This window comes from Chenopodium quinoa, unplaced genomic scaffold (assembly GCF_001683475.1).
Source record: "Chenopodium quinoa cultivar QQ74 unplaced genomic scaffold, ASM168347v1, whole genome shotgun sequence".
NCBI classification, from domain to species: domain Eukaryota; kingdom Viridiplantae; phylum Streptophyta; class Magnoliopsida; order Caryophyllales; family Amaranthaceae; genus Chenopodium; species Chenopodium quinoa.
This window is the reverse complement of record NW_018744633.1, coordinates 4,494,816-4,756,507: the sequence shown is the minus strand read 5'-3', so window position 1 is coordinate 4,756,507 and position 261,692 is coordinate 4,494,816. Positions and strand designations below refer to the sequence as shown.

Sequence of the window (261,692 nt, the reverse complement as noted above, 5' to 3'; positions counted from 1 at the left end):
TAAATTATTGATTTAAGGTACTTTACCCCTTTCCTTAAATACAACATTTTTCATATTACTTATTTACTTCTTACATATTTGTAAAATATGTGGTCAAAGTTAATATGTGTATCATGTAAAAGTCAAAACGCTACAATCTTAAAGAAATGAAGTATTCCTTCAATTACTTTTGTATACACCCGATTTTCAGTAATTTACTGTACATCGAGTTCACTTTTGTCAAATTTAGTGTCACTTTTGTCAAATTTAGTATCACTTTTGTCAAATTTATCAATGAAGCATAAATAACTCTTATATATGTCACAGTAACCTTTGTGCGTTTTAGTGTAACTTTTGCGCCTTTTATAGTCACTTTATAACGGATGTTCAGTAATTTACTGAACATCCGTTTTATTTAAAAGTTTGTGAAAACTTTTGTATACACCCGGTTTTCAGTAATTTACTGTACATTTGGTACACTTTTGTCAGATTTAGTGTCACTTTTGTCAAATTTATCAATAAAGTATAAATAACTATTATATATGTCACGGTAACTTTTGTGCGTTTTAGTGTAACTTTTGCACATTTTATTGTCATTTTATAACGGATGTTCAGTAATTTACTGAACGTCCGTTTTATTTAAATGTTTGTGTTATATTTATCTGTTTGAAGTAAATCGTATAACTAGTTCATTCAATCTTTTACGTCGGACAATATTGGTTTTGATATCGAGTCACAAGAAAGAAGGTTAGGAAGAATTTGAGAGTAAAATTCATTTACATGTGCACCTTGGTAGTTGGCTAGTTGCAGTTTATGGGTGCAATAACTTTAGATGATAGCCCATCTTTGTCTCATACTTCTTTTTTTATTTTTATAACTTGTCTATATTTATGATCAATTACCCAAAACAGTTGAGGGTAACGTGATGCTATTTCTGTTGGATAGTTAAGGCACCTTACTAAATATACTATTGCTAATATTTTCTATCATTTAGAGACAAAATAAGTATGTGATTTTTGTAAATGGTATCATTGTCTTTTACTTGTATTTCTTTTGATACTTAATGCTAAAGAAATTAAATAAAATGTCTCTAGAATGATCTTGTTTCGTCGTAAAATTTAATGATTTATCTAGAGTGATAGCATGAGAACGAGAATTAAACTCTATGAGATCGAGTCTTCCATTGTTTCTCAGTAGCTCGCTTGCTTAAATGGTAGGGTGGTTGGCTATTTATTGATTGGTATGCTAAAATCAAACCATGTTAACATTATGTTATATTATTGAAGCAAATTTGAAAAACACATTTGCTTATCTTTGTTGTACGTATGTATACTAGGTAATGTCATGGTGTGGCCTGAGTCATGACTCATGAGCCTGTTTGCCACACCGCGACACGTATCTGTTTCATGTGTGTTAATTATATTTATTAGACGAGCAAAGTTTATAGCCATTATAGGTTTTACAAAATTTGTTGGGATGTATGCGAGTATACTTATATTGTGTGTTTTGATCCAAATTAAACCAAAAATGCATTCTGTTTTTAAAGGGTTACATACTTTATTCATTAATTAATTGCAACCTTAAGTTATTTAACCAATGGTTCTTTCTATCTTCCTATTCCATTGCTCTGCAGATTTTAAATCTCTCTATTTCTTCTTAAAAATACGGAGTAGTACATTTTTGACGTTAAGATTAAAAGTGAACGAAGATAGTAGAGTAAATAAACGGCCAATTTTTACATAATGTCTATGTATACAAACAATTTCAAAAAAAAAAAAAAAAGAAAAATTCTTATTCCGTTTTTTATGGTGCTATTTGCATCAGCACTTTCGTTCTCACTTCTCATTTCTTCTTGATTAGTTGAGTTTATACCAACTTACATTTAAATTTCCACATTGACCATCTTAATTAATCCCAAACATTTCTATTTATGTATATTTAATCTCATTCATTTGTCTTAATCATCCAAGTGATAAAATGTTTTAAAACATTTTAACTACATAATAACCAAATCGAATTAGAGATCAAACTCATAATATTAGAATACTCAAATCCAAGACCCCAAAAACAGATGTTTGATTGTTCATACATAATGTCTAAAGTGACAGATTATATTCCAAAAGATAACATAGAATTGATTTGACAAATAAAAAGAGTGCGCAACAACCATTCTAGTACATCAGTCCATAATATTCTTATTTTAAAAGACATCTTTAATTCTTTAGCATAGAATTCTCAACTCTCTCTAAAAAAAAAAAAACACAAACATAATAACATTGTTAAAACACTAAAATCCTTATGATTTAGACAATACTTTCCTAGCTAGTTTCCCTTTCCTACACTTCCTTCATAACACTAGCAACTTTCACATCCACCCCATTAGCCACCTTTCCGACTGCGACTGATGCATCAGTCGCAGTCGCAGCAGTAGTAACATCAGCAACTTTCACCGCCTCCTTCTCATCCTCGGCATCCTTCCTCAACACCTTGGTAGCCTCCTCCTTCTCCTCGACAACGAAAGCATCAGTCGGGAACACCTTGGATATACCTGTAGGGTTCCTGAACACAATCTTCTCGCTTTCGGGGCTGTCGACAGTGATCTCAGATATAGTCACCCAAAGAAACAACTCCTTAGCCTTAACTCCAGTAAGCTTCTTAATCTTACAAGGCTCAACATAAGCAGTAACTTCATTAGCATAACTTACTAACTTCCCAATCTTCTCAAATTTGTGCTTGATTTCTTTCTTGTGTTTTAGCCAAACAAAGCCTGTTTCTTCAATATACCCACATTCCTCCACATCTTGTAGAGGGAGAAGCCCATTGGGCAGGCCCACTTCTCTTAGAAGTCTCTTGGATTGGGCCAAGCAGACGTCGTTTCCGTGGTATAACTCCGTCGCCTTGGCCCGAATCTCGTCTGTTATCAAAGACATGATGTTTTTTTGCTTTTCTTCTTCTTGAGGTTGTTTTTGTGTTTGAAGGTTTTTTTCAGAGAATATGATGAAGTTTTTTGTGGTGTTGTAGTATGAAATGGTGAAGTGAAGGAAAATGAAAGGGGTTTGTTAATATAGGGAAATGACTACGATTTTACCCTTTGAATTTTATTATATTTACAAGGGTATACCACTTGGAATTTTTAGGTAGTTGGTACATTGAAATTAATAATTACTGAGATCATTAAATGTTTTCTTCGTCTTTTGGTTCACCTCACTCTTCTCCTGTGTGTGTAGGATTTATCCCCTTTTTTTTTTTTTTTTTTTTTTTTTTTGAAGATTTTTGTCTTTGTTTTAATGCCTTTTTTTTTTTTTTGGTTGAAGATTTGTCTTTGTTATAAACTTATAATGCTCTTTTTGTTGTTGTTGGAATTACGTCGGTAGAAGTTTGTTTAACTAACTCGTGAGCTTTCATTTACTTCGTTGTAAGGACATGTATAGTTTTGCTATAACTCTAAGGTCGATCAACTCAAGGTGGCCGTAGTTCGCCTCGTTATGGTCGATTTAGTCTGGCCCTTTATGAGTCATTGCTTATCGTCGTGTTGATGATCACATGACTACTAGACCAGTTTACTATAAGACTTGAGTAGAATTAGATTTGTTCGAACTATGCCTTAATGTAGAAATTTTAACTATGTCAAACGTCGTGTGATTTTTTTCATAAATTTTCTACCTACAACCACAACCTTATTTATTGAGGAGTTTTCTAGAGCTAGCGGAATAGTTATAGACACTTGCAAGGTGGTGTGTACGTTTAATTTTTTGACGTGGTACAAAAATTAAATTCATTGAAGGAAATGGAAAGTTGTTCCTAATTCAAATATTTTTGGTGGGTAACATCTTATAAATATAATGTCGTGACAAGACTACACATTTGGACATCTCGTATTTGATTGTTGTCCTGCATTTTTAATGCAGAAAATCAGGCATGAAAAAATGAATTAATTGCATTACTTTTTTTTTTTAAAAGACAATTAATTGCATTACTTGCTGTGAACTTAAAGCTCAATAAAATGTCTCTTTCACTGCAAGTTAACTTGGTAAAAAAACACATAAATTAGGTCTTTGAAAAAGTTGTGTAATTAAATGAATCTATGAATTCATCTAGTGTCATTGTCTTCATTTAGTTCAATATCTCTAGCTTGCCAAATTTTCTACGGTTATTTTGGCCTTTTGGTATATAATTTTATTAAAACGATTGCGTTTTGTTGAACTATAAGGCTAAATGGCAAATTATTAGCGACGACATGAAGTAATCAAATGGTCTATAATATTCTTTTGTGTGACTCTTCTTTTTTCTTAAGTCTTAAGTTATGTGGCCCTTCTTTAATTCATCCTTCAATTCACGTGTTTAAAGGATATTTTGTTAGTTTGATTATTATTAAGTGGCTAACATGTTCTATTTATTTCTGTAATAGGTTCATTAAATAATCTTTGGAGAAGTGGTTACAAGAACTATAAGAAGGAAGTCTCAAAGGAAAACCCAACAAAAAGCATCATTTGGTTAAACTAAAAGGAACAAAAAAAAATTTATGGATGTTGACTTGTATACAACTTGTAAGTAATGAATAGACCGAATTATTTTATGATCATATATTTATAGCTAAATTAGATAGAGAAGATATTTTAAAGACCATATTAGTATATGATCATATGAAGAAATTTAATCGATTACTATAACAATGGTTGGTAATGAAATACGTATTATCCATATTAGTTAGAATCACCGATAACATGGTGATTCCGGATCACCCAATAATCTTTGAGCAAGTTGTTTATCTTCTATTATCAAAGCCTAAGAAAGGCGAGTCCTCCAATCAGGCTATTTCCATTCTCTAATTATTAGATTAACAACATTTTATTGACTATTTTAATACTTGATGCATCAAAACAAATAATTTGGTTAACAACACAGCTGCATTAGGGTTGAAGGAAGAAAATTTTGAACAGAATTTTCTTATTCCGCGTGGCATAAATAGAGGCTGTTGTCTGTTGAAAATATTTATTGTAAAATTTCGATATTTATAAAATAGGCATATGATATTACAAGTACATCTGTACCATTACATATTGGCCAAGTTGACTTTTTGGGTCAAGGTAATAAAATTCAATGTTACTTTCTTATGTATACAATAAATTGATGTAAAGTGTAATCGAATAAGTAGTTTTTCGAGATTCTTCTAATGTTCCTAATAAAAAGGCAAAAAAAAAAAAAGAAAAGAAAAAAAGAGTGTAGTTTTTACACTAATTCAGCATATACATGTGAAGAAATAATTAGATAACAAATTTATTTTTTGAAAGAAATTCAGGGGGAAAAACATTTATAAATGTAATGACTAGTGATGCAATTGTAGGTGGAAGTTGTTAGCAGCCCACCTAAAGCCCTAAAGCCTAGTATAGTATGTGAAGCATTGAAGACTAAGAAAAACCAACTCAAACGTTAATAATACCGATTGACATGTGATTTTGGCATATATTCGTAAATTAGTCATTACTTTTCATATACGGAGACGAAAAAAAAAAATGGAAAATACTTCGTGTATGTCAATTCTTATTTATTAGCAGTACAGAGAATCCAATAATAACAAAGTAAAGAGATTGCAAGTGTACAATAACATCATTATGACCTTCATCTAAACCCTTCTTCCAGAAGGCTTGCAATTAAATGGTGATGGATTTAATATATGAGCTATTTTGGTAGAGAGTAGCTATTTCAATGCTACCACCACCTTCCCAACCCTTATGGTAAACTACTCAGCAGTGAAAACACTTGTGCACGTAGGCAGTAGGCGTAATACTAATTGCATTAGGAATTACTCTCGTGAAAAGAATTATGTTTCACTTAATGTGTTGAGAGGTCGTGTTTACAAGCAGCCATTAGACCTGAGCAAAGTTTCCCTAGGCACATATCAAGTCCGAAAAAATCAAGAAATATTATACTCTAGCAAAATTTGACAGGTATATTTTCCTTTTTCACATACTCTTTCATCTATAGTTCCATAAGCCATTACAACTTATCAGCCAATAGGCCACATATATGAGTATCGGAATTTTTTGACGTTTACATGAGATATCAAACTACAAGGATCCAAAGAATATTTGTAATACATTTGCTTCTGTCTGAGTTAGGAGTATTTTTATTGGGACCTCCAACACTCTAACTTGAAGCTGCAGTCCGTATGCAACCTGCTTCTGTTTGTGGGGAGTAGTCGTTTAACATGGATTCGAGGTGACTTATTTCTTTAGGCATCGACCCAGTAAGGACCTGTTTTCAAGACCATAAGATGCTTTAGCAGAATGCTGCTTAGAGTAAAGGCAGTAAAGTACTAAGAAAAATGTACAAAAGATGCTTAAGTGGAAGTCAGAGTTGATGACATCCAACAAAACATCAACAAAATAGGCCAAACTCTATGTAGGTGACAAATTACAACAACAAATCGACATTAGCCAATACCTCGTAACCACTGTCAGTTATAAGGATTTCATCCTCAATCCTTATCCCAACACCTTGATACCTGCATAATATACAAATACAACTAATTAATCACAACCTTGGCATTGGCAGAAACATCCATGAGGGCACTAGTTTAGTTGATCAAAAAAAGCTTTGAAAAATTTGGGTCATATGACCACTGCCAAGAAATATTCATGTACTACGAGGTTTACACAGGAGAAGTGATACAGAGCTTTATGAAGCTTAATTCCATTTTTTTTTTTCTCATTAACTTTATGACAATTGGAAATCAGTCTCAAGGACTTATGGTGAGATGGAAAATATACATATACCCTACCAAGACATAGTCGACTCAACTCGTAGTAGTTGTTCTCAAATCAACATCTTAGATGTCTATAAATCTGGTCAAATATAGAATATAAACAAGTTCAGTAAAAGACTAACAAAAGACTCTATAAGTCAGACCACAAAGATCACAATTTAATAATAACCACAAATCACAAATATGACAGCCGAGTCCTTCTATCAAAGAAGGAATTGGATCCTCCCCACCTCCCTCAAAATTCCCTACCCCTGATCCATATCAAATGAATGAAATATTATATCATTCTTCCATCCCTTCCCACTTAATAGTTAATCCTCACGCCCAAATACACTGCTTAATTGAGGAAATTACAAAAACACTAACATCCTGCCCAAATAGCCAGCAGCTCCACATTTCCAGTAGACCCAGGGCCACAACAGATCATAAATACATCAGCAATAGATATGGATCTCATCTTAAATCTTAAGAATAATCTAGGTCATGGCAATCACAAACAGACCTCTGCATTCCATAGCTTTTCCTTACTTAAGACCTTAATGAATAAAAATTACAGTAATTCTAAATGGCATTGCAATAAGCAACAACTAATTTATTGACTGCCTCATCTGCTAACAACATTTAATCATACAAGTAACAAAATCAAGACATAAACAGATGCACCCTAATACTCCATCCATACCTTTACAAGTGACACATGGTCGTGCACACAGATGGACACATACATTAGTTAACTAACTAGTAATACTTCATCGGGTTTTTTATTTTTAAAGTAACAATAAAGACTGCAAAACTATTTTAATGTGACAAATAATATGGAATAAGAAACTTGGTTTTGTAATTACATAATAAGGAATGGAGGGAAATACCTCTCAGGAACACTGAAGGAAGATGGAATATATACACCTGGCTCAATAGTTATGATCTGGAGAAAAAAACCAAATACATGAATTATAGCAAACAAAAAACAAGACATCTCCAGTGCATTCCATTCAACAGACCAAGCCCCATCTCATGTCACAAACAAAGGACAAAATGCACCATAAAACACAGCCTGGGCAAAATTACAGGGCTGCTTTCTTGTAAGTGATGTGGGGAGGGGAAAGAAAATCAAAGATAGAAAAATCAAGGTTAAAAAATAGTCTACAACTTACAGCCCCTGGTTGCAGAGGACGATCAGTGCTGATTGTAGAACAATCATGTACATCCATCCCTAGATAGTGTCCTACACAGATCAGAAGCAAGTGGTAAGAAGTCAGAAGGTTCCTATGTGGAACATATGTTTACACTTGCCAGTACAAGATCTACCTTGTCATAAGTCACAGTCCACTACGTGTAATAAGAGTAGCCAGAGATACCTATATTAGTTGGATTGAGCTGATGGTATGTTCGGCTACTGCTCGCTCTATTTTTCAGCACTCCGATATCTTTCAGTCCTTTGTAAAGTTTCTGAACCTGCAATTATACAGAGTACAGAGATAGTTAACATACATCAAAAGTGTCATTACCAAGTCAACAGATGGAACTCTTAATAATGGCATATTGGAAAGAGATTAAAGAGATAAGTAACTGCTTGTTAATATATACGTACAGAATGTCCTCTACATTTGCATAACAAAAATACCTAATTATATTATTATACTACTTTAAAAATCAGATAGCATGAAAGTACTAATGCAGATATGTATATCATACTCCTTTTCCTCGGAAATATGTCTCACGCTTTATTGTGGTGGACTTGAAAAAGCTGCCTAGTAGAAACATTAACAAGGCAAACTTTAAGTGGAGCATCTCTATTCAGAAAAGGTAGAGAATTCACAAACTCCAAGATAAAAACTGAGACGCTTATTTCACAATAAGAGACTTGATTAATAATCATGTGATGATGCGAATGTACATGGAATTATGAGGTATAGTCAAATAACTATAGCTGTCTAACTTGTCTCAAAGCAACATGACAAGGTAGCTTGGGATAAAGCAGGGTAATCAAACCGCTGGCATACATTCTTCAGATGTTCTACTAGCTTGTGATTTGACAATAAAGATGGAGCTACATTTGGTCAAAGAAGTTGATCAATTGCCGAATATAGGGTAATTATCAAATAAAATACAGTGTTTATAGTATAAAATATTTCAGAATGAATAGCATATATACTCATACTCCCTCCTCAAAAACAAAAAGATAATCTGGGTATTGTATCTGCTTGTGAGAATATCATATATCTGACAAACATCGCTAAGAGTGCCAAGATTAGCAAACACACAAATTTCAATCCTGAAATAACAGGCAAATAGAAAATAAACACCACACAGCACATACCGATTGCTCATGTATTTGACGTATGCTTATGCCAGGTTTGCAGAGCTTTATACATTCTTTATTCGTCTCCAAAATAAGCTCATAAAGCTCAATCTGCAATTATGCGAAAAATGTCATCATCTGAGATTACAGCAATATACTTGAGATAATATTCCACTTTCCAGAATATAAAAGCATTGGAGACTTACAAAAGTAAAATAAAAAGGATAAACTAATGGTTTACCATGGCATCTTGGTGAATCATTTTACAAGGCAGATAAGAAACGAAAAAAAAAGAAGGATACAACTAAAAGATTTAGAAAGAAAAATTGCATAAAATATCTTAGAATAGAAGTCTTGGAGGACCAAAACATAAGTAGAGTCAATCACTCCAATGCTGCTTTAAACTAGTCTTAAAGCCTCTTTACTTCACAAAAATAAATGCCTAACACCTATTCTCAACAACATAGGGGTAAGCATCCATACAGACAGACTGATAAATATTTATTTATACATGAGATGGAGAAAACTTTCAAAACAAAGCTCCCAAGACATTAAGATGAAACAGATTACATACATGAGCAGGTGAAAATCTACCAAAGGGAGGCCATGTGCGAGTCATATCACTAACATAGCCATGAAACTCACATCCAATATCCATAAGTACAAGTTCCCCATCATTAACCTGCAAAAAATATATTGCTTCAGAGGATGCAAAATATGCTTAATTTTTAAATGGATAAGTAACAAGATGAACTCACTTTACGATCATTTCGAGAATAATGTACCACGCTGCCATTAGGACCACCACCCACAACAGGGTTGAATCTGGTAACAGTAAACGAAACAGAAATCACTCCAAAATTCCAAAAATCTTCAGTGCATAGCTGAGGGCCAAAATTCAGCATATTAGAAATTTAGAATGTAGGAATTCGGCACATCAGCCAACAAGATTTTAATACTATGTAGTACGTACATTTAATAGCACAAATTGCAAGGTAATGGCTACTACACCAGGAGAATCTATAAAACAATATTAATCTTTGGTATCATCCCAATTACTAGACAAGTACACACATTTTAATGACCAATAAGTCAACCTTGATTATCACTATTGACATCTTCCTTGATAAAGGTAAAATGGTTAGGCTAAAAATCAGAACTGGACTGAAATGCATAAGGTTCATAGTAAAATATATGTATAAATATAACAAAAGAGGGGGGGGTGAATGTGCAATTTTTTTCTCCAGTTTTTTTCCCTTTTCTTCAGGGGGGAGGGGGGTGAAATCAGAACATTTCATGTGAAAATATGACAATACAAGAGTCACAACCGCCTTATGCCTGACTGCCTAAGCATGTTCAAAAGGGAGGAAAAGCTTACGCCATTCTTTGGGCACCTCTCATTTTGCATTCATATTCCACCTTTGCAGCCAACATACCTTCATGTGGATATATCTTTGAATGAAACACAGTCTGCAACTGAGCCTATGTATGAAACAAAAATGGCATTGATTTCAGACCATTAGCAAAGATAGTTACATCATTTACTACCAAATGATATTAAAACTAATCAATCATAGAAGGCGGAAGCATATTGTGAAATATGACTATGAGATAGATACTAGTTTAGTGGTTTTTGAAATACTTTCTCAACAGTTTGATTGATTGCCAAAAAAAATGCAAGAGAAGAAACACAGTGGGAAAGACAGAATCAACATGACATAAATTACAAAATCTTGGTCTCGATTAGAACTTTTCAGCTTCTCAGAAGATACAAGCAATCCTGATAATCCAGAATTTGAGGAAAAAGCAGAGCAAGCCATAAATCTAGAGAAGACATGGTAGCACATACAAACAGAAACCACGTAGTTTCACAGGCTCATAGGCAGCAGCATCGTCATCCCTGCAGTAGCACCACTTCTAGAAAGATTTTTCCTGTATAAACAGGTACAGAAAACTTGCAAGCGAGAGAGAGATTACCTGACAAGCAATTGAAGCAGCCTTTCTCATCAACTCAACTTCAGCTGGTGATTTGAGCCAACGCAACTCATGAGTGTATTTAGAAAGATCTTTCACTTTGCCTTCAACAACTGTCTTTAGAAAAAACTCCGAGTCTGTGTAAGTTCTTGTAGCAGTTTTCACATTATGAAATACTTCAGAAGATCTTCCTAAAAATCCTGATAGCATCTGCATGCGTATGTGGGTCAATGGATGAAGGATTTATTATGAAAATTACAGCTATAAGGAACCAATGTAGAAACTTCTCTTATGCTACATGTATTTTGCCTTTGAAATAAGTACCTCTAGCTTCTCACTAGTGTAATCCAATAAGTAACATGTCAAACAAACAGCAATCCATCCCAGTGTCCCCCCTTTAACGTCTCCTAATACAACACCCACAAATCAAATTTGAAGGGAAGAGAGAAAATTTAGATCCAGTTTACTGCTAATGAAGATGAGCAGCACGAAAAGATTTAAGGTAAATGCCACAAAAAGTTTGACAAAATACCTGTTGAAGTTCGCTAATGGGTTTTGCCTGATCAGCCTTGAATATCTCCTGTGCCTCATTCACGCCAGCGGTATTCCCTTCCCAAGTGACATCCTAGGATCAAACAGAAAATATTTTCACGAGGTAACGAAATCAACGTATCGGAAATACATAACAAAATCATGATAACGCTGTCACTTTTAGAACCTTAACTCCCCATTCTTTTGATTAGGATTGCAGAAATTACTAGATTACATGTTGGAGGTCTGTTGTACATACATGAAGTGTTGGCTCTGGCATGAACATACACAAACCGATATCATGACCTAAAACAGCTATGCCACCGGGTTGCTGACAGCCAGTGATATACAGATAGTCAGCATCTTGCCGAAATGGGTAAGGCACAACATCAGTCATCATCTTCACCGGGGCAGCTGCAATGATGGCAATACTCTTCTCGGGGAGAAGCTCTAACAATTTCTTTCGTCTGGAGATATATTCATCACAAGTTATACCAGGAGTCATCTCCCCTTCTTTCAGCAACTACAACGATATAAAGAAAATTATCAATTGCTTTTTCCCCTTTAACAGGACAAATTGAGAGTCAAAAAAGCAATACCTCAGGATGAGAAGCTGCGGTTGGCTGACCCGCATCGAAGATCTTTGTTGAACAATATGCCCGGCATCCATTTGCCTAGAAAACCAAAATACACAACACGCAACAGCATATTTGAGATAGAGGAATCACTGACTTATTAAATTTTGGATTTTGATGTAATAACCAACTTCTCCTATGAAAATTATGCTTGTATAATAACCAAATTTGGGTTTACACTCAGAATCTAAATGTAGAAAACTGTCATTTGGTCCATTTCTATAATTATGACGGAGTACTTCGTAAATCATAAGTAATTTCTCGATCAACAGGTTCGTATCATTTCCACAACAATTCAGTCCAATTCCAAGGTCAAATTGCGATTTCTACTACTTAGCTGCAATTGTGTAAAACTGAACTCTAATAATCCAGATAGAAAGACAAAGTGATGATTACATTTACATTGACATTGACATTATGTAACACAATAGAAACTGATTCCTGCACTTCAAATAACAGAATTGAATGATGGAAACAATCACAAAATAATCATAATTGAATATGATTGAACAACAGTAGAAAACAAAAATTGAGCACTCAACTAACTGCAGGAAACGGAAAAATCAAATCAATATAAAAAGAATTAAGTAGTTTATATAAACCCAGAAAGATTGGAGCTTCAGAATTATAGTAATGAACAAGTATCTATACTGGGAATTTTATTAATTTGTCATTATTTGGAAAAAAAAAATACCAAACAAATTACATTTAACAATGAAGCAAAAACAAGCATAATCTGAAATCATAGAAGGGTTGAAGCGCAAGAAACATACTTTGTTGTAAAAATTTCTGTGCAACAATCTTCTGGTTAGAGAATGCATCATTTATGAAAATGGTAATCCCTAAAATGTGGGATTGCTGGATTTTGGTTCAAGAAACCTCGTAATATCACTTCAGAGACACTAATTTTCTAAAACCCTTAAATTTAGGGTTTAAGGCTTTTTTTTTTTTTTTTTTTTGGTGGTTTGGTAAATAAGGGACTATATAGGTGGGAGGAGAAAGAAAATCATAAGTGCATATAGTGATATAGAGTTGTCAAAAGTTGGACCCAACCCTAAATACCGATTCAAACTCGATTATTAATCGAACCTTCTTAACCCGAAAAAATGGTGACCTAAACCCAACCTGAAACCAACCCTAGACCCGAGTTGACTCGAGTATGTGAGACCTGAACCCGAACATGAACTGACCTGGAGATGACCCGACCCGAATGTAACCCGTAAATTATTAACTTGAACCGAACCCGACTTGAACCGAAATTGACCCAAACTCGTTTTAACCCGTCAAAACCCGAATCTAACCCAACTTGTTACTAACCTGACATGAATTCAACCCGACTCGTTCCTAACCCGACCCGAATTTAACCCAACCCGTTACAAACCTAACCCGAAATCAACCCGACTTATTATTGACCTAACCCAAATTAAACCCGACTTGTTATTGATTCGATCCGAATTTTACCAAACCTATTACTTACCCAAGCCAAAAATTCAACCCGATCTGTTACTAACTCGACTCGAAATTAACACGACTTGTTATAGACTCGGCCTAAATTCAACCCAAATTATTCTTGATCCGATTTTAAATCACCTTAAATGCAATTTAGACCACCTTATTATTGTTGATCAAAGCATTTTTTATAGGGAGACCAAGTCGGTATAGGCCAGCAAAAGAAAGGAGCATCATCCTCAAATTTAAGAATTAAATATAATACATATTTGTTGCATGGTCAAAGGAGATAATTATCTTCCTAAATTATAGACTATAGTTCCCTAGTATATTTCCATATATATTATAGTCAAAGGAAATAATTAGCTTGATAAAAATGATAATTATCAATTTATATTTAGTTGAACTCGAATATAACCTGACTTGGAAATTACACGACCTGATTGTAACATTCAAATTATTGACTTGAACATAATCCAACTTGAATCCGAGAATGACCCGACTTGAAAATGACCCAACCTGATTATAACTCGCAAGTTAATGACTTGAACCAAACCCGACTTGAAAATGACCCAACCTGATTATAACCCGCAAATTATTAACTTGAACCGAACCCAATTCACACCCGAGAATGACCCGACCTGATTCTAACCCACAAATTATTGACTTCCACCGAACCCGACTCAAACCCGAGAATTATCCTAACCCGTAATGACCCGAATTAAACCCGACCTATTGTTCACCCGACCCGAATGTAACCCGAACCAAACCCGATAATAAGTATGACCCGACGTGACCCGACTCAAGCATGACCCAACCCAAACCCGACCTCGCATAAGTTGTGGAATTAATCCGAATTGACCCGACCTGAGTCGATCTGACCCACTCTTACCGACCTAAACCCGACCCTTTAACTCCAATTGACATCTCTACCCGAACATTCAAAATTTTCTCAAAAAGCGTGGATATTAGCCTTTAATTTTGGAATTTTTTGACTTTTTTTCACCTTGAAATAAAAATTGCCGAAATGTTTACCATGGTCTCTAATACCCTCCAGGAGTCCAATTGGCTGGGTGAAATCATCCAATTTGCCTTTAAACGACCAATTTACTAGTTTATAACTTGCACCGATTTCATTAATTCAAGCCTACCATGAACATATATGACACATATAATGATCATATATGGTTCCAACTGGCATTATATGACCCCGAGATGTATCCGCTAAAATATCAATGCTTTTCGACATTAGCCCGAAACAATCGAAATTTCTCAAAAAAACGTGGATATTAGCCTTCAATTTTGGAATTTTTTGACTTTTTTAGTCCGGATATAAAAATTTCCGAATGTTTACCATGGTCCCTAATACCCTCCGGGAGTCCAATTGGGTGGGTGGAACCATCCAATTTTCCTTTAAACGACCAATTTACCGGTTTACAACTTGCACCGATTTCATTAATTCAAGCGTGCCACGAAAATTTATGACAACAAATAATGATCATATATAGTTTCAAACGACATTATATGACCCAGAGATGGATTCCCTAGAATTTCAAGACTTTTTGAAACCGGGCCCTGAAGACTCCAAAATTCTCAAAAAACGTGGATAATAGCCTTCAATTTTTGAATTTTTTGACTTTTTTTCGCCCGTAAATGAAAATTGCCGAAATATTTACCATGGTCTCTATTACCCTCTGGAGTCCAATTGGGTGGGTGGAACCATCCAATTTGCCTTTAAACAGCCAATTTACCGGTTTACAACTTGTGCCAATTTCATTAACTCAAGCCTACCACAAACATTTATGACAACATAAATGATCATATATGGTTCCAAACGGCATTATATGAACCCGAGATGTTTCCTCTAAAATCTAAAGGCTTTTCGTCACCGGGCTCCAAGACCTCCAAAATTTCCGAAAAAGCGTAGATATTAGCCTTCAATTTTAGATTTTTTTTACTTTTTTCGCCCGGAAATAAAAGTTGCCGAAATGTTTACCATGGTCCTAAATACCCTCCTAGAGTCCAATTGGGTAGGTGGAACCATCCTATTTGCCTTTAAACGGCCAATTTACCGTTTTACAACTTGCACCGATTTAATTAACTCAAGTCTACTACGAACATTTATGACAACCTATAATGATCATATATGGTTCCAAATGACATTATATGACCCCGATCTGTATTCTCTAAAATTTCAAGACTTTTCAACACTGGGCCCCGGAATCTCCAAAATTTCTCAAAAAGCGTGGATATTAGCCTTTAATTTTGGAATTTTTTAACTTTTTTTCGCCCGGGAATAAAAATTGTCGAAATATTTAACATGGGCCCTAATACTCTCTGGGAGTCCAATTGGGTGGGTAGCGCCATCCAATTTGCCTTTAAACGACCAATTTACTGAGTTATAACTTGCACCGAATTCATTAATTCAAGCCTAAGCTACCACGAACATTTATGACAACATGTAATGATCATATATGGTTCCAAACAGCATTACATGACCCCGAGATGTATCCCCTAAAATCTCAAGCCTTTTCGACATCGTGCCAGAAACCTCTAAAATTTCTCTCAAAAGCGAGGACATTAGCCTTCAATTTTAGAATTTTTTGACTTAATAAAAATTGCCAAAATGTACGTATAACATGGTCCCTAATACCCTTCCGGGAGTCCAATTGGGTGAGTGGACCATCCAATTCTCCTTTAAACGGCCAATTTACCGATTTACAACTTGCACCAATTTCATTAACTCAAGCCTACCACGAACATTTATGACAACATTTAATGATCATATATGGCTCCAAACGGCATTATATGACCCCGAGATTTATTCTCTAAAATCTAAAGGCTTTCCGACACTAGGCCTCGAAACTTCCAAAATTTCTTAAAAAGAGTGGATATAAGCCTTCAATTTTAGAATTTTTTGACTTTTATTCGTCCAGATATAAAATTGACGAAATATTTACCATGGTCCCTAATACCTTCCGGGAGTTCAATTGGGTGGGTGGAACCATCCAATTTTCCTTTAAACGACCAATTTACCGGATTACAACTTGTACCGATTTCATTAACTCAAGCCTACCATGAACATTTATGACAACATATAATAATTATATATGATTCCAAACGTCATTATACGAATCCGAGATTTATCCCTTAAATTTTCGAGGCTTTTCGACACCGGCCCACAAAATCTCCAAAATTTCTCAAAAAGCGTGTATATATTCTTCAATTTTTGAATTTTTTGACTTTTTTTCGCCCGTAAATAAAAATTTCCGAAATGTTTACCATGGTCAGTAATACCCTCCGAAATTTTTATCATGGTCAGTAATACCCTCCGGGAGTCCAATTGGGTGAGTGGAACCATCCAATTTGCCTTTCATCGACCAATTTACCGGTTTACAACTTGCACCGATTTTATTAAATCAAGCCTATCATGAAAATTTATGACAACAAATAATGATTACATATGGTTCCAAATGACATATGACTACGAGATGTATTTCCTTGAATTTCAAGGCTTTTGGACACCGGGACCCGAAAACTCCAAAATATTCTCAAAAAGGTGGATATTAGCCTTTAATTTTTGAATTTTTAGACTTATTTTCGCCCGGAATAAAAATTGCCAAAATTTTTATCATGGTCCCTAATATCCTCCGGGAGTCGAATTGGGTGGGTGGAACCATCCAATTCGTCTTTTAACGGTCAATTTACCGGGTTACAACTTGCACCGATTTCATCAAATCAAGCCTCCCACGAAAATTTATGACAACATATAATGATCATATATGGTTCTAAACAACTTTATATGACCCTAAAATGTATCTCTTAAAATTTCAAAGCTTTTTGACATCGGACCCTGAAACCTCCAAAATTTCACAAAAAGCGTGGATATTAGTCTTTAATTTTGGAATTTTTTAACTTTTTTTCGCCCGAAAATAAAAATTGCCTAATTGTTTACCATGGTCCCTAATACCCTCCGGGAGTTCAATTGGGTGGGTGTAACCATCCAATTTGCCTTTAAACGACCAATTTGCCGATTTACAACTTGCACCGATTTCATTAAATCAAGCCTACCATGAACATTTATGACAACATATAATGATAATATATGGTTCCAAATGGCATTATATGGCCTCGAGATGTATCTCCTAAAATTTCAAGGCTTTTCGACACCGGGCCTCGAAACCTCCAAAACTTCTGAAAAAGTGTGGAACTTAGCCTTCAATTTTGGAATTTTTAGAATTTTTTTTGTCCGAAAATAAAAATTGTCGAAATGTTTACCATGGTCCCTAATACCCTACGGGAGTCCAATTGGGTGGGTGTAACCATCCAATTTGCCTTTAAACGACCAATTTATCAGTTAATACTTGCACCAATTTCATTAATTCAAGCCTACTATGAACATTTATGACAACATATAATGATCATATATGGTTCTAAACGGAATCATATTTCCCCAAGATGTATCCCCTAGAATCTCAAGTCTTTTCGACACCGGGCCCTGGAACATACAAAATTCTCAAAAAGCGTGGATATTAGCATTCAATTTTGGAATTTTTTGACTTTTTTTCGCACAGAAAAAAATTTTGCCGAAATGTTTACCATGGTCTTTAATACCCTCCGGGAGTCCAATTGGGTGGGTGGAACCATCCAATTTGCCTTTAAATGACCAATTTACCGGTTTACAACTTGTACTGATTTCATTAACTCAAGCACACCACGAACATCTATGACAACATATATAATGATCATATATGGTTCCAAACGGCATTTTATGAACCCCAGATGTATTCTCTAAAATCTCAAGACTTTGTGACACCGGGCCTCAAAACCTCAAAAATGTCTCAAAAAGCATTCAATTTTGGAAATTTTTTACTATTTTTCGACTTGAATAAAATTGCCGAAATATTTATCATGGTCCCAAATACCCTCCGGGAGTCCAATTCGGTGGGTAGAACCATCTAATTTGCCTTTAAACGACCAAATTACCGGTTTACAACTTGCACCGATTTACGGGTTTACAACGGCCAATTTAATTAACTTGTACCGAACACGACTTGAATCGAAATCGACCCAAACCCGTTTTAACCCGTGAAAACCCAAATTTAACCCGACTTGTTACTAACCTGACCTAAATTCAACCCGACCCGAATTTAACCCAACCTATTACAAACCCGACTTGAAATCAACCTGACTTGTTATTGACCTAACCCAAATTAAACCCGACTTGTTATTGACACGACCTGAATTTTACCAGACCTATTACTTACCCGGCCCAAAAAATTCAACCCGATCTGTTACTAACTCGACTCGAAATTAACACGACTTGTTATTGACCCGGCCTAAATTCAACCCAAATTATTCCTGACCCGATTTCAAATCACCTTAAATGCAATTTAGACCACCTTATTATTGTTGATCAAAGCATTTTTTCTGGGGAGACCAAGTCGGTCCAGGCCAGCTAAAGAAAGGAGCATCATCCTTAAATTTAAGAGTTAAATATAGTACTCGTATCTATTTGTTGTATGGTCAAAGGAGATAATTATCTTCCTAAATTATAGATTATAGTTCCCTAGTATATTGCCATATATATTATAGTCAAAGGAAATAATTAGCTTGATAAAAATGATAATTATCTATTTATAATTAGTTGAACCCGAATATAACCTGACTTGGAAATGACCCGACTTGATTGTAACCTGCAAATTATTGACTTGAACATAACCCAACTTGAATCCGAGAATGACCCGACTTGAAAATGACCCAACCTTTTTATAACCCGCAAATTATTAACTTGAACCGAACCTGACTTGAACCCGAGAATGACCCGACTTGAAAATGACCGGACCTGATTATAACCCGCAAATTATTGACTTGAACCGAACCCGACTCAAACCCGAGAATGACACGACCTGATTCTAACCCGCAAATTATTGACTTGAACCGAACCCGACTCGAACACGAGAATTACCCTAACCCGTGAAAACCCGAATTAAACCCGACCTATTGTTCACTCGACCCGAATGTAATCCGACATGTTATTAACCTGACCTAAACCCGACCCAAACTTGATAAGAAGTATGACTCGACGTGACTTGACTCAAGCATGACCCAATCCAAACCCGACCCGCATAGGTTATGTAAATAATCCGAATTGACCCGACCCGAGTTGACCCAACCCACCTTTACCCGACCAAAACCTAACCCATTTACCCGAATTAACAGCTCTAGGTGGCTAGGTCACTAGGTGGTGTCATGGTGTGTAATGTATCTTTGGAAGTGGACAAATCACAAAGCATAAGCATCCCTTTTTTAATCGGGATAAATTAATCAAACTAGCATTAAATTTAACACCCGTTTTATCGTTTAACATATAAAAGACAAAAAAAAAAGATTGTTTTTTTTTTATTTTTTATTTATTTTTTTATCACTTCAGTTTTAAATTATTTGCGGCAATTAGATATTTTCTACTCACACTTTATGTCATATGGTTGTAAATAATTTAAAACAAAGGTAGTATGTTTGCAGAATTCGAAAAAGATATGTCGTATAATTGAAAATAAATTAGATAAATAGTTTAATTTTCATACATATTGCATCCTCATACAGTGATGAAATGGAAGGGGAGAGCAGTAGACCAATACTTTTTAATTGTTAAAATAATTTTTAATCAATAAAATATAAAGTCAATTAATAAGTAAACTAATTCAAGTTTAGTATAGACGAAGATAATGGGCGGGTAGAACACTACTCTGAATAAGAGTATCTCAATGTAAACATGAAGATAAAAAAAATTAATCCAACAAGGATGAGATTATGTGAAAATTAATTTCGGACAAGATTTCCATACTACTTTGAATCATTTTTCTCTACTATGTGCTTGAATATGTAATTGGGAGTTTAAACTATGTCAAAGGATTTAACTTCACACTATCAGAAACCACTTGGATTCGAGGGCCAATTAAATTACAGTACATAAGATGATAAGATCAAAAGGTAACAAGTTGTTTGCAATTTTGCATACAAATACATATCGGCATATTGCCTAACCATTAAGTTAAAATGTATTAATGTTACAAAAATCGCCTAAGAAACTCTTTGACCTCATCAATATAAGGAGGTCTTGTAGGAATTATATGACCAGAATCGTGCTCGATAATCACTCTGCATCCATCTTCAAAATATGATGATAGATCTCTGCTAAAACCAGATGATATTTGCCGATCACCTCCATCCTCGCTTCCAAAAACATGAAGCGAAGGGAGAGTAATGGATCCTTTTTCATGTTCTGCTAGATTAACAGCAAATCCAGAACATAAAATTACAAATCTGAAACCTAATTCAAGGTCTAGTCTTCCTCTCTCAGCACACATAAGAGCCACCATAGCAGCTCCCTGTGAAAAACCCAAAATACCGTCAAAGGGCCCATCCTTAGAAACAACAGATTTCAGATACAATAATGACTCGGTAAATCCCTCAGTCTGCTGCTGATACTGAAGTGGATCAAAAGGCTTTTCAGTCCTTTCCCAATGAGTTGCTTCCTTCTTGTGGAAATCAGGAGCTACCAACCATGCATATTTCTTGCTGCAATTTTTAGTAGGTGGGGAATAGTCATGATGAGGAGGACTTAATATGCACTCCTTATCTGGTTTACGAGGTTGGTATATAAATGGTAATTCATGGGGAGCATTCACAAAAACAAACTCTGCCAAGGTTTTCAGTTTTTTTGCCAACGAGGCAGTTCTTCCTTTAAAACTAGAAGCATTCTGACGAAATCCATGAAGACACAATATCCGGAGTTTCTTCGTAGGCCCTATACTTCATCAGATGGAAAACCATAACAGTGTTTAGTGGCAGTTGTAGCATTTACTTTCTAAACGAAAGAATAATTATCAATTCATGATGAAACAACTTTGATCCAGAGAGAATTAACACATCAAGGTGTTCAAGTGATCTCATATTAGACAGAACCCATTTCTTTGTGTAACCATGGAAATAATCAATTACTGTACTACAATTGTGGTGTGTAAGTCAATAGAAAAGTCCGAAGATGAAACCTTACCAGGAATGCAGGGTAATTGAGAATGGCTTGCGCTAAGAGGAGTTGGGCACTCAGTGGGAGCCGTTCCAACATCGCAAGCCAGAATTACTTCAGGACTATTATCATCAACTAGAGGAACAGACTGGGCAACTTTTCCATGTTTTTGACACAATTCACAAGCATATTGGGCATTCTCCTTCTGAAGAATCAAGAATCGAAGCTTTAAATGGAGTAAAATAATTAAACAATTGTAGACCGTCATAGTTCTAGAGACTGATAACTGTGAATGATGTATGCAACAGTAGGTAATATGATAATTATTCGCAATCAATGTCAAGATTTACCAGGCAAAAGCTCAAGTTTAGGACATTTCAAAAATTCAAACAGTCAAGGAAAATGCTTGTATAAAGTGGGAGTGTTGTATACAATAGACTTATAAACCTTAAATCACACATTAAGAATAACTTTGCCAAAAGGTAGCTTTAATAATTTGAGGTGATTAAGCCTGTAGTATCCGAGAGAGATAATGGAGATTTCTTGTGAGCATCAAGGATTCAAGGGCAGTGAGCTGAAATTCAAATGATATAGTTCTTCCTAGCATTCACTACAAGAATACATCTCATCCACAGCTTAGGGACTCAAGAGATCATAGGACCACTTGACCATAATGCCTTCAAGACAAAGTCCCCAAGACCATCCCTAAACAAGTGACAAGCTTTCCCTTTGACTTCTTTTCAGGCATTAATTGGTTCTCAAGGATCGAGATCTACAAAGGAGAAGTTAGAATTTTACTTTGTAGCAAATTTTTAAAGATATCATTTTAAATCTCTTAGCATAACATATGTCCCTCCAATCATCCGCATTATTGACACTTATTCAAAAATCACCCGTAAGGACGCTCTATATCAAGTGTAGTGTGGGGACTATAAAGTATAAACCCTACTCAATAAAAAATCCATGGTGACTTTATAATCTCTACCAAATAAGCCATCCTTCAACCAAAGCTCATTCTTAAAATGGTATCAGTCTATCAGATGGGTAACACTGTAAAAGGATGATTGAATTTGTTGAGTAAAACTGTTATTATTCATTATCCTTACCTGACAATCAATGCAGACCAATACAAGCATCCGACAAAATGCACAACGACAGCGTGAGGAGTAATCATCAAAAGAGGTCCCACAAAGGAGGCATTTACCCATGATATGTTTACTTGAACTCCCAACTGAAATCCTACTAGAAGCATACACGGCATCAGCGAAATAGTATAATAGCATTATGATTAAACAATAATTAATCAGATTTTCTAACAAAAACTAAGTGAAACTCTTATGTAAGACAGGCATGCTGCATGCATATTAGAACAGTCCAAGACATCCCAATTTCAGTTGAATATTATCTTATATCCCGATTAAAGCAACTGCCCCCAATGACCAGCAAGATGAGCACCTAACCAATTTTTTGTGAACATCATTTTAGCAAAATCAGACAAGAAACAGATTTAACAAGAGTGCAGAAAAATAATGCATGCTAGATATCCACTTAAACAGCAGCTGATAAAAGTACATTCTAAGATCATGGAACTGGTGAATCTAAAGTCTAAACATAATAGATATTGAAGAAGGCTGCTAGGAATTAGCATGGTTTCTGACCAGATTACAGCTCTAAATATGGTAGAAATTAGGGAAGAACAATGATGATTATATTGATAAAGGATAATTACACTAGTAAAAATGCTTCTTCAAATATCTTCTCCAGAATTCTTTGAAGGTTATCAACAATTCTTGTCGTGGATTCCTCCATCCTTTCGGAGAATTGCTCAAGTGAATGTGACCAAATCGGAGCTCTGGCAACCTCCATTCTCTCTTTTTTTTTTTTTTTTTTTTTTTCTTCTAAATGGCTGAAAACAGAATTTCAAAGGCTGAATCTACCAGAACAGAACTGCTCTGATACCATTTGCTAGGAATTAGCATGGTTTCTGACCAGATTACAGCTCTAAATATGGTAGAAATTAGGGAAGAACAATGATGATTATATTGATAATAGGTGAATTACACTAGTAAAAGGATAATTCCACTTTTGAGAGGTGGATTCTCTCCGAATATGAGCTTTCGAGAGGCTCACTCTCTCCCAATGACATAACCTCAACAATATTCAACATCATGATTATTATTCCTCCTAATGAGGCCTATATATAGAAAAACTCTCATAACAGACCCTATCTTATTTCCCAAGCTACTATTAATAGGCTATGACTAACATACCCTTCCCCTAATATTGATTCCTTGCAAAGGCTCAGACCAAGAAAAAGCTTACCGAGGGTCATAGACAAAGTTTTTTCCTTTAAAAAATCCACCATCGGGAAATTGTTCTAGGTAACGCTGTATTCCGCCGTACAACTGCAGTTAAACTACATTGGGTCATGAAGTCTCTTAGACACAAAGTATGAAGACTACGAACAACGAATTAACAAGAAGGCAACAATAACAAGACAACAAACACTAGCTAATGAAACAAACATAGATACATATGCCAACCTGAAATACATTCTCAAAGCCAGCACCTTTTGATCTTATGTAAGCAGATGCCATCTCACACCTTATTCCTCCTGTACAATACCTGCAGCATAAATCAACAAGTTGAAGTAAGGTCAAAACAGAAATGGGAACATTATATTACCAAAAAAAAAAAAAAAAAAAAAAAAAAAATCTAAAAAAGACATCAAACAAGACTCTAGATGTAACATGAGAGCAAGAACCTAGCAGCAGCACTCTTTCTTATTATAAAACTTTACTTCAGTTCAAGTAACAGCTCTTCATAGATAAAAAGATGAGCCCTAACTTACTTGACATGGAGGCAAGTAGCATAACCAAATTAAAGAGATACTGTGTTTCGTTAACTTCATCATTTGTCAGTGAGTTGAAGTTTTGAAGAGCATCAGCATTCAGCACCATCACAGGATCAAAGCAGAAATTATATTTTATAACAGCTCTAAAGAGCATCAAGTCTTTTGTGGAATTTTAAAATGAAGCAGGATACTGATACTAAAGTCCTGAGACTTGATGCTCTACAAGGAATATAGTGAATATTAAGCTCTACAGGGAAGCTGTGTAATGAGAGGACTGAAGATCAACCTTTAAAAGTTTGATTTGTTTGTTTGATGTATCTATGGCCCATTAAGTGGAGTCCTGGAGGGACAACCAAAAGGGCTTTAATATTCACTATATTTTCCCAATGATACTGAAGAGGAAGTAGTCTTTAGATTGATGGAGCTGTAGCTAAAGGTGATGATTTAAAAAGTTGCATAACGGCTTCAGCATGAGCTTCAGCATCAATCTAAAGAACAGAGAACCTAATGTCTCAAAAATAACCCTGCTTGGGATGCAGTAGGCAGATTGGATGCACTAACACTACTAACCCTAATCCTACAAAGAACAGAGAGGTGCCCACAATAGCCTTGATCTAAAATGCAATAACGTTAATATCTACTGTTGAATTTTGATTTAATTCATAGAGACCCAACACCAAGAAATGGTGATCTTTTGGCTCAACAGAAAATTAACAAATATGGGAAATGAACTCAGAAGAAGAAACCTCAATCTTGAAAATGTTTTATGTAGAAGAAGATTCAATTGACAAGGCCTGAAGGAATAATTAAGATAATTGGGTCAATGCACACTAATGAGGACAACTTAAACCAGGTAAAAGGAGAGTTTGGAGACAAACAAATCTTCTATACTTTGGAAACCCGAACTTTCCAACATAATAACATAGCCTTCATAGTTTATAGAAACATTGTTCTACATTGCTAACCAACCCCCCTACCCCCAGAAAGAACTGAGTAAGTTAGTAAAGATAAAGCCTTCAAACTTACATGAGGACGCAATTGCCACGCAGCTTATCAGCATTACTATCTATCCAGGCAGGCAAATCACTATACTGTCTTGTAACAGGATCCAAAGTTTCAACTTCTGGAGATTCAAACTTCCCAATTCTCGTCTCATACAAGTTCCTTGCATCCAGTAAAACAAGCTTTTTAAAGTCGATTGGCGACTCCTCTTTCAAAAGTTCTCCTTCCAAACACAACAAATTTCAAATTGCCAATTAAGTACCAACAATTGCCAACATACATCAAACAAAAATGACGAAAAAACTTACAACACAAAGACTACTCCATCCCACTTATATAAGCCACATTCCTACAATCTACTTTGCAATTATTTTTATTTGGAATTAATTTGTAGTATGATAATTAAACATTTGTTCTCAACAATAGTAAATAGTATTTCGAGCAAATTCTGTAAATAATCAAATGTGACTGATTAAATTGAGACTTAGAAAGTATTATTCTATACTCAATAATCACAATATATCATTTAACACATAAAAAACATAGAAATGCGATCAATATACACAACTAAAACAAAAAATATGAACAATTCTACAAATTATCATTCAAAAGAGCTAAAAATTCCTTCAATTCACAAACAATTAAAAGAGATACGAAAATATATACCAGAATTCTGAAGAACTGAATGAAATTCAAGCGCAGAAAGATGCCGCCCAGCATTCGAAATCGAAGGAGTCTTAATCAAAGGATTTGACGAAAGAGTGACCAATTCCTTAACAATTCGAATAGAAAGAGAAGTGAAACCGCACTCTTTCGCAACCTCCATACTCAAGGGTTCATTGTAGGAGGCGAGCTTGAAATCAGTACCTTCGAAGAAACCGCCATAGTTGTCGAGGAGAGCAGCGATGTGGTTATGGAGGAGAGAGAGTTTTCCGCCGATTGTGACATTGACGCCTTGAGGAGCGAGTCGAACTCGGCCGAGTAGACCGAGTGACGAACAATTTGACTCGTAGAAGGTGAAGAGTTGGTTTAGGTTTTCGATGGGAGAAGAGGTGTAGTTGTAGTAGAGTAGGACTCCTTGTTTTTCTTCTTCTTCCTTGGTTTCGGACATTGATGGAGTTGTTCTCTCTGTTTCTCTCTCCTCTGTGTTGAGCTCAGCAATGGCGGCCATTGATGGAGAAGAAATGGTGAATTAGAGGGTATGGCGTAATGGGTTGCTAAAATGCTAAGCCCAGAATTCTCATAATGAGAATGTATAGTGCATTAGTGCCTATAGGTTGGGTCATGTCGAGCTTGTACGCCTAAAGTTGGTTAAAATATTAGAATCACCTAACCATGAACCATGATATGACCTACTAACCGTATATTGAGTTGTGCCAGAAGTTTTAAAAGGAAGGTCTTAATACTATTGGAGGTAACGTGTTAAAGTCAAATTCCTCAAGTAATAAAACGTGATTCATAATGTGTCATGCTTTTCCAACAAAAATGTAACTTAGACGTAGTTTACAACACACATACTTCATACATAGTAATGTGAAGTTGTGCCTCCTTCGATCCTTCCAATACTACTAATATGGCTTCATACCATCTAATGTCACAAGTACAAGTCACAAAATACTAACTTTGATCTCCATAAGTTTTACACCTAACCTTAATCCTCATGATTCTAAATTTTGTCTCAAAAATCACTCCAACTTAGCATTAACTCTTTGCCTTAATCTCAACCAACACTACGAAATCATCCACAAACACCACGGTATCTCATCTTGGATAGCCTTTATTACTTGTCCAAAACTGGTGCGAAGAAAACTCTCGTGTTACTTCTCCACAAGTCCTAGCGTGTCTCTTTCATCATGTACATGTTCTCCACAAGTCCTAGCATGTATCTTTCATCGTAGTACATGACCTTTATTTTTGTCAATATACTTGCATGGTAATCCCTTCTTCGTCATAAGACTAAAGGCACAACAAAGCACATACTAATCAGAGGAACTAATCCACCATGTCAGATGCTAAACACAAGGTCAATTTAACTAATCATAGTTAAAACTTAAGCAATAGATTAGACTTCAAAATCAATTTCACATTTGACAAATCCATAGTCAAGTGCTAGTATGCATTGCATTGTTTAGCTGCAATTTATTCATAGAGTTTCGGTAAACCATGATGACCTTTCAGTGCAAAAAAAATTTCTTGCAACACAATATTAGTACAAGGGAAAAAAAAAAAAAAAACAAACAAACAAACAAAACAAACTAGAAATGGAGTTCAATCTTTACACTTTTTACTAATACCAAAAGATTATAAAAATAAAGGGAACAATACACCCATATACTCATATAGTAGTAATTATGCATAAGCAAAACAGCAAGAACATTCTCCTTACTCAGCCTGATGACCAACCTGAAACTTAAATTTTTCAACGAATTCAAGGTGCCAATGGCAAGAAACTTTTGACTACACTTGTGCAACTAAATACAAATTCCGAGTATAACATAAATTTTCCTGTGAGAGGCAGAAACACAAAACAAAATAGACCCATAGTTCATAATAAAACAATGAGCCCTAAGAGCAAGACCAAAACACTGGCTCCAAGGGGGGACTAAAATAGCAAAGACAACTTCCAAAATTCAGTTCGGGGGTTGGGGTGCAGGGAAGAGGCCTAAGAGAGACTACAACCACCAAAAGCTCCACTTCAAACAAACTTGAAACCGCCAGCTGGAATGTTGGGTTGGGTAGCACCAAAGTTGAAGCCCTGCTGATTCATAACTGCACCATCTTGAACATTCTGTTCCTCTTCTTCCTCAGCCCAGTATTTTTCCAAGACTTTCACTGCCTTCTCATATATGTCGTGATTATCATGAGTCTGTAAGTTCTCAATCTTGTCCAATCCTTCACATTCATCAATCATTTGAGCATAAATATTAACTCCACCATTCATTCCCATTTCTTTGTCAGCTTCACCCACTTTCAGTATGTTCTCTAGACCCTCAAGACAAACCGTGACAATTCGAGGATCAGGGCATATAAGAAGATCACAAAGTGGTTTGATACAACCTTGAGTCACCAAAAATCTGCAGGAACAAAACAAAATTCAGAGGATAATGAAACTTTGTACCATAATAGATGACTTGAAAATCGAATAAGATTATAATGCGAAGATCTAAGACAGTCAAGAGCAGAACTCAAAGTTATTAAACAGAGATTCAAATAAGCATCAATTTGACAATTTTACTCTAAATCTTTGAATTATTTTGTACTTTACTCATTTTATTTTAGTTGACACATTTCTTTAATTATAGTTTCCAAATTTCTTTAAGACATGTTTGCCAACACATAGTTTCAAATATTTATATCTTCAATCGCCTATAAGCTAAGATCATAAAAATTAGATATTTGGAAAATAGATGTCAAGAGGAATCTAACAAGACCAAGCATAGCCTTTTTTTTTTAAAGAATAGATCACATAAAGAAGTCAAAGCAGCTAGTGTGAGAGTGATCAAAGTCAAAAGTGTCAACTAAAAAGAGAAGAAATACCGAAGTACTTCCTCTGATTTCTTTTACTTGCAACACTTCCATACTTGCAACACACTATAAAAGAAAAGTTACTTTAGGGAAAAAATATACTATATCCCTTATTTAAAGCACATGGCCCACTAAACTACACTCCTAACAACCACTCATCCTATCTTAAAGTTTATTATATCATGTAAACCCCACCTTTCTTAAATACCGCGCTAAAGGGTGTGTTGCATCTAAAAGAAAACGGAGGAAGTATGATTTAGTGAGTCCATGCATGACAAAAAATTTATAATTTCCCTTCAAAAATTACTTAAAAGGCTTAAAGCTAGCCAATATTCTAATCAATGAGGATGTTGGGGCATGTAGGTCCGCCCATGAGATAGCACATGCTAGATATTTAATTCTATAGCATATTTATCCACATGAGGGGTTTTCCGATTGCATCTAATATGATAGAGTCAAGCAGCACATGCTATTCAGTCCCACAGCATGCGTATGCACATGAAGAGCTCTACTTACTGTAGCAAACTAGCCAAGGACAACACGAGTCCATGACCTATAGATTTAGCAGGTTCAACAGTGTGGAAATAATTATGTAAGTGGATAAAATGCTTTAACATACACAAAAGTTGAAACACAAAAAGTAGAAACCTAGGATCAGCAATGATGATCAGAGTTAACAAACAAATCATGAATTCAGAAAGAAAAAAAAAGAGTAAATAAATAAAACTTGTGAAAATTTCTTGACATCGACAGCATGTATTCATTATGATAACAGAATCTGCCACAACTGTGACACAGACAAATTTCATTTCCGCCTAGAAACATCAAGCAACTTTCATGGGGTAAGATAAATCATTTATCATAATTGACATGTATAGCATATTTGAAGGCTTGCACAGCAAGACATTCCTTGATTTAGTATGCCCACAGTACATATGATCTGTGTAAGATAAATTTGGAACAAAAGGATTCAAGGATGTATGTATCACCCTTGTTTGAAAATTAACTGCTATGGTAATTTTCTTCTTTTGTCTTCAAGTTCTCCAAATATAATATGCTCAATAACATATACTCCGTAGTATACGCCAAATAAAGTGTCCCAAGTGCCCATCTTTATTTGTATCCAGACTTACAGAACCAAAACCCAGTTCCAATAGAACGTTAGTTGCTGGTTAAAAAAAAAAAAAAAAAAAAAAAAACTTGCCAAGTAATGGCAATGTTCCAAGGTCCAGGGACTATTGCTAGTAGAATCCACACCTCTGCAGCTCTATCATTAGACAAAGTCTTCCATTAAACTTCTCTGAGAAATAGTAGGAATTCTAACTGTTCAACTAGCACTTAGTACTGATGTATCAACAAATATTCTGGAAAGAGAAATATCAATATTATCAGTGTGTTCAAGGTGACTGGTTTCCTCCCTTACAATGTGTGTTCCTGCAAGTTCAGTGTTGGTTCTCCTAAGTTTTTCGTGTTAAAGATCGACAATTTGGGGCTGTTGGGTGATTAATTGAAAATTACTAAAGGACTTTGATTCAATTATGCATTCAGTAGCAACTTAATATAGATAAGGATTCTCTTCAACCAAGCTATGTGACAAAAAAAGATAATGAGGTACCAAAGAATTCCAATATTCCATCATGGAAATGGAAAGTTCAAGAGGATAGGCCGATTGGTTACGAAATGGAGCAGATAAATAGGGACTGAATGTAACAACAACACCACTTAAGTCCTGTGTTTTTGAGCTGATGTGCGGGTGTGATGACTGCCTGTTCCAAGAATTAGTTTTTTCCTTGAACTTGAATACTTGTGCTTTTAAATTCCCAGAATATGGTTTGCTTACATTAGCATTGTAGTTTGATCCTTAAAAACTTGAAGCTCTCAAACATAGAACTAGCTCGGTACCTTCTAGTAAAACTCATATTGTCTCTCTACAGTTGTAACTTCTGTATACTTCTTGACTAATCCCAATCTCATGCTATGACCACCAAAGCAACCATAACCCAGCAGCTTAACACCAAATTAGCCAAGTTCCAATAAAAAATAAGTAAATTCTATAACAAGTCAGTTTTAATAGCTGATCAGAAGAAGACAACAGAAGAATGTTCCCTGTTGCTTCCTTGTTACTAAACATAAGAAACAAAATTGTCTTACATGCCTAAAAGTCTTTTCTATACTTCCAATCGTACCTTTACCAACTTGTATTCCCGACAAGGGGGAAAAAACCTCAAGGTTATAAAATATGGAAAAACAGCATTTACGGTTTTACACTTTTACCTCATAATAGGTAGATCAGGAAACTCACTGCCAGTAAGGATGCTAACCCCTGCAATCCACGCAGAGTAGGCAATAACGAGCTATTCATAACCAAAGGTGTTGAAAATAGGGCATTAAGTATACCAGGGAGAACAATCCGTAGTCCAGGCACATTACTGGAGAGGCGGATTTTAGTCCAGCCCACCCTTCCATAACATTCATCCTAATTCATGATGTCTTAATTTAACAAAGAACAGTGCAGAACCCTCTATCAATATGAACACAACAAAGATACCAGAAAGCATGGATAATGTATGGCATACCGTATCTGATCAGGAGATCCCCCAGATGTGGCATTTGAGATTGCCCATGCAGCCTCCTTTTTAATGTCAAATTCCGCATTCTGGAGCAATTGCACGAGAGGTTGCACAAGACCAGCCTCAATAACGGCCTGAACGACAGGAACAACAAAATGTCAACGAATTTATCACAATGGCACAAATGCACATGATTCCTTCATCCTAGATCACAATGCAACAATACTGCTAGCAGAAATTGAAGATCCTCACAATCATAACACAACAGGCACAACAAAAAGCAGGTACCGTAGACATCCCTTGAAAGAATCTCTACTAAACTCATAAAACTCAATATACAAAATGCTCTAAGCTCAGCATATACCATGGATAAAAAAGACAAGCAAGAATTGAGAAACGTAGCAAGCAGTAATTATGGAAAAACACAAGTAACAAAAAAAATCAAGCATGGAAGCATATCGAGCATTTCCTTCAGCCACAAGTCAGCCAATACATTTGCAAACACATTAGAGAAAGAGATGGTGCCAGTTTTTAACAATAATCATATAGGTATTGGGTAAAAAAAAAAATACTCCCTACGCCCACGATTATCTGCACCAAACGTCCTTTTTGCGGACTCCTAGGCAAAACTGTTAGTGTAGTTTAATTAAGTTTAGGTGGGTTTAGTTAAGTTGTAAAAAGGAGGGAAATAAAAGAGAGAAAGTGGTCCCATATGTTTAAGTTTGTTAGTGGGTTAAAGTGAGTGGGAAGTAGGAGAGAGAAAGTGGTCCCATATGTTTAAGTTTGGTAAGATGGTCTTTTTACACTTTAAAATTTACTAAAAGAGGCAAGATAAAAAATTGTTGCACATAATAGAAAGTACCCATTTATGGCAAATGTTGCAGATAATTGTGGGCGGAGGGAATAAAAAAAGTCTTCACAAAAGAAAGCCAAAATGTTAGCAAAATCAAATCAGTACCTGAATTTGAGCCTTATTTCCAGCAGTAATGTTCGATATTGTCCAACATGCTTCCTTCTTGATGCTCTTTTTGTGATTTTGAGTGAGAAGTTGATGAAGACAAGGAAGAACTTGGCTGTCTAATACAAACTGCAAAATCAATATAACAAGTCAGATAGGATAAAAGATTGACCTAAAAAATATGGAAAGAGAGCTAGACATCATTGGTCCACTTAGTTGCTAAGAAAAGGCTTGAGTGCTTGACCATCTAAGATCACCTTTTTTTCACCTTACAATTCATATTACCAACTTCTATATAATAAAATTTGTTTTACATATATGCTTGCACAATATCAGACCCCTAAAATAATGTTCCCAAAAGTAAATAATGAGTCATAGCCTTTCTTTGTTCCATTAGCTAAAGCAACCTCCAGAAGAAAAATAATTACGCTAAAAAAACACTAAGTTCAAAATAAATAAATAAATAAATAAATAAGAAGAAAAGAGAATGAAAAAAAAAAAAAAAAAAACTCCTAAGAGGTTCCTAAGATACAGCTAGGTACATGGTGTAGACAACAAAAACTAAAAGATTGCCAACCATAAGTACACCAAGATCAGTACCTGGGTCTGGTTATCATCTCCAGTGACAATATTGCCTACTGTTCGAAGAGCAGGAATAAGAACTGTCGGTGAAGGATGACTAGATGAAGTAAAGATTCAAATTAGTCACAACATCAAGAGTAGAGTATGTCGAAAAAATAATCACCAAACTAAAACACAATGAAATGAAAACAAATAAAAGCATGTATGTACCAAAAAAAAAAAAAAAAGAAAGAAAAAGAAAATAGCACACAAGTTCAAAAACATTACAGAAGGAGCTGCATGAGCCGACGGCATACTCCAGCTTCAATGACAGCCTGAATTTTGTCGTTAGGGCCATCGGACAAATAAGAAAGGGCCCAGCAGGCATCTGTTAAAACTTCTTCATCATTTAAATGAATCAGGTGTTGAAGAACAGGTAATGCAGGTTTGACCTGAGCAAGCAAAACATAATCAATACATGGTCTCTCACTGAATTTTTTTCTTCCAAAATCACGACATCAGATAATATAAAAACCTGTTCAAAGGGTGCAGGTGGTTTGCCACGACAAAAGTTGGACAATGTCCAAGTAGCATTCCTTAGCATTGACAGTTTGGAGTTTTCATTCAGCTGAGATAACAATGGCACTAGTGCACCATGACTCAGTACGAGATCCCTACAGCTTGGAGAATCACCAGCAACATTTCCCAAAGCCCATACAGCCTGCACATCAAATGCCAGATGATAGAATTCAGGAGTTCTTACATCTCATTACACCATCACCAAGAAAGATAAACACAAGCATGACAAATAGAATATACACAAAATTAAACAAAGTTTCTAAGAAACCAATTAATATATCTCTTCAAATCCTTTAAAGAAAATTGAACAGAAGAAATATCAGTATATCAAAGAAAATAAAACTAGTATAAACTCTATAAAGGCAATAATTCGGACTTCAAGATGGTGTGATTTTTCACAAGAAGAGATATACAACTAATTAAAAAAAATTGTTTATAATCAAGATTTTTTTTTTTTTTTTTGACACCTATAATCAAGATTAATATCAAGAAATTAGCCAGAAAAATGCACACCAAAAATTGCAAAAAAAAATAGGAAGAAAAAGGTAATTACCTGTTCCCTGACATCATCACTAGCAGACGCTAAAAGTTGAACAAACTTTGGGACAGCACCATGGTCAATCACAACTCTTGTGTGCTCTGAAGTCCCAGATGCCACATTGGTCAGAGCCCAAGCTGCCTCAAACTGCAGATAAGACAGATAATAGATCATCAAACAGAGACCTGCAATGGTATCAATAATGAGACAAAAAATTGACAAGAAATCAAACCTGAAGTTGAGGTAGATCATGCCTGTCAAGAAATTCCACAAATTTCGGGACAACACCAGCTTTAATGACTTCATCAATTGGAGGACAGCGTTCTGTACAGAAATACAATACAGTATCAAAAACATGTTCCATGAAAAAAAGATGTATACAAGAGGGCAAGTTCATACTAACCAATAGACAAAAGCTTCCTGAATTGAGTGGTTGCCTCTAATTGAATATTAGGATCAGCAGACGCTACTCCTTGCACCATTATAGGGATGCTTTCCAACTGTTACACAGAAACGAGATGTGACAGTTGAAATACGATATGCCACCACTAGCCTATATGCTCACAAGTTGCATTGTCAATTTGTCATATGCCCTGCAGTTATAATACTCCGACTACTTCCTTGGCCATGTAAAATTTAGATCTTTAGATGTTCAAATATATTATTATTGTTCGCATATTATATACTCAATTCCGACAAAATAGCCACAATAGCCATACTAGAATTGCCATGTCATAATGGATAAACTCAAAAGACAAGTATACAACTTTAAGACCTATTAGTAACACCAAACTTTAAGGTTTAAATCAGATTGTAGATAGCAAGAAAAATTGCTCTCATAATTTCCATACAGGACTTCCTGAACTAAAGAAAAAATAGTAAAAAGAAATCAAAGATTTTTAATAAAAAAAAGAGCCATTACTTTCCTATGCTGGTCTATATAGCTATCAAAATTTAACACACTTATAAATCTATCAAGGGATACCAGAGAATTTAAACTATACCAATATCAAGAAACAAATGAACATCCCACCCTGCGATTTCTATGAAGGCCAAAATAAAATGTGAGTATGTGACATTGTGACCTTTGTAGATAATTAACAATCCAAAATTGGAGTCACCACACTTTCAAAATAAGGCTAAAACCAAAGATCCACTTTGCAATTTTGAGGATAAGGTTACATAATTAACAAACTATCCATGTTGTCAGCAACAGTGGTTCCACAACCATTACCAGTTTACCACGATCAGATCTGCAATAAATACTTAACTAAACTTATTATTGGTTATGATTCTAGTAAATAGGGCTTAATAGCCCTTATCTACTTATCTCAAATAATCTAACCTTATTGGCCCTAATACGAACCTATTTCTCCCCGAGCTTTTTTTTTATTATTTTAATGAAGATAGCAAGGATATATCCCCACAAAATGGACAACCACAGATGCAAGCCTTTAATCACACCCTCAACCCATATATTATTATACCAATCCCTCTTTTAACATGCATCAACTGCAACAAATTACCCTTTACCTCAGGCTCATCACTCTCAAAGGTAAGTATAAACTATAAAGCAATTTAATGGCCCTCTTCAAATATTAGGATCTCTCACAACTAAATTAATTTTATTTACCTAATAAACATGTGATTTTTCATAATATAATAAACTTCACAGTGGCAACGACTATTTATACCATAAACTACTCTAAAAGTATGCCACTCGTCCCTTCCCACCTCCAAATTAGATTGAAATTGTTCATACCAGACAGATTATAACCTATTTTATTTCTAATAGTAATAAGAACAAGGCAAATCAGAAAGAGAAAAAAAAAACACTAAGGAGGTGGCACCGATTGACAACAGATGGATGGAGATGGGCAAGGCGAAAACAGCCAACTAAAAGCCAGTTAAAACTCAATGAGGCAACAATTTTAGCACGCGCCTAAGGAATCCAAAAGCTTCCAGAGTTTGAGTCAAATAAAGGATTCAGGAAACTCCTCTATGCTCACAGCTCTAGAAAGATATTGCAAATCGGTGCTCCATCTGTTTTGGTCAAACTTGAGGCAGTATATATTCATTACTATACTAAGTCTAAGATATTCAGCAACTTACTTTGTAACTAAACTTGGTAGTGATTATAACTAGTTTTGTAAACAGGCCAACAGTTTTCCTACTTATATGCCTAAATCCCAAAGCTTCTAAAATTCAGGATTTGTTAATTAAGACATATTCGAGTATTCTACTATCTTCATAGAACAGCATTTTACAAAATTCACGGTGCATCAAGAAGGCAGATGTAAGAGGTAAAACCTGGGTGACCATTCCCCAAGCAAACAAACTTGGCAATGATTTAAATATCTTGGACTTTTATTCCAACCCAAAACACTAAAATAAAAGGATATGATCTCACATTCAGACACTACAAACCAAACCAAGAGCAGACAAAGCTACTGTAAAATCGATGATCACGCCTCATTCAGTCATACTCGATCCTTATCCTAAAATCCAATTAACATAACTCACTGGATTCAAACTACTTTCGCAAGGAAAAACCAAAACTTTTCATCAAACGCAATTCTCAATTCATTTCTCTTCACTCATTAACCAATCACGCTTAAAACCCATCAAATCTGAGCCATAACATCAATTGATCCTCTGGGCAAAACTCCAACACATTAAATCAAACCTAAAACTACACTTCTCAAGTAAAACAAACAACACGACCAAAAACCTAAACCTAATCAAAACTTAGAAAAAAACACAGATTAATCATAAAACAAAACAAAACAACCCAGAAATCCAAGGATCGGCACAAAAAACAAAAACCAACAATTCCAAAAAAAAAATGTACGATTAATTAAAATTATACCTTCTTCTCGATATTCTGCGAAGCATCGTGATTGAGGGGTTGAGGGTGAGATTGAAGAATCATACCCTCTCTCCTCTTCTTCAAAAGATTATCTTCCCTCTTATTTTTCCTGATCTCAACCAAATTATCCTCCCTACGACGGCGAGCTTCGTCGGCATCGACACCAAGTTTGTAAGACTTCTTCCTGACCTCGGTTCTGGAATTGGGTCGAAGCGACATTGTTGAATTTCTTGATGAGATGAATTTCTGGGCAATTGATTGGAAGGTGTTCGACGAAATGCCAGAAAGAGGAGTTGCAGAAGAAAGAAGGTAGGAGAGAGAAAATTGAGGGAAATGGGGGAGACGGGAGAAGAGGAGAGGTTGTGAGTGGGGGGAAGTGGGAGGAGAGTGAGTTGGATTGTTGCATTTTTTTAATTATTTTTTGATAAAAAAGGAAAAAGAAAAATGAAATGGGCGGGTTTGGGTTGAGAAATGGAGGAATTTTTGGAAGTGTGCCAACTCAAATGATGTAGTACTGTACGAATTATTTCATTTTTGGGGCCCAATTATGAAATATTTGTTGTCCAAGTTCTTTGGCTTTACTAATTCTTTAGAGATTTGTAAGTTTGTAACACAAGTACAGTCATACATGTCTATGTAAAGTACAGTTGAGCACGGATCGGATATTCGATATGAAAATTTTCATATGAAACATTGAATTATATCCCAAATTTTATAGGAAGTATAATAATTTTAGTTTTAATTTAGTTTTAAGGAAAATGTAATATATAATATCCAAAGTTTTGGATATTTCATATTATGGATATGTGGATTGGATATCCGTTATCCATTATCCAAAATATGGATACGTGAAATCCGTTATCCAATATCCAAAATTCAAAATATTTCGGATGTTCAAAAAGGTATTCGATATCCAATCCAAAATTATTATCGAATCGAATATCCTAAATTATTGGATAGGATGTGAATCGAATATTAAGATATTTACATAGTTTCGTTCGATGCTATTGTAAAGGCTCTATTAGGGCCAACTACTCAACTAGTCTTTCCTTTCTGCGTATTAGTAGAGAATGGGAGATTACTACAACGTTTTAGCAATCTTGGTATAGACAAGCTAAGTAGTTAGTCAATTATGGGATTGATTTGTAACAAAAGTTAATTGAGTTTGAGACCGTTCCTAAAGATATTTATGTTGTTTGTTGGAGGACCGTGGTGGTGTGATGTACCATGACCAGGAATGGTGTCGAGATTGACTAGTGCTCTTGGTTGATGTTGAGTAACTGCTTTGTTAGGTTTTAGTTTGTTGCTTATACCCTTTAGGGTTTTGTCCATTTCACGCACCAATATATAAATAATTTTTTTAAAAAAATGTAAAATAATATTGCAAGGATGTGTTATGTTTCTCAAAAACTTTTATGTACACCTTAGTTATGATAAAATTAGTGTACATCAAACCATTTTAGAGTAACTTTTAGCCAATTGAGTCAATTATTAACTTATTTGGGAATTTTTAAACCTCATATAATTTTAATGTAAATATGAAATGAGACAAGTTTTATTTTATAAGATTAAGTAAATACTTTCACTGTTTCACTCATTGAGATTTGTTATTTATCTAGTCCAAGGGAATAATTTCATAAACAAGGCATAAATAACTTCTTTTTTTTATTATATATAAGAGTGATTTTTATTCATGTTGGGGTAACTTTTACTTAATTCGAGATAAATCTGAATTGTTTTAGGATAACTTTACAACAGATGTATAATATTTAGTACACAACTTTTTTTTTAGTTATTTTGGTATTTGAGATATTGTGCATCTTTTAGAGGGCAGTATATTTGTGTGTTCGCAGAAGCATAAAAAAAATTGTGTATATCTTGCCGGTGGGTTGGCAGGGTGAGAATTTTTTGTATGATCCCAAGATCTCACCTAAGCTATGATACCATGTCAGAGAATATAAAACTCCTTGATTGGAGTGATTTCCATTGATCAATATTTATAGGGTTACAATGAGAAACCTTATCATATACTTCCTTCGTTCTTTATTACTTGACCCGCTTTAACTTTTACACTATTCACCACCCTTCATTTAACCATCTTTTGTGAATATTATGTAAGAAAAAATATATTCATGTATGATCTTTTTGGATTCGTCTCAATAAGTATTATCATAATATATAACTTTTATAATTTTAACTTATGGAGAATTTAAGTTATTGATCGTTCAAGTTTTGTATTGGCAAGCGTGATAAAAGAAACAGATCAAGTAAAAAAAACAGAGAAAGTATTAGGTAACTATAAAATATGTAAAAATTTAAAGATAATCTTATATAAAATATATATCCTAAATCTATACGTTACACATACAAAGCACATAAAATTGTTGCTTTAGAATTTCACTCAATGCAAGTTACAAACAATGTGGAGGAATATTTCTAGTTGATGCCTTGATGGTCCATTGCTGAATGCAATGTCAGTAAATTTATGACAACACGAAATACTCGTGAGTCCCAAAATCTACATGAACTGAAGTAGTCCGTACTACTGAACATCAAAGTTCTTGGTTCCTTTATTCAAAACTACTCATGTAGTCATGGACTCATGTGTAATCCGTTCGTTATGCACTTCAAACCTTGGTTGGCCTTTTGGCTTTCAAATTAATCAACATGAATAATGAATAATAATAATAATAATAATACTTAGATATTAGTGAGACAGAAAAAGCATGATACTTGTACTGCACATTTGTAAATGGTATGCAATTGTCGTATGGAGTAGCAATTTTAATTTTAATTTTAGATATTGTGGCCTTTGTATTAAATCAAATCACAACCGTTTATTTCTTTTGACTAACGTGAACTATTGATGAAATTGACTTTTGATTTTATTTTTGCAAAACGTTGAAAAAAATAAAATAAAAATCTCCCATGTTCTATCCCACTATCATTTGGTTTTCAATTTTTCACAGATTAGTTAGCTATTTCATGTTACTCAGCCAGTTTTATTGCTATTTTGGTAGAAGCATATGTCATCATCTTTGTTCAACTAGTGTTATTTGTTCTTTTTGTTAAGCTTTTGTGCAGTAAAATTGTTAAGCTTGTATCACGGTATGTTTTTATGATGAACTTTGGGCTTTTGCACACATAATTAAATTATCGATAGTGATCTTTTTCTTCTAAACTCATAAATTCAAATTTTTGATATTAGATCAATAATAGTTTTCAAGGAATATATATTAAAAATCAAGTCGGTCCAAAAAATTGTATTTCTCGACCCAAAGACTAGACTGTTTCTGTTTGGTCCACACTAGCTCTTGAACACCCTAGTCCACTACTGCTTCGTTAATGAGCCAAATGCATAACTACTGCTTTTTCATTGTTGCTACCAAAACTTGCGTTACTTCTAGTGTACTTTGACAATAAATTTGCTACTCAGCTAATATCATTGACTTTTCGAACCTGTTCTGTCTTCTATTCATAATGTAATGAATGTCTATCTATAGTTTTCCTTATACTTGGTAGATTTTACTTGTATGTCATTCAAAATTTCAAACACCTTCATTCAATCAAGCTTATACATAGCACGAAGTAATATTTATGTTTTTTTTTTATATGATTACTTTTTATGTTACTAAATCTATTTTTCGAAGAAATACATGTTCATATCCACTACATAAACGAATTTTGTTTATAGAGGATATTAATGGGGATCGACTCTTTTCTATTTTCTCATCCAATTCCTCCCGTATTACTTAGTTCCAATTGTACATTTTGTCTTATGTCCTTACACCTGCACTGGCCATTTGATATACACGATATTGATTACCGAAACCTCTATGTTTTTAGCTACTGTACTAGAAAGTATGATGAATTATATTGATGATGCACAAATTAGATAGTAAGGACGGATGTACAATGTTCATTTATCCGAAAATAGGTAATGTTTTTGCATTCCATATTAAAAATGTTAAAGATTGTACTTTTAATTATCCAAAGATATACTTCAGGTACGTGAAAATAATAATAAGGGAGCGTTTGGTTCGCGGATTATAGGTATGAGGTATGAGGTTTAGAAACCTTGGGGGGGTGGGTTTGGCTCATTCCATTCCATTATGTTCAAATACATAAAATTAAGGGGATGATATTCCATTCCAGAATTGAACCAAACACATGGTATTAAGTATCAAGTTTCAACTCAATACCACCTTAACCCTATTCCTGATTCTAAACCTATATCACTATGCGAATCAAAGCCCCCTACAAAAATTAAAAAAAGGAAAAGAGGGAGAGGGGGGGGGGGTTGGTTGTTTGTTATAGCATATTTTGAATATTGATTGACTATTCAAAATTTTTTGACATCCAATACAAGGAGTACGGAGTAACTAAATCACAACTCACATTGTATTTAAGACAACAGTACATAAACATCGACTTGTCAACAATAACAACATCTACTTCATACGTAACTAGTTAACTACCAACCATAACAATACAATATTTCATTCTCATCTTAACATCTTACACCTGCATCATATTTATATCAACCATAACAGAAAGCTACTGCCAACGCAAATCAAACCAGCAGTATCACACTCATAATATCTAACTATAACAATATGATACGTTAAAAATGAATTCAAGTTACAACTCTTAAAAGATTATATGATTATCACTACCTATGGATGAGGTATGCGGCAAAAGAATCCTTACCTATATCAATGAGGTCAAAGACATTCCATATTGGCTGTATTTTTTTGTTTTTTTTTTTAAATTGGTAAAGAGGATCTTGACCAGACCTCACCCTCACGATTTTTTTGATCCAATATTTGTGAGTCAAATACTTGAAAGTAGAAAGGAGGGTAAGGGAATCACTACCTCTAAGTACTCTCACTTGGTAGGATCCAAACCTCAAATCTCTAGGATTTGAGATAAGAACCTTACTAAGTGAGTCAACACTTTTTTGGTATTATATATTGAGAGTTTGGTTATATATAATTTTAAAATGGTTAACTCTCAAGGTTTCAAGTTTAAATATAGGAACCCAAGCGATGGAAGGCTAGGCCAAGGGGGTGAGTTTTGGCTCATTCCAACGTAACCAGGCCAGTATATGTATAGCCAAATCAACCATACCTATCCCATGCATGATCACGTTGCTTAATTAATTAGTTGAACTGTTAACTCGATCATTTCGTTTTCTGATAGTTAAGTCATAAAATAAATGGACCGTTCGACTAATATATATTTCACACACCACCCTAACTTCACGATTTCTTTTTACGATCTAAGAGTTAAGCATCCACGTACTTCTATTAGTAAGCAGTCTCACTAATTATCACGGAGTATGCTACTAAGTTACATTCATTGACAAGGATAGATGGTTCAAGGAGCTTACCAATAAGTAATAGACTAATAGCGACTGTTGAACTGTACAATTGAAAGCCAATGAATCCATTCGCAACCGAGGAAGTAGAGAGGGAGGTTAGTTATGCATTTACAAATGCATAACAAATACTAAAATATTAAAAAGCACATGGGGGTGAGAGAAAGGAGGAGAGAGATGGGTAAGTGGGGCCACTTTTTAAATGTACCGTTAAAAGCTTACATAGTACTATTGACAATTTAGTGATACTATTTCTACTGTAGTGATACTATTTCTACACGGAGTGAGTACCACTGAATAAATATATAGTACCACTACATACATAAATAGTACCACTGAAATGTTCAATGATACCATTTAATCATCTAGTAATACAATTGATCACCCAGTGGTACTACTCTAAATTTAGAAATGCATTTACGTGAAATGACCTCCATGCCCCTCGTTATGCATTTACTCATACATAACTAACCTCCCTTTGGAAGGCCTCTTCGCAACCTGTTTGATAGCCGGTTATAATAAATTTGTGGTAACGGGAATGATTTTACGTGTGATAATTCAATTATATATTAATGGTAATGAAAATTTGTAGAATTGTAGGGTAAAAGAGATAAACTGGTAACACTACCATGCATGAGAATAGACCTTGACTAATTTCTTTCTCTCATATAATATCAGTTCAGTTCAGTTCAATTCAATTCAGTTCAGCTCCAATCAGTTTAGTTCATTTCAGCTCACTTCAGCAAATTAGCCGAGACCCTAAATTATGTAAAGAAAGGAGTATACAAATTTATTCTTATTGCAACCATTATTACACTCATCTAACGGAATGTCAAAGATATGCTATACTTTATATCAACAAATACGAATTACTGGTATTAATTAGAGCTAGCATGGGTAGGAGACCAAGAATAACCGTCTTTGGCCCCAATATAGGTCCCCAAAATGTCCCACAATTAGTTGCTTAATTTTAATTTGATTTGGTTAGATCCTTAATAAGTGCATTTGGTTTTTTCTTATATTCTCTCACATTTAAGACTTTATAAATATCATGCATGAAGATAAGAACCCTTTGTGCATAACCACGAGTTCATTGTGAGTAATTACTTGTGTAACTTGTAGTTTATGATAACTTAAAAATAATAATTGAGGACAAAGACCTTAATAAATGCAGTCTTAGGTGGCCTAAATCAACGAGCTGAGCTATGCCTACACGGTGCAATTTCGCCAACGAAAGACCTTAATTACTGTCTTAATCACAAGTTAAGACAGATCAAGCGTCCATTTGTCTATAGTTGTAGACACTAGCTAGGTATTTTCACTCTTGAAAGTTTGATATAGATTTGAGGTTTGAAAACGGCTGTATACTATCTCTACATAGTCCTTTATATATGTGTATAATTAATTTAAGCCTAAACAACGTGTTATGTAACTTAAGTTACTAAAAAAATTGTTAAATTTGATTCTGATAAGGTACCACAACAAAATATAATGGTAGCAACTACGTCATATTTCTTGGATATATGTAAGAAGTTTAGGAATACTATTAATTTTTCTCATGAGATAGAGTCACAAAAAGTCCATGTGTACACTTGTCTATCCTCGCGGTTAGAGGAGCTAGTAAACCATACTTTGGTCTTTAATGTGGAGGAAACTTTGCTAAAATCTTCTTCATGGTTCCCTTTCTTCATGTTGGTGGCATTTGAAGGCGGTGGTCTTTTACGTGCTTTTTTATTGCTCATTTTGTACCCTTTAATTTGCTTGGTAGACGAAGAATGGAAGCTAAACATAATGGTTTTCGTGTGTTTTGTTGGGGTTAAAAGGAGTGCCCTAAAATCAGTAGGAAGAACAGTCTTGCCAAAATTCTTCTTGGAAGATGTGGGATATCAAGGGTTCGAGTTGCTCACGAGGTTTCGAAAAAGGGTGGGAGTAACTAATTTTCCTAGGGTTATGGTTGAGGCGTTCTTGCAAGAATATTTGGGAATTAATACAATAGTTGGAAGGGAGATTAAGGTATATAGAGGGTACTATTTAGGTTTGATGGAAAGAAAAAAGGATGAAATTAAGGAAATTACAAGTCTAGTTTGCAAGGGGGAAAACGTTATTGTTATTTCAGGGTGTGAGAAAACATTAAAAGATCAACAACTCATTACAAATTGCAAGGTATGTTATGTTACGCATATGCTTAACATTTTGCCCCACCATCAGTACTTGATCTTTACTCATTTATAGTTAGGTTCATAAGTTCAATATTTAAGTTGTTTAGATAAAATACATGTAAAGAAATAAGGATGCCAGATGAGATCGAAGCAATGAATGTGATATTAGGCCATGTTCAGTTCAGCGAAATGATCGAATAAGTACATGCATGCCAGGACAAATATACCAGACCTAGTTTTTTACCAGCGTTCGTTTGTTGCTAAATTACATAAATACAAATGTTTGAAAACAAATATCAAGTTTGGAAAGTACACAAAATACGAATCTAATAATAACTATAACGTAGTGTACAAATAAGGTCAAATTTTGATCAAACCAAAAACAGTACAAATCAGAGGTGGATATTTTGCCTAGCACATCTAGACTAGCTAGTATTAAAAGCCTTCAAGGTATATATCATAAATATTTATGCATATATAGGTAGAGGAGTTATCCTCTTTATTATCCAAAAATGAAAAATTCCAATTCATTGAGGAACTTTAAGTTTAGTTCGGTTACACTGTACTTTCAATTAATTGAAATGTCGAAGGTACAAATTAAAAGACTTCTACTGGGCTACTCACTCGTATTAATTAGTTAGAATTATAATTGGATTATGATCTAACTTAAAGTTCTATTTTATTCACCTAATTGTTGCTTGAATGAAATTATATTTACTAGTTATACTATTTTATAATTCATGAAATATGAAATTTATAATAGAACCTAAAGTAATTTACGAATTACCTGTATGATGTAGTTTAATTTGATGAAGTATGTAGGAGTATTGGTACACCTAATTGAGATGTTGACAAATGATGACTATATATTTTTCTACTCTTAAATGTTTGATTAGCTACTCAAACTCTCTTTCTAATGTTACATTTTTATGCTAGGGTTTCTACTTGGTGAGAAAAGTTGATAAGGAAAATTGGAATTATCTTCCAAGGGACAAATACCCTAAACCCTTGATATTCCACGATGGAAGGTTAGCATTTTTTCCAACCCCTATGGCTTCATTGACCATGCTCATATGGCTACCCTTCGGCGTGATCCTATGCATAACAAGAATCATAACCTCAATTTTCTTACCTTTCAAAATCTCCCTTCCAATACTAGCCTTCCTTGGAACAAGTGGTTTAACGTCAAAAAATTGTTCCAATTCACAAACAATATTAAATAGCTCAACCAACCAAAATAGAAATTCCAAGGGCAAAATTTACGTGTGTAACCACAAAACGTTACTTGATCCTATCTACATATCATACGCTTGTAAAGTCCCTCTAACTGCGCTAGCCTATAGCATTAGCAAATTAAGCCAAGTTCTCACCCCAATAAAAACCGTTATCCTAACAAGGGACAAGGAGAAAGACGCGAAAGTCATGCAAAAAATGTTAAGCAAAGGCAGTGTTGTGGTTTGCCCTGAAGGAACTACGTGTAGAGAGCGTTACTTGCTAAGGTTTAGTCCCTTATTCGCGGAGATGACTGATGACATTGTTCCGGTGGCCTTAGAGGTTAAAGTTAACATGTTTTATGGTACAACGGCGAGTGGAATCAAAGCATTAGATCCAATATTTTTCCTTTTGAATCCATATCCTTATTACTATGTTAACATACTTGAAAATGTACCTAAATCTCATACTTGTGGAAGTGGTGGTTGGTCCAATATTGATGTTGCTAATTATGTGCAAGCTGAAATTGCTAAGTCATTAGGATATACATGCACATTATTAACTAGGAAAGACAAGTATATGATGTTGGCTGGTAACACTGGTGATTGAAGATATTATTTTGAATGTTGTAATATATTGGAATACTGATTAATTGTAATTAGATTCGAATATGAATAATGTTGCAATATATTAGAATACTGATGAATAATTGTAATTAAATTTTCTTGTGAACAAATAATGTAATTCCTCTGTTTATTGATGTATTTACATTCACTACTACTTGCTCAATTATTAAGGAAAGAGATCGACATGAAGTCTATTTTTAAAGACGGCATAGTGAGAAAAAAACAAAATTGTCAAGTACGAGTGAAAATTACTTATAGATATTATAAAATTGTTCGTATAACAAGTAAGAAAAAGACATATGGAGAGAACATTTATGTTCGGAAACTTTGAAGGTAAGGAAAAATGTGTCGTACAGGATTGAAATTTCTCATAGGTCATCCCGACCCAAGTTTACAAGCGACACTCCTTGGGAAGTTGGGAGTGTGTGTGCAGTTTGGAGGGCAAGGGAATATCCTTGCCCGACCCTCAAGTTGCCTACAGTGGGGGATTGAAATCACAATATTCACAACCACATAGTTATGCTAATATCTTTAATTACCGCTAAATCAGTTACTACTTGGTTTCAAAACCTTTTTTTTTTTTTTTATCGAAACATGGTTAGAAAACTTATACAGAGTACATGTATTTGTCAACAGTACTCAATGTATTGTGTACATATAAAGTAGTTAGTAGTTATACTTGTAAGTAATAATTGTATGATAATTTGTGAGTTGTACATTCAAGAGAGTGGGTCGTATTGTATTTATACTAGGTCCATGAAAATACAATACTATTCATACTTGGAAAAAGCATGAAATAATTATAGCCTCTTAATATAGCCGGTTCACGTAGCCTTCGAGCACTTTATCTTATGTCCAACAATAAAGGGTTTATACACTAACCTGTATACATGGGGTAACTTCTTGAAGTAGAAGTCCATGTCTATACACTCTATAAATATCATGTAGGTCCATGCGCCAAATTTTCTTGGTCACTCGTTCATTCATCTCTTAAATCAATTTTGTTTCACATATTAATTAAGGTCAATTATTTCCTAGCTAATAAAAAGACTGATTTAAATGAGTATATATATTTATGAAATAAATACCATACTACGTATATATCATGTTCAATCATTTATACGTACTGATGGTTAAATTCAATGATAAATTGACGATGCTTACTATCTCCCTACATATCGTTATTATTAGGCATTTATGCAAGTTTAAATTAATGTGGCGTCATGTCATAATATTGATCAATATTTTTCATCATCATAAAGAAATATAACAATAGTTAGTACAAGTATCATTTATCAATATTTGAACTAGTGACCTTGTATGCATTACAATTATATTTTACCACATCTCTAATGACAGCAACTAACACCCAACTTATATTATTATTTTATTTTATTTTTTTTGTCACAAAATACATTGAGTTTTAAGTTCAATGTAACTACAGTGTATCCGTGCTAGCACACGATATGATATATATGTATGTAAAATGTATATTTAAAGAAAAACAATAGGAGATGTGGAAGTTGTAAAAAAAAAATGGAGAAGTGGAAGTTATTTAATTGAAGGTTAAAGAACAACAAAAAAAAACATGAGATTTGAGAATTGGGTTTGTGGTTAAATGACTCTACAATTATATACGGAGTAAAAGATTAAATGATAAAGAACTTCTTATAATTGAATGAAGAACTAAAAATCCAGCTTTTGACATCTAAAACATTCTAAATTTCATGTTATTAAATGTTGGATAATGAATTTTGGCCTAGTATTTTATATATATACAAATATAATTTAAATGATACCGTAGCATTTATAAATACATTGATATATTTTCAAACAAACCTAACTAAAATACTATTTCACTGTATTATTGTAGAAGTATATCAGAATAAAATGACCCTATATACGTATTGTCTGGCCAGTAGTAAGTAGTTTTTTTATTTATACTCATCTTCATGTACTGTATATTGGACTATTGGTCATATACGTAACGTATTAATCAGATCGCTCTCATTGTCTGATCTTTATTTATTTTTTGGACCACCTTTAACTTGAGTGACACATATGGTCGATATGGATGAATGAATTATGAATGATTGACTGAGTATACTAATTAATACAAATGCATGATCTATATATCTTCTCTATTACATTAACTAATCCCACACTAATTGAATATTTTGCAGAGGAATACGTTGAGAGGGGGGTGGGGGGGGTGGGGGGGTTGATAGGTCATGAGCAGGTTGGATAGAGGGAGTATTCTAACTATATATCTACGTAGTTTATAAAAAGAGGAATTTGCTAATTAAAAGATAGAGAAGGTTACATAATCTTTGTTATGTCACAATCTAACTAACTAGCTACCTATCTAATAGAAGAAATTTTCATTATGAAAGGAGAGTATCATATATATATATATATATATATATATATATATATATATATATATATATATATATATATATATATATATATATATATATATATATATATATATATATATATATATATATATATATATAAAACAAGTTTAGCTTCTCGTATTGTGTTTAATCGATAATAATGATATTTCATTGTAGCATTTTCAAATAAGGAAGTGATAGACACACGTAGTCTTAGTGTTATTATCGCGAAACTAAAAAATAAATTGATAAATTTATATATAACAAGTAGTGAAGCTTCTCATATCGTGTTTAATCGATAATAATGATATTTCATTCTAGCATTTTCAAATAAGAAAGTGATAGACACACGTAGTCTTAGTGTTATTATCGCGAAACTAAAAAAAAAATTTGATAAATTTATATATAACAAGTAGTGAAGCTTCTCATATCGTGTTTAATCGATAATAATGATATTTTATTCTAGCATTTTCAAATAAGAAAGTGATAGACGCACGTACGTAGTCTTAGTGTTATTATCGCGAAACTGAAAAAATAAATTTGATAAATTTATATAATAAGTTAAGCTTCTCATATCGCATTTAATCGATAATAATGTATCTCATTCTAGCATTTTCAAATTAAAAACTGATGGACGCACGTAGTCTTAGTGTTATTATCGCGAAACTAAAAAAATAAATTTATAACATATAAGATAGTAGATAACATATTAATATGTATGTGGTTCTATACGTCTATGTACGTTCCTTAACTTTGCTACTAGATTTTGTATAAAATATTGAAGGTATACATTATGCTATTATTTGTAAATTAAATGATATACATATAGCCCTAATTAATGGGCGACAAAGTAAAAATACAAATAATAAACATATACATACTTCAATTCGTATTAAACATTAATTAATAACAACAATGGAAATTAATAATAACATGCCTTTTGATCATACGACATGCATTTATGATGTGTTTTATTCACCTTGTTTTCACTTATTATCTAAACCTAATAACTAAACTTATTTGAAATTGTTTTCGTCTAATTTGAACATCACTTAGCTTATTAACCCTTATCAAAGCATGTTAAATTGAAATGAGTATGAAAAAAAGGCGAACACAACGGAGCCTTAATGTTTATATGCATTGCTAATTAATGTGTATCATAAACGTAGATTATATATTTATATGACACCGACCACACTGTAAGTTTTTATGGATTATTTTGTGAATTACCTACGATATAATTAAAGACCTAATAGCTCACCAAACAACTAACTTTAAGAACCATTAATCAACATTAATTTCTCACCAAAAAAGAGTTATATTAGCTAGTTATACATAATTTGGTGATCGAGAAAAACTTTCTAATTCTATAAATCGGTCCCTCCTTCCTAGTTGTAGCTATGTAAATCAAAGAGGAGAGAGACTTGTCCATTCAAGCTTGTGAATTTTATTTTTCAAATCTTGTAAGATTGTGTTTTAGCTTCGCTTCATTATTTGATAAATTTCGAACTAGTACACTAATTAAATACATGAAAACATAAGTTAGGTCGACTTATTGAAAGGGTCCACTTTACAAGTCTAAATGAGGTACCATTTCAAAATCATATGATAATAGGAAGAGTAGTTCCTTAGCCTTATAAAGTGTTTTAACTCTATTTTTTTTCCTCATTGTGGAATACTTACATACGTTATTTAGTAGGACCGTAGGATATACTTCAAAACCTTTCAAGTGAAGAATTTCTTGTATGCTCATTGTAATCGGGAATTTATATTATTGATATACTCGTATATTTCAAAAAATACATGCAATTAAATTTCATGTATAATTTTCAAATATATGCTTATACTCTATTGAAATATAAGAAAATCAAATTATAAACTGTTTGACTATATGTTATGGCGTGTTTTATATACTAGTATTTATGATTTTCACTTAGGACATTTTGTGAAAAACTACCTTATAAAACACTTTTTTTTTGCGAGAAACTACCTATTAAAGAAAATGTTGTAAGAAACTACCTTATAAAAGGATAAATGTTGTAAGAGACTACCCTTGGTCGAAAAGTCACCTTTGACATTTATTTTCTGACGTTGATCGTGTCACGTGTCAATTAAGAAAAAAGAAGCGAATGGGTGAATTAAAAGTCACGTGATTGGCACATGATGTGGTCAACGCCGGAAAATGAAAGTCAACGGTAACTTTCCGACCAATGATAGTCTCTTACAACATTTACGCTTTATAAGGTAGTTTCTTACAACATTTTTTTATTAGGTAGTTTCTCGCAAAAAAGTGTTTTATAAAGTAGTTTGTCACAAAATGTCCTTTCACTTATCTTATCTTACTTGAACTTATTAAACTTTACTCGGTAGGACCAAAACAAATGTATAATGTCTAAGAACGCCTCAAGCCCTCCTCCTTAAACTTTTTGGACCGACATCTTATTTGAAGTATATAATTTTCTAGAATTTTCTATTGTAATAAAGTTGTTTAAATATAAACCATATATTTTTAATCAAATTTTACTAGTCGTTACATCTCTATTTATTACTCTGTATGTACCTATATATAAAGATGGGACGGGTTTAAGGATTTCTATGACACCATATCTAGCAAGCTAGTACAGTTTAGTAAGCACAACACCACACAAATTACCTGAACCACTGACACACAAAATGCAACAAAATTATCACAAGTTCACTTCTTTAACCAAAGTAGAGGAAGATGATGAAATGTTTCAAAAAAACACATTAGTTTTTAGTATAGAAGACATTTTATTAAAATCATCTTCCATGTTTCCTTACTTCATGTTGGTGGCTTTCGAAGGCGGAGGGCCTATAAGAGCCCTAATCTTGCTTCTCATGTACCCGTTCTTGTGCATCCTAGACGAAGATTTGAGGTTCGAAATCATGGTTTTTATTTGCTTTTTTGGCATCAAGAAAGAGAGATTTAAGATAGGAAAAACTGTTTTGCCAAAATTTTTCTTGGAAAATGTTGGTTGTGAAAGCCTTGAAGTGGTGATGAAGTTTGGTAGGAAGGTGGGAGTGACTATATTGCCCAAGGTAATGGTTGAGGGATTTTTAATGGATTTTTTGGGTGTTGAAGATATTATTGGGCGAGAAATTGGAGTGATTAGTGGATATTACACAGGTTTGTTGGATAAATCGGAGATTGGGAAAAATAAGCAACAGAAAATCTTTTCACATATGATGTCCGAAGAAAGCCAATATGTTGGGATTTGTGGCTTCACCAAATCTTACAAAATTCGCCCTTTCAACATTTTAAAGGTAAATGCTTTTAACAAATATTTTGTAAAATTGTTCAAGATTTGGGAACTAATCTTCAACACTAAAAATAAGGATAAATAACATGCATTTTATATGAATACTTAACTCTTATAAATTGGATGAATGAAAATAGGGCTCTCTTATTCATAAACAAGAATAAGAGGATGCTAATATATATGAATACTTCATACATATGCATGCATGCAGAGTAATAGAGGTGTTTTTTCTGATAAGTAAAAGTGCATGTTATGTTAAAATTCATCATTAACCTCTCCAAATAGTTTTAAGCATATAGTTTTAAGCATATATAATCAATATATAATTCATGGTCGCAAAAAAAAAAATAATAATAATAATTCATGGTCGCAAGTTTTAAATTATAAGTTTCCATGTCTCCATATAAGAATTAAGAAGTATATATCTCTTGATTAATACATTTTATTTTGCCGCTTTTGCCAAATCATAACTTCAAACAATTATAAACTTTGATGTTTGGAAAGTAAATAATGTTGGTGTATTAAACAAGACCCCACTCAACAATGGCGGATCTAGAAAAAATACTTAATTGGGTCAAAATGCAATTGATAAATTTAAATGGGGACATTTCATAAAAATATAAGTAATTTTAAATTATTGGGGAAAAAAATTAATTTTATAGGATTTATTTTTCATGTTCAAGTGGGGTCAAGAGACCCCACTTAATCAGAATGCATCCGCTACTACCACTCAAATATGTTTTTTCTTAAAAATAAATTGCAAAATGAAGTCAAAGTAACTTAAGTAAGTAGTGGTGAAAGTCAAAATGGGTAAACTAAAATGCGACGAAGTATGTAGTAGTTAAAAATTGAATTGCTTGTGAGTTGTCTTGATAAATGAAAGGTCATAAACTAACTAGTTAATGTAGTTGATAATTAAGTTAGTAGTTGATTGATAAGTGGTTACAATACATTGATGAAGCCCTTATTAGCCCCCCACATAAGCTTATGCAAGTTTTTAAACATTAGATTAAAATCTAAATACAATGGTAATTAATTAATTATTTTTTTATATGTGCAGGATATCTATTTGGTAAGCAAGGATGATAAGAAGAGTTGGAATAATCTTCCAATAGAAAAATACCCCAAACCATTGATATTTCATGATGGTAGACTAGCATTTTTACCCACACCATTAGACACCCTTACTATGTTTATGTGGCTACCATTTGGGATTATCCTTAGTATCACAAGAGTACTTGTAGCTGTTTTGCTACCTCACGAAGTATGCTCACCAATCGCGGCCTTTCTTGGACTACGCTATCCTTATACTCCTTCAAAAGACAACCCTAAGTATACTAATAAACCCGAAAATTCAAAAGGAATGATCTATGTATGCAATCACAAAACATTACTCGATGCAGTCTATGTCTCACACATATGTCGAATGAATCTTTTCACACTTACCTATAGCATAAGCAAATTGTCCAAATTTCTATGTCCGATTGATACAATTGAGCTAACAAGGGATAGGGAGAAAGATGCCGCGATTATGTACAAGGTGTTAAGCCAAGGGAGGAACGTTATTTTGTGTCCCGAAGGGACTACGTGTAGGGAGCCTTATTTGCTAAGGTTTAGTCCCTTGTTTGCAGAGTTAAGTGATGATATTAATCCTATTGCCCTACAAGTAGACGTTAGTATGTTCTATGGAACAACTGCGAGTGGGATTAAAGCCTTTGATCCGTTCTTCTTTATGATGAACCCGTGGCCTTCATATCACGTGAAATTCCTTGACAAATTACCTAAGGAATGGACTTGTGGGAGTGGTGGAAGAACCAGATTTGAAGTTGCTAATTATGTTCAAGATATGATTGGTAAAGCATTAAGTTATACGTGTACTGGCTTAACAAGGAAAGATAAGTACTTGGTTTTGGCTGGTAACAATGGGCTTTATCATTAAGTGGGGACAAAACAAGTGCAAGCCAAAAAAAAAAAGAAAAAAAAAACATTGATTGCATAAAGTTGTGACAAGAATAAAAGTGGTGCCAATTGGCCTAATTTTGTGATGTTGTATTTATTGTGTCATTAAAACCTAAAGCACCTACTTTTAAAAGAAAATTTGTAAAAACTTTTTTTTTTTTAAATATAAAGCGTCTATCTACCAAATTATGTACTCCGTATATTTATGCAAAAACATGTGTAATATGGAAACTTGTTCATGTAATTAAGTACTTGTATATTTTTTGGTGAAATAAATTTATATTGAGTGCAATGTTCATGGTAGGAAGCAAACTCTTAATTATATCAATGTACTACTATTTGCATCAAAAAATTAATGTACTACTATTAAAAGGCAAAGGTATACTCCTAAGTCCTAGTTTAAGGAAGGAGTGAGTAATTATTGTCAAAATGTCAATGTAATAATCTACTTATTTACTCTTAAATTATTTCTCTATTGGTTTTTCCTATTTCTCATCATTCTTTAATTGTAAATCATTTCTATCATAGTTAAACTTTTGTACTACTCATAAAAACCGTCCGTCCTTATTGATTTGTATGTGAAGAAAATCATAGCTAAGAAATAGATCGAAATAATAATAATCATTAAATTTGTTTGAATAATATAGAATTTGATCAAAATATCAACTTCTTAGAATTTGTACTTGTGAATAATTCAATTATAATTATTAAGTCTAGACAAGTGTTAAAGTCAAAGTATTACAACTTTAAAACACAAACAAACGATAATGTTAGTTTTGTTTTAACTATATGGTCTTGTATATATGTCTAGACCAGTGTGAAGTAGCAATGGCAAAGAAGTTGAATTGAAGAAGTGAAGCCACTTCTTTTGTACATGTTTTTCAAATTTTTAGTTAAGTTCATAATTACTCATTCTTAAAGAACAAAGATTAAGACATAAATCATCATGAAGTCAACATAATTTATGAAACAAGGAAAATAATCACCCTCAACTTATACAAAAAAACTATCATATATAGTGACAATAAAAACGTTATGCATTATTGAACTCTTCAAGTCTTCATGCCTTATCATTTTATCTCTTTCTACATATTCCTTTCAACACCTTGGGTCCTTATTGACTTTGTTATTGTAAATCACGATATTGACAATTAATATTTCTAGTTATACGTATTTCAAAAACATGAACCAAGACTACAATCAACATTTAACTGATCAATTGCATTTATTTTTGTACATTATTGTTTACTTTGGTCCGTGTATACATGTGGTACCGGTAACAATAATAGATTAATAGGATTATATTGTAGACTTTGTAGTAAAGATAACCGAAGTACTTCGTAAATATTAACATATTGTCATATTAAAACAAGTAATTGTAAAAATTGAATCATCCTTTGCTATGTTAGCTTAAAAATCAAAACAAGCTAATATTTTGATTAATTAATGAGATGTCAACTTTTATAAGTATTATCTTTAAGTAGGTTAAACGACATGTTTTTTTTTTTACCCAAAAAATGGAGCAAGTAAAAATGACAAGTTGAAGCTTTAAACACAAGGAAAAAAAAACAGAGTCAAAACGACGTCGTATTAGAAGTTTCACGCTCATCGTCATCAACATGTGAGAAAAGGGCAAAACCCCAATTAAAGTTGTTCAATTTCTAAGTACGCAAAATTGCAGTGACCTTAAAATTCTGGGCTTCAGCTTTAGTTGCGAAGAAGAAGAAGCGAAATGATTTCAATATGGCGGCAAATCTCTAGAACTTTCACTTCTCCATCACCCGCATCAATTCCAGCTTTCGTTCCTCCATCTTTAAGATTCTTCTCCACTTCGTCTCCATATATAGGTACAAAATTAAAAAATTTAATTTCTGTTTTTTTTTTTATCCTTCTCTTAATTTGTTGGTTTTTGGTTGAATCTTGTGATGAATTTACAATTTGGATTAATTAGAGAAATACCCAGATTTTACTTTTTAAAAATTGTTTTTTACGGGTTTTGGGGTTTAGGGTATAGGGTTTTTGAGCTTGATTTTTCCATTGTTGATTTTCAATTTTTTTGGGTTAAAATATTGATCTGTAATGTTTTTGATGTTGAAGTCTGAAAAAGGCACAATTTTCATTTTAGTTGTGTTTTCTTTAGTTGCCCTGATTATGTTATTTATTTTGCTAAGATCAGAGAAGAATGAGAAATAATTTTCCTTTGTCTTTGTTGTGAGATTAAATTTTCTATTTCAGATTATAATTTGTGGACTTTGCTTCATTATTTATGGAAATGCAGTTGGATTTTGTGCAGAACCCATTAGATGATTAGAGATGTTTCTTTATTAGTTTGGTTTTAACTTTTAAATGAGGGCTTGATGTGATGTTTGACATGGCAGTGAAGGTCGGAATACCGGAGTTTTTGAATGGGATAGGGAAAGGAGTAGAGGCTCATGTGGGGAAGCTTGAGTCTGAGTTTGGGGACCTTCAGAAGTTGCTTGTGGTTCGCACTCTTAAGCTCAAGAAGCTCGAAATTCCATGTAAACATGTAAGTATTTCTCTTGATACCTTTGTTGCTGAGAAATTGTGCAATTTGAATTACATTTGATGCATTGTTTACCGATTTTGTGCTTTGGTTATGTATTATCTCTCAGCTTCCTTGCTGGTTCATTGTCTTGATTTCTTCAATCATTGGTACCAATGGTGTTTATAATTTCAGATTTGCAGTACTGCTGTGTGCTATAATGGTTTTAATGGTAGATTTATTTAAGATTCTATTAAAACTGGAACCAATTTAAAAATGTTTATACTCTGGAGTTTGTAATGGACTATGTTTCACATGCACAAGTTAATTAGATGAGGATGATCTCTTAGAGGCTGAGTTTCTGTATGTAGCTCTAACTTGTAGCTATTTAAAGCTCCAGCATTGTATATGTACGAAGTAGAAAATTTTAGTTCCATATCTATGGTGTTTAAAGTGCAAAATTAAGTTACAAGTGCAAAATTTTAGTATACATGGACACATCCATTGATGTGCTGAATGTTGGTATTCAAGTTTACTATTTGCTGTGACAGGCAGTAGACACTCATGTGGAAAGCACTCTTCTAGGAAATTTGAACACCGTAGAAAATAGAAACAGAGAAGAAAAGGGTGTGTGTTGTATAAAAAAAAAGCCAAAAGCATTGTTTGCGATGTATCATGTACATATCAAATTTTACCAAATAAATTTTTTAGCTATGTAAAAGATTGGTTACCTTACAACAAATCAGAAATCTAGACATTTTAATGACCCGTTTTATGTACTCGTAACTGGATTTACAGTTTTTACTCTAGGCTTTGTTTATATTGTAGGCTTTTTAGCTATGAATAGAACAACTCTTGTAAATGGAATATTGAGATTAAATTGCGGAAAGCGGGAAGGAAATCTGAATGGGGCACTTCTGTTCTTTGAAATCTTAATTATCCTTTACATATGGTTTCGGTTGTTTTGATCTTTATAAAGTTATTTCATACTCCGTATCTCTAAAGACACTTAAAATGTTGGCTGTTGTTTCCTTGTCAACACTTATCTGGGTTTCTGAACAATAGTAGTCAATGCTGATTGTGGGGCTGGGAGGTGCTGGAATGGGTATCTTAGGAGTGGCTGTTTCTTCTTTGGGGTGCCTTTTGGGGTTAATCAATGCATTAAATTGCAATGATATCTATGCAAGAATGGTTCTGTTCACGTGCCTAAAATTTTGCTTATATGGTTCTATTTAGGGTCAGGATGCTGTAATGGTCCAATTAGTTATAAGATTATTTCTATCACGCTAATTAGCTAAACTGTTTGATCTTGATGGACAATCTTCTATACAAGAGTTTGGTTTATTATTGTAGTACAACTTTTATTCTCTCTGCAGCACTAATTATCACGTTACACTAATACACTAGTAGCAGAAAAAACCTGCTGTAATATAATAATACCTGTGCCCTTTAGATCTTCCCACCCTCTCTGCAGAAGTGCAGAGTCTCCACCTTCAAATTAGTTCCGGTTGTTTTAGGAAATCTGAAATTGTTAAAACTGAAGTATTTTCTAAATACATGACAATAGTTTCCAGATTGAAGGAGTAACTTTATATTACCATGAATTTTTAACACAATAGATTGATAAAATTTTCATTTTGCTTGTCAGAGGAAGCTGATACTGAAGTATGCCCACAAATACAGAGTAGGACTTTGGAGGCCACGATCTGACATGGTGAAAGTTTAGGTCCTCTCTAATTAGCAGTGTTCCTAATTGATGCTGAAAGATTCAAGGTTGCTTTTCACCTGTCTGAATCAAAATTGTACCTTGTTGTCGACGAGAATTGGCACTTGGGATGATTGACATTAATCTCGACCTTGTTCCGAATTATTTGGATTGGGTTTATTGCTTTCAATAGGAAATTTTGATGATTGATGGTTATCCGTGTTTGTGAAATAACGTTTTTGCTGATCTTATTTTGTTTTTCCTTTGTTTTTTTAAACATTCCCTACCATTGTGGTGAATTATATTCCGTACTATGTTTATCGGAATAAGTATTACCAAAATATTAGTTCTAGCTGTTTTTCTTCTTCTTCTGCAGTTTAGGTGAACTTCTGCTTCTTTTTGTTTTTTTCCTTTTACTTGAAAAGGAAAATCATTAATAATAAGTCATACAACATTCACAATGATCTTTATTAAGTTTGGTAAATCTCAAAATTTGGAGTATCAGCCCAAAATTTATGATTTCGTATTACTTTGTAATTTTGTATAATGTGCAATGTGTTTGCATCTGATTTCATATTTCTTCATATAATTATGTAGATTTAAAAAATTGATTGAAAATCATGCATCCTCCTTATAACAACATACCGAGAGTGGAAAAAAATCCTTGTAAAAGGAGGAAGCATTCTACTCTCTTGTCACAACAAAGTATCTATTTCAATATGAAAATCAAGTACTTTTTAAAATTTTTTTTTGGGTCAAAAGTTAAAAAACATCTTGTATGAAGCAGAAGGTTATTACAAAGCTAAAAAATAAAAATAAAATAAAATACTACGTACAAGTTAAACAAACAAAGACCTAATAGAACCCTTTTTTATTTCAGATTTAAGACTTTATTCACTCAATCTAACAAAATATAATAGAAAATTAGTAAAAATAATTTCAGTTCAGCAAAATAATTTCAATTCAATAAAATTAATTTAAGTTCAGCAAATATAAGGTGAAATGAATGCCTTAGGGCCTGTTCACATTTACTGAACCGAGCTGAGCTGAACTAATTGGAGCTGAACTGAACTGATTGGAGCTGAAATGAACTGAACTGAAATGAATATTTTATGAGAGAGGGAAATTTAGAGCTAAACTGAACTGAACTGATTAGGGCTGAACTAAACTGAACTGATTGGAGCTTAACTGAACAGAACTGAAATTAAGTAAATGTAAACAGGCCCTTAGGGCCTATTCTCTTCATATTATTTTCAATTCAGTTCAGTACTTAATTTCCTTCTCTCATAAAATAATCAATCCAGTTCAATTCGGCTCAACTCCAATAAGTTCAGTTCTGTTTAATTTAGTTCAGTTCAGCTCAATTTAGTCAATCAAAACAGGTCCTTACTAGAGGTGATAAAAAAATCAGGTCGGGCCGGGCCTTAACACAATTTCTCATGCCCAAAACCGTAAAAATGTATCAGGCTTGTTGGGCCAAAACGGGCTTTTCGGGCTTTTTAGGCCGGGTTCGGGCTTTTAAACTAAAATGCGTTTTATGCTAGTCCAAACCCGCCCTATTTTCAAGTTGGATCGGGCCGAGCTAGCGGGCCGGGCCAATATTAATCACCTCTAGTCCTTAGACTGGTTAAGACAATTTCCGTAGGTTAAATTAAGATAAGTTTTTAGTCAAGTTAAGATACGTCTATATAAGTACATACGAGTATAAGTTTTTGCATAGACTCACAAAGGAGAAGATGAGGCTTAGACCTCGAGCTTTTGCCGTCTTCTTTCATGGCGGCAACTCTTCTTCTTTCTTGTCTTCTCTCCCTTCCCCTTTCTTTCACTCCCGTCTTTACTCTCTTGTCCCCTATTCTATTTTTGTTCCTCATTATCATCGTCATTTGGATTACACTTTGTTTGGATCGAAGGGAAAAGAGGGAATAGGGGTAGTTTGAGATCGGAAAACCCTAATTCTATTTGTCGATTCTGCTAATCAACAATGCAAATTAGGGTTTTCTGATATCAAACTTCCCCTTTCCCTCTTCAATCAATTGACCTCTCCAATTCTTATTGTCATTTGGGTCGTATCGATTTCGGGTTTTCTAGATCCCCTTTATTGATATTATGCTAGAAGCGTTCTTTTAACCAAATTTTGCAAATTGCCATGATGTTTTCCCCCTTTAATTGGATTTGATTAGAAATAGTATAGTTTAGTTAAAGAAATATGAATCTTTCATCATCTTAAAAGTAAATTTTGGCATTCTGAACTTTTGGTGTGTATATACTTCTTTGGTCCTAGAATGGAGATATGCTTTTCAATATCGTTTTTTGGGTACATGATTTATGCTATATGGCAAATTACTGCTTCTATTTGAGGTGTGTTGACTGCTATTAAGCATTCAACATGGTTGATTTATCATGTATTTTGGTAGTGACTGAGACATTGAGATGTGCAGAACTTTTCATGAATTTACCTTTAGTGATTTATCATGTTTTTTGGTAGGTGTACTTGAATTCTATATTGAAAGGAGAAATAGGGGTAGTGACCAAAAGGAGCACATTGGTTCCTAGTTTCTTCTCGTTGTATTGTCTGATTAGCCTAAATGGATGTTGGGTCTAAAACTCATGACTTTATTGGCAATGAAGAGCACAAGCCATTGCTGATTGGAAACTGTAAGGCTTGAAAGCAATTTTTGGATGTCCACTTCTTGAATCTTGATTTACATGATTTTTTCACATTAATATATCTGGAGATTTGGGTAAAAGATGTGAACAGATCAAGCACTTGCGGCTACTATACGACTCCACTGCAGATGCCATCAAGCTTGTGCTGATTTAGCATTATCTTTGATATCTGTACATATTTTATGTTACCTAATATGATTAGGTTTCTCATTGTAACCCTGTAAATATTGATCAATGGAGATCACTCTAATCAAGTAGTCTATATTATCTAACAATTACCATGCTCCGTTTGCTGGTGCTGGCCTTGTGAGTATTGATAGAGAATATCCATAGAATATTCTTATCTTATGTTTAGGATATATTTTGTATAAGATTATCTTTGATATCTGTACATATCTTATGTTACCTAATCAACTGTACATATCTTATGTTACCTAATATGATTAGGTTTCTCATTGTAACCCTATAAATAATCTTATACAAAATATATCCTAAACCTAAGATGAGAATTTTCTATGGATATTCTCTATCAAATTCAATCGTAAAATCGAAAAAAACGAGAAAAATAGAAAGAAGGAAGGAGAAGAAACAGAGTATAGATATGTACAGATATCAAAGATAATCTTATACAAAATATATCCTAAACCTAAGATGAGAATATTCTACGGATATTCTCTATCAGAATCTGTTCCTTGCAATGTGAAATTGGTTGTTTATCTGATTTTTTAATTCATATGAATTGAATTTTTTTTGCTTCGAGATCAATTGAATTTAGAAAGTGAATATATGCATTTCAGAAAGTTTACAAAAGGATACAAAATATGAACATAAGCATTTAAAAAAGTGAACATATGCATAAAAAATACTTAAGTATTCAAAATATGAATATATGCATTTAAAAGTATGAACATATGTGTAATACCCGAATAGTTTATGATTTTAAATAATATATTTTATAAAAAAAATAGTTATTTATGATTTTAAATAATATATTTTATAAAAAAAAATAGTTTACTTTTATTTATTAAATAACTTTACTAATCCCGTATTTTTTTTATTTTAGAGTTCGAAAAGTTTTAAAATCATATTTTAGTTTAAATAAGACTTTATGTTTTTTTAAGCATGTATAACTATTCTAAATTCCATAAAATATATATTGATAGAGAATATCCATAATTTGTAGCAAAGGGTGCATCTTAGACCTATTGTACTTACAAAAAAAAGGGCCCATCTTGAGCCAAAGATTCAGGCCGGGCCTAACTTCGGGTCAAAACCTGTGTCCAGACTCAATTTTCTGGCCGAAAAAGACAGGCTTTTAATTCAACTAAAGTCAGTTTTTTGGGCTGCCCATGAACCAGAGAAATTTTTTTTTAAAAGTTGGGCCGGAACAGCTGACCTAACCAAGCTTTTGCAGACCTTTGTGTAAATTTTGTTTTTTTTATAAACTTATCTTATCTAATTTTGTTAACCTTCTAGGTTTTTTTTTTTTTTTTTTTTTTTTTTTTTTTTTTTTTGACGGGAAACCTTGTAGTAGTTAATCCAAAAGGGGCTTTTAAAAAATGAAACGTCCAAATAAAATACAACCTCAAAACATGCAAGTGATGTAACCACTCAACTACCACCATAACAGCCTACAAGAAAATAGAATTCCCTATAACCTAGCTATTTGGCCAAATAAATTAGCTAAGTAACATCGTCCAAACAGAAATAACAATTAACATAGGCAATACAAACCTAATCAGCAAAACACAACTAATTACACAACTAAGATACAATCAAACACAAACATTACATCAATTTTACCAACATAACACAAGTGAAGCACACAATTAACCTCTAATTAAGCAATCAACCCCAACAAAGCCTTAAAAGGATCGTCCACTTCCAAAAAGGTAACCTGAACAGAATATACTAACTTGGACAATAATGCACAATTGCGAATGAGAAATCGCTGCTACAATGAGATCCCAACCAGACATTGGAACCAAAATTGATAGCCAAACAAAAACAAGCCAAAAAGGGCCACTTCAATTTTCAAAATGCCATATGATAGCACAATTAAACCTCATCCATAAGAGTTACCTCAAAGCAACGAACCAAATCAAATTGACTTTTCAAACGGCAACTGCAAATGAAAACAACAGCAACAAAAAGAAAGAAAACCATTAAAGAAATAGACCAGGGAATCAAAGAAAGCGGACAAAGAGACACCACACACCAGCAAGGCACCTGGAAAATGAAAAAATAAAGGTGTCAATGTAAGGGTAAAATTGGCAATTCACAAGTGGTGGATAGATATTGTAGCTACAGTAAAACCAAGTTTTCTCTTTAAGGCTCATAAATAAATGAAACAAATCTAACAAAATACTTGTGATTAATTACCTGAACTAGAGCAATGTGTTTTGATGTAATTGTTGCAATTTGGTTGCATATTCTTCAATTACATCTACATCCCCACAAGCCTCTAAAAGCCGCGGTATATCGGAAAAACCTGCCATGGCGTTTTTTTGAATGCCCTCATATTTATCAAAGAAGTTCTTCATAGTCTGGGCTATGTGGCGGATGCGAGTGATGTACTCTTGAAGTTTACTGTTCAAGCTCAAAAGTTCATCATCACGAATAACCAACCTAGATTTTGTGATTTGATCAATTACATTTTGACCCTTTCGAAAAACTTCTTGAGAGGAACTCAAACCTTTACCAACAATCTCAAATTTAGCGAGCACTGAGTCAATCTGGTGTTTTGATTGCAAAACACTAGGGGGATGAATTGGTGGCAGGGAACATCCATATACAATTTCTTTAATCAAATCAGCTTCCATCCATGAGATGCCATGATCACACATGCTTTTTTCAGAAACCCCCTCGGAATTTTGATAAGCTATGTATAGAATATCCTCAATTTCTCGTGAATCAACCAAAACAACAGCATGATATGCTGGTTGCTCAACCTCCATACCTTTCGTATTAATTATCCTCTCAGTCCTTGCACTACCGCCTTTTACATACACGTCACTTCCATCAACATTATAAGTAGGGTATACAGGCACAACTCCTATAACTGGAAAAGATTTTAACAACTGCTTCAAGTGATTGTTTCTGTCTTTGTCTGAACATTTTATCATCTTAGCGAATTGGATAGCATGGATACCATGATTCCATAATGGTATACCTCTGGTTTTTGCCTCAACTAGTAGGTCAATAGGTTTCCACCTACTTTTGCGAGCAGGATACTGATTTTTCAAATCATTCTTCCATTTTTTGTGGTCAAATATACATACATCTTCAGGCAATGAGAATCCCTTGCTTGCATTAGAGTACAAAAGCCTCAAATTATAATCGAGTTGTTTCACAACAGCTGCAAATGCACACAAATTGGGACCTTGTTTGATGGGAGGATGTAAAATCTTCACCCCTTTGTATAACTCCCACTGAAATTTATGATTTGATAGTTCCTCAAAATGCTTGTGATGTTTTGGCTGCATATATAACATTAGATTTATAAATTAAGGTGAAAGAAAAGTAAAGTTTGTGAGATTAAGGAGAAGATGAAGCAAATTTATTATACTCATGAGTCACAACATCAAATCTGCTATTCAAGAAAAGCCAACAGTAAACTTAAAAGACCTAGTAATCCCTGATAAACAGTAAATCAAAGTTCAGGAAGAGATTTGGTTGCGCTTACGGCCAGGGAGCTTTGTTGATTTTGAAAGGATGGTTACCCAAAGCATTGACTAGGAATATAATTCTAATGAGGTTGGGTAAGGGTTGACAAAAAAGTATAATACCCTACACAGCAAAGAGGGCTTCCATGTAGGAGGGATTTTGATGAAGCATCAATTGAAGAAGTACCAAAAAGTTTCTCTGATTCAGAGTTTAGGTTCATGTAGATTGCCCACCTGTTCCAGGATTCCTTTACAAGTACCAAGAGGGAAGATTTGAGTTGGCAGACTTCTGTTATAAAGGATTTATTGTATTTGTGGGAACATAGTTCACATAAGACCAAAATGCAAAATGCCAGGGAAAGAGATCCTATGTCAATTTGAAATCTATTGTGTTGAGGAACACAACTAAATGATGGAAAGACCATTCTACCATCATTATAAACAATTTTATTGGGCTAATATGGGTTGAAAAACAGAACCCCTCGTTTAGATTTGATAAAATTCTCACATGCAAGACAAGGCACTGGAGACAGCGACTTAATAGCCACCGAAAGCTAAGGATCATAGTCAGGGTCAATTAATGAAGGAAATAGGAAATAGCAAATATAATATCAATCCAGTTCGAAATCCTCATCAGATGACAGTGATTTTCTAAGAAGAAAGAGACCGCTATGGAAACGAAGGTCAAATGACTGATATTTGGCGGTAAGAGTGGTGGTGTAAGAGGTTGGTCTGGAAAAAAATCCAGTCAAGATCAATCAGGAGACATCAATAGAATGTCAAAGTAAGCGTTGCACAAAAATCAAAGTGGAGGTAATGCTATTTATGAATGTGTTAAAAAGTCTCTACACTCAGTTCTTGCCCGGGGCTTCTTCCCATACACAGAGACACTAATTCTGTACCCTGTATCTAATTTCCCACCTGTTGCAATTTTATGAAATATCCCTCAACCTGCCCTTTCACTATCTCTAGACTTCAAGAGTTATCTATAATTTTTTTTGAAGTCCTCAGATGGAAAAAGGTTATGACTACTTTAGGAGCCCAATGCCAATGTATTCCCATATTTCTGACATTCAGAACAAATTTGCACTTCCATATTTATCAATCCCATCTACAAGATACTTTCTTTTATAACAAAACGTCTATATACTCTCTATTTCAGCCTTATTTTGGGGGTACAGTTCCCTCGACTTTTAAATATTCTTTCTTGTCCTGTCCATTACCTCCCCAATATTTCTTTCCTTTTGTCATCTTCCAATGGAAGGGGTAGACTCTTCTTAAGGTTTAAGAGAGCTAGAATCAGCAAAATTTGTGCTTAAACAAAACGTAGAAATTTGTATCAAAAAAGGATCAAATTTCCCCTGAAGTCCTCTTTTGGACCCATTAATGCCTTTCAGCCAAAATGGGCTTATAGGTCATCCTCTTGTTTTGTTGTCATAGACTTTAGCTTTGCTTCAAGCCCATTTCTGTCTCTTCTTGGACCAAAGAATACCTCCGCTGTTGCAAAATCTAGCCCAAATATTGAATGTGTTGATCCACTACACTCATATGCTAGTTTCTCTCTTCTTCCTCTGTTAAATACTATCACAACCAGAAATTTCATTTCTGCCTGCCCTGTTCTTTCCCTGCTCCTTTCCCAGCAACACCCAACTCCTCTGGGGTTAGAGGGTTCATTTTATTCTGCTTTTTCAATATTTCTGGTTGAAAATTTAAAAGATGACATAGTTTAATCTAAGGGTCAGAAATTCAGAATCAGCACCTAGATTTTTGGAGGAAGTGTTGGAGAAAAAATTTGGCGGTTACAGAATAGAAAAACTTCATCTATCGGCAGCAGAATCCTAACAAATGAGAAAAGAGAGTGGACTGTTAACCTAACAAAACCAGATCCGAGAGAAGAACTGCAATAAAAGATATCTGCTTTGAAGAAAAGCGCAAAAGTTCAGAAGAAGTATCAGGAGAATTTCAAGTATGGGCTGAGAGACGATGACAATATCTGGGAGAAGAGGAGAAATTAGTGGTTAAGAAGAAAGATACACCATCTACTCCTGTATCCCGAAGCCTGGCTGGCCCTCAGCAGCCTTCAAGCCGGGAAAGATATACCTAGCTTGGAATAGAGCAAAGCAAGACAAGTCCCCTATCAGCTTAAGCAGATTTCTATGTATCATTTTTTCTTGTTTAAGTGTAATGTGATAAATCTTTTCAGCTAAAATTTTACTTACTAAGCAGATGCAAAATGAACGCTAAAAAAATTTAATTTACCTCTTCATTATTTGAAGCAGAAACTCCATGAGGAGGTGACATTGTAAAAGAGTCGGCATACAGACATAGCATCCCCTCAAATTTTCCTATGATCAACAAGAAAAGAGATCTAATCATGCAACAGATGAAGAAAATTTAACCAAAATACTGCACAAATTAAAGTATCACTGAACCTCAAAAGAAAACAAACACCATTTCTAAGCGAAATTATCTTTATCTAAATCATTAAGATAAATGTATCCATATACAACTTCCTCAGTTCCTCCCTCCCCCCCCCCCCCTAACAAAAGAAAAAATGGACGGAGGAGGATTTTTCACCCTATATTCCCAAGGTTTAATGAGACAAATATCTCTATCAGTGTTTATCAGCCACCATTTAATACAACCTCCCCCAACCCCCCCCCCCCCCCCCCACACACACACAAACAAAAGGAAAAAAAAAGATGGAGGATTTTACACCATATATCCCCAAGGTTTAATGAAACACACCGTGTTCTCAAGGAAAAAAACGACATACCACAGACGTTTTCAAAAATCACCATGTAATCCCAAACCTAACAAGCGAAACTCCGTTAAGCCTCCATCCCTGATACGTTAAACTCGCTTTCCCTCCCTCTTCCAAATTAAATTTATTTCTCCCCCACACTCCCCTCCCCTAACAGGGAAACCCACCCCAATCACCTGCCCCCTGCCACCGGCCACAAAGAGGCTAGCCCATTCTCCTCCCCTGGGTTATTCGTTGCCTGTTTTTCCAATTAACCCTTAAAAATCATGGACATCAACAGAAAAAACCAGTTTAAATTTAAACCAGAAAATTGCTATGAGATTTTGTGTCCGAATTATTGAACACCTTGCAAGTGATATCCATTGCCTCTGTTGTCTCATGCTTGGGATGGGTTGGGTGTGATGTAGCTGTTGGTGGACACATGTATTGTTGTCTGAATTTCAACTAAAGTTGGTGACAATAACACAAGTGAGTCCAAAAAGTTGTTTTTTCTCTTTAGGTAACAAATTTTGAATGCAAAGACTGGATAATTGAAGTCCAAGTTTTCTCACATTGTTTTCTACTTTTGTGTTGATCTAAACCTCAAATTATTTTAACTCCACTCAGTTTCTTAAGTCGTGACTTTTGATGAATGGATATCAAATTTACATGGTGGTGGTGAGTGATGAAGCTAAAGTGGCTGGTGGGAGTGAGTTATTTGGTGGGAGTGAGTCAGTGTTAAGGGTACACAGTGAATTTTAAGTCATTAGGTTACATGGAGAACTTCATTAAACCTTGAGGTATATGGTGGAAATTTCAAAAGAGAGAAGTAAGGTTTACCGCCTAAAAACATAACATGAATATTGAAAGTGTAAGATGACTAAGATCCCAGCAAAACAACATACGATCTTGAATAAGTCTAACAATTAAACTAAGTAAATATCTAGAGATTGCAAATCAGCAGATTTTATAAAACATGAACCTGGTGATCCCGTTACCCGAACACCATGACCAAGTTCCACAAGATCAATATTCTGGCAATACCTGCACATATAGATTAGTTACTAGTACACAATTGTTTGAGTAAAGAGAAAGAATGAAGGAGATTCAAGCTTAAATAGACACCATAGGAATGATAGGATAGAATAAAATTCCACATATAATTCCAGCAAGGACAGTATCCAAACGCACAAAAGAGTAATAGAAGAAAAAGAATAGCCTCCAAAGAAAAACGCAGTTAGAAGACTAAACAAAGAGACAACACACAAAACAATAAAGCCCTTTAGGGACAATTATAGTTTTTAACTTCACTAATCACACAACTGACAGCTTTCAATCCTTATATATGGGTCATTATTGCCACCACATATAAGGCTCATACATCCCAACTTGTATAAAATATACCTTTCAAAACCTTGAAAAATTGCATTATATCAATCAGTATTATTATGCAAAACCAATGAGACGGTCTGAGACTTGTGAAAATTGCATGAATATTAAAGTCTACAATATGGCAGTATAGCAAATTTAAACAACACAGTAAGAACAGGTTTCATATCTCACTGATGGATAACATTTTATGCCAATATTCCATGATGAACCAAACTACACAATAAAATAAAACACAGATGATATTAGTTATACAGACCCACAGAATCACGCCTATATCGATTGAAAATCTCCTCGACACAAAAAAAGGGGGGGGGTGTTCAAACGACAAAATTGCTTTCATATCATGTGTATATTCAATATCATCGTGAATCCATTAATAAAACCCCAAAGCTGAAAATTTACATTAAAATAAGATAGTGATATTGAAAAAAAAAAAACACAGAAGAGTAAGGTCATCAAGATTATATCACCTTTTTATGGCTACAAGTTGCACTTCGAAGCCATCTTCACGCATTAAAAAAATGAATTTTATCTGAATAGTCCTCCTTCTTTATGATCCTCCCTTAATGTACACAGAGGAGGCATCATTAGTACACACACACACAAAAACAATAACTAGATTAACCGCCGAAATGTAAACAAAACAATCCTATCAAAACCTACCAGTTAAAGACTCTTTTTGGCTCCCACATTCCCCGTCTTCCAACATGTCATATTCTTGTATGTAATCAACGATTTTCATCAGACACCCCCTTGCCTTCTCTTCCTCTACAACTTTCTCACTACCATCAGAGTGACGCTGCCATGCCAGGAAAACGAATATTAGATTATAGGCCTAGCCAACTCAAGACCAATTTAAGAGAATAAAAGCAGTGAAGCAATCACATACCTTGCAAGGGAGACTCATTTTCTTTTTAGCCCTGTGATTTGTACACGCGAGTACATTAGGTTATAAGTAAACCACGAAAAATAAATTGTGGAATCATAACAAGCTCTAATGCACACAGCCATAATCAAAGATGCTATTAAGATAAAAGATGTATCATCATTCATTAGACATCAACGAAATAGGTCTCAAATTGGATAACATGGTATTTTCTTTTCCCTAGGTGTGGGGAGGTTGGTATCAAACGGCCAAAAATAACACTAAAGCCTCGCTTAGTTTCCTTAATAGTCTCCTAAGATGTTACCTTTATAATTATCTGATCTTGCTTGACACCTGAGGTGAACTCTAGTCCTTGAGAATAGTGATTAGTTTGTAAGACCACTCAATGGAACTTCGGTGATTTGCAAATATAACCTAATCAAATCTAGCTACATACTTATACATATAAAGCCGAATAAATTCTCCCCAAAATAGTCCCTTGACATCTATTTTTGAATGCCAAGGGTCTCTTTACTTTTAAGGAAACACAACCAATAAAGCATACCATATACATAGATGTTGTAGTCATGCAACTAATATCTTAGTATGATAATTTGGATATTTGAATGGCCAAAATAAACCAAATATGGTTACTCTAAAATCTTTAACAAGGCCAAATTTGACATTAGTGGCCAAGTATGACCAAAATGACCACTTGGGAGTTCAACTAGTATTAAGAAACGATGAAAATAATTAAAGTATGGACACAAATACAAACAGGAAACCACCCCGCTAGTAATAACATCCTAAACTCCTTTCAAAAGAAATCACCCTTGAAACTAGCTTATCTTCATAATGGCTCACTTGCATTTCCATCAAAAGAATATTAATGCCTCTGTAAATTCAGAAACTTCTAATTCCACCACAAACCACATTCTCAGCTAGTTACACAAATTCCCTCCCACAGTCCCACTAAGGCTATGTTTGGATAACAAAAAATGGAAGGAAAGGAAGGGAAGGGAAAGGGAGGGAGACAAACTTCCTTATTTGGATAATATGTTGGGGGAGGGAGGGGGAGGGGGAGGGAGGGATCCATTTTCCCTCCTCCTTTAATAAAGACCATCCCTTCAAAATTGGAGAGATTTGGAGGGAAAATGGAGCTCATCATTTCCTCCACTTTCCCTTCCTTCCCCTTCCTCCTATTTCCCTCCCTTCCATTTCCCTTCTAATTTGTTATCCAAACATAGCATAAGTCTCATAATTGCCTAACAAGCCAGATGAAATTTAAAAGATATAAAATAAAAGATACAAAACTTACCAAAACTAAATGATGAGGCTTTACAGCCTAAGGTATTGACTTCATGGCGATGCTCGCCATCTTGAACACCAAGCCCAAGACACATTCACCATCATCCATACTCTTAGCTCTATCTCCCTGCTTAAACTCTTTCAGCTTCACTTAATACCTTTAACTTTTTTGAAAATTTGGTCAATGCCTGACACTTTAACTACATGTCTCATATTTCCATAATAATAAGAGTCCTCATATTATACCTTCTTAGTCTAGCATTGAACCATTCACTTTCCCCATCCATACCAGCCGAAGTTCTTTTTTCTTTTCCTTCCAACACTTACTGTCAAAATACCACCCCATCCACAAGCAAATAATTTTTTCATCCAGCATTGTTTCTCAACTTTAGCTAGAGAGAGATCAGAAACATCAGTGCTTCATCTTCTTATTTAATAGAAAATGTTCCGCTACAAGATCAGCCCGTTAACATTAGAGTCCCTTCAGTGCACCTTTTATTCACACAAATATTTTGAATAATACAAAATATTCTCTCAAAGTTCCCCACATCCAGGAACAGGATACTTAACTCAAGGTCAAAACTAGCCTTATTACCCTTACCACCCAGACATTCATGCCCTCCCAATTTCTATCACAATATTCTCAAAAACCACAGATTTATGCCAAACCCAGTGCAGGGATGTGTGAACTTTACCAGAAAAGGTTCAAACAATGCACAACCCAGTGACTACTGACCCATTGCAAAAGATGAACAACTAAATCTTCATCTCCAAATCACTAATACCCCTGGTTAAGAATTAACCACACTATACGCAACACCACAGCAAGTGTGTAGAAGATACCAGCAACTTCTATTGATTGGAAACTACAAAGTATAACAACCATAATACTCTTAACCTCACAAAAAGGTCAAAATCACAATCTATCACAACATCATACATTCATAATCAAAACCCTAATACTATACCCAAAGATATTACATCTGACCTACTAACGTTAAATCTTGAGACCACTAAAAATGGAAAACTAATTTTGCAACAACAAAAAAAAATTCAAGAAAACAAATTATTACAGGAAAAAAAAAATCATAGAAGAGAGAAAAGCTTACCCGTCCCTGTTCTCCATCCCTGTGATTTTCGTAAGTTTACCAGTAGAGAGAATGTAGTAGTAACAACAGTGACACCAGCACCATCTACTTCTTCTATAGCGTTTTTTTTTTAGAGAGAGAAAGAAAATATCAAGTATCCCAGCATATCCAGCAATCAACAGTACTCTTTTCTCTTTCTAGTTTTCTTTTTTTTTCCTTTCTTTCAAGGGTTATTTTGCTTTATTGGGTATTTTTTGGACTAAAAAATGATGACTTTGGTAGAAAGAGGACCCTTTTTTTTTTGGAAAAAATGTAAGTATAGAAATGCCCATATTAAATGGGGCTTCACCAATATGCAAATACAAAGTATAGCCTAATCTTCAAAAAAAAAAAAATATATATATATATATATATATATATAATAAAAATAAAAAAATAAATAAAAATAAATAAAAAAAAGGTATAGCCTAATCTAATTATATACTTGAAAAAAAAAATTATATACTTGAACATAAAGCCAATTAAATTCACCCTAGATACTTGGCATTTCTTTTGAATGTCAAGTGCCCCTTTATTTTTACGGAAACTACTTCCATGTAATTTACAGGATACAAAAGTATATAAGCTTAATATAATATGAAAGTCTTTGAATATGCAAAACAAACCATATATGGATAATCTAGAGTCTTCAACAAGACCAAATTGGTCCAAATATGGATTTAAACACCAAGTATGATCAGAAAGACCTCTTCAGTAATACTTGTGTTTTTTACCAAACATCAATATGAAATTGGTGAAGTAATACACTAGAGTGCCCATATTTGGTTAATACAAGTATGATAAAAAAAAAAAATAATAATAATAATAATAATAATAATCATAATAATAATAAAAAAAAAAAAAAAAAAAAAAAAAAGACTACATGGGTGCTTGATTTTAAAAATGGATTCAAAATTAAATGAGCAAAACAGTAGCATCTACTAGTATTGAGAATCAGTGAAAGCAACTAATGCATGGATGCATAAAAATTAGTAAGAAACCAACAAATAGCAATAGCATCTTAAACTTCTGCCAAGTGAAGATACCCTAAACTCGATCTATACAATGGCTAACTTTGCCCACAATTTTCTACCGAAAGGATATTAACGTCATGTAGCTTCACAAGCTTCTACTTATACCACAATCAAAATTCTTAGTGTCTCGCCCACTTAGTCTCATAGTTACCTAGCCAAAAGACCCCAAAAAATGATGCTGAATTTACCAAGATATTATTAATCACTAAAACTAACTGAACCTCATGCCAGGTTACTATATGAACTACACCATAAGGCCGATAACAAGATGCTTCAACAAATCAGCAGTGTGCCCAAATCTTATAGCATAGATCTATCTAGCATCAAGATATGATGTACAAACTTCTAAAAAATATGTAAACTTTCGAGAGGAGTAGGCGTTTAATGAATTGGTATAAGTCATCAGATAAGGGAGATGCAGCACTTAGATGAATATCTTGTTCTGCACTTAATGTGCATGACTTAATTGCTCCAGGCCTACAAAATATTTCTCAATATGCTTAGTGATAGTGGGGTCTGATCCTTCAGGTTTGAATTAAAGACATGATTCTACATTCTCTCATCTCTCTGGATGCAACCAAAAAACAAGTAAGCACTTCTCAGCTTCTTTGAAAGAGAAAAGGAAAATAAAAGGCCAGATTAATATATATCTATACACCAATGTGGTTGACCAGGATGATATTTAAAACATCAGTATTTCTTCAAGATTTCAGAAAAGACACAAACGAAGCTATTTCTTGCATAGTTTGACAATATGACAGAATAGGAAAAGAAGTTCCTCCTGATGCCTGTATGTCTATTTTTTTTTACTCTCTGGAGTCTCTGGATGTAAAAAAGAGGAAGAGGGGTCAGGTACACATATTCCACATAAGAAACTTGTTCATATTAACATACCAAGTTGTAAAGAGCAATGATTATTATATTTTGCCCTTTGAAATGGCCAAAAATTAAAATCACCCAAACCAATGACACAGGTACAGGAATACAGCCCCTCAACTCAATATTTTGCTCTCATTGTCACTTACATACAAAAACAAACAAGTGCAGCAAGAATTGTGTTTGGACCCTTTGACACAGCCTATTGATACTAGTCAAGTATTTGGATCTGAGCTTTACCAAAACAGGAAAACAGTAAACCTTTTTCAAATCCAACCCTTCCTCTACCAATTATCTTGCCTATTTCCCAATAAACCACTGGAAATCATCCCTGTTAGCAAACCAGAAGGTGCAGCCAAAAACAAGCTAAGGAAATTTCCTATTGAAAAGACCAGAGTTAATGACCCCTGTAAAAAAGGTTTTGAAATTCACCACATAGGCACATGGTGATGTACCCTCATTCATTTCCAATGTTACATGTGTAAATTGAAAACCAAAACAAGCATGTAGTTCTGTAAACCAGAAAATTCTATCTGTACTCATACCTCTATGCAGTAAAAAAAATGTTAGCATGGAGCATGTAGCATGAAAAAAAGAAATGAAATAAATGACTTATTAGCAGAGAAGCCAATATCAAGTTAGAATTCCAACTTACAAGAGCAATTTGGGATCGATATTCAGCCCATTTACGTTGTTTAATCTCAGTCCTAGAATACTTGTGACTATGAACACTACTAACTGAGACAAGTATTCACAGTCACAACTTGTAATCTCAGCCCTATAAGTTTAGCCCCGACCCTATTATCATTGGGCTACCCTGTCCAATAACCACCTCTAGTCACAAGTAATCTTGGACACAATCGATCTGTGAGCAATGTTCCCCCATTCTTCCTCCTCTGATCAGCGATGGCCACTTCACTCCTACATTTGTATTCGTTCTTTGTCTATAAAGGAACCATTACCAATATGCAGTACATGCTTTACCTTATTAATATGATGCTGAACATGCCTAAGAAATGCAATAGATTCATGGATTAATTTCCTTGGATTTCAACAATAGTTTAGTTGCATAGCCTTAGCAACACATAGTATTCCTCTATTAGCCTTAGCAACAAGTCCCGGCTCAAACGCTTTAATTTCCTTCATCATCAATAATTGAATTTCACACTACTCAAAACAATAGCCACCAATCATCCTCAATATTTATCTTAAAATTAAATTATATCACAAATTGAATCAATCAAACAAGTTTAACATAAATGATGAAGAAATAAAATTAAAAAAGCTGACTTTGCAGATATGGAGCTCTCCTCTCCATCCAAGAAGATGGATCTGTACAAATTTCCTAGCATCACTCTGTATGTGTTTTTTTTTGTTTTTTTTTTTTTTTTGAGCTCTCCATATTTTCTGAGCAGAACAGCATGAACGAGGCAGGACTGACTCCTGAGCGGCGTTGTCCAATTCAGATTTACATTGAGTACGACCTTTAAGTCTTTAACTAGTTATAATGTATTCAACTTTACCAAGTACTACTTATTTTGACTTTATCATTTTATTGGAGGTTATATAAACGAAGGGTTGAGAGAAGTATCTCGCAGGGGTAAATTGGTCATTTTATGCGGGATTTAAATTTTGCCCTTTTAGATTCAGTGGAACAAAATACACTTTTAGTGGTACAAAATATAATTTTAGTGGTATTTAAAAAAAGGTTCAAATGTCTAATTAGACTGTCAAATAACACTATTACAGCTCAATGGTACAAAATACACTCCCAGTGGTACTCAATGCGGTTCAGTGGTACTTATAAAAATCCTCAGTGGTACAAAATATACTCTCAGTAGTTGTGGTCCCAGTTTTTTTTTGTCGTTTTTGCACGTGAAACCATTTCTCAAAATTTTTTATGGGGCCCACACCACATTTTTCACTCTTCCTATCTCTCTCCTCCTTTCTCTCTCTTTTTTTTACTTTTATGTTATTTTAATGGTTGTGAGACATTAACATTTGTCTCACAACCCTCCATTTGTACTTCCTTCACGCGGTGTAAAGATATCTCAGTCTCAAAATTGAAAATCTTACGGTCAGGATTAGAAAATTACAAGCCATTAGGCCATAGGGTCAACTAGGAGATCCGCCCTAGGTCTTGGTTTAACGGGTGTTATTACACTATACTCGTCATAAGTGATGGGGCAAGGTGAATTTTAGACTGTACCCGCACCTAATCCCACATCATACTCGCCCCGTTCTCTCGAGTCCCCCCACTTTGTAGTTTGTACCCACCTTGTACCAATATCCATAATTTTTTCATAAAATAAATTACTATACATATATTTTAATACTGATTTTTTTAAAAAAAAATTAAAGAAAAATAAGTCAATAAAGTAGTATACATAATATTTTATAATAAACTTATGCAGTAAATAAAAACTTGTGTAAAGTAACAATATTTTTTTATTATTATTAGGATTTTTAGAAAATAACACCACAAAAATCACATAAATTTGATTATAACACCACAAGTTTTGAAATTTTTATTATAACACCACAAAAAAAAAACCCATAAATTTGATTTTACCACCTACTAACGGATTTTTGGATGGAATTCGTTAGTGGGACCACTATAGACACGTCTCAATTAAGTATTGGTTTTAAAATTAAAAAAATAAAATAAAATAAAATAAAAATACAACCGTAACCCAGCCAGCCTTCCACCGGCAGCCCGGTCCCAGCCGCCGCTAAAACCAACAAATTTCGGCCAACCACTAGCCGCTAGCTTCCCTATGTCCCACTAAAACCAACGAAATCGGGCGTTACCACCCTCAAAACCGACGACAACCACCCTAAACCCATGCCTCAAATCCACGGATAAGCGCATCATCCACCACGAAATCTGCCGCCCAAAAATCGATTCGGCTTTCGGGTGCAAGTATGGGTGTGAGTTGGGGTTTCGACGGTTTCGCGACGGTTTGGGTAAAGGAGACAAGTTCGACAACGGTTGTGGGTGTGATGTTGTTGTTTCGGCTGGTTTAGGTTGGGGTTATGGTGGTTCGGCGACGGTGTGGGCTGGGGTTTCGGCTGGTTTAGGTTGGGGTCATGGGCTTCAACAACGGTTTTGGCGGTTGAGGGTCAAGTGACGGCGATGGGACCGGTTCGGACTATCGTCAATGATGTCAGCGGCTCAAGGCGGGAATGGATGACGGGGAGGGACCAGAGCCGGTGGGGGGGGTGCTGGCGGGCTGGGGCTAGGTTAGCATTTTAGGGTTTTTCTTTTTTTCAATTTTTTTTATTTATTATAATCCAAAAAAACCACACGTGTCAATTATCTTATAAATAAAAAAAATTGAAAAAAAGAAAAACCACACGTGGTAAAATCAATTTTTTTTTTGGGTGCTGGCGGGCTGGGGCCGGTGGTAAAATCAATTTTTTTTTTGGTTTTTTTGTGGTGTTATAATAAAAGTTTTATTTTTTATGGTGTTATAATCAAAATTTGGGATTTTTTGTGGTGTTATTCTAAAATTTCCTTATCCTTATTATTATTATTATTATTATTATTATTATTATTATTATTACTATTACTATTACTATTACTATTACTATTACTATTACTATTACTATTACTATTACTATTACTATTACTATTACTATTACTATTACTATTACTATTATTATTATTATTATTATTATATCTCAAAACCATACAAAGTTATACAACCTATAGAAAATTAGTGGGAAACCGAGATACAATCTGGGCCCCCACTCCTCTAGCTATAGAAAAGCCGATCCTAGTAAAGATATGGGCTGCAGCACGCGCCCCAATATCTTGAGTCTTCGAGAACTTGTGGATTCGCTTAAGCAATGCAACAACCTCCTTTTCTAACTCCCCAAGAGAAGAGAAAGAGAAAGGAAGGAAGCCATATCCGATTGCTCGACAACTGGATTCGTACTTGAGCCGCTTCCGATTGGCCGCATCAGTCACTACCCGTCCACCGTCCAGGAACAAAGTCAGAAAGCCCAGACTGTGTCAAAGGAGAAGACCCTGTCAAGTCAACACAGACATCGCAACCAAGATCCCATGAATAAAGTAACACATCTGCAGGTCTGAGAGCCCCGTCGTTCCCTCCAGATAACCCAATGTCCACCTCCTTTCTAGCTGAAATCCCTGACCGATAACAACATCAAAAAGGGTATCTCGAACAACATTATGCCGATGTTTGACGCCCACAATACCAGTACAAGACACCGCGTGATCACCGTAATTATTATTATTATTATTGTTGTTGTTGTTGTTGTTGTTGTTGTTGTTGTTTATAGTTGTTATATTGGATAAGGCGAGTCTTGAGTGTGGATTATGTGGTGTGAATATCTAGATGGTGTGAATGCATGCAAGTGGTGTGGATATCCAAATGGGGATGGAGTGAATATGATTTTGAAATTGTACCCACTGGGCGAGAATGGGGATGAATTTTGGACTCACCGCGGGGATGGTCGGATGGGTATAGGTTGGGGATGGGGATAGTAAAGTTGACATCCACCTCGCCCCCATTAACATCCCTACATACCGAGACCTGTCAATCAAGTTATCAGGTCAGGTACGAAACGAGTCATATTGGGTCGAGTCCAGTTTTGGGCAACAATTAATCAAGTCAGGTTAAGGTTAAGTCATGTCAATTTGGATTTCTGATTTCGAGGGTGGAGGAAAGGCGAGGTTTCTGTTTTTACAAGGGTCAGGGAAAGGAGGGTTGTTTTTAAGGGAAAGGGGTGCAGCGGCCTACCAATTCCTAGTGGGCAGGATGAAGGACGGAATAGCAAGGGAGGGGTTTACGGTAATAAAGGAATGGATAGCAAGGGAGAGTAAAAATTTCTATTAGCAAACTTTATGGATAGCAAGGGAGAGGTAAAAAGTTATAAAACCTTATTTTTTATAATTAAATATTAAGATTTGGACAAATTGTCCATAAGTACATAGGGAGAAATGGTAGGATGACAACGATATAATTAAATATTAATAAAAATTATAAAAAAAATATAATTAAATATTAATAATAATAATTATAAAAAAAATAAAAAGTTGTATTATAAAAATTTATTTTAAAACCTATCTAACAACATATTATATGATAAAAATATGTTTATAGTATTATTGTTAATACGTAAAAAATATACAGGTAGTCAAAGTTAGTACTATATCCGTTTTACATTAGTTGCAACTTTGAGCTTGATACGGATTTTAAGACAAAATTTCATAATGTTTAATTAATGAATTAAAGATAAGTAATTAAGCAAGATAATAGAGAGAAAGTAAAGCTAAGGTAATTAATAAATTAACTACCACCAACCAACAACAGCCACCGTGCCATCGTCGGCCAACCGTGCAACCCCAAAACCACCCACTTCACACCCTAAATTCAACCCATCTCAACCCGAACCCTAAAACCACCTACACATACACGAACAACCGTAAAACCATTTCCTCTCCACATGAACAACCCCGAAAATCACCCCCTCTTAGCTCTATAAAAACCCCGAAACGACTAACCACCCCCTCTTAGTTCAAACAACCTTTAAAACCACTCTTTCTCAACTCAAACCAACTCGAAAACCATACATTCTCATCGCAAACCACCTCGAAAACTATACCTTCTCAGCAGGGGCAAAGCCAGGAATTTAAGAACCGGGGGGCCAATTCTTATATAGTTTTTTTTAAGGAAAAAAAAACTATTAAGAGCTATTAGGAAAAAAATGCAATTATTCGAAATTTTTAAATACCAATGTCAAAACTTGATCATCTTATATGTATAAAGGTTTTTTAAGATAAAAAATATTAGTAATAAAGAATGATACTTCCTCCGTTCATTTATTATTGCACCACTTGCCTTTTTAGGAAGTTTCACAAATATTGCACCATTTCCTCTTTAGGAAAAAAATTATTTGTGTTCACTACAAATACCCAACATACCCTTGCTTTTTCACACTTAGTTTTTCATTTATCAATTTGTCACATGGGCAATTTTGTATTTTTACCTTCCTCTCTCTTACCTTTTTTCCTCTACCAAAATATTTGTACCCAACCCCTGTGGTCAATAATAAAAAAAAAACGGAGGAAGTATTATAATAAAAAGTTAGCTGGAAAAATAGGAAAGAAATGACTTTGAGAAGAAGTAGGAGAGATTGATCCCGTGATCTCATGCCAACAAAACATTATCATATCCTCCTCAAACCAACTAAGCAGCCCAACTTTGCTTTTATTTTGAGCTAACATTTACGTTTATCCATAAAACTTATGGGTGCCAACAATTAAAAAAACTAGGATGCCATGATGGGCCGAGGAGGCCGAGCCTCCACCGGCCCCTCCCGTACCTCTGCCCCTGCTTCTCAGCACAAACCACCCATAACAACTACCCTCACTCACCCCCAAAACTACCCACATTCACCCTAAATCGCCACAAAACTACCCCTATTCATCCACACCAAAACCACATTAGTAACCCTAATCCACCCAAAATCCGCCTCGAGCCACCCCAAACTAGCCTAATCACCCCTCGTCCCCTCAAACCATCAAAGACGGTGAAGGTAGTGGTTAGATGTAGCGACGACAACGGTAAAGATGGTGCCACAGTGGTTTTGATACGCTCATGGGAGATGAATGAGTTTTGATGATTGTTAATTTAATTGGGTGACAATATTATGTTAAATATGTTAGAATAGGAATTTAATGAAGTCTGATTTAGGTAGCTAAATAGAAATTAGCTAATTGTTTTAACTCTTTAATAAGGATATTTTTGTATTTTTAATGAAAAAAAAAACTACTCCCTCCGTTTCATAATGTTAGTCTCGTATAGAATCAATCACATAAAATAAGAATATTTGAAATTTAACATTAAAGTACAAAATAATTAATTTACCTTATTTAAGTTTTTTGATTTTTTTTTTTGGGGGAAAACATAAATCATAATGCATAATTCAAGGTAGAAATTTCCTTACTAAGAGTCATGTCATCAATCCACAACCAATTGATTCCAAAAGAATTAAGTTAAAAATAGATTATATTCAATATAGGTAGATCTTTTTCAAATGCCCAAAATAGTATTCTCTCCGTTTTTAAATATTTGCTCCGCTTTTCTTTTTCATCCGTTTTTAAATACTTGCTCCATTTCCTTATTTTGAAAGCTTTTACAATATTTAATTCACTTATCTCAACTAATTGTTCCAACATAAATAATATTTTATTAATTTCAAATTTTCTCACCAATTCTCTTAACTACTTTTGCTTTTTATAATTTTTTTTACTCTTCCACCAATCCCTCTATCTCCGTATTTTATTACTTTATCCAATTTCTTCTAAAACTCCACGCAAGGAGAAATAGAGCAAGTATCCAAAAACGGAGGGAATATATGAAACTAACATTATGAAATGGAGAGAATAAATAAAAAGAGAAAAAATGAAAAGTTGCAACTAATATATAACACCCTTAAATGACAAAAGTTGCAACTAATATGTACACCCTCCGTTTCATAATGTTAGTCTCATATACTATTTTTGGCGTTTAAAAAAAATCTACCCATTTTGAATATATTTCATTTACAACTTGATTTTTTTTTGAATTAATTGGTTGTAGATTGATGGTATGACTTTAAGTAAGGAAATCTTTACCTTAAATTATGCAATTATGACTCGAGCTTTCCAAATAAAAAATCAAAAAAGTTAAATAAGGTAAATTAATTATGAATTAGGAAAATTTGTTCAAAAGGACCACCTAAGTGGTCTCTTTTGTTTAGAAGGATCTAATAAGAAAATGTTGTTTAAAAGGACCACATAAGACAATTTGGGCTGTCAAGTAGGACCAAATCCAATTTTCAAGGAAGTCAATTCCGAAATCCGGCGTTGACTGTCACTTGCCAGGCACGTGACTCATTAAGTTGACCCAAAATATTTTTTTTTTCTCTTTTTTCCCCTCTTTCCCACGATTTCCCCCAATTTCCCCCTTTCTTTTCCTTTCTCTCTCCTCTAAGAAGACAAGTTACTTTAATTCATCATTTTCGTACTACTAAAACACCCAGTATTTGTCAACTTGCTGTTTTACTTCGTATGAAGATTAGTGGGCATTGGGCTAAGCTTAATCTTCATCTTCGTCAACTTTGTAAGCAATCTCTTATTGATAGTATTACTATGGAGCACATGTTTTCTTTCTCCCTGCTTCCGATTCTCTTCTTGCATTGTGATGGAAAAATATCTGATTTTTTTGAAGAATTGAGATGATTTGAAGTGAGGTGTGTAACAGGGGCGGAGCTACATTGGTGCACACTGGTGCACGTGCACCAGCAGTCCCCCCAAAAAAATAAAGTTTAATTTTTTTTAAAGAAATCTATCAAAGAGACCAGTTATTATAAATATTGCAGACTTCACTCACCCACTCCCGCTTTATTCTTGGTGCTTTATTTTTGTAGTGAAAAGAGATCGGTGGTTTAATAGCTTGTCCCTAAGCCTCTAAGGTCATTTTTTTGTTATTCTTTATAATAATGGGTCAAACAAACCTGTTATTAAAAAACAGGTCTCTATGGTTGATGTGTCTATTTTATATAGTTATTTACCCCCGTCCCTTGGTCGTAATTAGTAGTGTTTTTGGCTCTTTAGAGCCACTTTTATTACTAATTGGTGTTTTCTAGTGTTTTCGTAGATTTGGTTGACTTTTGCAGGGATTTATGCTTTTGGAGTATTTTCCCGAGATATTTTGGAGCAATCACGAGCATTGGAGAAGCACGACCAGAGTTTATAGCCCAGGACCGGTTAGAGCCATCGAACCGGTGATTAAGGGCTCGGTATAGGTGATACCGAGGCATTTGGACCGAGTATTCAAGACCCACAGAGGAAACCCAGATTGGCCCGAAGAATTGGAGCCCGGTCGAAGTCCAAATAGTTGCCCAAATGAGTCGCCCGGCCAAAGAGGCTGGCGCCCGGAGGCGCGCCCGGCCGGGCGGGATAAGCTTAGTCTGGCGCCCAGTGACGCACCCGGCCGGGCGCGAGATCAGTATTATGAGCAAAAAGGCGCGCCCGATTGGGCGCGTGTGTTTATTAGTTGACGATTAGCGTCGTTTTAATTTGTTTTAGTTTAGGATTTTGTACGGAGTATAAATACTCCTCCGTAATACGATTTTAGGATCTCTTCTTCTTCACTTTTCACTTTTCTTTACTCTCTTAATTATTCTCTTAGATTTCTTCTCTCTTAAACCTTTGTTCTTAATTCTTCCCTTAATTCCAGATTTATTTTGGTAACGATTCTTCTTCCCTTAATCTTAGTTGTTTATTTTATTCCTTTCATCATGATTTATTTTATTACTTTGATTAGTTTAGTTTTTAATATGTGTGAGTAGTTTAATTTCTAGGGTTTATGGGGATCTAATAAATAACATGAAGGGGTAAATTATTGTTGTTGATTATCAATGCTAGATTAATTTCCTATTGATTGATTTAATGCTCTGTGACTAGATTGGGCCTATCTTTTATGCATGAGTTTGACAATATTGATTCAAGATTCGATAGATGAGAATTGATGTTTAGGTCTAGTTTCAATAGGCAGGTTAATTTATAAATGGTTAAGTTGAGATTCGAAAGATGAGATTTAATACCGGTAAATTAATTATGTGATTGTAATACGTAGCGAAAGCCCTTTACAATCTGGTTAATTGATGCATTGATGATTGACTATTATTGATTATTGGTATTGCATGATAATTTCTTATTGGATTGTTTTAATGTTTTACAATTGCGGCTTGTAAAAGTATAGCAATATTAAATTGATGAATCGAGCAGATGTTAATTTGGTATTAAAGGTTATTTTCAATAAGAACTTCGATCTAGTAAATTGCGAGAGCCTGTTAGATCTATGTTGATTAATAAATTGCGAGAGCCTATTAATCATGTTATTTATGCAATGTCAATGATTGATTACTATGTTTTACCCTAGAGTATTATTTATTGGTGAACCTATGCCCTAGATCCTTTTATATATTGTTTTCTCCCTACTTCTATTCCTTGTAGTTTAGTTTCATACTTAATTATAAATATTGGTTACTTAGATAATTTAGATTATAATAATAAATTAGGAGTAAAAAGACTTGTTTCCCTGTGAAGATCGACCCTACTTCCCTATCTATTTTAGTTAGAGGACTTAGGAATTATTTTTGATTAGGGGATACGACTTTACCCTACCAATGGTCATTGTATTTTTTTTTTCCAGAGGTTTTTCAGTGCGGCAAGCCACATGGTGCGGCACGGTTACTTGTATTAGGGTTACTTGTATTTTGGGTTGTATGGGTTACTTGTATTATGAGGTTACTTGTATGAGTTACTTCTATTGTGGGGTTACTTGTATTCTGAGTAACTCCATACCAAAATTCCATACCAAACCAGTAATACCCTACAAGTATCCCCCGATCAAAACCAATAACAACCATACAAGTAACCCTAAAATACAAGTAACACCTGACAAAACCAGTAACATCCTACAAGGCTACAAGTAACCCCGATCAAAACCAGTAACACCCATACAATTAACCCCAGAATACCAGTAACACCTACCAGTAACCCCTGACAAAACCAGTAACACCCTATAAGTAACCCCGACCAAAATCAGTAATACTCATACAAGTAACCCCAGAATACAAGTAACACCTACAAGTAACCCCTGACAAAACCAGTAACACCCTATAAGTAACCCCGACCAAAACCAGTAACACCCATACAAGTAACCCCCAGAATACAAGTAACACATATAAGTAACCCCTGACAAAACCAGTAACCCTTGCCACACCATGTGGCTAGCCACATACAAAAAAATTGTATATTTTTTTTGGTTACTATTAAAATAATGGATTGGCTCCATTGGAATAGATGTTATTTGTAGTAACTTTAGCTTGTAGGATGAATTTTTTAAGTACTATTTAATTGTAGTATAGATTTTTGTGCTTTTTTTGGATTGAAATCAATTTGTTGTAATATATATATATATTTTAATATAATTTTGGATTGAATACAATGATGAACTAGACCCAAAATTTTTTGTACTATCATATGTAATTAATAAATGATTGTGATTCACCAACTCGAAAATCCTAGATCCGCCACTGGTGTGTAATGGAGGAATTATGTCGATAATGGGTGATTGAGTAATACGTTTAATAATGGGCTATTGAGGAATTAGTTTGATAATTGGTAATTTTGGAATTGGTTTGATAATGGGTAATTGAGGAATTAGCTTGATGATGAGTAATTGTGGAGCTAGTTTGATGATGGGTAACTGAGAACTAATTTGATAATGGTTAATTATAAATTACTTGTTGTTGTTAGGTTTTTGATTTTATATAATGAGTTATGTAATCAATGAAATTTGATAAGAATGTTATAGTGTGTAATGAGTATGTAATGATGAAAGTGAGGGATAGCTCAAGTGATTAGAGTTTCCCTCCTGATTCCAGGATGTCCTGGGATCAATTCTCATCCTCGCCCTTGGGGCTCTCTAAATACCAAAAAAAAAAAAAAAAAAAAAAAAGTAACGAGTATGTAGTGATAATGGGATAAATTGGGGGAAAATTCCTAAATTTGGGTCAATTTAATGAATCCGGCATTGACTTCCCTGAAAATTGAATTTGGTCCCTTTTGCCAACCCAAATCGTCTTATATGTCACTTTTTCATATACTTGGGCACTAGACTACATTGAAATTATAACTTTTCTGCCAAACTCCATTGGTATTTTGGAACGACCCTTCACGGGCAAATGAATAATGATAACACAAACAAACATTAACTTTGGTCTAAGGTCAGACATCGATCTCTTCTTCTCCATTAACAGAAGACATAATAGTATTTTCTTGCTCCACAAATTCACAAACCAAATGAAATCAAGTTCAAATTTGCATTACTAATTGCTGCATAAGTTCAAACTTTCTGGTAAACCACACATTGGTACATTACCATATTTAGGCTACGTTCAAATTTGCAAACCACACATTACTATAAGTTCAAACTTTCTTCTAAACCACACATTTACCATATTTAGGCTACATTCAAATAGTCTTGCAAACCACACATTACTATAAGTTTACTACATGGTCTTCAAGTGGCACATATGATGCCCTTTCATGTACAATTCATCCAACCCCCTTCCTCACCAAAATTCAGTTATTGGATAAGAAATCAATCCAGGGGTAGTTTGTAACCATCTTGGAAAGTTTTCGGATGACAAATCACTCCCATGGGGCACATCTTGCAGCGATTCTTGTAGTCCGCATCTATAAAACATCAAAGATAAATTAGACAAACAGATTTTAAATAGCTGTGTGTAAGAGAGAGATGCTCATAATAAGAGGACTTTCATTATTCTTGCCAAAAAACAGTGAACCATCAACCATCTAAAACACACACCCAGGCAAATAATATTGCTAATTATGCATGCATTAGGGCTTGCTGCCGACCAACACCTACATATCATTTACCATTGAATCCCTAGTTTCACACAGTAATTCAAAACCACAACAATTAGGGCGTCATTAAATGTTTGCACAATTAAATCATCGAGACACTTGTTAAAAAAAAAAAAAAAAACACTCTCTTTGAAACCTATACTAGAAATAAAAGACAAAACATAATCCTTTTTTTTTTTTTATTTACGGGTGACTTTAAGCAAGGGATTCTAGGATTCCTATCCCCATAAAAACACGGATGCAACAATTTCTCATTATGAATCAGGCTTTTAGAGCTTGAGGCATGTATATCTTATCCCTTTATCACTTTCCTCTCCCCTTCCTCAGTTCAGCCCGGAAAAACATGTCATTTTATTTTTATTATTTTATTTTTAAAAAAAATGGGAATCAGAGAATTCTATTAAGCAAAAGCTGAAGAATTAGACAATACAAAACAAAGGGAGGAACTTCCACAATCCACACCCTTAACTCCCAAAACGTTTACTAAGGTGAGCAAGGCAAAAGCATGTCCATGTTGAACATAAGCAACCATTAGATAACTGGAATTCAAGATCTAGATTATGGTGATGGGGAGCTAGTTCATTCCATAGCAGTGTTGGCAAGGCATTAGAGGATCTAGAAGTCCAAGAGATTCCAAATATATTATAAATGTTCAAGTTCAAATGAGAAGATTTGTATTACTCAAATAGCCCCAAATACTAAAAACAAATACCAAATAAGCAGGCAGCAATGACATACAAACTTCTTAACCCTCTTTCTTTTGGACTATATTATGCAGCCTGTTACAGTTGCATGTTGCATTTTACTTCTTGCACTACTATATAGGGAGCCAACCACATTAGGGCTTAGGCCATCAAGGAGGAGGTCATAAACAAAGATGAAATTACTTCAATTTAGTAATGATACAAAACTAGCTCAACTACATTTTCATTTCAGATTAATTAGAGACTCACAGTAGATAATAAAACAGAAGGTAATAACAGCACACAGATGAATCAAGAACAGAATAATCATGGAAACGTAAGAGGGAGAAAGCATTTTAAGGGACATATAACATGCTTAAGGGACAAAGAGGAGGAATGCATTTTAAACAAGATGTAAGTTTGAGCTATGATGGGAAGTAAAGCAAAGGATATGAACCAAAACCATCCCTTCAAAAAGACAAACTTTTTTACGCTGGTTGGTCACCAAACAAGATTATCAAGTCATCTAAATCAAACAAGAACCCCAGGTTTAAGAGCAAAAAAACCGGAAGAACAATGGGTCAATGGCATACTAAACGGGTACAAATAACAACAATGGGCATTATGAAGACAAGAGATCCAAATACTATCCCACCTGTGGAAACTTAAGAGATGATACTATCTCATTATAAAGAGCAAATTAACCCCAAAGAACTCATCAAGCACAAATATCTAATATAAGCCGACACCAAATGTTTGCTTTCATAAACCAAGAAGAAGACAAAAGGCTATACAACTTCATTGAAGTTGTACAAATGTAAAAGTTCAGTTTATAGCTAAAACAATGGCCAAGCCATAATCCTTATAAAATAAGATCAGTTTGCATGAACCAAACTTTTATCAGGTGTTATATGCTACATGCTCTTGCAAAACCAATTTTTTAAAATCATTTTTTTTATGCCTCCAATCCAAGTAAACTTGAGCCTCCCTTGGCTTCTTTTAAATCCCCATAAACCCAACTCTCCACTTTCCATAATAGACGTCTCACATGCCCAAAGCAACCTACTTGGATCTTATCTTTTACCAAAAAAAAAAAAGCAAGCATTCAAAGGACAAAGATAATACTACAAATAGACAAAGCATTATTTCAACAGCATAAAGAAAATATAGAATAGTTAAGAGTATAAGTCTAAAGCTGAGTTCACCAGGGGTGGAAAAGAATTATAAAGATAAAGGTCTCACCGTCTAGCAGACTACAACAAGTTAGGGAAGAATTCGACTGACCACTGAGCATAAATTCAGCAAAGAAGAGCTTGCTGGAAAAATCCCCAGGAGTAAGAGGCACTGTATCAGGCTTGGCAGTGAAGCTGCAATGAGTAGCATAACAGTGATCCTGATCACCATAGACGATTCCGCCATTACTTTCATACTTATAGTCTGTGTCCTGCATGTTATATCATAAAGGTAGTTTTACGTTATGCATAAGTCTTTACAGGGTAAATAGCAATCTAAATTGACAAAGAAAGTGATATTTAAGCATAAAACATAGAGTAAATTAGAGTACATACATAGGTTTTGTTAAAATAAGCCAAGGCCTTTTCTGAATACTCAGCCACTTCTATCTGGACATCCGCCTCGCTGATGGGCTTATAACAATCCGTACGCCCTGGGTACAACTCAAGCCTATCGGGAATGTACCAGGAATCCTCCTTCTCCAACCTTGTAATCCATAATCAATCTCTTAATTAGTCAACTTTCTATAATTTCAATTCAATTCTTATTAAATTAAATTAATATCTATTATTCCCCTTAAAACAAAAACTTAAAGTTCAAACAAGTAAAATTGGGCGATTACGGAACAAACAAATTATTATCATTATTCCCCATAAAACAAAAACTTAAAATTCAAACTAATCAACAACTGAGACAATAAGAAGCTTATAATCTGGAAAATTATAATCTTACTTGTCCAACATTGCAAAATAATCCGTAAGTGCAGAGTCATCCGCTAGTAAATCCTCCAGTATAGAGGGATCCATGATTTCTGCAAAATTACTGCATTAAATCAAGTAATCAATTTCCAAAAACAAACTAGCCATTGAAGGCGATTAAAACAAAAACCCTCAATTTAGCAACATCAATCATACCTAGCAAAAGAATACTACATTATAAGCACAAAATCCAGGCAAAATCAACAAAAAAATCACCTTGCTCCTGTCGTTTTCATCCCAAAAAAAAAAAAAAAAAAAAAAAAAAAAAAAAAAAAAAAAAAAAAAAACCCTAACTCGTAAATCAATTGAGTAATTAAGTTACCTACCGTAGGAATGGAGTCGTGGTGCACGGTAGGCGGTGGCTGGAAGGTGCGGCGGCAACGGTGTGGCAATCTATGTGACTTTCAATTTGTCGAAGAAATAGAGGAAAGAGATGTTATTGTTCTGTTTTATTTTTACATCCAATTTTTTCGTTCAGCCTTTCAGCGTTGTATATTTATACTACGTACGAGTAGTAAATACCGATGGTTTTATATATATATAAAGCTAAACTTTAAGCCAAGTCACGAGACAACGACACTTGCCATTCTAACTTTTAGATTTAAATACACTTCATAAAATTAAAAAAGTTAGTTTAGAATTTTATTTTGAATCAAATTTGGATAGAATTTTAGAATAAAATTGTTAATTTAGAGTTTTATTTTCAATAAAATAAAATTTGAGTGTCGCACCATGTTGGATAGATTTAAATAGCATTCAGAAGATAAAAAAATAGTTTAGAATTCTATTTGGATAGAATTTTAGGATAAAATTGTTAGTTAAAAGTTTTATTTTCGATGTACAAATACCAATAAAATACCAATTTTTTATATGTACAAATTGAATTATATTTTATTCAAAAAAAATTATTAGATTATAATTCTAAAAAATTATCATATAAATTTACTTTTTTATATCATAATATTTTTTGGAGCGAAGGAAGTACTTCAAGAGTAAAACATACATTTATAATATATACTAACCGGTTAAAATAATATAGTTCACAATCTAAGCTGATAGAATAACTATGTAGACATGTCAATTAGGATCGGGTCATGAGTAATTTTGGATTGAGTCACTTCAGGTTACGAGTCAAAACTGTTCAACCCTTGCCTAAAGTTTTGGGTTCGAATCAACCCAACGGGATTTGAACATTTATTTAATTTAATTTATTTTTTGCTATTTTTTTTTTGTTTTTTATGTATTAAATCGAACATTTTCACTAATATTATTAGGCATTACTTTGATATATATAGAATAAAAATTTATCTTAAAATTTAATAAACAACCCGGGCATCGCACGGGGCACGATACTAGTATGTATATATACTAATTTTGTGCCCCGTGCGATGCCCGGGTTGTTTATGGAATTTTAAGATAAAATTATATTATAATTCAATTTAATTGATTGAAAATAGAATTCTAAATTAACTTTTTTTTTCTACAAAGTCTATCTATATTTATCCAACGTGGTACAACACTTGGTGAAAAGTTAAAATGCTATACGAAGTTGTCTTGTGGCCTAACTATAAGTTTATTATTTGTATTTTATCGAAAATAAAACTCTAAACTAACCATTTTATTCTAAAATTCTATCCTAATCTGATTGAAAAAAGAATATTTAACTAACTTTTTTATCTTATGAATCTATTTAAATCTATCCTAAGTGGCGCGAGACTTGGCGAAAAGTTAGAATGTCAAGTGTCACTATTTCGTGACATGGTTAAAAGTTTAGCTTTATATATATTAGTTATATGATATTTTTTGGTTTCCTTTTTCCCTATTCTCTCTTCTCCTATCTTTCCTAATTCTACTCAAAGTTTTCCATTAAAATTTTCATTACTATATTTTATTATCTGTTTTTTTTGGACAAATTATACTCTATTTTTTCTCCTTTCTTCTTTAATTCCTTTTTCCTATGTTTTTTTTTTTTCTATTTTTCTCGTTTTTTTTTATTTTTTATTTTACGATTGAATCTGTTCCTTGCAATATGGAATTGGTTGTTTATCTGATTTTTTTAATTCATATGAAATGAATTTTTTTAGCTTCAATTAATTTCATTTGTGTATGAATTTCATCTGATTTTCTGCATTTTTTTTATCAATGAACATTATCAAGCAAAATATGAACATATGCATAGGTTCCTTTAAATGTGAACATTAACTTTTCATAAAGTGAACATAGGCATAATTAATATGAACATATGCATTTAAGAAAGTAAACATAATAATATTATTATGAACATATTTAAGAAAGAGAACATATGAATAAACAGACTTAATGAGAATATTTCATGAACAACAAATATTTATTATAAATATTTACATTATGAACATATAAATATTATTATGAATAGGAAAAAGCTAATGAGCGCCCCAGGGCGTTAGATAAATGAATTAAAGTGCAAATATTAGAGTAAAATTAACATTAATTACACTGAACGACGCGTGATTTTGTCATAAATTCCTAACTTAATACCATTTCAACCAATATAATTTATCCTTATCTAACGCCCCGGGGCGCTCGTTAGCAAGATCCTTATGAATATAAGGTATTTAATTATGAACATAAAAAATTGAAAAAATAAAACTTAATATTATGAAACGTATGCATTTTTTAAAATGGACATACGCATTCAAATCCATTGATTCATTTTTGAATGCGTATGAACATAATTAAGCATTCTAGAAGGTGAACATATACATAAAAATGGCAATGGGTTGGATCAAGGTCCACTCAGACACATTTTTAACTAGTGTAGACCGGGCGTAGCACCGGGTTGCTATTTTATTTATTCCCTGTGATTATATGTATTAGATATATATAATGTTTTTATTTTTTAATTTTTTAATTTTTATTTTTATTATAATGAGACCTTATGATTATCAATTATATATTTATTTTCATGTTTATAACATAGTTGATAGTTGGCTTAGATGGTTAAATAACCATTTTTTATATGAAGCAATATTTGGTGACGTGACATGATGAGAGATGGAGTAGGTGACGTGACGTGGATTACGTGGCACAGAAACGTTCTTAGCAACGCCTTTTAGAGTAGATATATATTCTTTTACCCTTTCCCCTACTCCTAAAGTACTTAGCCCACTAACCCGAGCTTGGAGGACCTGTGAGTGGCTCGATACGCAGGGCCCTTCTCATATCAACATTAATAAAAATTTATAATTATAGCATTAGAACTTTTTGTAAAAAAAAAAAAGCATAAGAACTTTGTGTTTATTCACGTATTTTCTTATTAGTTTGCATCAATTTGCTTGTATAATAGGACATTGAAACTTCTGTTAATTTGCTGGTGTCGAATTTATATAAATAAGGAGATAATATCAAATAAATATAAAAAATTACTTAAAATCTTATACACGTATAATATTTGATGATAATTATCACCCTATATAAGAAGGATTGTTTTAAGGATTTAATCCGGTTAAGATGGAATAGGTCATTGGCTAGGGCCCATCTCCTCCCTACTATCAAACATTATAGTTACGACTTACAAAAGCAGTAAGCTTGTAACAGTTAGTTAATGTTGAGTTGATCAGTCCTTCAACAGTTCTTCTTGGGTTAATAAACTTTTGCCTATCGAGTATGAGAACTTATCGTATCAACAATGTTCATGGTATTCCTACTGTCACTGTGAAAATATTAGTATTTAAAAAGTTGTTGGGGTAGATGTCAAACAAACATGGAGCAGGACATATATTCTAATCTTGTATGCAGATCATGCCAATTGTATGGTCTTTAGTCCCTCAAGGCCCCAATCTAGTTATTATGAGTCCATACTTACAAAGAAAACGGCCCATCTTGAGCCAAGGATTCAGGCCGGGCCTAACTTCGGGTCAAAACCTGTGTCCAAACTCAATTTTTTTGGCCAAAAAAGACAGGCTTAAATTCAACTAAAGTCAGTTTTTTGGGCTGCCCATGAACCAATTATTTAGGGAAATTTTTTTAAAAAAAGTTAGGCCGGACCAGCTGACCAACGAAGCCTTTTCGGGCCGAATTGGGCTAGATTTTATCAGGTCTATTTTAGGTAACCCTTATTACTTTATTAGTCTCTTATCTAAATTTAGTTTTTCTTTAACTTGTGTTAATTTTGTTTTTTATAAACTTTATCTTATCTAAACTTTTTAACCCTTGTAGTAGTATAAACTACTCTTTAAATATTCTTTCACCTTTTTTTATTTTATTTATTTATTTTAATTGAAATATTTCATGAGTAGAATTCTGGTGAATAGAGTTGTCTATTCAGATGTACAAGTCGGATTTGGTGAGGTTGGATTTAATCTAATTTTATGTGTGAGTCATACTAACTTAACGTGTCTATGCAAGTCAAAATCTAAACCGGATATTTTTCGGATTGGTTTTAATCATGTCGGTCAGATGAGGTTTTAACACCTCTAAGTCCGTGAACATGGAGTTACAGTTTTAAAATCTACTAGCAGTGATATATACAGCATGTTACAGCCAAACTTTTTGACTATCAAATCCCAAGAAAGTCCATGGTCATTTCTTCAACCCAGAATTCCCTCATTACCCATCTTTAATCCCTCCCTACATACATTAAAAAAAATGAAACTATTTACGAAATAACAAATTCAAATACTAAATAGATAATATTATAATGAAATAAATGAAGTCACCGTCCACAACTCAACACAAATCCAACATCACATTCACATCATCAGCCTCTGTATTCTGTAGGGTCCCATATGGCTTGTTCACACTTTCCTAGGTGTCCACCTTCTCTTTCTCTCTCCTTTGAAATTAAACTAATTGAAAAAAACAATTACCCACCTTCTCTTTTGCTGACCATATTTTTTTTTCTTCTTTTCAAATCTTTCAACTCCAATCCTCTTACGCGTTCACACTTCTCTCACACATTTTTTTCCAACATATAAAGTGCACATCTTCTTCTCTTTTTTTTATTTTCTCCTTTCTCTCTCTACAATTTCACTCTTCTACTGTTATTTTCACTTAATTTTTTCTAATTTTGAGACTAACCCAGTTTGAATTTGCTCATATTTTCCCAAATTCAGCTCATTTAATTCATTCTTTTTGCTGGAATTTGAAGTAATCTTCATAACTTGGGACTAAAGCTTCAGATGCTAATTCCTCTGTAAGACGTCTCTTTTTAATTGGGTTTTTTTTTTGGGTTTAATTTATGTTTTTTTTTTTCAATTGTATGCAAGAATATTAGTGGGGTTTGATTGAATTGAATTTTTGTTGGAAATGAATTTCTGATTATCTTTTTCTGCCAGGTAAGTTATATAATTGCAGATATGAATGAAGGGGGTAATAATCAAAGCAATGGTGGAAGAAAAAGAAGGAAGAAGAATGGAAATGGGGTAGATGAAAGTGTTAATTTTGAAGAAAAACAACAACCCAGTGACAAGAAAGAAACAAAGGAAATGATGATCACATCATATTTGTTATTAGAAGACCAAGAGAAGCAAGAAAAAGAGGAGTGGGAAGAATTTGCTGATCAAGAGAAACTCGATTTCGAGGCGATTCATAAGAAAAAAACACAAGCAATGTTGGATTACAATTCGAATTTGCAGAGTAGCTATGAGGGTTTGGATGATACTGATATATTAAGGCGAAAGCGAGCGAGGGGAGCTGTTAATTCTGCAATGGTTGTTGCTGCTACTGAAATGATTGAGAAAGGTGGTAGTATTGAGGCTAGCAGTAAGCAATCTAGTGGTTCATCAGTGAGTCATCAGCGTCGATTATGGGTGAAAGATAGGTCTAAAGATTGGTGGGATAAGTGTACTAGTCCTGATTATCCTGAGAGTGAGTTTAAGAGATGGTTTAGGATGGGAAAAGCTACATTTGAGTTGATTTGTGATGAGTTAAAGGTGGCTGTTGCGAAAGAGAATACGATGTTGAGGGCTGCTATTCCGGTTGATCAACGAGTTGCTGTGTGTATATATAGGTTGGCAACAGGTGAGCCGCTTAGGTTGGTGTCTAAGAGATTTGGTTTGGGGATTTCAACTTGTCATAAGATTGTTCTTGATGTTTGTGCTGCAATTAGGTCTGTTTTGATGCCCAAGTACCTGCAATGGCCTGATGAGGATTCATTGAGACAGATTAAGGAGGAATTTGAATCAATTTCTGGCATTCCTAATGTGGTTGGTTCTATGTATACAACTCATATACCAATAATTGCACCTAAGATTAGTGTGGCTGCTTATTTCAATAAGCGCCACACTGAGCGAAATCAGAAGACTTCGTACTCGATTACAGTGCAGGGTGTGGTTGATCCTAGAGGGGTTTTCAACGACGTGTGCATAGGATGGCCTGGTTCAATGCCTGATGATAAAGTGCTGGAGAAATCAGCATTGTATCAGAGGGGTAATCAAGGGCTTTTGAAGGGTGTGTGGATTGTTGGTGGTGCTGGTTACCCTTTAATGGATTGGATCCTTGTGCCCTATAATCAGCAGAACCTAACTTGGACACAACATGCTTTCAATGAGAAGATTGGCGAAATTCAAACCGTTGCTAAGGATGCCTTTGCAAGGTTAAAAGGAAGATGGAGTTGCTTGCAGAAGCGAACCGAGGTTAAACTTCAAGAACTACCAGTGGTTCTTGGTGCCTGCTGTGTGTTGCATAACATATGTGAAATGAGAGGGGAGGAATTGGATCCTGAACTGGTTTTCGAATTATTCGACGATGAAATGGTCCCTGAGGTTCCATTGCAGTCATTAACCTCCATGAAAGCTAGAGATTCAATTGCCCACAATTTGTTGCATCATGGTCTTGCAGGCACTGGCTTTCTATAATTAGAAAATCATTCAGTTTATAGGTTCTTTTCACCCTTTATGCTGTAAAAATAGCTCCATATTTTCACTCCTTTACAAAGATAATGATTTTTGGAATGCATAGGCCAAAATTTGTACTCTACAACATAGCAAATAGGCATAGAATACTTTTGGTTCATACTTTAAATTGCTCTTAATCAAGATATGGATGTATAATTTCGGAATGACCTTTAATTTGTACCATTCTTTCAAATGATTTAAACAACTATGCAATTATTCTTAATTCTTAATTTGACCTTTCTAAAATTTAGAGAATTTTTTTTATTTTTTGTTTGTTTTCTACTAAGGTATAATCTCTCCTTACCCTCAATTATTATGTGATGTATTGTCTAGAATGTCAATGTTATTTTATTTGTGTGAAACACAATACTCAAATAGAGTATTAGTTTTGACGCGTTTAGTATCTGGACATCATAAGTAATTATCTGGATTTTGTCTGATCTATTATCGAATAATATTTAATGACATTACATGATGTTGCAAAATGTATCTAATAATAATACCATAGAATGTATTGACCAGATTCTCTTCATCATAATATATACAAAGACTTTAATTACTAGCATAAGTTTCATTCATTAAAATTAGACTTAGTCATAAAATTCCAATAACTGAACAAAAAGTTCTAGTCAATAAAAAAAAAATCAGCCACCAAAAATAATTTCAATAGTTCAATAAAAATCAGTTAGAACGCAACAAGATCCCAACTTATCTTAGATCGATAAAAGTAAATGTGTGTAAACTCACAAGAGATATAGTTAAAATACTTGCGATTGATGTTGACTAATGTTGTAAATGCAATACAAACGGGAAAGAGGGATTCATTTCTTATAAAATTGGATCAACAAGATTAAGACGCAACAAGGGTGTCTCCCCTTTTCCATGCCTGGTGTGAAACCATTATCATGCTTATTTGCACCAACAACATCATTGACTTTTTTGGAGGTCGATTTTGACTTTATGTCGTAGGCTATCGACATATGATCTTGCGTTCACATTTGTAATGGATATAACTTTTTCAATTGTAATTGGAAATATTTTTTCAATGTTGATTATTCTATTCTTGAGATCTTTAGCTTTAGCCACTTAGGTCAAAGCAATTGATTGAGTTGTTCACACTTTCTATTCTAGGAGTTGGAGAACCAAAGATTATTTCTCACCAATTTTTATCAAAACTATGAAAGGTCAAAAAGTTGTTTAACACTATTTTCATTCTTATGATGAAAGTGTGATAAACGATTAGGACTTTCATCACCTCTCATTCTATACTAAAAGGTTACTCAACAAAATTGTACAAAAACATTTTTTAATCAGCAATTTAATCAGTCCTGTCCCAAAAAAAAAAAAAAAAAAAAAAAAAAAAACTTAACCCCCTACATTAAAAACTCTATGGCCTTGTTTGGCAAGTGGCTGTTGGCGGTTGGCTGGTTCACTTGGCTTGTTTGACCAGCTGATATGTTTGACTGTTTATAATAACTTTTGAAATTGGCGGTTAAAGTTGGCTGTTTATAAAAGTGTTTGGTAAATTAATTGTTGGTAGTTGGCTGTTTATTAGATAATTTGTGGGCTAACAAGCCAAAAGCCAACAAAAAAAGCTACTCAAAACAGCTTTTTCATTTTGGCTTAAAAGCCAGCTTTTTCATTGGCTAAAAAGCCAATTACTAAACACATTTTTTAGCTGTTTGACCTCATAAAAAAGCCAAATGCCAAAAGCTAACCAAAAAGCCATTTACCAAACATGGCCTATGTCTGGATTGTTACGTTTTTTGTCATTGAACATCTTTGAATATTAATATTTTCAATTACATATTAGTAATAGTTACTCCGTATAATATATCACTCATCGAGACAAATCAAATAATACCCTAATTGACAATGCTTTATCTCATGAATTAGGGATAAATCGGAAGATTTCTTACTCCTTATAAATTGTGAATGTTAACAAGACATGAAAACTTTTTGAGATAAAAGGAACATCTTTAATTGGTTTTTTTTTTTTAAAGGAACATCTTTAAAAGTTGTGCACTTAGAAGAAATTGTGCTTTATATAGGAACAAAAGGAGTAAAGTTTATAATTGTTAAAAGATAATTAAATATATTAATGGTTAGTCATGTGGTGAAATACATAAAATCCAATTGTTGTTGCAATAAATAAAGAAAGAAAGAAATATTAACATTAAAGAAAAATAATTTAATTCAACCCCATAATATTTCTTTTTTAGACGCCGACAAGATAATCACAAAGGTTGCTTGTTGGTCAGGAAAATAATCGTTGCAGTATTTGCCGGGATGGTGCAACATCAATCTCAAAATAAGTATCAACAAACACAAAAGAAATGGTTTGAACCTATTTATATATTCTCAATAAACCAAACTACTCACACCTGATAGCAGCCTGGATAACCCATAAACACATTATAATAGTCGCCTTCATGTTAATTGAGGTCAACAATCCCATTAAAAAAAGGTGGCAACTTACAGCCTGCCTCTACCAGTCTTCTATTTTCACTAGTACATGATGAAGCTACAAGAATCTACTATATTGATAGAATTGAATTTTCTCAATTAATAAAAGACAAAAAAAGATTCAGACAGCTAAGCAATATATAGTGGACATTGAGAGAAGAGAGTTCAAGGAAAGGAAGGACCTTGAAGGCTTGAACCAACCGTCAGACTCAACATCGAGATTTTGATACAGTAGCAGGGTTCATTTGGATCGCCATGTCTCCAATCGATGACCATCATGTTTGAGATGGTAAACGGAAGGGAAAATGTGCAAAATGAATCCTTAGGATGGAGGATTCAGGTTTCTTATCGTCAAATTTGTAGCCTGCACATAATGCAAAGCTTAGCAGAAATCCAAATGATTGCGAATGGAATGAAATCTACATGATGATACAAGAGATTTATACACTCTAAATGATATGCAACTAAGCATAATGTCCACTAATTGCATCAAAAACTAGAATTATTGACCATAAATAGAGATACCATCAGGGGACTGCCTATCCACACAGTCCAGGAAAAAGGGCAACAAAGGAAAGTGATGAAAAAAATCCAAGCAGATAATTACAACCCTTTACTACCTTTCTCCTTTCCCTTCCATTTTACAAAAAATATCTTTCATTTGTTATCTTCTCAAAAGAAGAGAAAACTCAAACAATCTAGTATGGCATAATCCATGATTTGCTGCATGTAAGCCTTAAGATGAGCTATTCATCATATCTAAGATCCACAAAACGTGAGGCGCTCTGAGGCACTAAAGGTTTTCCAATACAAGGCATGAGGCATACTGTCACCTCGTAGATCTACCTTAGGAAAGCCTCAATGCGCTTTTCTCAGCATAGGGTTGCTTGAGGTGATGACGCTTAGCACCTTATAGCACCTTGCTCCTAGCATGTCAGAGGCATGTTTTATTAAACTAAGCAACATGTGGGGTACAATATCAAGAGTCAAGTGTCCAAATGTCTCAACCAAAGAGAAATAAAGGTTCAGGAGAGATAGCACCTCATGACAAATACAAAAGAAAATTTAAGAAAATGAGAAGATAAATGAAAATCAAAACAAACCATTGAGTGCTTCCATAGCTGTAAGGGCACATTTTGAATCATTAAATTCAACGAAACACAGCACCATTGCTTTCTCGCCACTCTGAAATACAAGAAGAGATTAACGTAACTAATAAGATTAAAAGAGGGGTGAGATTTTTTTATTTATTTTTTATTTTTTAACCTTTTTTTTCCAGCACTACTTGTATATACACACATAAGAAAGAATATTAAGTGATGTGGTTAACAACTTAACACTGGATGCAAAACATGTTTTTTTTTTAATTAATCTTGCATTCACAGATCTTCACACACCGAAAAAATATATGAGGAAACATTTGCACTCGTGACTATTATATTCATATTATTCTGCACTAGATCATAATGAATATTTTTTTTCATTTTTCCCCTGCCTCAATAGTCTTTGTGGCTATACCTTGTTCATTTCAGCTTTATATTTGATTTAGAATAAAATGATACGGGTTACAACGTCTCATTCACAATTCAAAATAAGTTCGGACAAGAACTAGTAACTTCTAACAAGTTCATATAAAGTGTGATAAGGGCCAACAAATTCAGATACTTCGTATAAAGATTTTTGTTGAAATGAACAAAACTTTACCCGTCTTGCTTCCTTGTGTATGACTTTGATATCCTTAAAGCCTATAAAAGGACGAAAAATATCTACAATTCCAAGTCAAGGAAAGGCAGGTGGTCGAAATAATATATAAAGCTTAAAAGAACAAATATAATAAACAAATATTAAGACATTACCAATTTAAAAGGTCTCTGTAGGACATCATTTAGGAAATTTAAACACGCTAACTCAGCATAAATATACAGACTCTAGCAGCAATATGAATGAATATTTTCAATTATTTTCATCATCAATTGTTCAAAGTTTCAAACAGTAACTCCTAAAGAGAGATGGAGATGTTACTGTCCTTCCAGCCAGAAATAAGGACACATGAGAGTAAAAGAGTGAAAAATAAACAAAAAGATTGATGCAAAAGGTCGTATTGCCCCTTCTGTATGAAACTGTGAAACCCTCTGCTAGCTGAAAAAAAAAAGTGATTTCATGTGTGCAAGTGAAAATAAAAGTATACCCTCTATTTCTCATACCCTTCATTTCACATAGGTCGATATACTCAGATACTCACAAATGAGTACACTGACACAATAATTCATGTTATGTAGTAACAAGTTATACCATGCATAAGATTCATATATATGCCAAGTATCATATCCGCCTTTGATACTTGTCATCAATTTCTGTCCAGCATAGTCACATAGTGGGCATCACCAGCCCTTCATCAAGCAAGACCCTCAAGGCCTCAATAACCCAATGTACAATAATTCAATAAATATTCTCCAGAAGATAGTAACCATAACAAAAACCAATGCAAAAATGAAATTTTAAAAGCTAGCATTGAGAGGATACGACCAACTTCCCTTCTGGTGCAGTCAGTTGGAAGCCCATCAACAAAAAGAATGTTTGATTCAGTTTCATGCAAAGAGAGGCTTTCAACCCTTCGCTGAGAGTTAGGTCTCTCATAAATGATATCTGGATTGCCAGGAGGCACAGGACTGATTCCTAAAGGGACATCTCGCCTTTGGCTAAATAGAATGGGGTCTTCAAGGGAAGATGTGTAGCCTCTAGCACTCATTCCTGCTGTCAACCCGCCTAAAGCAGGCTCACTACGTGCAGAAAAACCTGAAATATCATCCAAACCATAAGCTCTAGACCGCAAGGGCACTACCTACAATAAATAAAAAAAACACGTCACAATCCAGATTGCAATGCATAAGAATGACTAGCAGTTGAGAAGTAAATACTTACATCCCTGCCCAGGGGATCTATAGATGAATCGCGCAAATCATTTGGTCGCAACATATGATGAGCCATCTCTGAATCCTTTAATGTAAAGTGAGCTGAATAATCTAGCCTCCAAAGGTATGTACCTACACTCCCAGTCAGTTGGAAAGCTAAGATTCATATACAGAAAAAAGAAAAGCCTACATAAAACTAAGATCCCCAAATTGAAGAATATACAAAAAGTGAAAATTTTCCACCATGTAACCTCAACTAGCATCAAACTCATGTAGAGCATATACTAGATACAATCTCCATTTCCCATCACAAAAAAAAAAAAAAAAAAAATAAAATAAAAAAAAAATAAAATAAATAAAAATCATACTCCATATATATGAAAGAAATGGGTTAAAAAAAAAAAAAGCTTCGTAGATATTCAGAAATCGGCTAACTGAAATATAGATACTACAGAGAAGCTATATATGGGGTAAACACTTACTTACTTAAAGTGAAGAGATGTTTGAACCAAGAACCAATAGTGCCAAAGTATTTAATCATTATACAGATCGCGAAATCATAATTTACCCAATTGAAGATAAATAAACACTAACGGTATCATGTTACGGAGGTTTTTCATCCTTGTTAATATATAAATCTAGCAAAATACTTAAATCTGAAAGCAACAGCCTGCCAAGTAGTTCCCTCTTAGGAGACTAACCCGATTTCCCCAACATCAATATGTAACAGACCAAGCTTGTGGGCCAAGTAAGCCACCAATTATCAAGCAGTACTAGAGGAGGGGAAAAGGAGGTGAGCAAAAGGGTTAGCAGCTACATCAGAAAAGGAATCGAGGAGGTGGCATATGATGACAAAAGCAATTAAGAGCTGCAGGAGAAGGAAACAACAGCAAGTAGAGGAGCCTTGGCATAGCAACTTTTGTGGAATGAAGCTAAGAGTAGTTAACTAACAGCTATATTTTGTAATCCTTGTTTGTATATAAATTAAGGGATGGGGGAATAGTAGGGTTATGTGATTAGAATCATTTGAATTTGGAATCCTAAAGATACCATCTCGGAGATTGGTAGCCTCAAGCTACCCAACCTTTCAATTAAAGGAAAATTTGCCAAACTTGCTTGCTGATTATTCTTGTTCTAGTATTATTTGTGTTGATTTGCATTCGTGAGTGCTGAGTCTATTACACAATAACAGACATACAGAAGCAAAACAAATGAGGCATGGGAAATTCAATTTGTAATTATGGAGAAAGATTCTATCACAGCAATCACTAGAAAAAGAGGTACAAGTAACTAAGGGTCTTTATTTGAGTTGAAATACAACACCTGGTAACACTGGTAACTATGATCTCTTTCATGCATGTTCAATGAATCACTATTGACCTGGACATTTAGGGCCTATATGGAATAAGCATTTCCAAAACAAACCAAACGTTTGCAATATAAAGCTAAATAAATAAATAAAAGAAAAGGAGCTCTTGCAAACCTATCACAACCATACAAATAATTGTCGCCAGAAACATAGTAGCATTCAACAACCACCAATTATTATATATTAGACATTCCGATCATATTAATACTATTGCACCCTTGATGATTATTGCATACAGGAATCTTTTTACAAGAGAAGAATCTTATAGCTGTTCAAATTAATCAACATTGAAAGCAAGAGTTAGGGCCTCTTCTGTACAGCTTAATTTAAGTTCAGCTTACGCCTCTCATAAACAATTCATTTCAGCTCTATTCAATTCACTTCAGTTCAGTTGTTTTTAGTAAATCGGAAGAGGCCCTTAGACATAGTCATTTCTTGTCCATTCAAAAGCCAAACATACCTCTATACGGCATGAACCAACATAGAACAAAGACCATCCACATTAAGCATAAAACCCATTCCACATCAATCCACATAGCACCTAAACAAGCAGTAGCTTAGATCCAACTGATTCCCATCATCACTAAGTACAAAATTTAACCATTCATATCCCCATCACAATTATCCATCGATATTTGTCGAAATCCATCTATACTTCACTAAATCATCAAAAAACCTTATGTTTAGCATATAAAGGAGCTCAGCTTACACGATTGATCACTGCCCCAACATCCACAATATCTACTATTCCAAATTTCAGTAATTTTCTATAATGCGCACCCTAGATTACTAGTGCCCTACAATCCGACACCCGAACACATTACGAAATTCAGATAAACACAAAAATATCTCAGCAAACATGTAATCGATCACAAAAGATTTCAAATTGAGTAGCTAAGCCCACAAAAACAGTATCCAATTTTAATCACAATGCAATAAACTACAAAAAAACCTACGGAGTATAATTTACAGTGCCAAGAAAAATTGGCCATTTCAATAACCTAATAAACATCAATATTGAGCTAACATTAAAATTAGAAGCATGCAATTCCCAATTATAAAGCCCAAACAATCCAAGTTCATTATAATTTAAACCATAAAAATGAAAACTTGAACAATTTTTTAAATTATTCGACGCTTACCTCGCAGCTTCAGAATCACAGCGATTTTAGTTTCTCTTGTTTTATTATTCGAGAACAAATTTACCAGCAGGAAGATAAACCCTAAAATAAGCTGAATTTCTGAAAATCTGAAATTGAAAGAGAGATTATCGAAAGCTTCTGGAGAACTCCAGAGCTCTGTCTGCCGGAAAGAGGCAGCAGTTAAGTTACCTGAGTAAAACAAGACTAAGGGTTTTTTTTTTTTTTGTTTACTTGTTCTTGGTTCTTGAAGGAATCCCTATTTATGAAGTTAAACTGTTAAATTAAATTAAAGAACTATATAGCATTATCATTAAATTGAAGTATTTTTTTTAAAATTATTTTGTAACTTTGGTTTTTTTTTTTTTTTTTTTTTTTTTTTTAAAAAACAAACTACAAATTAATATTAAAGTAAATAAAATTAACCGTCGCTTCTCCAGCAATTTGATGAGCCCGATGAACACGCTGACGATCTACCTTATGAAATCGACAATATTGAAAGGTTGAGCCGAGCCGTTTAATCTTGGTGATGAGCCAGAGGTAATCAATGTTACCCTTACCATCCTCCGAAAAAGCGTAACCAAGATGATAGGAGTCAGTAAAGACGATTTGATATAAAATAAAAATAATAAATAAAATAAATAAATTAAAAAAAAAAAAAAAGAGTGAGGAATACATTGTTAAGTGGTTAGAACTCTTTCCCGATGTCAGGTCAACTTGAGATTGATTCTCATAACTCGTCTTTGTGGCTCTCCAAACGCCAAAAAAAATAAAAAAAAAATTAGCATCTCTCTAATTGTATATAGTAAGTTAAATTTAACCAAAAAAGTAATAATTACAAGTCAAAGTACTTCAAAGAGGTGATCAAACGACAAGCTGAGTTGGGTTCAGATCGGGCCAAGCCAAGGTTCGTGGTAGAATTGCTTGCTTACAACCCGTAAAATTGATCGTGTTTTTTAATAGTCGGGCCAAAAAAAGCTTAAAATGCATGTCCAAAGCCTGCGAGAATATAATAAAATCTCGAGTTAGGCCCAACCTGAGCTCAATTCAAGAACTTTTGTAGCAAGTCTTTAGAGGCGGTACGGTATTACCAGAAGAAAAGAGGCTAATAAACAATGAGAAAGTGTCAGCATCAGCTTCAAATCCTTTGCTAACCATAATGTCGCGGTAGTATAATGCATTTGACAAGTAGGGATGGCAACGGGTCGGACTCGGAGCGGATTATGTTAAATCCGACTCCGACCCGACAGGAAGTCGGAGGTTAAATCCGACATCCAACTCCGACTTCAATATCCGACCTTCGACTCCGATTTCGATCCGACCCGACTCCGAGTTTTTTTTTTCATTATTCAATATACTTTGAGATGTTGGGCTATTTGGGCCTTTACAACCCACACCCAATGTCACCATGACCCACACAAAAATCCACTATCTATTGGAGTCGGAGTCGGATAATCCGTTAAAGTTGGACATTTGTCGGAGTCGGATTTTTTTTCTCGGATTTTTTGTAGGATCCGACTCCGACCCTCCTCCGACTCGTAGTCGGATTATTTTAACGGAGTCGAACTCGGATTACTTTTTTCTCGGACTCAGAGCGGATATTTTACCTCGGATCGGGGCGGAATAGGGTCGGATCCGGACTAGATTGCCATCCCTATTGACAAGTCATTATTAAGAATGTATCCGGACGATTGTATTATAGTGTACGTTTTACAATTAGGTAACAACTACTATCCCTTTGCAATAGTAACAACTGCCTGATTCTTCCAGGATTGCGACATTTGGTTTGTTGGACCCAAAGCGTTATTTTGTTGACATTTTGGCCTTGAGAAAGTAGTTGAAACAGGTGACTTAGCTGCAAGGGTCCTCAAGAAACCAGGTCTCACTAAATCAGCTGTTGCGGATTTGGCTTGAGAAGTTGGGGTTCAGTATGATGGTCCACCAAATGGTTCTGGAAGTAAAATTCAAGTTGATTCGAGGAATCCAACAGTGTTAACTGAGGAAATGGTGAAGAGAACCATCAACGATGCTATTGCTAATTACCTCATTGGTTGCAAGATCTTGAGCAACATCAGTAGTAACTGACAGTGCAAGTAGTTATTCGTAAATGTTCTCTGAAAAAATTACTGCTTGGTATTATTTCTATCAGCATTCACCAATTGCTTTTGCTTACCTTCTTGTTCATCCATCTTTCTAAATAAGAGGGTTTGTTTAATGATATTCTTGAACATGCTTGTATTCAATTTATTAACCAGTGAGCTTCTTTTAAAATTGCATCTTCTAAACCCAATACACTGCAATACAAACCAATATATAATCTGATTCCTCAAAGCTTTACAATTTTACAGTTACTACTTAGAACTAAGAATTAGAAGAGGCCCTAAAATCATTAGTGAGTATATAACGTGTAAACTAAATGATGGAAACACACATAAGATACCTTGGCCAAGCAGAATCAATTGCCACTTACATATCATGAATCACATCAATTGTTAAAACCAGAAAAAGGTCTAAAGTTAGTCCTTGAGCTTGAATTTCTGTAACTGCCTTTCAATACAGGAACCTCTACAGCCGGTCTTTTGAGGAGTTATTATCAGAAGGCAAGAGGCTAACAAGCAGCGACAAAGTGTCAGCATCAGCTTCAAATCCTTTGCTAACCATAATATCCCGATAGTACCTTTGATAAGACATTACAATTAATATATCCTCAGATGATTGTAGTATAGTTATGATCATTAGGGCGAAATCCATCTTCTTCCATTTTGCTTAATAATTGAGCAGCTTCACTCATAAGCCCTATCTTGCAGTAGCCTTCAATCATCATAGTGTAAGTTTTACAATCAGGTTGCATACCTTTCTGCTGAAGAACAGAGAAAAACTTAGCTGCATCTTCAAGTTGCTCAGCCTTACAAAAGTAGTGGATTAGGATACTGTAAGTGATAACATCCGGATTTACACCAGTAACCTCCATATCTTCAAGTAAGGCCAACGCCTCAGCAGACTTTGCACTTTTGCACAAGCCAAGAAGCAACGAATTATATGTGACAACATCAGGAGTAACCCCGTGAGCTTGCATATTTGTGAACAACTGATGTGCACATGTAAGTCTCTTGGCTTTACACAAGCCAACAATAAGAGTGTTGTAGGTAGCAACATCCAGAGTTATCCCCTTCTGAACCAATTCATTGAATATGTTGAAAGCCGTTGCTAAGTCATTATTAAGAATATATCCACGGATGATTGTAGCATAGGAATAACCATTAGGGGGACAACCATCTTCTTCCATTCTGCTGAATAATTGAGAAGCTTCACTCATAAGCCCTTTCTTGCAGTAGCCTTTAATCATCATATTGTAAGTTTTACAATCAGTTTGCAGACCCTTCTGCCGAAGAACAGAGAAAAACTTAGCTGCATCTTCAAGTTGCTCAGCCTTACACAAGTAGTGGATTAGGATACTGTAAGTGATAACATCAGGATTTACACCATTACCCTCCATATCTTTAAGTAAGGCCACTGCCTCAGCAGACTCTGCACTTTTGCACAAGCCAAGAAGCAACGAATTATATGTGACAACATCAGGAGTAACCCCGTGAGCTTGCAAATCTGTGAACAACTGACGTGCAAGTGTAAGTCTATTGGCTTTACACAAGCCATCAATAAGAGTGTTATAGGTAACAACATCCGGAGTTATCCCATTCTGAACCATTGCATTGAATATGTTGAGAGCCTTGTCAGTGTTCTCGAGTTTGATACATCCATATATCATAGTGTTAAAACTCACAAGATCAGGCTTACAACCATTTATGGTCATGTTCCCAATCAGCTTTTCAGCATCTTCCATCCGGCCACACAAATAATAACCATCAAGTAAAGCATTGTAAGCAACGACGTTTGGAGTCACACCTATGTCAATCATGCGCTGCAATGTGGCTTGTGCAACATCAACCTCACCCTCTTTGCAAAACATGTCAACCAACATACAGTAGGCCTTAACACCTGGTGCCATGTTACTATCTAACATCTCAGTCAACACACGCTTAGCCTCATCCCGAGAGCCGGAATTATAGAGGCCGCGAACCAAGGAGATGTGAGTGTCAACATAGGGTTTGATGCCCTCATTTCTCATAGCATTGAACAAGTCATGTGCCTCTTTAACAATCCCTTTTTTACAAAGACTATCAATAATAGTAGTGTATATGACAAGATTAGGCTTACAACGACCTTCTAATTGCATTTTCTTAAACAAATTGAGAGCACATGTATTACGACCAGTCCTACAAAACCCCTTGATCATAGCACCATAAGTTACAACATCAGGTTGAAAACCCAACTTGACAATCCTATCAAACAAAAGAGTAGCTTGAGGGAACTCATCATTATTGATATAGCCATTGATTAAGGTGTTAAAGGTAAAATCATCAGGAGAATAACCAAGCTTAATCCTTTTACCAACAAGAGAAAACCCGAAATCGACCCGACCCAGATGACAGTAAGAATCAGCAACAATGTTGAGGGAAAATTTGTTAGGAGTAACGCCGAGAAAGTCAAGGCGTCTGGAGAGAGAAACAATGGTGGAATGAGGATGAAGGTGCTTCAATTTGGAAATGGAGTTCAAAAGCTGACTGAAAACAGCAGTAGAAGGAAGAGGGTGCAATGAAATCAAATCATGGAAGAGAGTAAGAGGAAGTTTGAGATCAGAAAAACCTAAAACGCACCTTTCAATAATTGAATCGAGATAGATATCACCAGTGATGCGACCGGTTTTGTTAGCAATCAGAGTTGCGGATCTGACAAAGGAGTTGGGCTGCATATTTGACATTGTTGCTGCTGGACTGCTTAGTACGACTACTGTATTTCCCTAGGATTCAACTCCATTCAAGTGGAGAATGCCCATAGTTTAGTAAATTAGTAGGGTATATAGGTAATTGTACAAAAACTCAAAAAGAAACAAACGCCTAATTTTGGACACTCGATGAGGAATATTAAATACTTTTAACTTTTTTTGAAAAATTAAGTACTACCTCCGTTAATAATTACTCCCTCTGTTTTTAAATACTTGCTCCATTTCTCTTGGACACGCATGTCGATGCTAATCTTTGATCACTAATATATTTAATTATCAAAAAGTATAAATTCTAACAATTGAAAATTAATAATCTATTCATTGAGATGATTCCAACAAGTACCCACGAGACTATATTTTTTACTCTGTATAAATCACAAACATTAGTCAAAGTAGGACAAATGAATAGTGTAAAAAATAGAAATGAAGCAAGTATTTAAAAACGGAGGGAGTTCGTGCATGAGAGAGTGAGGGATAGCTCAAGTGGTTAGAGCTTCCCTTCCGGTTCCAGGAGATCCTGGGATCGATTCTCACCCCCGCCCTTGTGGCTCTCTAAACACCAAAAAAAAAAACTATGTACAAGAAAGGAAGGTCATTTGGCCTCAAAATAAAAATACGTAGGATTTAATTTATTAGTATTATATTTAAAATTCTAGGATAAATTGATAAGTTTTAGTTGTAATGTGAAAGCTTTCAACATCTAAATTTTAAAATTGTTAAATATGATAGCTCTAAAAAAAACACACACACACATTATACTTGCATTTAGGATAATGTTTTTATTAAAGAAGTGCATGTAGACACTAGACAGTGGTAACGTCATCATACTTTGTCTTAGTAATATTAAATAGATATTATTTCATCATCAAGGGTGAGCCTAGATCGAATATTAGAAAATGAAAATATCCGAGATTCAAATATCTAATATTAAAATTTATGGATGGGATTTCCAATATTTAAAAATAATAAAATACTTCGTATAAATTTTTTATTCATTTTTTATAAAGAATTTGTATCATGGCCGAAACCTCAAGATTTTCTCAATAAAAATTGACAAAATGTTTACCATGATCCTTAATATCCTTCGAGAGTCCAATTGGGTGAATGGAACCATCCAATTTGCCTTTAAACGACAAATTTACTGGTTTACAAATTGCACCGATTTCATTAACTCAAGCATACCACGAACATTTATGACAACAAATAATGATCATATATTGTTCCAAACGGGCATTATATGACCCCAAGATATATTCCTATAATTTCAAGACTTTTTGACACCGGGCCCCGAAACCTCCAAAATTATGCACCTCAATGCAGGTCATTTGGCCTCAAAATAAAAATACGTAGGATTTAATTTATTAGTATTATATTTAAAATTCTAGGATAAATTGATAAGTTTTAGTTGTAATGTGAAAGCTTTCAACATCTAAATTTTAAAATTGTTAAATATGATAGCTCTAAAAAACACACACACACACAATAAAAATACGTAGGATTTAATTTATTAGTATTATATTTAAAGAAGTGCATGTAGACACTAGACAGTGGTAACGTCATCATACTTTGTCTTAGTAATATTAAATAGATATTATTTCATCATCAAGGGTGAGCCTAGATCGAATATTAGAAAATGAAAATATCCGAGATTCAAATATCTAATATTAAAATTTATGGATGGGATTTCCGATATTTAAAAATAATAAAATACTTCGTATAAATTTTTTATTCCGATATTTTATAAAGAATTTGTATCATGGCCGAAACCTCAAGATTAAAATTTCTCAAAAAGTGTGGATATTAGCCTTCAATTTTGGATTTTAAAAACTTTTTTTCGCTTGGAAATAAAAATTGTCGAATTGTTTACCATGGTCCCTAATTCCCTCCATGAGTCCAATTGGGTGGATGGAACTATCCAATTTTCCTTTAAACGACCAATTTACCGATATACAACTTGCACCAATTTCATTAACTCAAGCCTACCACGAACATTTATGACATATATAATGATTATATATGATTTCAAACAGCATTATATGACCCCGAGATGTATCCCTTAAATTTTCGAGGTTTTTCGACACCGGGCCTCGAAATCTCAAAAATTTCTCAAAAAGAGTGGATATTAGCCTTCAATTTTGGAATTTTTTTTTGTCTTTATTCGCCCGAAAATAAAAATTGCCGAAATATTTACCATGGTCACTAATACCCTTCGAAAATCCAATTGGCTGGTGGAACCATCCAATTTGCCTTTAAACGGCCAATTTACCAATTAACAACTTGCATCGATTTTATTAACTCAAGCCTATGACGAACATTTATGAAAACATATAATGATTATATATGGTTCCAAACGTCATTATATGACCCCGAGATGTATTCCCTAAAATCTCAAGGCATTTTGACACCGTGATCCAAAACCTCCAAAATTTCTCGAAAAGCATGGATATAAGCCTTCAATTTTAGATTTTTTGACTTTTTTTCGTCCGCAAATAAAAATTGTCAAAATTTTTACCATGGTTCCTAATACCCGCGCGGGAGTCCAATTGGGTGGGTTGAACTATCCAATTTGCCTTTAAACGACCAATTTACCGGTTTACAACTTGCACCAATTTCATTAAATCAAGCCTACCACGAACATTTAAGACAACATATAATGATCGTAAATGGTTCCAAACGACATCATATAACCCCGAAATGTATCCCCTAAAATTTAAAGGGTTTTCGACAACGGATCTCGAAACTTGCAAAATTTCTCAAAAACGTGAATCTTAGCCTTCAATTTTGGAATTTTTTTTTTATTTTTTTCGCCTAAAAAAAATATTGCCGAAATGTTTACCATGGTCCCTATTACCCTCCGGGAGTTTAATTGGGTGGGTGGAACCATCCAATTTGACGACTAATTTACCGGTTTACAAGTTACACCGATTTCATTAACTCAAGTCTACCACGAACATCTATGACAACATATGATTATCATCTATATATATATATATATGACCAAACGACATTATATGACCCCGAGTAGTATCCTCCAGAATTTCAAGACTTTTCGACATCGGGCCTCGAATCCTCCAAAATTTCTCAAAAAGCACATCCAATTTGACGACTAATTTACCGGTTTACAAGTTACACCGATTTCATTAACTCAAGTCTACCACGAACATCTATGACAACATATGATTATCATCTATATATATATATATGACCAAACGACATTATATGACCCCGAGTAGTATCCTCCAGAATTTCAAGACTTTTCGACATCGGGCCTCGAATCCTCCAAAACTTCTCAAAAAGCGTGGATATTAGCCTTCAATTTTGTAATTTTTGACTTTTTTCGCTCGTAAATAAAAATTGCCGAAATATTTACCATGACCCTTAATACCGTCTGGGAGTCCCATTGGCTGGGTGGAACCATCCAATTTGCCTTTAAACGACCAATTTACTAGTTTACAACTTGCACCGATTTAATTAACTCAAGCCAACCACGAGCATTTATGACATCAAATAATGATCATATATGGTACCAAACGGAATTACATGACCCAGAGATGTATCCCCTAGAATTTTAAGACTTTTCGACACCGATCCTCGAAACCTTCAAATTTCTCAAAAAGCGTGGATATTAGCCTTCAATTTTGGAATTTTTCGACTTTTTTTGCCCGAAAATAAAAATTGCCGAAACGTTTACCATTGTTCCTAATATCCTTCGGGAGTCCAATTGGCTTGGTGAAACCATCCAATTTGCCTTTAAACGACCAATTTACAGGTCTACAAATTGCATGGATTTCATCAACTCAAGCATACTACGAACATTTATGACAACATATAATAATCATATATGGTTCCAAACGGAATTATATGACCTCGAAATATATCCACTAAAATATCAAGACTTTTCTACACTGGTCTCTAAAACCTCCAAAAATTTTCAAAAAACGTGGATATTAGCCTTCAATTTTGGAATTTTTGTCTTTTATCGCCCGGAAATAAAAATTGCCGAAATGTTTACCATTGTCCCTAATACATTCCGGGAGTCCAATTGGATGTGTGGAACCATCCAATTTGCTGTTAAACGGCCAATTTACCGTTTTACTAGCTACACCGATTTCATTAATTCAAGCTTACCACGAACATTTATGACAACAAATAATGATCATATATGGTTCCAAACAGCATTATATGATCTCGAGATGTATCCCATAGAATTTCAAGACTTTTCTACACCGGACCCAAAACCTCTAAAATTTCTCAAAAATCGTGGATCCTTCAATTTTGGATTTTTTTTGATTTTTTTTGCCCAGAAATAAAAATTGCCGAAATGTTTACCATGGTCCTTAATACCCGACGGGAGTCCTATTGGGTGTGTGGAACCATCCAATTTGTTGTTAAACGGCCAATTTACCGGTTTACAACTTGCACCGATTTACCGGTTTACAAACGGCCAATTTAATTAACTTGCACCGAACCCGACTTGAACCGAAATTGACCCTAACTTGTTTTAACCCGTCAAAACCCAAATTTAACCCGACTTGTTACTAACCTGACCTGAATTCAGCCCGACCCGTTCCTAATCTGACCCAAAATCAACTCGACTTGTTATTGACCTGACCCAAATTCAACCCGACTTGTTATTGACCCTACCCGAATTTTAATATACCTATTACTTACCCGACTCAAAAATTCCACCCGATCTGTTACTAACCCGACTCGAAATTAACACGACTTGTTATTGAGCCGACCTAAATTCAACCCAAATTGTTTCTGACCCGATTTTAAATCACCTTAAATGTAATTTAGACCACCTTATTATTGTTGATCAAAGCATTTGTCGAGGGAGACTAAGTCGGTCCAACAAAACAAAGGAGCATCATCCTTAAATCTAAGAGTTGAATCTAATATATATATATAAAGGGGAGTTTTTTCCTGAGTTTTTAGAGAGCCACGTAGGATTTAATTTTTTCATTGCGCCACGTAGGAATATAAATTTTAGTGGTAGCCAATTAAATAAGAGATTATTAATTTCTTTTAGAATTAATTAATTCAAAGGCCACGTAAGCAAAACGAATGATATATATATATATATATATATATATATATATACACACACACACTAGTTTAGTGCCCCGTGCGATGCCCGGGTTGTTTATTGAATTTTAGAATAAATTTTTAATCTTTATAAGATTTGCTAGATTGTGAAGTATATTATTTTAACCGATTAGTATATATTAAAATAATTTATTTGAGAACTTTTGAGAATTATAATCTAATAATTTTGTTAATAGAATTATAATTGAATTTGTACATTTGAAATATTGGTATTTTATCGAAAATAAAACTAATATTATCCTAAAATTCTATCCAAATAGAATTCTAAATTAACTTTTTTTTATTTTATGAGGTCTATTTAAATCTATCCAACGTGGCGCGACACTTGGCGAAAAGTTAGAACGCCAAGTGTCGTTGTCTCGTGACCTGGCTAAAAGTTTAGCTTTATATATTAGTTATATATGATTTATGAGTGTTATATTTTTTTTAATAAAATTATAATTTAATTTGTACATATGAAATATTGGTACTTTATTGAAAATAAAACTCTAAATTAACAAATTTATCCTAAAATTCTATCCAAATTTGATTGAAAATAGAATTCTAAATCAACTTTTTCATCCTACAAATTGAATTCTATATAACTCTATCCTAGTTTTGCGCCCCGTGCGATGCCGGGGTTGTTTATGGAATTATAAAATAAATTTTTAATCTTTATACGATTTGCTAGATTGTGAAGTATATTATTTTAACCAATTAGTATATATTATAAATGTATGTTTTACGCTTTGAACTATTTCCTTTGCCTAAATAAATATTATGATACAAAAAATAATTTATTAATTTTTAAGAATTATAATCTAATAATTTTTTTAATAAAATTATAATTGAATTTGTACAATTGAAATATTGGTATTTTATCGAAAATAAAACTAATTTAATCCTAAAATTCTATTTAATTATATCCACATAGAATTCTAAATTAACTTTTTTTTTTTATCTTATGAGGTTTATTTAAATCTATCCAACGTGGCGCGGCACTTGGCGAAAAGTTAGAATGCCAAGTGTCGCTATTTCGTGACCTGGCTAAAAGTTTAGCTTTATATATATATATATATATATATATATATATATATATATATATATATATATATATATATATATATATATATATATATATATATATATATATATATATATATATATATATATATATATATATATATATATATATAGTTTTTTCCTGAGTTTTTAGAGAGCTGCGTAGGATTTAATTTTTTCATTGCGCCACGTAGGAATATAAATTTTAGTGGTAGCCAATTAAATAAGAGATTATTAATTTCTTTTAGAATTAATTAATTCAAATGCCATAGAAGCAAAATTGACGAATGATATTTTTAAGTTTAAATTAATTATATAAATATTATCTTTTGATATTAGAAATTTTATCCAAATATGTAACAAATTAGCACATAAATACAAGAAAAAAAAATTATAAAATTTCAAACAAACCGTGCATCGCACGGGCTTCATCTAGTATAGTATATATTTGTTGTATGGTCAAAGAAAATAATTATCTTCCTAAATTATAGACTATAGTTCCCTAGTATATTGTCATATACTTCGTATATTATAGTCAAAGGAAATAATTAGCTTGATAAAAATGATAATTATCTATTTATAGTTAGTTGAACCCGAATATGATCTAACTTGGAAATGAGCCGACCTGATTGTCACCTGCAAATTATTGACTTGAACCTAACCCGACTTGAATCCGAGAATGACCAGACTTGGAAATGACCCAACCTGATTATAACCTGCAAATTATTGACTTGAACCGAACTCCAACTTGAATCCGAGAATGACCCGACTTGATTATAACCCGTAAATTATTGACTTGAACCGAACTCGACTCAAACCCGAGAATGACCCGACCTGATTCTAACCCGCAAATTATTGACTTGAACCGAACCCGACTCAAACCCGAGAATGACCCGACCTGATTCTAATCCGCAAATTATTGATTTGAACCGAACCCGACTCGAACCCGGGAATTACCCTAACCCGTTTTAACCCATGAATACCCGAATTAAACCCGACCTATTGTTCACCCGACCCAAATGTAACCCGACCTTAACCCGACCCAAACCCGATAAGAAGTATGACTCGACGTGACCTGACTCAAGCATGACCCAACCCAAACCTGCCCCGCATAGGTTATGGAATTAATCCGAATTGACCCAACTTGAATTGACCCGACCCAATTCGACCCGTTTACACGAATCGACAACTCTAATCATTATTAAGACTTTTGGACTTATGGATCAAAAAACCGTAATCCGATACTAAATATTCAAAAATTGATATCTAAATAGGTATCCAATATCCGAAATTAACATCGGATCTTCAAATAGTTTTGCTCAACCCTATAACAACTTGTATATCATTTTCCTTGATTAGTTTTCTTTGACAAATTATCATTTTGATTATTTTCGCTAATATTCCCTTTTAAAAAATTTCTCCTCCAGAAAAAGGGGGCGGGCCGTAGGGGAGTATATGACCCATAGCCGTCTACTAGAGTACCAGGACAATAGATGCCTAAACATATCAATTATCAACACAATATAGATAAGCCTAAACATATTACCTTACCGACTTGTTAGGAAGCGGTTATATTTTAACATATCAAAATACGTAGTATTATTTCATGTTGATTGAACTCTCTTTAACTTATCTATTCTAAGTGTTGCTCTCATATATCCATCTAAAAAAGTTGGGACATTATTACTTAATAGATCATTCTTATTTTATTTTTGAAATTAAACTGCATAATGAGTCTTCAAGAAATTACTGAGAAGTGACAATATATATATATATATATAAGCCTTTCAATTTTCTGATCTAGCATAGAAATGTCTTAGACTGGATCATCTAGCCTATTCCTAAAAATTGGCACATCAGTCATCACTCTAAAAGGTTTTACAAAAATTAGAACAGGTCATAATAATCCTCATCAGTTTGTGAAACAATGTCAATACTCAGCTACTCTAAAGTCTCTAAGGTCGTTTTTCAAAAAATACTTCCTGTTGTTTCTTCCTCAGTAAACAGACGAAAAAGAGTGTTTTCTTCATCATCATGCCTTTTACTTTTATTGTCATTTACCTGAGATACGAATGCATCTGATTCTGATGAAGCATTCTTCTTAACAGATATGAACGCCACTCTCTTGTTCAATACAGAATCAGGCATAGATGAGCTTGGAATTAGGGAAGTTACTGAGTCAGGAAGAGAACTGCCTTTCACCAGGGTGCTTTCTGTCAGTTGTAACTCGTTTTCTGAACCGTGTTCTAGTACTGAATGCAATTGAATCTGCTCAGCATTGTCAATGTTATCATTGGAGATGGGTGAGGGTGATTCAACTCTTTTTCTCTTTAAGAGACACTCTTCACTAACCTTTTCATCAGCCTTCTCAGAATTAAATTCATCATCTTAAACAAGCAGAAAGAAAAAGAGGATCAAAATATCATTGCTGCCAAATCTTAGGTTGAAAGTGAAACAATAACTTTGTACTTGAATCAAAATAAACAACTTTTGGGCTAATGAGGGGCACAGAGCCACAGACCCAAACAAAAATAGGGACACTCTAACGACTATCGGACTATGCGTGGCCAAGCACTCAAACAGAGAAAATTGTAATCTCTTAACAATCTGGAAAAAGATAATTTCCCTTGAAATATAGTTTCAGTAAAAAAAATGATTCCACTTCAGGGGGAAAGGATTGGGGGGGGGGGGGGTGGACACCAGCATGTTACGGCGTTAAAGAGTGGAAGATCCAGTTAAGGGAGAGGGAATGGGGTGGACACCAACACGTTAAGGCCTCAAAGAGTGGCAATTGTATTAGAGTAGCATGTTGGATATCAGAAAATGGAATATTGCAGAGGCCGAGGGCGGGGTGGAATATTACCTTGAAGAAAAGCATTAATACTTTGATACTTTATAGATGTTCCCAGAGTTTGTACTGTTTCTGAGCTCCCACCTTGATGTAATATATTGCCTTTACCAGATTTTTCTACCAATACAAATTTATCAGTTTTCCAGACACATTCTAAGACGATAACTTCCTCCTCCAATGTGGGATAATACTCTCGGAAAACCTGATTCAATTATCATTGAGTTGAATTTAGGCAAAAGGTTTGCAACAATATTAGAAAATGGAAGGAAAAAAAAACTGTGATAACTGTTACCTCCATTCCATTGTGAGTTATTTTTATGGACTGTTTATTCTGAGCAAGAGAAGAGACTTCGTTGAACACAGAAACAACATCCAGTAGCATCTGCATTGAGTAGAAAAATCAATAATACTACGATTTTTTACTTTTGCAAGAGTAAATTTAAATTGTTAAGTACAACTAAAACCTATATCCAAACCGCCAACAAATTTATTCTTCCTCCACCCTCATAACAGCTCATCTACTTAGCATAGTAACTTACTCAATTATTTAGACTATTTTGATCAACCAGCCAATAGCCAAGACACTAGGAAATCCCCACAAGCAAGCACCAGTTAGCTAGCAAAGCAGAGCTGAACTAGTTGTACAAAAGCAGTACTTGCCTGGAAACAAAGTGTCATCTGTTCCCTTTCAGAGACTCCACACACCTAATGTTCACACGACAATACAAGTGCATCCCCAACCTAGGAACTTGTAATTTTGAAGGATAACAAATAATACTAAAACAATAGGTAATTTATATAAATCAGTGATTAGAACCTATATCATCTACAGCACTTTTTGTAAGGGGGAGTAGAATAAGAGCTTATAGCATTTCATTGATGACGATGACACACAACTCAGTGTAAATCTCACAGCTGGTGTAGTTAGCATAGAGGGGGTTAAGATATATACTCAACCTTACCCCTAAGTAGTTGCAGGTTTCTCAAGTAGATTCTTAAACTTAATGTTCATACTACCATCTGAGTGCTTCTTGGTGAGATGATCAAAAATTCAAAATATCTGCAAATTCCACATATATTAACAAAAACAGTATACTTCATATATAATGAAATATAATTTCAATCTTTTGCCTCACAAGCTCAACTATTAAGTAATCCAGATTTTCTTTTTCCACAAAAACCATGTTTTTCTTATATCATTGAAAAATGAGAAAAATACATGAAATTTGAAGTCTTTTATCAGGAAGAAAAATGTTGAAAGACATCTGGTTACAAGTCACACAGCCTTCTGCTCTCTTAAAAATATTACAAATACTATAAAATCCAGCAATCAACTATAACAAACCTTTTTTTTTTTTTAATGTTTAAGCAAATCACTAGTTGCTAGTTGGCTAATACATATTAAGACAAGCTTCAGCAGAAATATTAAAAATTATTAAAAGCACAATAAATCAGTCTTACCTGCTGAATCAAAACTCTGAGGTGAGCCAGCAGAGCAAGAATCATTACAGAGAACCCCATGAAAAATGAACGAGCGAGCAAAGTAGATATATCACTGTAAGAAGGTCAAGGAACGACGGAAGTTTCCAAAAAAAGATATTAAAAAAACAGTTATAAATTGTGTGAATCATATAGCAACAAGATCCTACTAAAACAGGAAAAATGAACAAACGAGTGAATCTCTGGAATCTAGATGTGAGCTGACAAGATCTAATGGATAATTTGATATTGCATCTAAGTAAATCACAAAGGATACGTAGCTGCCTTCAGTATAGGCTCGACCATCTGCAGCAGCAAAATTTACTACAGTATAAGAATAAGTCATCAGCAAGTAATCCTTAAATAGCTGTCAGCTATAGAGCAATTTCTTCAACATCAAAGATTCATTGAAGTTCAAAAACACCTCCCTCCACCCCCAAGTCCCCAACACACACCCACAAGTCCACAACCCACACCCAAAAAAAAAAAAAAAAAAAAAAAAAAAAAAAAAAAAAAGAGGAGATTTTGCTTGAGAAGAAGCAGTGAAGCATCTTACAAGACATGATAACACTAGGAAACATAATATTTCGCACCTCAGATAGCAATCGTGCTGCCCCATGAAGACGTTCCATGAAATTAAATTTTACACCGTCGCATTTCCTCCTTTTCAAACTGTCAAACAAAGAATTGAACAAGTAGATGTCATACACCAAATGGCTATCTATACTAACTAATTTTCTTTCTCAGCCTTAGACACATTAATTTTTAATGACTTAGTATGTACACTCAGTTTTCTCTTAAGATGATCATAGCAAATTTGCAAGAATGACATAGACTCTAAAAGCACAAGGAAAGAAAATCCAAATACCCGGATATATGATATTTAACATGGTGTAGAAACTAATAAAACATATTATTTGCAATTTCCCTAATTTAACTCTCTCAAAAGTCAAACCTAATTTCTTTATGTAGACATGACCCTCTCCATGAACCATGAGGCATCTTTGTCTACTTCCCCACCCTCTGAAGTCGAACAAAACAATTCATTCTATAGAGGATTATGCATACTTCCAATATTAGATATATGGAGACATTAAACTCGGAAAAAAGCAAGAAAAGATTTGTCAATTCTTTAATATTGGATTCGATAGGCAAAATTATTCGCAGTTCCTTACCTTTCAAGAAGGTTTGCCTTTTGTTTAGCTTTTCTTCCAGTAATAACATAGAAACATGAATCTAAAAGCTCCTCCAACTGAGCTGAATGTAAAAGTTTTAGGTCCCTCCTTACCTAGCAACACAAAGCGAATCAGTGGAATGCGATACCTTAGACTGCGAAAGTCCAGCAATCGAACAACAATAATAATAAGTTAATAACAGAAAAGTAAAAAAATCAGTAAAATAAAAAATTTAGTAGTATGTGCAAATTACAAATACATTTAGTAATCACAGCAACACATTTAGAAGATCAACCTTCAATAGGTACTGAAAATACGAGCATCGCCGATGCTGATTCTTGTTCTTATAAATGATCCGGTCAAGAATTCCGGATTCTGCTTGCAATTGACACAGGAAAGACTTCACTCTGTCTTCAACTTGTGCAGCCATTAGAGCTCTACACCATCAATTTTCAATAAATTAACCTAAAAATTACCAAAAAGGATTATTGATTATACATACACTAATACCTAACCGAAGTAATTGGACTATTGGAGTGTATAACGGTATAAACTAATTGAAATAACAATTTGATTTCTTCTGCAAAGTAATTGTTGAAATCCTAATATCTCGAAAAGGCTGTAATCTTTAATGTACAAATTGAATTGACAGAAACTAGTATGAAGATAATCTAATTATGAATTGAGAAATTAGCAGTTGCAAAAGAAGTTTACCTTTGGAATATTGAAGAAGCAGATGATTAACCTAGGCGAGCAACAAAGAGAATAAGCGGTAAAGAAGCAACTCGCCGACGACGGCAGGCGCGGCGGTAAAAAGAAAACTCCGGCGACCAATGGCAGTTCCGGTTAGTGAGTGACGGTGGTAACGGCGGCTGGGGTTTCTGTGGTCCGGTGTTAGAGGAGAGAGAAAAAAAAGTGAAAATGGAAGTTTTATTATTAATTCATTTTAAATTGAAAAGATCTTTTTATTTTTAATAAATTGTAGTAGGAGCTGCTGCCTTGCGCTATGGACCGCAAGTGGTGCGCTTTGGCTATGCAAATGAATGGGTGTAGACCGGAGAGTGATGCTCTCGGAGTCTCGGTGTTGTTAAAGCGGTTTATAATGCCGGTGACGGTCGAGTTCTAGTCTTCCTACTTCCTAGTGTACAATGATATTAGATGTTTATATTGTTATTTCAATTTTATTTGCGGAGTATATTTCTCATGTTAAGAGAGCAGGTAATACTGTTGCCACCTCATGTCTACTTGAAATACAAAATTACAAATAATTGCTCGTTGTTAGTTTGTATGAACTTCTTCCCTCAAAATGTTCTCACTTTGATGAATTTTGATTTACTATTTGGTGAATTACAATTTACAAAAGTAAAGCAAACTAACTTTTCCTCAAAAACAAAAAAAAAGTTAGTTTTAATGAAAGTGTTAGCAAAAAAAAATCAAATAAAAGTCAAATTTGACAAATAGTAAGAGTTTTAGGTCTACTAATGTCTATCGAAAATCATGTAAGTTTTTGGCTACCAGTGATAAAAAGTGAAAATATACGCATACCAAATAAAATTTCCCAATGTTAATCCATACTTTGAATTTCCTCAATTTCTAATAATAGCATTCATTTTCAACCATTTGATTTTTACATTATATATACTCTGTATATACTTATTGGATTATATTTGTTTTTACTCTTTTTAGGGAAATTATAATTTGTGTTTTATACATTTTTCTTATGTAACCCTAGCAACACAAGCAAAGAACAAATAGCCAAAGAGAACGTTAAATATAATTTCTAAGGTCGGTATAAAATCATTTGATGCATAACACTCTTTTATAATGTCCCATGTATATATTTTTATAGCCTTTTGCCTATATAATGTGGAGGAGAATGCAGTCTTATTTGTTTAATAGGTTTTTTTTGCAAGATTTTTCAAATTAATTGAACATCACAATGTTACTAATATACAAATTTGGGGGTTTTTTTTTCCGAATGAGAAATCAATGAAATTTATCATTGTTTGTTTATGTACATTGGGCGTGTTAGGCAAAATATAGCTATAAAGGTAGTTGCCAGTTGTGTAGGAAGCTTTTAGTTGTCAACAAGTTGTTAGCTGTGAAGATAGATAATTTAGGTATGAGTGTTCGGTAAAGTAGTGGTTGACGAGCTGTTACATTTGAAAATCAATATTTTATACTACCTCCGTTTCTTTTAAGTTGACACGTTTTGACTTTAGCATTATTCATCCACCTCCCTTGGACCGTATTTTGTGCTTTATACGTAATGAAAAATATAGTCATGTGGGATCTTGTTAGATTCGTAGCGTTATATACTTTCAAAATATCAACTTTTTAAAATTTTTGCTTATCAAGACACCTACGTTACACTAACAGGGGCGCGCTTTAATTAAAGATATTATTGATTGAATAAGTGCATTGACAAACGTGACTAAAGAAACGTGCCAACTAAAAAGAAACGAGGAAGTATTTAATACTATAGATTAAATTAACATTTTTTTGTTAAGTAGTGAATTTACCAAGTCAAACCACTAAGGGCTTGTTCCGATTGACTGAACTGAATTGAACTGAACTGAACTGAACTGAACTGAACTTATTGATTAGTGATTATTAACTACGGATTAGTGATCTTTGATTATTTATTGATTATTTATTACTATACATATGTGTATATACAAATGTACATATTATTATTATTATTATTATTATTAATTATTGATTATCATTATTATTATTATTTTTATTATTATTATTATTTATTGATTATTATTATTAGTATTATTATTATTGTTGTTATTATTATTATTATTTATTGATTATTATTATTAGTATTATTATTTCAATTATTATTGTTGTTATTATTATTATTTATTGATGATTATTATTATTATTATTTATTACTTATTGATTATTATTATTATTATTATTATTATTGTTGTTGTTGTTGTTGTCGTCGTCGTCGTTGTTGTAATAAGAGCTTAAAAGAATGAAACTTGGTTTTATATCATTAGCAGTATCATTAGACGTAAATTAAGAGCTGAACTGAACTGAATTTCAACGGAAGAGAACAGACCCTAAAAGCCACCTAAAACCTACTCAAATGCTGGCACTAAACACGCTCTAAATTTAAAATTTAAGTTTTGACCAAAACCACCATATTACTTTTTTTTAAAAAAAACAACAAAATAACCCTATTGATCAAAATTTTAAACACCTGACTTGACTACTTGACACCTCTATTCAAACATCAAACTTACCAACCGGAGCCATTAACAGTAGAACTAGAACACCTTGTCAAGAAGAGAGGAACAATGATATGAAAGTATGATCCTTCTTTAGTCTCTACCCTCTTAGATTTTGATTTTCATACCAAACTCACAGAGATAAACTCGGAATGAAGATAACATGTACACCTTCTGCTGCTTCTTCTTCTTCCTTCTTTCATGGCGGTAAAGGTAATTATGCCCTTCTTCCTCTTCTTTCTTTCTGCTATTCATCTTTTCAATTTCATTCCCGATGTTTTTCCTCTTTTCAAACTTTTTCTGCTACTGAAAACCGTCATTTGATTATCAATTCTGCTAAACATCACTGCAAATTAGGGTTTTCCGATCTTAAATTTCCACTCTCTCTCTTCCATCAATTGACTTCTTTACGTCCTCTTCCTTCTCTCATCGTTTTCACTCAGCTTTTCACTGCCATTTCCAAATTGAAACACCTTTATCCTCATTCCACCATTATTTCTCTTTCCAGGCACATTGAATTACTGGGTATTCCACCTGATTTGCATTCGTTGAATATTCTTCCCAATTGCTACTGTCATTTAGGCCGCGTCGATTTCGGGTTTTCTCTCATGGCTAAATCCCTTAAACTTGGTTTTCCCCCTAATCATTATACCTTTTGCACTTTAATTAATGGTTATATCATTAATGATAAGCTACCTCAAGCTGCTCAATTGTTGAATAAGATTGTTAAGCTTGGGTTTCAACCCAATATTGTTACCTATGGTGCTATTTTCAAAGGACTCTGTAGAATCGGCGACAATGACAGTGCTCTCACTTTGTTTAACAAAATGCGTTCTGCTGCTCATTGTAAGCCTGACCTTGTCATATATAGTACTATCATCGATAGTCTCTGTAAGGACAGTTTATTACAACAAGCTATGAACCTCTTCTCCAGTATGAAAACCGAGGGCATTCAACCTGATGTTGTCACTTATACCTCCTTGATTCGAGGCTTCTACAATTCTGGATGCCGGGTAGAGGCTAAGGGTTTGTTGACTAAGATGTTAGAGAGCAACATAGCACCAGATGTTAAGACCTATAGCATGCTGGTTGACATGTTCTGTAAAGATGGGCATGTTGTGGAAGCAGAAGCCATACTGCAGCGCATGACTGACAAAGGTGTATCGCCAGACATCATTACTTACAATGCTTTACTTGATGGCTATTGTTTGCGTGGTCAGATGGAAGATGCTGAGAAGGTACTTGATAGCATGGCCCAAAATGGTTGTGAGCTTGATCTTGTAAGTTTGAATACTATGATCAATGGATATGTCAAACTCAAAAACATTGACAAAGCTCTTACTGTATTAGAAAACATGTTTCAGAAAGAGATAACACCAAATGTTGTTAGCTATAGCACTCTTATTGATGACTTGTCTAAAGCCAATAGATTTACACTTGCACACCAGTTTTTCACCGATATGCAAGCTCACGGAATTACTCCTAATGTTGTTACATATAGTTCATTGCTTGATGGCCTATGTAAAAGGGAACAACTTGATGAGGCAATTGCATTACTTGAAGATATGGATGATAAAGGTATTAAGCCTAATACTGTCACTTACAATATCCTAATTAACAGCTTGTGTGAGGCCGGGAAATTAAGAGATGCAGCAAAAATCTTCTCTGATCTTGTGTCAAAGGGCCTGCAACCGGATTGTAAAACATACACTACCATGATTAAAGGCTTCTGCAAGAAAGGGCTCATGAGTGAAGCTGCTCAGTTGTTAAGCAAAATGGAGGAAGATGGTAGCTTTTCCAATGGTTGTACTTATAATACAATCATCCGGGGATATATTTACAATAATGACTTGTCAAATGCATTATACTATCGCGACATTATGGTGAGCAAAGGATTTGAAGCTGATGCTGAAACTTTTTCGTTGTTTGTTAGCCTTTTGCCTTCTGGTAACTTAAATGACTCATCAAAGGACCTGCTCCAAAAACTTACAACTTAACTTAAGGCTAGCTGTTCTTCTTTAGGTATCTTATTTATCTTTCTATCACATAATATTGTGACAAGCAGTTATAGTCCAATTTTCTTATTATTTCTCAAGTTACTTTATACATAAGAATCTATTAGATATTAGAGTTATGTTTGAATGTGTTTTTATATTTGTATTTCTTATACTTATTGAAGTTGCATTATGACTAGCAAAAGAAGTGGATTTTCAACGTAAATAAAGAGGGTATGGGCCTATGGCGGTATGCAAGTAACTGGGATGACCACCATTGATTTTCTTCTCTGTGTTTCAGCCTTCAGTCTGTAACCCACCCATATTGACAGTTGGGTCCATTTTATGTTCTTATGTGTGCTTGAACTGCAGAGACTGTCAAATATAATGTCTTGGGTCGTATTGACTGATAAAACTTGTAGAAAGCATGTACATTGAATCATTGATGACAAACACAGAACATATTGTCACTCTATCTGAAAAACTAGAAATCCTGATTCGAGTAAATGAAGATGCAGTGGCTGAGCATCATAAGATTGTTGAATTTACCAGTCTTTGGAACACAATATCCACAAATTAATTAGATTGTATATGCACATTATTCTGATGTGTCTATTGTCCCATTATGCTCCTCTCTTTTGAAAAGTGTTAAGAGGCCTTGGAGCAATACCCACTCTAAATTCTTAGTATAGCATTTCCTCCCTTCCAATGCTGACTTTCAGTAGATTTGTCAGCCAAGAGAAGAGTTGATTGCTGGAATATTTGAGGTTGCTGGATATGCCATGGTATTGATGCTCACTTATATTGTATGATCTATTTTTGGGTTTCGTTTTTTTTACTCTTGGCTTGCATTCTCTAGCTCATCAGTTTTCTTATACCATGTATTTCCTTGTGGTGGATATCTGAGAAAACTTGAATTGTTTGAACATAACATCAATAGAGTTTTATATGACTGTGGGATATGAGTTAGGAGTTTTATGATTAAGGGATATGAGAAAGTATCTGCCAGTCTAGAAGGATAGATGGGGTTTTTAGATGTTGGAATTTCAGTCGTTACTGCACTTAAAATTTCGGTCATTAACTGCACTTGAAATTTCAGGAAAAAAGGGTAAAGTATCAGATTGCAGGGTAATTTGGAAGATGTCATCAAAACAAAGAGATGGTAGCTATTTCTTGACTTTAAGCCCACGTCCAAACTCCAAACCTATGGGAGACTTTAGCAGTAGGTGAAGTTACAAATTTCCCATAAACTTATTTATTTATATTTTGGATTTGTGGGTACCATTTTTTTAGTTTTCGAATTTAAGAATTGATGCTTGGTTGAATACTACTCTTGTATCTTTTGGTTAATTTATGCTCTGCTTTCCAATTTATGTTTCTGTTTCTGTTTTCTATGTTCATTAAAGCCTGATGTGAGCTTGTTGACTCATCTTTTGTTTTGGAAGTTTTATTTGCGTGGTAATTTTTTTTTTATAGAAAAAAGAAGATAGCATCTACTATAGGAGCATTGAGTATCTGCCTATCTCACCCTTTTTTATTTTTGGACAGTAGACTTAAACTACAGGATAAGTGAGTAACAGATGATAGGATGCGATAGTTATTTTAATTTTGGTCTTCTGCAGTTGGAAATCTGATAATATAGATTGAGAACATCAAGTTTCAGAGACTTTTTAAATTGATACAGATCAAATCTATTGCCGGGCTGTCCATAAGTTGTCATCTTTCTGTCGTTCTGTTGCATAAGTGGGTATTTTGTAGTACTTAATGGACATGTATTTTTCCTAACTCTATTTTGTATCATGCTTCATGCTCATTCCCCTCTGTCAATGGATGACCTGCTAAATAAGTTCATGAAATGACTTGAAAAAAAGATGACGTTAACCATGGTTTATTTTTGGATCTGAATTCTGCTTTCAATGTATCGACTGTTGTCATGAATCTCCTTATTTGTGATTTGAAATTCCTGAAATGATATTGCAGTCCACAGATGACTAATACTCTGGCTTGCAATGCTGTTGCTTTATTTATTGTTAATTTTGAACTCCTGTCCATGAAGTTTTGGTACTTGGCAGATTGCATTTTATTTTGTGACTTGTATATCTGGTCCAAGCTCCCTAGGTTATTTGTTTTGTCATTCTATTATGTTGGATGAATTTTTTGGTGAGTGCTTGTGTATGTTTTTGTACCAAATGCTTCGTATTAATGTGATTTTTCATAACCCTTTCAAAAAAAAAAATGTGATTTTTCATAACAAGTGCCTGTAAAACTTAGTTCACAGGCTGGTTGTTGACTTGTTTCGCTATACATCAACCTCTATAGCTCTATCAAACAAAAGGAATCTGAAGAGAAAACATGCATAACCCATTCACCATCATATATAAGTGGGAAACCTGTTCATTCAAACTCTTCTTCCCTTAAACTTCTATCTTAAATTTGTACTGTATTTTTTACTTGCTAGTTGCTATAGTATAACGATATATAAGAATGGTAACTAACCCTTGAGATGTAGTATCACAATGTTACTCTAATACTCCGCATTAGAAGCGAAATAATCTTTGATTTGACTTGTTTTCTCTTTTTTTTTACCCCCTTACTCAACCATTATATCTAGGAGGAAGCTTGGGGAAGAGAGATTTTAAAGTTCACGGTTGTTTTTTTTTTTTTTGGTTCTTTTCGATCTTCCTGTAATAGTACCTAGTGCGTGTAGGTTGTTAAGTGTTCTTGTTTTAGTTAGTATTAGGTTGTAATTCTGTCTTTCTTTAATAGTATATTTTGTCAAAAAAAAAAAAAAAAGTTCACGATTGTGAAATTTGTGATGATGCTGAATCCCTTGAAGATAACGCCTCATTGCCAGCGGAGTGTCTTTCCATTCCTTGTTGCAACCATCACAACCATCATCTTCCACTAGTAAAAAACCAAAAACCCTATCTTTCGAAAGAGATCGAAAGTCCTTTTCTTTCAAGGGCGATATTATTTGAACACAAAAAAAAAAAAAAAAAAAAAAAAAAAAAAAAAAAAAAAAAATCTGAAATCCGAAAAAAGTCCCTCTAAAATTAACCATGAAAGCTACAGTTTCATAATATATTTTTTAAAACATATTTAAATATAATAATAATAATAATAATAATAATAATAAACTAATTATTATTATTATAAACTAATAAAGGTCTCTCACTCTCTACTAACATGATGACCCATTAAGTAGCTAGATGGAATACAAGCGAAAACTCAAAGCTTGTTTGTATGGACATTTTCCCCAAATCATTAACGCTTTGGCTAAAAATGATTTGATTTAATGCCGGCCTAACGTTTTTTCTAAAAGAAAAAAAAATTGAAAGTTAAGAAACCACGCAATTATTGTTTTAAAGATATTTATGCATATAAATCATATTCTAGCGGTAGCACTCTACATTTTTGTTAGATAGCAGTACTATATTCTCACAAAGTCAAACTTACTTCGTATTCGTTTTTCCTTCATAGGATTATACAGGAAATTTCAGCAGCTTCTTTGGAGAAGATGAAGATTAAAGCTCTGTCTTTTAATGGCGGTACTTCTATCGTCATTTTCAATCAGTTATTCACTTCCATTTCCAAATTGAAACGCCTTCATCCTCATTCCACCATTATTTCTCTTTCCAGTCACCTTCAATTACTTGGTATTCAATTTGAGAGGCATTCCTTTGGTATTCTTGCTAATTGCTACTGTCATTTAGGCCGCGTTGATTTCGGGTTTTCTATAATGGCTAAATCCCTTAAACTTGGTTATCCCCCAAATGATTATATCATTAATGATAAGCTCCCTCAAGCTGATCAATTGTTGAATAAGATTGTTAAGCTTGGCTTCCAACCCGATGTAGCTACATATGGTGCTATTTTCAAAGGCCTTTGTAGAATTGGTGACAATGCCAGTGCTCTCACTTTGCTTGCCAAAATGCAGTCTGCTTCTCATTGTAAGCCTGGTCTTGTTATATATAACACTATTATTGATAGTCTATGTAAGGACAGGCTATTACAACAAGCTATGGACTTGTTCTCCGCTATGAAAGCCGAGGGCATTCAACCTGGCGTAGTCACCTATAATACTTTGATTCGAGGCCACTACAATTCTGGATGCAGGGAAGAGGCTAAGGATTTGTTGACTGAGATGTTAAAGACCAACATATCACCTAATGTTGCAACCTACAGCATGCTTGTTGACATGTTTTGTAAAGATGGTAATGTTGAGGAAGCACAAGCCACAATGCAGCTCATGACTCACAAAGGTGTAGCTCCTGACATCATTACTTACAATGCCTTACTTGATGGTTATTGTTTGCGTGGTCAGATGAGAGATGCAAAAAAGATACTTGATATCATGGCCCAAAAAGGTTGTGAGCCTGATCTAGTAAGTTTTAGTACTATGATCAATGGATATGTCAAGCTCAAAAACGTTGACAAGGCTCTTACTGTATTACAAAATATGTTTCAGAAAGGGATAACACCGACCGTTGTAACCTATTGCACTCTTATTGTTGGCTTGTGTAAAGCCAATAGACTTACACTTGCACGCCAGTTGTTCACAGATATGCAAGTTCACGGAGTTACTCCTGATGTTGTCACGTACAGTTCATTGCTTGATGGCCTATGTAAAAGTAAACAGCTTGATGAGGCAGTGGCATTACTCGAAGATATGGAAGATAAAGGTATTAAGCCTGATACTGTCACTTACAACATCCTTATGGACAGCTTGTGTGAGGCTGGACAATCAAAAGATGCAGCGAAATTCTTCTCTGATCTTGTATCCAAGGGTCTGCAACCTAATTGTAGAACATACACTATAATGATTAAAGGCTTATGCAAGGAAGGGCTCATGAGTGAAGCTGCTCAAGTACTAAGCAAGATGGAGGAAGATGGTAGCTTTCCCAATGGTTGTACTTATAATACAATCATCCGGGGATATATTCACAATAATGACATGTCAAATGCATTTTACTATCGCGACATTATGCTGAGCAAAGGATTTGAAGCTGATGCTGAAACTTTTTTCGTTGTTTGTTAGCCTTTTGCCTTCCGGTAACTTAAGTGACTCATGAAAGGACCTACTTCAAAAACTTACAAATTAACTTAAAGCTGGCTGTTCTTTAGGTTTCTTATTTATATTTCTATCACTTTTTGAAGTATTGTACTAATGAAGCTAGGAACTCTTCTATATAATTCCTGTACCTGTTTGTAGCCTTGAGCTCAAATATGAAATTTCCTCAAAAAGCATGGACTATAGCCTTCAATTTTATAATTTTTTGACCTTCTCTCGTCCGAAACTAAAAATTTCCATGATATTTACCATGATTCCTAATACACTCCGGGAGTACAATTGAGTCGGTGGAACCATCCATTATCCCCTTAAACGGTCATTTTACCCGTTCACAACTTAAAGTGATTTCGTAAACTCAAGCCAACCACGGATGTTTATGACAACATATGATGATCATATATGATTTTAAATGACATTATATAACCCCGAGATGTATCCCTTAGGGTTTCAAGTTTTTTCGCCGAAACCTAGAATTTTCCTCAAAAAGCGTGGATTTAGCTTTCAATTTTGTAATTTTTTGACTTTTTTTCGCCCGAAAATAAAAATTGTCGAAATATTTACCATGGTCCCTAATATTCTGCAAGAGTCAAATTGGGTCGGTGAATATGCCCTTAAACGGTAATTTTACCCGTTCACAACTTGCAACTTGCAGTGATTTCATAAACTTAAGCCTACCACGGACGTTTATGAAATTATGAAAACATATAATGATCATATATTGTTTCAAACGACATTATATAACCCCGAGATGTGTCTCTTAGGGTTTCAAGGTTTTTCGCCACCGGACCCTTAAACTTCAAAATTTCCTAAAAAAGCATGGATTATAGCCTTCAATTTTGTATTTCTTGACCTTTTTTCTCTCGGAAATAAAAATTGCCGAGATGCTTACCATGATCCCTAATATTCTCCGGGAGTCAAATTGGGTCGATGGAACCGTCCAATATGCCCTTAAAAGGTCATTTTACCTGTTCACAACTTGAAGTGATTTTGTAAACTCAAGCGTGACACGTATGTTTATGGCAACATATAATGATCATATAGGGTTTCAAACAGCATTATATGACACCGTGATATATTCCTTAGGGTCTCAACACTTTTCGTCACCGGACCCCAAAACTTCAAAATTTCCTAAAAAACCGTGGATATTGTAATTTTTTGACTTTTTTCGCCCAGAAATTTAAATTGCTGACATGATTACCATCGTTCCTAATACCCTCCAAGAGTCAAATTCGGTCGGTGGAGCCAACAAATATGCCCTTAAAAGGTCATTTTACGCGTTTGCAAGTTGCACTGATTTAGTAAACACAAGCCTATCACGGACGTTTATGACAACATTTAATGATTATATATAGTTTCAAACGACATTATATGACCTCGAGATGTATTCATTAGGGTTACAAGGGTTTTTGCCACAGGCCCCTAAACCTCAAAATTTCCTAAGAAATGTGTGGATTATAGCCTTCAATTTTGTAATTTTTTTGACTTTTCTTAGCCTGGAAATAAAAATTGCTAAGATGATTACCATCGTCCCTAATACCCTCCAAGAGTCCAATTGGGTCGGTGGAACCAACCAATATGCCCTTAAGCGGTCAATTTACGCGTTCGCAACTTAAACTGATTTTGTAAACTCAAGCCTACCACGGACGTTATGACAACATTTAATGATTATATATGGTTTCAAACGACATTATATGACCTCGAGATGTATCCCTTAGGGTTTCAAGACTTTTTGCCACCAGACCCCGAAACCTCAAAATTCCTCAAAAAGCCTTTAATTTTGTATTTTTTTGACCTTTTTTTGCCGAAAATAAAAATTGCCGATATGTTTACCAAGGTCCCTAATATTATCCGGGAGTCAAATTGAGTCGGTGGAACCGTCCAATATGCCCTTAAACGGTCATTTTACCTGTTCACAACTTGTAATGATTTCGTAAACTCAATCCTACCACGGACATTATGACAACATTTAATGATTATATATGGTTTCAAACGACATTATATGACCCGACATGTATCCGTTAGGGTTTCAAGTCTTTTCGCCACTGGGCCCCGAAACTTCAAAAATCTTCAAAAAAAAACGTGAATTAATAGCCTTCAATTTTGTTTTTTTTTTTTACCTTTTTCCCCTGGATATAAAAATTGCCGAAATATTAACCATGGTCCTTTATACCCTCCAAGAGTCCAATTGGGTCGGTGGAACCATCCAATATGTCGTTAAACTGTCATTTTACCCGTTCACAACTTGAATTGATTTCGTAAACTCAGTCCTACCACGTACGTTTATGACAACATATAATGATCATATACGGTTTCAAACGGAATTATATGACCCCGAGATATATCCCTTAGGGTCTCAAGGCTTTTCGCCACTGGGTCTCGAAACTTCAAAATTCCTTAAAAAGCGTTAATTATAGCCTTCAATTTGGTAATTTTTTTTACCATTTTTCTTCCTGAAATAAAAATTGTCAAAGTGTTTATTATGGTCCCTAATATCTTCCGGGAGTCAAATTGGATTGGTGGAACCGTCCAATATGCCCTTAAACGGTCATTTTACCCGTTCAAACTTGTAGTGATTTCATAAACTCAAGCCTACTACGGACGTTTATGAAAACATATAATGATCATATATTGTTTCAGACGGCATTATATAACCCCGAGATGTGTCCCTTAGGGTTTCAAGGCTTTTCGCCAAACTTCAAAATTTCCTAAAAAGCGTGGATTATAGCCTTCAATTTTGTAATTTTTTGACTTTTTTTTTTCTCGGAATAAAAATTGTCGAGATGCTTACCATGGTCCCTAATATATCCTCCGAGAGTCAAATCGGGTCGTTGGACCCGTCCAATATGCCCTTAAACGATCATTTTACCCGTTCACAACTTGAAGTGATTTTGTAAACTCAAGCATATCACGTACGTTTATGACAACATATAATGATCATGTAGGGTTCCAAACAACATTATATGACACAGAGATATATTCCTTATAGTCTCAACACTTTTCACCACCGGACCCCAAAGCCTTCAATATTGATTTTTTGACTATTTTTCGTCCGAAAATAAAAATTGCTAAGATCATTACCATCGTCCCTAATACCCTCCAAGAATCCAATTGGGTCGGTGGCACCAACCTATATGCCCTTAAGCGGTCATTTTATGCGTTTGCAAGTTGCACTGATTTTGTAAACTCAAGCCTACCACCGACGTTATGACAACTTTTAATGATTATATATGGTTTCAAATGGCATTATATGACCCCGAGATGTATCCCTTAGGGTTTCAAGGCTTTTCGCTACCTGGGCCCGAAACCTCAAAATTCCTCAAAAAGCGTGGATTATAGCCTTAATTTTGTATTTTTTTAACCTTTTTCCGCCCGAAAATAAAAATCGCCGATATGTTTACCAAGGTCCCTAATATCCTCTGGGAGTTAAATTGAGTCGGTGGAACCGTCCAATATGCCCTTAAACAATCATTTTACCTATTCACAACTTATAATGATTTCGTAAACTCAAGCCTATCACGGACGTTTATGACAACATATAATGATCATATATGATTTTAAATGGTATTATATGACCTCGAGATGTATCCCTTAGGGTTTCAAGGCTTTTCGCCACCGGGCCCCTGAAACCTCCAAATTCTTCAAAAAGCGTGGATTATAGCCTTCAATTTTGTATTTTTTTTGACCTTTTTTCGCCCGAATATAAAAAATGCAGAAATGTTAACCATGGTCCCTAATACCCTCCAAGAGTCCAATTGGGTCGGTGGAACCATCCAATATGCCCTTAAACGGTCATTTTACCCGTTCACAACTTGAAGTGATTTCGTAAACTCAAGCCTACCACCGACGTTTATGACAACATATAATGATCATCTATGGTTTCAAACGGAATTATATGACCCCGAGATGTATCTCTTAGGGTCTCAAGGATTTTCGCCACCGGGTTCCGAGACCTCAAAATTCCTCTAAAAGCGTTGATTATAGCCTTCAATTTTGTAATTTTTTGACCATTTTTTGTCATAAAATAAGAATTGGCAAAATGTTTATTATGATCCCTAATAACCTCCGGGAGTCAAATTGGATTTGTGGAACCGTTCAATATGCCCCTAAACGGTCATTTTACCCGTTCACAACTTGTAGTGATTTCATAATATCAAGCCCACCACGGACGTTTATGACAACATATGATGATCATATATCAAAAAGCGTTCAATTTTTTAATTTTTTGACCTTTTTTCGGCTGGAAATAAAAATTGTCGAGATGTTTACCATGGTCTCTAATATCCTCCGGGAGTCTATTTGGGTCGGTTGAATCATCCAATATGCCCTTAAATGGTCATTTTACTCGTTCACAACTTGTAGTGATTTCGTAAACTCAAGCCTACCACAGACGTTTATGACAACATATAATGATCATATATGGTTTCAAAGCGGAATTATATGACCCCGAGAAGTATCCCTTAGGGTTTCTAGGCTTTTCGTGACCGTGCCCCGAAACCTAAAAATTTCCTCAAAAAGGGTGGATTATAGGCTTCGATTTTGTAATTTTTTGACCTTTTTTGCCCTGAAATAAAAATTGCCGAGATGTTTACCATGATCCCTAATACCCTCCGAGAGTCCAATTGGCTTGGTGGAACCATCCAATATGTCTTGAAACGGTCATTTTACTTGTTTGCAACTTGCATCGATTTTGTAAACTCAAGCCTACCACGGGCGTTTATGACAACATATAATGATCGTAAATGGTTTCAAACGGTTTTATATGACCCCGAGATGTATCCTTTAGGGTCTAAAGGCTTTTCGCTACCGGGTCCCTAAACCTCAAAATTTCCTCAAAAGCTTGGATTCTAGCCTTCAATTTTGATATATTGTTGACCTTTCTTCGCTCGGAAACAAAATTGTTGAGATGTTTACCATGGTTTCTAATACCCTCCGAGTGTCCAATTCGGTCGGTGGAACCATCCAATATGCCCTTAAACGGTCATTTCACGCGTTCATAATTTGCATTGATTTCTTAAATTCAGGCCTACCACGTACGTGTATGACAACATATAATGATCATATAAGGTTTAAAACGACATTATATGACCCTGAGATATATCCCATAGAGCCTCAACACTTTTTTCCACCGGGCCCCGAAAATTTCCTTAAAAGTGTGGATTATAGCTAGAGCTGTCAAAAACTGACCCGACCCAAGAACCCGACCTTAACGGATAAAGATCTTAATCCAGCCTGTAGTTGAACAATGGGGTGAAACTAGTGACCTGTAACCTGACTTGATCTTAACCGAAAACCCATTTGATCCAATAGTTTATGACCTGAACCCGAACCTGCCCCCGACCTGATAGTAACCGTCAACTGATTTAATTCGACCCGATTGCAATCCGAACCTGAACCTAGTACCCGACCCAGTTAAAACATGAACCCGGGTCATGGAAGGTTTAATAAAATTTTATATCCCTTTTATTCAGCTTATATATTTGTATAATTCTGTAAACCCTCAATCCGATTTAATAAAATCTTTTGTTCAGCTTATATAACTTTTGTTCTCTATTACTCGTATATAGGTTTAATAAAAACTTGATGATGCTTGATCAAATTATGGAAGGCGTAATTATATAGTTCTACTTGGCCACATCGATATTTATTAGAATTGAACTTGAACCAGAACCCAACTCAACACTATCCTGAACCCGAATGTACCATCTTGTTAACCCATCCAAACCCGACTCAACACAACCCGAACCTGAAATTGAACCCGATCTGGTTTTAACTCGAATTGAACCCGACCTATATCCGAAAAGGTGAACGACTTGTTATAACTTGCCTGAATTGACCGCTCTATCACTTACCCGTGCTTTATTTATTTGTTGAATACTTCCAACTCATGTCCATGTTATTTTGTGACCTGCATTTCTGGTCCAAGCCACCTACACTGATCTGTTTTGTCGTTCTTTGGGTTGGACGAATATTGGTGAGCGCTGAGCTGATTACTAGAATTGAATTTTCAAGTACCTGTGTATTTTACTGTTTTGAAAACAAAAATATGATTGTTTTTCATAACACAAGTCTGCAAAACTTAGTTCAGAGGTTAATTGTGTTACAAGGGTTGTACATACTTAATCAACCCCTTATCAAACAAAAGGAAACCGAAGACGCAACAAAATCCATTCACCATGAAGGTAACCCCAAGCACTTTACAGAGTTAAATATAGAATGTCAAGCTAATCATATTAAATGAATGGGAAACCTGTTGTTCATTTGAACTCTTCCCTTGAACTTCTGACAAAAAATTATATTCTACAGATTCTACAGTATACTGTTATAAAAGAATGATGACTATCCCTTGAGCTGTAGTAGTATCGAAATGCTAACGAAAATTGTTACTAGAACAAAGAGTTGAAAATCCCTAGATCCAGGGACAAGAAATTTGTCATCCCCCTTTCCATCTTTCTTTCCCCCTTCGGCTGCAACTGAAAACTTTTGAAAGTGGAATTATAAATCATCCTCAACAATCAGATCAAGGTAGCTTGAGGTTGAGACTGAAAACTTCTTAATCCTCACTAAATGCCAAATCATATATTTCGCGGTAATCCTCAACAAAGTGGACGTCTAGGCCTTCTTTCACATTCAAGGAAAGCTCATCAAAGTCTCTTCTGTTGGCAGCAGGAAAGATTATGGTCTTCACGCCACTTCTCTTAGCTGCTATGGTCTTCTCCTTTACCTGATTTTACATAAATCAACATATTCAGAGACTTCGGATAGATGATGAACATATGAATTTTACAATAAAAGAAAAGTTAAGACAACTGAAACAGCAAAGCAAACAATTAGACTGCAAATAAGTATGAAGTAAACATCCTGAATGCCAATTACAGGTCCAAGCGTCTCTTCCTCCGTCTCTCCAAGTCCTCACCATAGCCATGTTCAATTATGCATGACAATTTTAAGGGGAAATAGATACTGAGTATGATCCATGAAAAGTGAAAGGAAAAAACGGTAAACATCAAGATAACATCAGATGTATCTGACAAAGCCCAATACTCAAGTCAAACTTTCAGAACGGAGGGAGTTACATATTATGCAATCATCATTTTATCAAATATTTAATTCACAACACCAAATTCAAAATTTAATATAACTGTGTGATTTCCACTATTTTTTATTATTTTTATTTATTTATTATTTACCCACCTAATGAAAAAGATAAATAAATAAAAAAAAAATTCAAAACCTAAGACTTAAGCACACTCAAAAAATCTAACCTAACGCCTAACCTTACTTTGAGCTTATCTGATTTTATTTACTTTACACTTTGAACTTGTCTAGACTTATTTTTACTAGTGAATTTTAAACCATATTTGAAAAATTCATCTGAAAGTATTTCAACTTGTACACCTATTCAAACTTTAGACTTTAAAAGCTTTTCTTTATCTTGTTTATGTTAAATTTCGGTGCATTAACTTTAGACTTGTAGACGTAACTGATTGGTGTACAAAATCAAATAATGTGTACAAGTCTACACAAATTAAGTCTAAAGCTTTAGACTTAATTTATCTGTGCATTAACTTTAGACTTGTACACGTATCCAAGCTGTTCCTGTTAAATTTATCTTGTACAGCCTTTGGCAGGTCATCAAAGAAACAAGAAAAGCCTATGTGCTCTGCTCCTGGTTCAGAAAAAAAACCAAGACAACATTGCCACAAGAAAAAAAAATTTCCTATTGTTTCAACTTACCCCGCCAATTGGAAGAATCTTCCCAGTAAGTGTTACCTCCCCAGTCATTGCCAAGTCCTTTTTAACAGGTTTCTTCATCGCGAGAGAGAGCAGTGAAGTAATCATAGTGCACCCAGCACTGGGTCCATCCTTGGGTGTGGCGCCAGCGGGAACATGGAGATGAACCTTGGAATCAGCAAAGAAGTTTCTATTTAACTCCTTCTCCAGCAGTATTGCCCGGGCAACTGTGAGGGCAATTTGTGCACTTTCCTTCATGACATCCCCAAGTTGTCCAGTCAGATTAAGAGCCCCTTTTCCTTCTCCTTGCTCAACATGGGTTGTCTCTACGTAGAGAGTTGATCCTCCCATTGCAGTCCAGGCTAGACCCATCACCACTCCAACAGGGGTCTGATCATAGATTCGCTCTGCATGAAATACAGGTTTCCCAACAAAATCAGAAAGGTTTGCTTGATCGACCAACACTTTCTCTATCTCCTCCGGTTCCTCGGCTTTATCAATTTCAGTTGTATCCTACCAGAGAAAAAGAACACAAATCAATGACAGGTTTTACACATATTTTTATAATTTAATCCTTCTCCACTTCTTCTCGTTTGGCAACAAAGTCTAAGGGTTCAGAGATTTTACAAATAGTTCCACCTAAGCAAGTCCCAAAGCAAATATCCATACAGCAGACTACTATTCAAAAGATTAGGGCAAACATAAAGTCAATTGTTGATACAAAATCCAGCAACCACTTGACACCTTAAATTTAATGAAAGCTAAATTAAACATAAACCCAACCAAGTTCTTGATGGAAACATGCATAACATCAGAGAATACATGAATGAAGACGATGACATGCCCCATGTCAAATAGTACATTGATTACAAGCACCAGAACTAATAAGGAAAAAAAAAACACCAAGTTTGGGGTGTGGAGGTGATTTCAGTGTGGGTGTTATAAACAGAGGAAATGATCAAAAAAATTCTTTGAATTGAGGATTAAACTTCTCATATTAGAGCCTGTACATTAATGCTTGTTTTTTTTTTCTATCAAAGCTTTTCAAATGCATTCCTTCTATTTAGCAGTTGATGTCTACCTTCAAAAATTGAAAAATGAAAACAAAATAATATAATTCTTCAAAGAAGCTTAAGAAGGAAAGGGCATATAAGATGATAGGAAAGGTGAAGTTCCACAAGAGATTGATCTTATGTTTGTTAGAGGAGGAGGAATTTGTAGAGAAGTTCACCGATCATTCCATTTGCTATAGATCCAAACAGAACTCAAAGATCACAGTATACCTTTGAGCCATCAAGTAATTCACTACATCTTTGGGGGTGCTCCTGTTCAAAATCTACATTATCTGAGCTGCTCTCATCAGACTTATCCTCATGGCTTCTCGCTTCTGTTTCAGCTTTACTTTGGTTTTCTTCCTGAACTGTAGTTTCACTTGAGTCAGCAATACAATCAGCTTTAGAAGCATCAGAAGCAAGTGCTGAGGATTCGTTTGAAGCTCCTAGCCTCACAAGTTGTAAAGCAATCTGAAATGTGAAGTGACCTCAAGTAAGCATAAAATATATGGTGATGTTTATTTCTGATAATATCAAGAAGTTCAACTAATGTGTTACCTTGCGGTATATTTTTTCAATTTGTTTCTGAAGGTTGCGGACCCCAGCTTCCCTACAGTAATTCTCAATCAGAGAAAGAAGGGCTAGATCAGTGAGCTCAACCTGTAATAATGGAGTCAATTTTCAATAAATTGTTAAGACAGATGAGGCATAAATAACGAATTAGACATAACATTATCTCAATTTTTAAGGATATGTCTAGATTTCACAAATACTTTTAATAGTCGAGTCATTTCCAAATTTTGTCCATCAGTCAATATATATAGCACATCATGAAAAGTCCATTCATAAACGATTACTACTCTAGTAAAAGTGACAACTTAAAACACTAATTAGAAAATAGTACAAGTGACCATTATTTTTTCAGACAAGAGTATTTTCTATTTGCAGACTAAAAGCACATTAGCACAAGATTCAGAAGAAGACTGAGCAAACTACGATATTCATTAGTTCACTACCATAGTTCACTACCTGTTCAGGCTTGATGCCACATGCTTCACGGGTGGTCTTTTCCAAATAGTCACGTGCAATGCGCAATTTCTCATCAGTAATATAACCTGCAATCGAAATTACTTCCATTCGGTCCAAAAGAGGGGCAGGAATATTTTCGATCACATTAGCTGTGCAGACAAACAAAACCTGAAAATAAAAATTCATAAAGGTAGATGAAACAGGGAAAATATATTAGACTGAAGAATATGCCTAGATAATTAATCATTCAATATGGGGGTAAAAAACATCCCAGTGAAAGCAGGAGTCAAGAGTAACTAATCATCCAATATGAGGGTATAAACCATCCCAACTAAAGCAGGAGCTGAGAACTAGTGGATAAGTTATACTTTGAATGGGTAGCATTTTTATATTATTAGTTTGATTTTGATAAATGCTAAAGGAAATATACATAAAACATTATTTCAGTTATTCCCTTGGAATTGATATTTAAATTTATAAGTAGTACTTCCTTGCTCCCTCCATTTTCTTTTGAACTAGTGACATCATTAAAGAAGAGCAAGAATACCCATTTCGCGCGGGCGGGGCAGGGGGGGTGGGCGATCAACTTAAAATATTGAGAAATAAAAGCTGAAGCTGCAATTTGTATACAGTGGTATAGTGGAAAACATAAATAATTGTGCATATATATATATATGGTTATTTTGAACAAAATTATGCTACTTCCTCCGTTTTTGTTAATTGCACCATTTGGATCTTTACACTATTCACACAATAGCCTTTGACCGGTTTATGTGATTTATCCGTAAATTAAATCATAGTCATATGGGATCTAGTTAGATTTGTCTTGATATCTACTTTTCAATATCAACTTTTTATAATTTTGATTAAGTGATTAAAGATATTAATCGTCAAAGTAATGCATGGGGAAGCGTGATATCACAAATGGTGCAATTAAAAAAAAAAAGGAAGTATTAATAAAAAAATTCTTTTTGAAAATTTAATATAGGAAGAACAAAACCAAAGCGAGGGAGTACGAAAGACATAACTTGGTAAAATGTACACAAGCCCTTATATGATATTAGATTTTAGTGAAAAGCAAAAGTAGTATTAAAGACAATTCAGTAAAACATGTCATTTTACTGGGTAAAATCACTTCACACAAAAATAAAACTAATTTATTAACTAGTCAAACCAACTAAAACAATTACTCAGTTATCTACTAATAGTCAAACAAGGCCAAAAAACCTAGATTCTCCATAAGCTTGTAACAGAAGATGATGTCTATTTCATGGAGCTGAAAATTTCACTACTTTCTGACTTTAAATATACTCCATTATGGAATAACTATTATTATTATTATTTTTAAAAAGGGGCTAAGCTTATTATAACATTTGCCCTTTTCTTTTTAATTTATAGTAACATAAAATATCAGCATTCTGAATATAGTCAAATGTCTACTGTTAAAGGCTTCTTCAGTTCAATCATACGGACAACAGGTAAGTGTGTGAGCATCTGACCCCCTTATTATACCCTGGACATGAATGTTTTTCACATAAATTTGGCCCATTATTGTTGTGGCTTGCACCAAAATATGGATCGTAAGATAATTATAACAGCTAGAGGACCAAGGCTCATTAGGCAAGGAGGCCAACAATACCAAACTCAGTAGTAAAAATTCCAAAAATTGATCACAAAAATCTGGGAAGCATAACATGATATAGGGTCAAAATGAAGCAAGAAAAACACCCTAACCACATACAAATAACTAAATCAAGTCCTTATAACCATGTATAGGTTATAATGTTCAAAAATCAACTTTTAAAATACAATCTATCCCAGTACCACTAAAAAGAGCCAAAAATTTGTCACTGAAAAGCTTATTAACAAGCCAAGAAAATGTTGCTAAGAAGTCACACAGAAATTGATGAGCCAAGAAAATGATATATATATATAGTTTAGTTACCCGAAATCAACATGACATTATTAAAATTTGAAAGCTGAAGGAACTAACCTTTGACAAATCAATTGGAACATCAAGGTAGTGATCCAGAAAATTTGCATTTTGTTCAGGATCAAGAAGCTCCAACATAGCACTTGCTGGATCACCAGTATTTCCTCTACCCAACTGCATTGAAGGATGAGCAATTGAGCTTCTCATGAAAGTTAAGTACGATTAAATTCACATTCCACATGGACAGGTGTAGAGCTCATTATTTAGAAGAGCACCAGTATACATCCTTCAGTGAAATTCCCTATGTCACACTCAATAATAATCACTAGGAAAAAAACAAAAACCCCAAAATCAACCCTTCCCTAGAAAAGGAATAGAACAAAGAAAACATCATGAAATTGAGACTCAATAAGAATTTTGGTCATACAGGCACATGTTTTTCATATGTAGCATGGAAAATATGGAGTGTAGAGTACATATAGTGATATGAAGAGAGTATACCTTGTCAATTTCATCGATTAACACAAGAGGATTAGCTGTTCCTACACTTTTTAAGCACTGCACCATCTTTCCAGGCATAGCTCCAATATAAGTCCGACGATGACCCTGTGCACAATCACATAGTAATGCATCACAGTTGTTTTATCCATTCCTCTTTATTATGGGGTTTGGGGGGGATTAAAAATTAAGAAGTTCATAACACACTGTCCAAATTGTACCTTAATCTCCGCAACGTCGGATAGTCCTCCAACTGAAAATCGATAAAACTTGCGATTCAAGGCACGTGCTATGGAACGACCAATACTAGTTTTCCCCACTCCGGGTGGGCCAGATAGGCATACAATTTTCCCTGATACAAAAGCATCTTTATTCAATATGTATACTCTTCTAGGCAAAACTTTGACAACTGTTCAACACAATTGTCACCTCATAGCAATATAACTGACATTGATTGATTCAATAGATTAGCTCCCCGAGGTAAAGTTTTGACCACTATTGACTATCATTAGTCACCACATAATAATAATAATAATTATTATTATTATTATTTCACAATGAGAAACAATCTCAAAGAAATTTACAAGCGTAAATCTACATCGTGCTCGGATTTTTTAAAAAAGAAATTGGGCAACCATTGCGAGAGAGGAGTCTGCTCAATATACCATATTCTGCAGATGAGCTATAGCAATAAAAGTTATTTTGAAAATGACAAACGGATAACAGTTGAAGGATATGCATCACAAATCATATCCTATACTCCTATGAACATGTCTATATCATTCACCCAGAGATAACTCTAACATAGAAAGACATCATTTCCTCTTGCAAGTAAAAATTCTTCAGTCAATGTTAATTGAAGACCTATACGGCAATTGCAAAACTTATCAACATTAAATATCAACATTCAAGTACTACCTCCGTTTCGGATTACTTGCAACATAGAAGTATTATTTGTGAGACACAAGAAATTTCTCTGTTGCAAATAAATAATAAGAAACGGAGGAAGTATCCATATGTACGCAACTACAAATCAAAACTATTAGAGGCACAAAAAGGTATGGAAAGGTCTGCACATATACAACTACTAGGCAACTCGTCCTATTTGGCACAAAAGGGTCTATTAAGCTACAACGATGAATAATTTTCTAAATTAGAGCCTATGCTAGAGTTACACAAGTAACAACAAAATAAAGCATATATATCTTTGAAAAGTGAAAACCTTGAGCTGTTCCCCGCAACTTTCCAACAGCAATAAATTCCAATATCCTCTCCTTGACATCAGACAAGCCATAGTGATCTTCGTCTAGTATCTTCTGTGCTTGACTAACATCAAAATTTTCATCACTGCACAAACACAAAAGGTAAAAGAACACATTATTACTCCCTCTGCCCTAATATGTAGTTCCTGTTTGTGTTTTTTCACGGTAGTTAAGAAATATGAGGAATAAGTGGATGAAATACATTAAAAAAAAAAAGAGAAAAGTACAATTGTAGACAAAAATTAGAGAGAGAAAATGGAAAAAAGTACAAGGAATGTGCAAAATTCAAGGGTAATTTAGGAAGCACAATGAATAAAGTTAAAAAAAGTGAGGGTATAATAGTCTTTACATACTATCCAAAAATAGAAACATGAACAACATTTTGGGTCTCCAAAATAGGAAAACAGGAACTATATTATGGGACAGTGAAAGTATTATATATAGATAGCCCTCCCACCATTAAAATAATATAACAACATAATTCCATCCCCTCAACGTAAAGGATTTGGCATGATCACATGCACTCCTTTTAAAAGTAGTGTCTTCTCTATCCACTCTCCAACGCTTAATTAAATGAGAATGTCTTAAAACTTTTAATTACAAGTCACTTGGCCCTCAATCGTAAGTGATTGTTCACAATGAATTTTCTTAATGATAAAGGAACCGAAAAGGATCAAGAATGTGTTTTAGAGTAGCAATGCATTGAAGAAGCAGTGTATTTTAGTGTAACAACTTGGAGAGACCCATAAGAAATTCTTTGGTTTCTTAATTCCTTATGCAACACAAAATGATAGTCATAAATTGCAAAATAAGCAAAAAGGAAAAGATATTTACAAGTTGTAAAAACGAGGTGGCTTATAACCACCACCAACGACAATGTCAAAGCCTTAATCTAAATAAAATGGAGTCAGTTATATCAATCAAAGATTGTATCTACAGTGATTCAAAAAAAAAAAAAAAAAAAAAAATCATGTTCCCTCATTCACTTTGACTGTCCCATGTGCTCCTGCATAGCCATTTCCTCATTCCTTCTTAATTCCCTCTATCCTAGTCATCTTTGGTTTCCCTAGACTTCTTTTAAGTTCTCATAATAATATAACTCCACTAATAGGTGCACCTACACATACTGTCTCACATGCCCAAACCCAAACCAACATAATCGGTTCTCCCATTTCTCAACCACAATATTTATAGCTCCAAATCTACCATTGGAATTTTATCCCTTAAGGTGTTCCCACACATTCAAATTAATTTGCATTTCTGCTAACGGTGAGTGAAAATTTCAAGTACCCAAAACCGGCGGGTTTGAAACCAAAATTGGATCAGTTGGTTCCTTTCATTCTGGGTAATAAAATTAAGAACTGGTTGCAACCAATTCCCAATTTTTTGGAACCGAAAACGATTGGATATCAGTTACATGAAAATATTAATATATATGTACTTTAAAAACAATGTTTAATGTATCTAATTATTAAAAACAGAATAGCATTAGTATAGCGTAAAAAATACAATAGCTTAATGCACATAAAAACTTAAGTATTACTCCCTCTGTGTTTAAATAAGTGAAACGTGTCTCTTGTACACGTATGCCAATCATGACTAATAATATCAATAAGTAAAATCTATAGCAACTGAATATTAATAAACTATTCATTAAGACAAATCCAACAAGTACACACAATACTATATTTATTCTTAAGTATACATCACAAACTGAAATACTAAATTATATGGATAGTGCAAAAAGTCAAAACGTTTGACTTATTCAAACACGGAGGAGGTAGAAGCTTAAAAAGGATATAGACCAAATGAAATATTAGAATTTGCATTATTTAAAACAATTATGTATATAGCCATGTACCAGAACAAATTTGGAACCGATTAGACTGGTTCCAATTTCGGTTCCGAATATTAAGAATCCGTCCCAACCAAATTTGAATCCGTAATTTTGATCAATTATCCAATTTGCACTGCTATACCCGCTCTTCATATGAGCATTCCCAATTGCCTAAAATTCTGGCCACTATAAAACATAAAACAACACTGATATAATCAAATTTAACCTTAGAGGTACACTACAATCACACAATATCTTAGTTTAATCTCTCCATTTGAGTTATTCAATTAAACAAATCTTAGTCAATATTTCCAATTCTTTGTAAAAGCAATCCAAGGTACTTAACACTCACTTATGGATAGATATTTATAGTTACTATCTGATGTTACTAGCCTTCTTTAGTTCCTTCTCAATTAGAATTGACGATACTCTGCTTAGCCTAAACCCTTGAGATTGTAGCTTTTGCCTTAATCAAAATTAGCATCGAGTCCCACTCTAGTCTTATCTACTAATATGATATCATATCACCCACAAATAACTTACACCCATGAAATCAACTATTTTTAATGAAAAATAGAAAGAATCATGAAGTCCAATCACAATAGAAAAATCCCGTATTACTCTCCGAAAGCAAAAGTTGAACATATTTTTTCACGTCTCTAACATAAATCCTTAACTAAGTCAATAATTTTACATAACATACCTTTATTTGTCATTTCACATCAAAGGAATCAAGGTAACAAACAAGATACCTTATAACAACATATGTTAATCACTTGACAAAATTTAGCAATGGAAGTCATATCACCAAATCAATTCTCGCATAAAGGATCACAATAGCACCTTCAGCATTGTTATGTATGGTTTTCAAAGACACGATTCAAAGTTAAGAGAAAAATGACTGATCTTTATCTTAGAGATTTTCTACGACTTCAACTTGACTAAGAACAATTGCCTGCACTTAGAATCTTAAAATAAAATATTTACGAGCTTGATGTCAAAAAAGATTCTATTTAACAGCTATAGGACTCCCTTTCCTTTGGCTCTAAGTTAAGGTCAAGAATTTAATTTGAAAACAAAAACAGTAACATGCCTTCATATATAAGAACTGAAACCAAGATAAAAAATAAGAAAGATTTTATATGAAATGGATGCTTAATTTACAGAGTGTATAGCAGAGATAATTTTGAAAGAACTCTGATTACTCTGTATTTTGACTATTTGAGACCAACCTGTAATTTCCCCAAGGCAATGCCGTCAACCAATCAAGATAATTGCGAGTAACATTGAATTCACTTGAGCTGGCCTCCAGCAGTTGGAGCTTTGTAAGTTCTTCTTCTATAACTTGCATAACATGTTGTGGAATATTATCTTTACTTGATTCAATCCTTTCCCTGAACTTTGCTGGAGGAAAGAAAATATGGTCAAGGAAGCATAATATCAGAATATAAAGTTCATGCACGGAAATTTTGCAATCAGTAAACTCATATATTCTTAATAAATAGCAGCGTCAACACTGGTAGAGATATGCACCACATGAAGCCCGCTCAGACAAAAATTCAGCCATTGACTATGTCAATGAAATTTCTAACGGATCAAATGCAATTCTAGACTCAAATACGCATCCAACTAATTTACAATACATATGATGCTATGCAATTAATGAGAAACAACTCACTAGTAGTACTCACCAGAGAGTGCTGTTTTGTCATCTGTTTCAAGTCCCAACTCCTGTATAGATAGAGAGGGAGGAGCAAAAGTTAAGCATTTTAATTCACAGTATATCTTTTAGCAACAAGATATTTCACTAATTTCAGCATATAGCATAAGGATAAATTAACAATACTTCAGATGTACCAAGCACCACAGCCATCATGATGGCTACAAAAAAGTTGTAGCACCAGTGCACCACATTGTATGGGCAAATATGATAATTATTTGAAAAAATACTTCTACAGCATGGGATTAAAGATAAGAAACCTTTTTTATGGCCTTGAGTTGCTCATTCAGAAGATAGCGCCGTTGCTCACCACTGATTTTCTCTTCAATAGCTTTCGCTATGGTTTCCTTCATAAGATCAAAAGAGATAACTAAACCGCACAAAAGAACCCAAAAATTAAAAAAATAAAAAATAAAAAAGGAACTACCAAAAGAATTTGAGAAAATACCTGAATCTTACTAATTTCCACTTCTTTCTTCATCAATTCCAAGGTTAGTTGTAAGCGCTTGAGCACCTGGATTATCAGGTCAGAAAATGAACATTCAATTAAGTGGAAAAAAAAAAATTAGAAAATATTTCCTTTGTAACTTGTAAGACATGATCTGTGATGCACCTAGAATTTTACATCATTTTTAATTCAACAGCACTTACATCTAGCTCTTCGAGTACTTGCTGTAATTGAAACTTGTTTGCCCCAGATATAGCTGCTCCAAAATCTGCTAGCCTAGGATAGGTGAAATCACCAATATGCTGCAAAGAAAAAATAGGCAGCATAAGCATCATCAGGATATGATAGAAAAAGCAAAGTTTAAGGCTTATGATTACTGCTTAAAAAATAAAAAATAAATAAAACTTCACGAAGAAAAACTTGAAGACAGGAGTCACTGCAAAATATGTGTCTAAAAGATAATGGACAACAATTAAATCATGGAAATTTGGGGGAGTAGGTATAAGTAAATCCAGGTGAGTATAACCAGAGTTACATCCACAAACAAGGGTCAAGAATACATCATAAAGTTTATACTGAATTCAAAAGGCATTGCACATGAGAATAAAAAGAATCTGCAACAGCCACTTATTTGATAAGGTAGCTATCCAAATATATGAATGTGTTTAAAAAAAAGAAGCATACAGAGCTTCATTAGTTTCCCAATTTCAAGACATGTCTCTGAACAGTAACGTAAGTTCTAAGGTTGGAGAACAGTAATGAAAGTTATAAGTATGCTGGAAAGGCAAAGGCCTAAAACATCAGAACACCCCAAAGATGTGAGCAACAGGCCACCTACAGAGAGGCCCCAAGGACCAAGTTCTGTATCCTTCTGATGCATGGTCAAGGGTAAGCATAGTGATCAGTAAACACACAAAATTCATGTTCATGAGCCAGAAATTTAGATCTAGTAAAATGGTTCTGAAGTATCCATACATTATCCAACCGAAATCATAAATTATACATGAAGAATTATGTTATGTACTGAATTCGGCTAATGTATTTCACACAGTTGATTATGATTTACGGATGAAAGCTTGAGTATTTTGATTGATTGAAGAACGATTACAAGGGGATAAGCATAACTTGAGGTTATGAGTCTCTCTAGTAGCTTTAGGCTACAAGTCTCTCTAATGTCAACTCACTAATTTCTGGATAATTTCTACCACTGCTAAACTACCATACATATACTCAAGACTTAGATAACACATGTGATTTTAATTAACTAAAATAGAAACCCATAGTGAACATGATTAAAGGAAGCTGCTTTACTTCCTCAACTTCTCCTTAATTGGCTTTGTCCTGTTGCTCCTTGTTCCTGGCTTCTCTTGACCCTTGCTGCCCCATCTTTGCGCGCCTCGTATACACCAAAAGTGGTGGTTGACTTGCGGTGTTGACCTCGTTAACCCAATCCATTACAAATTAACCAGCTAATAAAATGCTTTGTAACAAACACCTTGTAGCATCAAAACATATAAATGTTGAATATTATAACTAACTTTGAAGGTTGCATTATGGGTCTGTGCAGTATTTGACTCTTCCAAAGGTCAAAGAAAATTTTAATCCTTTATCACACCTCTATCAACGCTAGTACAGATCTAACCCTACATCTGACAATGTTAGTTCTTTAGCCATGACAGATACAAGGTATACAGAAAATCTTCAGACACATATATACCAGAATACCACAGATAGAATTTTTCTAAATATTACACTAAAAATCTTTTAAGCTCAATTTTTACAAATAACTCAGAAAGCCATGCCTTTTGAAACAACAATATCAATCAAACAATCAAACATAGTATAAAAATTAAAATTCTGTGGCTCCTCGAATCCAATTCTTAGGCTGCAGCAGTGCAGCCAGACCTATTGACAAATGGCAAGCTACAAATAGTCATATAAAATGGCACAAATGTTATCATTTGCAAATTTCACAAATCAACAGGGAACCCCAACTTTAAGGCAATATAGAAAAGCAGCACATATATCACATAAAATCTCACTGACATCACTATAGCCTAATCTTAGCAAATACAGTTTTGTGGAACAAGCTTTCCATACTTCCACAAAGAGAATGTAAGTATATACATGTTTTTAGTGCTCTATGTTGAGCAATACCTTTGTGTATGTTTGGACATGATCCCTCCAGAGTGAACTTCTTTGCAAGACATCCCTTATAGTAGATATGACCTCAAATGATGTTGCTTTAATGACATCATCGTCTTTCTCATAAGGTAAATCCTGCAACAAGATAAACGGTCTAACAGCTAGACATCAATCTAAGAAAGCAAAATGTACACTTAATAGTAAAGAAATTTAAGTACACATTGGGAAAAAAAAAATCTTGCCTTAAGATGATCAACTTTGACAGTTAGAGGATATTCATTCACCTGGTACAAACACATTAGCATCAATCATAAGGCCTTCCCTTAACTAGAATCAGCACTGGTACGGGGAATTAATAACAATTAGAGTGCAATCCATACAGAGAACCAAACACATTTAAGAGAGCTTAGAGAAGCATGCAAACAGCAGCCTCGTAGAATCATTGCAGGTCAACATTAGACCAAGTAGAAGACAATTCAGAAGCACATAAATTATGTACCACTTCTAGTTTCATCAAGCTTACCATCTCTGTTATTCGAAGTCTGCGATGACCAATAAGAATAACTTGTTCTCCCTGGATGCTTGAAATCTTTGTGGAAAAACACAACAGAATTATAAATATTAGCCAAATATCAGTATTCTATTACATATTGATCATATTATGAAGAAAAAAAAGGGGGTCAAAATTAGGGTACCTGAGCCAATGTCCCAACTTCATGCAGCCTATTTAGAAGTTCTTGTCCTTTAAGATCATAAATGTTCTTCTCGTCAGAATCTGGCTCATCTTTGATAAGAAAGGCACCAGCATACGGAGCTTGCCTTCTTTGACTTTCTGCCAGAGCTGCTAACAATTTGGGATCCTGGAATAAAATGTAGGCCATAGAAACCTCCACTTAGACTACAATGGAGCTAAATGCTAAGGTTGATATATCATCTTTGAGTGATAAGTAGAAGTAATCGATATAAAAATATAAATTTTTTTAAAAAAAAACATTCAAATTTGCAAGGATAGCTACTTGTTCCCTTGATCTAGGTAGCTACTTGAGTGCTTGATGGTCATTCATGACTTATGACAACCAAACTTGACTTTACAAATCATCAGTGCAAAACTGCAAACAAAGGACTACAACCAAGAATCTACTAATTTCCGCATTCCACCTCTATGACTTTTGCATTTCCAAGTTTATGTCAAAATGCCAGACCACAACCAATGGCTTGCTTTATAGAATAATCAACACTAGTATTGTAAGCAATACCGTCTGTTGGGGAAGCCATTCCCACCGCGCTCTGTACAATAATATCTTTCAGAAGACAAAATTCAAGCCCAGTGAAAGAAATAAAAGGAAAAAAAAAGTGAAATACTCAGCTCATCAGCGAAACAGTAAAAATCTGTGCGTTTATGGCTCAAAAATTATCGAAAAGTTGGTGGGCTGCATGATCATAGTTTTGGAGACAATATTTATGAAAGAGAGCAAGATAATAATAACAACCAAAATGCTCACAATACCTTTACATTGACTGGCATGTAGAACCCAGGAAATAGTGGACGATGAGGAAGTGGTAATGCTAAAACCTGCCAGATATGCATCAACATTCAATTTACAAACAAATGGCAAAAACAGTAAGAGAGCATGTAAATGCTGGGGGGGGGGGGGGGGGGGAGGGCAATAGACAAACATTCCAATATCAAATCACATGGCAATATCAGCTAATATTATTTTAGTAAGGAAATGCAGTAGAGAGACCTCAAGGGAGTCACCCATATACAAAATAAAACTACGCACAAAAATATCAAATCATATGCTTTAAGGTTAGCAAGAGATGCTCTTCAAGGAGCACTTAGTTCCAATAATACGAAGGTCAAAAGGTAACTTGTAAGCTTAGTGTGAAAAACCTATGCCCTAAAAACACTTTTAAATTTTCTCAGGTGACAGCACAAACATGAAGGAGGCAATCATGAATTACAATAAATAAGGCCTGGCATACAAATAAAACATCAGATCAGGAAAATAAAAAAGTAAAAAGTACAGTTATCAAGTGCATTTAGTAAGAAATTTGAGCTTTCCGCGGCTAATATGGAACTGGTAAACATTCACACTGTTAAGAGTTTTAGACTACAATTTTAGATAGTAGTTACAGTTGCAACTACATCACGATTTGTGACTCAGTCATATCAACCATAAACCAATCGTATGAGCTTTTTATCATCTATATCGACTATCAAGAACCAACTATTTATGATATGATGGGAAAAAGAACGTCATGGTTGAGACAGACAAAAATTTGCTACTCCGTAATAGATAGGCCGTGCAATTGCTAATATGTAAGAACTCTACTAAAAGACCATTTATTTGTTGGACAATTCAATCACTCCTAATTCTCTTCCCCAATTAAGACCTTGAAAGGCGGAATCAGAAAAGCCTATCACAATCAATTTTTAAGCCAATGTAAGTATGTAACAGCTTGTTCCGGACATTGTAACGTAGTATATGTAATTGTGCTTTCTTCATGTACTCAACCAAAATTTTGCACTATTAAACATACATCAGCTTAAAATCTATCAAGTTTTCATACACCAAACCATCTTTACATCAATTCACTTCACATAAACAAAGAAACATACTTAATTATCGATTGTTCAATGATCAACTAAACTCATTCAACAGCTTCCTAGAATCATTTACACTAATTCAATTACGGAATTACCACAATTCAAAAATTAGAAAATGAGGAGAGTAAAGAGAGAAAACCGTGAAGCACTCGTCGGGGCGAAACACACTGGGGAGAATCGCATTCGGCGAAACGGAATCGGCATCCTCGGCTTCAGCAGCAGCAGCTTTAGCAGCAACTCCGGCATCACCAACCGAGTCAGACCCATCAGAGGATGAAGAATCGGAGCAGAAATGAGCACGGAATACAAACGGTTTAGGGTAATTGGAACTGCGAAGCGAGTCGATAACTCGGAGCAATGGCGTAGTTGACTCAGCACAGGTCCGAGCTATGGTGGGTGACCGGGAATGAGATGCGAGAACATTCTGGAATCGAGAAGAGTATGATAGAACCTTCAACATTTGGGGGTGGAAAAATCAATTGTGAGATGAATTTGGAATTAGGGTTTTTATGGAGGTTGAAGATGAATTGAAGCTATACAAATTATAAAATGGTTAGTGAGAGAAGTGTTTGATAATGGATTATGAGTAGAAGAACATTGTAGAAGGAGAGGAAGAAGAAAAATGAGGACTGTAAATTGTTTTATGTCCAAAAGCCCTCCATAAACCCTTTTGTTGTGGTTTATTGTTGATTTCTATAAAAGGAAATGCCCTAGTGTCTTGTGTGAGAAGATATTGTTAAAATTGGATATAATTTGAATGTTAAAAGGTGCGGAATTCATTAAAGTAAATCAATTTCCGTCAAAGTTGTCAAGTTTTGGGAAAAAAGATCGATAAATACAAACTCATTACAACATTTAATATCCCATCTTGTAACACTGTGAGCTAAAGTATTACCCCACGCTTAATATGGGAGAAAAAAAAAAAAAAAAACTAAAACCAAAGTTAAGAAAAACTCCTTATTTGGGATCATTTCTAATGTATTAAAAGAAAAATAGTAATCTAAGTAAAGTTGTTACTTACAAACATCAATATCCATGTTACTAAATGGCATACAACAACAATCCAACCTGTTGCGCGATTTGGATCTTGATAGGTGGATTGCTAAACATCGCCCGCAAATCTCCACATAAAGCCCACAAATCTATACTGAATTTATCTTATTGCCCTAAACCTAAAATAAAAAAATCTAACCCATACCCACACTCTAATCACCCAAAAATACGGCAATGTTGAGGCGGCAAGGCAAGGACTTGGCGGCCACAGCGGCGGAGGGAAGGACGGCTCACGGTGGCAGGGTTTTTTAAAAAAAAAAATATTTAAAAAAAAACCAGAAGAGGTGGGGCGCCTGGCCAGGACGCCCAGCCCCTGGTGGTGGCGTCTGCTCCGACCGCCGGAACCAGGGGGCTGGCGTCTGACCTGGACGCCCAGCCACAGTTGTGGCGTTTTCCAGAGGACGCCCAGCCCTACCACTTTTTTTTTTTTTTTTTTTTTTTGTCTAATATTTTTTTTTTGGAAAATCAGAATTCTTTTGTTAATGTTTAATATTTTTGTTTTATGTGTTAATGTTTTTATTTCTAATGTATATATTTTTTTTTAAATCAGAATTTTTTGTGTTAATGTTTAATTAAAAAAAACAAAAACTTTAAATAAAATTTAAAAAAAATTGCAAAAAGTTTAAATAAAATTACAAAAAAGAAAAAGAAAAAAAAAATAAAAAAATAACAAATTACAAAAAAAAAATAATTACAAAAAGTAGGGGTGGCGTCTGGCCAGGACGCCACAGCCATGGTGGCGGCGTCCTGACCAGACGCCACCCCTACTTTTCGTAATTTTTCCCACGGATTAACTCGCTTTCCGGCGACGATGACGGCTCTTCGGTGTCCCTCGGCGATCCACTCCAGCTCCACATTCTTCGTGAGAGTGAATTACGGTTTCGGTAAAAATTAGAAAAAGGGCAAAAGAGTCAAAGTAAAAATATTTGTGGGCTTTATGTGGAGATTTGCGGGCGACGTTTAACAAATCCCCTTGATAGATATGCTAAATGCTCTAATTTTGAAATTTAATTTTGAAATTGAGTGAGAAGAGAATGAGTGTATTCGATAATATGCTCCATAATAGAAGTGATCAAAATTTGCTAATTGAAGAGTTTATTTTGCTAATGCGTTTGGAATGCGTTTGTGGGCTTTATGTGGAGATTTGCGGGCGGGTTTGGAATGCGTTTCATGCATATTTTGCTAATTTTTTAGGCACGGCCCGACCATTTTGTGCGAGTTTGGACACAAAATTTGGGCCTGGAACTTGGCCCGACATGGGCCGACTCGAGGAAGTGGGGTTACTTTTTTATATTCAACCCGGTCCGTCCAATGATCACTTCTACTCAATGTGCCAAAGGACTACTCAAATGTCTTTTATTGAGTTAATGACTAATAGCCGTAATAGGTGTTACCTTCACTTTGAATGTTCTGAAAGCCCACATTGAAGAGTCATTAACCTCATTTTAAAAATATCTTTAGCTTCCGTTGTAATTACTTTGGTCCAGGTGAGGTTGAACGTACATGGCTTGATGAGTGTTCAGTTGTTATATCTAATGTCGACTCATGTTGCTGCTGATTTGTTGCAAATTGAACCGTTGACTTTAAGTTTGAAGAAGTGTTGAGAGACGCCTTCCATGATATAGAAATAGATGAAGGGGAATAATTACAAGGAAAATAGTTATGGCCTTATTGGGATCTCAAAATGAGAGATCCATCGAGAAAAATGTTTCCATAAGACTTATTTGGTGCCACTTATTGAACGCAACATACACTTGATGGAAAATCCTAAACATGTAAAATGTCTCAACGTTGAAGCTAATAGCATTTCGCTCTCTCCAGACACTCCAACTAAGGAGTATATATTTCCTTAAAATATTTAGATGTTTTCTTAAGTAGGTTCCAAACTTCTTTGATTCTTGTGCACTTAAGGAATATACGAGGAGTATTTTTTTTCATTGTGATTATTGCATAAGGGGAAAATATATAACGAGATAACAAGCACAAATTGAATAGACGTATACACTCGTAATATGGATTATCCAAGTTTAATTTACCGTCAAAATAAGTTCAAATACTCGTAAACTTTTTTTGTAAATAAAAATACGCTGACAGGTGTGCTAAGTTTAATAGAGTTACTCCGTACAACTTTTACGAATAATTATGGATTTATGGACGAAGATGCATTTCCAAAACTAACACCTTTTAAATGCTAACAACTTCACAAATCACAAGTTTCAAACTTTCAATTGCAACTTTTGCAACCCCAACCCCAACCTCAACCTCAACACCTGCATTTGCCTGCGCCGGCGATTCACACAGCAGACACGAAATAGCCGCGACCCAATTCTCACTGCCGACCGCCCTGATCACCGGTAACCTCTGTATCTCTCTATCTACTTGAATTCCATTCGCTGAATGCTGAAATGTATGCAATTTCCCCATTTTTTCGATTTCTAAAATCAGTTAATCGCCACTATAATACCCCTTTTAATTCCGTTATATCTCTTCATTATCATGTAAGATTGTTTGGTACTTCAGATTCTACTCAAATTAACGAAACCCCAGAAAATTTAAACCCAATTTCTGCGATTTCTGAGCTCATAGCTAAGCAGCATTGGAGGGAATTGAAAAGAATTTATCTAAGTACAACAAACCCTAATGAAATTCTGCAACAATTGATTGATTCTGAGTCTGACCCACGATTGATTCTTCAGTATTTCAAATGGTTGGAGATGGAGCATGAATACTGTGTTTCACATGACACTGAGATGTATTTAGAGGTTTTTCATATGTTAGCTAGGGAGAAATTGTATGGGGAGATTAGGAAATTGTTGAATGGGTTTGTCAAGAAAGGGGAGTACTCGAATTCGGAGGTGTTTCATATTCTTTCGACGAAGTTTGCTGGCTTTTATGGGATGAATTCGGTGATTGTTGATATGCTGGTTCAGACATGTGTGAAGAATTTGAAGGTGGGTTTGGCGGTTGAGGCGGTTAGAAGAGCTTGGGATTATGGGTTCAGGTTATCTATATTATCGTGTAATCCATTGTTAAGTGCTTTGGTTGATGAAAGGGAGACAAAAGTTATGGAGTATGTGTTTAAGGAGATGATTAGGATGGGGGTTAAGCTTGATATTACGACGTTTAACACAGTCATTAACGGGTTTTGTAAAGTTGGTCAGCTGCAAAGGGCTAATGATCTTTTGGAGGATATCAAATTATGGGGTCTATCTCCCTCGGTTGTCACTTATAATACTCTTATTGATGGGTATTGCAAGATGGCAAGGGTTGGAAGGATGTATAAAGCAGATGCTTTTTTGAAAGAGATGGTGTCAATGAACATCAGTCCAAATGAGATCACCTACAATACTCTTATTGACGGATTCTGTAAGGATCAAAACTTGCCCTCTGCTTTGAAGGTTTATAAAGAAATGAAATGTCAAGGATTGAAACCTAATGTTGTCACATATAACACACTGATTAGGGGGTTTTGTAGTGATGGGAAAATTGATGAAGCTTTACAGTTAAGAGATGATATGTCTCCCCAAGATTTGAAGCCAAATATCATAACGTATAATATCCTCATCAATGGCTATGCTAAAAAGGGAATGGTGAAAGAAGCTAGGGAGCTGCTGGAAGATGCTGATAGAATAGGTGTAATTCCTAGTGCTGTAACTTTCAATACTTTGATCGATGCTTATTGCAAGGCTGGGATGATGGATGAAGCTGTTGCATTGCTGAATTTAATGTTGAAGCGTAACATTTCCCCAGATGTCTCTACTTATAATTGCTTAATCGGTGGCTTTTATAAAAATGAGGATTTTGAAGCAGCTGATGATATCTTAAAGGAAATGAAAAGTGTTGGGCTCCAAGCTGATACCGTGACATATAACATAAGGATAGGTGCTCTTTGCCAGAAAGGCAACACAAGAAACGCAGCTAAGCTACTGGATCAAATGTTAGAGATGGGTTTGACTCCAACTCATGTGACATATAATACCTTAATTGATGGCTACTGTACTAAAGGAAATCTCAGGGATGCCATGAATATGAGGTTAAGAATGGATAAAGCTGGTAAGCGAGCAAATGTTGTGACATATAATGTCTTGATAAAGGGTCTTTGTAGCAAAGGCAAGCTGCAAGAAGCAAACAAGCTTCTTAATGAGATGTTGGAGAAGGGTTTAGTCCCTAACCGGATCACCTATGATATTATCAAGGAGGAAATGATGGAGAAAGGATTCTCTCCTGATATTGATGGACACCTTTACCAATCTTCCGCGCCTTAATCAGGCAAGGGGGTTACTGCTTGTGTTTTAATATCACTATTTGTTAGCAGTAAGATGCTACTTGCTAAACTTTGGCTGCCGAGTTTCCCTCTTGAACAGAAACTTACCCATTGGCAGAGGGGCAAAGAAGAAGAAGATTACATGGGCCCACAGCCCCCACCATCTTGTTATAGGACCCTGGATTATGTCACTGACTTTTAGGTTCTGTTATAACTCTCTTGGTTGAAAATTACTTTAACTGTAATATTGGTGGCAGGCTGGCGGCAAGAAGCTGATGCATGAAAATTTTGCTATTTAACAGACGGGTTCTTAACCTGGAGATCAATCCTCTTATTGTACTGGGTTACAGAGGTACAATCAGCCTTTTGCTCTTGTTCCTAGTGTACATCTTTTTAAATTAGTTATTGGTGCTAGACGCCATTGTCTCTTTTAGACCATGCTTAAAAGTTGGAATGAGGGGAATTATACTAGAACTGGATTTTCTTCCATTGTATATATGTACAAAGTTTCCATTCAATTTATCGAACAGTCAAACTCGATTCCAGTCTGATGCATGCAAATATTGTTGAATTCTGGTGCCGTGATTACTGTCCTAATAACTAGAATTGATGCTGATTATCCCTTTTCAGATTCGGTGAAGTACAGTCAACTAGATCAAGTCTTCATTACTTCATACCCAGAGTTGTGCTCCAACAGGGATGACCGAGCTTGTTAAAAATACTCAAGTAGTGCTGAGGACTGCTAAAATGCTGACAGGTTATTAGTTAGAACGGTTAGAAGTATTATCTTGCACCTTTACATCTATAATTTTGTCTGGCTAGGTCATCCAGTATGAATATAAGATTTCATCAACTATGGAGGAAAACGTCATTGTCGTGAAGTCTTCATTCTGTGGTACTACTAGATGCATGTATGAGTTCCCTTCATGACATCAATAATTTTCAGACCCTCTTTCCCTTTGAATATGATTTGGATTGTATTGTACAGCAAGCAAAACACTATTGGTCAGAAATGAGAATTTAGTAAACCTCAAGTTTGGTATCTATATTTTTTTTGACAGAAGTTTGGTATCTATATTGAGTATTCATTGAAATTTATTTTGATTGAGAAGAGGTGAAAATCCTTGATAGGGTTAAAAATTCACCGATGATTTCACAATTGAGCTGATCCCTAGCAACATTGAACATATTGTAATTGCTAGAGCTTTGTGATGGCTTGGCAAGGCATTCAAATGCACCGCGTGTTAGCTTCCTGTTATCTCAAATAAGAAGTTGCTGCATTTGTTGGGTAAGGTAATGAGAATATTTGCACGTCCAATAGTTGGATTTTTGGGAATTTGTGGTGTAACAGCCAAATCAATTTAATATAATCTTCATCCTATTCTGAAAATGCATTAAAGTTACAGAATGTCAATTTACCTCAGTCTAGTACTCTAGTTTGTGACAGAGTACAAAGTACTTCAATCAACGACAATATGGATGTACTTAAATAATACTCTGTAGAAAGTACAAGTACTCAATTACTGTACAAAAGTAGTATATCGTACGGAGTACAAAGTAGTTTGTCTTATGGAGTAGTTAGTACGGAGTAGTACTCAATATATCTCTATTTTGAGATGTCCTTTAATACTACCTCCGTTACATATTATTTGCAACGATTAAACATTTTCTTTCTCTACTTTATGTCAAATAATTGCAAACAATGTGTAATTATTTTGATGGTAATACTCATAATACTTGTACAGTTATACTCGAGCAAATCCATTATATTTTGATGGTAAAAGTGTAAAACAAATGAATACATAGGTTCATGTATATCAAGGTGCAAGGTTTATCATGATATTGATATGTATTTAAAAAAATAAAAAAAAAATAGAAATAAAAATCACACATTAGAAAACATGAAGGATAATTTTTTTTTTTTGGGGAGATTACCCTATACGCGTCGTTTAGTTACGACCTTGAACATCCTCGGATAACAAACGACCAGTCTTTGGTCAGTGGTCAAGCATTCATTCCCACTGATTAGGCTTACGCTTTACAACTTTCCGCGTTCATTCTTTATTTGATGAGCAATATTCTTCCTTCATTAACAAGTTAATTCACTTAATTTTACCCTTTTTCCAAATATCATCTGGAATTAATTAATTAAACAGCAAATATAGTAATCAAATTGTTTGATGGAATTCTGAGAATATAGGGTTCATCAATGGATTTTGATTTGAATAAGAAGAGAATTCAGCTTCTTCTCTTCATTGTTGGAATCATCGTTCTCAGCATTGTAGGTATGATTTCTGTATTTAATTTTCCCTTTTATTTGTTTTGATTGTATAAAATTTGTTTAATATTGTTGATTATATGATTGAATTGACTGGGTTATTGTGGGCGATTTCATTATTGTACGTAGTATTATTTAATTAATTTGATCTGATTGGAGGGAGGGCTGTATCTTCTATAGATTAGGTTTAATTATTGTTAATTAATATATGATGATAAATTATTAGAAGAGCTTGAATCTGAGTTGCCTTGGAATGAAGTTGATTTAAGGCTCGTATTATGGTTCTATGATGATTAAAAGGAAATTAGGAAGAGATCATACAAATGATTGTGAGTGGTTGTTAAACAAATTAGGGGTGTAAGCGAGTCGAGTCGAGTCGTGTTTACGGCTTTAAGCTTGAGATTGCGTTGGAGCTCAAAAACTTGTAGGAACTTAGCGTTAGTTTTGATTTAGTATATTTGAGCTCGGTGTCTGTATCAAATAGAGTTTAGCCCTGTTGCAAGTTTTGTTCTTAATACACCAAAAAAAGCTTGTTTGATTATACTAGCTCGTTTAGTCGGGATACATTTAGATGCAAGTATATATGTCTTAATGAAAATAATTAGAACCACAGCTTAAAATAGAAAAGTTTGAATCAAAATTCTTATATTTATGAATTCCAAAATCAAATTCCAAGATCTGAATAACTTAGTTATCTTTTTAATTAAGCATATTTTGCTTTATATCAAACCTATTCATGGACTTAAACTATGAGACTCTTATGAATGTAAATGACTTAATTGTGATCATAAATGGAGGAACACTCATATGCTCATAAGGGTTCTTGTATGTGCATGTTACATGATAGATGTATAGAAGAAGAGAGAGGGTTGCAAAGAAAGAGGAAGACATGGAAGGTAGTAAAAAAGTGGAAAGGGGATGGGGGATCTGAAGAGATGGAGATGAAGGGATATTAGGATCTTGAATTTCCTGTGACCCTGGCTTTAATATAAGCGGGAAAAGGAGAATGAAGGGGGATATATGCATTGCTATGAGCTGTTAATTAATCAAGGCATTCCACTATCATGCGAATTGTATTTATTCTGTGAGTTGACAGTCTAGGAAGTTTCTGATCCGGACACCTTTATTCCTTGTTAGTCAAGATTATCCGAGAAGCTGTTTCATGTAGTCAATTAATGTGATCCTAGTAATAGCAGAGTAAGAACTAACACAATGAGCAAGGATAAGAGCTTTATTGAGATAATGAGCAAGAAGCAGTGCAGCTCACTTTCTAATTCGCTTTTGCGATTTTGCTTCATTATTTTGGACATAAATAAGAATCTAAAATAAGTTTCTGTTTCCAGTTTGGGACTTCTTGGGAAGGTATGAGAGGTAGGGTCCTGTAAGGTTCTCAAGAATGTATCTTTGAGCTGAGTGTTGAAAACGATAATCATGCTTTTTGGCTGGTTAAAATTGTAGCATTTCTTTCCAGCATCTCTTCTGGGATCAAAGATTCGCCAACTTACCATATTTTCTGACTCCATTGATTGATTATTGATAAAGAGTATGGTGGTGAATAGTATTCACTGAATACTGAAGAGGCGGGAAATGCTGATGGTGGGAAACACGATATGTAGGAATTAGAGAGTAGATTCAGTTAAATCTCAGAATAAATGATTAGCTGCTCAAAATTAAGTAACTGATATGTTAACAAAAACTTAAGAAGCTGTTAGAGCAGAAATCTATGGAAAATTATAGCTGTCTTTGAAATTCAAATTGACATTAAGTGTTAAGATTAATTTGCTCCATGATCCTCTTACCTATGTTCCTCATGACGTCATACTCTCACAGGGTCATAGGACTTCTTACTCCATAGGCATTTGCTTTCCGCCATATTTTTTGTAAGGTGTGTTGCTTGGCTGTTTTTATTCTGCTATTCCTGAAATTGAAGTTATGATGGCCGGGATGCATGTATGAGTGCTACCCCATTATTATAGTTGGCATTTTCTCTGCACAATGCTAGTATCCCCGAGGCACAACTTCGTCATATATTTAGTTTTACATAGATCATCTTATTTTTTTTTTTCAAATTCATTTATGTCTGTCAAGAAAATTTGAATTAAGTATTGTACTTTGCAGCTGAAAAAAGCAGGAAGCTTGTGGGGGAAGAAGCAGCATCCAAGAGTGGGCAATTTACTTTACTCAACTGTTTCGATTTGGGATCAGGTTCGTTAGCATGCTCAGTTAAAGAGGGTGTGAAACTATACGTCAACAGTTTTCAATCTGCTCATGTTGAGTTAGCCAGAAGCCGAGCAATTGAGAGTACACTGAGCGATGCAATGTCACAGGGATTGCAAGCCAAAGATGCTGCTAATCAAGCCGCCAAAGAAGGAAAAAAGGCTGCAAAATTAGCGTCCCGACAGGCTAGGCGGATTACAGGACCAATCATATCTAGTGGGTGGGACTTCTTTGAAGCCATTTACTTTGGAGGTACAATGACTGAAGGCTTTCTCAGAGGAAGCGGGACCTTGATTGGGACCTACTCTGTCGGATTCCTCGGGGAACAGAGGCTTGGGAGGTTTGGCTACCTCCTTGGAAGCCAAGTGGGAAGTTGGGTTGGAGGAAGAATAGGTTTAATGGTCTACGATGTGGTGAATGGTGTCAACTACTTGCTTCAGTTTAGTCAAAGTGAGGTAAGTGAATATGAACCTCAAGAAGTATATGAATCTCAAAATGTTTATGAATCTCAAGAAGTTTATGAATCTCAAGAAATTTATGAATCTCAAAAAGTTTATGAATCTGAAGAATTGTAGGATTCGCATAATTAACTTTCTGGCTTTTAGCTTATCAAGATTATCTTTAGCAGAGATGCATAGCTGGAACTTGAAGCCATTGTAATACGATTCTTTTGCTTGCATTTTATGTCAATGATAGATAGATATATGAATATCGAATACAAGATATTGCTTACTGGAAAAATATATATTGTAAATTCATCAAGTATTAATACTATGCTGTGATCAGTAGTTACTGAAACAACTTGGATGTGCAACTCTGAAATTTACTCTATACAGCCATAAAAAAAACTAAAAACCCAAAGCCAGAGACCTGGAATTGTGGTGATATGAACATTATGAAGTTTATGGAAAATTTGCAGTTAGAGTTTTTAAGTGAAGTTTGATCCTTTTCTATACACTAGTGTCAACATGCAAGATTTAAAAATTACCCCCTTTTTTTAGAACCAGAAACTGCAAAAAAAAAAAAAAAAAAAAAAAACAAAAAAAACTGAAATATCATGTACAAGTGCTTAGCTGTACAGTAAACAGTTTATTACAGTATTACTCATGTGTTTATGTATACTGGAAATAACTGATTTAATAAACTCATTTAATTATTAAACATATGAAGACACCAATCAATTGATATAAGAATAGTGATGATTGTCATTTCTCAATGATTTTGGTGTCTGCTGTTACTCATTGTACAATATTTTGTTTCCAAATTGTAAGTTGACAATCTAATGAAAATTCTTGGATCAGCCGGTCTGACGATAAACTTTTATGGAGTTTTGGTATTACTCATTAGTAAAATTAGGGATGGCAATGGGTCGGATTCGGAGCGGATTATGCTAAATCCGACTCCGACCCGACAGGAAGTCGGAGGTTAAATCCGACATCGACTCCGACTCCGACTTCAATATCCGATCTCCGCCACCGACTCCGAGTTTTTTTTTTTCATTATTCAATATACATTGAGATGTTGGGCTATTTAGGCATACGACCCACACCCTATGCCACCATGACCCATACAAAAATACACTATCTATTGGAGTCGGAGTCGGATAATCCGTTAAAGTCGGACATTTGTTGGAGTCGGATTTTTTTCTCGGATTTTTTGTAGGATCCGACTCCGACCCTCCTCTTCGAACTCGGATTACTTTTTTCTCGGACTCGGAGCGGATATTTTACCTCGGATCGGGGCAGAGTAGGGTCGGATCCGGACTAGATTGTCATCCCTAAGTAAAATTTTTTCAGTGCCTCAAAACATGAATACATCCTATAATATACGAGTACTTGTGCTTCATGTATAGTACCAAGCTTAGGCTCTATTCATTCAAATTTTTTTTTTCTATATTCTAAAATTCGATAACAAAACAAAGGTAGTGTAAATCAATGGGGCAAATTCGAGTAGTCGCACCAGAAAGTGACTAATCTGTCCAGTTGCATTTTGCCCTTGCTAAATTTGGGAGGCCAGATATGTTTCACCTAATCATGTACAATTGTACAGTAACTCCATTTTCAACAGAGATTTTTTTGGATCAGGAAAAAATAACTTGCTTGATTCTTATTCTTATGTGGTGTATTATTGCTCAATAGTTATATAACTATTCAATTTAGGCTATACGTGGATATAATGTAGATATTTATGGAGAGTAAAATATGCTAACAAGGGCATAATAGTCGTATTGAGTTATTTTTTCAATAAAAAAGGTGCTGAAGTAATAATAAAAGTTTCTAAATAAAAACATGTAATAATAATTTTTTTTTTTAGACAAAACATGTAATAATAATATATCAGAAATGTATTACAAACTTTTACTATGTGTAGACGTATAAGTATTTTTATTTTTATTTTTAAAAAAAAGACTACGTACTAAATAAATATTTTAAAACGGGGGTAAGAAAGCAATACTTTATAACTTACTTCCTAATTCTATTTGTTTGTGTTATTAATACAATTTTCAATTTTTACTTACAAAAACCAATGACATGATTCAGGGCTTGTTCTCATAGATTGAACTCAACTGAGCTGAACTGAATTGAAATGAATATTTTATAAGAGAAAGAAATTAGGAGTTGAACTGAACTGAACTGAAAATAAACGTATGAGAACAGACCCTGAAGATTGTTGCATATACCCATGAGTATTTGTTCTTATTTTGATGATTGTTTTTCATTTTATCATCAAATATTCAAATATAGAGTAAAATTAACTTTAGGTTAGTTGGATGTAACGGGCTGTATATAACAAATTGAATCAGCAATAGGACTCATAGATATTGTGAGATTTGTGACAAATAATAGATACTTATATTTCTTCCATTGGTGACAAATTAACAATAGGTTTAGACGATTTTTTAATGTATTAAAAACTAAAAAGCCCTTCAAATTGATGTCTAGGGCGTGCATGATACCAGCCGTACATGTCATAGTTGCATGAGTGGCAAGTCTGGCAACTAATGACCACCCAATTTTCTTCCAAAAGCACACATCATTTTTATGTTTAGTCCATGATTGAACCCAAACATAAAAGTATGCAACTCATCTTGTTTATTAATATTATATTACGGAGTACTACTTTTGTTAATAAAATAATAAAATGTGCGTTGTAACTATTATTGTCTTAATAAGATCATTTAGCGTAAAAGGTTGATAGGATGCTATAAAAGCTTGTGCCCATTGAAAATTTATTGATCATTTTCCATCGGAAAGGAAGATCTAGAGTTACTTTTAAGGTTGTATGAATGTATTAGTATATGCTTAATGTACGTTAGATGAAAGATCCAATTAAATCTGATTGACCTTTCAAGGATATTAAAAACAACCAACTACGGACTATGGTGGAACAAATTTCATGAATTGGAAGTTGGGGTGGAGGTATGATAAGGGCCGGTGAATATCCTCACTCCTTAATCCTTATTAGCATAATAGCATTAGACCCTTTTTTTTTTTAAAAAAAAAAAAAAAAAAAAATTAATTATTATTTTTGGCTCGGTAGTTAATAAGTACGTACTCTTATTTTTTACTACACTAAAAATGATACTTTTCGTGAAGGTTGTATTAGTATATTCCAAATACAAATATATGAGAGTGAACCATTAAGGATATTCTCCAAGTTAAACTTTTAATTATTTATATATAATATTATTATTATTATTTTTATCATACAACTCATTTATATATACGGGCGAATATGAATATTGTCATATCTTTATTTCCTTTTTGTTGGCTGAAGAAAGAAAGATAAGAAAAAGTCTTAAAAGATTATTCTCTTGCCAAGAGTGTAATATATTAATAACATAGAGTGATGGAGATTTTGTTGGACAGGAAAAATATATACGTGACTCCAAAATTATATGAAGAATAGAGAAGTTAGTTGGAGAGATTCTTATGTGCACTTGAGGTAGCTAAGGAGGTAGTTGCACTTAAAATTACTTTTTACTCGATTAACAGCGTTCGCTTCTATTTAAAGACTTTGAAATAACTTGAGCAAAAATTATAATATGATCAAGTAGAAAATATCAATGGATATATATTCCTAATTTTACATGCACCCAGTGCATATAATTAAGAATCTATAGATTAAAGAAGTTTAGGCCAAGTTAACAACATGAACACTACACGATTAGTATTTCTCATCCGAATATTAATTAACATGAGGATATTTTCTGTTTTCGTCCCTTTCTAATGTGAAGAAAAAAGTGGGTATTAGAATAAACGCTACCTACTCATATTAGGATCAAGAATAAGATGAACTTTATCTTAAGACGAGTGGAAGACACACTCCCCAGATTCTGAAAACAACTTGTAGTATATATTTATGGTCGTAGATGTTTCATAAGTTTTTGTTACGAATAAAAGGGACGTGATAAAGCAACTCGCGTAAAGATTATTATCACCTATAAGTTGTGGTTGAATTAGTTGGAAAGGGATTGAAGAATTTAAGTTGAAAAACGAACAAGTTTCGGGTTTGAGCCCTTCTATGATGTAAGTATGTAACAACGTTTGTTGGAAGAGCCATTTGCTAGCCTCGTGACTAATTGTATCACCCTCAATATCGAGCTGAGCTAGATCACGTCTCTCATTCCAAGCTTTCCTCCAATTACGATCCCAACTAGTTTATTAATTAGTCCGAACTCATCATGGTAATTTGTCTGACTTTAGTAAATGCGCATTACTTATGATCTTGTTTTTTTTTTTTAAAAAAAAACCCTTAATTCAGTACCAGTGATTTTGTGCAAGTTAAAATTTGGAGGGTCCAATGACCTTGTGAACCCAATTTGAAAAATTTAATATAAGGTTTAATAAGATTTCATCAAACTAGAGAAAAAAAAATACAAAGTTTACAAATGTGTGATTATTGAGTATGTATCATTGACCCAAATCACATAAACACTATATGGAGCTAACGTTTATATGATTGTGGCTTAGGCTGGCCTTAAAGACATTATAATTTTTTTTTTTTTTTTTTTTTTGATAGAGCTTTTTATCGATTTGCTAAGTCAAAGTACGATTTCAAGATGATCGAAAAGACAAAATTCGAGATACAAGAGTGGACGTAACAAAGAAAAAGGAAAAGGGATAAAAAGAAACGAAGCAAAATGGATGGACGAACAAAAAGCCATAGTCAAACTTCATTATCATTATTATATCAAATATCAATATAGAATATATTCATTATTATTAAACATCTTCATTTGTAAGAAAAAGGAAATAATTCTCACTATCTTCGTCTTCAAAGTTGAAAAGGTGTCAAGTGGATCACTAGCACTTGCGACCTAGGTATTCATGCACTCTCTTATATTACAAGCGTTTTTTTTTTTTTTTTTTTTTTTGACAATAGAATATTACAAGCGTCATCAATTAATTAATTTGATAAGTTAAAACCATAAATTAGATTATTTTGATAAAATAACAAATAATTTGTAATTGCATGCATGTTCAATTTTTATAGACTATTAGCCTATACCGCGATTTCATTTATTTGCCTGGTTGATTGAGGGCCTGTTCACATTTAATAAACTGAGCTGAACTGAACTGAACTGAACTAAGTTGAAATGAATATTTTATGAGAGAGGGAAATTAAGAGCTGAACTGAACTGAACTGATTAGAGCTGAACTGAACTGAACTAATTGGAGCTGAGATGAACTGAACTGAAATGAAATTAAGTAAATGTGAACAGACCCTGAGTTAAGGGATGATATTAAGCTTGAAAATCTATGTTGTCAATTATATATAAAATAAATAAAAAAAAAACTCCTAAATCTATTACTCCATTTATCAATCTTAAATTGTATAGGTTATTGTTTCACTTTTTGCAATTCAACGCACACCATCTTAGGGCCTATTCTCTTACGTTGAAATTCAGTTCAGTTCAGCTCAGCTCAGCTCAGTTTAGTTCAGTTCAGCTCCTAATTTCCTTCTCTTATAAAATATTCATTTCAATTCAGTTCAGCTCCTAATTTCCTTCTCTTATAAAATATTCAGTTCAGTTCAGTTTAGTTCAGCTCAGCTCAGCTCAGTACAGTTCAGTTCAGTCCAGTCAATGAGAACAAACTCTTAGTATTAATACAATAAAAAATTGTTATAAAATATTTTTTTTAATTTGGTCTGAATACGTTTTTCGTACTACATATACATCAACAAAGACGGATAAAAATGATCACACGTAAGAGAATATAACTACAAGTATTAAGAAAGTAGTTAGACTTCTTATAACTACTACTTACTTCGTCTTTAGTAATAGGAGCAACATAAAGACCAAAAGTCGAAGGGAGTAGTTATCACATATTTTAGACTTCTTATCTAATGATAGAAAGTTGACGTTCAAATATATATATATAAAAATACATTAAACATTAATTACATCATTGATGCGTGAGTTTGATATTTTTTTGTGTTAAAAAAAAAAAAAGGAGTTGATATGTTTTTTAAATGGTTATTTAGGGCTATGTATAAGTATTAAAAACACTCTTGAAAATTGTATAAAATTAGAAATTTATGACAAAAACACGCGTGGATCAGTGTAATTAGTGTGTTTTTGTTATGATTTTTCTAAATTTAAACAATTTTTAAGAATGTTAATGCTTATATGTAGCCCTAAGGACTATATATAACATTTTCCTTTTCTAAATTAATTCTAATATAGGTGATGACATGCCAACTAAATGCTAATTACAACCTTTACGTCCTGTTTGACAGCTAGTAATATATACTTGTAAGTTGTAAATGGTAGTATTGGGAGTGAATCTAAAGTGTAAAGTAGGAAGGTAATTAGCATTGTAATCCCCGAGATAATGCAGATTAATCTCAAGTATGTGTAATGTGTTCTATTCATTTTTTTCATCATACTACTTAAAAGGAGGAGTTAGGAGGATGGATATAAAAATTTCTAAAAAGAATTTGTCAATTTGAGGTGAGCTAGCATTATCATGAGCATGAAACTTGATTTACTACAAATTCATTTGCATTACTATACTATATGGTCATCTACTAAACGGTCGTTACACTATTATAAACCATTATAGTTATTATTATTATTTTTTATTTTTAGTAATTGACATGTATTTGAACATATAGTGATAGTTTTTGTATGATAGATGGGTCATGTCAACGATATTCCTCCTTTTGCTACTTTAAAGTTTAAATTATCAAAAGTATTGCAAAATTCTACTTTAATTAATACTCTATCTTTCTTAATATGACATTCACATTTCTAACCTGTTTGTCATGAATAGTAATAGACCACTTCATCATCATAGATTTAATATAGACGCCTAAAAAAAAAAAGAAGGACGCCGCATATGTATATTTTTTACTTCGTATTTGATTTTCACTAATTTAAACATATTTAAATTTATTTAATCTATAATTAATTTTATTGGAGAACCCTTGTTAACCTCTACATAATCTTATTCAAACTGGATCTATATTTTTTGAATTATTTTTTCTTGAAATAAATGAATATAAAGTGAATAAAATCGGATTGTAATTTAACATTTAAACTTTTATATTTATTTAACTAATGGTATTTAGCTTAAAAAAACTTATAGTAAAATTAAATGATTCATTAGATGACAATTAGTGATGGATAACAGATAACGTCACTATTTAAACCTTTTTCTGAAAGCCCTCTTCAATCTCGATCAAATTCTCCACCTCTATTAACCCTAATAAACCAACTTGGCCTTCCACTTCATGTAAAAGGCAAAAGCCATATTTTTTAGGAGGGAAAAAAAAACTGTATATATTTATTTACATAATTAAAATAAAGATAAATTAAATGAATGGATTTAAGAAAAGGTCCAAAATTACAAATTGTGAGGTGCCTAAGAAAAGAGTATTATAACACGGGAGACCCACACACTATCTGATGTAATTAATTGGACCCACAAGTTAATTAATCATAGTATTATAATACAAGTATTATATACACATATGTTTCAAGATTGTAAATCATATAAATATAAGAATTTATATAATTTTGTTAATCGTTAAGTAATGTGACGTGAGAAAATGAAAGCTAGCAATCTCTTTCATTGATTAGATTGTTTTTTTAGATTAAGTAGGTAAGTACGTATTCATTTATTAATATGTGTGTGTTCAAATGATGAGTTTAAAATTAGAGTATGACTATTTCTAGTCCTACAAGTCTCTAAGAAAAAAAAGTTACGTTAATTTTTTTACTTGTTTGATAAAAAAAAAAACAAAAAAAAAATCTCTAAGAAAAAAGTTACATTAATTTTTTTACTTGTTTGATAAAAAAAAAAAAAAAAAAAAAAAAAAAAAAAAAAATCTCTAAGAAAAAAGTTGCGTTAATTTTTTTACTTGTTTGATAAACTGTTAAGTTGGTTTATCGTGATTTCGTGGATGTCTAAAAGTAAATTGAATTGTCCTGCTTGACGTGGATGCTATTGAAAATTCAAGGAAATGCTATCTCATCTTAGTGTCACTCCGTAAGAAATTACTCTATCCGTCTATAAATGACTGTCCCGTTGTATATGTTTCGGATCCAATTTTTTTTAAAAAAAAGAATACTTACTCCAAATTCCAATTAATCTATAGATTGTAATATGTGAAATTTTGTTAATAGAGATACTAACGATTAATAAATATATTTTGGAGTCTGTTAAAAAACAGAACAAATCATTCATAGACGTAAGAAATAACATACATGCATGTAAGTTGGGATTAATTGTATTGTCCAACGTGCATAGATGAAGTAGATAGAAATATTGGCCAACTCCTACATTATTACTCCATCCGCTCCCAAATAATTTCACTGTTTATGTATTAGCTATATGTTCATAATTTTAAACTACCCTAACAAAAACATATTTTATCATAAAATATGTTGTTAGATAGGTATTTATTTAAAATTTCATCATATAATTTCTATAATAATTTTTATTAATATTTAATTAATAAATAAAAAAAAAATCAAAATTAGTGTATTAACATGTGTACAAAGTTGACGACTGTGTCATTTATTTTGGAAAAAAGGGGTTTGTTTAAGTTATTATTAACTAAACTTGCATATAACTTGTCCTTTTTGTCTCTCAAATTCTCAATAATAAATAGAAGCAGTTGTTTTGAAATTGGAAGTTGAAGTCAATATTATACTCATATAATGCACAACAAAAAGAAGTATGCAATTTCAGCTTCATTCTAATAATGTTTTTTAGAGCAACATGTTCACGACACACGCCTTTAATTATGTTCGTGTGCATGGCACACGCAAACAACAAGCATACGAGATGTATGCAATGGGCACATACCATTTTAAAATATTCACATTCAATTAACTAATTAATATGGAAAATAGAATAGCAAAATATAATCTTTGTAAATATTTTTAAAAAATACAATCTTCTACTATAAGTTTTTATGTGGTAAACATATCCGTTTCAAGGATACAATTGAGATTGACAAAAATTAATGACTAAAAACGAGATATTACAATATATGATCACTGATAAGTATATACGTACATAATTTTTTTGTCAATAACCAACCTAACCTAGTAATTAATAATGTACGATATATGTGCTTATTTTAGAAGGAAAAATACATGTGAAATTGTAAAATTGAACTTGTCATCTTTAGATAAAACAACCTAATTATTAACTTAATTAATACGAAGTATAAGAAAGTATGTGATACGACACATACTTGTCACGACTTTGGTCTTTGAAGAAAATCGAAATATGCATGACTCTTGCATAAAATTACGAAGTACATGATAAGTAAGATAAATTGAAAAAAATCACAATGCAAGGTGTGAATGCAAAATAACAAAAAGCATCTATAATACTATAATCAGAAAAATGATCAACGATCTCCCTCTAAAAAACGGTCAATAAATGATTGGTGAGGCTTCCGCTAGCCACACGCAAACATTAATATGAGATGAGCCATGCAACTCTTCCGTACGTATACGAAACCTAAACCTAACTTGGTCAATTTGTTACCCTATTTAACTTGGAGTATTTAATTATTGTTGTTCTACTTTAGGTTTGATATTACCCAAATTAAGGTGGAGTGGGGGTATATTTAAAAAAAAGCGAACATCTTCAACCCCAAAGCTAGAAGTTTGTATTATTAAAATAATTAAATTTCTATTATGCATCCGAATGTATTTATAATTTGAATCTGCTCATTTAAATATCTTGAAACAAGTAACCTTTTGATTGCTTAGGTTTAGATATTTATGTTTTGTTTAACGTATAATTTCTTAAATGATCTCAATTATGTTATTTGAAATGTCTACTAATTGTTATGTCTTAAATGATTTTGTCTAAAGAAAGAACTTTAGTTTATACTCTGTAACTCATGTAACTCATAAGAACTTAAATTATGTTGTGTGAAATAAGTCAATATATATATTAAGATGAGATGAAACAAATAATATCATTAATACTTCATTTTTTTTACACAGTAATACTAGAGCTGTCAATTTGGGTAAACGGGTCGGGTAAGAGTGGGTCGGATTGATTCCATAACCTATGCGGGTCGGGTTTGGGTTGGGTCATGCTTTAGTTGGGTCACGTCGGGTCATACTTCTTATCGGGTTTGGGTCGGGTTAATAACAGGTCGGGTTACATTCGGGACAGGTGAACAATAGGTCGGGTTTAATTTCGGGATTTCACGGGTTAAAACTGGTTAGGGTAATTCTCGGTTTCGAGTCGGATTCGGTTCAAGTCAATAATTTGCGGGTTAGAATACGGTCGGGTCATTCTCGGGTTTGAGTCGGGTTTGGTTCAAGTCAATAATTTGCGGGATATAATCAGGTCAGCTCATTTTCAAGTCAGGTCATTCTCGGGTTCAAGTCGGGTTCGGCTCAAGTCAATAATTTGCGGGTTATAATCAGGTTGGGTCATTTCCAAGTCGGGTCAGTCTCGAATTCAAGTCGAGTTATGTGCAAGTTAATAATTTGCATGTTACAATCAGGTCGGGTCATTTACAAGTCAGGTCATTCTGGTTCAACTACCTATAAATAGATAATTATCATTTTTATCAAGCTAATTATTTTCTTTGACTATAATATATATGACAATATACTCGAGAACTATAGTCTATAATTTAGGAATATGATTATCGATCTCCTTTGACCATACAACATATACATATATATATATATATCTTAAATTTGAGGATGATGCTCCTTTCTTTTGTTAGCCTGAACCGTCCTGGTCTCCCAAGACAAAATGCTTTGATCAACAATAATAAGGTTGTCTAAATTGCATTTAAGGTGATTTGAAATCGGGTCAGGAATAACTTGGGTTGAATTTAGGTCGGGTCAATAACAAGTCGTGTTAATTTCGAGTCAAGTTAGTAACAGATCGGGTTGAATTTTTGGGTCGGGTAACTAATAGGTCTGGTAAAATTTGGGTCGGCTCAATAACAAGTCGGGTTGAATTTAGGTCAGTTCAATAACAAGTCAGGTTGATTTCGGGTCGGGTTTGTAACATGGGTAAATTCGGGTCAGGTTAGGAACGGGTCGGATTTAATTCAGGTCAGGTTAGTAACAAGTCGGGTTATGACGGGTTAAAACGGGTTAGGGTCAATTTCAGTTCAAGTCGGGTTCGGTGCAAGTTTTAAATTGGCCATTGTAAACCGGTAAATCATTGCAAGTTGAAAACCGGTAAATTGGCCGTTTAACAGCAAATTGGATGGTTCCACACACCCAATTGGAATCCCGTAGGATATTAAGGAGTAAGGACCATGGTAAACATTTCGACAATTTTTATTTCCGGGCAAAACAAAGTCAAAAAATTCCAAATAAAATTGAAGGCTAATATCCACGTTTTTTGAGAAATTTTAGAGATTTCAAGGCCCGGTAAACTCTTAAATTCTATGGGATACATCTCAGGGTCATATAATGCTGATTGGAACCATATATGATCATTATTTGTTGTCATAAATGTTCGTGGTAGGCTTGAGTTGATGAAATCAGTGCAAGTTGTAAACCGGTAAATTGGTCGTTTAAAGTCAAATTGGATGATTCTACCCACCGAATGGAACTCCTAGACGGTATTAGGGATTATGGTAAACATTTCGGCAATTTTTATTTCCGGGCGAAAAAAGTCAAAAATTACAAAATTGAAGGCTAATATATCCACGTTTTTTGAGAAATTTTGGAGGATTCGGGGCCCGGTGTCGAAAAGTCTTGAAATTCTAGGGAATTTATCTTGGGGGTCATATAATGTCGTTTGGAGCCATTTATGATCATTATATGTTGTCATAATTATTCGTGGTAGGCTTGATTTAATGAAATCGGTGCAAGTTGTCACCGGTAAATTGGTCGTTTAAAGGAAAATTGGATAGTTCAACCCACTCAATTAGACTCCCTGAGGGTATTAGGGATCATGGTAAAAATTTCGGCAATTTTTATTTCCGAGCGAAAAAAAGTAGAAAAATTCCAAAAGTGAAGGCTTATATCCACGTTTTTTGAGAAATTTTGGTGGTTTTGGGCACGGTGTCGAAAAGCCTTAAGATTTTAGGGAATACATATCGGGGTCATATAATGATGTTTTGAACCATATATGATCGTTATATGTTGTCATAAATATTCGTGGTAGACTTGATTTAATGAAATCAGTGCAAGTTATAAACCGGTAAATAGGTCGTTTAAAGGAAAATTGGATGGTTCCACCCACCCAATTGAAATCCCTAAGGGTATTAGAGAGAATGTTAAACATTTCGACAATTATTATTTCCGGGCAAAAAATGTCTAAAAATTCCAAAAATAAAGGCTAATATCCACGCATTTTAAGAAACTTTGGAGGTTTCAGAGCCCAGTATCGAAAAGCCTTGAGATTCTAGGGAATACATCTCATGGTCATAAAATGCCATTTTTGGAACCATATATGATCATAATTTGTTGTCATAAATGTTTGTGGTAGGCTTGAGTTAATGAAATTGGTGCAAGTTGTAAACCGGTAAATTGACCGTTTAAAGGCAAATTGGATGGTTCCACCCATCCAATTGGACTCGTAGAGGGTATTAGGGACCACGGTAAACATTTCTTCAATTTTTATTTTCGGGCAAAAAAAGTAAAAAAAAAAATTCCAAAAATGAAGGCAATATCCATGTTTTTTTAAATTTTTTTGCAGGTTTCGAGTCCCGATATCGAAAAGCCTTTAAATTTTAGGGGATACATCTCGGGGTTATATAATTCCGTTTGGAATAATTTATGATCATTATATGTTGTCATAAATGTTCGTAATAGGCTTGAAATAATAAAAAAAAATCGATGCAAGTTGTAAACTTGTAAATTGGTTGTTTAAAGGTAAATTGGATAATTCAACCCACCCAGTTGGACTCCCGGAGAGTATTAGGAACCATGGTAAAATTTCGGCAATTTTTATTTACATGAGAAAACAAGTCAAAATATTCAAAAATTGAAGACTTATATCCACAATTTTTGAGAAATTTTGGAGGTTTCGGGTCACGTTGTCGAAAAGCCTTTAGATTATTGGGGATACATTTCGGGGTCATATAATGCCGTTTGGAACCATATATGATTATTATATGTTGTCATAAATGTTTATGGTAAAACTTGAGTTAATGAAATCGGCGCAAATTGTAAACCGGTAAATTGGTCGTTTAAAGGCAAATTGGATGGTTCCACCCACCCAATTGGACTCCCGGAGGATATTAGAGACCGTGGTAAACATTTTGGCAATTTTTATTTTTGGGCGAAAAAAAGTCAAAATTTTTTTGAGCATTTTTGGAGTCTTCGGGGACCACGTGTCGAAAAGTCTGAAAATTCTACGAAATACATCTTGGGGTCATTCCGGTCATATAATGTATTTTGGAACCATATATATATGATCATTATTTGTTATCATATATGTTCGTGGTAGGTTTGAATTAATGAAATTGGTGCAAGTTGTAAACCGGTAAATTTGGCCGTTTAAAGGCAAATAGGATGGTTCCACCCACGCAATTGGACTCCCGGAGGGTATTAGGAACCATGGCTGGTAAACATTTCGGAAATTTTTATTTTCGAGCGAAATAAAGTAAAAAAAATTCATAATTCACGTTTTTTTGAGAAATTTTTGAGGTTTCGGGGCCCGGTGTCGAAAAGCCTTTAGATTATAAGGATACATCTCGGGGTCATATAATGCCGTTTGGAACCTTATATGATCTTTATACGTTTTCATAAATGTTTGTGGTAGACTTGGGTTAATGAAATCGGCGCAAGTTGTAAACTGGTAAATTGGTCGTTTAAAGGCAAATTGGATGGTTCCACCCACACAATTGGACTCCCGGAGGGTATTAGAGACGACCACGGTAAACATTTCGACAATTTTTATTTCCGAGCCAAAAAAAGTCAAAAAATTCATAAATTGAAGGCTATATCCACACTTTTGGAGAAATTTTGGAGGTTTCGGGCTCGGTGTCGAAAAGTTTTGAAATTCTTGGGAATAATTCTCGGGGTCATATAATGTCGTTTGGAACCATATATGATCATTATTTGTCGTCATTAATGTTCGTGTTAGGCTTAAATTAATGAAGTCGGTACAAGTTATAAACCGGTAAATTGATCGTTTAAAGGCAAATTGGATGGTTCCACCCACCCAATTGGACTCCCGGAGAGTATTTGGGACCATAATAAACATTTTGACAATTTATATATGCGGGCGAAAAAAAAAGTTAAAAATTCCAAAATTGAAGGCTATCCTTGCTTTTTGAGAAATTTTAGAGATTTCGGGGCTCGGTGTTGAAAAGTCTTGAAATTGTATGGGATACATCTCGGGTTCATATAATGCCGTTTGGAACCATTTATGATCATTATTTGTTGTCATAAATGTTCATGGTAGGCTTGAGTTGATGAAATCGGTGCAAGTTGTAAACCGGTAAGTTGGTCATTTAAAGACAAATTGGATGGTTCCAACCTGCCAATTGGACTCTCGGAGAGTATTAGGGACTATGTTAAACATTTCGGCAATTTTTAAATCCGGGAGAAAAAAAGTCAAAAAATTCCAAAATTGAAGACTAATATCCTCGCTTTTTGAGAAATTTTGGAGGTTTCGGGTGATATTCGTGTTCAAGTATAAATAGATAATTATCATTTTTATCAAGCTAATTATTTCCTTTGACTATAATATATATGGTAATATACTAGAGAACTGTAGTCTATAATTTAGGAAGATAATTATCTCTTTTGACCATACAACAAATATATACTATATTTAACTCTTAAATTTGAGGATAATGCTCCTTTCTTTTGTTGGCCTAGACCAACTTGGTCTCCCTAGACAAAATGCTTTGATTAACAATAATAAGGTGGTCTAAATTGCATTTAAGGTGATTTGAAATCGGGTCAGGAACAATTTGGGTTGAATTTAGGTCGGGTCAATAACAAGTCGTGTTGATTTCGAGTTGGGTTAGTAACAGATCGGGTTGAATTTTTCGGTCGGGTTAGTACGTAAGAGCTCTGGTAAAATTTGGGTCGGGTTAATAACAAGTCGGGTTGAATTTGGGTCAGGTCAATAACAAGTCGGGTTGATTTCAGGTCGGGTTTGTAACATGTTGGGTTAAATTTCGGGTCGGGTTAGGAACGAGTCGTGTTGAATTCAGGTCAGGTTAATAACAAGTCGGGTTAAATTCGGGTTTTGACAGGTTAAAACGGGCTTGGGTTAATTTTGGTTCAAGTCGGGTTCGGTTTAGGTCAATAATTTACGGGGTTATTACGTTCGGGTCGGGTCATCTCTAGGTCAGTTCATGTTCGGGTCTCACATACTCGGGTCAACTCGGGTTTAGGGTTGGTTTTAGGTTGGGTCAGGTCGGGTTTGGGTCACCATTTTTTCGGGTTCAAATGGATCGGTTAATAATCGAATTTGAGTCGATATTTCGGATCGGGTCAACTTTTGACAGCTCTAAGTAATAATTCATATCATACAAGTAGAGATTTGTACTATTTAGTAATATACAGTAGTAAATGCTGATTCTATTCACAAATGTATTTATTAAATTATACTTGCACGTAGTACTTGAAAACCGACCTAGACTATTGTTTAATTATAAATAAATCACGTCACAACAATATATACGACGTATATATATGTAACAAATTACAATAAAGATTAATGGTTAGTTGATTACACATACGTACTTAATTAACGGACGGTGAGATATGGTGGATCATTGATTTTTCTAATCAGATGCACAACTTGATAACAAATAATTATTACATGCAAATTATTATAAATTTATACTTGTTTTAGCTAGTGATATTGGGGATGAAGACACTGGTGGTGATTATAACATTTCGTACATTAAGTAAAATTCAATTTATTTCGTACATTAAGTAAAATTCAATTCCGTTCAAAAAAAAAAAAGTAAAATTCAATTTATTCAAACTCACTCAATTTTAAGCTTGTTGCCTTTTGAGTATAAAGAGGTTACAAATTAAACAAGTAATATAAATGGAATTTGATGTTAAGCTTTATTGAGTAACAACTTAAAAAAGGCCGATGTCTTCTTCATTTACATCTCCAACACTATTATTTTCTCCTTCTTATGTACTGTATAGCTTAGTTAGTGATTAAATGTATTTGCAATTATAAATTATATAACATGATCCGATCACAAAATATCCCAGTTAAGTAAGCATACAATGATACAACTACCCATATATATAGTTAATTATATAAACACTATTTCACAAATTTTAGTATATATAAACCGTAATTATATAGCTCATCATCATATTATTATTATTATTATTATTATTATTATTATTATTATTATTATTATTATTATTATTTATTTAATTATATAAAGTAACTAGTATAGTGACAACTTTAATCTAGACATCTACAAGTATAATATATGTGACAATTGGTTTTGAAAAAGGGATCTATTGTATATTACTATAACCCAATATATATAAACCGTAACTAGCTCATCATTTTATTTATTTTCGTGTATGACTAATAACACCGACATTGGTGATCAAGATCATGAGAGAATGCAAAAAATAAAATAAAAGGTGAAATATAATAATTAATGGTACGTCTTGCATGATTATTGAATATTGAACCACTATTAATTCGATCGATCTTGTTCTTTGTACAATTGTACCCAAGTTACTGCCAAATTAAAGGAGATCAAATTGAATGATGAACATATAATGTCGACACCCATGTTCTAAAGTTTGCGATATTATAGCATGCATCTTCTGTACTTTCACAACAAGTCATAAACTTTATGACATAAATTTAATACTAATAATACCTTAGTACTATATTAAAATAGGGGTAGTACATGATATATATAGGGTTTCAACGTAAAATGATGAAGTTTGTTTTCAATTTTAACTAAAAAAAAAAAATACAAAATTGCGTGGTGCAATTTAGGACCATAATGCCTCGATGTTGTAATATGTTGCAACTATCAAAGCAAATAGATTTGAGATAAATATTCCTAGCTAACTACCATGCAGTCACAATAAATTTTCACCTTAAATCACTACTAGATCGGCAATTAGGTTTTAGAAGAACGGTCATAGTTGATTGTATTAGTTGGTTTTTGAGTAATCATTTTCATACATATATCAAAATGATAAGGATGATTTTAATCTTCATATATACGAAGTACAAATTAACCTTGCCCTCAAAATGCATGCAACATAATGATGAAGAGTGATTGAGAAAAAGACATCGGTCACAAATTATACTTTGTAGTTTTAGTTAATTTATCTTCTGTAGTTGGTAAGGAGAAGTCCCTTATTACAAGTTGGCTAGGGAAATTTAAAATAGGTCCACTTGCCTGGAGTGAGAAGCAAACCTCTCTCATGTCATAGAGGTAAAAACACTTAAAGAGGACCTCTTCGATTCAACTACTAAACCAGGCCAACCTTGATTCTTGTACTTTAGTTGATTTAGGGTAACTAATTAAACCTCAATTCAATCTATATATAAAAAAAGTAGCATAAAATAATTTTGATTGGAGATATTATAACACTACTATACTTATACTCATGAGTCATGATGAAGGTAGAATTTAAAAAATACATGTTGTATTTGCAATAATTGAGGTAAGAGTAAATAGTGTATCAGAATTCAGAATAGTGGGAAGCTATATATTGTAGCATGCATTGATTAATTACATGGTATATGAAATTCTTTGTTTATTAATTTATAACAAATCATGCATAAACTATGCAGAACCACACTAAATGGAGTATGTGCTCATTCTTTCAAAGCTTCTTTTATTCCCTTTGAAGGGTTGGAGAATCATGCACCAACATTTTCTTTAAATTGAGCAAGCTTTTTAACATGTTGGAACAATTATAACCATCACTTGTAGCTTTTGATGGATTTGCAACACTATTCATGTATCATCTAGCACACGAGTAACAAGCTACTCCATCCGTTTCATAAAGTTCTTCCTACTTACTATTCATGTAGATAGTCAAAATAACAAATTGAAACTTTGGCCGTCTTTAAATTAATTTGATAAACTATATACAAGAATAAACAAAATGAATGAAGTAGGATTATTGGGTTTGCTATAATCTGAAATTTCATATTACCAACTTATTATAATTATATGTTGGAACAATTAATCCATCATATTCATATCAAAAAATATTAAGATATAAACTTCTTGCACTATACCATTTTCTTTATTTTGATAAAAATTCTACAATTAATGCATTATAACCATTATTTAATTTGCAGCTTTAGATGAATTTGCAATACTGTTCTTGTATCACCTAGCAAATAAGTAATCTCTCTCTCTCAAAAAAAAAAAAAAAAAAAAAAAAACTAGCACATTAGTAACGGAGTTTAAGGAATTAAAAAAAAGACCTTGTATTGATTGATGTTTTTAGAAAATAGTTACAGAAAATTGTATTACTGTATAAGTGTATCTTTTTTTTTTTTTTTTTTTTTTTTTGAGAAAGTATAAGTGTATACTCCATACTATATTGCAAACAAAGCTTTCTAATTAAATTAGAAGTTTTAATTAGCTAGATTAGAGATCAAAGAATGAAATCAAATTTACCGATGCTAAAGTTATATATAACTAAATACTTATATAAATTCATGAGGAAAAGATTAGTTGATTATGACAGTCATCTATACATGCATTATGATAAATACTACAATAATATACATTTACAAAAAAAAAAAAAATTGATAAAACGTTCAATAAGAAGTGAAAAAAAAAGTTTGTATTGAATAAAAAGCGAAAAAAGTGATATGTATTCTTTGATATAAAAAAAATTTAATACAAAATATCATTCATATCAATGTAAGCATGTGCGTCACAAAACCCTAAAATGTAAAAAAAACTAACCTAGTTGATACGATATTTAAAAATTTATCGTTTGCACATTATACTTTATTTAAGTACCGTGATTAATATTTTTCTTAAGAAAAACACTACAGATCCCGATGCACGCAACTCGATGCCTTGTAACAGTAAATTACCCATATATGATGACATTCTCTATAGTCAATTGATAAAGTCAATAATTGTACTAGCTAGGGTTTGTTGTACCACAAATAAAAGGGTTATATTAGAAGGCTAGTACTAAAACAAAAACAAAGATAAGTAAACAAAACACAAGATGTAGTAGGGACCACTACTAAGCATCTAAAAAATATTAAAACTATTCATGTGGACCCTACAATTGCCAATAAATAAGCCTCTTCTCATAGTCCAAAATCTCCAAGTCCAAACACTCCCAAAAAAAAAAATCAAAAAATAGTTTTCTTGTAATTTCAAACTTTCTTCCTCGATCAAAGAAATAACCTCATAGTGTCGACATTATGGTGTGCCAAGAAGAACCATTGGTGAACCAAATTAATGAATTGTATGAGAAAATCTCAAGCCTTGAAAGTCTGAAACCTTCAGAAGATGTCAACATGTTGTTCACACAACTTGTATTAACATGCATGCCTCCTAATCCTATTGATGTCACAAAATTATGCCATCAAATCCAAGAAATGAGGTCGAATTTAATTAGACTTTGTGGTGAGGCTGAGGGACTTCTTGAAAAACATTTCTCTAATATATTAGCGTCGTACGATGTCCCGTTACAACACCTCGATATATTCCCTTATTTTAACAACTACGTTAAGCTTAGCTTGTTAGAGTACAACATCTTGACACAAAACTCTATCCATGTACCAAAAAGGGTTGCCTTTGTGGGGTCCGGCCCGCTACCCCTCACATCGATCGTGCTCGCCCTTAACCACCTCCCCGACACCCGGTTCGACAACTACGATATCGATGCGTCCGCCAACGAGATGGCGGCCCGGTTGGTGGAACCCGACCCGGACTTGTCGGGTCGGATGAAATTCCACACTAAGGATGTTATGAGTTTGGGAAAAGAGGAACTTGAAGAGTATGATGTTGTGTTCTTAGCTGCCCTTGTTGGGATGAACAAGGAGGAGAAGGTCAAGGTCATCCATCACTTAGCCAAACACATGGCACCCGGGTCAACCCTAATGGTTCGAAGCGCCCACGGGGCTCGAGCCTTCTTGTACCCGGTTGTCGAACCCGAAGACCTTTGTGGGTTCGAGGTGCTATCAGTTTTTCACCCAACGGACGAGGTGATCAACTCGGTCGTGATCGCGAGGAAGGCCGATGATGATCGGTCTTCCCCGGTGTATTCATTGGAGTGGGAGCAAAATCACACACATAACTTCTCTCCAATAAGGTTACAAAGCTGCAAGTGTTTGGAGATTCAACCATTTAACCCTTTGAATCATGGCAATATTGTAGGAGAACTAGCCTCTAGTGCTCATCAATAATAAGCCAAGCTAAATAAAAGTGTAACACATACGTACACTTCCTACTCTTGATCTTGAATTGCCATTTTTGTTGTTCTATCTAATTAATCTTCCTTTATCACGTACCATCTCATTTGTTCATCCCAACCTCACCCAACCCGACCCGACCCAACCCGACCCATCCCATTGTTGATCTCTATCCATGGATCATCTCATTTTCATGGAAGGGAGTATGTAACATGTCCTACACATAAAATGTGGTCCAACCCTAGTGTTTTAATTTGTCATTGATCATCATATTTGGTTTCACTAAGTTTCATTAATCATCCAACTTGCAAAATGAAGCCAAATTTGATTTTCTTAAATCCCGTGTTTTTTTAATCATTAAAAGGTAAGGTTGCGTACATCTGGCTGCAACATGATCAAAGGGGGTCCGGTTATAGTTATTGTTGTGTTTTCAAAGTTTAAAAAAATAATAATAATGATGTCCAAATTTCCTTGGCACATCTATCAAGGTTGATTTTAATTGGGGTAGAAGCCCTTGTAATTTGATCTTGATCAAGGTTACATGATTGGGTGTTTATTTTAGTTGTTATTCTTGGGAAGAGGTGCAAAGTTAGTTGGTCTAGTTGGATGTTGAATCTAATTCTCAATAATTGGGATGAATGATGTGACAAGCAGAGGAAAGAAGCCACAACATGCAATGGAAGCTAATTAAGGTGAATTTTCGTCAATGATATAATTCCTGGATTTTATAGGAATTGTTTAAAAATAATTTTCAAGTCATATTCAAAGTAGATATTTGAAATTATAAATTGTGTGGACTATACAGATTACTGTAAGTCATTGCTGCAACTAGTTGTATTTTTCATTAGAATAAGCAGCTCTAATTAATTTAATCATGTCAAACAATGTTATACTTATATATGTATATGTATGATGTATTATTATTGTATGTGATTTATCAAATTGGGTTTAGTGATCAAAGTTCCCCTTGTGTCGATTTTTTTTTGGTTGGTTGTTTGATTTCAATCTTGATGCTTGAGTTCTAACTTCAAATTTTCCTTTTGTAGCATTTTAATGTCCCATTTCTAAAACGATATACGTTTTTTTGGAGTATTTTGTTAAATAAATAGATACCGTTTATTTTTATATTGTTTGTATTTTATCAAAGGGAATTTTTTTGGCATCTAACATGAATCCTAATCAATCAATCAGTCATCTTCAACACTATAGTGCAATTTCAAGATAACAAGTCTATTTATAATTTCCTAATTATTTTAATGTCCTCACAAAAATCTTGTGAGATCTGTGTTATTGTTCATAATTTAAAAATTCACTTGAATTATACTTTGTACTTCTACTATATTTTCTTTTATTAAAAATAAAGCCTTATATATTGTGTCCATTTCACAATTTTTTCCAATCGAATTATGCTCTCATTTTGGTTCATTACGAATTAGACATTGGCTCAAACTCAATATCAAATGCACCGGGCAGCTAGAGCCAAACTCGAGTACCTTGCAAGAAATAGAACTCACACGGCCTTGTCTTTAAGAAGGTGGTCCTTAAAAAGTGGCACTTTCTTGAGGTCCTTATAACAAGGTTGAAGACACATCAATTCAATTGGCCTGGTTTGACTAGCTCAAGATGGCAAATTCCTTACCTCTGATAGTCTGATATGTACGTTTCGCTTGTGCAGTACGATAAACAACTACAAGGGTAACTTTGCAAGGTCTTTTTCAGTATATATACTTGTTATAAATGGAATTGCACAAATAAAATAGTAAGAACAATGTTACCGAGAATAAGACTGAGTCGCGGACTATGTCGCTCTCTTTAGAACATTCGCGACACTGCCTCAAACTTGTGCAAGCAGCTCGTACCAAACCGGATGCCCCCAGGATAAAACAGTCTTTCACAAGTATAAAATATCGGCGGTTTAGCACCGAACCACCGGAACACCAGAAAGAAACTGCTCGACTGTTTTGAGAGGAAGAGAAAATATATTTTGCAAAGTGGCTCGGTTCGGTTCGGCGCGCGTGTGTGTGATATATGGTTTACCATATAGGTCCTCCCTCTCCACAAAATGTGGGTAGCCCAAGGGCCACACCCCTTTAGCCCACTCTCTATATTATAAAGAGAGTAAAACTCTCATTTCCCACCAATGTGGGACTTTGAGTTTTTTCACAAAATTCACACACTACACACTTGTTGTTCCAACAATACTTGCTCAACTTTGTTTTCAACAGGTTAAAATATAGATAGATTATTTTGGGTAGGTCTGAGTTGAAGTTGGTTTCTAGAGATGAACAATTTCATAATTTTGGTCATATCTACCCCAATTAGAGATGAACAATTTCATAATTTTGGTCATATCTAGAGATCAACTAGCAATGGTAGTTATCATTCTTTACTAAAAAAAGGAGGATCTAAAGAGTGGAGTGATAGGTAGTCCCTCCATCCCCCTCACCCCCCACCCCAAGTGATGGTGGTTCGATCTTCATCCCCCCTCCTTCTTCAGGAGGTACGTTAACACCCCGTATCTTACCTTTTAAAAATAAAAAATGTTTCTCTACAAAAGGTGAAACTCTTAGGTATAGTGCGTGCTATGTATAATATAATTTATATGTTTGAATTAAGACCATTAAGCACTACTGTTATTAGGTTTGACATGAAACCATCTTACTACACGGAGTACCAAAGACTTCAAGAATTGATTGATTAGCATGCATGTACACATATTATTATCAGTATCCCAATAAAAAAATTCCATCTATTAAGAAATAACCAAAATAAAAAATGTGCAAAAATCCAATGAAGATATTTGCAAATATTCGAGTATAAATTTACGAGGTGGAAAACTGTTCGGTTTGACAGCCACTATTCTCACCAAGGGAAAAGATGGGAAATTTTAATAAAACACAAATAGATGCTGTCAACTGAGATTATTAGAGAACCTCTTTACATAATTCTTGATAATTCTTGATAATGATATTCATAACAGGAAATAATTTTTGTGGTTCTTTTTGGGTAAGACAATAAGAAATTAAACCCAAAAAATAAATTAAAAAAACATATGCTCATAATAAGATCTGGAGTCCTTTCAATTTTAGACAGAAAAGAGATGATTTGATGCAAGTTGTTAATCTAGAGAGACACCATGAGATCATCTATTTTGTGATTATATTCCACTAGCAACATATATGGTTCTTATGCTTTGTTTATTGTGTTCCTTTGGTTTGTCAAGAGGTATAATTGAGATTGATAGATCTAAATATCAATTAATTTAGTTGGTAATGTCTTTCGAGGATGTGAGACATTGTTTCCAACCATAGCATATACGGAGTAACAAACATTCCAAATTACAACGCGATATACTCCGGAAATTGACCAATCGAAGGGTTTGTTCTATGAGTACTAAGTTTGTTGAATTTTGTCTACTTACCTAATTTTCACTACGATAAAATTTTAATTTAAATGTAATTTTTTAAAAGAAATTTGTAAATTGAATTTGAGTAACCTTTAATCAATCTTGTTTAAATTTATTTTTCAGAAACTTATTTCAATTCATTAACCTTTATCTAAACTTGTATTTTAGGATTTGTTCCAAAAAAAAAAACAAAAAAAAAAAACTAGTAGTTTAGGAATTATATGGGATTTAGGTGAGCTTACCAGAGCCTGGACTTATTTTTGTTGAACTTTTGATAAAAATATATTCATTTGTTTCTTTACTTATTGAGTTAACCAATTGTATATACACTAGAGAAGTCAAGAGTAGTTAACCTCATGTTGTAGGTTTAAGTCATGATACAAGCTACTACATATCATTACTCACCACTAATCCATGTGTGGTGTATAATTTAACTATTTTGCTAATCAATTGGCCAATATTAAAAGTTTTAAACAAACAACAATACTACCAACAGGAAATATTGTACGTTTCAAAATCTCCAATTCTGAGAATAATAGAGTGTAACGATGTGACTGGTGTGCTCAAGTCTAACCTGGTAGTTGCGAGCAAATGTAAGCAAGTTCATATCTCCGAGCATTTCCTAAAAATAAAAATCCAAGATTATATTGTCAATTATTGATGCGATGGTAGTTGATAAGTTATTTCAAAGATGAACACCGCCAAAGGAACTCTACAGAACATAAGTTTTTGTTTCATGCTCCGAATGGAATACGATTTACATGAAAAATAAAGCAATTATCACTTCTATTTAAAAAACAAACAGTATTACTACTACTGTATTAAGATACAACAAGAGAACACGTCGTAATCTTCAGATGCATACAATATATCTGACATTCGCTACAGTTTTATGGTGTTAGTAGCATACAGGTAGCTTTCGTTCAAGTTAAACAAGCAGACGACTGATCTATAAGCTCCCACATGGCCACCTTGATGAAGTTTCAGACTAGAAACTTGAAATTCCCAGGAATCCCATGTACATAAAAAAAAATGGAGATCTCACCTGACATGGTGCTCTTCAAAAGGGAAAAGACCATACCATGAAATGATGAATGTTGTGTCTGATAAGTAAAGGTCAGAGGTCATTTTGGACGCTTAGCTCCCAGAGGAAAAGAGACTCTCTGTGGAGTGCTCTGCATCATATCGGCTCTTGGCTCTTGAGATGTGCTAGGAGTAGCAGCAGTCTCCTCGTCTTCTGTTTCTTCTAAAGCCTGGGGGTTCTGCTTCTTTGGTATCACTAGCTGATAATTTGGGCAAATCAGTGTATCCTCTTCAGGAGGAAGTGGAACTCCAGAGCCTCCAACATTCTTTGGTAGGGGAGTTTTGTTCCTGTTTCTAGCAAGCTCGAGTAATACCTGATCCAACAGTTAAAAGTTCACAATTAGGAATAATGCTACAAAGAAAAGAAAATGGTCAAGACTCAAGAGGAATCAATCATCACTTCTAAACACCAAAAAAGGGAAGAAAAAAAAAACAACCAAACCTTGAATGAAAACATTTACAGTCCTAGTGTCCACTAATAAGATATCAAATGACATCTTGTTCCAAATTCTTACTAATTCTCTCCTGTATATCCAATTCTTGCTAATTATACAATTAGGATCCCAAATGGCCACATGTCAACCTTTTCAAGAAAAGTGGCATTCCTTTCCCGTCTTTAGACAATGAGATCATAGCAATAGAGATTTCTATAATATGCACACATAAATACTTGGATAGGAGTAAATAGAAAGCTAAAAGTACCTCCCGGGGTGGGGGTTGTGAGAAGCTGAAATTCACTTTTGATTGGATAGCAAGCTTAACATCATCGCAGTCAATTGAGGTTTTGCCGGCATGTTCAGAGTAAACCTGTGCATCCGTTAAGACATCAACGGCATACCTGTACCACAACTCCAGAAACTGGTGCACAACACGGGGCTCATGCTCCTCAACACCCATAGATTTTAACAATGACTTCACAATTTTTGCATCCCTGGGCAAGTCTTCCTCTCCCTCTGCCATGAATCTCCAAACCTGCAACACCACCCAATGTGCATTGTAAATTGAGATACATAATTATTCATTAATCATGAATCTCAGACGGAAGAAAGTAAGACAACTTAAAATATAAAAGTGTACTCATAATTTTTTAAATCAGCAGTAATTCCCCAATATCATACTTGTATATAAACAAGACACAAAAACCAAAGCTCTGAGCCACAGGGTCAAGTTGTTCACATAATTTCTACAATCAAACATGTAAGATTCCATAATTAGGATAACAAATATAGTAGTATCAAGAAGATGCGGTAGAGCTTTCTAGGACAAATCCATAATTGTTTAACTGATTACAGAACCCATGCTAATCCCAAATTTATTCGGCAGTCAGCAATTCTGTAAAATAGATTGTCTAGCCAAGTAAACTGTAGCCAAATCATCATCGGAATCTGTTGCTCTACCTTTTCTGTACTTAAGCACTCAACAAATTACTAAAGGCAAACATAAACAGAAATACACCAGATCCCCCCCACCCCACCCCACCCCACCCAAGGTACTAATGATAAAGGTACCTATTGCTTGTCCTTTACTACGCTTAAGTACTCAGCAGCTTTGCTAAGCAAAATCAACAAGTCAATCCTACACTAACCATACTAGAACAGCTATAAAATATGCACACTCACACACAAGTCAGTAGAATGTTACATCCTAAGTTGGATGATTTCGCGATTCCTGCATGATCAGAATCCATAAGCTCCTGATTTTCCCTTCGTCCGTAAATCTAGCACTAAGATATACAGAATACAGCACGACGCATCCCAAAAAATCTAGAAAATTACAGTTGCCCAAGCTAGCAGGCAATTGTGAGTAATGTTTCCATACTAGGCTTCTCCAGGCCCGTCCCGGAGAAGAGGTCTAATCTAGTAGTTCAATCCTAAAATCAAAGGGATGTGCAATACATTAGCACCCAAATTTAATTCAATAATCTCGAAATATCACATAATTTTAGGGATATATGATTCAAATATCACATTAGGCTCATAATTTTGTTTTCTACGAACATAATCGCAGGTTATGATCTTTCATAATCTTAGTAGTTAGAACCAATAGTTGAGATTTTCGAACCCTAAATTTACTGAACTGATAATTGAATTAAACTAAACCCTAGATTGTGAAATTGATATGATGATTACAAAAAAAAAACAACTTCTTACCTCAGAAGGCGCTTCAATGGAGAACGACAAGTGCGAAGTTGAGTGCACTTCAATGGAGAACTGAGAGAGAGGGGAGAACCAGGAAGAGAAAGACGTTAAATTGAATTAAATTAACGATAAACCCTAGATTGTGAAATTGATATTAAATGATTGAAAAACAAAAAATAAAAAGATTCACCTCAAATGCTGCTTCGATGGAAGAGAACAAGTTTACAAGCCGCTTCAATGAATCAAGAGAATAGTAAATTCCTCTGTTCCTTTTGTGTGTTCGCTACTGCTTGTCTGCTTTAACAGAAGCTTTTTTAAATGGCCGGTTAATTAGTGTTAGAATGTAATTAAAGGGCAAACTTGTAATTATTATTTTTTTTTTCTTTTTTTTTTAATTAGGAATAGTTGTAGGGCCTGTTCTCTTCCGTTGAAATTCAGTTCAGTTCAGCTCATTTCAGTTCAGCTCTTAATTTACGTCTAATGATATTGCTAATGATATAAAGCCAAATTTCATTCTTTTAAGCTCTTATTACAACGACAACAACAACAACAACAACAACAACAACAATAATAATAATAATAATAATAATAATAATAATAACAATAATAATAATAATAATAATAATAATAATAATAATAATAATAATCAATAAGTAATAAATAATAATAATAATAATCATCAATAAATAATTATAATAATAATAATAATAATAATCAATAAATAATAATAATAATAACAATAATAATTGAAATAATAATACTAATAATAATAATCAATAAATAATAATAAAAATAATCATCAATAAATAATAATAATAATAATAACAATAATAATAATAATAATCAAATAAATAATAATAATAATAATCATCAATAATTAATAATAATAATAATATTATTATTATTATTAATATGTACATTTGTATATACACATATGTATAGTAATAAATAATCAAAGATCACTAATCCGTAATTAAAAATCACTAATTAATAAGTTCAGTTCTGTTCAGTTCAGCTCAGTTCAGTCAATCGGAACAGGCCCTTAGTTTTACCTCATATTAGGGTCTGTTTTCAGAACTAAACTTATTAAAACTCAACTGAACTAAACTTATTAGAACTGAACTAAATATTTTATAATAGAAAGAAATTAGGAGTTGAACTGAACTGAACTGAAAATAATCGTATGAGAACAGGCTCTTACTCCGTATTATGTACAACCTTGTCACATTGTTTGATTGATGACTTGATGTAGGAAATTACTTCCTTTATTGAAATTCCCAGGAATTGTGTCAAAAAATCCTATAAATTATATAAATATGTTTGGTTGTTATTTGGGGGAATTTGTAAATCTTAAGAATTTTGAATGACCGAGGAAGGGGTGGGTAAGTAACTTTTCTTGTTTTGTAGGAAGTGAAAATTCCTATGAATTGTGACTTCCCTCATTTTTGCTTTTTAATGCCAACTAAACAACACACCTAAAAGGAAATTCATGGAAATTTTGAGTGTCCATGGAAACTAAAGGCAATCAAACAACACCAAGGCTCACTGGCTCAATAGTCAATAATGTAAGGAATTATTGGAAAAAAAAAATTTATGATCTTGTAATATATATACTAGTATATACAATAAAATGTTTGACCACCAAATTTTAATTTTATGCTAAAATTTAAGTCCGCTTACAATTGTGTACTATCCGCTTAAAGGTTCATAAGGTTATAATAGTACGCATACTCAACCTATATTCCTATAATAATCAAAATTCGTTTCAAACAATTACTTCAATATCAAAAATTTAAAATTGCATTTTGGAAGTGGTAGTTCCCCAAAGTTGCAAAATGCAAAGCAACATTCCCCTGGAGCAAGGTTTTTTGAGTTAGCAAAGGCCAAAGGCCGAAGCCCTAGAACAAAGAAGGTACGTCAATCAAATGTTACTCTTTACCTATATAATCATGTTGAATCTTGTTTAAATTGTCTATGTGTATATTTTATTAATCTTCACTTTTTATAATTTTACAATGTTGATAATTAAAGTTATTAAGCGTTAAAAAATAGAAAGATATCAACTAAAAAAAATCAGAAGTATACAATTGCTCAATAGATAAAGCATTACCATCATCAGACTAGCTCCCGTTTAAAAAAATGTTTACAGTCGAGTTAACGATTCAAATGATAATTGTCAAGTTAATCACATCAGACTTCAACCCCTTCATACCTACTAAACTACAAATTCAGGCCCAAACTATAATTCTGATTCAGTCAGAAATTGTAGCAAAGGTCTAAGAAGACCAAAGCTGAAACATGATTAAATAGATTGCAGCAAAGATCTACATAAACCATAGCTGAAACACATAGATCACGCTCAGAAAAGAAAGATATAGGATAAATGCCTCTTCACATCAAGCATAAGCATGCCAACTAATGAGCAGCCAGCCGGCCACTCTAAGACATAATTTCCTTCGAAAGATCACAAGGACAACCTCCATACTTAGGTTGTCACTCTCAAACGTACTGATATTATACACTTTATTAAAGAAAAACGATCAGAGAAGTCTACATCGGATAAAAAATAGTTATCATGTTCTCATAAACATTCACCACAAAAGGGTAATGACAACTTTCAAGGTTTACACCGCAGTCAGAGTGGAGAAAACATGATATAACACAAAATCCACATCAACTTTCAGTATAAAAAAAATTATTAATCATGGGTTTATGCACTGCTTTCCTCTACAATGAGCAGCAGAAACGACCATCGAGCTGTTCAAAGACACCAACTTAATCAAAAACATAGTTTCATCAAATATGATCTACTATGATCTACTCTTCTACAACCACACTGATCTGGCCCTTCTCCAGCATGTCATAGAAGGATCTCACTTTTCTCTGCTCATTCCAGTGGTGCATCTTCCACATGGTACCAGCAACCAAGCCAAGTCCAAGGCCAATAAATATCTCTTTCACAACACTGGGACCTTTCAAGGCAGCATGAGCAACCTTTGAGCCAGCCATATTTATCACCTGAGTGTAATAACAATCTTTAAGTGGCATATAATGATATACTACAAGAGGAGAAAGGATTAAACAAAGGTGTCATTTCCAGTTACACGGTGAATGAAAATTGAAAAGAGACCAATACCCTTGTTACACTAGTTGGGAGACAAAGAAATAATCACATATGCAGACTTGTATCTCCTTGTTTTATGATAAATATAGATTATGACCATTCTATACTAGTAAGAAAAATATACTTACAAACCAAGCAATACAAAAATTTCCTGGTCCAGATAATGCAACCACTGTGGCCCGTTTCTATAATGTAGTCAACATAATTATGCAATCAACACATTGTCTAGACTCTAGAAAACATATACTCTAGAAAAACATAGTTGCATTAACAGAGTAGATTCATACAAATTCAAACAATTCACTTGAATATAATTCTATAACTAGAAATTCCATCATTTTACAGGTCTGGATAGCATATCTATCTAAATTACCTGAGTAAATTTATACCGGAGTACTATTTTAAAACAAGAAAAATCAGTTGAAAGAAAGTTAGAAAAGTTAATGGAAAAGTGTACACATAATTTTATCTCACTAGTAGGCAACTAGGCATGAACTACAAGCCCACTCATCATATAAACACAGCAACCCAAGCTTTAAGCCACAAGCTCAAGTTGGTCACATAAATTTCACAATCAGAAATCGTGAACGATTTCAGCATCAAGATACCAATTCAGCATTATATTTCAATTCCACCAGGTAAAAAAGTGAGACAGAGAGGAGACTTGACCTACAGTCCTATAGATATTGGTGGAAAGCAGCAGAACTGCTGTTTTAAGTACAGGACTAATAGGTAAATGCAGCCAAGTTTTCTGGGAGAAATCAAGGACTGACAACAATATGCTTCAGGAATTGTAACTACTAACTAAACACTGAAGTTGATTAATCCTATGCTAATCCCAAAAGTTGCCAGACTAAAACTCTCAACAAAAACCTGTCCAACCAAGTAAAAAGCACCAAAACTCCCTTTCTACCACCCTGCCCCCCACCCCACCCCCCCTCCCCTCCATATCACTGCTATAAGAATCTGTTGTTCTTCCTTGGGAGTGGTCAAGCACTCAGAAGCACTGATTGAGGAAAATTATGGTAGTGACCAAAATGCCCATACCCCCCCCCTCTCCCTAAAAAAAAACCCAAAATTTAAAAATAAAATCAAAATCTACTTCATATTTCAAGTCATATACTCCAAACAAACATGATCAACATGAATTGATGAACAAACTATAGTCGTATTCAAAATTAACCACACTAGAACAGCTATAGACTCTGTAAACTCTAGGTCTGTAGAGTGCCGCACATCTATGGCATAATTGATCCGAGCACTTACCCCGGCGAAGGTGATTTGCAAACTTTCTCTCCATTCATTGAGAAAGGATTTAGGGGCCAACCGGCCAACATTGGCATCAAGACTTGGGTTTTTCAACCAAATTTGTTATGAGGAACCCGAGCTCAAAAGCTTTTCCATGAAAGAATTCCCTTACTTTGAATGTGCTATACCCATATATTAGATGATAAACAGTCATAACAAGTCAGTAGATACTCTAGTCACATCCTAAGTCGGGCATCTTACTACTTCTGAATTCTGACAATTGCAAAACCTACAAGCTCCAACATTTACCCCCCCCCCCTCTCTCCCCTTCCTCCTACTCCTTAATATCTACAACTAACACTGTAACCAAAAATCAGATAAAATCTAATAAACACCATCTAAATGAGGGCAAGCAAACTTGAGGTAACAGAGGGATTGTAATCGGTGGCAAAGAAAATCATCTTTTTAAGCATTCAATCCACACATACCATCAAACCCTAACTCTCTCACATATCCTTCTTTACACCATTAAAATCCAATCTGAGAAATAACCTTCGCCAAAATTCACAATGAAAACCTCTTAATTCTTCAATGATTCTAAATTCGAATGAAAAATCAAAAAAATTCAAAAGCTATTTTCTTTTCTCCAAAGCACAACATTAAATAGAGTAAAATATCAAGTTGACAATAATAAAAAAAACAAAACCAACACTACAATAACACAATTAGATGCAAATAGATTTATCAAAAAATAACGTAAAACTCTAATTAGACCCAGAATCCATAACATTCAATCGAATTTAAAACAAGCTAAAACAAATAATTAAGAATAAAAACCCAGAATCGAAAAGAACAAAGATCAGAAATAATTGAACGAAATGAATCTAAGATGTAGATCGAAAGCTAAGAAGAGAGAGAAAGCATACCAGAGAGAAAAGGCGGAAATGGTGAATACGAGGGGAGAGAGAAAGAGGCGAAGATTTGGGAATGACGAAGAACAGAAATTATGGTTTGCGATTTGAGACGAAGACTTCAAAAGTTTGGCTGGGCTTTTTATGGTCCATAATTTTTGTTTACTGCCTGCAGTCTGTTTACATAGCCCACTTTCAAAACAAAAACTTTTGTATGCATCCGATATACAGTATTATTATCGGGGTAATTTTTGTTGAATTTAAGGAAACTTTTACACTTTTGGGGGTAACTTTTATTAATAAAACATAAATAACTTTAATTTATATCGGGGTAACTTATATATGTAGTACACTAGGTGACTTTAATTCATTACATGGTAACTTTTGATCATTTTAAGGTAACTTTGTAGCGAATGTACAACATTTGGATGTACATCCGCTTTTTTTAAAAGTTTGTGCTTTCAAAAAAGGGATGGTAGTCAATGAGGAAGCCGGTTAATCTCATTATACGTGGTAAAACATATGGAGTATTTATTTTATTAAAGGGCAAAATCGTTAGATATTGGAGTAGCGGGTTTTACCCATATTACCCCAAAATATTACAATTTCCCCCCTTGATAAACAATTTAAGTTAAATTTCTTGCAATCTAATCATCCATGTAATCATGGTGTTAGTGCGTTGATATCTATGTTGTGTTATGAATGATCAACCAGCTTAATTTGGTTATTTTCTAAACTAGACAAAAAAGCTTAGTTTGGTTAAAGCCTTACGGAAAAGTTGTACTCAAGACCTGGAATCAAACCCTCTCGTGCATAATTTGTCTTGGTGCGTTCTATTCATTGGCATGAGCATGTTTTAAGAGAACAAAAATTTAGACCCCGAGAGCTAGCTGAGCTAACGATATCCAAGTCAAATAGTCAATAGCTAGAAGGAGGCAATCTATTTCAGCTACAACTCATCTAAGCCCTGCCTCAAAAGCATGTAACAGGCCAATGTACATACTACATAGTCCTTGCTTCAGCTGTCATAGGAGAGCAGTCACCCGCACTTGGGTTTTCTGCAACCATCAGAACGTCACTAACAGCATCTTTGGCTATCATTCCCGATCCTACATCCCCACTGTTGCCGCATCTGTGTTTAGTTTATCATTATTTCCAGAAGATCGATGCCATTGTTTTATATTACTCTCACAGCAGCAAACTTCAGAACATTATCGTAAGGGCTTGCTCCTTCAAATTCATCCAATCATCCAGAAGAAACTAAGTATCTTGTCTAGTTACACTAATTTCTCATTTTCTGTCTTCCCTGAACTTCATTTCCACAAATTTGTATTCGTTGTAAATATTAATTAGTTATTAATTTGACTCTCTGAGCAATCGTTCAACAACCTGATTGAAGAGTATTTTTTATCAAAAAAAAAAAAAAACTGATTTATTCAAATGCTCCTGTATGATCCACTAAGCTATAGTTCATATAGTATTGTCTAGTTCTGTGAAATAATTCTACATTGATCACCATATAACAATAATCTCAAAAATGTTATAAACTGCTAACTGCTTCAAGACATTACAAAATCAAACAGGCTACAAAACTGTAGATCAACACATACGAGAAGGCTTAAGAAAAATAAAATCTAGAATTGCCTTCTTTTCTTGTTACCAGAACGAGACTCCTTATTAAACCCTTTGAAGTCGTTGGTTGTTTCAGCAGTGTTCTGCTTCTTCCCGCCTTTCCTGCCCCCAAACCCAAATTTAGAATCTTTAAAATCACGACTCTTCCTCTTCTTGTCCATGCCCTTTTGACCCCCCTTGTTAAACTTTCCTGCCTTCCCACCAGACCTATCTCCAGGAGACACACCAGGAGGCCCTTTGCGTTTCCCTTTGGCTCCACCTCCACCTTCCTCAAATGACAATTTCATCTCGTCCTTATCATTTGCATAACCACTCTTTTCCCTCTGTTTCCTCCATTTCTTAACAGATTCTATGCTCTCCTTTTTCTCCTTGGCTCGGTCTTTCTGTTTTTCAGCCTGTACCTGTTTGGAGAATTTCTTAGCTTCTCTTGCTTTCCTTCTCTCTTCTTGTTCTTCCCTTAGCTTCTTCTCCAACAAGAGTTTTCCCTTCACTTTTCCCATATGAGCATCTGTCTTCACCATTTCAGCATAATAATCAAACGGCCTTAGATATGGGAGCCCTTTAGATTCAAGCTTTGCAAAGGCTTCTCTGGTTCCTTGTAAAGCTTGTGTATAAAATGCAGCCTCACGTGCAAGGTCATCATTCACATCAACTTCTTGGTCTTGATCAATAACTACTGAAAGACTGTGTATCCAATCGGCATCCTTAGGCCAGCTTATCTCACTAAGCTTCTCAAGAAGACCCTCCTTATTATTGATAGCAGTTTTTGAAGGTTCTGTTAGCTTTATTTCATCTTTTTCTTCACCATCTGATTCAGATTCCAGATCAGATTCTGAATCACTGACCACTGTGTCGAACTCTTCATCATCTTCCATTTCACCTCCTTTGATGGAAGATGGGTATTTCTTAAGCACAACCATCTTCGCTTGCTTGCAAGTATATCTAACAAGGAAGTAAGCAAGTTAAAAACAAAGCAGACAAATCTTCTCAAGTTTACAGCCAGTGTATGGCAGTAGAATAAAAGATAGCAAACTATTCCCCAATACACCAACAATTTTAACAATAACGGTAGAATATGCTCAAATGTCCATTAACAATAAACCATCATGTGAAAAACAAAAAAAAACCAACACGGGTAGAGGCAAGGGAATGCATAAGCCTTCTAAAAGTTTACAGCACCTTCAACCTAGTAATACTCAAAACTCTAAAATAAGACTTTTCTCATTATATCTCAACCACAATGCTTCTCTTAGCATATAATTCCTTCTCATTCGCCACAATATTTTTCACAAACCTATAAACAGATTCTTAGCATAACCTAGTAATACTCAAACTCTAAATTAAGACTTTTCTCATCATAACTCAAACCACAATGCTTCTCTTAGCATATACTTCCTTCTCATTCGCCACAATATTTTTCACATACCTATAAACATATTCTTGCTCAACATGATAGACTAATTTGTGCTTATTGTTGTACAAAAAGGAATTTTCTAAAGTAATGGGCAAAAACCGATTACAACCACATAACATATTTTTCCATTATAGGCAACCAGAACAGTAAACAATGCAACCAATACAATTTCTTGATTGCAGTCGCTAGCGTCAAGCCTTCAATTAACACTAGTGCACTGATTAATAAAATTCAAACATATAATTCTATTCAACAACAGAAATATATACTCAGTAAATACCAATTGTTTAAGAGACTTGATAAAAAATTCAAGTTAACCAAGTACATCCAACGCAATTCGAACATGAATTAGTTTTGCACCGCCAAAACAACAAATTTTTTTTAAAAAAAACCCTAATTTTTTCTTCACCATTTCATGTATTCTCTAAAGTTTTCAACTGTACCCGCATAAAAACAAAACCCAAAAAAAAAAAAAAAAAAAAAAATCATAGTTTCGTCCTAGCAATAATTATAGGGTTCTGCAACACATTAGCAACCAAATTTGACTCAAATTCTTCTCGCACGAATATGGATTTCAAAGTTATAACCTTAGAAAAAAAAATTATAAGCAACAGTTGAACAATTAATTCACCTTAGAAGAACGAACCCTAAATTGAATTAATTTAGCAATCAACCCTAAAATACTAAATTGAACAAGAATAGTCGATGAATTAAACGTAAACCAATATCATACCTAGAAAGACGCTGCAATGGAGAATTAAAAAGGGCTGCAATGGAGAGAAAATGTTGTTCTGTATTTTCTGTGTGTTACCTAACGGCTGCTCAATTGAGTAGTAAAGAAGACCTCGGTCGTCAAAGTAGTTTTTGCGATTTAGCTTGGGCCTTGGCCTATGGATTATTGTATGTTTGCTTAGCCTTATAAAACTTTTGAATTGGGCTCCAAATCTTAGCCACATCAATAATAAAATTAGCTTTTGCCTCTTAGGTACACCCGAGTGTATTTATAGAGTGTTAAGTCCTACACGCTCATATATCATTCTAGTTCATCGCTTAAATATTGTTTCACCGTCAAAATTTTTAATTGGTTTCACGTAATCCTAAGTTCTTTTTTTTAATTACAATTGTCTATGCATATTTTACACCACTAAATTTTGTTATGTAACTTAGTTTATAATTTAAATGTGTTATGTTTATACTTTAACGAATCGGATCGGATTCGGACTCGGATTTTTCGGATTCGGATCCGAGTCCAGGGTCCGTTTACTAAATGGATCGGATTCGGATTTAGCCACATCCGACCCGAATCCAATCCGTTGCCATTCCTAGCTCATCCCAACCTCGCTGCGTCATCTCAATATCTCTTCCCTTCCCTTCTCTTCTCTCCTCCTTACCCAAGATTTAAGATACGAGTAAATTCATACATTCACTAAATGTGGTGGTTAATGGAATAAGAAAGAAGTGTTTATGAGCATAAATGAGTTGAGTCATGTAGTTTATATCCATGTTAAATTAAGTTAGGCAACTATGAAATTGAGCCAGAACTTCCAATCATACTAAATATATGTTCACCCTCAATTAATTTAGCAAATTACGGCTTGTTATTAACTTATTTATTAATTCACTTGGAACTTGTCAACTCCACAATTTCTAGTCACAGTTGTCAAATAAAAGTTCAAATATTATGCAAGAAATTTCTAATAATCTTCCATTTTCTGATTGCAACAGGATTACAAACAAGGTATGATTTTGACCAAATTACAAGAATGACCTATAATTCAATCTTTCATATCACATCATGGGTGCACAGTAGATTAATCTTTCATGTCTCAAGACCGAACTCCCTTCAATCAACCAAACAAGTCATCTAGTACTTACTCAATTCCTGGTCATATATTCAAAATTCATAATATGAGAGTGTGTGCCTGCAGTGAGAACGGACTCCACTGCAGTATCTTCTAAGACTAACACGACGACAATTGACCTGCTGCTATCACGATGCCTGATCAGCAGTTGCAGCAGCTAGTGGCTGTAGTGCTTTTAAAGGGTTCATAATGACACCATCGATGAGCCCGTATTCTTTGGCTTCTTTGGCACTCATAAAGAAATCACGGTCAGTGTCTTGATTGATCTTTGCCAAGCTTTGACCAGTGTGGTAGGCCAGATAACCATTGAGATTTGCCTTGTGGTGCAGCATTTCATTTGCCTGGCCAGAGGAATATGATCAACAATTGAATTCACATTCTTACAAATTGGGACAGTAAGGTGTTTCCGATTCCACATTAAAGTTGATGAGGTCAAGTAAATGAAGGTCGTGACTAATGTAAGCATATAAACATGAATCTATGCTTTCACATAAAGTCACATGTGTGTGCACAGAAATAGATTAAGGTAACAAGAAAACTGGGGATAATTTTCTAAGACCTGGAGCCAACAATGTAAAAGGATGTGATATTAGAAGGTGAGAGTATTACCTGGATATCTATGTCAGTTTGACCACCCTGTGCACCACCGAGAGGCTGATGGATCATAATCCTTGAATTAGGCAAGCTATACCTTTTTCCTATAAATTTTTATTTTATCAAAAAGTAGAACAGTAATAAGCCTCTGATGGTGATGCAAAATCTACATTGTCAGTAATTTAAGAATCAATCATGTATAAAAGATTCACCTTTGGTGCCGGCACTTAGAAGGAATGCTCCCATACTGCACAAGAAGGCCAATAGAATTCAGAAATCATATAAGTTACCTATTAGATGGATAACATCCACATACAAAATAGCAACCATTTAAATATACACACATGGAAAAGCTGAACACAAAAATAAGAAATCATTTGCCACTCAAAAACCCAGGAACCAGTTAAGTTAGGAAGACACCTAAAAAGCAGAACACCCTACAAGGTTCAAAATATATCACTCATATAGAATAAAAGACACCATAGGAGCCGACTTGACAGGAATAGCAAAATGCTTTAAGAAGAGATGGGTAAACATTACACTTAGGGCTAAAAGACTTCAATTACATTGCAACCTTACAATTATTTACTGCTTCTGGGGTTGAACATGAAAGAATGGTGATAGGTCTCCTCCAAACACCTAAAGTCCTAAACTGATTCACATTGTGTTTGGATATTAAAAAGTGAAGGAAAAGAAGGGAAGGCAGGGAAGGGAGATGAGTTTTCCTTCCAAATCTCTCCATTGATGGAGAGATGAATTTCTTACAATTTAATCCCTCCATTTCTCTACCCTCCAATTCCTTTCCTTTCTCATTTGTTATCCAAATGAAAAATAATCCATCCCTTCATTTCCCTACATTTCCTTCAATCCAAACACACCGTTAAAAGTAGGGAAACTTACAAAAACACTCAAAATGCAAGGTTGGGAGCTGGGGAGGGGAATCTTGTGAAGAAAAATGCATAAAGAGGAAGGTGTTACTGGTAAGAGTTGCTTCTCTACAAGAATATTCAACACATACAAATGGACTAACATGACAAATGGAGCCACCTAATATTATGAGCATCAATGGAGCTAAAGGCAAAAATAAAGATACCTATAGTTGCTAAAATTGTTACAAAGAACGAGATAATGGATTGAAAGCATAGATATAAGATAATGATGAAAATGAATTAAAATAATAGGAAAATATTAAGTCACCTTGCTGCAAGTCCAACACATACAGTGGAGACATCAGGTCTGATGTGCCTCATCGTGTCAAATATAGCCATTCCTAACAAGACAATGATTAGGACCAGTCAGCTTGCTAAGGAAAGAAAGTGAGGAGATGCCATCACATGCCCGTAAAGTGAACCAAATTAATAAACAAAGGTTACCAGCTGTAACTGATCCTCCAGGGGAATTCACGTACATGACTATATCCTGTGCATGTCACCACAAATATATCAAATACAAATAGAGAGGTATGGTAGTAAAATTCAAAAAATCAAATACTATAAGTTGATAGTTGTCAATACCATTCAATAAGGGTACTGCACATTTGTTATGATCCCAAGGAAATGGATTAGCAAATTATGTATATTCTAGTGAAAGTTTAAACCGCCATATGATTTCACAAATCCTTAGGAGACATCAGGTGCAAAAAGAGAATCAATATAACTATCAATCACAGCTTAACTTTGCATTACAGATTTAATTCTTTCTTTGCAGCACAACATACTGAGTAGGCACTTACAAGAGAGCAAAAACGTGTATATAACATGCTAACAAATTTGTACAGTTATCTATATGTTATCATACCTATCAATAGAATAGAGTTTTAAAAAACATATATTAGTATAGTTTCCTCTAATCTGCATTTATAAACTTAGTACTATTTAATAAAAACAACAGGTGAATGCTGAAAAAACTGCTGGCAGAAAAACCTATTGGGTGACATAAACTGACGTTTCCACATAAATAGAATAGTGGGCTGATATGGTAGTAATTTTCTATATATAACATGGTAAAATGAAAATAAGTTATAGTAAGCTAGCAAAACTTTTCAGAAGTTTGGTGGAGTAACTTCTCATTACAAGCCAGCTAGCTTAAAATTAGTGAATCAAATAAAAAGCTAACTTGCAACACTTTCAAAAGAATAGGAAATATCCTATGGAAACAGCGCCTGATCACAAAGAAGGCTTAATAGCACCTAAGAAAATGGTTTTGATTCCATCACTTCCATGTGATCTAGTTCTCATGTAATAATCGTTCAAGTAAGGAAAACATCGTAATACAGCCACTGAATTGCAAACTCAGCAATAAGTATACAGAAGTAAGCAGAACAGGACATTTCTAATTAGACAACCAACTTAATTAAAATCAGCAAAACAATTGTAAACCGTATTCAAAGCTTCAAAAGCAGCAAACCAACCTTGGTAGGATCAACGGCATCGAGGTATAGAAGTTGAGCAACAATTACATTAGCCATATCATCATCAACCGCGCCACCACACCGGATAATTCTCTATACCGAACAAATAAACTTCTAGATTCAATCAACAATAGCTAATAAACCAACAAAATCAATCAAAATTCAAAAACAAAAACAAAAACAAAAACCCTTACATATTGAAATAACTGAGTAATCACACTCTGAAACCTCTCTTGTACCATAGGAGGCGGTCCTTGACCAGCATAAGCAGGAACATACGGCGAAGACGGAACCAACAAATCATCTCTACAAAATTTAATTCAAATTTCATATACTCCAAACTTCCATTACAATTAAACAAAACAAAATTACACAAACAACAACAATAATAATAAATCAAATCGATAAAATTGAACTAAATTACATTCGATAAACCCTACCTAATGGACCAAATTCCAGAACGTTCATTTCTTCGAGGAGTTCCAAATCCATCAGAATACGACGCCTTAACACTAGAACTTCGTCGAATTTTTTCGGTAGAATTACTGGATTTCAAAACCCTATCCAAAAATTAAAATCAATGAATTACAAATTACCGAAAAAAACAAAAAGAAATCAAACAAATCTTGAGTAAATAGCATGAAATTACCTGGAGGAAAGAGGCTTGAAAGGAAGAGAGAGAAAATGAGAGTCAAAGGAGCGAGAAGAAGAGTGGAGGTCGAAGATGGAAGTGTTGAGTCTTGGAGTTGTTGTTGAAGAAGGTTGTAACGCCATAAACGAGTGAGCCATTTTTGGTGTGAAGCTTTTTTCTGGAGATATCTTCTTGAGCTGAGAGTGAAGGAGAGAGAAAGAGAGAAGAAATGTTAGCCAAGGTTTTTAGGGGAAAGAGAAAATGGTAAAATGAGATTAGGAAAGAAAATTGGGTCGAATTTTTATGGGCCTGTAAAAATAATGGCTAAGATGGACGTGGACTTGCTAGATTCATCAAACAAACCATTGAATTTTCAATGTTGATGATTATAATTGTGAAAAAAAAAATGAATTAGGGTCTATTTTGATTTACCGAACTGAACTGAGTTGAACTGAACCATAAGAAGGAAATTAGAATCTGAATTGAACTGAACTGACACTAAACTGAAGAGAACAGACCCTTAATAGATCGGGTTAGTATCTAAGAATGTCGAACTTGGTTTGTACAAGGACGAGGACTTGACCCAACACATGGTTTTGGGTTAGAGTTTCGTTTTATTATTGAGGGCCTAATTGCGGTTGACTTTTTTTTTTTTTTTTTTTTTTTGGTTTTTGTTACGGAGTAATAAATCAACTATTTTTAGGCTATTTATCACAATTAAAAATAAAAATTATTCAAGATTTAGAATAAAATCAAATTCTAATACAAAGCAGATTTTAGGTTTATGGATCAATTTTAATCCTTACAAAATCTTAACAAATGTACCTTTGTCAAAAAAAATAATAAAAATAAAAATAAAAAAAGTACGAAGTCCATAGATTAGTTGGTATATATGGGAGTTGATGGGTTATTCTAACCGATGAGTTAGAGCAGCTTGTCTTGGGTTATAGACTTGGCAACATAGTAGAGTCTAATATGCTTTAGATTACCGAGTATGTTTAAATTAAAAAGTTTCATTGATCATCTTATGAATTGTTAAAAAAAAAAAAAAAAAAAAAAAGATTCATCTTATGATTTATTTGGTTGGCATTAGCCAGATTTAATTTTGAAATATAATTATTGTTAGTTAATTCTTCCTTAGTTAATTTATTTAGTATTACAAGCATACCCGTGGAAACATGTTCAATTGTTCATCACAATTTGGCAATCTAAGTACATATTACAATGACAAGTTAGCCAACTTAATACAGCACTTGATACATAAATCTTGTTCAACTAGACCAAGTCTTAGATGACCATAATTCAAAATTCCAAACATTAGTTTCAATTTCAAGTATGAATTTCTCCAAAACTGATAGATTAATTCATCAAGCATACTAACACCCTAAATTAGTGGAGCAACTATCATCTCACCATTATATTTATCATTTACAGACATAAACACATAGTGATTGGAGTTGGAAGATGATTGACAATAATCCACCTATGTTCCACCACATACGCCACTGCGATGAAGAATAAAGGGGTGGTTGGAAGGGGGATCAAATAATTCAAAACAATAACCTAAAAGTGTGATCTGGAACATTATATTTGACATAGTCTATGCAGTTCAAGAACACATTGAGACATAATATGGATCGTCGCTTATCCCAGTTGCTTGCATTCCCTCCTTTTTATCCATGTTGCATTCCACTTCTTTTGTTAGTCACAAACTCACAATACAGATAAATCAGCAGGAAATACAATCAAAAGAAGATATTAAAATATTCTGGGATAACCAACAATTTGTTATGTATAATGTAACAAAACAAAATCAACAAATATAGAGCATTGGACTTTAATTGAATGACAAAACAACTTTACAGTTGCCACTAATTGCATAAGATAAAGATGATAGTTAATCTCAAGTCAATGAATAAGTTTTTGAAGTAGGTCCTTTGATGAGTCACAGAAGTTACCAGAACTCCAGAAGGCAACAGGCTTCAAATCGTCTTCAAATTGAAACAACGAGAAAGTGTCAGCATCGGCTTCAAATCCTTTGCTAACCATAATGTCGCGATAGGACAATGCATTTGACAAGTCATTATTGAGAATGTATCCTCGAATGATTAGGGGTGATACCATTTTCCTCCATTTTGCTTAATAAATTGAGCAGCTTCACCAATGAGTCCTTCCTTGCAGAAGCCTTTAATCATCATGGTGTATGTCTTAGAATTGGGTTGCAGACCCTTGGATACAAGATCAGAGAAGAAATTTGCAGCCTCTTCAAGTTGTCCAGCCTCACACAAGCTGTCTATTAGGATACTATAAGTGATAATATCAGGCTTAATACCTTTATCCTTCATATCTTCGAGTAAAGCCACTGCCTCACCCAACCGTGCACTTTTACAAAGGCCATCAAGTAATGAATTATATGTGACAACATTAGGAGTAACTCCGTGAGCTTGCATATCTGTGAAAAACTCCCGTGCAAGTGTAAGTCTATCGGCTTTACACAAGCCATCAATAAGAGTGCTATAGGTTACAACATCTGGTGTTATACCTTTCCGAAACATATTTTCTAATACAGTAAGAGCCTTGTCAATGTTTTTGAGTTTGACATATCCATTGATCATAGTACTAAAACTTACTAGATCAGGCTCACAACCATTCAGGACCATGATATCAAGTAGCTTTTCTGCATCTTCCATCTGACCATGCAAACAATAACCATCAAGTAAAGCACTGTAAGTGATAATGTCAGGAGCTACACCTTTGTCAGTCATTTGTCTTAAAATCGCTTTTGCTTCCACAACATTACCATCTTTACATAACATGCCAATCAGCATGCTGTAGGTCTTAACATCAGGAGCTATGTTGGTCTTTAACATCAGGAGCCTCTTTCCTGCATCCAGAATTGTAGAAGCCTCGAAACAAGGAGGTATAAGTGACAACATCGGGTTGAATGCCCTCGGTTTTCATAGCAGAGAACAGGTCGATAGCTTGTTGTAATAAGCTGTCCTTACAGAGACTATCAATAATAGTGTTATATATGACAAGGTCAGGCTTACAATGAGCATCAGACTGCATTTTGGTAAGCAAAGTGAGAGCCCTATCATTGTCACCGATACTACAAAGGCCTTTGAAAATAGCACCATAAGTAACAATATCAGGTTGGAAACCTAAGTTGACAATCTTATTCAATAACTGAGTAGCTTGAGGAAGCTTGAAAATTAGATAATACACCCGGGTGCACCATGCTCATGGTGCACCCGGGTAAACAAAAAAAGGCGGAAAGAACATATAGTGTTTGATAAAGAACATACCTATGTTTGACAAAGAACATACCTTTAATATGTTATTTGAGTGTGATCAGTGTGTTCTTTGAGTAAAATTATATGTTCTTTACATTATAACTTATGTTATTAAACCTATGTTGATAAACATATTTTTTTTTTGGGTTTAATAATACAAAGTATGTTCTTTGAATTTGGCGTGTATGTTCTTTAAGGTCGTAGTGACGCCCAAATTCTATTTTTTATTATCATGTCATATTTAAATTACTTTTATTATCGCACATTCTTTGAGTTTGATTAGTGTGTTATTTAGGTATTAACTATATGTACTTTATAATATAAATTATGTTCTTTTTAACATTTGGTATTTTGAAATTTGATATTGAAATCTTAAATTATTTTTAATTGAAAATAATGTTAAGAGTAAAAAAAACTAAATTATTATGGGAAGTTGAATTTTTTTTTTGAGAGATAGAAAACTATTTTTTGGGGAAATGATATCTTTGGTAAGGATTTTTTAAGAGGTGATCAACATTGGCATGACTCACATCCCGACCCGATCCGGCCCGAAATAGGGTGGGTTTGGGCAAACCTAAAAATGCATTTTTAGTTAAAACTCGATCCGGGTTCGAAAAAAGCCCGAAAACCCGCTACTTTTCTACGGGTTTGAGCACGAGAAATTATGATATAGCCCGGCCCTACTCGATTATTTATCTCTTCTAAATTTTTCCCGTTAATAATGTGTAATTTTTCAAAAAAATTTATCAAGTTTTTATCTCGTTCTTTTTATTATATCTTTATGTTCTTTGGTAATGCATGTTTTTGTCAAATACAACCATGTTCTTTGTCAAATACATGTATGTTCTTTATGAAACACAGAATGTTCTTTCCGCCTTTTTTTTATTTATCCGGGTGTATGATGAGCACTGTACACCCGTGTGTATAAACCACAGATTAAAGGAAGCTTACGACAGTGGACATAGCCATTAATTAAGGTAGTAATGATAACACAATCAGGGGGATAACCAAGCTTAAGCCTTTTACCGAGAAGAGAAAACCCGAAATCGATACGGCCCAAATGACAGTAAGAGGTAGCAAGAATACCAATAGAATGCTTATCAGGTCGAATACCCAGTAATTCAAGGTGCCTGGAAAGAGAGATAATGATGGATTGAGGATGAAGCCATTTCAATTTGGAAATGGCAGTGAATAGCTGATTGAAAACGATAACAGAAGGAAGAGGACGCAAAGAGGTCAGTTGATGGAAGAGAGAGAGTGGAAGTTTAAAATCGGAAAACCCTAATTTACATTGATCTCTAATTGAATCGAGAAATAAAACACGGTCATCATTCGCAACATTACTTTTACTGGAAAAATATCGAAAATGAGAAAGAAAGGGGGAAGAAATAAAGGTGGAAGGAGGAAAGAGAAAAGTACCGCCATTACAACATAGAGCTCGAATCTTCATCATCATTCTCATCTTCTGAATGCAGTTGAAGGTGCTATTCTCACGATATATATATATAGAAAAACAAAATTTTGTTTAATGTAACTAATTAGTAAAATAAAAAAAATATATATATTAATATTTAATAGCTTTTTTTTTTTTTTTTGAATAGTAATATTTAATAGCTTAATCAATATAAAACTGGGGCTTCCTCATATTTAATAGCTTAATCAATATAAAACATTTGTTTATTATAAAAAAAATATTAATATTAGTATTCCCTTTAAGACGTTGAGCGGACGCATAATTTAAGAAAACTACAAATGTGTCTATTAAAACATTTGTTTATTATATAAAAGATTTTCTTTTGTAATTTTTAAATTATAAGGAAATAAAAAAGTGGGGTGGAAGTGGCATAGGTGAAGAAAGAGAAATGTGGGAAAAATTTATTTATTAGTGGTCTCATTCCATATTTAGTAATGTGTCAAGTATTGTGGGACGGACGAAAATGAGAATTGTGTGAAGTATTATGAGACGAAGGGAGTATATTATAAGGGGGCTTCGTCAATGATACGTGGGATACCCGATCAGTGTGACGGGATTACTTGGTTAATATTATTGGGATTACTCAAATAGTATTATAGGGACTACTCGGTTAGTGTTATATGGATTATTTTGTCTTTCATAAGCGGCTATACGGTATAGCCAGCCGCACACAAGACGGGTTGACGATGCGTTTATGGGTGGCTAACAGCACCATGTGACTACTTGTAAAAGAACAAGATAACTTTTATAATATTTTAACGATCCTCGATGGAGTGAGGATGAAGCCATTTCAAATTTGGAAATGGCAAGAAAAGCTGATTGAAAACGATAACAAAAGGAAGAGGACACAAATTAGTCAATTGATGAAAGAGTGAGAGAGGAAGTTTAAGATCGGAAAACCCTAATTTGCATTGTTCTTTAACAGAATTGAGAAATAGAAGGTGATCATGAATAATAGAAATGGAAGAGAAATGTAGGGAATAAAAACTAAAATAAGAAAGGAAGGAAGAATTACCATGAACGCCATGAAATAAGGAAGAAGCTAAATGTGTAATCTTCTTCTTGGTACAATGCCTTCTTTATTGCAATCTATCTAATCCAATACCGTAAACTTGCTAATCTTCATGATAAATTTAGTGATTGAAATTGGCTGGTCATAATGTACAAAAGCTGAGTGCTCTACAAAAATTTGATCACAATATGTACTAAACTACTAATTTCGTCTAAGCTAACACTAATACGTGTTCAGGATTTAATTTTTCGTAGCTTATAGTTTAATAGATATCATAATATGATATTTATCGAGGGTAGAAGTGTCTATTGGGTTTAGCTTTGATTTGAAATCAATTTCGATTTACTTCGAATCATTAGTACAGAAGTGATCAATCGATCATTAGTCATAGGCTCACAAATACTTGTAGTATAATACAAATCAGATATACAAATAGTAACAGACCTAATCAATTCTTAACCCAAAATCAGAAAAGGCAACAAAAAAAAAAAAAAAAAAAGAACTAGAGCCATGTATAACAAATCAAATTGCTAGCTACCTCGTTAACTCAGCAGCATTTACAACAAACTGTGATGTATTTTGATCGAGTGGTGTTTGTGGAAAGGGAGGAAGCAGACCTAATCAATTATTTCGTAACGTTGGAGGTCATTGATCTCTGGTGGATTGTTTTGATTTGAAACATGCACGTTTTCTGACCTGATAAATATAGCAGCAGACGATAGGATCATAGAAAATTCTGGTTGCCAATACCAGAGTTCAAATAAATCATGCCCCTTCATAAGTTTCAAGTTGAATTCTAGAGCCCGTGGACCAAATTGAAGAAAAAAGACTGATTTTCTTCCAGATAAGATGTGTTTGGAGGCAAAAGACTACCACTTAGACAGTTAGACTATGAATAATCTCTATTAATGTCTCTGCAGTGACCTCTAGCAGATTCTTCTGAGCCGAAACAAGCACATGGCGAAGTTAACTGATCACTTCCAACTCTAAAGCTCTCATTATTGTTGGCCTTTGCTTTTCATCAATGTTCAGATACCCTTTAGCAAGGTTAGCAACAGCAAATATAGCTTCTTCCCTGCCCTCCTTTGCAACTTGACCATCCAAAATATCATACAAATTGGAATTTTCCCAAGTTCACAGAAAATATGACACAAGACACTTTCCATTATGAGATTCAGTGGGATTAACAGCCCTTTATCCTGTCCAAAGCTCTACAAGAACAACTCTAAAACCATAATCATCGCTCTTTTCAGTAAATTTCTTTGACCAGAAATATTCAGGAACTAGATAACCGAAAGTACCTTGAATACGAGTGGTTAAATGAGTTAGATCAACACCAACATTGATGTCGCAAATTCTGATAATTTTGCTCTATATTTCACATCAAGGAGTATGTTGAGAGTTTGTATGTCTCTACAAAGGACAGCCCTTCAGAATGCTGAGTGTAAGTGAGTGAGTGGTCCTGCGACATCAATAGCTATTTGCAAATGCATTTCCCATGTTATTGGGAAATCCACACTAGAACCACGTATGCATTTAAAAAGAACCCTATTTCTAATTCCTAACAAGTTGATATTTCTGTGATTGATTTGTGATAACATACCCATTTCATTAATGAATTAGCTATTGTAGTTTCCTAAAACGGAATTCTTTATGGTAACAATATTTCCATCACTCAACATACCTTGATAAACTTTACCTTGACCTCCCTGACCCAACACTGTTTCCACTGCAGCCATCAGTAGCTTTCTCTAGTTCATCAGCAGTGCATCAATCATACCATCCTTAGACCACGTTTGCTGCGGCAATACCTAACCACCACTTTGCTTAAAGTATTGGCTCTTTGATTTCTCTTTCTTCTTCTTCTAGCTACTGTGAATAGCCAAATCCAACTGAGCAAGAGAAGTATATATCCCAAATCCAAGCCAAGTCTGCATAGTGCAAATCACAGATGTATTATGCTCAGGGCGAGGACATCAGCAGATAGAAAATAGTTATTCACCAATGCAACTGCCAGCACAAGGATTATTTCAAATTAAGCCAAATGTGAGTTCACGGAAATAGATTACATCAACAGGAAAATTGGGATAATTGTCTAAGAGCCAGAGCCACCAATGTACAATTATGTACAGTTAAAGGTGAGAGAATACCTAAATATCACTATAGCTTATTTCTTATTAAATTTATTATCACTAAATAGAACAATAAGCCTCTGATAATGACGCTAAATCTACATTGTCAGCAATCTAATCATCAATTATGTATGGATGATTCACCTTTGTTAGCGGCACTTAGAACTTTAGAAGAACACCCCCATATTACACAAGAATGTCAAAAGAATTCAGAAATCATAAAATGTACCTATCAGATGGATAACATCCACATACAAAATAACAAAGTACTCCAAATAGAATGTAATGTACTAGTTATCTGGGGCCTGGGGGAGGGGGAGAGCAGAGCTAAGTTCCAATAGACTATGCCATTTACGTACTAGAGTATTACTTAAATCCTACTCTGTATTAATAATGTCAATTACTGAAAAACAAAACATGAGGTATATGACAGTCATCAAGAAGTCCTGAATCAACTCAAAACTTTGCCAATGAAGAAGTTTACTAGCCTAGTGGCCCCAGTTTCGAAAAATAAATAAACATTTCAACAATAGTTTGAGGCACTTTGTCACTTTGAAAAAGAGATCTGTCACATTCTATGGAGAAGAGGCACATGGATATATTAAATTGACATCCATAAAATAAAATATTTCACAAGGTCTTTTATTTGAAACAATCATCAAGGAAAGAACTAACAAACAGCCAAGACAAGGATGGTTTACCCATACTCTTCTTCAAAAAGCTCTGGTGCCATGAACCAGGAGTACCACCAGCAACAAAAGCTGCTTTTGCATGTTGAAGCATTCTCGGATTCTCCCAAGTTCAAGATCTCGGATTTAACCTTCCCAGGGTTTTAATTCACAAAGATATCATCACACTTGAAATCTCAATAATGATTGAAGGATTATGACAGTGAAGAAAATCTAACCCTTTCAAAATCTGTCTCGGCCAATTCTTGATAGCCTTTATTTTAACAAGATTATGCTTCTTGCAATACATGAAGGTGATAAAATAGACTAGGGGAAATAGAGAATAGAAAAAACCATACAGGTAGTTATCTCTGATACACCTTACTCATATAGAATCTTCATTAAGAGCACAAAGTGGAATTCTTGATTATCCAACATCCAAAGTCTACTATCTTTGCCACTTACAGTCAGCTCAACTTCAATTCAATTGATAAATTTCTTAAGCAATTCCTTTCATGAGTTACTTAAGTTGCCAGAAGACAAAAGGCTAACAAACAATGAGAAAGTGTCAGCATCAGCTTCAAATCTTTTCCTAACCATAACGTCGCAGTAGTATAGTGCATTTGACAAGTCATTATTGAAAATGTATCCCCGGATGATTATATTATAAGTACAATCATCAGGGGGGGCAACCATCTTCGTCCATTTTTCTTAATAATTGAGCAGCTTCACTCATGAGCCCTTTCTTGCAGAAGCCTTTTATCATTATTGTGTATGTCTTACAGTCCGGTTGCAGACCCCTTAACACAAGATTAGAGAAAATTTTTGCTGCATCTTCAAGTTGCCCAGCCTCACACAAGCTGTCCAATAGAATATTGTAAGTGACAGTAGTAGGCTTGATACCTTTATCCTCCATATCTTCAAGTAATGCTACTGCCTCATCAAACCGTTTACTTTTACACAGGCCATCAAGCAATGAACTATACGAGACAACATCAGGAGTAACTCCATGAGCTTGCATATCTGTGAAAAACTGGCGTGCAAGTGTAAGTCTATTGGCTTTACACAAGCCATCAATAAGGGTGTTATAGGTTACAACACCTGGTGTTATTCCTTTCTGAAACATTTCTTCTAATACAGTAAAAGCCTTGTCAATGTTTTTGAGCTTGACATATCCATTGATCATAGTATTCAAACTTCTAAGATTAGGCTCACAATCGTTTTTGTTCCATGAGGCCAAGTAGCTTTTGTGCATTTTCCATCTGACCGCGCAAACAATAACCATCAAGTAAAGCATTGTAAGTAATGATGTTTGGAGCCACACCTCTGTGAGTCATGCGCTGCAATGTGGCTTCTGCTTCCTCAACATTACCATCTTTACAAAACATGTCAACCAGCGTGTTGTAGGTCTCAACAGTAGCCGCTATGTTGCTCTCCAACATCTCAGTCAAAACACCGTTAGCCTCTTCCCTGCATCCAGAATTGTAAAGGCCTCGAAACAACGAAGTATAAGTGACATCAGGTTTAATGCACTCGGTTTTCATAGCGGAGAACAGGTCCATAGCTTGTTGTAATAACCTGTCCTTACAAAGACTATCAATAATAGTACAAGACCAGGTTTACAATGACCAGCAGAACGCATTTTGGTCAGCAAAGTGAGAGCACTGGCATTGTCGCCGATTCTACAAAGGCCTTTGAAAATAGCACCATATGTAACAATATTGGGTTGGAAACCAAACTTGACAATCTTATTCAACAATTGAGCAGCTTGAGGGAGCTTATCATTAATAATATAATCATTGATTAAAGTGCCAAAGGTATAATGATTAGGGGGATAACCAAGTTTAAGGGATTTCGCCATTAGAGAAAAACCTAAATCAAGGCGGCCTAAATGACAATAACAATTGGCGAGAATACCCAATGAATGCCGATCGTATTTAATACCAAGTAATTCAAGCTGCCTAAAGAGAGAAATAATGGTGGAATGAGGATGAAGGTGTTTCAATTTGGAAATGGCAGTGAATAGCTGATTGAAAACGATGACAGAAGGAAGAGGACGCAAAGAGATCAATTGATTGAACATGGAAAGGGGTAATTTAAGATCGGAAAACCCTAATTTGCATTGTTCTTTAACAGAATTGAGAAATTGAAAACGGTCATGAATGATAGGAATGGAGGAGAAATAATATCTGGGATAAAAATGGAGGAAAGAAAGAAAGGGAGAATTACCATTAACGCCATGAAAGAAGGAAGAAGAAGCTAATTGTGTAATCTTCTTCATGTCAACTGCTTGGAGCTCTCACTAGTTAATTCACAGTTTGACAATAGTAACTGGGTTTCTAAATAATACAGTACTTTGTAGTTCGTAGTAGTAGTGGCAAGCTTCCAACCTCCCTTTTTTTTGGGGGCGTTGAGCAAAATTACAAGTTTACAAACTCCTCTTTAATCTCAATTTACATAATCTTTGAACAAGCTGTCAATCTTCATGAAGTTTTTTGAATTAGGCTAATAATTATGTACAAAAACTTGCATAAATAAAATAATACTACGTACTCCGTATTTCGTATGGTGTATTACGGAATCAATAACTATATATACTAAAAGACACACCAGCAATGACACGTGTCATTTTCTGGTGTGTCCTTAGTTTTTTTTTTATTAAAAAATATTTTGGAAACAAATCTTATACAATACATAAATAAAAGATAACAATTTTATACACAATTAAAAGATTTGATGTATATTTCCATAATATATTATCAACTATATAAAAAAAAAATAGATTTTTTTTATAGAATTTGTGTCAAATATTACTAGAAGGATTCTATTTTTATTTTTATTTTAATTTAATTATATATTAAAAGCTCCAAGAAAGTAACTCGAATATCAAATATTAAAAAATTACTTAAAATATAAGATTTGATTTATCCTTCCAAAAAATATAACAACTTTAAATTTAAGCAAAAAAGAAAAGAAAAAAAAAATTATTAACATTATTTTTAATGTCCTACGTTTTAATAATTCATTTAGTGAAATCAAATATATACAAAAATATATGCATATTAACAAATGTATAGCTTTAAAATCATGTCTTGCCAATGGGCAGTGGCTAATTATCACCTTTTACATACCTCCGGTGCACATAGAGGTATGTGTAGGCAAAAGTAGTTTTAAAGAAAATATACTAGCTAATAGGCTCTTTCATAAATTAAGCATAATATTTTAAACAAATTTTTATTTTACAACTAAATGTAGTATTAATATGAAACAATTATTAAAAATGACCGTGCATGGCACGGGACCTAACCTAGTATTGTAGAAAAGTTGTACACTACGGAGTAATTAGCACTCCGAACTTACTTGTACTCCCTCCGTTTTTAAATACTTGCTCCACTTTGTGGACCCAACAATATTAATTACATATTCTCTCTCTATCAATTCTCTCCACCAATTTTGGTTTTTTACAATTTTTTATTCTTCCACCAACCCCACTACTTCCATAGTTTATTACTTTCTCCAATTTTTCCTAAAACTCCGCGCATGGAGAAATGGAGCAAGTATTTAAAAACGAAGGGAGTAGCTTTTTGATGTATCTTAAAGCCGTTTTATTGAAGGATTCTAATTATGGTGCTAATTTGCTGTTGCCAGAAAGGTCCCAGACTCCCAGCTCTTGCGGCTTACATCTAATACGTACAGTAGTAGTTTTCTTTTGCCTCTGTTTTTCTTTGTTTTGCTTTTGTTTATTTTCTTGCTTTTATTTCATCAAGTTTTGTGTGCTGCTTTGCTTTGGGGGTTAAAAGTTTGGTACAAAAGTTTAAGGCGAGAGAAGCAAAAGAAAGTTTAATGCAAGTTTACCCTTTCATCAAGAAAAATATACTGCCCAAAATATGAATCACTTACAACACACAATCATTAACTTTACTAGAGCAATCACACAACTGTTAGAAGACGTCAACGTGAGCAAAGAACAAACAGAAGGCACTACGACGTCAATTAGATTAGATAACAAGGCAGGGAACCTGCATCCTCATATTCTTAAGCTACATAGCTGTGCAAGTAGTTACCTATTACACCTACTTAGTTAACAGAGATCAGCCATAAAACTACTTGGTACACACTAACACCTAGCTCACTACACTTCAGTGACTACAATTTTAGTTTCCAACTCCTTCAGGGTGATAGTCCAGCTAACATTGGTCTTGGACCCGAAACTGCATGGAGGAAGTTGTCGAAAGGGCTGGCAGGAGGCAATCTCAAAGAACTTAACTGCTCATGAGATCCCATTTCTCCATGCACACCATTTGTACGAGGCGAAACCTATGGCAACAAAAACAACAACTGGGATTAAAATTGATAAACTTCTTGTTCCAACCTAATTATCCTTTATGCTAGTCTAAAGCACCTTTTGTTATAATTTTCTTGAAATGATTTTTGTTATTCTTATTAGCCCTTCACAATCTAACCCTTGCCCAAAACATCAAAAACAATACAGAGGAGATCTTTGGGCAAGTAGGCAAGCTTCTAAAAGTTCCACATGAAACAAAACTTACTATAAAGCACTATAACACTAATCACTATAGAATCTTAACAAAGCTCACCGGGTTAACTACTGTTGGTCCGTCAGACGGAAGAGAAAAAACATCGCCAGAAGAGGAATTATCATGGGCCAACCAATTGGAGAGCTTCTTCCTAGTGCCCGCCTCAAGAGCTTCACATTGACCAGCCATGGTACTGTATGATAGAGGAGAGGCCGATACAGATGTCCCAACAACTTGTCCAGCCACTTCAAGTGCCTGAAGATGTGCACAGAAATCACAGTAAAATAGGAATACAAGTAATTTAGGAGATTATGAGGATGTCATTTCACAGGCTATCCAGGTTGCCAATGCAGTGATATAATGGATTCTTTGCCATTTAAAGAGGAGAAATTGAAGGAGGGAGAGACTCACCGATTCTAATAGTTGTCCAATGCTCATTATATGGGAATCTGAACGGGAATGTGGCCCTCTTTGACCAGAAATATTAAAAACAGACATTGAACTTGTCACATCATCTTCAACAACTGAACTTATAGATAATTCCTGCAACATGATACCTTTTTGTTACTTGAAATTGTGACAACTAGTCAAGATGCAAAAGCAATTAAGCTGACAGTACACAATGCAACGTACACCATCCAGAGAAGGGGAATCATTCAAGTGACGAATGATCTGAGTGTGATCCAATTCTCTTAATTCTTTTGGGGCGAAGATGAAAGCCTCATCAGGTGTGAACATGGTAGATAGTTGATTAAGTAGCTCTTCTTCTTCTATCTAAAAGAAAATAAACAGAAATTTCTTGCTCAAATCGTTAATAATAAATTTATAACATGATGACCTAACATTCACAATATCAGCAACCAAACATACCTTTATTATACAGCAAAGATGTCGCACTATGATGTCCAGCGTAATCTTCTCATGATCAAGATTCTTTTCTCGTAATTCAGAGAGGAATGAGATGGCTGCTTGGTTATCAATCGCTGAACCATATTGTCCAATGTCGACTTGAGGTTTGACATACACCAGAAGGTCCTCATTGATGCCCAAAAAGGGATCAACCTGTATGATAGCCAATAGATTAGAGTAGTAGCGCAAGAATGATTCCTTCCCCAAAAATCATAATAAAGTAGTCATTTTCCAACAAACATGCTCACCAAACATTATGAACGGAAATATTGCTATGATTAGCTGCCATTACAACCCCCTTACTCCTCCCCCCCCCCCCCAAAATCCCCACCCCCAACACCCCAAAACCAAGAAAAGAAAGCCTGGCATTTCACTTTGAAAAGGAGAATAGCAAGCTGAAGTGGAAGTAACTAGACTCAAAACTTATAAATAACACACAAAGAATAAACAAGGATAACTTCCTCAGATCAGCCATCTCCAATCAGGGCATGGGACTTATCTAAAACAACACAAAAAAGAATAAACAAGGATAAATAATATATAGTGCTCATATCTAACACTCACATCAGATAGAACTTGGGACTTAAGCAGATCATTCAACTCAAGCATCTGATACATTCTGGCAGCAAACATTAGCATAGCAGTAGATGTTATAAACATTGATCTCCGGCAAGCAAACGGTAACATCCCTACAACTCCAAAAGAGTTTTGTTAACCATACTGACTTTCAAAGATGTAAATATATAATATACTGTGAAGTATATCCATACCGCTGTCACCACGCAATGACACATTTCTTAGGGACAAGGGCATCTGGAAAAAGCGCACAACAATGCTGTGATTTGTGTTCTGCATACAAGAATTTGGTTAGTTCTGAGTGAGTCAAAAGAATTGGAAATTTAAAAAATAAAAAATAAAGAATAAAAAAAAAAAAAAAATCTTTTCTAGACTTCCGAAATGATCCATGCGAAAATAAATGGTCACTAAGCTTTCATAAATCATGGGACATTTTGTGGCAAAGTTACTCATCAATCAACTGTAATATGGGCCCACTTCATGCAAAGGAACATGATATGATAGAGTCTGTGTTATGAATTGGGTACATGGAGTCAACACCGCAAGTCAACCACCACTTTTGGTGTATACGAGGAGAGCTAAGAAAGGGCAGCAGGGGTCAAGAGTAGTCAGCAGTCAGCAGCAACAAGGAGCAAAATGCCAAAGCTAATTAAGGAGAAATTATGGAAAGGAAGCAGCCCTCTTTAATCATGCTTCTTCTGGGTTTCTACTTTAGTTAATTAAATTCACATGTATGATTTAAGTCTTGAGTATATGTATGGTAGTTTTAGGAGTAAGGGGGGTATCGAGAAATTTGTGAGTTAAAACTAGAGAGAGACTTGTAGCCTCAAGCTACTAAGGGAGATTCATAACCTCAAGTTATGCCTATCAATCTGTAATTGTTCTTCAACCAATGAAAAGTACTCAAGCTTCCATCTTTAAATTAATATTCAAGTGCGCTGATTACAGTGACCGTACTCAGTACATAACAGTCTGACAGAAGCAGTACAGGGAAAGTGAAACAAAAAATTAGGAATCAAAGATGAGCTAACAAGAAGGGTTCTTAGTTCAGTTTCACCTTAATGTGTGAGGATATCAGCATCAAGCAATAAGAATGAGCTATTGCTTCAAAGTTTGATGGTAAATTATCTGAAAGATTGGCCTGTATCCAAAAGCCAGAAAGCAGTTGCAAAATCTGATCTTCACTCAGCTTCATTATACAAGTTTCCTGCGATGATTCAGAGTTAATAGAAAAAACCCTCAATAAAGATTTTTGCAGTAGTTGAAATATGACTTCAACAATGCAAGATTAAACTCACACAAATACCTCAGGAATGCTGTTTGTTCCGGCTGTCCGGTCAATAATAGAGCTTAATTTATAGAAGTTAGGGGAGCTCCGTCTCCATCCCTGTTTAAACTCATCCTCCGGGACTTCTCTACCCTTACCCTCATCTAAGCTACCATCTACAGTCTTTTCTCCGGTAAAATCCTTTTCTTTCCGAAGCTTATCAAGTAAATCTGTGACTGATGCTAATGCGGATCTCCTGTTGGACTGCCATCTCCTTGTTTCATAAGATCTCCAAGAGCTTGGAAATAAGAGAACAGAAAAGATCTGATGAGCAACAACACGTGCTTCTGTATCAGTGTGCAGCATAGCTTTCAAAATTTGAATCAGAAGTGCTTCTGGGAAGGCCTGTAAATATTATTCAGGATCACAACTGGATAAGTGCCATATAGCATAAATGTTGCTTCATTGTGCAAAAAGAGAGACAAATAATGAAGGGAAGTTCAGCATTAAAGCAATTTATTTCTTTATTATTTTATTTCAACAATAAGTTGTACCAGCTGCAAATGGGAATGGACTGCCACTGACACATGAGCAAGAATTAAAACTGAGCCCATGGTTGCCCGGGCAACAACTCCAACAGGAGGCAACTTCTCCAATGCTATCACCATAAGATAAAATAATGAATCTGCATCTTTAATCTGCAGGGAGGGATATGTCCAATGGGGAAGTTAGTTGGTAAAAGTTGATGAAAAGTTTGAATGAAAGAGGGCAAGAACTATATGCCTATAATATTAAACTTACCCCCTTTGCAATTTCAAGAAGGCAAGATTCAATTGAATTTTGTAGGTGGATATTCAAGTTGATGTCTTCCTCTCGAACAGGACCAGCAATTGATTGCAGACTCTTCCTCAAGTGTCTCAACAAGTCACCAACAAATCCAATATCAGAAAGTGTTGCAACAGACCTAATCTGCCGTGCCACATTCGCGGCAGCTTGGACCACGCAAGACTTGACTAGTGGATCATGTGCAACATTTTTGTGGTCCATATGACGTATTATGCCATTTAAAATTACTTGCTGATTTTCTGATAGACCAAAAAAAAAACAGAACAAAGGTACAAAGAAATTTTAGCACTGCACAACAAATGCACATAACAAGTAGCAAGTGTGCCTGCTCAATTTGAGAAGGACTGAAATTGCAGAACAAGAACCAATAATTTTATCATACTAGCAAATAACAATAGAAACACGTAAACTTGAACAAGCCATTAAGAACAAGCATAATTTTTACAACAATCAACAAAAAATCCACAGCCTTCATCAAAAAGGATGGGGTTGGCTGCATAAACGAAGACTGTCTCCTATATCTACCAAGATCCTCTTTAACTGTTCACTTCATTATAGTGCTAAATTCTTCATATCAATCTTAAATCCCAAAATCTAAGTCATCTTTGGCCCTTGTTGGCTTCTTTCTAAATCCCCATATTACAGCAATCCATAATTATTCATGTATCTAACTAGCATTGAATCAAAGAAAATGAACTAAACCTATGTTACATGAACTTGGATACTACTATACTAGTGACAGGCAAGGGGTATGTGTCCAAGTTGTCTTAGGCTAAATTGTGAGAATTTTCTATAATTTTAGCCCAAAATTAAGTGTCGGAGTGTCCACACCCATGTTAGAGTCACAAGGATCTGAGCCTCTGAGGTACTTGAGGAAAATGAAGAGTAACTTTATTTTTTGAAACTTTATTTTTATATATTTTTTTTATTTTTTGAAAGGATAGGTGTAAGAATGTTACTAGAACATCTCGACTGAAAAAAACACCATACATTAGCTAAGTGATTTGTGAAGCAAGTGTACCTGGAACTTCCATGAAATAGCACATATCACAAAGAATTGTGACAGCTAAACCCTGCTGAGTAGACCAATGACGCCCCGCATCAAAATATATAAACATTGGCTCTAGAACCTGACGCATCGTGGAGCTCTCTCTTGCAAGATCAGCCAATCGTTGGAGACCAATTTGAGCCCACACTCTTGGATTCTCTATCTCCTCTCTGGTAAAAAAAATACTTGGGGGATAAACAAAAAATGGAACAAGATATCCAATTCGAGTCCAGAAGGTAATACGTTCAAAATGTTTGATTACATAAAAATATATTCACATTCACAAAAAGTATGCTGTATTACTTTGTCAAAGAGGCAATGTTTTTCCTGTCTGGAGGAGGCCTAACAGCAGTACAGCAAGGACTTGCAACTCCAGCAACAGCACAACCTCCTCCGGCACATCTAACAACCTCATCCACCCACTGATGACGTGGTTCCTCCCTTTCCTCATTGTGTACATTTCCCTCATAGTTGTCCAATATGACTTGCACAATCTGTGGTTGGAAACAATACTAAACTGTATGAATAACCTTTTCTTTACTTGAACAGTAGAAAAACAAGACGTAACACATGTGAGCTAGAATAGTCAATAACCAAAAGGTATTTGGAAACATAAACCGTAATTACAACTAGATTTGGGAATGAGGAGGACCAAATAATTCCAATTAAACAGCATACGGTGTATTACTCAAACAAGACAAAGCTCAAGCAAAGGCTACTCACTAATTCTATATAGCCATTACCCATCATGCTGCTGTCACTTTCCAAGAAAAATTAGGTTTAACTCCATTCATCAATTAATAACAATATATATACTTTACACATTATATATCCATTCTACACATGATACATATACTTTACATTACAGAGAAAAAGGACTAGACACAAAAATATATCCCTTAAGGGCTCAAGTTAAACATTGATTCATTATCTATAACAGCCTAGTTGAAACAATAAAGATAGTTATAGGTTAAAGCAAACAAATTACAACTTAAGACAAGGTAACATAGCAAGGCTATGTATGCATATGATGTAATTGCCAATAGTTATAACCAAACCCAACAAGTAGGGGTGTAAAGACTTCTCAAGTTCTTAGTAAACACACCCAAAGCCAACATTAAAAATTTACATGTCCAAAATCTTCCAGCAAACTGACTATTGGTTGAAAAACTTGAATCCCCTCCCAAGCCATACACCAACCAAATATGTCCTCGCATAGATATCAAAACACTATGGAATTTGAGATAGTTAGAGAGTTTACTCACTTCATCTATATTGTGAAAAATGTTGGAAAACTCAGCCATGTACCATATCTGCAAGTTAAGTTACAAGACAATGATGAGAAATAACAAAAAAAATCAGAAGTAATGCTGAATTATTCAAAATTTAATACGGTGAAGATCAAAGTTGAGAAGTTACCATAGCTGAAAGACATTGTAGGCACGAGGCTCTCAAAGAATGTTTTGGATGCTCAACCCCAGACTCCCGAGCTAAAATGCACACTTTGCTAACAAAAGTTGCAATGTTGCGAGCATAAGTGCCATCAGTCTGGGCATGTATCAAATTCTAGTAAGAAACCACATAACAGGAAAAAATAATTGCAGTAATAGTTTGAATACTGGAAACCAACTACAGATAATAACTAGAAGTGTAATTTACAAAGAAAAAATCAAAAAGATTAATTGATTCCTATCTTACAAGGTCAGTTCCATAAGCAATCTTTAAGTTTATCACATACCAAGGCTTAAAAACCTCGAAGATTCATCCTGAAGTAAAACTAACAAAATACTTAAATTTAGATATTCCTTTCAGCTTCAGAAACAGTGTGAACAAAATGAACTTGGCCTTCAAGTGAATATTTGATGGGTTTCATCCGTGAATTATAGGATATTCTGTGAATCATCGCATTTATATCCACAAAAAAACAAGTGGAAGGTTTTTAAAATAAAATAAGGTGGGAAATAAATAAATAAATTGTGAATTCAGCTATTAAAAAAAAAAAGAAAAAGTAAAAAAGAAAAGAAAAGAAAAAAGTGGACATAACCTGAAGCCCAAAAGCATGCTCTTCACTACTTAAAATAACACTTCACAAAAAACAGTGAACAAAGCTCCCCTATAATACAAATTTTACTACTCTACTAATATGCAATATGAAATCCCGTGAAGCAATGGGAAACAGGTCTTGTACTTTACCTGACTATAGATAAATCGAGTTAAAGTTTGGCATCCAGCTACCTGTACATCAACTTCCTTAGAGCGATCCAAAACCTCATCACTAAGAAGCAACAGACTTGCTGCAAAGTAAGCCCTAAAGAGAAAAGAATTGCAGTTACACCTAGTACTCATTAAACCATTGTCAGCTTTACTAACACCCAAGGCTATTCTGAGCAAAACAACAAAGGCACATCACATTGCTGACAAGTGACAAAAACAAATTCGTTGTGATTCAACAACATATCTATTATTCAGACAATGAATATCAAAGTAAACAAGTTAAAGCAGAAGTATATGATAAGATATAAGACTGTCAGAATAACAAGGAACAAAAGAAGGAAAGTCCTACAAAGAAAGTCACTAAACAATGGACAATGACACAGGAGGATCATGAAATCATAAAATCAGGGGAATATGAGAAGATTTCGGTCAGTAAACAATTCAACATATCTGGTAATTTGTGTCAGTATCTCAACAATGATAATACAGTCATATAGAGGACAAAATTCTTAAAAATATTAGCTCAGTTCTCATCTAGACAATGTTATGACAAATAGTTTAGGTGACACTTTTCATAAAGGACTAAGGAGAAAATTTTAAGAAAGAAAGTACTGATTTCACACCCTTCTACCCGATTCAGTTCCAAGTAAAATTAAAGAATGGATGGTTCTATCTTAGGACCTAAAACCAGCATTAAGCAAATGATCCCGCCAATACCAGCAATAATAAAATTGACATACATGTTGATTGGCAAGCAAACTTACATTTGTTTCCCACACATGCAGAGCAACTTGTTATAAGCTTCCATAACAATGCCAACAGTCTTCAGGTGTCCATATCGCAATTCTCTGAAGAATTTCTCTTCAAGTTGTTTTGTAATCTACAGTGATTTTGCAAGCCCAAACACAAAATCTATCAAGCAATGAAAAGGTAGATTAAAGTGCCAAAGTCAAATAACTAAACAACTCATACTCTAAGACCATTACCTTAGGGATACGAATAGGATTCTTAGCAGCATACTCACACAACTTTACAAGCTTCCGTTCATTTGGCTGGCCATCCTGCACATGGAGAAAGAACTGAAATATTACGCTTTCTGCTGATGAAGAAACAAGGAAAGAGGATAGCTACTAGAGTTCTTCAAAGATGATACAAATGAATTAACACCATCACTTAAGTATCAGTGAAGCATTGCTGTTCCAGAAGAAGGTATAGTGAAGTAAACCATTCTTACTGGAACAAACACAAATATAGAATCTCAATAATGCAAGCTTTTGTAATTTCCAGTTCCATACAGATCCTATAAACATTATCTCAAAAAATCATCAAACCTTTCGTTCTCCGCTGGCTATAATATATACTTGGCAGCTGCAATGTATTCTCAATATCACAAATTCAGGTGATATAATCAACATTCTAAGAAAATCAATGAGCAAACAGTTGACACTTGACAAGCAAAAGACCTTGTTCTCTCACAGTACAGAATTATCAGAAACTCTTTCCATTCAAAATATAGCATCTCAAACAGTTATAGTAATCATAAATCAAAGCTTCTAAGTACAACACCAACAATAAAAACAATTATTCATATCATATTTCTATATTAATATAAACCAACATAATCAGTCACTTTTTGATGATTATAATTCAAACCCCAAAAAATATTATAATGTGGGAATTTTCTAAAATGTAATGTAAATTTAGAAACTCACAGGAGACTTGGGAAAAATATCAGCAATCAACTTTTTGTAGCGCTTAACAGGTTGCCTGGACCTGGACCTTAGAGCAGGACAACATACACACATGCTTCCACATGCTGGAAACAATTTCCGGGATATAAACCCCATTTCCTGCATTTTTCAAAATTCAATCACATTATCAAAAACTTACTCATTAATTACTGAAAATAAATCTAAAATTAGTATAACAATGTACAAAAACAAAAACAAAAAAAAAATGAGCAGGAAAAAAAAATAGTTTAACAAATTGTTTAAGTACTGTTTTCCTGTAACTGTTGAGCTCAAAATCCACCAACATTATTCTAATGAAACAGAAAAAAGAGCAAAAACCCAGGAAAAAAATACCCAGAAAATTGCCATAATGTCTGTAAAAGAACACCGAGAACAGAGAAAAAAATTACACACTCAGAAATTGTTTCGTTGTTATTTTTCTACAACAAATTAAACCCTTTTTTGTATGCTATATAATCAAACACAAAATGCAATTTAGAAGAAGAATTTTTTACAAGCAAAAACAATGAAATTAAAAATAAAATAAAAAGAGAGGAAGAAGAAACTTACCCAGCAACAGATCTGAGGGAGTGAAAGGAGATGAAGACCCCTGCTAAAAGGGGTATTTTCTCCTTAAAAAATTAATCTTTTAGGGAGAAATTTCAATTGAAAATTTTGAAAATAAAGCAAGAGCTAAATGTAGAATGAAGAATCAAAAGGCTGACACACAGGAGAAGAGAGATGAACAAATGAGCGCGTGGTTCGAGGCAAAATATTAAAAGAGGGAAGAAATGTCACGTGATTGTCATCACTTTGTTTGCATTTTAGTAATTCACTCTTTTTCAGCATTTTGGGAAATTATTTTGGTCTAATTTTTCACATCAAGTTAATAATGGCTAAAGTCCCTCTTCTTTTTGGTCTAATTTTTCAAAAAAAAAAAAACTCCGCACCACCTTAATTTAGAAATAATTAAATTTAATTAGATTTTTTTTGTGTGTGTTTGTTATTTAATACTTCCTCCATTCTTTTTTACTTGATCCGCTTTGACTTTTATACTATTCACCACTCATTCTTTGACCGTGTTTTGTGAATAATATGTAAGAAAAAACATATTTATTTTGGATCATTTTGAATTCGTCTCAATAACTACTATCATAATATATAACTTTTATATTTTTTAATTATGGAGAATTGAAGTTATTGACCGTCAAAGTTTTGCATTGGCAAGCGTGACAAAAGAAACAGGTCAAGTAAAAAAAACTGAGGAAGTAAGTTTTGAAAATTATGAAAAGTACATATTTAAAAGCAGGTTATACATATTAATATGAATCTAATCTAAGCTCATCTCATTTGGTGATTTTCATCTTATGAATTAGTGTACATATTAGATCAATGTTTAATCACATATGAAAAGCAAATCAGATCATATGAATTGAACATAGTCTTACAAGTCAGAAACTTATATTATGAAAAGAGATATAGGGATCTCTACCTCAAAGTACCATTAGGCCTCACTTGATGAGTTGATGAGTTTCAAATCATGTTATCTAGTGCTTCTTTTGGTAAATTATGAGTAGCAGTAAATAATGATCTATTAATAACAATGAATGTGTATAACAACAAAGGGAGAACTTAAATAAAAATAAAAATCATTATTTTATTCCTACGAATCTTGGTGATGCTTATTTCACCCAAAATCAAATATTCTTAAACCTCAAACATCATGATACTTCCAAGCTTTCTCACTCAACCAAATTTAGCTTACCTGGTAAGAATATATACGAGAAAGATACTATATATCAAATTACATTTAACTCATTTCCTCTCTCTTGTTCAATTTAGGGGCCATGTTCACCAACTACAATCACATTTAACTCATTAATGCATGGTAGGCTTCGTATTGTAGCTTTAACAAAGTTGTACTTGTACATGTAGTTAATTTTAACCATCTAACATATTTACGAGCATAGAAATAAATCATTGCCAAGTCCCCACTTTTATAAGTAATATATGAAGTACCTTTGAACCATTCCAATTAATAAATTTGTACTCCTAATAATGTCTTAGTCTTTAATAATACTACAAAAATTATTCTCTTCTCATTTACGCATGTATGCATGTAGACAAAAGATTACCTGGTTCATGTTTGCTAAAGTTCTCAATCTTGACGTGAACATTTGCATGCAATCTACATTTCACATGTTATTTTCAGCCTGTATAACTTGCATAGTTGCATTATATTTTAATTATTATTTATTAAATTGTCCTATAATTTGTGGGTCCCATCACCACGTTAAGATTTCCAACTAATTGACTTATAAATGTACGGAGTATAAAGCTTAAGAAATACCTTCGTATATATTCCAACCTACGAGTATTATATTACGGAGTATAAGATCTTGTTGAGCAAATTCTTTTGGCTAGATTTGCTGAAGATTTATAACAAAATCTCTTGCATCTCAAGATGAATTATTTATTGTTTTTTTTTTAAATACAATTCAATAGAGTATACAAATAAATGACTTAAACTTGATACAATGGAGACATTTTTCAATAGATTTTAGATTGCAATGCTGAAATTTCTAAATCTGAGTTTTCATTTAAATATATAAAATTGTCCGAAAATACAAGCATAAAAAACTACGAGCATTACAAATGTATGATTAATTCAATTACACCATCATCGTCACACAATTAAAGATATCGAGTATAACTTGTTGGAGACTACAATACCGAGTAGAACTAGCACTTATAAAGAACTACGAGGCATTCCGTACCAAATTATTTCAACTCAAGCATGCTCGCACACGAATCAATTTATACAATAATGGAAAGATAAATGGATAATAATTATCCTACAGTAACTTGTATAATAGCTTGGGTACATAATCTTGAAATGCAAGCAATTCCTTGATAAACCACAAGAAATAAGAGCACTTCAAAATATACTCCACAAAAAGTTTCACAGCTCACACAACCAACCAACCAAAAATACTCTCGCAACAACATTTCAATTTTCAAAGATATGGGGCCTTGAATGTTGCGGTGAAGGACCTTTTCTTGTCGTTTAAAAGGTAAGGGGAGTTAAACTTTTCTCAATATTAAATAATGCATAGTTACTGCAATAATTCAAACAGGTAGGAGTACAAGTTTAAGCAATATAGGTTTCCCCACAACATATCAATGATTTTACCCTTCATCAATACTTCATTGTCTTCATCTATGCATATCATTTACGGAGAGAAAACGACTTACGGAGTACTAAAATAAGTATGTAGGGACAGCCGAATTAAGGTACTGAAAAACTAATTGTGGCACGAATGGAGTATACGTTATTAGTATCGTAAGTGCCTGAATCCCAAATTATTATGTGTAAGGACAAGGAAGAAAACGATACAGTAAGATAACATATCAGACCAAACCAGAGTCGTAGAGATAATAGAAAAGAAGACCCCTCCATAATCAGCTCTTGTAAATATACAGTGTGTACAAAAATGTATTGTGAGAGTTTCATAAATATTGCATCTACCTCAACATACAATCAGTGTACTTAACAGAGGGAAACCTGATAGATCAAAAGCTCCAGAGATGCAATTGTGGATCATTGTCGAGGGCAATACCTTGGATGGAGTTTGCTAAGTATATCCACAAGTTCAACAGGAGTAGCATTGCCAAGAAATTCCTCATCCCATGTCCTGCAAAGTTCTGTATAGATAGAGTTAGTCTACAGCTCAATAATACTAGTACATTTTAATCAGTATCTGCATAACCAAGTCGACAACTTTATGCAATCATAATAGTTCGCCAGCAACTGAAAGTTTCACATACCAGCCTTGTCTGCTGGAGAAAGGCACATGATGATCATGTCAAATCTTGGGATCCTGGTCAAATTCTCCAGATACTTGACAGCAAGTTCAGTCTCCTCACTACCACAAGGATACATCATAAGGATATAAGAGCCAGATAGAGATAATAGTACCCGGTTTATAGTAATTGTAATACAACAGTACACAATGCCTCTACTTACATAAAGAAGGTTGCAATACACTTGACAATATCGATGAGTAACGGAGCAGTCAAAGCGTTTTTAAAAATCTGTGGCAGGGCATCTGGTTGAGTGACCTAAGCATAAAGAAAATACAAGCAACATCAGCAGCAGGAAAAAGCAACCAAAAAATAACATCTACAGCAAGAAATAGTTCACACATAAACATAAATTTCTGCTAGCAATAGTCTGTTTTTTATGCACAGCTTAAAGCCATGGTCCGCCAATATAATTCAAGTTTTACATCTCAAAAACAGATTCTGAAGCATTAGGAAAAATAAGCCAATATCAAACCTTCAATAATTGAGCCTGTAGGGATCGATCACCACAAAATCCTCTCCAGGTAACCTCAAATTGATAAGCAGAATTTGGCGTACTGATTTTTTTAGCAGCTTCTTCCCTGGCTCGAGATGCAGCCCGAGAAGCAAGCTCTTGTACTGATGGCCCAAGTTCTTTTTTCCCACTTGTATAATTCTTCTGATCAAAAAGGAAAACACTAAGTTGAAAACACTATGGAATGACCCAGATAAGTAAAAAGTTGTAGATATTGTAAAAAATACTCCATGCAAAACCATGAAGCAACTTTATCTTCACAGTTTTAGCGCACAAGATAATTTCAATCTATTAAATGTGAACTGCAAGACTTATTCAACTCTATAAAAGGATCTTATAGTGTAACTTCATGCAAGCCACTTACTTTTTTTCCCGTTTTTTTCTCCAAATGACTTGCTTTTGATTACTGTATTTCCAGAATCAGAAGATTTGTTCGCAGATAACTGTTGATCAGCAACATTAACTTTAAATTATCAGAAAATGATACACGTGAGCATATAGTGTCGAGAAACTACTCTCATCCGTTATAAAGAAAGTTGACAATTAAAGTTTTTACACCATGAGCTGCATATACTAACACTAATATACAAGAATTAATGGTTCAAACAAACAAAAACAATTCCAACTTTAGAAACACGCTGATATTCCATATTTCCGCACCTGTATACTATCAGAAAGAACATCAACTCCGGATTTCTTGCTCCTTTCAGAAGCAGAGAGAACTGGATTTTCATGCCCATTTGCATCCACCTTGTTCTTAACTTCTTTCACACTAGGTGCAGCTCTAGTGGCCGTTCCAGCAGCCTTTGCAAAAATTGCCTACAAAAAAATTAACTTAGAGCTTCAATGACACTTGATTTCAATCAAACAAATCATGTACACCAATGATTGAAGGATAGAAGCAGTACATCATCAATTAATCTAGAATCCACACCCAAGAGTGTGTAGTTGTGTACCCACCATATTAGTAAGCACACACACCAACCTCGCAACTACAACTAGTATGAGTTCAGATGAGTTATAATTATAGATTCCAGGCCCAAGTGCAGTTACCAATTTGAGACATAGACAAAGCAACCTGGAAAATTTGACTAGTACATGGAGATATGATCAGCTTCAACAACCTAATATAACCAAATAAATCTTAACAAGTGCCTGTTTTAGTTGTCTGTAGTCCTAGCACGGCTCTTAGATAAGGAAAATGGAGTAATATCTAGTGTCACAAAAAATGATCTTCTCTTACTCAGTCCCCTCAAAACCACATTACTTAAGAAACAGTATTTAATGGCATCCATGCATGATGCATTCAAGACCTCGAATTCTTCATCAGCAAATTTTGGAAAAAAGCAACATATCACAATTCAACACTCATTCAGCCAAGTTCACTTCTCAACAAAGAATTTCCATTGAAAGATAGGTAGCGACAGGGAATCCAGATATCAGAGCCTAGACTTAGGAAATTAACGAGAATAAGTGGCTATAATGAAGCCAATCCGCCACTTCACCTCAACCCAAATGTTGGTGGACAAAGAAAATTTAAAATAACTAAGAAAAATCAATCATGACTTCCTCCAAAATTCATATGAGACAATAATATCACAAGTATCAGAAAGTTATAAATTACCTTCTCCAACAGAGATTTAACTTCGCTACGTTGTTTCTTGAGATCTTCATTTTGTGGCTCTAATCTCAATGCAAATTCAACATCTGCAAGCAGTTTCAATTGAGTAGCTGCCCCAACACTCTGCCCCAACACTTAGTAGTGAAAAGAATGGGCACAATCTCTGTCAATGCAACTTACCTTCTAAGGAGTCTCTGAGTTTCCGGAGTTCCTTTCTGGCTGTAGCTCGACGTGAATATGCTTTTATGTAGCGATCATCTAAGTTTAGAGCCTCTGTGCAGTCATCTTCAGCCTCTTGAAATCTGAAAGAACAGTAAAAGTTACAATTTTATATCATAATCCTAATATGCATGACCAACTAAAGTACATATTGAATCTTTAGGTGCAAGCAGGAGAATCCAAGTTTCTATGACAATACAAACAAATGATTGCGTAATTGATGATAGAAACTGCAACTTACCTCTTTATTTTAAGATAGGCCATTGCCCTGTTTGCATAAGCCACAGCTGTTGGTGACAAAGCAATGCTTCTAGAATAGCAGTCTATAGCTTCATTGAACTTCTTTTGCTTAAAATATTCATTACCCTGCAAAGGTGCATATAAATGCTCCATTAACACAATCACTAGCCTGGGGCTACACGGGAAATTAGCAGAGCAATGAAATAGACAAAAAGTGGAAGGGGGTCGTATTATATTTTACCAGATCTTTCTCAGAGGCAGCGTCCACAGTATTCTCATCAGTCATCAAAGTAGTTGATATGTGGCTCACTGGATCGTAGTTCACAGGAGGCCGATGCTGACTTGTACTACTGCTCAAAGAAGTTGCATTGATTTTACCATCAGGTCGTTTGTTCTCACTAATCACTTCAAGTTTCTGATGGATTAATACAGTAACGCAACCATTGCAGCAAATTAGTATCTCATCATACTAATTAACAGTTTACACAATTATGAATATTGCTGGAAACAAGAAGAACCAGAAACTTCGTGATCCTATGATTCCTATCTGTCTCACTCCCTCTCTCGCCAGAAAGCCCTAGATACCAGCTCCTTCCCCCAAATTGCCCCCCGCCTCCAACCTTCCCCCATCCCAAAACCAAACCAAAAAAAAATTGTTCTTGGTGTGATAGGCATACAGTCTAACCAATAATAACTTACTATGATATAAGCAAGCAACTTGATGACATTAAAGGTTCCGATGAAAACAATTAACTCAAATTAAACTCAAAATATCCTAAAGAAAAGAACAAAACAAAAACAAGTTTGTCAATTTAAATTTCATACTTCCATTTCACTTGCACAAACCATTGTAGCAAACCCCACTTCCCCACAGAATACTGCAGAAAAGGTAGAGTAAGAAACTAGAACAATGAAGATGCAAAATTACCGATTTACCCTTTCGAGAATTCTGGCTTTCCAACTTCTTATCCTTGTCTTTAAGAGAATGTTCCCAGTCTTGCAAATCATTCAAAAAACCTTGAAAATTCTGCAGTGAATCCAAAACAATCATCATCGAATCCTCCATAATCAACAACCCAAAACAAGCATACAAGCCCAAAAAAATACAATTATTTCCTTCAGTGTGAAATTCATTCCATAATTCAATGATACATCATCCACTATGTTTTATGTATAATCAATCAATCATTCTCAAATATAACATCACTCATTTCAATTGGATAATGAAGAATGAAAAATAAGCTAATTACTAGTCTCCATTACCCAAACTATGTGAGCATTTTACAACCCAACAGCAACAGTATTATACAGTCTTCAACACATTCACTAAATAAATAGGTCAACATGAATCATGAATATGAAGACTAATCAACCAAAGTTAACACAAAATGCTACAATTTAGGTTAAACCTCTACAGCAAAATAGAAATTAAAATTCAAATAAATGCGCACCATGATGGAAGTGGGTAAGGCGTATCGCCGCCGTAGAATCGCCGGAATTAGCCCTGAATTTTGTTGCGGAAGCTCGAAAGTTGGAATAATCTGAAACCCTAATTTCCGATGATTGGTGGTTGGTGCGGTGGCGGCGATTGGTGGTTTGGTGAGGCTAGAAAGTGGGATTTTGCGTCAGGTTTCGATGGTTCTGGAGTGTGGAGAACTTTTTAAATTTCAGGTGAGCTCGAGAAAGAGACAGGATGAAACGGCGTCGTTTGATATTTACTCCGTATTTATTTACGGAGTATATTGTTGTTGTTATTTGTTGGGCCAAAGTACAGCCTTGAGGTTCATGGGTTTTTTCTACGAGGCTTATAAGTTAAGAAGTTTAACCAAACTACCAATCCAAATTTTGGCACAAACTGTAAGAAAATGTTAGTCGTAGTTAGGAATACTCCATACTTTTTTTTTTTTTTTCTTCCCCTTTCAGGAATAAATTATTAAGGATTCCACTTATTTGGGTGTAAAAATTGAACCCTTCTCACAGAGGTGGAAGAAAGACCTTCAACCATTAGGTTAACCTATTCTCAATACTCCATATTGGAATGTTTTCATACTGATGTACACGATGAACTTAGGATCTGTTCTCTTACGTTGAAATTCAGTTCAGCTCAGCTCAGTTTAGTTTAGTTCAGTTCAGTTCAGTTCAATTCAGTTTAGTTCCTTTCAGTTCAGCTCAGCTCCTAATTTCCTCCTCTTATAAAATATTCAGTTCAGTTTAGCTCAATTCAGTTCAGTTCAGCTGAGTTCAGTCAATGAGAACAGACCCTTAATGAGTTAAAGGTTATGTTGTTCCTCTAAATTGTATGTAGATGGTTATAATACACAGTAAGAAATATAAGTGTATGATAATTTTTATTTTTATTTTTTTTTAAATAGAATATATGATAACCTATTATCTTGAATTTCTTAAAAATAGGATACATAAAATTGCAACAATGTGTTTTTAAAAAATTGTAATTTCAAATTCAAAAATTAAATCATCTATTGTTATCCGGCAACTTGGCAAGTATGTAATTTTACTATACTATGCAATGCACAAGCTGAATTTTTCATTGAGTTTTGATACATTATATTTTTCACAAAATTTGATTAAATACTTGATAAATAATGGAGTAAATATTTTCTCAAATCATTAACCTTGATTTTAGAAATTATTTTTCACTTAAAAAAATCTTAGATGTAAATTTAAATAAAGACGATGAAGGATTTGTTCTCTTTAGCTTAATTTTAGTTTAGTTCAATTCCTAATTTTCTTCTCTTATAAATAATTCATTTCATTTCATTGCATTTCACTCTAGCTTCAATTAGTTTAATTATTTTCAGTAAATAAGAATAGGCCCAAAATTAATTATAGTGACGCAATCGGAAAGGTTGCAAGAAAAGCAAGCGCTAATCCTTCGCGAAACAGACAGATTTACAAGCGATAAATCTGTTGAAAGACTCCGGAATCCACCAGAATAGAGTTTAACTCTTGAGATTATTATCAAAATGTCCAAAAACTGAATATCAAAGACAGCTAAAACGTTTAAGTAGTCTAAACAAAACCCTAATGCGAAAATAAAATAAAAATTAAAATCCGAAAAATGTTTAAACGCTATTTTCGGGCCTTAAACGAACTCGGATGGCTTAAAAAACCTGTCATTCACGGGGAAGCCGTGTGTTGAACTCATTGGCCTGTTTCCATTTCCAAAAATCTATTTTATTAAGCAATCTGACTCCGGGAGCCCGACTAGTAGAAATCATTACCCTTAAAAACTGAAAATCAAGCCTTATGACGTTGCACTTCTTCGTCGAACCGAGAAGCTAACCTCTCTACGTCATATAGAGTCCATATGGGTAAGTACAATGATAGTTCTCCAAGGATGACATAAAAAAATGCAGTGGATGACGTGGTGAAAGCAGATTTGAGAAAAAGAAAGGAGTGTTGGTTTGTGAATTGTGAGTGAGTGAATAGACGTGAGACGTTTTGAACGATGGGATGTAGATTTTGATGTATAGTGTGGTCACCGTGACTCGGTAACTCATTAGTGCGTGAACCCTTGAGCTGAAACCAAAGTTGATGAATGACTATGACTAGGTCTCTAGGTGTTACGTGACTCACCTAATCTGTCAGAGCCATGACCTGGATTACAGACCTTGACCATTGAGTCTGACCCTCCTTTTTAATGGACCAACCATTGAGCGTCTTGCTCCGGAGCTTTTTCATATAATGCACTATGCAACCCAAACATGACTTGAACCGAATCAACTTAAAATAAAACGTATATTAATTAAAAATTCTGTTTACGTCCTTGTTCTAATTTTCGAATAAACCTAGTGTGTCGTTACAATTGTCTATACTTCGGAGAATAAAGGATCCCAGACGAGGCGGGGTAGATTGAACTTACAAAGGAGACGAAGGAATGCATTCGGTTATCATATTTTTACGATCAAAAGAGTTTGGTCAGTTAAGACCAAAAGTTGGCTACCGAAGTTTATGTATAATTCGAGTTTGGGGTCAATTCCTACGACTAGAAAAGGTACTTTGTACACTTACTTATGGGAGTATTTATGCTACTGAAGCTGACCAGTTGATAGACTAAGGAGGTAGCTAGAGGTAGTGTTGCCAAGATTGCAAACACGAAAAGGTAACACATGAATTTATCCTAAACTTCTCAAAACGATTATAGGCAACACAACAAATGGCAAACACCATAGCAAAATGGCATACTATCATCAACACAAATTTATACATGACTACTTCCGGGTCCTCCTAGTGATAGAACCACCCCTTGGAGATCACTTCTCTCCCTTAACACTTGATCCTTTCTTGGAAGAGCTTGAAAGATGGGCGAGGGGCGATCCATGTTGCCATGACCGATCTCATGGCTGAATCCTGCACCGGGGTTTTTTAGAGGTTTAAAGATTGAACTCTTTCCAAAAGGGGATCCTCTATTGGAATTTGTACATTGCTGAGCACCTGGAATTTGACCAAAGCTATTTTGGCTCCGATTTGCTCCTTTACACAAGGTATTTGGTCCCTGAACATTGCATTTGTAGAGACATAATTTAGCACTTGTGCAAATTAAAGAAAATGTATAATTAAGAAGATAAAGAAACTTACAGGAGCAAACAGGACTCCTCTAAATATTCTCCCATTAACATTCGCGGTCATCAGGTAACCAGAATCGAATGACCCATCCACTTTCCCATGCACTTCAGCTCCAATCTACTCAGATTTTTTTTAAAGAAAAGTTAGAAATCAATAATAACAAAGTGAAATCAAAGTATAGCAATCGCAAATGCTCCAAAGCAAAAAAAAAACTTCCTTACCAAGTTTTGAGAAATGCTTTGATTAAGGTGTCTCCCCTCTGCTGTTAAAAACTCAACTTCACTTTTAACTGCATGAGATAACTGTAAGGAATGTGCGGGTCTTTGGTTAGGTCGATGCTCCCCTAGGATGTAGACGTCGGGCAGATTTTGTGGTGTTTGCCTTGGAGGTTTGTTTGGTTGATTTATGGAGTGGAATGGGAAACTTTGAGGTATTGGTGTGGAAGAAGTTGGGTTTTGGACAGTTGTTTGCTCTTGATCAGATTGAGACGGAGAGGAGTTTTGTGACACGGAAAGAGAATGCTCTTCTTGTTCTGTTTCCCGCTCCCATGTGTTTGCATGAATGGTTCTCCTTCTCTTGGTGTGTGTAGTGTCTAGCTCATTTGCATCTGTCTTCTCAGTTTCTATACAACTACCTAACAGCATTGTCTTCTGCCTCTGAGTATCTGATTGACCTCTTCTCCTTCGTTGGTTTCTTTGATTTCCGAAGCTCTTGCACATTGAAATGTTGTAACGACCATTTGGATGCTCATTCCCAAGTTGCAATATTAGGAGTTCCCCTAAAGGACGTTCATCCTCTCCGCACCTATTCGAGAGCACACACATTACATTGGAGCAAAATGTGCATAAGATTATGGATCATGCCCCGGCAAAAATCTTAATCAACCTGACATTGTAGTTTAACCAGAAACTCTAAGACAGCGCAATATAACCTAAAATCGACCAAACTGACAGGTTTTTATCCGCAATTAAGGCACCTACAATCTTATTTCTGACCAGTCTACTAAACTAAAAGAGAGACCAGTTAAGAAAGACTGTTTTAATGAAATAATGAGCAAAGAAGCATGTAAAACGGTTGAGCCATAGAGATGAAGGGACTAACCCTCCGTATACGGCTATGTCAGAGTCTATAACAATTGCTGTATGAGAAAATCGCCCTTGAGGTGGCTGGCCACAAATCTCAAGCATAGACCATGAACATAACATCGTGTCAAGGACCCAAGCGTCGTTGTAGTATCTCTTGTCTCCAACTCCGCCTATAACATAAACCTGAATTGCATATTTTTCATCGTCATCAGTAAACAGCTCATACAAAACTGAACAGATAACATTACTGGTTTTATCGCAATCACAAACCATTACCAATCCATAATTGATCATAAAATAGCATTAGAGCAATGAGAAAAATAGACCATTCAAGTCCAGGCATCACAAACCTTAGTCCCAATTCTGACAGCAGCATGTCCTGCCCTCATTCCAGGTGAAGCTCCTCGAACTTCCAACTGCCAAAAGAAGTCACAACAACCATAATTTAGGAATTTGACCAAACAATCAATACTCAGAGTATAATTTTCACTAATTTAAGCTTGTTCTTGTTAAAACAAGCATTAAGGAAGCTTACCCTTGACCACATCAAGGTATCGATATCAAACACGTCCACATCACCATGGTAGCGGTCCCCACAATCACCGCCATACACAAAGACTTTCCTCCCAACCACAACACAAATGTGACTATCTCTAGGTGGAGGGGCATCACCCTTCAATATAGGGGAAGTCCAAGTCATGGTCTTAAGATCCAAAAAATGCAAATCATTCAAGTAGTTCCCTACACCTTCTCCACTCCCACCAAACACGAGTAATTGATCGTCACCAACTAAGGTGGCGGTGTGGCTCTCTCGTGCTGAAGGGTAAGCACCCGAACACAAGGGTTGGATCCACTCCTTGGAGTCAAGGTCCAAAATGTGGAGGTCATTGACCTTCTTAGAACCATTTGTACCCCCAAAAACTATAATTTTGTTCCCCCACAGCGTGGCGCTGTGGCTATCTCTCGGACCCGGCCCCTTGCCGGTGGTCACTAGAGTTGTCCAACACACTGTATCTAGATTTAGTACTAATACATCACTGTAATGCATACCCCCACAACATCCCTGAAAATGAACAAACACAAGAATTTTGAATATTACTCAATCTAACTATCTAGTATTAATTACAAGTGTAATAGAATCCAAACAATTGGTTACACATAATATACACCATTGTAACCCTAAGATAATTGTTAAAAATATTCAAATTTGGAAAGATTTTATATTAAAGTTCATTAGAAACACTAATTAAAATGTATCCTACCTAAATCTTTTTCTGAAAATAGTGTAAATTTCCAAAGTGACTGCAAGATGGTTAAAAGTTTTTTTTTTTTTTAAAAAAAACGTAAATATATTGGTTACCTCCATTTTAGTTTATACTTTGGCAGAATTCCTAGCAAAACTACATGAATTTTAAAAAGAAATTAAAAATTAAATCCTACTATTATACTATTACAAAAGATTGACAGACATGTATAATGAGAGAATAACTCGGAAATCAACTAAAACAACTAACACAAAGTGAGAAATCACCTACAAGTATAAAGAACGCAACAAAAGCATGTAGTACTAAATTGAGGAAAATATCTAACCAACAAGAGTACAAAGTATATAACTTCATAGAATATTATAAGTTTCCTAGTCGGAAATTTATAGTCACGTTGATAGTGTAATAATTTGAACTAGTAACGTGACAATTCGAGAGCTTACCCCGAAAACATAAACATGGCCCTGGTAGAAACAAGAAGTATGCCCCCATCTTTCAGAAGGATTAGAGCCAACCACCTTTGGATACAACCACATTGCTTTCTTAGCTTCAATTCCTTCATAACTTCCCAAAGAACCCATCTTTATTTGCAAACAACCAACTCTCTTGTAGCTTGTTTCTCTCTCTAAAATATTGAGTAATAGTAGAGGTAAGATTTCTCTAAAATATTGAGTAATAGTAGAGGTAAGATTATTAATGGAGTAGAAAATGCAAGAAATTAGAAATATTTATGATAGAAAAATAACAATTGAGTGAAATTTAGTACTAGTACTAGTAGTATAGTGAGTGATAGTCTGATGAAACAATTAAGACATGAAAAGATGGGTGCTTTCAACTCCAATATATTGTCACTGTGACAACCAACACCCAACTCTTTAAGCTAATAGTGGGACTATTGAAAGTGGAGGTGAAAAGATAGTATAAAAAATCATGTCTTCTAATAAAAACAATTAATTTAATACTTTGTATATTTTTTTAATTTGGTAATTTAATTTGAATACACTCTTTGTTTCAAAATAATTGAAATTAACATTAATCAACTCAAGCAAAAAAATAACGTTGGAAAGTTTGTATAGAGAAAATGAAATGAAAAGATAAATTAAAAGCGTTGTTAAAATAAAAATGGAGCAAGTAAATTAAAACGGATTAAACGTATATGAAGCCTAGATGAGTATTTTAGGGACTAAAATGCATGGGGTTTAGATAACTAAAGTTTTGAAGAATTTATATGAAGTGATGTAAAATCATGGAAAGACATGACATTTGACAGATGGAGAGAGAAATTGTGAGTGAGAGACAGATTTGTATTGTTTCACACTTTTAATTTTATTAATGAATATTTTTTGGGGTTTATTAGTTGTCTAGCTGAAAATGATGGTGTGTATGGGGGGCGATGCAATTGCATTGGGTTGTGGGGAAATGAAATCAATAAATGGGAAGTTGTGTTGAGTTTTTGAGATTTTGAGGTCAAGCATTTTTTTGGGTTTCTTGGCTTTTCCCTTAGAAAGTTTCCTTGTTTTTTGTACCCTTTATTTTCCCTTGATACATTGGTTTGTACAATTGTATTCCATAAATTTATACTACTCCGTATTGTATAAAATACCAATATTATTAAGTCTTGCTAGGTTAGTAACAATGCATATCTTCAATTTTGCTAATAGACAATTAAATTTAAGTTACAAATTAACGTAGAACTACACAAATAATACGAGTACTTTTAATATACCAAATTTGTCCTCATTAACTACATTATTCACTTTTTTTTTTTTGAACAAACAATATTTACTTTTTATTTTCTTAATCTCAACCCTTATACATGGCTAATTGTGCAACGTACATTAATACAACACAATAGTCTCAATTTAATTTAATTTATTATTTTCCCTGGAACAATATTAAAGAGTAAAATTAATAAAATTGTTGCACTTTTATTGTTTAAATTTTTTGAAAGTTACAAAGTATTTTTTGTTTATTACTTTCCTTAATTCTTCTTTTTTTACGGAGTAAAAAATTTTAAAATGTCACTCATCACTCATCATAATGTTGATTGTACATTTGTTGCTTCAAAGAGTTGTTTTTAACCTTTATAGATAATATAAATAACTTTTATATAAATAAATTACAAAGAGTATTCTAATTTAAAATATTTTCATTACAAAGAGTTTTTATTTTTCATAATTTACATATTCCCAATATTGAGAAGGTATAGGGATTGATGGAAAGGGGAGGTTCAAGGTGTTTGCTAAGCAAAATGGCCCCCCAATTTTCATGGTAAAAAAGAGTGATGGAGGGTGTGTTATCTAGAAATTATGTCCCTTCTCAAGGTTCCTTGGGCAAAGTGTGTGTTTGTGGGATATGTCAATGGGAAAGAATCTCACCTCTTTCTTCAAGTTTTGGGAGATGATGAATATGTGGAATGAATTTATGGTTTTTCTTTCACTCCTACTGTCACTCTCACTATCACTTTGTTTGTCCCCAAAAACCATATGAATTGTTAAAAAAAAAAAAAAAAAAAAAAAAAAAAAAAAAAAAAAAACCATATGAAGGTACTATTTTGTTAGAGATATTTTGGATATCTCATACCTCTAACATATTTCTAGTTAAAACTACCATATTTTATTACAACATCATACAGATTATGTTTTTCTATAACATTTATATCTGCTTTGTACCTAAATAATGTATCACTATATAAATTTGATCACAACAATTATTCATGGAGTATTAGTAAAATAGAAAATTAATACTAATAATTAATACGAAGTAACATACAATGAGACTTATTCAACATTAATATTATAAAGAAAAATGTTATACATAGCCTTTAGAGCTACATATAAGCATTAAAAACACTTGTGAAAATTGTTTAAGTTTAGAAAATCATGACAAAGACACACTAATTACACTGTTTTACGCGTGTTTTTACCATTAATTTTTAATTTTATATAATTTTCAAAAGTATTTTTAATGCTTATATATACTCCTAAAAATTATGTATACCATTACCCTATTATCCTAGTAAAATTAAAACCTTAAACCTCCATAATCCAAGATAAAGACCTTACTCCATACTCTTAAAAAGGCTAACACTTTATAGGTAATTCGTACTTTATTTTTTATTTTTTTATAGATACAAGTGATAGTATACCAAAATGGTGAAAGTAGAAAGTAGGAACGCGATAAACACGGGAGTGTATTCGGTGAGGGTGAAATGGCGGCAAGTGCATCGGTTGACGTGAAACTTATTTGACTCACTTCCTACTGCTAGTCTCCTACTCTTTCTTACTTGCACTCGGTATTTCACTCAACTACTTTTATTTTTCTCTCTCCTCAAAACTCTAAACTTTCTTCCATCGAAACTTGAAACCTTCAGCACCAATTTCAAGATTAAAATACCTTTTTTTTTTTTTTTTTTAGGATTGAGATGAAAGAATGACATCCATCTTTTCAATCATAAATATAATTAAATTAAATAAATAAAAAAAGTAGTACGAGTAGTAGTAGAATATTACCTTGAGATTTTTATTCTTTCTTGTAAGAAAGTACAATTGTTGTCATTGTGTCTTCAGCAATACCACTACATAAATACTCCGGGTACGTATTTCATATGGAAAATCATATCTAAGAGATAACAAGAATTATTGTGTAAATTTTTTTTTAAAAAATTATTGTTTAAATTAAGTAATATTGTACGGAGTAATTAGATACATTAGGGGAAAAAAAGGAGTAACATATGAAGCATACAGTGGTGATTAATAAATTATGAACCTGGTCCTATTTACTTAATTTCACTTAAGTTCAGTTCAGTTAAACTCTAATTAGTTCAGTTCAGTTCAGCTCAGCTTCTAATTTTCCTCTCTCATTAAATATTCATTTCAGCTCAGTTCAGTAAATGTGAATAGGCCCTATATGTAAGACTTTGATCTTTTTTTACTTATTTTGAGGGCTTGTTCTCTTATGCTGAACTCAGCTAAGTTGAACTGAACCGAGCTAAGCTGAGCTGAACTGAAATGAATATTTCATAAGAGAAAGAAATTAAGAGCTGAACTGAAAATAAACGTATGAGAATATGCCCTGAGTGTGATTTAGGACCTGTTCTCATTGGCTGAAATGAGCTGAACTGAGTATATTAGAGATGAATTGAACTGAACTAAAATGAATATTATATAAGAGAAGGAAATTATGAGTTAAACTGAACTGTAAATAATCTGATGAGAATTGGGCCTTAGTCTAATTTAGCACATAATTTCAATTTAATTCAATTCATTTTAATTCATTACTTTATTCTATTTCGATTCAACTTAAAAGAACAAAATATGATTAACAAAATATGTTACTCAAGGGGTACTAATGGCTTTCCATATCTACCATTCAACTTTCCCTCTCATCACTCCTCTTCTACCTCAACCATCACAACCACCCCATCTTCACAGCCACCACCATCATCAATTTTCATCGCCACTGAACTCAAACTATCTACGAATCGTCGAACTCTTTCTGAAAAAATGACCTCTCTTTTTTTTTTCTTTTTTTTTTTTGACAGAAAAAAAAGACCTATTTAAAAATAAAAATAAACATTTAGCATTTTAATTACTACTTATACAGTTATACCATAACGAGTAATAATTGACCGTTATTTACCAAATTATTATACACAATCGCCTAATCAAATCAGTTTATATAACCTATTAGTATATCAATCAGTTATAGCTAATTTGCCAAGTAAGGCCTTAAAAAAAAAAAAAAAAAAAAAAAAAAAAAAAAAAAAACTCTAGAACCAAGGCAAAACAGGTGATGCGTAAAACAAGAGCTGAATTGAAGAGAGTATCTGTATCTGCATTTTTAAATGAGAAAGAAAATTTAGTAGTCCGTAAAAGGGAAGAAGTGAGAGTGCCTAGGTTGACGAGAAGAACCAAGACTCGAATATCGAACAACACAACAGATAACGTAACGGGTACGTGGTGTTGAGTGTTGACCTCCCAACCCACCTTTTATGCAGGCACCTATACGACAAAACCCACACTACACTCTCACTTCTACTCTTTTTCTATGCTATCTTCTCAAATTAATTCCTATTTATATTTTCAAAATATACTCCCAATGATACGGTAGCCTACTACTCACTCACTCACGTATAGAGGTGTCAATTCGGATGATTAGATAAAATCGATTGTGCTTTTGACACTTTTACTCACAAACACAAAGTGTGGTACCCTGTATAACTTCCACCTTGTTATGTTTGACATTTACATCCGTTATATGTTTCACTTTGACTACTATTTGTACTTTCGCTGTACTTTAATAGGTGTGCTAAGAGTAAAGTTGGATTACAAAAGATTAAGAGCTCTTATACTCGATTTAAGGTGGCAGATAGTACTCCGTAGACACTACTGTATTTCCCTACTAATTTAATTTCAAACTAGTTTTTATCAACCTTAACCCCTTTTTATACAAGTACTCAACTTTCATAAATTAATCCAGCCAGAACAAAAAGATAATCTTTCCCCGTGGATGGATAGAGAATGTACAGTTCGACCTCGTTACACCGAACCCTAAAGCCAAAAACAATCAAACTGAGGAGAACTCAAAGTCCAAATTCATCACAACCACAAACAAGATAACACAGATGCCAGTGCTGCTACTGCATGTAATATAACTCAGAGCTAAATTGTACATGTACCATGCAAAGACCATTAAGATTCCTTCAGCATATACATACAGATACAGTAGAGTTAATTACAGCAACTTCAAGTGCTCTTTGAAACATCACATCTTTCCTTGAATAACACCTGATATCAAAGCAAAATCAGAGAGCCCACACTCACAGACTCACAGTAATCATGATGAAGCCCCAAAAACCGATTACAGATTTCAACCACATCCCTCATCTTCTGTTTCTTGGCAATTATGTCATATTTGTCATCTGATCTTCATATACTTATTAACATATCATTCGGAACAAAATCACATTGTTTATAAATCGTGTCAATAGCAAGATTAAGTACTTGCTAAAGCTAGGATTTGAGAAAAAAATTTCAACTGGTACCAGAAAGTTCTGCCCACGAATTACAATGGACATTATTCACAAAATAATTTGACACCATTAATTTTTATTTTTTTTAATAAAGCACATATTCACAACCAGAAGTATCTAAATTAAACTTCCTTGATGACAAATTGATAATTCACAGCAAGTGCTTACATAAACATTATGCTTATTGAGATTTCTGTAGTCTGTACAGGGTTAGGCTCATCATTAGTGAACAGCATCATAACCTTCCGCTAAGATGAGAGCAAAGAATAGAATTGGGTCAAACTTGTCACCTTTTCATTGATGTACAAGAGGAATGCTCGAATAGAGAAGTAACGCATGTAAGGATGTTAATTGTTCCTGAAGAATCGAATTTGTAATTTTTTTCTCTTCTCTTTATGTAAATATTGTAGAAAGGCTTGGCCAGTACTCAGCAACACCTGGACCAGAAATTATGCAAGAAATCAGACACAGAGAGAGAACTAGCGCAGTGTTCTATGCAATAATATTCTACAGTGAAGCTCCTTCAAGAAAACTCATATTTGCGGCCAACTTTCAAACACAAGTATAGCATGTACAAACAAGATTGAAGAGCACCTCTTGAGACCTTGACCGAGGCTGTGTTTGGTTGGGAGGAAAATTATTTTTCTGGGTAACCAGTGTTCTCATTTCCTTTGGTCAGTAATTGGTGAAAATACTTTTGATTTACCTTTTGTATTGCCACATTTTACTACCCTTTACCTTACTTCTATCATCCCTCCCTCTTCCTTTCCACTCTAACCTTTCAATCAAAGAGCCAAACAAAGGAAAACGGAGTTAAAAATTGGGGTTTTACTTTCCATTGAAAATAAAATTTTGTTCAAAAAGCTTTCTTTTAAAACAAATATGGCTGTGAGCGTGTGAGTGTGAAACTAATAAAGATGAGTAACAAGAACAAGAATTAAGGTAGAGTACTCACGTCATCAAAGTTGGCGTTCAAAAGGAAAAAAGCCTCCTTTGCTCTTCTGAAGGATTCATCAACCATAGGCAGAAGATATATGCTGCCGCAATAACAGACAGGAGTGAAAGCATAGCTAGAAATCCAAAATGAGATACATCGTTTGCGATTATTGCTATGCCTAACATCACAAACTCAGCCAAACTGGCAACGGAGACCTCTGTCGTCCCAATAAGATTAGCTTTTGATGATGGGATTCCAGTTTGAAGAATCTGCTGGCCAATTACATCATATGACATGTGTCCTAGCCTTGATAAAACCTGCATATCAAAGCAGAATGGGAGATCAAAGAGAGAAAACATGACAACTAATAACAGGTGTGTATCAAACAATCTGCAACACTAAATGAAACCCTTCATCATCACCATAAGAAAGAAACACCTTTAAAAAAAAAAAAGAAACAATATATGCAGAAGACTAGATTGACAAGATTCATTGACAAGACGAGCATTTCAACAATCAAACCAAGGTAGATTGAGTTGTAAGATATACTTACGATTAGGAACAAGAAGAATAAGATGGGTGTCTGCTGAGAAAAATTTCCACTCCAGTAAACTGCAACTGCTAGAGCAAGAAGTGATGCCTGGAAAATTAACCCAACAGCCCCAGCCTGCAACAATTTTTTTTTTCTTGAGCATAAATCTCAAAATAATTTTAAATAAATGAGAGAAAATTTACAACAGCAGCAACCTTTAAGATACCAAGTTCTTCGATGAGTTTAGCAGATACAAATGTCGCTGCAACACCCATTAAAGCACATAATCCACTAAAAGCACCAATTATGGAGGAGTTAAGACCTGTTAAATACTCCAAAGTTAAACATTAGACATATACTTTTAATACAAAGATATAAATACTTGTGCACGTATGGGCAATGATGCAACGGAAGCAGGTAATCACAAATAAAACAGTTCTACCTCCAAAGACTAAATGCAAATGACCAGGTCGTCACTTTTTACAGCTAAAGGCCTATAGCTGTAACTAAGCAACTTGCAAAAGATAGTACTAGTTCCAGTTCAGACACAAAGCCCATTTCTTATTTATTAGCTTAATCAGATTATCAGAGTAGATTAATCTTTGAAGATATTAGATAAATAAAGGCAGGGAATGAGAGAGAGATCAAAAGTGTTCCAACTATAAATCAAAGGTAAGATAATTTATGTGTGCACCGTCCAAATATAAAATTTTGCGTCTTAATGACTGTGTCTTTGGTCTCTTTGAAATGTTTCTGGTACTTAAGAAGTGTACAAAAAATAATTCTGAAAGATATAGTCAATAGCATGTTACACTAGACATTCATTAGACTCCACATCAATGCTACATAGAGAAAGTGCCATCATGTTTGCATGGGTAATATAAATGCATGGAAACTTTATATAAGAAGCCAAAGCATACCACGCTGAGTCAAAAATGCAGTCATCAAACCACCAGGGGTGAGAACAATGTTGAAATACAGAAATACATAGGCTACGCTTGCAGGAAGAACAGGCTGCTGTATATACTCGGACCACCCATGTTTGATAGCATTTATACCTAAACTCACTGTAAAACACAGATAAACACTCAGCTAATGTTAATATTGGGAATAAAGTAAAAAACAATTCTTAAAATGCTATAACATAACCAAATATGCTTTGAGAGATCAATAAAGTTCACCTATATTCTCATTATCTTCCAGGGTTAATCGAGTATTACAGTCAGAACAGGTCTGCGGACACTTAGCACGGTCAAGAACACCAGTAGAAACCATGTTGGTAAACCAAGTAAGAGCAACCTAAACACCATCATATGCATACAAAGAGAGAACAGAGGTTAATAGATGGTATGGAACAGCTGAACATTATAAAGATTGAAGAGGACGGATTACTTACTGTAAGTGGCAAACCCCAGATCATAAAACCAGCAGCGAGTTTCAAACAGGTTACAGGGTCATTTTTAGACAGAAGAATACCGAATAGAGAAGCACCTGCAATCTGCAAGTATACAAAATACTGTAAAATCCGCAAAGATGTTTCAGATTTGTAATATGTACTTGTGAGTGAATGATAGCAGAAACAACATGTAAATAGGAACAAATCCAGAAGAAATTCAGGGTGATCACCCAGCTGCTTAGAAATACACCACAAAGACCAAAGCTTAATGCACAAGAAAATAATATATTACCTCACAGAGAAGATCAATTCGGTTGATAACAGCATTGGCCTGCGCAAGTGCAATAGGCCTATTGGTCCCAGCTAGCTGCAAAAGACAAAATGCCTACTTCAGAGGATAGAATTCCTAGGGAAAAAGAAAGTAACAGTATCCAGGATGTTAACAAACAGAATTACCAGTACAAGCCAGTCACGTTCCATGGCAACACCCAAAGCTAATCCACATAGTCGCTCAATTGCACCCGCTATAACAAGAATAACAAACCAAGGGCGAACTAGGATTGTTGACACGGAAGCAGACCGAACTTTATGAGCATATATTATCATTGCCACAGACATCAGCTGGGTAGTTACCTGGCATATACAGTGAATCTTAGAGAGATGAAAAAGCGATGCAGAATGGCATATAGATACAGAAAGAATAATACCTGGACAATACTTAGACAATTATATGCCTGTACTCTAGGGAAATGATCCATAAGTTTTCCAACTAATGGTCCTCCAAGAATAACTGCAAACTGTTCACAATGAAATTCACTTAAGAGTCAGAACCACATCTACAACAAAATAGCATGTTAAAAAATTCAACTAGTTTCTGTTCTTTCAAAGGAAAAGGCCACCTTAGTGAAAAAGCTCACGACTGCAACAGGAAGAAGGCTTGGATGGATCAGTGCAATGGCAGCAGGCCAAGCAAAATTCCATAGTTGTTCCACAAAATTCCCTACTAAACAATTGGCATATAAAGCTGAAACAAGCAAATAACAGAAGTTAGCAACTATCATAATAAGAACTGCAATAGGTTATGTTCAAATTCAGTGACCTTTTCTGCAATCATATAATCCTATAGTAAGACAATCACATAATAAGACCCCATAACTAAGGTTGCTCTATACATGAGCACTATTATAAAAATTTGTATTTCTTAAGAGTAAATAATTGATAATTCTTCTGCATGCAATCGAATATCATTGTAATTGCACATTATAGGCTAGGTTAATAAAAAATTTCATACTTTGCCAAGTTGAACAGGAGATACAAGAGAACAAAAGTACCATTATAAAATTCAATAATCACAGTATATGATCATCGGAACACTTTATTGACATAGCACTTTTGTGTGCAAATTGCTTAAACAGATAAACCAAGAGTTAATACATGCAGGATACCAATTATTCTTAAATAGGAATGCATCTTTTACCATACAAGCCAGCAGGATGAGCAGGGGTAGCAGCAAGGACATTCTGTTCTTCCTCAGATAAAACCTGAGCACATTCATCAGATACTTGACATAAATAAAAGCATGAGCACAATAGACACTAATTATGTTAAAAACTACTGCCTTGCAAAAAACTTACTGGCAATGCAGTCAAAACGTTATCAACGTAACTTCTATCACTCAATATATTTAAAGACTCAGCCTCAAGAATTTCAGAAAAATTAGAAGCAGACGATGAAAAATCCTCAGTATCTTCATCAGAAACAACGTTATCCAGAAGTAGATCAGTATCTATCATTGAACATCTTGCACAAAAATTATCAACCCTGCAACCAGGAAAACATAATTTAAGCGATTCCCTCGAACTATTTTGGATAAATTAAAAAGGGAGGAGGGGGGGGGGGGAATGTTGACAGATTTAGTATATTCTGAATCTGCAACTTCTTGTTGGGAATTAGGTATTTAAGACAACATGACCAATCAAACAATATAGTGATGGCAGGAAAAAAAAAAAAAGTTATATAGTGGAAAACTTAATCCACTTCAACTTATATTATCAGCCACAAGTAATACAATCACCCTAGTGAAAAGTAAGTTGTGATATGCAATAAACTCTCCGTGGCTTCTAGTAGAGAACTTTCAGACACTCAAATTGATGAGAAGTCTCACCAATCTTTCCACATGCTAGGTAGCTCCTACTAGAGCACTCACACTTCCAAATGGAATTTCACACTATGCACAATCTATTAATGAGCTTATTAGTCCCTACTTAAAGGACCACAACCTTCCTCAACTTAAAACAAATCAATGAAATAGCCAATTACCTATGATTGTTCAAATTAAATGCAACTTTTTAAGCTATCTACCAACTCCCAGAACTGCACTAAACAATCGTAACACACTTTAAATTAAATCTTCCCAATTACTTTAACAATTTACTTTGAGACTCATGATCAATAATTTTGCAAGTCATCCACCATATCTGATTTCCTATCCTTGTCACACTTACAAGATCTTAGGTACATAGCTGTTTACTATTGTTCTCATCAACTTCTACATGCCCCTAATGAGATGCTCAATATCATCCCGACCAAAAGTCATAATCTTTATAGCTTGGTTTCTATTTTTGAAAACTTGGATCTTTCATAGACATAAGCACCATAATTGATCAAGTATACATTCTCAACATTTGAAAACGGCATTATATTACTTCTCCTATAAATCATTATATACGGCTTAATCAAGGCTATTTTTTTGCCCATTTACAGATGTACTCAGTACTCACAATGTCACAAGGTACAAGCAGAAGGAGTGCAACATAGCCATAGCTAGTAGGTAGTACCATGCTCAAAGTACAACCGATTGTACATAGAAAATTGCCACTTAATCCACATTACCTTAACTTCCTTTCTTCACTTGAAATAACAGTATAAGTTATCAAGCATACATAAATGCATTCTCAACATTCTAAAAAGAATTATTATAACTTTTCCTAAAATTATAATTATACATAGCTTAGTCTACATCACCTTTACCCCTTTTATTACTCAACCAAAATTAATCCTAATTCTTTTAGTTACTATTGTCAAAAATAAAATAAAAAAATCCTAATCAACTATAAGCCCATCATATTATGGTAATTCACACATATCCAAAAACTTAATCATCAGAATTCAGTTCATCTTTCAGAGTTCTACCCACTCATTTATCAGTTTCTCACAATACATAAAATAAATTCAATAAACCAACTTCATTTCAATAAAACCCCACCAAATTCAAACAATTATTATCCAAAAAAAAAATAGTTTATCAAAGTAAATTCCAGCTTACCTCAGAGGAGGGAGAAGAGGGTAGGAAGCATTCAACCGTCGACGAGAAGAGAAGCGATTGTGTATTCGAGAAGACGGCGGCAAGCGCGAACATGAAGAAGAATTCCAACGAGGAGGAGAGAGAAAATGGTAATGATATTGAGGCGTTGAAGAAAATGGCAGCAACTGAGCAACAATAACCCCACCACCCGCCATTGTTGAAGTAGAAGAAGCTTTCCTCTTTCTTTCTTCTTCAAGTACCCCAACAAGAAATCCTCTCCCCTAAGGTGCTTAACCATGCAGACCCCAGAATTCCAACTTCAATTTTCTTCAATACCCACTAAAATTAGTGACCAAGATTGGGTTTTTCGATTGAGTTTGAGTGATAAAATGGGAATTTTTTCTGGGTTTCTGTGGATGATATAGTGGTTAAGTGTTCAAGTATTTCAGCGCTGTTTTTTTTCTGAGAAAAATTTGTGGTATTTTGAAGAGAAATTTGGAAAGTGGGAAGATTAAATTGGGAGTGTTTCTTATCTAGAAGAGTAGGAAAAGGAGGAGAATATTTGAAGTTTGGAGCATGGGTGGTGGACTGGTGGTAGATAGGTATGACAAATCGATTATATTTGGGGCCACCCAAGTGCCAACTTGTTTAAGTTGCAATACTTGCAACTGCTCCGAGACAAATGGCAATTTCTTAGAAACGATTTACGTAACGCAACTCTAATGGTATATACGGAGTATAAGAAGTTTGAACATTAAACAAAACACAACTATGTAAAACATAATATATGAGATTCAATACAATCAATTTATCAAAGTCTCTAGAAGAAAGGTATCTAACATGACCAACTACTAGTTAATGCACAGTATCATCTAATGAATATGAAGTACTTTCCTACTTTATAAAAAGTAAAATCTTGCTCTTATTAATAGTGTTGTGACAATTATAACCCAAAAATGTGTATTTACGCATTTGCCCCCATTTAATATTACAAGATTTTTTTTTAATACTATATATAATCTCTCTGTTATTACGTACTTTTAAATCTTCCCATTCAATCGGTTGAATTATTGGTTTCAAGTTTCAACCACAAAGTCACTGACTATCTTCAAAGGTATTTTTCAATTTTAATTTCAATTGTTTTATAAGGTTTTGATTGATTTTAGATTTTAAGATATTATCCTTTTTAAGTTTTAGGGTCTGGGTATTCATCTATTTTTCTTAACTTTGATTGGGTTTTGAAAGAAAAAAATATAGTAGATAATTAAAGTGAATGGAGAACCAGAAACACTATAAGCGAGGGAAATATACCAACTTCCGAGCACTATCCCATGGAATCCCCTCATGTCTCTTTCTATTCTTTCAATTTGATCATTTCATGAATATTTGTCAGTGACTTTGTGGTTTGTCCAGTTAAGCACTACCACAAATCTGATCAAAAGGTACTTTAATTCTATATGATTTTTTAGGATTTTTATTTATGATCTTTAGATTGTACTTTGGTTTTGATTTTGGGGATTGTAGAATTTTACAAAGGTGGCTTTCAACATTGCTATTAGATTCGTTGTTATGAGATGCAAAGGACATCTAAATTTTGATTATAATTTTGGGATTAAGAGCGTAAAATGAGAGTCCACAACTTTAAAAGATGCAATTTTTCAAGGTACATGTTTTTTAAAGGGAGTAGAATGCCTTTGTGCTTAGGCTCTGGATGTATATTCTATATTTGAAGGAAAGGAGGTGTGAGTAGTTCTCTTATCAATCATAACCTACCTTAAAGGTTTATTGTTACTTGTTAGAAGAGAAGATACCACTTTTCTTGTGAGATTCTGATATGATGCATCCTAATAATGCTATACGCTCTGCATCTAATGAGTATCAACTTAATGATTTAATGTATTTTTTTGTATTGTTGAGTTGAATTAAGCTGAGCTCAAGCTTGCCTGCATTGGATAACTCAGCTCTTCTTACATTGGGTTTAATTACAGAGTATTACAAAATTAAAAATAAAGCCCCTGGACCAATATACAAAGAGAGAGGAAAAAAAAAAAAGAAGCTAATCCATATTTTATTATTTTGGATTTTTACATTAGGTTCAAGCTACCAAACTTTATATTAGATGATCATATTAGATTTTACAACAATACTAAGTATAAATGTACGTTGCATTGGATTTGAGCAAAATCCAAACTCAAAACTAAAATCTAACACCTAAGAGTCCTAATTTAACTACTCATAGGGTACCCATGAACAAATTGATGCAAAATTTCATTATTCCTGTGTTTGTTTCTCTTTGTTTTTCAGCTTGTAATATGTATCAAAATTTAATTCTAGAGAACCATCTAGACTCTATAAGAAAAGCATGTAAATGCTTTTTTTTTTACTCTTTAAAATACATAAGAAAAGGTTAAGGATATATGATTTTGAACTTAATAGTCGATTATTACTCTTTCTAAAGGTTCATCGTATTAATTCTTACCAATTTCAAGGTATTTAAAAATTGCATAAGACATTTTACGTGCAAAATGCTTACTAATCATAACTATGTACAAACTAAAATCTTAAGTACAAAGACAAGCCTTGATAACTTCTTCGCATTGGCTAGCCATGTCGCGCGCGTTGGCCACCCTAGTATTATTAAGTATCTAAAACAAAGATATAACGATAAATCTTGAAGATCGAAATACATATCAAAGGGTTGTTAGCCTAAAAGGCTAGTATCAAAGGCCAAGCTTTGCTTATATCTTACTAATTAATTTACTACATGTACTTCAATTTTTAGCAAAAAAGGATATGTTTAAAAATATAATCCATAGTTGCTAACTTGCTACATATAATTGACAAAACAAAAAATTTAATAATTTATTAATGTAATTTGTAATAATTTACAAATGAAAATAACAAACTTAAATACACTTGCAAATCAAAATCAAAAGAAATAAAAGAAACAAAAAAATCATACAACAATCTCACTCCAATCCAAAAAGAATCAAGAATATCCCTTTATCAAAATCTATCAATTAATAACCCTACAATTCTTTCTAACTTCACCCTCAAGGCCACTTAGAACTTCAATAGAACCCATATGAACCATAGCTTTACCAAACTTATTAGCCCAAACATTGCCTTGCCAACCGAAGTTCTTCACCACACTCACAATCCTAGGGTTAGTCATAAGAGTTTGATCGGAGGTGAATAATCCCCTTTTGTTTTGCAGATTTTGATAATATTTGTTGTCCAATCTATTAGGTGTGATTAAGTCTTGAAAGACGGTATGATCAACATTGTTAGGAGGATTTTTAGGACACTTGGATTTCAACATACTAGCAAATCTAGGATCCATTGAAGGGTCTTGTGGGTTTGTAGCATTGAAGGTGTAAAGTCTTTTGGTGAAAGAAGAACAATGTGAGACTCCAATAGAGTGTGCCCCGGAAAGGGTGACCATTTCCTCTACGGAAAGCCCTTTTCGTTCAAAGCTTTTTTGAAGTTGTTGTAAGTTGAAAAAAGGTGCAGGTAGGTTTTGGTTCGGGTCATTTTTAAGAGAGACTCTCCCATCACGTCGACCTGATTGTACATCATAGTTAATCCCTCCTAGCTTGAAGGCGGTGTCACGTGCTGCAAAGGCTATGATATCTGCACAAGAGACAGTTTGTGGGCATCTAGCTTCAAGTTGTTTCTTTGCCTCATCAATTACATCATACCCCTGCATACTCGGGTTGTTTGCTACATTGTCTTTTTCAGCTGGGTTCCCCGGTGTTGAATCAAGTAAGATCGAAGCATCACAACCCTGAAAATTATCATACGAGGAAATAGATTGGGGTGTTAAGTTAAAGCATGGAAAGGTGTAAAGATTAAAATAGCCATAATAATGAATGCAACAATCATTTTCAGGCATTAATCCAAAAATATGATATTCTTTCATGTACATAATAATACGTACCCTAACAAAACAATCATGGAAATGCATCCTGATAAGCCCAGCTCCTAAGTTAGGATTCCTTGCAATCGCATTGTTAACTACATTCCTCACAATTGCCTCTGCCGAGGGACAAGTCCGTTGATAAAATCCCACCTTTAGGGACAACGACGAGGCAGAAGTAGTATACACACATGCCATGGAAACAAGCACGAACATGCAAAGAATCAAACTCGTCAACATATTCACTCACAGAAGCAAAAAGATTCACTCAGGCTTACTATGATGTAATTTCTTTGCTAAGGAGTTTTCGTATACTCGATTTTCGTGTTAAAGATGTAGGAAATAAGGATGAAGAGAAATGGAGGAAGAGATGCAGTTTATATAGCTATGTAAGCGTATGTATGTGTGGTTATGGAGTGGTTGGATAAATGTATAATAACTAATAATAAGAGGATGATGAAAATAAAACGTGCAGCCACCAAGCTAAGTAGCTTTATGCAGTCTTAGTTTGAAGCTTTGAATAGTTCCATGCAATCTTACTACTGTCTTAGCCATCAGCCACCAGCCACCAGCTTCGTGGTTTCTTCAGCTTCACAAATTGGAGTGCTAAAGGTAATATTAATAATTCTTAATTAGTGTTAGACGCTTTATTAACATATATAGTGATTGTATATTACACGGCAAATTTGAACATGAGATGATTCAGATGAAGCTAATTTTGTCATATGACTCATGTTTTTTAATAACCTTAAAAAATAAAAAAAAAAAAAAAAAAAAAAAAAAAAACTAGTGAGTATCCCGAATTACTTCAAGTAATTTTTAATCTAGTGAAAAAAAAAATTGCCTTCATGAGGATAATATAAATAAATAAATAAAAATAAAAGCATGATATTTGGTGAAAACAATGTGAAAAGTTTGAGAATGGAATAAAATAACTTAAATTAATGTAAAAATCTTGTCCATGTTAAGTTCTCGCTTTTGACTTTTGAAAGGTCATGTTTTATTACGTAACACACTTTTACCATCGTATTGTTTTGCTAATTTCGAGTTTAATTCGGACCCTTAAAAGCTAATATGACACCTAAAACCTTAACCGAATATTTTTCAACACGTAAACCGATGAAAAAGTTGAATCAAGCTGTAATTTACAATTTATAAGAACATTTGGGCTGCAATTTGCAAATATTTTTTAAATGGCTGCAATTTACAAATTTTCTTTTTCATTGTCACCATAATCTAATCAGTGGATGGATCATATGTTAGCAATTCCTTACCTCCTGCAATTCTACAAAGCCTGAAATTGATGGAGAAAAAGTATCAATCTCATACACAGCCAAAGCTCTAGCACATCATCTCGGTATCTTCCTGGACAAATAAAGATGTGTAATTTCCAGACCATGCAATCTCAGCAATTATATTGGTTCAGTGATAAATAAAGGTCTCCCGTAAAATAAAGATAATAGTAACACTCATCTTACATTCTTACCAAACTTTACAATGGCGTGAATAGTGAAGCCCACACATTAGCAATGCTAATTAGAGGGGGGGGGGGGGGAAATAAGCCTTGCAGTTTTAAGTATCCTAGTACATACTCTGCATTCTGCAATGTGAAAACAAAATGAAAAGGAGAGAGCCACATTCTATCGTACCTATATATCCTTCAATGAGAGCAACGACAATTGTTCTTCAACTGAGGAGTCTATGTGACAAGAGATCCGACATGATGAAGGGATGAGAATAAGACCAAGACCACGTTGTTCCATAGGTGATGGAGATGATCGTCTAACACTTCGAAACTCTACTGCATCTTGCAGAATTATGTTGCCTTGCTTATCCATGCAGTGAAAGTTACCCATGAAAAAACGTCCATCATTCACACCCACCAGCATTCGACGAAACAGCAACTTTCTCACTTTGTCAATGGCACTTAGTTTGCTAGAATTTGAATGACATTCATCTGACAAACCCTCCAGAGACAGGGATGTTCCTGATTCTCGTTCAAATTCCATATCCAATCACCAAGCTCTTGTCCCGAAGCAAGATCAGCCACCCTAGTAGAATTGGCAGACTTCAGGTATGTCCCCAACTTAACTTCCCTCTACTGCCCAAAGCAGGATTTTATTTATAAAAAAAAAAAAATCAGCAACTATACTACGGAGTATCATTTAAGATGGATGTGATTCTAAAGGAAGAATACTGCAAAAGCTTAAAATACCACTATTTTTGCAATTCAATATATGAGTAAAATTAATATAATACGTTCAAAAAACAAGCCAGTAGTATAAATGCGTTATATAATTAAAGAATTTCAAAAGCTTAATATGATCGTATCATTTCAGATGTCACTGTCAAAATCACAACTATATTCCAATCTTCCCCAGAGCAGGTATACTCTGTAGCAAGCATAATCTCTCATATCTGCTTAAACATATTATAAAAGTTTTATGTGATGTAATGCATCATTAACACCCAAGTCCTTATCACTAGACTCCAATTAGAATTGGAAGCAGAGAGTAGACACCAGTGTAGTGACAAATTCTGAGACAGCAAGAATCTTCAGTTGTATACCTCATTTACATGGTGAGATGCTTCATTACCTTCTTAGTCCTTCACTGCTAATAACTAATTATTCGAAGCGACTAAAAATTTCTTCAATCCTACTAAGAGTCTAAGACAGCATTACCATTGAAAACTGAGACAGGACACCACTACTGACTAATCCTGAGACATCAAGTTTCTACAATCCTACCTGCTTTTACATGGTGTGATGCCTCATTAACCTCTTAATCCTTGTCAAAAAAAGGTCCAATTAGAATTTAAAATGAAATAAGTAAGCTAGTGACTAAACATTCAAAGTGACAAAATTTTCTTTAATATTGCTAAGACACCATTGGTTTTTGACCATTCGCTATGATTAGAGTTATTGTAATTCTAGTTTTAGTTTTTACACATACTAACAGACTGACAATTAACCCCTTTAAACCATTAATAATCTTGTTAGTTCTTGGGGACAAGGTGTTCTTACAGGCTTACAGCATTACGTAATGGTTATGTTACGAGTACATCTTATGTTATAGCCTATGATTCTACGATCAACCCAGAACCAATTATTATCCCCTGCAGAACAAACCTCTCTTCAGAATACAGTCATACACGCACCAGTTATCACCAAGCATTGCTATTACAAGTACTAGTTTGGTACAAGGGAATCAAACAAACCATACCTCTCAACTAGACAAACAAGAATAAGAAAGAATATATGAATCCCGGAGCACAAACACGAGTATTGATCAAATCCAGCTAATTCAATTGTCAATTACACAGAGAACAAAACCTACATACAGCCTCCTAAGGCAATGCAGTTGACTAACACATGAACAATCATCAAATTCCCAAAAGACAATGTTCTTTGCTTGCCAATTGTATAATTTGTATTCATTCTTGAAAGTTTAATAGCTAGATATCCCAACAACAATTAGCTCAAGGGCATAACAAAAAAAAAAAAAAAAAAAAAACAAGATTCAATCAATTTATCAATCTAACAAATTTAACCCCCAATAAAAAAAAAATCAGAAAGTAATATGTTCCAATTAGCGAAAATCAATTTGGTAAAAATAAGTAATAATCAGAATTAATAATGACGAATTCTTCTTGCAACCAATTTTGCAAATTGAATTATTCTCGCTTAATTATTTGATTAGCAAAATTGTAAAGCGATGTTATAATGTTCCAGAAATTAAATTATAAGCAATAGTTCAATAATCAGTCCACCTTAGAAGAACCCTAAATTGAATTAAATTGAATTGACGATTAATCGTAAATTATGAAATAGATATTCGATAATTAAAAATAAAAATAATAAAACATCTTACCTCACAAAGCTGCTTCAATGGAGGAGGTAGATTCAACAACACAAACAACAGAAAACGTTCTGTATTTTCTCTGCGTATTGCTCACAAGGAAGAACTTTGTATGTGTAGACAAAGTGTTATAAAATAGCGGCCCAAAGCCCCAAATTGAGTAATAGTGTCGGCCCAAATTAAGTAAGGTTCTACAGTGTGTGGAAGTCGTGCTCTGCTCTATTGAAATCTGCTTCACAGTGTTTAGAAGCTCAAAAAAACAAGGCCTAATTTGTACGTTACTTTCCACTCCTCTTTGGCTCTTTTCGTTTTCTAATAAGTGCTCCATTTTAAAAGATACTAGCCATTATCCTACGGTTGAAATTGATGCTTCCTCAAGCTCTCATTCCAGCCATGATGATCAAGATCATGATGACAGTTCTTCGATTACCACTGATTTAAGCCAGCCACAAAGCCCCCATCAACAATCAGATTACAATCTGATAAGGGATCGTTCAAAAAGGCCTATTATAAGGTCATCAATATACTCTGGAGATGAATATGTGCTTTCGTACGCACTATCAGCTGGTGAAGAAACTGCAGTTAGAAAGTTGTCATCCTCTTATTTAGTAGTCATCTCTAGTTCCGATTCCTCTAAATGGCTTGTAGAAATGAACGAGGAGATGGAAAATCTCCATATGAATGGCACATGGGACTTAGTCGAGCTACCGAAAGGCCAAAAAATAATTACTTGCAAATGGATCTGCAAGCAAAAAGAAGCAAATGGATCTACAAGCAAAAAGAAGGCATTCCAAGAGTTAAACCTGCAAGATTGAAGGCATGCCTTGTTGTCAACCATTACAAGAAGGTATTGACTTAAATGAGATTTTCTCTCCTGTTGTTCGTCATACCTCTATTCGAGTCCTTCTTGTAATGGTTGCTATGTTTGACATGGAGTTGGAACAACTCGATGTCAAAATTGCCTTTTTACATGGAGATCTTGAAGAAGAAATTTCTATAAAAGCAACCCAAGATATTTGTCGCTCCCGGAAAGGAAAATCATGTCTGTCGCTTAAAGAAATCCTTATACGATCTCAAGCAAGCTAAGCCCCGAGACAGCGGTACGGTATAAGAGATTTGACTCATTTATGAGTAAACAAGGCTACATACGTAGTCACTACGATAATTTGTCTACTTTTGACAGTACGATGGAGTCTATATTTATCTGTCTTTATATATGGATGATATGCTCATAGCATCCCAAGATAAGGCATTGATCGATAAATTGAAGTCTCAACTTCACAAGGAGTTTGATATGAAAGATCGATCTTGGTGCAGCTAAGAAAATTCTCGACATGGAGATACATCGAGATCCACGGGCTGGTAAGTTATTCTTATTTCGGAAAAGTTATATCAAGAAATTCTTGATTGCTTTAATATGAGTAATTGTAAGCCTGTCTCTACCCCACTTGTTGCACATTTTAAGTTGTCATCTGCATCTTGTCCACAAACGGAGGAAGAAAAGGAGAAAATGGCTAGCATTCCTTATGTTGGTGTTGTAAAATGGATATTTCGGTACCTAAAAGGTACTGTAGATGAGGGGTTGATAATTGATAAGAACTTAACAACTACTACTAATGTTGTTGGGTTCGTTGACTCTGACTATGGTGGCGATCTTGACCGTCGAAGGTCTATCTCCGGTTATATCTTCACTCTCGGTTCGGAAGCAATAAGTTGGAAGGCTCAATTACAACCAATAACTGCTCTTTCCACTACTGAGGCAGAGTATGTCGCAGAACTGAAGGTATAAAGGAGGCTGGATGGTTGCGAGGTCTTGTTATGGATCTTGGCATACCACAAGGTGTCACCGTGGTATACTGTGATAGCCAAAGTGCTATCTTTCTCACCAAGAATGATGCTTACCATTTCAAGACCAAGCACATCGCCGTCAAATACTACTATGTCAGTGGTTAACAAGGTACATACTTCAAAAAATCCTGCGGATATGCTCACAAAGCCACTTCCTACCACTAAGTTCGATCATTGCTTAGACTTGGTGGGAAATCATTGTTGCTAGATCTTTATTGGGCTCCTACGACAAGTTATCTACAGAATTTGTTCCAAGGTAGAGATTGTTAAAGTTGGCCCAAATTCTTACAAGCTCATTAAGGAATATATATAGAATTTGCTAGAAAATTCTAGCAAATAAATCTAGCTACCACCTAATACTAGAAGTCAAATTAAAGGACTAATCTAGAGATTTCCACTATGTCGGTGGAATTGGTAGAAAATTCCATTGAAAAATCTTGGCGTTGATCACAGACATATACATCCTATAACTATGATGCTATGGCCATCATTTACACGATCAACCCAAGATAAAAGCCATACTGACTAAAAGCCTTCTACTACAAAGTCTTTCCACCTTATTAGTTCCTTTATACCTAAATTTCCACCTTGTAATATAATTCACTATTGTTCTAATACTCCCTTGTGTTCACTTATTATTGTGAGTGGAACTATTTTCATT

At 34.3% G+C, this 261,692-nt stretch overlaps 28 protein-coding genes and 2 pseudogenes across 42 annotated transcripts; 9 read left to right on the top strand and 21 right to left on the bottom strand.

Moving 5' to 3' along the window:
• Positions 1 to 2,036: 2,036 nt before the first annotated feature.
• LOC110701196 lies at positions 2,037 to 3,023 on the bottom strand. The gene has a single exon (XM_021878795.1). It carries the CDS (start codon positions 2,907 to 2,909, stop codon positions 2,316 to 2,318), a length of 594 nt encoding a protein of 197 aa, XP_021734487.1. The 5' UTR covers positions 2,910 to 3,023; the 3' UTR covers positions 2,037 to 2,315.
• A 2,860-nt stretch (positions 3,024 to 5,883) lies between these two features.
• LOC110701195 (probable Xaa-Pro aminopeptidase 3) lies at positions 5,884 to 13,355 on the bottom strand. Its single transcript, XM_021878794.1, has 14 exons — positions 12,961 to 13,355; positions 12,152 to 12,226; positions 11,812 to 12,075; positions 11,554 to 11,646; positions 11,025 to 11,231; positions 10,426 to 10,529; positions 9,806 to 9,872; positions 9,622 to 9,729; positions 9,066 to 9,158; positions 8,104 to 8,200; positions 7,900 to 7,970; positions 7,615 to 7,670; positions 6,424 to 6,484; positions 5,884 to 6,234 (listed from the first exon to the last, which is right to left on the bottom strand). The coding sequence occupies exons 1-14, from the start codon at positions 13,009 to 13,011 to the stop codon at positions 6,127 to 6,129; spliced, it is 1,455 nt and encodes a 484-aa protein (XP_021734486.1). The 5' UTR covers positions 13,012 to 13,355; the 3' UTR covers positions 5,884 to 6,126.
• A 7,214-nt stretch (positions 13,356 to 20,569) lies between these two features.
• Positions 20,570 to 26,787, bottom strand: LOC110701192 (rhodanese-like domain-containing protein 6). 2 transcript variants are annotated; one of them, XM_021878791.1, is made up of 7 exons: positions 26,191 to 26,787; positions 25,549 to 25,747; positions 24,212 to 24,293; positions 23,991 to 24,073; positions 22,775 to 22,910; positions 21,696 to 21,873; positions 20,570 to 21,446 (listed from the first exon to the last, which is right to left on the bottom strand). In XM_021878791.1, the coding sequence occupies exons 1-7, from the start codon at positions 26,693 to 26,695 to the stop codon at positions 20,707 to 20,709; spliced, it is 1,923 nt and encodes a 640-aa protein (XP_021734483.1). In that variant the 5' UTR covers positions 26,696 to 26,787; the 3' UTR covers positions 20,570 to 20,706. The 2 variants fall into 2 exon arrangements, with proteins under 2 accessions (XP_021734483.1, XP_021734484.1); XM_021878792.1 differs by having other exon boundaries at positions 22,775 to 22,907; positions 26,191 to 26,786.
• A 990-nt stretch (positions 26,788 to 27,777) lies between these two features.
• LOC110701193 (importin subunit alpha-4-like) lies at positions 27,778 to 37,525 on the bottom strand. Its single transcript, XM_021878793.1, has 10 exons — positions 37,125 to 37,525; positions 34,659 to 34,755; positions 34,488 to 34,579; positions 34,271 to 34,402; positions 33,674 to 33,859; positions 33,427 to 33,590; positions 33,178 to 33,256; positions 32,578 to 32,706; positions 31,626 to 31,753; positions 27,778 to 28,598 (listed from the first exon to the last, which is right to left on the bottom strand). The coding sequence occupies exons 1-10, from the start codon at positions 37,341 to 37,343 to the stop codon at positions 28,220 to 28,222; spliced, it is 1,605 nt and encodes a 534-aa protein (XP_021734485.1). The 5' UTR covers positions 37,344 to 37,525; the 3' UTR covers positions 27,778 to 28,219.
• A 6,340-nt stretch (positions 37,526 to 43,865) lies between these two features.
• LOC110701190 (probable glycerol-3-phosphate acyltransferase 3) lies at positions 43,866 to 46,639 on the top strand. The gene is made up of 2 exons (XM_021878790.1): positions 43,866 to 44,667; positions 45,600 to 46,639. The coding sequence occupies exons 1-2, from the start codon at positions 43,996 to 43,998 to the stop codon at positions 46,482 to 46,484; spliced, it is 1,557 nt and encodes a 518-aa protein (XP_021734482.1). The 5' UTR covers positions 43,866 to 43,995; the 3' UTR covers positions 46,485 to 46,639.
• Positions 46,640 to 51,475: 4,836 nt separating this feature from the next.
• LOC110701189 (probable glycerol-3-phosphate acyltransferase 2) lies at positions 51,476 to 54,432 on the top strand. Its single transcript, XM_021878789.1, has 2 exons — positions 51,476 to 52,185; positions 53,242 to 54,432. The coding sequence occupies exons 1-2, from the start codon at positions 51,574 to 51,576 to the stop codon at positions 54,118 to 54,120; spliced, it is 1,491 nt and encodes a 496-aa protein (XP_021734481.1). The 5' UTR covers positions 51,476 to 51,573; the 3' UTR covers positions 54,121 to 54,432.
• A 1,325-nt stretch (positions 54,433 to 55,757) lies between these two features.
• Positions 55,758 to 58,812, top strand: LOC110701188. The gene is made up of 3 exons (XM_021878788.1): positions 55,758 to 55,987; positions 56,519 to 56,667; positions 58,292 to 58,812. The coding sequence occupies exons 1-3, from the start codon at positions 55,873 to 55,875 to the stop codon at positions 58,367 to 58,369; spliced, it is 342 nt and encodes a 113-aa protein (XP_021734480.1). The 5' UTR covers positions 55,758 to 55,872; the 3' UTR covers positions 58,370 to 58,812.
• Positions 58,813 to 62,378: 3,566 nt separating this feature from the next.
• On the bottom strand, positions 62,379 to 75,539 carry LOC110701186. Of its 8 annotated transcripts, none has more exons than XM_021878785.1 (9): positions 70,999 to 72,470; positions 69,705 to 69,735; positions 69,479 to 69,614; positions 69,286 to 69,377; positions 68,406 to 68,467; positions 66,940 to 67,025; positions 63,398 to 64,494; positions 63,234 to 63,244; positions 62,379 to 63,140 (listed from the first exon to the last, which is right to left on the bottom strand). In XM_021878785.1, the coding sequence occupies exons 4-7, from the start codon at positions 69,327 to 69,329 to the stop codon at positions 63,403 to 63,405; spliced, it is 1,284 nt and encodes a 427-aa protein (XP_021734477.1). In that variant the 5' UTR covers positions 69,330 to 69,377; positions 69,479 to 69,614; positions 69,705 to 69,735; positions 70,999 to 72,470; the 3' UTR covers positions 62,379 to 63,140; positions 63,234 to 63,244; positions 63,398 to 63,402. The 8 variants fall into 8 exon arrangements, with proteins under 8 accessions (XP_021734477.1, XP_021734473.1, XP_021734472.1 ...); XM_021878781.1 differs by having other exon boundaries at positions 62,379 to 63,244; positions 70,999 to 71,152; positions 71,235 to 72,470; XM_021878780.1 differs by having other exon boundaries at positions 62,379 to 63,244; positions 70,999 to 71,854; positions 72,098 to 72,470.
• Positions 75,540 to 85,904: 10,365 nt separating this feature from the next.
• On the bottom strand, positions 85,905 to 89,666 carry LOC110701185. Of its 3 annotated transcripts, none has more exons than XM_021878778.1 (5): positions 89,501 to 89,666; positions 89,149 to 89,238; positions 88,752 to 88,902; positions 88,468 to 88,627; positions 85,905 to 86,308 (listed from the first exon to the last, which is right to left on the bottom strand). In XM_021878778.1, exons 2-5 carry the CDS (start codon positions 89,220 to 89,222, stop codon positions 86,214 to 86,216), a joined length of 480 nt encoding a protein of 159 aa, XP_021734470.1. In that variant the 5' UTR covers positions 89,223 to 89,238; positions 89,501 to 89,666; the 3' UTR covers positions 85,905 to 86,213. The 3 variants fall into 3 exon arrangements, with proteins under 3 accessions (XP_021734470.1, XP_021734469.1, XP_021734468.1); XM_021878777.1 differs by having other exon boundaries at positions 88,426 to 88,627; positions 89,149 to 89,227; positions 89,501 to 89,663; XM_021878776.1 differs by having other exon boundaries at positions 88,426 to 88,627; positions 89,501 to 89,662.
• Positions 89,667 to 93,434: 3,768 nt separating this feature from the next.
• Positions 93,435 to 96,272, top strand: LOC110701183 (protein ANTAGONIST OF LIKE HETEROCHROMATIN PROTEIN 1-like). Its single transcript, XM_021878774.1, has 2 exons — positions 93,435 to 94,347; positions 94,490 to 96,272. Exon 2 carries the CDS (start codon positions 94,511 to 94,513, stop codon positions 96,008 to 96,010), a length of 1,500 nt encoding a protein of 499 aa, XP_021734466.1. The 5' UTR covers positions 93,435 to 94,347; positions 94,490 to 94,510; the 3' UTR covers positions 96,011 to 96,272.
• Positions 96,273 to 98,375: 2,103 nt separating this feature from the next.
• LOC110701184 (RNA-binding protein 1-like) lies at positions 98,376 to 104,187 on the bottom strand. The gene is made up of 6 exons (XM_021878775.1): positions 103,939 to 104,187; positions 101,438 to 101,559; positions 101,039 to 101,357; positions 100,220 to 100,281; positions 99,619 to 99,700; positions 98,376 to 98,879 (listed from the first exon to the last, which is right to left on the bottom strand). Exons 2-6 carry the CDS (start codon positions 101,501 to 101,503, stop codon positions 98,791 to 98,793), a joined length of 618 nt encoding a protein of 205 aa, XP_021734467.1. The 5' UTR covers positions 101,504 to 101,559; positions 103,939 to 104,187; the 3' UTR covers positions 98,376 to 98,790.
• A 2,455-nt stretch (positions 104,188 to 106,642) lies between these two features.
• Positions 106,643 to 108,754, bottom strand: LOC110701449 (putative pentatricopeptide repeat-containing protein At1g12700, mitochondrial). The gene has a single exon (XM_021879101.1). The coding sequence runs from the start codon at positions 108,752 to 108,754 to the stop codon at positions 106,643 to 106,645; it is 2,112 nt and encodes a 703-aa protein (XP_021734793.1).
• Positions 108,755 to 116,791: 8,037 nt separating this feature from the next.
• On the bottom strand, positions 116,792 to 121,513 carry LOC110701182. 2 transcript variants are annotated; one of them, XM_021878773.1, is made up of 9 exons: positions 121,148 to 121,513; positions 120,729 to 120,898; positions 120,434 to 120,546; positions 119,852 to 119,930; positions 119,536 to 119,564; positions 119,241 to 119,334; positions 118,072 to 118,161; positions 117,792 to 117,981; positions 116,792 to 117,315 (listed from the first exon to the last, which is right to left on the bottom strand). In XM_021878773.1, the coding sequence occupies exons 2-9, from the start codon at positions 120,861 to 120,863 to the stop codon at positions 116,897 to 116,899; spliced, it is 1,149 nt and encodes a 382-aa protein (XP_021734465.1). In that variant the 5' UTR covers positions 120,864 to 120,898; positions 121,148 to 121,513; the 3' UTR covers positions 116,792 to 116,896. The 2 variants fall into 2 exon arrangements, with proteins under 2 accessions (XP_021734465.1, XP_021734463.1); XM_021878771.1 differs by having other exon boundaries at positions 120,729 to 120,870; positions 121,148 to 121,512.
• A 1,947-nt stretch (positions 121,514 to 123,460) lies between these two features.
• Positions 123,461 to 128,696, top strand: LOC110701181 (putative pentatricopeptide repeat-containing protein At1g12700, mitochondrial). Its single transcript, XM_021878770.1, has one exon. The coding sequence runs from the start codon at positions 123,831 to 123,833 to the stop codon at positions 125,673 to 125,675; it is 1,845 nt and encodes a 614-aa protein (XP_021734462.1). The 5' UTR covers positions 123,461 to 123,830; the 3' UTR covers positions 125,676 to 128,696.
• Positions 128,697 to 129,189: 493 nt separating this feature from the next.
• LOC110701448 (putative pentatricopeptide repeat-containing protein At1g12700, mitochondrial) lies at positions 129,190 to 130,710 on the top strand. Its single transcript, XM_021879100.1, has one exon. It carries the CDS (start codon positions 129,190 to 129,192, stop codon positions 130,708 to 130,710), a length of 1,521 nt encoding a protein of 506 aa, XP_021734792.1.
• A 6,175-nt stretch (positions 130,711 to 136,885) lies between these two features.
• LOC110701180 (lon protease homolog 1, mitochondrial-like) lies at positions 136,886 to 153,469 on the bottom strand. The gene is made up of 20 exons (XM_021878769.1): positions 153,149 to 153,469; positions 151,906 to 151,971; positions 151,094 to 151,258; positions 150,922 to 150,987; positions 150,641 to 150,682; positions 150,411 to 150,533; positions 148,457 to 148,555; positions 148,254 to 148,319; positions 148,066 to 148,152; positions 147,777 to 147,816; positions 147,318 to 147,489; positions 144,209 to 144,333; positions 143,208 to 143,338; positions 142,990 to 143,094; positions 142,549 to 142,662; positions 140,556 to 140,723; positions 140,085 to 140,186; positions 139,758 to 139,997; positions 138,478 to 138,987; positions 136,886 to 137,464 (listed from the first exon to the last, which is right to left on the bottom strand). Exons 1-20 carry the CDS (start codon positions 153,467 to 153,469, stop codon positions 137,294 to 137,296), a joined length of 2,913 nt encoding a protein of 970 aa, XP_021734461.1. The 3' UTR covers positions 136,886 to 137,293.
• A 2,683-nt stretch (positions 153,470 to 156,152) lies between these two features.
• LOC110701177 (pentatricopeptide repeat-containing protein At1g09820-like) lies at positions 156,153 to 159,370 on the top strand. The gene is made up of 2 exons (XM_021878767.1): positions 156,153 to 158,678; positions 158,957 to 159,370. The coding sequence occupies exon 1, from the start codon at positions 156,468 to 156,470 to the stop codon at positions 158,325 to 158,327; it is 1,860 nt and encodes a 619-aa protein (XP_021734459.1). The 5' UTR covers positions 156,153 to 156,467; the 3' UTR covers positions 158,328 to 158,678; positions 158,957 to 159,370.
• A 730-nt stretch (positions 159,371 to 160,100) lies between these two features.
• Positions 160,101 to 163,628, top strand: LOC110701178. Its single transcript, XM_021878768.1, has 2 exons — positions 160,101 to 160,611; positions 162,723 to 163,628. The coding sequence occupies exons 1-2, from the start codon at positions 160,536 to 160,538 to the stop codon at positions 163,394 to 163,396; spliced, it is 750 nt and encodes a 249-aa protein (XP_021734460.1). The 5' UTR covers positions 160,101 to 160,535; the 3' UTR covers positions 163,397 to 163,628.
• Positions 163,629 to 182,422: 18,794 nt separating this feature from the next.
• Positions 182,423 to 184,606, top strand: LOC110701176 (nicotianamine synthase-like). Its single transcript, XM_021878766.1, has one exon. It carries the CDS (start codon positions 182,654 to 182,656, stop codon positions 183,638 to 183,640), a length of 987 nt encoding a protein of 328 aa, XP_021734458.1. The 5' UTR covers positions 182,423 to 182,653; the 3' UTR covers positions 183,641 to 184,606.
• A 2,784-nt stretch (positions 184,607 to 187,390) lies between these two features.
• On the bottom strand, positions 187,391 to 190,683 carry LOC110701175 (transcription initiation factor TFIID subunit 9-like). Of its 2 annotated transcripts, XM_021878765.1 has the most exons (5): positions 190,464 to 190,683; positions 190,286 to 190,345; positions 188,838 to 189,107; positions 188,134 to 188,449; positions 187,391 to 187,674 (listed from the first exon to the last, which is right to left on the bottom strand). In XM_021878765.1, exons 3-4 carry the CDS (start codon positions 189,093 to 189,095, stop codon positions 188,177 to 188,179), a joined length of 531 nt encoding a protein of 176 aa, XP_021734457.1. In that variant the 5' UTR covers positions 189,096 to 189,107; positions 190,286 to 190,345; positions 190,464 to 190,683; the 3' UTR covers positions 187,391 to 187,674; positions 188,134 to 188,176. The 2 variants fall into 2 exon arrangements, with proteins under 2 accessions (XP_021734457.1, XP_021734456.1); XM_021878764.1 differs by lacking the exon at positions 187,391 to 187,674 and having other exon boundaries at positions 187,722 to 188,449; positions 190,464 to 190,682.
• A 2,040-nt stretch (positions 190,684 to 192,723) lies between these two features.
• On the bottom strand, positions 192,724 to 195,719 carry LOC110701174 (cytochrome c oxidase subunit 5C). The gene is made up of 2 exons (XM_021878763.1): positions 195,572 to 195,719; positions 192,724 to 193,291 (listed from the first exon to the last, which is right to left on the bottom strand). Exon 2 carries the CDS (start codon positions 193,280 to 193,282, stop codon positions 193,091 to 193,093), a length of 192 nt encoding a protein of 63 aa, XP_021734455.1. The 5' UTR covers positions 193,283 to 193,291; positions 195,572 to 195,719; the 3' UTR covers positions 192,724 to 193,090.
• A 1,325-nt stretch (positions 195,720 to 197,044) lies between these two features.
• LOC110701173 (probable rRNA-processing protein EBP2 homolog) lies at positions 197,045 to 199,475 on the bottom strand. The gene is made up of 2 exons (XM_021878762.1): positions 199,336 to 199,475; positions 197,045 to 198,130 (listed from the first exon to the last, which is right to left on the bottom strand). The coding sequence occupies exon 2, from the start codon at positions 198,106 to 198,108 to the stop codon at positions 197,191 to 197,193; it is 918 nt and encodes a 305-aa protein (XP_021734454.1). The 5' UTR covers positions 198,109 to 198,130; positions 199,336 to 199,475; the 3' UTR covers positions 197,045 to 197,190.
• A 793-nt stretch (positions 199,476 to 200,268) lies between these two features.
• On the bottom strand, positions 200,269 to 204,376 carry LOC110701172 (ATP-dependent Clp protease proteolytic subunit 5, chloroplastic-like). Its single transcript, XM_021878761.1, has 9 exons — positions 204,118 to 204,376; positions 203,909 to 204,028; positions 203,663 to 203,774; positions 203,469 to 203,561; positions 202,432 to 202,477; positions 202,256 to 202,328; positions 201,271 to 201,305; positions 201,074 to 201,162; positions 200,269 to 200,805 (listed from the first exon to the last, which is right to left on the bottom strand). The coding sequence occupies exons 1-9, from the start codon at positions 204,255 to 204,257 to the stop codon at positions 200,593 to 200,595; spliced, it is 921 nt and encodes a 306-aa protein (XP_021734453.1). The 5' UTR covers positions 204,258 to 204,376; the 3' UTR covers positions 200,269 to 200,592.
• A 1,631-nt stretch (positions 204,377 to 206,007) lies between these two features.
• Positions 206,008 to 208,889, bottom strand: LOC110701447 (annotated as a pseudogene).
• A 4,170-nt stretch (positions 208,890 to 213,059) lies between these two features.
• On the bottom strand, positions 213,060 to 226,573 carry LOC110701445 (annotated as a pseudogene).
• Positions 226,574 to 229,236: 2,663 nt separating this feature from the next.
• Positions 229,237 to 234,001, bottom strand: LOC110701171 (RNA polymerase II-associated protein 3-like). Of its 2 annotated transcripts, none has more exons than XM_021878759.1 (12): positions 233,716 to 234,001; positions 233,201 to 233,291; positions 232,506 to 232,679; positions 232,266 to 232,390; positions 231,986 to 232,107; positions 231,809 to 231,891; positions 230,845 to 231,003; positions 230,550 to 230,627; positions 230,146 to 230,328; positions 229,834 to 229,928; positions 229,635 to 229,732; positions 229,237 to 229,511 (listed from the first exon to the last, which is right to left on the bottom strand). In XM_021878759.1, exons 2-12 carry the CDS (start codon positions 233,270 to 233,272, stop codon positions 229,408 to 229,410), a joined length of 1,293 nt encoding a protein of 430 aa, XP_021734451.1. In that variant the 5' UTR covers positions 233,273 to 233,291; positions 233,716 to 234,001; the 3' UTR covers positions 229,237 to 229,407. The 2 variants fall into 2 exon arrangements, with proteins under 2 accessions (XP_021734451.1, XP_021734450.1); XM_021878758.1 differs by having other exon boundaries at positions 233,193 to 233,291; positions 233,716 to 233,998.
• A 2,346-nt stretch (positions 234,002 to 236,347) lies between these two features.
• Positions 236,348 to 240,060, bottom strand: LOC110701170 (rab9 effector protein with kelch motifs-like). The gene is made up of 7 exons (XM_021878757.1): positions 239,645 to 240,060; positions 238,472 to 238,999; positions 238,287 to 238,352; positions 237,953 to 238,119; positions 237,073 to 237,655; positions 236,864 to 236,968; positions 236,348 to 236,780 (listed from the first exon to the last, which is right to left on the bottom strand). Exons 1-7 carry the CDS (start codon positions 239,780 to 239,782, stop codon positions 236,487 to 236,489), a joined length of 1,881 nt encoding a protein of 626 aa, XP_021734449.1. The 5' UTR covers positions 239,783 to 240,060; the 3' UTR covers positions 236,348 to 236,486.
• A 5,234-nt stretch (positions 240,061 to 245,294) lies between these two features.
• Positions 245,295 to 252,021, bottom strand: LOC110701168 (solute carrier family 40 member 3, chloroplastic-like). The gene is made up of 14 exons (XM_021878756.1): positions 251,426 to 252,021; positions 249,735 to 249,921; positions 249,578 to 249,641; positions 249,000 to 249,124; positions 248,808 to 248,897; positions 248,557 to 248,733; positions 248,393 to 248,467; positions 248,101 to 248,202; positions 247,886 to 248,003; positions 247,625 to 247,771; positions 246,920 to 247,026; positions 246,726 to 246,839; positions 246,191 to 246,489; positions 245,295 to 245,672 (listed from the first exon to the last, which is right to left on the bottom strand). The coding sequence occupies exons 1-13, from the start codon at positions 251,617 to 251,619 to the stop codon at positions 246,208 to 246,210; spliced, it is 1,782 nt and encodes a 593-aa protein (XP_021734448.1). The 5' UTR covers positions 251,620 to 252,021; the 3' UTR covers positions 245,295 to 245,672; positions 246,191 to 246,207.
• Positions 252,022 to 254,041: 2,020 nt separating this feature from the next.
• Positions 254,042 to 256,658, bottom strand: LOC110701166 (peroxidase 5-like). Its single transcript, XM_021878753.1, has 2 exons — positions 255,345 to 256,658; positions 254,042 to 255,191 (listed from the first exon to the last, which is right to left on the bottom strand). Exons 1-2 carry the CDS (start codon positions 255,561 to 255,563, stop codon positions 254,421 to 254,423), a joined length of 990 nt encoding a protein of 329 aa, XP_021734445.1. The 5' UTR covers positions 255,564 to 256,658; the 3' UTR covers positions 254,042 to 254,420.
• An 82-nt stretch (positions 256,659 to 256,740) lies between these two features.
• Positions 256,741 to 259,353, bottom strand: LOC110701167 (small nuclear ribonucleoprotein-associated protein N). 2 transcript variants are annotated; one of them, XM_021878755.1, is made up of 2 exons: positions 259,196 to 259,353; positions 256,741 to 257,421 (listed from the first exon to the last, which is right to left on the bottom strand). In XM_021878755.1, exon 2 carries the CDS (start codon positions 257,330 to 257,332, stop codon positions 256,973 to 256,975), a length of 360 nt encoding a protein of 119 aa, XP_021734447.1. In that variant the 5' UTR covers positions 257,333 to 257,421; positions 259,196 to 259,353; the 3' UTR covers positions 256,741 to 256,972. The 2 variants fall into 2 exon arrangements, with proteins under 2 accessions (XP_021734447.1, XP_021734446.1); XM_021878754.1 differs by having other exon boundaries at positions 256,753 to 257,424.
• Between the last annotated feature and the right edge of the window lie 2,339 nt (positions 259,354 to 261,692).

What these genes read in the sequence shown, in the direction of transcription:
- LOC110701171 (XM_021878758.1), bottom strand. An exon ending in CTGCCTCTGAGAAAGATCTG is followed by an intron (nt 232,391 to 232,505) that starts GTAAAATATAAT and finishes GCACCTTTGCAG; the next exon opens with GGTAATGAATATTTTAAGCA. An exon ending in TTCTTTCTGATAGTATACAG is followed by an intron (nt 230,628 to 230,844) that starts GTGCGGAAATAT and finishes GCTGATCAACAG; the next exon opens with TTATCTGCGAACAAATCTTC.
- LOC110701449 (XM_021879101.1), bottom strand. Translation starts at nt 108,754, where the DNA reads ATGTCAAATATGCAGCCCAACTCCTTTGTCAGATCCGCAACTCTGATT.
- LOC110701174 (XM_021878763.1), bottom strand. Translation starts at nt 193,282, where the DNA reads ATGGCTGGCTCAAAGGTTGCTCATGCTGCCTTGAAAGGTCCCAGTGTT.
- LOC110701166 (XM_021878753.1), bottom strand. Translation starts at nt 255,563, where the DNA reads ATGTTGACGAGTTTGATTCTTTGCATGTTCGTGCTTGTTTCCATGGCA. An exon ending in TCCATGATTGTTTTGTTAGG is followed by an intron (nt 255,192 to 255,344) that starts GTACGTATTATT and finishes GATAATTTTCAG; the next exon opens with GGTTGTGATGCTTCGATCTT.
- LOC110701176 (XM_021878766.1), top strand. Translation starts at nt 182,654, where the DNA reads ATGGTGTGCCAAGAAGAACCATTGGTGAACCAAATTAATGAATTGTAT.
- LOC110701183 (XM_021878774.1), top strand. Translation starts at nt 94,511, where the DNA reads ATGAATGAAGGGGGTAATAATCAAAGCAATGGTGGAAGAAAAAGAAGG.
- LOC110701189 (XM_021878789.1), top strand. Translation starts at nt 51,574, where the DNA reads ATGCAACAAAATTATCACAAGTTCACTTCTTTAACCAAAGTAGAGGAA. An exon ending in GCCCTTTCAACATTTTAAAG is followed by an intron (nt 52,186 to 53,241) that starts GTAAATGCTTTT and finishes TTATATGTGCAG; the next exon opens with GATATCTATTTGGTAAGCAA.
- LOC110701168 (XM_021878756.1), bottom strand. Translation starts at nt 251,619, where the DNA reads ATGGCGGGTGGTGGGGTTATTGTTGCTCAGTTGCTGCCATTTTCTTCA. An exon ending in TCGTGAGCTTTTTCACTAAG is followed by an intron (nt 248,898 to 248,999) that starts GTGGCCTTTTCC and finishes CATTGTGAACAG; the next exon opens with TTTGCAGTTATTCTTGGAGG. An exon ending in ATTGTCTAAGTATTGTCCAG is followed by an intron (nt 248,734 to 248,807) that starts GTATTATTCTTT and finishes TGTATATGCCAG; the next exon opens with GTAACTACCCAGCTGATGTC.
- LOC110701184 (XM_021878775.1), bottom strand. Translation starts at nt 101,503, where the DNA reads ATGGCTCATCATATGTTGCGACCAAATGATTTGCGCGATTCATCTATA. An exon ending in TAGATCCCCTGGGCAGGGAT is followed by an intron (nt 101,358 to 101,437) that starts GTAAGTATTTAC and finishes TATTTATTGTAG; the next exon opens with GTAGTGCCCTTGCGGTCTAG. An exon ending in AGCTATGGAAGCACTCAATG is followed by an intron (nt 98,880 to 99,618) that starts GTTTGTTTTGAT and finishes CATTATGTGCAG; the next exon opens with GCTACAAATTTGACGATAAG.
- LOC110701178 (XM_021878768.1), top strand. Translation starts at nt 160,536, where the DNA reads ATGGATTTTGATTTGAATAAGAAGAGAATTCAGCTTCTTCTCTTCATT. An exon ending in CATCGTTCTCAGCATTGTAG is followed by an intron (nt 160,612 to 162,722) that starts GTATGATTTCTG and finishes TGTACTTTGCAG; the next exon opens with CTGAAAAAAGCAGGAAGCTT.
- LOC110701182 (XM_021878773.1), bottom strand. Translation starts at nt 120,863, where the DNA reads ATGGCTGCACAAGTTGAAGACAGAGTGAAGTCTTTCCTGTGTCAATTG. An exon ending in AAGGCAAACCTTCTTGAAAG is followed by an intron (nt 119,931 to 120,433) that starts GTAAGGAACTGC and finishes TTTGTTTGACAG; the next exon opens with TTTGAAAAGGAGGAAATGCG. An exon ending in CCTATACTGAAGGCAGCTAC is followed by an intron (nt 119,335 to 119,535) that starts GTATCCTTTGTG and finishes ACCTTCTTACAG; the next exon opens with TGATATATCTACTTTGCTCG.
- LOC110701188 (XM_021878788.1), top strand. Translation starts at nt 55,873, where the DNA reads ATGATTTCAATATGGCGGCAAATCTCTAGAACTTTCACTTCTCCATCA. An exon ending in CACTTCGTCTCCATATATAG is followed by an intron (nt 55,988 to 56,518) that starts GTACAAAATTAA and finishes TTGACATGGCAG; the next exon opens with TGAAGGTCGGAATACCGGAG. An exon ending in TCGAAATTCCATGTAAACAT is followed by an intron (nt 56,668 to 58,291) that starts GTAAGTATTTCT and finishes TTTGCTTGTCAG; the next exon opens with AGGAAGCTGATACTGAAGTA.
- LOC110701190 (XM_021878790.1), top strand. Translation starts at nt 43,996, where the DNA reads ATGGTAGCAACTACGTCATATTTCTTGGATATATGTAAGAAGTTTAGG. An exon ending in AACTCATTACAAATTGCAAG is followed by an intron (nt 44,668 to 45,599) that starts GTATGTTATGTT and finishes TTTTTATGCTAG; the next exon opens with GGTTTCTACTTGGTGAGAAA.
- LOC110701180 (XM_021878769.1), bottom strand. Translation starts at nt 153,469, where the DNA reads ATGTTGAAGGTTCTATCATACTCTTCTCGATTCCAGAATGTTCTCGCA. An exon ending in AACTCAAGGCCATAAAAAAG is followed by an intron (nt 147,817 to 148,065) that starts GTTTCTTATCTT and finishes CTATCTATACAG; the next exon opens with GAGTTGGGACTTGAAACAGA. An exon ending in CCGACGTTGCGGAGATTAAG is followed by an intron (nt 143,095 to 143,207) that starts GTACAATTTGGA and finishes GATTGTGCACAG; the next exon opens with GGTCATCGTCGGACTTATAT.
- LOC110701185 (XM_021878777.1), bottom strand. Translation starts at nt 89,222, where the DNA reads ATGGATCCCTCTATACTGGAGGATTTACTAGCGGATGACTCTGCACTT. An exon ending in CTTATTTTAACAAAACCTAT is followed by an intron (nt 88,628 to 88,751) that starts GTATGTACTCTA and finishes TATAACATGCAG; the next exon opens with GACACAGACTATAAGTATGA. An exon ending in TTGTTGTAGTCTGCTAGACG is followed by an intron (nt 86,309 to 88,425) that starts GTGAGACCTTTA and finishes GATGTTTTATAG; the next exon opens with ATGCGGACTACAAGAATCGC.
- LOC110701192 (XM_021878791.1), bottom strand. Translation starts at nt 26,695, where the DNA reads ATGGCCGCCATTGCTGAGCTCAACACAGAGGAGAGAGAAACAGAGAGA. An exon ending in GCTTTGAGAATGTATTTCAG is followed by an intron (nt 24,074 to 24,211) that starts GTTGGCATATGT and finishes GTTTAACTGCAG; the next exon opens with TTGTACGGCGGAATACAGCG. An exon ending in AACTTTGTCTATGACCCTCG is followed by an intron (nt 22,911 to 23,990) that starts GTAAGCTTTTTC and finishes GTATGCTTCTAG; the next exon opens with TAGGATTTCAGTTGGGAGTT.
- LOC110701186 (XM_021878782.1), bottom strand. Translation starts at nt 69,329, where the DNA reads ATGCGTGAAGATGGCTTCGAAGTGCAACTTGTAGCCATAAAAAG. An exon ending in CAACTTGTAGCCATAAAAAG is followed by an intron (nt 68,468 to 69,285) that starts GTGATATAATCT and finishes CTATATGTGCAG; the next exon opens with GTATTGCCAGAATATTGATC. An exon ending in TCGGGTAACGGGATCACCAG is followed by an intron (nt 67,026 to 68,405) that starts GTTCATGTTTTA and finishes TGTTGATCATAG; the next exon opens with GAAAATTTGAGGGGATGCTA.
- LOC110701170 (XM_021878757.1), bottom strand. Translation starts at nt 239,782, where the DNA reads ATGGGTTCTTTGGGAAGTTATGAAGGAATTGAAGCTAAGAAAGCAATG. An exon ending in CTGTCAGAATTGGGACTAAG is followed by an intron (nt 238,120 to 238,286) that starts GTTTGTGATGCC and finishes TATGCAATTCAG; the next exon opens with GTTTATGTTATAGGCGGAGT. An exon ending in GACATAGCCGTATACGGAGG is followed by an intron (nt 237,656 to 237,952) that starts GTTAGTCCCTTC and finishes GCTCTCGAATAG; the next exon opens with GTGCGGAGAGGATGAACGTC.
- LOC110701196 (XM_021878795.1), bottom strand. Translation starts at nt 2,909, where the DNA reads ATGTCTTTGATAACAGACGAGATTCGGGCCAAGGCGACGGAGTTATAC.
- LOC110701173 (XM_021878762.1), bottom strand. Translation starts at nt 198,108, where the DNA reads ATGGTTGTGCTTAAGAAATACCCATCTTCCATCAAAGGAGGTGAAATG.
- LOC110701167 (XM_021878755.1), bottom strand. Translation starts at nt 257,332, where the DNA reads ATGGAATTTGAACGAGAATCAGGAACATCCCTGTCTCTGGAGGGTTTG.
- LOC110701175 (XM_021878765.1), bottom strand. Translation starts at nt 189,095, where the DNA reads ATGGCAGAGGGAGAGGAAGACTTGCCCAGGGATGCAAAAATTGTGAAG. An exon ending in CACAACCCCCACCCCGGGAG is followed by an intron (nt 188,450 to 188,837) that starts GTACTTTTAGCT and finishes CTGTTGGATCAG; the next exon opens with GTATTACTCGAGCTTGCTAG.
- LOC110701177 (XM_021878767.1), top strand. Translation starts at nt 156,468, where the DNA reads ATGTATGCAATTTCCCCATTTTTTCGATTTCTAAAATCAGTTAATCGC.
- LOC110701193 (XM_021878793.1), bottom strand. Translation starts at nt 37,343, where the DNA reads ATGTCGCTTCGACCCAATTCCAGAACCGAGGTCAGGAAGAAGTCTTAC. An exon ending in CACCTGCACCCTTTGAACAG is followed by an intron (nt 33,591 to 33,673) that starts GTTTTTATATTA and finishes TTGCTTGCTCAG; the next exon opens with GTCAAACCTGCATTACCTGT. An exon ending in GAAATAAGGCTCAAATTCAG is followed by an intron (nt 31,754 to 32,577) that starts GTACTGATTTGA and finishes CCTGTCGTTCAG; the next exon opens with GCCGTTATTGAGGCTGGTCT.
- LOC110701448 (XM_021879100.1), top strand. Translation starts at nt 129,190, where the DNA reads ATGAAGATTAAAGCTCTGTCTTTTAATGGCGGTACTTCTATCGTCATT.
- LOC110701195 (XM_021878794.1), bottom strand. Translation starts at nt 13,011, where the DNA reads ATGATGCATTCTCTAACCAGAAGATTGTTGCACAGAAATTTTTACAAC. An exon ending in TGCCAGAGCCAACACTTCAT is followed by an intron (nt 11,647 to 11,811) that starts GTATGTACAACA and finishes GTTTGATCCTAG; the next exon opens with GATGTCACTTGGGAAGGGAA. An exon ending in GTCCTCTGCAACCAGGGGCT is followed by an intron (nt 7,671 to 7,899) that starts GTAAGTTGTAGA and finishes TTTTTTCTCCAG; the next exon opens with ATCATAACTATTGAGCCAGG.
- LOC110701172 (XM_021878761.1), bottom strand. Translation starts at nt 204,257, where the DNA reads ATGGCTCACTCGTTTATGGCGTTACAACCTTCTTCAACAACAACTCCA. An exon ending in TTACTCAGTTATTTCAATAT is followed by an intron (nt 203,562 to 203,662) that starts GTAAGGGTTTTT and finishes TGTTCGGTATAG; the next exon opens with AGAATTATCCGGTGTGGTGG. An exon ending in AAACTGACATAGATATCCAG is followed by an intron (nt 200,806 to 201,073) that starts GTAATACTCTCA and finishes TCCTCTGGCCAG; the next exon opens with GCAAATGAAATGCTGCACCA.
- LOC110701181 (XM_021878770.1), top strand. Translation starts at nt 123,831, where the DNA reads ATGAAGATAACATGTACACCTTCTGCTGCTTCTTCTTCTTCCTTCTTT.